The sequence below is a fragment of the Diadema antillarum genome, unplaced genomic scaffold (genome assembly GCF_040938485.1).
Source record: "Diadema antillarum isolate AM-2024a unplaced genomic scaffold, OU_Dant_1.0 seq00000364_RagTag, whole genome shotgun sequence".
Classification (NCBI taxonomy): domain Eukaryota; kingdom Metazoa; phylum Echinodermata; class Echinoidea; order Diadematoida; family Diadematidae; genus Diadema; species Diadema antillarum.
The window spans coordinates 1,213,103-1,501,460 of NW_027271365.1; the positions used below are offsets into that span (position 1 = coordinate 1,213,103).

General features: G+C 39.3%; 3 protein-coding genes across 5 annotated transcripts; 1 reads left to right on the plus strand and 2 right to left on the minus strand.

The window, feature by feature from the left end:
- Positions 1-29,633: 29,633 nt before the first annotated feature.
- On the minus strand, positions 29,634-36,726 carry LOC139731173 (monocyte to macrophage differentiation factor-like). Its single transcript, XM_071642054.1, has 7 exons — positions 36,710-36,726; positions 35,069-35,150; positions 34,163-34,320; positions 33,296-33,370; positions 31,956-32,057; positions 31,228-31,297; positions 29,634-29,870 (listed from the first exon to the last, which is right to left on the minus strand). The coding sequence occupies exons 1-7, from the start codon at positions 36,724-36,726 to the stop codon at positions 29,634-29,636; spliced, it is 741 nt and encodes a 246-aa protein (XP_071498155.1).
- Positions 36,727-46,023: 9,297 nt separating this feature from the next.
- On the plus strand, positions 46,024-216,329 carry LOC139731184 (uncharacterized). Of its 3 annotated transcripts, none has more exons than XM_071642066.1 (19): positions 46,024-46,575; positions 122,088-122,168; positions 149,658-149,723; positions 151,709-151,860; positions 157,872-157,968; positions 175,890-176,885; positions 177,636-177,725; positions 181,225-181,278; positions 188,609-188,680; positions 189,801-189,890; positions 192,474-193,082; positions 199,875-200,012; positions 200,598-205,376; positions 210,326-210,476; positions 210,970-211,075; positions 211,832-212,144; positions 214,324-214,492; positions 214,798-214,865; positions 215,634-216,329. In XM_071642066.1, the coding sequence occupies exons 1-19, from the start codon at positions 46,396-46,398 to the stop codon at positions 215,649-215,651; spliced, it is 8,229 nt and encodes a 2,742-aa protein (XP_071498167.1). In that variant the 5' UTR covers positions 46,024-46,395; the 3' UTR covers positions 215,652-216,329. The 3 variants fall into 3 exon arrangements, with proteins under 3 accessions (XP_071498167.1, XP_071498168.1, XP_071498169.1); XM_071642067.1 differs by having other exon boundaries at positions 200,598-203,078; XM_071642068.1 differs by having other exon boundaries at positions 200,598-202,430.
- Positions 216,330-225,008: 8,679 nt separating this feature from the next.
- LOC139731186 (dexamethasone-induced Ras-related protein 1-like) lies at positions 225,009-262,402 on the minus strand. The gene is made up of 3 exons (XM_071642069.1): positions 261,871-262,402; positions 258,912-259,241; positions 225,009-228,237 (listed from the first exon to the last, which is right to left on the minus strand). The coding sequence occupies exons 2-3, from the start codon at positions 259,180-259,182 to the stop codon at positions 227,666-227,668; spliced, it is 843 nt and encodes a 280-aa protein (XP_071498170.1). The 5' UTR covers positions 259,183-259,241; positions 261,871-262,402; the 3' UTR covers positions 225,009-227,665.
- Positions 262,403-288,358: the final 25,956 nt, after the last annotated feature.

The window sequence follows — 288,358 nt, forward strand, 5'->3', positions numbered from 1 at the left end:
CTACTGTCTATACAGGAAATTAATTTGAAGAAGGTTTTGGTGACAAAATAATTGACCAAAGCATATCTGGTTCATTGGATAAAGAAAAAAATAGCAATAACTGTCTTAGTATGTTTTGGCTTATGTTTTCCTCCACTTTGTCTCACATCAATACAATCATTACAAGGTACTCAGCAGTTCTGTTTTTAGCCCAGTTTTATGTGCATATTGCACAATATTAATGACAATATTATGAAAAAAGAGAGAGCATTTGCTGGAGTTGGTTCACAAAATGAAATTAGTAACCTCTGTAAACTAGCAAGTCTCTATTCCACATTGAATGTTGACAATGAAATACGAAAAAAGTTTTGATAAGGTCTGACCACTATTGTTTCTGTGCTTTGCCCTACTACAGAAAAATCCATATATCAATTACCTGTAGATCATTCATATTTTCCTCGTGCGCAGCAGTATGTGGGTATTAATCAAGTTGAATGCAATCGAAACAAAATTAATTCTTGACAGGTTTCAATTGCTGAATTGATTGCATGTAAATACTGCTGATGAAATTCAAAACTGTACCAGGTACATTACACATTTGGCATTTTCATTTAAATTTTTATTTCAAATTAAAAAAAAATACAGCACTACAGGGGTGTGTTCTTTGGGAAATATTGTTGATTTTTACTTTGGTATTTATCTCATCCATTTTTTAGATATTTATCATATTTAGACAGCTCTCTCCTATTTGACATAGCTGACAAAGGAAATATGCAGAACTATAACATGAATACTTACTGCAACCCTAAAGTTGTGACCATTATAAAACTTATCACAGGCTCCTTTGGTGTTAAACTGCACAAGCCGATTCTCAGAAAGTAATTTTGACAGACATTGTCGTCTGCCATAAAACCATCATTTAATAGAGAAGTGGTGGATTCAGTGTGATCAGTTTATGGAGCTTGTCAAAGCTTGGTTTCTATTAGTGTGGCAATATATTATCTCCCCTGGTCACACAGAAACTTTTATCAAATGCACGCCATCCTATTTGCCAAAAGCGTTTAACCACACTAATGGTATTGTAGACCCAATGTTAGCTCCTCTGTACATATTATATTAAAGATGACTTTGTATATGTATGGAGTGCATTGTTTTCATGTTGACTATTAAGATATCATTTATCTGTAAAGTATTACAAAAAATTAAGTGAATGTGCTGCTGTGTATTATTTGTATATATCTACTCACATAGAGATATATGATATATTTGTAATAAGTGAAAATGCTAGCTTGCCAGAAAAACTATTATAGTTTTACATAGAAAAATTCCAATGAGAGAATGGCTACAAGGTGTTTTAACTTTTGAAAGTAAGTCATACTGTACAGAAAGATGTAAATTTGTATTTTGACTGTTGACTGATCTAGGTACAGTTATATTCAATTTTAGTATTTGATTACACACATGCATGCCTATGGTGTATGTTGTTTTGACTCGATATGACAATCGTGTATTGGATGTTATTTATCTTCCTAGGAATTATCTCTCGTTTTGATGAGCATATCATTTTATGCAGGTAATTCTGCAAGTTTATGTCAAAGATAATGTGAAGTAGAGCTGTCTTTCATACAGAGGATATATGGTTTAACATTCTATACTTGGTCTTTCATGATAAGGAAAACTGTAGAATCATTGAAGACTGGTGTGTGAATTGGATTGGATTCATTCAGTCAGAACTGATGCCTTCAAGCTTGCTCCAGTAGTACAAACATGACAGCCCAGCTCAAAACCCACCAAAAGTTGCAGATTAGGGTTCTCTGTAAAGGACCAAAATATCATTTGTGTCGACAGACTCAAAAGTTTGTCTTACCTTGGAGGGCAATCTTTTCTCTACCTACTATCAAAATATGGCAGATTAAAACAAAATGAAAATCAAGATAGTAGCAGTTTTTCTGGACCATACTTTTTTTTTTTTCAGACAGGCACTGCTTTCAGTAGGAAATAGAGTACCGTATACTTTCATTGATACTTGTGCACAGCATGCATGAGTGACCCTTCTTGAACCCTCTGTGTGCCCATTGATTTCTTACCTATAGACTGATTCTGTGAGGCGGTTTGTGTATTATCGGCATGGGCAGCGCCATTACCGCGGTGTCCCGGCCGACCCCCTCCCCCACCCCCCTCCCTACATTAGCATGCGCTCGGAATGAAAAACTGACGCATGGTTGTTTTAGCCAATAGGCGTCTCGTACTGAGTGCACGAACGCTTGCTTAATGCGCGAACCTTTCGTTACAAGTGCGCGTACTCCTACTACAAGTGTTTGATAAACATGTTGCCTGTGGGGTGGGGAAGAGGAGGGGGGGTAGGCTGGGACACCGCAGTTTGAGCTAATGGCTGCGCCCAGTGCCACAAATTGTCTGCTGCCCTCAACGAACCCGAATTGGTCTAGAGGTATGTGTGTAAAATTTGTACACATTTGACTCATTGGCATACAAAGAGTTAAATCCTCTTTTCTCCCTTTCCTACGAATTAAACCTCCTACCTCTCTCTCTCATTTCAATCGTGTTTTGAATGGTTTAGGATGGTCCAGTTTTAACAAATTATTATACAATTTGAAGGCTTAGAGCTTACTCTTTGATACTATGTAGAAAAGTGGAAATTCATTTTAGCCTACTTGTAGTGGGCTTTGAGCTGGGCATGCAGTCACAAATTAAATTTTGATCACACCATTTTGTTGAGAACCTGCTCATTTGTTGAGGTTTATGAGGAGTTGAAGTGGACAGAAACTTCTGATTAAAGCTAGTTTGGTTGGGATTCTATTGATAGCTCTCTGTGATGTGGTCTTGCTTTTCATTTAAACAAGAGCAGTGTTCTTGGAAGTATATATGTCTAGATTGTTCTTACTAATATCTGTGTATGTAGCATTGACTTGGTTGAGTATACTTCTATTATTGATATCATTTTCGATTGCTGGAGCTTAATTTATGCACGTAGCTTGACATTTGGAGGATTGTGCTGCTATTTTCTGAAAGTGGGATATACATCTATATGTCTGTCACCTACATTTGAAATGGACAGACTAAATGAACATGCAGTTGATTTAATACACTTTGTAGCTACTGAAATAGTTGTCTGTCTGTATCCATGACAACTGGTTTTCCGGTCTTTTCAAGAAGTGTCACCTCCTCAGTTTAACCTTCTTATTATCACTAATAACTACACAGTGTGATGATGTCAATGCTCTTTGAGATCAGTGGTCTCCATAGGGTTAATGAGGTTTAGATGTAGCATTATGCTGAGCCGGGTGGAAACTTTCATCTTTTTCTTTTTATGACTACCAAGGAAGCAATTCAGTTTGCACCTTGATATCGTGTGAAATATGACACTCCGGACAATTCCGGAGACTTTGGTTTTACTGTTTCCAGAAATTGTGGCCTATCGAAATTCATCAAAGATTTACAACTCATACTGTCAGAGTATATATCTTTTTTGTTGACACTAGAAACTGAATTTAAGACTACGTCAAAAGGATGAAAGTAGGCCTATATCACAGTGATACCATACAATTTTTGTTGCCATGCACTGATTGGGAAGCAAACCTCTTCCCAGTCTCCAATCAAATGTTCCCAACCAAATGTTGTTAACATTTGTAAGTCCAATATAGATTGTTTGAAATCAGGCATTTGATCAGAAATACTTTGTAAGAACTTAACAGGAATAGTATTATAAAGTAACATTGCAGACAGTATATTGTGTAGAATAAATGAACACAAGAAACTACCACAGATTCTAGTTTTGAATATCTAGGATTAAAAGCACATTGGTGTCGGTAATTTTTTGCATGAAAGTTTTGCAAAGTTTCATACCACAAATGTTTCTGGTTTTAGAGTATATGAACGTTTGTTACTTCCCTAGCTGCCATGAAAAACAAATTATAATTCATAATTCAATTACAACAACAATCTAGGATGTTTGACAAAGTCTCTTTGAAGCATGGCAACCTGCGATCTGCATCGTACGTGTGAAAATAAAAATTATCGTATGTGACAGCTTCATTGGTATCTTGTTGCCATGGTGAACATACAACAGCCATGAAATCTACTATGCAGTGTGAGAAAATGCCCCCTGGAGTATCGAGTTAAAAACATCTGGGTGTACATCAATCATGGAATAATGATCTTAGACAAAGTTTGTGTGGGGAAGATAATGTTACACAGTGACATGTCTGTGCACGCATTCAAAACACTAAAGCACTTGAAGTGTAAGAGTTTTTATTCTGTGATATGTTCTGTTGTTGAAGATGGTGCTGTTACACATTATGGTAATATCTTTTTGCCGAAATTAAAAAGAAAAGAAAAAGAAAGAGATGTAATATATCTTGTATAATTCACAAAATTTATCACTGCAGACTCCTGTGAAATGAATGGTCAAACATTTTAAGACAGGTTGAGTGATATGATATGTTACATAAGAATAATCATAAATAAATGAGTATCCATGTTGGTGAAATACAAAACTTGGCTCCTGTCCAATATTTTATGTATTTGTTATAGAGCTGTCTATCTGTGGGAGTGGCACTTGGGATTCATAAGTGCATGTCCATTACACATATACCTAATCATTGTATTTGAGAGACAGAAAGTAGTTGACACACGTAAGTATATATCTCTATCATGAATAGTACAGAATACAAACACATACACATGCAAATATAATCCATATAAAACCACTTGACATTAATTTCATTGATTTCATCATAGTACATGATCATGAACTATGCTTTTTTTTATTCTTGCAGGAAATCCCATATATACCGCTAGCTTTGACAAATCAGTGTTCTAAATACAATAAATTTACTATTACAAATAACAGTACATGCTCTTTCATGCATATTTCTAGCCAAATACACACAAAGTGTATAATTAACTCTCTTGCAATTCCATTTCACCAGGCTTTTGACCTCGGTGAAAATAAAACTGCAGTTGTGCTTATTATGCATTTATCATGCATATTATCTAGTGCATTCAAGGTCATGTACAGCTAGTGTATAATATAAAATAGGAGAGAGAGAGAGAGAGAGATGTATGCATACATACACCAGAGCTGCCAAGTCTCCTTTAGTCTACATGCTGGATGCTGTCTGAAAACTTCAAAATCTATATATGTCTGCACGGGAGAAAATAAAGTCTCCCTTAATATTATGGAGTAATTTTCATTTTTGTTCATTGAGTGGCAAGTAAGAAACAGGTATTATTACCTCCGCCAAGGGGGGAGGTTATGTTTTCGTTACCGTTGGTTTGTTTGTTAGTTGGTTCGTTCGTTTGTCCCTGTGCAAAATAACTCAAAAAGTAGTGAACGGATTGAGATGAAACTTGCAGGAAAGGTTTAGAATGACACAAGTAACAAACGATTGACTTTTGGTAGTGATCCGAGAATTTTTGGGGAAGTTATGAAGGATTTTTTATACTTTGGCAGGTAGGGTCAATGAACTAGGGAGTTCAGGCTGCGCGTATTTGAGGTATGCATGCGCGCACTAAAGCGCGTGCTCTAGTTTCTGCCAGGGCGAGGCGCGCTGTGCAGCTGAGGGTTTATGACGTAACAAAGGCTTCTACATGTACATTGGGAAATCAGGCGGCTTTCAGCACACAATGCAGTACGTATGGGTGGAAATCACTGATCTCAAACAAGATCAGTGCGGGTGGAAATGGGCTGCATGCTTGGCGGAGGTCTGCGCTCTCAGAGTGCTTTTCTAGTTACTGTTTTAAATCTTCCTGACTTTGATGGGTGAATGTTGTAGACAGCCTTGCATACTGTATATACCAAATATTTAACGAGGTTTATATTTTCATGAATTTTAAAAGTCGGGTTTGCGAATAGAAAGACAAATGAAAATATAGAGTCTGATCCCGACATGAATTTTACATGTACACGCATACATTTCTCCATTCAGTACTATACTCCATGATCTGATCACAAATTTAATTGCTTGCAAAATTGTCAGGAAGTCCCGAATTGCAAAAAAAAAAAAAAAAAAAGACTCGTTAAATATATGGCATATACAGTGTACATAGTTGTATATTAAAGGTCCTGTTTACTTTTGGGAGCAGTGATTTTAAAAATGTCCAAGATATCACTTTTGATGCATATGTGTAGATCAGTTGTATCACAAAACATCCTACCATATAAAAATTTCAACAATAAAACGTCAAATATAAGGAGATATCACTATTTTTCTCATTAAACCATAACTGTTGACGGTTTAGTCTGGAAACATTTTTATTATAACTATTGTTCACATTTTATATATTCAACATTGATTATACTGGTTCAAATGTTTACATTGGTTGTTTCTATCCGTAACTCACATTTTACAACTATTTCAAAGCACTAATGCTGGGTTTTTGTTTCATCTGCAAATGGTAAATTAGTATGCACGGGGTATAATGCTTACAGTCATGCAGAAGATTCAATATTCTAATACAATTCACCTAGCAGAGTAGACAGTGTTGCAAATAACACCAATGAAAGAAGAAAAAAAGAATACCCCTGTCCTTCACACGCTTTATAGAGTGAACAGCAGATAGAAATGTACCAATTTTATGTGAATGAAAATGTCAATGTTATTTAACCATGTATCTATGCAAGAAAGGGATATGTTAAGATTCATAACCCTATTTTGTTTCTGAGGAAAGTTCGTTCATATCTATTCTGCTTCTCAAATCAAATCAAAATAGATTACATGGGTGTGAAAGTATCTGGTCATCTAAAGACAAATTTGAAAGCTGGTCGTTTTGAAATGACTTGAGAATGCAGTACAGTACTGTATGCATACTCTGCTTTAATAGACTATTGTACTCTTGTAGCAGATTGATCTCATTATACACTCCCTAAATCTTTTATCTGCCCCTTCAAGACTCACTACAAGTGGCTAATTCTTACTTTCATAATGACTGTGATGTGAAACTAGTGTCTGGCATGGCAAGAGCGATACAGTCTTGTGGGACTCTGTCTTTCTATCTATCTGCATATCTATCTATCTATCTATCTATCTATCTACCTATCTATCTACCTATTTATTTATTTATTTATTTATTTATTTATTTATTTATTTATTCATTTATTTATTTATTTATTTATTTATTTATTTATTTATTTATTTATTTATTTATTTATTTATCTATCTATCTATCTATCTATCTATCTATATATATATCTATATATCTATCTACTCATCCATATATCTATCTATCTATCCATCTATCTGATATCTATCTACCATCTATTTAATATCTATCTATCTTTCTATCTATCTATCTATCCCTCTCTCTCTCTCTCTATCTATCTATCTATCTATCTATCTATCTATCTATCTATCTATCTATCTATCTCATTTTGTCTCTGTCTCTTCCTCTCCCTCTCTTTGTTTCTGTTTTTTCCCTCTCTCTCTCTTTCTCTTTGTGAGGCACTCATCTTTCCAAGTACAAACGTCCACTCCCATTATACCATGTGCCAAGATCTGCGACTTACTTTCCCCAAGAAGTACCCCAACATGACGATAAGGGGGTTTTTGTGATCATAGAAAGCCAAGAGCAATTTGTGGTACATCGATGAAGCTTATCAAACACATTGATTGATTCTTCTGCTCATAATATTGAAGCATGTCATTACGACAATGTGGACAAGAAATGAAAACTTCAGCATACTGTAATACCAAAAGTTTCTTTCACCTTTGTTCAGATGGGAATTTTGAGGATGCAACAAAGTCATCAGCCAAGTGCTGCTTATGTGATTACACGAAGAGAAGTGGTGTTGATTTCAGTGGCATCCATTTTAATCATGATATTAATAGACATTGTTGAATTGTCTTCACTTGCAATTTATTCAGCAAAAATATGATATATAAACAGAATTCCCAGAGTTGTATTATTCATTCTTTCTAAAAATGACTGCTATTCAGTAGCACACTGATATGGCTTAATAGTGTATTACATACTGTAAAACATGATATATTCGCGGCATGAATTTTTCGCGAATTGGAGCCGATGGCCTTATTTGCGGCATGAAATTTTTGCGAACTGCCACTGGCATTCAATGCATGTAATGTAAAAAGAGCTTTCTGCGAACTGCCACTGGCATTCAATGCATGTAATGTAAAAAGAACTTTCGCGTGCATTTTAATTTTGCGAATCTTGGCGCTCGCGAAATTCGCGAAATTAAAATGCACGCGAAAATTCCTCATTTTACAGTACATCATGCCATTTCAAAAAATGGCCTCATGACTTTCCTTGGCAATTTCAGACGTCTCAACATCTGGATTTATTTAGCATACTGTAAAAGCGGCAATTTTCGCAGTGTTGAAATTTTCGCACATTTTGGGCAACCAGAAGCTAGCACGAAAATAAAAGCACACGAATATTTTTGCTTGCCATATATTCCAGTTTTTGATGTCTTGATTTCGCAGAATTAAAAACACGCAGAACTCTTCTTACCCGGTTGAGCGCGAAAAATTAGTGGCACGAAAATATCCACTTTTACAGTAGTTTAATCTACCTGTGTGCCAAATGATAATGATAATGATAATGAAATAGACATTCATAATGCACAGCATATCCACTAAGGGTGCTCAAGTGGCTAACAATTTGACAGTTTATTACATGCAGCTGCAACACCTTGATCTTCAAGGAAAGGTATATATCCAAATGTGTATTTTGGTGCTTTTAAACAAAACTGAAGGTATTTCACTATGCTGCTGGACTTTGAGAGATGGAAAGAGAATTATGTTATCAAATCAGCTTACACTGATGGGTATAATTGCATGTTTTTGGCAGTTACCAATACTCTCTTTCTTGCTTATCAAGAAAAAGAGTATCTATACTTGCAAATTTGGAAACATGAAAATGAAGAAGTTTCTTTGAACATACTTCTTAGACCAACTCTCTTTTTTCTGTCTCACTTTGGTTTTCTTATCTTGAAAACGTTTATTTGGCACTCTTTCTATGGATTTGGGGATGCAGAGTCACATAGGCCTTGGCCATACAGGCAATTCAAATACAAAACAGATGAAATGTCAGTTTCATAGCTTGAAACCAGGAAATGGTATGACAACGAGAATAAGGCCCACAACGAAGCTATTGTCATTTACAAGAGTACTGATTAGGAAACTATGAGTGTCAGAGATGATAAGCTTTCAGTACGTGACACAATTGGATACAAGGGCTATGGAAGGGAGCCACGGGGGGGGGGGGGGGGGGGGGGGGGGCTGCTGCCCCCACCAACATTTTTGGTTCTTCAAAAAGAATTAGAAAAAAAATCAGGAAAAAAAATCAGAAAAACAAAGAAATATGAAAAACAAATAAAACATTTCTGAGGACACAGGCTACAGATTTTCCTGTTACAGGGAAGGGGGGGGGGGGAAGTGGGGGGGGGGGAACATTGTCCCCACTAAATTACATTATGCAGCCCTTGGACCTCAGATGTATGTATTCTCAACAGTCAGAGTCATATAACGGTCTCCAGATCACAATACACTCAAGGAGGATATATAAACATATGTATCAATACCTGTATGGCTCTTTACAATCATAAGAAAATTGATGCAGTGGATTTATGATTGTTTTGAGTTTACATGTGGTCTAAGGGGATACATTATTATTGGTGGGGGGGGGGGTAACACGCTTGTCAAAATGGTGTCAATGTGTGTTATCAGTCATGCTGACTTTAGTACTCTGCTCTGCAGCATATGGAAGAAAAAATAGACAAGTTGTACCTATTGTTTGTTTTTTTTTAAATGAAGTAACATTTAATCTGATTGTATCCAATTAGATTAGATCAAATTACAGCAATATATTGCAATTAAATCATAATATTCATCCTGCACGGTTGACTCGTGCTTAAGACAGACAGTATAGCCTATCTTTAAAATAACCTCTTAGTTGCAAAAGTTAACAGTTTTCCGATAGGGACCAAGTGAGTTGGATTATGACCTTCTGGATAGTGACATCATCTCGAAAAGCAACAGGTTACTGGTGATTGGCATGGACGTCTGGAAGCTAACTGAGAGTGTGTACCTCATGCCCTTAATCCTTATTGTGTCACCATGGCCTTCCTGTTGGACTGAGGCACATTGTTGTACTTCGGTGGGCTTGCTAACCTTGACAACGAGGTAATATTTGGATGCATTTTTGAATGCTGACAAAAAACATTGGCACATACAGGGTTAACAAGCTTTATTTTGTGTCACATGGCCCTTTAATTGCACAAAGAGAATGCATTAGTCTTGTATACTTGATGGAATGTAGTATAACACAAATCTGTCCCTTTTGCTGAACTTTTAAAAGATATCTCTTGCCTGATGACTATGATAATTATGATGGCTATCATACTCATATTTGTAACACAGATGATAGTAATATTAAATGGCAATAATAGAATGATAGAAAATGATAGAACAATCATATATAACAATGATAAAATGATAAAGAGGCAACAGAATAATTGTTATACTAAAAACAAAGATGATAATGATATGAACAATCAATGTATTGTGCAATTACTATATCAAAGATACTTACCTGTGCATTATACGATAAATGTAAAAAACATCACATACGTGTACTAGAGTGCTGAAAGAAAAAAAATTTATCCGTAGCGGTTTACACGTTCCACAGAGACAATTTACACTTTTCATTCAACACAGGCATTAAAATAGGCCAATGCTCACACTCACATTGTGTAAGACTGACGTATAGATAATTTGAAAATGATTTAAAAACACTTAGTTTCGACATTGGTGTTGTTGACAGCCAGATAAGTGGTTATATATGGCCTTTGTTCTATGCCTTTACACTAACATAATTTCTTAACTCATCAAGTTCAAAAAGCTACATTTCTCTGGTTTGATGGTGTATCCATTTATTAGAGTGTTCCATTGTTTATTGCTAGTATATCTTAAGGTACAACATATACTTATCTTGAATCCTAATTAGCCATATACCATTATTTGTTTGGGATGTGAAATTATCAATAATCTCTAGATAGCTAAATTCATAACAGACTCTCAAATTAGCAACACATTTGAGAAGATTAATCTCATGTCTCTTTCTTAAATTGTTAACTTTTTTTTACACTTTCTATCAGATTTTATGCAGATCTCGTGGCTTTAATTGATTCCATAAATTTTTTCCCTAATAAAAGACAAGCAGTAAGATCTGGGGTTGCCAATTGAATAATTACATGATGCAGTAAAACTTACCCAGAACTTGATGGATTATGCCAGTTTAGTGGATTATTCCAGGTCTGTGCTTCACACTATTGATATAGTAACATGTACACTCCAGTGCTATCTAATACTTGGGACAAGTTGAAATCACATTGACTTACAATATTTGCCAGAACACTTTACACAATTTGATTGTTGCAATTCCAAATTCAACTTAGTTTTAATAGAGCTGATGTTTTATGAATATCAGACATAAACTGAGAAAACAGTGGATAAGATATGGAAGTTGCACATGTTTTCATGAAATAGTGCCCTTCTTTGCATCCACATTATACATACTGTATGCAAGCCAGGGAGGTGATGAGACCATTGCCTCACAATGAATATTGATTTTACAAAATGAAATCACAGATTGTTTTCCTCCTTGCATCAAATTGTTGAGAACAAAAAAATTACAAAACCTACAGCATGATTCAAGAAGAACAGGGGCTTTTTAGAGCATTTTGTGTATAGACCAATGGGATAGTTCTGAGGTGATTACATCAACCCTTCTGATTTGCACATATGATCCCTGAGAATATCATAATTTCACAAACTCAAGTATCTCATAGCCTTTCAATGTAAGCCTACGTCCCATCTTGCTGAAATTCCTTTTCTTCGGTTTGTTTAACCCATTGAGGATGGGCTGATTTTGCTATAATATGCATTTCCCATAGACACCTGTCCAAGTATACTTGGGAGCAGTCTTCAACAGGTTAATTTTACTCAATTCCATGAAGGTCAACAAGAACGCAGTGTATATAATTACACTTGATATGAAAGTGGGAATCCCATCTAATCAAAGAAAAGACACCACACAACGCAGCACGTGGGCCCCCTCTTCGACACTAAAAACCTGGCCACTTCCTGTCCTTGCATTCTCCACCTACCCACAATGGCTCACATTACATGCTTTAATGGCAATGCTATCATATCAACTGGAAGCAGAAAACTTCCATCAGAAGTCTTAACTGACACGAGATAAAAGCATTAAGCTGGCCAGGATGCGAGTCGAGTCGTAGAATGATATCGTCAAAGAAACCATATACAAGTGAAAGTGCTGGAATGACATCGAAAGTATCATCTCACATTTATTCATTTGAATGTGTCTAAATTACTTAGAGGAAGTGGCCATTAACTGCAAATTCCTCAAGTGACCCTGATATTTTTGCAGTATGGCCTTAAATCGACAATCACATTGATGGAATGAGAAAGAATTATTTTTTTTTTTTTTAAAGAAAAGTTAGCTTTTTCCCCACATTGGGTACATTACACACACAGGAGGCAACAAAAATATATATAAATATTTTTTTAATATGGTACCACAAATTTTGCAAGTATTGGTCGTCTCACAAATTTGCACAAATTAAAACACATTGAAATACACTACGTGTACGGCTATCTTAGATCCAGAGGTGATTTTCGTAAATATGTCAGAGAACCAAAATGGTAGCAGTTTCAATAAAATGCAATCTACAGCTAGAGAATTATTGAATCTTGAAGTTTCACATATTATTTCTGTTAGTTGCAACAAAATTATGTTAATTAACTATGATAATATCACAAAATTTTCCCACTGATTTATGCACATGCACACACACACACACACACACACACACACACACACACACAAATAGTATAAACCACATTTTTACATCATAGATTTATTAACTACAACTAAAGTCATCAGTGCTATGTTATTGGAACAAAACAAAAACTTGATGCAGAGGATTCAACTTCTCCTTTTCTGATTTCAAATCGAGAAATGAATTGAGTGAACATTTGTGTCCATTGCAGTGGGAGACTTGCCAACTCAAAATTAATATTGCCTCATTTAATTTGCATGCATGGTTGCCACTTATGTCACTACATTATGAAAACATGAGAAACTTTCAAAATTCCACAAATGTCTCAATTCTAGAATTTATTTTCATGAAACCCATAGGGACAACCATTCTGCTTGTCTAGGATCAGTTTGACATTAGCATCTATTGGCCGCTTTCATATGGGTGGATTTGTTTGTTTGTTTGTTTGTTTGTTTGTTGGTTTTTGTGAAGCGTCCTACTTCCTGATGATGTGATAATGATTGCCATCTTGAGGAGGAAAACATACATAGCTCCCTGAATTAGTGAAGTCACATTAAGTATGTTTGCATGATATTTTACCAAAAAATATCATTGTGATAGACACAGGGCTCATAAAAGACAAGCAATGAAAGAAAAGCAACATTACAATGTGGCAAAATTCCATGTACACAAGTGAAGTACCTCCAATAACTGCACTATTATGAGCAAGATATCATATGCATTTTACTATTGCTTCGTAACTGTTCACTTTAAAACAAAGGTGCAGATTTTTGATCTCTTTGAGGGTCAGTCAGTTTGGCTATGACAGCCAAATTAAATAAACACTTACATCAAAATGAATGAAAACAGGCTCAAGATTACTGTCAATCTCTACACTTTCATTGAGGAACAACTTTATTCTAAAGATATACAAATAAAACAAAGTGAACTGGAACACTAGTAGCCACTAAACATGGTTTGTAAGGGAAAGGAGACTGTCAGAGTTTTCCTTCAACACATCACCCTCAAAGTCAGTGTTACTGAAACTATAATTCTTTTGGAAGTCCATGATGAATAGCTGCATAGGAAAGACTTTCCACAAAATTGTCACAATCTTTGTGCGCTTAGAAACGTCAGTATGAAGCGCCATATAAATGCAATTATTATTATTATTATTATTATTTGTTAGAATTATAACTCTCAAATTATAAAGACAGAAACATCTCTACTTCTAGAAAAGCTCTCTAGCTCTGAAAGCTTTGATTGTCTTCCTAGCAAGTAACTTCCCTTGTATGATATCTGCCATCCTTACACACAAGATAATACTTGACTTTACAAGGCTAAATATGGTTATGTTTCTTCTAGTAACCATTTTACATAATTAGTTGTGTTTTAAAATTAAGCTCATATATTGATAAAACGCACACAGGATTCACACATTTCACAGTCAGCAAATATACACATATCTTGCATGGCAGAAGTACTTGTACAGTATTTGACAAACCATCTAATAAGTGAAGAAATATGATGAGAGTACTAACAGTATGTAAATGTTTCACTTTCTCTATGATATCATATTCATCTTTAAACTATATCTGTACAGAAGAAACACATTAAAGTGTCCAGTACATGGAACAACAATTAAACCAAGAAAGTGAAGAAACAAAAAAAAATTGACTTGCATGATATGGCAAGACAAATGTCCCATAAATGAAAAAATAAAAAAATTGATTAATCAACAAATAAAGTTAGATTTGTTGTGATTAACAAAGTTTTTCTGACTAAAAAAAAAACTTACGTTTATCACTTTGTTGGTTTTATGGGACATTTGACTTTCCTGTGTCAAGCCAAATGTCCTTTAAATAAAAAAAAAAAACTTCATTAATCAACCGATAGAATTTGTTGATTTTTTTTTGTTGCAATAAACAAAGTTTACCAATCAAAAACATATTAAGATAATCACTCTATCGTTTTTATGGAACATTTGGCTTTCCTATGTCAAGTTAAATGTCCCATTAGTCTAAAAACTTGTTTCATCAACCAATAAATTTTGTTTAAAGGTTGATAAACCAAGGTGGTTTTTTTTTAATTTATTGGACATATGACTTGCCATCTGAGTGGCCTACCAGTATGATGAAACAACAAGAAAAAGAAACAATTCACTAGGAGAAAAAAAAATGTTCCTGATTAGATCAAAGTCAGGTATTTCATTTGTGCTGATTTTCTAATGTACGGCTCGACGTTAGCGAATGGCTTGCGGCCACTAAAAACTGAATTCAAGCCACCCAATTTTTCTTTTGGTGGCTAGTTTGGGCAACTAAGATTCAAAATGGATTTTAACTTTTAGTTTTATTTCAGGCCACTAGGCCTACATATCTCTTGTGGGCCACTAAAGTTTCAGATTTAAAGATCTTAGTGGCCCAAACGGACCACCAAACAACAACAACAAAAAAGAGCAAGTGTTGAGCCCTGTATAAATATATTTATTGCAAGAAAAATGAAAATGGAACTTCAAATTTCTGAGCTACTGCTACAAATTATAACAACTAGCACTTCTGACATATATCCACACAATGATCTTCAGATTCCATGAGCAGAAGATGGTTATTACTCCAGAAAAAAAAAAAGCGACATGGCTAATGATTACCAGCAGTCCAGTCACATTCTGTGTGCTATACTATGGCTGAAGACATCTGGTGGCGCATTTCGTTGGGGATGGAATAAGACGAAACCTCCGGTGGAAAATATGTCCTACAACCTCAGCCAAGTTTGGATGCCTGAAAGCCAGTACGATGGGGCTGGCGAGGCTGGCAACGGCATGGGCAGTCAGGGCAAACTTGTGGAACTCGAGGGGACATTTCGTTACCTCAGAGCAGAACACGACAGGGGCGATGCCGGCCAGGCAGATGACGGAGACAATGGAGAGGGATTGGGTGATGCCAATTTGCAAGTCTTCAGGAGCAGCATTCACAGGGGATGCCTGTTTTGAAGACTTCGATGACCTTGTTCGAGTTCCTGCCTTGAAGGATCCACTAAAGATAGTCTTCACCAGAGAGTTCTTGTTGCGATCTCGGTAACTCCAGTGGCGCCCTCCATTCTTGTGGCTCTGGTTTGCATTGTACTGCGTGCTATCATCATCGTTCTCTGTGTCATCATCACTGTCAACATGGAGATATCCTCTACTGGAATGACCACCAAGCTCCGAGTCCCTGTTGCCTCCACCAATGGAATTGTTGCTCCTGAAATGATTACTGGGGCCACCATCTGATGTCCGAAACTGTGGTGCTTCCGGTAATTTCCTTTGGAAGACATCCATTTCAAAGGATCTGGAGGCAAGCTCTGAAGAGGCTGTCATATCTTCTCCAGTGGTTACCCCATGATTTCTTCTACCCTGTGATCCTTTCTTGAAGGATGGGGGCAAGTGAATTTCCAGTTGTGGCTTTGGAGCTACAACTGGAGGACTCTTTTTAATTTGATTGCTTGCACTCACTACACTACTTGTATTTGCTGACAGTAACTTCTTACTTCTGGCAAGATTCTGTGAACGCACCTGATCATGTGATCGCAAAATCTGTTTTGTATGCTCCTTTTTATCTAGTCCACACACATTACACCTGAAAGGATTCTTCTGATCTTGCATGACCATAAATAGTGTTGCCTGCTGTACCTCTTCAAATGGCGACTCCGGAGTCAGGAAGGCTTGTGGGTCCTTCCGTGGGTTCGGTCTCCTCTTCTTTCTCCGAAACATTTTAGCTCTCTTGCGCTTCCTCTCCAGGACAAAGGATTTAATGTAGTTCCACACAGTGATGAGTGAGACCATGGTCCACAGGAACAAGGCGATGGCATGTAAGACCAGCACATCACCACTGGGACCACTGAGGATGCACAGTTGTGCCTCGTGTTCATATCTGAGTTGCAACTTTCGGACCGCGACTGCTGGAACCACGACTGCTGTGACTGGGAAGATCCATGTGAGGATTGAAAAGCTGATCAGGTTTGCTGGTGTGTACATCCTGTTCCAACAGGAGCTCATCTCCTGATGGCGCAGGAGCCGCTGGTGAGACAAGACACCAATGGTGAACAACCTGCTCCACGTGCATGCCACCAAGATGACTGCAACCGCTGCACACATGGGCTGCACCAATGGGCCAAGGTTGTCGAAGGAGCTGCTCAAGAGAGCAACAGCTTGGAGAGGAAGGGCACAACATAGAACAAAGTCTGTTACCATGGTATTGATGATCAGCACACCACTCGCTGTTTGCAACATCCGGGATGCAGCAAAGGCGGAAAGAAGAAGGATGTTGCTGAATAAACCTCCCAGAGTGACAATGGACCAGATAACTACCAGGAGGATGTCCCATGGTGCTTCTTCTATCGAATCTTGTGATGTGGTTGTTTCATAAGATATATTGGCACCACTCAGTGTTGAAGCTGGAAGGTACGTGAAACTTGATCCAGATTCTGCTTCGCTACCCATCCCGAGTGCAGTAGATCCAAAGGACTCACGAGCACAGGATAATCTGCTGCAATCAAGATCTTTTTTCCCCCCTCAGCATCTCCTCTTCCTTCCCATCTCCAGCCATTACCTCCTGTTACAGAAATGTAGAAGAAATGTTTCAGTCATTTGTAACCAAAGTCAATATACCTTGCAAGCATGGGAGGCGATGTCATATTTATCTCAGAGATTGATTGCTTGTGGTATGGAAAGGTTTAGACTGGCTGGAATACCGCAATAATGAAAGCCAAGTGACTCATGAAGTCTTACTTAGTGTGGACCCTTAATCCCTGAGATTTCTCAACTTTTGGCAATTTCATAAGGTTTGAGATATGAAGTCATGAGAAACTGAAACTTTGCAGTAATGAGACACTAACAAAATGCAGCCATTCTGTGGTTATCAAACATGTCATGTGGGCGGCCAAGGTCATGTGACCTGCCTGTTAATTGTACTCTCTACAGACATTGGATTCAGGCTTGGAGACTAGATATCTACCCACTGAGCTTTTACCCCGGGTGACGCTGGAGAGAGAAATGCATTCACACCTTTTTACACTCACTTTTTGATGGTTGAGATCTTCTATATGACTACAGGAGTCAACCATCTTGTCATGCCTAAACCTAAACTCTGACTTGAACCCTATGAACCTCTTCCTTCCACAGCCCCCTCCCCCCCCCCCCCCCCCCATCCCCATCCCCCTCCTGCTCCCCCTCTCCCATCACACGGTCACACACAATCCCTAGGTGAGTGAATCAAACAGATGTTGAACTCTTGCCAGACTATGGGCCATACTGCACATCGCAAGAACAGGTAGAGTCACGAGTCTGTACTGGATTTTCACCATATGGCCTATACCTCACCCTTGCGACAATTTAACCACTCTATACACCATCACGACGTCCATGCAGCCCAGACTCCACACAGTAAAATCAGCTGACAGGAACTCTCTATACAATAAGTAATATGTCAAGAAGCGGAAAAGAAAATGAAATGTATAGAATGATGATGAACATAGGAAAAAGAAAAGAAATCAAACAATGAAATCTGTCAACTTACCAGTAGAGCTCCCTCATGCACACGCACACAGGCAAGTCAGAGAGACAGGAAGTGGATGTCCGTGATTACAAATTTGTCCGCCGAATATCAGCCCACAGGTGGTGGGGCACGTAGCGACTCACTTGCCAGCAGAAGCCAGATTTAGGTGGCGAATGATCCCGAACGAAATCAGTGCAAAAAAAAAAAAAAAGTTACGAAAACAAGGGAAAGAGGGGGCAAGCAGAATTTTCCATGCGAGCAGACGAGGTAATGTTGACTGAAAGACCGAACAGGTTCCAACAGATCAGTATATCTTCCTCAGTGAAAGCGAACAAGCTTTAGATATAAGAGAGGGGAATGGGTGGGTGGAGGTTGGTGGGGGGGGGGGGGAGGATTCCTTAATCTCTCTCTATCTACAACGCAAATTGAAAACAGCATTCACAAAAAATTCACTGTCAAAGCTTCCTTATCCAGTCAGACTAAGATGGGGCCGAGGCTTTTTACTCTGGCAGCACTACGTGTATGCACAAACTTCCCCCACGCACACTTTCAATGTTGACTATGACTGCCTGATTTGTGGCTAGTTTCAGTTGCAGTTCTTGGGGGTGGGGGTGGGGGGATCATTGCAAGTCATTCTACTTCTTACCATGAATTACATCCTTAGAGAGTTTCAGGATATAATATTTTGGACGAGAACTTGCTTGTCAGCATTGCACGGAAGTATGAATACAAAGATATCCTTTATCAAGCCTATCATACAGTAGTCTGTATGCAGGATTGTTACACTGCTGAAAATGTCATTCATAAAAACAAAATACAAGCAAAATGAAGTTGGTAGGCACAAAAGAGTGATGGAACTGACTGATCGTAACATTTTTTCCTTTCTCCACTGCGTAAAATAGCTCACACAGTATGATTTAAATTTTCAGATAAATGATCTGATTTATGTGTTACTCAAGACTACAAACAGGGGCAGGTCCAAGAATTCCAGAAAAGGGGTCACAAAAAAAAAAAATGTATATATATATAAATAAAGGGATGTGCATGCGCCCCCTTTTGTTTTTTGTTTTTATTTCTTTTATTTTTTTAAAAATGAATAAAGGGGGGCATGCGCCTAGTGCGCCCCCTCCTGAATCTGCCACTTTCAAAAACAACTGGAAGGAGTGATTTAAAAAGTCTCAAATGAAAGTCCATTTGCACGCAATCATAGCATCAAAGCGTTACACAAATAATGGGTAGGAAGTTTCTGCTCTTGACGTAGAGACCTCAGGAAGAATTTCCACATACTTCCAGTTGCTCAAATGAATTAAACAAAGAGGAATGCAAATAAAATACACAGCATGTCAAGTTCATACCTTAAAAAGACACAGGTGGAGATATGTTGAAATTGGCTCAGAAACTCAGAAACATAGAGCAATCATGTGGCAAGTTTGTGTACACCTACAACAGTGACAGCAGTGACCTCTATTGCAAAGTTTCTGAGCTTTAAAGGAAGCAGGACTAATTAGATCATGGCTTTCATTAACAGGCAAACAAAGCAATTCACAAAAAAGTGGTGCCTGGTTGGCACTGTTATGTTACTCTTTAAAAAGAACAGCAAAGAACAACAAAGACATACTACACAATGTATATCGTCGGTCTTATGCCAAAAGGGCCTTAAACCACTTCCACTGTTATGCCAAAGGGTCCTTAATGCCATAGACTTTGTACACTATTAGTGCCCTTTTGACATAACAGTGGAAGTTCTTTACGGCCCTTTTGGCATAAGGCCAACGATATGTTCGATAATATTCTATCGCATGCAGAAATGTGTGGTCAAGAGAACTGCATGTAAGCAGTACTGTACGAGCTGAAATTTTTGTGTACAGATATTTTCGCGAATTGCTACTTGGAGGACATTTGCGTGTGTTGTTAATTTCGCAGTTGCGACGGTCTATCTGAACGTAACTATTTGCGCGTTGTTATTTTCGCGTGTTGTTATTTTCGCGGTTCAAAGGCAATTCGTGAAATTCGCGAAGATAAAACCACCGCGAAAATTTCAGATCGTACAGTAACTGATGGGTGTCTCCTTAGATCTATTTCACACAGTGTACTTAGAGAAGGAACAGGACAAACATATCTATATTGTGATGGTACAGAAAAAAAACCACAAATATACAATATATACAGTATATATATATATATATATATATATATATATATATATATATATATAGATAGATATAGATATCAGAGACTCCAACTCTCCCGTTTTCGACGGGAGATCTCCCGCCGAAAGCCCATTTTTGCAAAATCTCCCGTTCTCCCGCTTGGGATTCAATTTCTCCCGCCCTGGCTCTGTGTCTCCTGCTTGAAATGATTTCTTACTTAGTATCATCGTATATGTTGAAAAATAAGCCTTGGATAGCACGAGAGAGCATCTAGAACCCTAGAGCTTCCAGGGCCCTAAGCGGGCCCTAAGGACCCCGGCAGCAAGGAACTCTGGGCTTCACAATCGTAATGTGCGTTTCGCGCACATCAAGTTGGAGTGTCCCGTTTGCTAGGGGTTTCAGGCGGGAGAATCTCCAGATCAGAAGGTGCTTGGGGTTGGAGTCTCTGAGATATAGATATAGATATATACACACACACACACACACACACATACCATACATATACTAACTCTGGATCCAGCTTTTGGAAGACATTGGTAGATACGTATTGTTAGCAATTAAGCATTCGATTGAATGGGATATGATATAGATGAATCAAGGAGATACAAATTGTCTCCCTAAGGTCATATGTGTATATAGTAAATAGGTAGAGTAAACTATGTGCTGTGATTGGTTGAATTGCATCGCGTGATTGTGGACCTGCCACTATACTGAACGCTTTCAATGCACCTACGCTTTATGTACGCAGAGCGAGGGACGTAGTAAGACAAGGCCAAGCATTTCAACGTATGCGCGTGTGGAGCACTGGACACAGAATGTAGCAGTTTATTATATGCGAGTCTGCTCTGTGCAATCTGCATACAGTACGCAGCCGGCTGTACCAGCGTCGCGCTGTACGTACATATAAAACAAGGTTGCGGTTAACTCTGCGTACGCGTGCAAGAAATCAGTACCGGTACAGTGAGTCTAATGTTAGATCTAGGGCCTAGACCTACGGAAAATACCTGTACATGTAGATCGAGAGACCTATTTACTATAACAATTAGGGCATGTTCTATTGATGCACCAGTACTGGACTGTAGAACTCCTAATACTAAATTATCCCTCTTGCAGTTGTATTCACCTCAGCCTGCGGCCTTGGTGAAACAAAACAGCACTTGGGATAATTTAGTATTTGTCATTCTACAATCCAGTATAGTGCACCATAAAGCATGCCCTATTTGTATAATAATGTCTCCCTCAATCTGAATCCATAGTTATACACAATCATCATTTCATAACTGTAGAATATGAATCAAGGTCCAGTCAACAATACTGATACACCATCTCAGCTTTCTTTCTTTTTTTGGTCAAAAACAATAATATTACAAAACACAGCACATATATCATCCTTTGCATTTCAATTATTTAATTTATCATTTTGAGGGTACATAACCATTACAGCAAAAGTGATATAATTTATCTGAACATAAAATTCCCTACATATACCAACATTCACTACACACATTGACATTGTCTACTCTTGACAGATACATGTACCTTGGTGACACTACAAGTGTTGAAAATATCACATTAGGTAAGGAAGATTTTTTTTTTTTTCATATTTCCACTTAACTATGTACCATGTGCTGGTGTTTTCAATCTGTCATCAAACTTACAGCATATTATTTTCACATTACTTGAAAGCAGGTTTTAGGGGGCTGAAACATCTCTTGTCCATTTACAGACATTTTCCAAGAGCCTTATTACCTTTCCAAAACAACAAAAAATGGCATAAATATGCATTCACATTGTACAAGTAGACCAGTAAGATATATTTCTGATGCCAATACTACTGTAAATCAAAGCAAGCACATCATCTCGGTTCCCTTGTTTTCTCTGATATCACACAGCAAAAACACTTTTTCTATACCCAAGTCGACAGCGAATACGTACAGAGCAATACGATTGATTTCTATAGTTGTCCTGAGGTAGATCATTTAGCGGAGTTTTGGTTTATTTGCCAAATGTTTGCCACAGAGAGCTGACTACATTTCAGAAAGTTATGATTGTTTTGCATCATATTAATTTAGATCACTGTAAATCACTAGCAGGGTACAGTCACTGAACAACATTAGATCACGTGGAACTTGACTGCAGAAGGTACACAATCATATTTCCCCACAACATACGTTTAGCGGTGACATAAAAAGGAAAGTCTGACAAATCACCTGTATTAAAGACACTTTTCTGCAAATACAGATGCATTTTGGATATGCCTCATTATCATAATTTATTCTAGTTAGTTAAAACATGTAAAGTAGCAAAATTATTATCATACACTGTATACACATGATCAAGTATGGATAGGTGGAGAGTCAAGATGCAAAAAAAGAACTATATGATTAGAAAACAAACTATCCTCATCCATATTACAATAGTTCCCTTGTTATACGGGCTGTATACTTTATAGGCCATATATCGTGCAGGGGTATTATGTTCTCAAATTTTGTGAGTCTGGTTCTTTTAATTCACAAGAATATTAACTCTGATCTTGACATGAATGTAACATGCAAGCATACATGTACTGCTGCATGTTATACAGAGTAGATGCATTCATGATGATTGTATACTTCACGCATGCTAATTTAACCACCCACAAAATTGCCAGGAAGTCCTGATTCAGCTTTAAGCTTGCCTGATGGCATTACATACAGTATTTCACTGCTCCAAGGAACCTGAGTAGGCCACATACAAGTCTATGAGAACAGAAAAACCTGTTTGCATTTAAATAAGCACATAATTTTAATGAAAGCTGCAATGATACACATGTGTTTTATGACCCCAGTTTTCATATGACAACTCTTTCATCAAAAGTAACTTTTTTAAAGATATCATCTGCCATACCAAAGACAACAACAACAAAAGAACATGATCTCATTCACAGTGCTCTTTCTGACTGGAGATATTTTCCTAGTTTTGCTTGCTATTGCTTGGTCTACTCTACAACATCCCACACTTCACGGGAAATCACATTGTTACATGATCATATGAATGACATTGCAGTTTTCTCTCAAAACATCTTTCTATTGCAGATTTATGATATGATACACAATACTCTGAGAGGTTTAAATGCCATGTTGTCTGTTTCTCCTCTTCTTTTTTCTTTTATTTCTAAACAAATAGTTTGTATCACATTATTTGAGAAAATCTGGAAATAACCCAAATTTCCATTCTTGGACAATAAAATTTGGAGTTTATATCCAAAACAATTATTATGAATTATTATTATTAAAACACTTCTTAAACTTTACCCTAACAAAGGGAATTCACAAGCTGACACATAATTGTGGCAATTCATAAATAGGATGACTGTAAGGAAAAGAGGTGAAGTATGTTTATAGTTCCAATTTAATTGTGACTCATTTTGATTGTGCAGAGAACACTGTCTATGTGCTTGTTTTTGAGTAGGAAATTGATTGACATTCACACCAATGAATGAGCAATCAATTTTGAAGTATGGTAAGTGGTACAAGGTCTACTGATTAGAATTGCTGGAAAGAGTCAATCATGTTTCAGCAATTCACATCCTATCAATAGAAGGTGATAAAGTAGGACAAAAATAGTTACTTATTCAGGGAAGGAATACATGTTTTAGAGAAACATCAGACATTGATTAAAACTGCTGAAACAAGCCAACTCATGTCTCGTCAAGTCACATGTAAAAAGAAGGTGATAAAGTACAAATGTAGACAAAAATATAAACATATTCGGGGAAGTAATAAGAGGAATATCAGATATTAAGGATTCTGAATGGCAAGTTGAGAAGTGATGTGCATCTATTTGATGCTTAAACTAAATCTAACAACTCCATCATGACTTCTGTACAACCCATTCAAGACAGAATGACACATACAATTGTCTTCTCATTTCACATGCATTCATTTTCTCCCTCTGTAATTATTGTATGAGGGTCCCTTTCTAAAGTTATTATCTATACCTCTGCTATGGTTTTACGTTATGATCACTCCAAATATTTCATTGAACTGGCAACTCTCTTTGATTAACATATTGGTCACATGTTTTCTGAACAACCCTTTCAGTACATATCGATACATACATGGATATCAATGTATTTTAAGGCAATTTAATTGGACAGAACTATCTTCCCACAAATCTGTTATCATCACCCGATTTTCCTAATGCAACATTACAGCTTAAAGAACGATTTCATAAATCAATCATAATGTGAACAATCATAATGATGAGCGTGCCATTTCAATACTGTGGCAGTTTAAAATCTCTCACATAGAAACCTACCATCATAACTGCATTTGTAAGCATTGATACTGCTTGTTATTGAGCACACACACCAACACAACAATAAAAAAACTGCTGCACCCCTGCTCTGCAGCTTCTTCCACACACTGGTTTGGTTTATGTTGTGGGGTGCAGCAACAGAGTAGGCTTGAAAAACTGCCTACAATGCCAGAAGTGCTAAAACTTAAAAATGCTATAATGCATGTACACATAACTAACTGTCCACCGGCGTACGAAGGTTAATTGCACACTGTTTCATACACTGTGATTGCTGTAAATTGTTCGACATGTGAGGTAACAGAAAAGGTGCGATATACAACAAGGCATTAAAACATTGACGGGTAAACACTGATTTATGATGTAGCTGCCATTTTTTTTTTAAAGGACAAGTTCACATTCATAGACCATGTGGGTTGAATGAATGCAGCAGTATTAATAGAACACTTCAGCAAGAGTTTGAGGAAAGTCGGACAATCCGTTTAAAAGTTATAAATTTTTGAAATTTCTGCTCAGTCACTGCTGGATGAGGAGACTACTATAGCTTGTGATGTCATATGTGTTCAACGATATAAAGAAAATATAAAGAAAATTCAACATATTTTCACTTTTCTTGCATAATAAAAGAACACTGGACTTCCCTCTTTCAGAAGGCAAGGGGGAATAATATTAGCCTTCACATTGAATATACATCAGTGACGAGTAGAGGAAATGTACACTTTTTTTCAGAAAGTAGAATTTTTTGAAATTCTCTTTATGTTTTCCTTATAGTGTTCTAAGCATGTGACATCATACACTGTAGTAGTCTTCTCATCCAGCAATGACTGTGCAGATACTTTAAAAATTCATAACTTTTGAACGGATTGTCCGATTTCCCCCTAACTTTCACTGAAGTGTTCTACTAATATTGAGCACTGCATTCACTCAATCCACATGTATATATGAAGACTTGTCCTTTAAGGAAGAAGTGATCATTCAGATGAATGAACATCAAGATTACCAATAAATCTACATTTCAGAATACTTAATAATGATTCATACATCAGTGTGGACCTTGAGGAGTAAGGTTTTTACCTGATGGTTTCATTGACACCAGGAAAAATTGGATAGAAAATGTACAACCAAGTGTGCTGATCAAAATATATGCAGATAGTCACTATATATCTTAAGAACAGAATGATGGTGTTACTACAACACAAACATACAGACTCCCTACACCTGTCTTTTATTAACGATGGTGTATCTAGATACTTTCAATCAATGTCTTGATTCATTAATCAAAACAAAACAAAAATGAGATGATATAATTTATAAAGCAAGCAAAAAGTTGGAACAACTTCATAAAACTGAGTTTTCAGCACAATTAAGTGATGGACTGATATCAAAGAGTTCACAATTCTGAAAAAAGGAGAAACATATATATCCTAGCAATTGTACCAATTTGGCGACTGCATGATCTCATGTAAGCATAGCAGACACACACATACTTGTATATGCAAACAAACTCTACATTTCACAAAATGTGTGTATATATTATACATATTCTTTAAATGTTCGTTTTGGTATTTTGGTCACACACATAATTATCCAACACTGTAGATATGACTTGCCTGATAAATCAAAATCTATAGGTAAATTCATTGATCTATACAAACAAATCTCTATAGTTTACCCTGTAAAACATCAATGTACATTCTTTCCCCACTCATAACTGTACAGATGTAGCAGCCATGCCTTGACAATTAATTTATCTGGCATAACACACTGATGATACAGACCCTAAATTGCAGCATACTTCATAGATTTTGGACAAACACACACTCATTGCAGTCTACCTAATAGATGACAGCTGATTTGGTATGAGATGGCATTTCAGTACCCGGTCTTCACACATAATGTGTGCAAAAGTAGCTCATGCTTCTAAGTTTGGTAAGACTCCCTCATCCTTCAGAATTTGGAAGATGTTTTCCCAACTCAAAGGAAATGTATGAAATTCTTCAATTCATCACCAAACAATGATATTGATGATTTTGCAGAAAAATTGTCACAACTATCCAGACACCAAAAGCCATCATTTATGAAAATTGGACTGCAGTATTTAAAAATAAAAAGGCTAAAAAGGTACCAACCTGTCAAGGTCTATAAAAACAAACAAAAAACAACTATTTTTTTTTTCTTGCAATGTTTACATGTAAATGATAAAGTTAGTCTCTAAAGCAAAATATATAGATATTTCAATTGACATGATCACTCTGTCAGTTCTATTTACAAGCTAAAATGTAGTCAACTACACACACTTTCATATCAAAGTGTCTCCAAAGGTTTTTGAGGTACTGGTAATAAATAATATATTCTAGAAAGTAATACATCATACTTTCTACACATATCAAACTTCATTTCAATAGGTGCTGAAGCAGATAACAGCCACAGACATAACAATTACTTAAATTCAGACCTGTATCATGAAATTTGATTCAAGCAAACAAACGATGGGGGGAAAAAAACCCTGATATGATAAATGTATTCACATACTGCCACGGCTGAATTGGTGGTTTGTTATCCGCTGCATGGAACCAAATAATTCTAAAAATCTGGACAGCACATTTGCCATCACTTCATGTCACAATTCAGCAGATATGAGGTATATCAGATTTTAAGGGATATCAGAAGATACAATGTATCTCAGGTAGATTCAGGGCCCTGGTCTCAGATACACTGCAGGAAATATATCAGTGAGCCTTGGACAGAGCCTAGAGGAGGTATCTTGGCACAGCCAACTACACAGACTTTAATCAACATTGTCTTTAGTGTCATATGATAAAATAGAATTGTATCTAGTCTGAACTTGCATAGTGGGTTAAGTATACTTTGTTTAGAAAAAAAAATGAATACCAAATATCTTTAGCAATGGAATTTTTACATAATGTGAACATTCATGAACTCAGCATATGCTTTGTGTTCTAATATTGATTACTTTGAATGGGAAGAATATGTATCAAGCAATGATTCTTTGCTATCATTATCACTGCCATTGCCATCATAACAATACAACAAGCAAATACTGATGATTCAATAAGAGCTGCCCTGGGAATAGTAGTTTTTGTTCAAGACAGTGATACCCTCGTCCTGACTTCAAGCACCAGTCATGTAAGCAGGGCTTCCTAAAAACCTACACAATTCCTACTGCTTCTCTTTCCTACCATGCACATGTAACATGTCCCTTTAATTCACTTTGATGTGGCAAGATGAGAACATACATGGGTTCCTCTGATATGAACATTCAAAGGAGGCTTGTGGAATGCTACATAATGCTATTTGCTAGAAAAATATACATATCATTATACACATATCTTAATACTTTGGATCGAATAATAGCACATCCTTGGGCAATGAAGATCCAAGTTACATAGCACATTAGAATTTTGCACATTCATTCTATAGTCAGAATGCTATGTTAAAGCAATATATCTTGCTATTTTCATGTAAACTGCACATTTATTCCAAGGCAGACTTCTATTCTTATTTCAAGCATGGACTTCATCCATACCTGCAATATGATATGGACAAGGGCATTCTCCTCCTTACATATTACATTCATTGCATTCCTTTTTCCTTCCAACAATTCTTACAAGGCCAAGGATAATTACATTGTGTTGCAAATTCAGCACACTCATACTTTCACTTTAAAATAGACAAACTAGCAGGTTTCATATAACTTGTATCTATCAAATTACTGCAAGTTGGTCTTACATAAGTGTACCAAGACAGATTTCATCACATACCTTTTGGATGAATGTGTCTCTGCCATTTTTGCCAATTGGTCCTTAATAGATTTTGCGACACGACATAATATACCCAGTATATAACAGTGAGAATACACTTCATGGGCTCTTTTTACAGACAGTTGCACTAAGTTCTTTTTATCAATGCAACAAGGTCTTTAGTGGTTATTTCAGATGGTTGAAAAAAATATGGGGGAAAAAATGACTGCTAATGTGAGTAGAAGACAAGCATTTTCCAGCTGCTAATTCAAGCTTACATGAATTGTAGTATAGTTGTGATATTTCAATGAGCTGTGAAATAGGTGACAGAAACACTGAACATAAACAAAAACAAAAATAGATAAACAAATACCCTGAAAGGTGTTGTTTGAGTTTTTTGACATTTCTGCATATGTACTGGCATACATATGTGCCCACCTGTGGGTGACATGAACTTGTCAACAGACACAAATAATCTATTCTATGGATGAAAGAAGGGGCTTGTTTACAGGACAAATAAATAAAGAAAGAGAGAGAGAAAAAAAAGAAAGAAATGTCTTTCAGTCAACAAAACACAATTTTCTCACAATTTCACTGTGCGAAAAATTCCACCTTCTCACATTGACAAATGGACTAATTTTTGAAAAGGACGACAACTGTTTAAGACCTGTTCAAAGTTTCTGTGTAAAACAAGTTGAGGAAAATCCTGGATGGAGACAGAACTGCAAACATCCCAATATATTTCAAAAATTGCCAAGAACAATGGATGACTGTAGAGAATATTGCCCATGAAGCAAAACAAAACAAAACAAAACAAACTGCATAAACAGACAAAAATCGAATCAATCCCAGTTTTCATCGTAACCATGCAACATTCTATTGACTTGAGTAGGAAACACAGACTGCAGCATCACACATCTAGTCTTTTCTCATCAAAGTCCAATTACTACTCTCATGATCACATTTGCTTCATCAAAAACAAGAGCAACGGATTTCAAATAGATAGAGAAGGTGGGGATATATAATTTCTTTAAAAAAAAAATAAGAAGGAATAAAAAAAAAAGAAGGATATCACCTCCCTCGCCTCTGCTCATGATCATGACAGCTCTGTGATGCAGTCTGGTAGGTGACTGGGCTCAGCGTCCATCCCCGGTATGCGGCATCCAATGAGGTACTTCTGGATGGCAGCGAGGTGCGTCCACGCACCCAGAACAACGAAGAGGTGCCAGATGGCATGGGCGCATGGAATGACACCGTCACACTTGAAGAAGAGGACACCAAATATGTAGAGGGCCCCGCCCAGGGCAAGTTCATATGTTCCATTTTTCAGGGGCTGTAGAATAAGGAATGGAGGACTGCATGAATATACAACTTTTATGACAATAGTTGCCCACTAACTCCCTTGCACTGCCTGATATGTAAACAAACCTTGAATAAGAACGAGGAGTGCTAACCCTACGCAACCTTGATTTTGAAAGTTAGCAGGACACTAGTACTGAACAGGAAAATGATGAAACTCATAAACTCTTCTCACTGCAATTATGGTCAAATCAATGTCGACATGCATTTTCTCCAGTAAATTTCCAGTATGTGACTTTATCAAGCATATGAATAACGCATATTTAAAATTTTCACTCCATATGTATCCAAAGAGAAGACAGAAAAAAAAAACCAATACATTGCTGAAATATGTAGCATCTTGATATAGCCAGCATCTCTTTTAAAAATGATATTCATAATAATTCATACATGTATGCACGTACAAATATCTGAACATTGCATTTCTGCTTTTGTGAAACAATGCACTGTATCTCCTGAGCCATACTTCAAAGTGTCTTAATAAACCAAAGCAACAATTTCAATGTTAATGCTAAATCAACTTGCTCATGTGTCTCTTCACACCACTTCAACTCAGGCTCTCAAACCATAGGGCCACATGCATTATCCTCTCATCATAAAACTAGGAACTAAATACTTAGCATATCAGTACGTTTACTTTAAACTACTTGCTAGGTTTAACCACCCATCATTGGCATAAGCTACATTCAGACGGTGATCCTTAACTTCAAGTTAAGCTGCCTTCAAGGATAAGCTCTTGTCCCTTAAACTTCATCACGCATTCACTCGACGAAGCTTACAATCGAAGGTAGCTATCATCAATGATAAGCTCCTGCCCCTTTACCTACAAGCGAGTCCCTCTTGATGATAAAACCACAGAACTGGAAGTTCGCGATTACCCCAGTAAGAGGGGACACTGTATTCATATTTGGGAAATTGACCTGGAAGTGAAAGGGAATGTGGGTTCACAAAGAGGTCAAGCTTACCTTCAAGTTGGTTGATTTTCGAGCCCACACAATGCTTAACATCGAGTGGGGGTCCTCGCGGCTTGTGGATAGAGCATTAAACCTGAGAAATCTTGTAGTACCTATCTTCGAGTTAACTTTTAGTTAGCTTAACTTCAAGTGTGTCTGCACAATACTTAAGAACGAGCTTATCCTCAAAGTTAGCTTTTAACTTAAAGTTAAGGGTCACTATCTAAATGTTATTAATGACACAGAGGTGGATGCTGAGAACAAAAGAGTGCCTCTGGCATCATTCATCCAGAAGAATCCACAAAATGTGTGACTGGAGGCAGATTTGGTGCACAAAGGAATATTGCACATCAACGCTACATGGGATAGTGATCTTACCGATTCCATGACTACCAAGGCAGGAGCTGTGCCGAGGATAACATAAAATATGGTTTCCAGTCTCTTGTACCTAGATGGGAGATGAGAGCAGGGGAGGGTGGGGAGCAACACAAAGAGAATCAATTATTACTACAGTGACTTTGACAGGAATGGCAATATTGTGAAGATTATGAAGTCCGTTGAATGCAGATTTGTCACTTATACAAAGAGCAACAAACACTGCTTCTGAAATTTAATCATCTTTTACATTATATCAGCAATGGAGAGACTTTTAGGGGATTATGGTTCTATCAGCGCTAATATAAATGTGATACAAGATGAATCAAGAGTACAATTTAATGATACTTAACTTAGTTGGACATCAGAGTACAATGTGAACACACCATATACTCTGCATTTTCACTTTCACAACATGTAGCAAGTCAACTGATATTTGCAAAATTAAAAACTCACAAAAATTTTTAACCCCTGTGAAAGAAATGCAAAGCACAATGCCTCTAAGGATGATACTTGCTAGCTCTTCTCTTGAATAAGGATCTCTTGATTGGCTCTCGCTTGCAAATTCAACCACTCACTTAATTTTCTTTCAAGTCCAGGTTTGCAAAATGCATGGCATGTACAGTACATGATGAGTTCATTTACAATGGTCAGAAATGAATAATATAAATTTATGCACTACCACATGAATAAACCAGATAACAAACAAATGAGAATCTATGCATACTTACTTTTCATAAAAACAGTAGGAGTAGATGATGCCAAGCGTTGCAAGGAACCACATGCACCAACGTAAATGTGAGCCAAAGAATCCCACATCACACAAAGTCAGCCTTTTTCACCAAAAATGATGCAAAGAAAATGAGAAAGTGTGAAAAACTGCTGCAAGAGGAGAAGCACCCTTGGGTATGGATGGACAGAAAAATTAAGTAGTACTAAGCATTAGCAGCTTCAGAGGGGAATCCAAAAGTTGCAAGCTTAATCAAGTAGTGCATAAATCAATATATGGGCAGGAAAACACACAGTCAAATGAACTGACTGGGTGGTATCACAAGTGACGTCCGATGTTTAGTGCACTCCCGTTGTAACGAACATGGTTATAAAAAAATTCCAGTTACAAAAGAGTAAAAATTCAGGCCCCAACATTATCCACGCTGTATTTTTATCATTCGTTCGGTTGTGGCAAAATTGTGATATAACGAAAGAAAACTGTCAGTCCCAAGGACTTCGTTATAACGGGATTCTACTGTACCAAGAGAGAAAGACAGGTTATGGAGTAGGTCGAGAATTGATTGTCATTAATTTTGTCTCTCAGTTCATTCTACCATCTACCATGTACCTTCTACTATGGTGAAAGCTTCAATGTATGTTCTTTAAAACACCTTGAAGTAAGCACTATCAAGTGGTCAAGTAAACATTAGCCATGTGTACATGCAGTACATATCCTCAACGCTAAGATAACCTTGATGCTATGATAGCCTTAACTTGTCGAGGACGGGCTGATTTTGCTATAACACGCATTTCCAATAGACTTGCGCGAGTATACTCAGTATACTCGGGACTCATCCTCAACTGGTTAAGATTATCTCAGATCAGGTTCACATGCCAATTTTAACGTCACTGCTCTTACTTGTGGTTATTCTTGCTTACTCGCTGCTATGGACTGCGTGTAAAAAGGGCTATATAATGAGAAAGACTTATGGCGATAATAGTCACAAGTCTGTTCACACGGCAGCTGGCCACAAGCATGGTGGGTGGTCAACCACACTGTGTGCGAAATCTTGCTGCCATGGAGCAAGACCATAAGTTTTGTCATTGCCAAACTTATGTTTTCTCACTTGTGGCTATCTTGGTTCTATCTTGTAACCACCTCCGTTCAAACAGCATTAAGTTTGGCTATTGTGGCCAAGATAGCTTCAAGTCTATCATGGCCTAAAGATTATAGTCCTACGTCTGAACCCAAATAATATTTTGAAAAAATACTCACACACACATACACACAAACTGAGCATATTGTGATGGCAAACATCAAAAGTAGGGGTAGAAAGGGGTGATGATGATGAGATCTTACCAAGGAGTGTAGGAAGCAGCAATGAAGAGATAGATAATGGCTCTGTCACTGATGTGGAGGTAAAACCTCAAGGTTCTGTAGGAGTGAAATGGAAAGTGAACATTATCTGATGTTGACATAATGGAGATTTGTGAGATATTCCATATCCATATGATCACAGAATGTACAGGGCAGTGATCATTAGAGTACTGCTTCACTTTCTTTCACATCAAACATCCCTCATTTACCTTTACGAAAGAGATTTCTTTTCGCCATCAATGACTCTACTAAAAGTACATTAAGGGAGTTTCACTCGAATAAACTTCCAAATTAGGAAACTGAAAGTTATTTTGATTTGTCCTCGGTGTGCTGGGCAAACAGAGAAAAATAAGAGAATACCATTTAAGTCTGATGACAACACTGCAGTTTATAAGATTCAAACAGACTGCAAAATTCAGTTATCATCCGCAAATCAGGCATTTTGCAGTAATGCTTTATAACAGGAGTCAAGTTTTATTCAAATTGTGACAAAACAAACGACTGAAAAACTGTTGTGATGTACTCTATATTGTATCAAATTGTATACAATTTCTTCAAGTGTAAAGTACTGATGGCCACTTCTTGTTAACTTATCATCAGCAGTTTATATACATGTATGTATTTTGTTATTTATATATTTATCTATCTATTCATTTATTTAATCATTCATTTATTCATTCAATCAATCAGTCAGTCATTTATTATCTTATGTATTTATCTAGATTCATTTATTCACTGAATTATTCACTCATTCATTTACTGATCAATTTGTCTCTTCATTTATCTATGTATTTTTGGTGAGGGAATTGAACGTGGAAAAACACAGGTAGGTGGAGGCTCTGAACTCACCTCGCATGACCTGACCAGGAGACAAGATGAAAAACAGTGGAGACGCTGAAGAGCAGGAAGAGGGCCAGTCCAAAGGTCTTGGCGCTGATTTCCTGGGGCATGTTGATGGCCTCCTGGACCAGGTCTCGTGTGGCATAGACGCAAGGAACAATGCATATCTATCCAATTTGTCAGGGAAAGAAAGCACAGGAAAACAAAATGCTGTAAATCATGGTTAACCCGTTGAGGACAAATCCCGAGTATACTCAGGCAAGTGTCTATGGGAAATGCGTGTTGCAGCAAAATCAGTCCATCCTCAACGGGTTAAGGAAGAACAAAAGTTTGTAACTGGTATTCTTCAACAATGCAGATAACAAAGCCAGTGATGAAAAATTCCACAGAGTAAAACTGAGTAAAAATAGGGTTCTGTGAAACCAATACTTCTTAAAATCTACAACATAGTTTAATCACTGTTCTTTCTTTCTTTGAGGTAATGGCTTTCAATTTTTGAATTCTTTCCTTGAACATCTTGGGTATATCAATAGGCCATGCATGGTTAAAACAGATGTTACAAATTTCTTTACATTTTATTACTGATTAGTCTCTACTACTGTTTAGATAAAGATTTGTCTTGCTTACTATCTCTCTCACATTCACATCCACACACTCTCACTTTGCACAAGGATATTACAGTTCTCTTGTCTTCAGTGATATATGTTTATACAATTTATACAATTTATTCATATTTATACACTCTATTCTATTTCTTGAGCAAAATTGTGAAGTGAATGTTTCTATCAAGAAACTGTATGATGATATCAGAGTAGAGCAAAAGGCATAGAAGAAAGATCAATCCACAAAATGCTGTGCAAATGAAGTTTGCAACTGCATAGAGGTAGTGCACTTTTTAGTTTTATAGAAACTCACTCCATGCGTTAGGCAATTTGCCATGTGTTCTATGTTTGTTGGGACATAAGCTTCATTGGGCTTGGCTGGGTTGTTCTTCCACCTATTTCAAGAAAGGCAGACAGAAAGAGAACACAAAATAAAAGAACATATGGCAAGAAAAAGTATGTGAATTCAGTGGATACACAGATATATAAGTAGATCACTAGTAATTACCTGGTACGATACACACCACTGAAGACCACAATCATGCCCAACGGCAAATAACGCCATCCAAAATTCAACCGCCTGCATGCTACATGTAGAAACCTATAATAAAGAGACCGTCTATGCTTTTGTGCACGGTAGAACCTTGGCACAGGAGGTCGAACCTTGGTGCGGGTGCCATAAACTTAGCTCTAAAATTTACAATTTACTGCTAATTGCTAAAATTTACATTAACCAGACCTTGCTTGCCTTGCACTCTGCCAAGCAAGTTAAATTTAACTTTCATAATAAAAATTTCAATTCACACGCAGAGCCTAAAGCATTCAATTGCATCTGACCAGGGATGCATGTCATCACTTGCAAAAGATACCTAGACTGTCGAGTGGTACGCTACAAAGAATAACTTTGGAGGACGACGGGGGAAATTACAGAATACCGGTTTTGCGTCATATAAATTAGCATATTGGTGCGTATAAGAGCCGCCGGAGGCGGGGCCGAAGGCCCCGCCTCCGGCGGCTCTCCCTTAGAGATGAATTTCAGCCCGAAGGGCTGAAATTCGTCTTTCCCGTCGTCTGGGGCCCCCAAAAAGCCCGGGAACGGAACGAACGTCAAAAAGTAGGTTGACCACACAATTTTTATGAAAATTGAGTGGTTTCAGAGGAAAACTGCTCTAAATCAAGATAACTCGAGTAAATCGTCGATAAAGAAAATCGAGCCGATTTTGACGGAACTATTTTAAAGGTGATGACGTCATCACAGCTAGCAGCTCTTCTTCCTTTCACTCTTTTCGACACAAGTCATTCACGATCAATCACACTACACACTACTGTAGTTTGGCAAGGCAGCGCGTATACGCGTATTGTCAAGAGACAAGTGCGCACTCAACTGCTATACGTATTGTACACTGTACTAGTAAACATGCGCGCGTTCTGCAGACTCAATACGCGCCACCACTGCACACGTACGCATCATAAGCTGTTGTGTGTAGGTACTGTTGTTGTACAACTGCATAGAGTCAACATGGTGGGCTGTCAAGAGCACCCACACAGTGCGTAAGCTAGCACCAGCAATTAGATAAGTGATTGTTTTCTAGTCTCACCTAAATTGCTATCGATTTCTAGGATATGGACTATCCTCAACTCCTGAAAACGTGAGTATACATCGTAAATTCGGGTAAATTTTAACGGCTAGTCTAGACTAGCATCGTCAGGATCTAGAACTACATTATTCGGGGGACACCCCCGAAACCCCCGAGAACAACGTAAGATACCACACTTCTCACCGCACAGATCAAAGAAAACACACGTAAACAAATGCAATCGTCGACAGCCGAATCACGGACCGTATCGCAGATCGGATTAATATTTCAGACGGTTGCTATCGGCAAGCGTAATTACGCTCTTTTCAGAGCGATTTGCGCTCTCCGTGATTGGTTGCCGGTATTCTGTAATTTACCCGGACGACGACAGCATTGTTTCGTTAGGTCTGAACTCTCTGGGCGCGTTCGAGCGCTCTCCTAAAGTGAACTGTACCGTACCGTACCGCGCCAGAGGAGCGTTCGAACGCTCCTAAAGTGTACCGTACCGTACTGTACCGAGCCAAAAGTGGATCACTTCCCGATGTGCTCCAAAAGCGTACCAAAGCGTACCATAAGTTCGTTGTGAAGCATGCGCGTATCATGTGCATACGTCACAATGCAAAAAAATCATTCTCTTTGTTCTGGACAGCTGTAAGTAGTTCAAGCGCCAGGGGTGAATGACATTCTTGCTACAAACAAGCGTGACCTTTCTAAAAATAACTCGAGAGGTACGCTTTCTCCACAGAGCTTTCGAACGCTCCCAAACTGGCACAGTACGGTACGGTACGCTTTAGTTCAGTTCGCTTTGGTTCGCTCTAGAGCGCTCGAACGCACCCTCTGACTCTGAATCTAGCACGTTTAAAAGTGGAACCCCGATCTCCATGAGCTCCAGCACGGCTCGCTCGGTTCAACGTATTAATTAGCTTTAGTTTACATAACACAAGTAGCTGCGGGTGGGACTAACACCACTTCCTAGAGCTCTGCGCTATTTAACAAGCTCCAACCAGTAACAGTACACATGATCACAGTTTTTGTTGATCAGTTTGATTACCTTATATGACTCCAACACATGGCATTCACTTTAGGTCACAATTTGGCCCCAAATATATGTGGTTTCAGCTCAAATCCGCTGCAGACAGCGTCTCCACATCCGGTTCACCCCCCGCGTATGTGTAAACGATAACAGTTGAAATCGATCGATTGTAATCGCACTTGTTTCATATGAATATCGATTGAAACTTTTACAAAAGCTTGCTAGCGGTACATTGTAGTCCTAAGCAAAAGGTAAACAAACAATGGTCTATGCTCAACAAAGAAAGTTTGAATGCAGGAAAATGTGAGGTTAGGTGGCTTGGGTAAATAAAAACAAAAATAAAAGACATAATTATAAGCTCACGTGTCTTGGTGAACAGGAGGAGGAGGAGGAGCTAGGAGGAGGAGGAGGAGGAGCTAGGAGGAGGAGGAGGAGCTAGAGGAGGAGGAGGAGGAGGAGGAGGAGGAGGAGGAGGAGGAGGAGGAGGAGGAGGAGGAGGAGGAAGAGGAGGAGGAGGAGATATCTGAAAATATGCGGAAGGCTCGTGAATCAAGAAGTTTGAGAATAAAAAAAAATCTTTGTATCCTTGTATGTAACTCACCTGTGTAGAAAATTTTTCATTGGAAACCAAGATTATTGTTTTTGACCTGGATTCTTGCTGGAAAACATTCGTTTGTACATGTATACAGAATGGTTTAGTTTTCCCCGGGGGATATGTTAGTTTATTGAATGAATTTTGGAGACGCACCTAAAAGTACTCTGGCTGGTGAGGGATTAATATGGCAGGATTTCTCATAAGATGTATCCCATCTGGACATCTGACTGTTGAACAGTTCTTCAGAGGATTCAAACAGGTGTCTATCTGAGCAAAGTGGCGTCTTAATAGAACTCTCTGATGTAGATTCCTTGATGGCCCCTGAACCATATGTGCCTGATCTCATGAGCGTTTATTATTTGCTCAGTGTAATGGCAATATTAAAAAAAAAAAAAAATGATGGTGGTAAAAGGATTGTAGCAATATATGTGGCAATATATAAATTATGACCAAAAAAAAAAAAGCAATCATAGTGATAGCCATATTTATAATTAATCGGATAAGGGTAAATTTAATAAAATTGCTATTGAGTGTGAGCCTATGAGCCTGTTACGTGTCTGGTTATAAACATGTAGGTAATAGGATTTGGGATCGCTAAGAATTCCTGCATTCTATTTCTTATTCGAATACACTATCTCTATAAGTCCCACACTATTGAAAAGGTATTGTTATTGTACTCTACAGTGATCATTGTTATCAATGGTCATGAGATAGAGGAAACAGAAGTCTGTAAGACGTCATTAATTACCATGACCAAGGAGCTACTACAGACCATAACAAGTCCTGAAGAGGATTTGGTACTTTACTCCGGAATACAGTGCCTGAATAAACGTCAGCATGGGACCCTTTCACCTCTAAAAACATCAAAGAGCTTGAACGAGTCCAAAATGCTGCAGCCAGGTTCACCACATCAACTTATGGCAAGGATACAAGTGTCTCATCGCTTAAAGACTCACTTGGTTGGTCGCCACTACAAGAGAGACGACGGGCAAATAGACTAACCTGCTTCTACAAAATGCTGAATGGGACCCTGGATATTGACCATCGTAAATACATAAACCCAAAGAACCACACAATAACAAGAGGACACGACAGGCAATTTCAGTTGAATCATACAAGAACTGATGTTTACGCAAATTCATTTTTTCCAAGAACTGTAAAAGAATGGAACGATCTCCCCTCTACTGTAGTCTCTGCAAACACAATTGATGCTTTTAAGTGCAAACTATTCAACCAACTAACCACAAACCCAGTTAACCGAAAGTAATGACCACTCAAAGCCACACCTCCAGTTAAAATTCCCTAGTGGAATGTTCCGGAGGCTACCAAAACAAATAGCGCCCTCTTCAAACTCTTGCAGTACAATAATGATGCCGCAGGCTCGAGATCACTCGATGCTTGATATTTTTTTGTTCATTCCTAACAACAACGACGACCGCACGGCCATTTCGTTTTTATTTATTCTTTTTTAAAATAAAGCAAAGTTCTTTTTGTTCCAATCGTTCCTATCTAGTCTTATTTGCTAGAAATTAACGGCGAAATGTTAGCATATAATGATAATATGATGACTGTACCCACAGACCGATTATTTAACCAATGAAAAAAAAAATCGTAATAGATTATTGTTGTGATGACGAAAATGCTGGTAATAATCATGATCTTCATAATGATTGCAATGATGATGTTGATGATGATAATAATAGTATTATGATTCTTGCATTCGCGGGATAATAATGATAGATATAATGAAAAATCAGTGATAGATATAGATAAGAAATAAATATGATAACAAAATAATAGAAATAAAACAAATGATAATAATGACGATGATGATGATGATGGCAATAATAATGATAATAATAATAATAATGATAATAATAAAACACTTACATTCCTGCTTTACTGCTGCTGCTACTATGACTGGTAATAATAACAATTAATGATAATGATAATGACAATAATAAAGATGATAATATATTCACGTCATAATGATATGATAACAATATCAATAATAATCATAATGAGAATCTAATGTCATCATCACCATCATATCCAGGGCTCGACACTAACGGCGGCCCGGTGGCCCGGGGCCACCAAAAATGAAAGTCGGGCCACCAAATTTCCCAAAAGGGCAAATTTGGTGGCCCGCCTCGGGCCACCAAAATTTTTTGAAAAGTATGTCAATAAATTCGTAACTTTTTGCGACGGAAATTAGCAGTTAAATTTGTTTAAAGGATGGATAAAAAGGACTGAATGAGTGCCTGAGAGTGAGTGTTGCAAGTTTGTTGAAGTTTATTTATGAGTAGATAATTATGTCCAACTTCTAATTCTTACTATCATAAAACTTAAATATTTGACTCATTAAAAACAAAAGGACTGTTAATGTTTTTTATTGTTTTTTCGGGACACCAAATTTTTCTCTCGGGCCACCAAAAATTTGAAATTTAGGATTTTGGTGGCCTCATCGGGCCACCAAACAAAAAAGTTAGTGTCGAGCCATGATATCACACTACTGTTATCATCGTCATTATCACCATTATCATGCACTATCATGACTTTTCTTCTTGTTATTGAACATATTGTGTAACCGTTTATACGAGGCGTCAGCTGGAAAGCAGCTGTCAGTTGTCAGAATATCCGTCAGTGATAACATATAGCACTTTACCTCTTTTTTTAAGACAATGATTAAGTTTCGAGGGACCCTTGTCAAAATGATATTCTCTCTACCACCTGGTTTCCAAAAGTTCACTCTCTTCGTTACATCCGTGAACCTCTAACTGACCTGCTTCGTCATAAATTACTGTCTTACATTAGTACTGTAATCGATTTTATTTCCTTCTATTCCATATAAATATTTTAATTTAGAATGAGAATAGAGGCCCCCATCAACTTCACTGCCATAAAACATTAGTAATCAGACGTAAAATGTCACAATTTAATTGTCTGTGTATTAATCAAAAGATGAAATTCAGATAAGTTCATTATGGTCAGTTCCTCTTGACCTAGCTCTCTCCCCCCACTTTCTCTCTCCCTCTCCCCCTCTCTCTTTATCTCTCTTCTCTCTCTCTCTCTCTCTCTCTCTCTGTCTCTCTCTCTCTGTTTCTTATTTTTTTCTTGTCTCTAGCCCTTCTTCTCATTCTTTATCTCTTTTTATCTCTCAAGAAATGAATAATTGTCAACGATTACCGAATGTAAAGACGACATAAACATTTGAGGCCAGTGTCTTTTCATCAGTCTGCATTAAGTTTTCTATCGAATGGCCAATGATACAAAGCTTAAAAAGGGAAGAATGAAAAGGGTAAAAACTAAGATGTCAATACAATAAACATCTAGAGTGTTTTTTTTTTTTTTCGTGTCAACATTGGATTTTTTTTTTCTCCACTCGACCGGTTGAATGCCCTATACATTACACCAGTTGGAGTGTTGTTGTTGGGTTTTTTTTTTTGCTTGTTTTTGTTATTGTTGTTGTTGTTGTGACTGTCGTCTTTGTTGTTGTTGTTTTTTATTCCCTCATGACATCACGTACTCTGTGGGATACTCTGTAAAACGAGGAATGTTCTCGTACATTTTTATTTCGCGAATTTCACCAGAACCAAGATTCGCGAAATCAAAATGCAGGTGAAAGTTCTTGTCTATTTTATACGCACTGAATGTTAAAGGAAACTCGCGAAAATTTCATGCCGCGAAAAAGGCCGTCGTCTCCAATTTGCGAAAATTATATTGTCATGCCGCGAAAATATCGTGTTTTACAGCATAGGTGCGAGAAGGTATATGACGGTTGTGATCCGTGCACGTTAATACTGACAATCTGCGAAGAGGTTGTCAATAACATGTCAGTATTAATTTTATGACAATATTGTCTGAAATCAGTAGATTTACTAACCGTGCGGGGCTCCTCACAGTTACACAACACAAATTAATGTGGGACAGTCACTGCTAGGTGTAAGAAACATAAATTTAACTTGTACTTAAAAAGTAAAAGGACACAGAAAAAATGAGATATTGTACACGGTATAGAAATGGATCCTAAAGTTTAGTGAGTAAAACTGAATATCAAAATGATGAAATGATTTCCACTATAGCATCGTTAAAGATACATTGCGAATCATAGCTCCCTCAAACGTAAGGAAAGAGAAATGAAACAACCATGTTCCTTTACAATTCATGCAATTATACAAAATCATCATTGTGTTCTTTCTTCCATGAACATAATAATATATGTTTATCTTGTTAATATGTGGCAACAATTCGAACAAAGTGGCATTACAAAAGTTTCTTATCGCACCTCCAGAGAGATGGCGCAACAAAAGTAAGCTTTTGTCCTCAACTGGCGGCAAGGAGAACAGCAGACATAAGGCTCTGTACGGGAAGTGATGGAGCGCCCTCTATTGATAACAGGGCAAACATGAGGTCAACGTTGATTTTTTTTTTTTTTTTTTTTTTGATTCAAGACGCATCTCTGTACCCAGAGCTAATAGCTGTTATGTTTACGGTTGACGACGGTATTCTCTTTTCAACCCTCAAACAAGAGCCATTTCTATTTCAATATAAATTGAAAAGGACATGTAACGATACTCCCTCTCCTTTTTTTTTTCGCTTTCTCTCCTCCTTATACTTCTTTTATTTCTTAATAGAGCACATGAAAGGGGTAAAAATAATACTTTCGTTTCAATTTGCAAAACATTTTGATGAATGTATACTATTGTGTTACGTCCATCCCTTTTCTGGCGCGTTTTTGACGCTTTACTGTGGATTTGCAGAAAGAACTTTGGTCGAGCTGTTAAAAAGCGCACATTTCTAATTTGCATGAAGAATATGCCGGGAATTTAATCCCGGCACACAGTGTATGTTTTAAATATTAATCATTTATTTCACACTTGAAATCTTTAAACTGTTGCTTTTACAGAATAGATGTCTTCATGCATGCTGCCATGAATCAAACAACACTTAGAGACGAAAACTTTTCACAGTGACTTGGGATTATCAACAAGATAGCCCTTTCATATCCGACGTTACAAACTGATTTTTTTTTTTTTTTTTTTTTGCATCTTGTATAATAAGTCGATCATTATGCAGGGAGGTGTAGCTACTGGATCTAATGTCTCTGCGAGATAAATCGATGTGGTGATTATAATTATAAGACAAATATCATCGTGTTATTCATTTCGTATTCTGCATCCTTCCTTTGATATATTTTATACAACATTATGTCTTTTCTGTAGATCTGCGACAAAATTAATTTTGTCCGACAAGTTGTCGGACAAAATGCTTCATGAAATGCCCCCCTGGTTATGTCGAGTGTAAGTGTGCTTGTGTGTGTTGCTCTGCGACGCGAAAGCTAAGACAACGCACCCTCCCGGGTTGGACAGCGGAGAAAGCTGTCTCGCGCATGTGCAGAACACCATTTTTGGTTCTTAGCGTCGTCTTAACGTTCGCGTCGCAATCTGAAGCTCAAATTTTGTGCGACGACAGACGTTGTGCTAGAAAATGTGAGAAGACTTTGGGAGGGCAGGTATGGGATGAATTGGGCCTAATGACAATCGTTCGTGACAAGATCATCTGTGGCTCTCGAGAGCCCTCGAACCGGAAGATGAATAATCTCATCCCTTAGCCTAATTGAATTATGGGACGGGTTCGTGACAAGGTGTGAACGAGCCTGTCGATAGTGACAATTGATGGTGTCGACCGAAAAGGAAGAAGCAAACAGCAGCAGCAGCAGCAGCAGCAGCAGCAGCAGAAGAAGAAGAAGAAGAAGAAGAAGAAGAAGAAGAAAACAGAACTGATCACAACAGACGTCTGATAGCGGAACAGGGACTCGTGTGTGCTCCCGCCAATTAAAAGAGTAAAATAGGCCTATCTATGGATTGTTAGTTGAAATCAAAGAAAATTGTGACATCGGACAACAAATCCCTTCCTGCTAAAAGTTGATCGAGAACGGTCGAGATAAAGGAAACGATATCGATCGGTCAATATATTATGATTGGCCCCCTTATTCCAAACAATCATAAGGAGAGGTCCTGCCTGAAATCCCATGACTTTAAAACTTCGTCTTTAAACTGTCGTTAAACATATGCAACAAAGCAGCTGTAATTCTCAGTAGAAACCTTTTTTTTTTTGTTGAGCGAGCTTTTCCTTCAAATTTTCTGTTGTTGCTGCAGCCAAACAACAAAATAAAGCTCAGTTTCATTAAGTTTATGTATAATAATGAACGAATTAGATATAACCTGTTAAGCTATAAGAATAAAGCTGTAGAATGGCAGAAATATGTAGATAGATAAACAGATTGATATTATGTATAGAAAGGTAGATGGATGGATTGATAGGGAGATATAGAAAAAGCGGAAGACAACCCCGCCCCCGGCCGATAGGCAGTTGCACAAGCGCAAGTCAATACGAGGTTGACAAAAGAAATAGTATAGCTTAACATTCTCTCGTGAATAGATTATTCATGTCAAATACAATACACATTATAATACCGATGATACTCAGATAAAATTAATGAAAATTGTAACTTCATTCATGATGGTTTGAACTACCTTTGTTTGACTCACATAATCAGAACACTTTGATGCAAGATGTGATCATTGTCTCACGGACAGCGAAGGCTTGGGGTGGTCATCAAGGGTGATGAGGGAAAGGGAGGGATTTGAAAGGGGGGGGGGCAGGGGTGCTAAAGTGATGACACTCTTGAACATGTCACAGCTGTTAGGCTGTCATCCGAAGAGTGTCTATTTCACGTCTGGCGCAGCTAAAAGTGTGTTAGCCCACCGTGCCATATCATGCAAAAGAATATTCGAGGGGCTATAGCGGCGTGGCGTCCAGCGGACAGGCCCGTGATGTCCCCGGCAGGCAACAGGCGCCTTCCTGACGGTAACTTCTGATGATTCTCCCGAGTTGAAAATTAGAAGACTCTTATCTCTGATAAAGATTAACATTACGATACAACTAATTAACAGCAAGCTAAATATACCATATTATGTATAGGGGAAATATGCAACGGTTGCCAATATGAAATAGAGACCTACAGTAAAAATGTTCTCTTTGTATGGAATGTGCCTCCTGTTGAAAGTCATTAATGAAAACGTTGGACTCAAACCAAAAGATCTACCAAAATGATAAATGAGCAAAAGTAAATGACACTATTGTTACTTTCTCTACAAGGGTCACAGTGGGGACCTCAAGGGATAGCCATAGAAAGGTCATGTGACAGTGAGCGTTGCGTGCGCGTGCGACTGCGGAAAAAAAAAAGTATTTTCACCTGAATATAATACAAATTCATTATGTGCTGATGATGTGTGGTATGACACGATGATCATCACGACCAGCACGTTTGACAAACGAAAAGAAAGGGTACAATCAATACAACTGCTACATTCGAATATTAGCGAGATTAGGCCTACCCAAGTTTCCAGAATACGAATATAAAAAAGGACATGTGACGAAAAGCGAGAGACGTAGAAAAAAAAAATCCGTATACAAATGATATTTACGATTTTTGATGATAGCAATAACTACATACTACTGAAAACAATGCATTATGATTATCTAGATATACTATTAAGTAAATTATTTGAATTGTAAAAATTAAGTCGCCTTCAAGATTACCCGAAAGGTGATGCTGAAGTTCTCAACTACAGTATCCATAAAAACAAACAAACAAACAGATAAACAAACAAAACATACGGTTTACTTTATAGTGAGGAGATAGAGGTGCTGTAGTGCTTTGCAAGGCTTACACGGCCATTGACGTATACATTGTATAATGCGTACGCGCCTGTTGCAGTTTTACGAGCCTTCACTGAATTTCTGCATTCTCTACAGTTTGTAGGTTGATGCCCACTGTCAGTGCGTGAAGAAAATAGAAAAAGCATCCATCTCGTAGCTGGCGCTCGCAATGGGTGCGATGTTGTACCCTTCAAGCACCCACAATGCGATCGCGTTTTGTGCGTAAGCGAGTTTATCAAGTGGTGGACGTATTGGTGGTGCTGTGCGCCATAGCTATACTAGCTAGCTGGCTGCATGTGCAATCGCGTCAATTTTACGTACGAAATGTGTTTAGTCCATACGCCTCATTCGCTGCGTCAAGTTCGATGCCCATAAAATCACGCATATGACGAGGAGCAATGTCGTGGAATAACTTTACATGGATACTCGCAAGGAGCATGAAAGTCCTAATGGGTGGAAACTTATTCATTTAGCCGGGACTGGATCGCCAGAGATCGAAAAGAATGTGTTGATTTCAGCTGTTGATTCCTCGCGTTGAAACCTCCTCCTCCACAAGTGAACACCCGCAAGACTGTACTACTACCAGTGGTGAAGCCAGTGGTAGCGTGCATTTCAGTCGCCGGGGCGTCGGCCGTTGTCACTTTTGGTGTGTGTAGGTACCTGTACACAAACTGTGTACTGGCTCACCGGTCATCCTGGCCCTCCTGTCTATGAGTAACCGACGGTCCCAGATAGTCACCATGGGTTTCCCAGATCGAGGAGAGGAAAACCTGATGCGGCAGACGTCGCGATGCAAGAACTTCCAGCCAAACATGTTCACCAAGACCAAGTGCCAAAACTGTTTCCGAACTCGGGAGGCACACGACCTCGGTGATGATGATGGCAGTAACGTAAGTCAATGCTATACGAGGGTTCTTTCAGTTCTTCGTTTAAACGTAGGCGTATAGGCTCCAACTCCTATAAACTGTAGAAATGAAATAGTCAACATGTTGTACAAATACTTGCAACAATTGCCCTGCTGGCTACAGAGCATCTAATCACTAATGTCCTTATTTTGTGTTGTACCCTGGTACTACAACTAACTTTACGGTTTGCAAATCATCAAGAAAAGAAAAAAGAAAATGGATAAAAAGCTGGTTGATATTTGAGAATTCATAATTATGCTAAGCTGATGTGTGATTATTGAATTCATAATTATGCTAAGCTAATGTGTGATTATTGAGCATGAGGTGATGTGATAATGTTTTGACTATTGAGACGTACCGGTACACTGCTGTATGTAGCTAGACACTTTCATAACCTGTTACTAGGGGCAACATATCACTTTGCGTTCAGCTCGCTAACGGAGAATAGAAAGGAAATATGACACCGCTGATCATGGAAACTGATATCAAGTTTGACAGGTAGATAAGTGTCTTGGCAATTGGGTACTCTAGTATCCAGATTAATGCTCTAGATTTTAGCACTTGAGTATGTCCTGGTTCAAGCTCCTTTAAAGCCATCATCTGGTTTAATGGTATCTGTCTGCCCGTACAGGCTGTGAGTTTAATTAAACGCTGTAGAAATTATGTTGATGCTATCATGATTATTACATCTTTGCATATTTATTTGGCTTGCAGTTGTAGACTACCTTTAAAACTTGAGTTGATACAAGGTGCAAATGTACATCTACAAAGAGATATATTTTAACATGATATATGCTAAATTGTGTGCAGATCTATTAAAGTGTCATTTACATTTTGTACATTAAAAAGTGCATAGCTAGAAAGTACCACTAGAAAGAAAAAAAAAATGTATTGGTCACATGCTAATGCTGTATATTGTGCATTGATTCCGTGAACTTTTTACATGAGCTCGCAGAGAGAGAAAAAAAAAAGTGATTCTGTTTGTTAGTGAAGCCTTTTTATTGCAGGTACCTTGTAGGAAAATAAACAAACCGCCTAAAGGGGGATTTGTGAATTCCAGGTATGGATTCAAGAATTTATAACAGAGGATCAAGTTTTGTTTTATAGTGCACTGACACTTCACTATGAAAATCTCTGTTTTGCTCAGTTGAGGATACAGTAGCACATGTACAGTGTAATAGTAATATCGTGAAAATATAGTCGTGCAACATGTACACTGTAAGCTCATGGCAGGTCAGATTTCTTGATAGATATAACGAATGAGTTAAAAATTAATTCAGTATGAAATCGAGGAAGCACTTCCTATACATGTCCCCCCCCCCCCCACACTCATTTTACAGTACCACTCCACTACCCTAGCCTTATTACATTTTGTAGCTTCCCATGCAGATCAATGTACAAATTTGTACATGTACATGTACAGTAGGATCTTGATTATCCGGCCATCGATTATCTGGATTCTTGTTATCCAGTCGTCGACTGGCTGACATTTTTTTTTGATGTTTTCATGTATTGTCAGTTCCAAATCTCCCTCAAAACAAACACATGTTTAACCCTTATCGTGTGAATGACGGGACATATTTCAATCATCGCAGCAAACTGTAATTGGTTGGACTACGATTTTAAAGGTTACATTTGCAATACCAATCTCTCAAGTATTCATTTGCCCCCAATGAGAAACAAACAAACAAAAATAAACAAACAGAAACCCCCAACCTTCAAGTGGAATTCTTCTATAAATGTATTCATTAATATACATGTAGCTTTTCAATTGCTTGTACGTGTAGTAATATATCTTTCTTGGAGTTTCTTAAATTACTAAAAGTCTGTGGTATTGGCTCAACAAGCAATGACCAATAATCCCTAATTGAGTGAAGAAGAAAGACAGGTGTACAAGCTAAAGTGGCAAGCCTCGCGCAGGATGACGGAGGTTAGAAGTGTTGCCACATTACATGCTGTTAACTTTATGAGCTATGACATATTGCATGTTTCACGCCTGATCAAAAGCCAAAAATGGGCTCTTATACAAAAGTACTTGTGTGACTCCACTCTAACTGCATTATGCTTGGCAAAAGAGTCTGTTTTGGTTTTGGAATACTGTTTGTATCATAGAGCAACAGTGCTCGACCTCTTGGCACAGGAATGACTGTTTGTCAAAAGCTGTGGTTGGATCTTCCCCTTTGCCTGGTTAGCTTGATGTATGCATGGGGAGCCAAGTGCCAATAGACGTAGCCCCCAACCTGAATTTGTGCATGTGTTTTTCTTCTCATCATTTTAGTGGCCAACTATTCACAAATTCAGGCCACACAGATGTCTAGATTGGGTGCTAAATAATACTGAGCAGTGTTATTGTCAAATTTAGAAGGAAATATATATATATTTTTTCAGAATACTTTGTATGTTTTTAACTAGTTTGGCATCATTTATAGTTTAAAACCATTCTCCGTCTATATCCCTCAACAGTTTTATGTAATGAGCCTATCAAAATGTGAAATGTCCTGGTGTTGCAGGGGTGTGATTATGGTCATGCATTTGGCAAAAAGTGAATTCTGTCATTCTCCTTTTTGATCTCATTTGTTAGTGCTTCATTTCACATGAGGTTTTACTTTTTGGAAGATAGTTCACGTATAGTATCTGAATTGAGTTTGATTCTGATCTACATTGAAAGCTGGGATAAGTTTTTGCATCAGATGAGCGATGTGCGGTGTCTAATCTATACCTTTTTATTGCCGCGGGGCCCCGCGAGACCCTGGAATCATCTTAAAAGTCTTCTCCCTGTCTCTTTTCCCTTTTCCGACCCTGCTACCTCTCCTTTCCCTCCAGATCTCTCGCTTGATGTCATAGGTTTTGTTTATTGTCACCGGGTATTGATCCTTTCTGTGGGACGTTCAGAGCACTGTCGCTTGACCTTGCTCCGGATAAAACACGAATGAGGTCATTAGAAGACAACACTCTCCTCGCACTACCCACATTTATGTGTACAAGCAATGTATGTAGCACTCCCCGCATGCTTACACATTACGTAAAGACCAGTCACTGTGTACACAACAATCCACAATGTGTGCGTGGGCCAACTGAATAAATCTTGACTGTTTTGATTTCATTGCAGTTATTGTACTCTTTCACGGAAACTTAATTGAAAGTAGCATGCACTTAATTTTTTTTCCTTCTTGTTCAAAGGACCTACTACAAGGTCATTCTTGATGCAAAAGCTTTGTACACACACTCATATAATCAACAAGAAATGCTTTTTTGGTACCTCCTATGCGTGGGGTGTGTGGATTACCAACCCTTTCTGTGTGTCAACAAACAAAACATTGCCCAGTATGTACTGTTAAAGAGATAGGCCTACACTGCATTAACTATTATGATGACATGAGTATATGTACGTGAGTATAAAGATGACACTACGCATTAAAGAGATTGCCCAACAAGGTATACAACACAATGTTATATGTACAGTTTGTAAGTTCTACACTACAACCTGTATGTGAGGCCATTTTAGCATTAGTACTATACAATGTATACAAGTAAACATTGTAGGCCTACATTGTATTTACTAAGTGTACCCCTGCTGTATGCACAAATGATTAGCCATGTTCTAAGAGCCTGCATACCACACCAATGAAACACACTGTGACCTGAGAACATTAAAAAAAAAAATTAACGTAATGTTTCATTTGACCTCTTGACTTGAGTGGATACAGACACACAAATGTTACATACAAAGTGTACCGATATATCACTATGAACGTTGTACATTGTACGTGTACATGCTAATGAAATGGTCTGCAGTTACCATACATGTATGTAGTGTATGTTGTACATCCTGGATATTAAACAGCATTTATGGTCACTTTGTGATGTTTGTAATTAGCATTTTTGTTTGTATACTGTTACTGACTGTAATACAAATGCCCTTTTTACAGTAACTTTCTTTCAGATTTCTTTCTAATCTGAAGTTCTAGAGTGCAAAACCCATACCTGCACACACAGGTAGAGAATAACCTGAAAAATACATACTACAAGTACAATTATGTGCGTTGCGACCTTGGAATATAAAATTGCTTTTCCAAGAATCGGCTCTTAGTGCATATTAAACCAGCTGCTGGGCAGTAAATCCAGTCAACTTTTCCCTCCTGAACAAAAGGCCCTATGCGATACATTATACAACTACCTGGTATTACATGAGTAAATGTGCACATTGTACTGTACATTTTGAATGTGTGTGCACAGTATTTTAGCAGCCTTGGCAGATGTTCTTTAGGTGATTGTCAACAGCTTCTTTCCATCATATGAAATTGGTATGACTGTGTGTGTGTGTGTGTGTGTGTGTGTGTGTGTGTGTGTGTGTGCAGTCATTGTTGGAGCTTGCGTGTATGGTTGTATTTAATCCCACCTTGATGACAATGTGATACATGCTGTATGTACCCTAACCGCAGCAGCGACCCCATACGGACAAATACGTACCGTAAAGGGGTCGCACAGCAAGGCCTATCCTGTCACGGAAGCACCTGATATGGCTTAGCATTTACGTGACCAGAGACCAAAATACAGGGTTTTATACTGAAATTAGTAGCCTTACTCTTAGATAAGATACTTACAATCACAGCAGGCGAAGTCGATTTACAATATGATCTGTTTTGAGAGCCCTGTGAAAGAGTTTATCCGAGGGTTTTAAAGTCCTACCGCATTTCGTATTGTGGTACGACTTACACAGCGCATGCGCGAATATGGATAAAACGTAGCACATACTATAATACGCAATGTATGCGTGTGGAAAATAACCCGGACGGCTCGCTGAGATCTGAAATGAATATTCATGAGATGTAACAAAAAAGAACGCATGCTGGGCGCTGATTTACTATCGGGCCTACCGGCACTTATTAATTTCGTTTTTAAAGCACATTTTGAATGTGTGGTTCATTATTTATTTGCAATAAAGGAAGTGCACACATAATGAACATCTGGAGATATGACGGATTAAGAAAATAACAGGTGATTTTCATGATAGAGGGTATGTTTGTTTCTTTGTTTGTTTCTTTATTTGTTTGTTTTTTAACAGTCTGCAGGGGCAATGTCCCAGATGTCTCATCTATAAATCAAGTTTCCTTTCACACTGTAAAATGTTGTACATTCACAATGGGCTCCACTCACAAGCTCTGCTTCTTGGGGACTCATATTCATTTTTGCTTCATGTTTATTATCTGCTGTGATTTGATTTGAATACACTTCTGTTACATACATGTCTTGTCTATTTTCAATGTTTCAGGATTGTTTGATTATTTATTAAAGAGACCTTTCTTTTTTCAAAGAATTCCACCGTATGGGAATCCTTTCCTGTCTTTTTCTTTCGGGCATGTCACTTGCTGTTTGATTGTGTGTGTGTGTCTGCACGCATGTGTGTTTAATGATTATTTGTGTGTAACAAGTTGGATGAACTGGAAGCTAAATTTCTATGTACTGTGATATACAGATCAATAAAGTTGACTCTGAGTAGTCCTTCATTTTCTTCATTCATTCATTCATTCATTCATAGCAATGGGACAAGAAGTGTCTTCCGAAATTTTTATATCAGAATGTCATTATTTCCTTTTTTTTTAAATCTGATTTTATCATTTTTGCAGTGTTCTCCTGGATTTTTTTTTTCATTCTCATGAAATATAGATAAAGTTTTAGACTGGCTTTCATCTTAAAGGTATGATGGATTGGTTAATGAAAAACTAGAAAGTAACCCTTTCAGATCCATCCATATGGTCATGGGGATTGTATTCCACTGCTCCCTATGTCATTTTCAAAACATTTAGTGTCTTTTTTTTTGCACTATTATCGACACTATATCTAATAACACTATACACTCAATTATAGCTTCATATTGATATTGTTATTTATACATACGAGTGTGTGATACACCTTTTATGTATTGGTGATGGTAATGTACAAGCATATTCATACACTTATTCTCTTCCTTCTCATTCGCATTAGGAATAAAATAAGCACTAAATTATTATGTCATGTCCCTAGTACTCATTCTCATGATCGTGATACTATATACCTGGGGAGGGAAGGTGACAATAATGCAAGCCTTTCTATTCGTGTTCAATCAATAATCATTTTTCCTTATCTCATAACCATGCTTGCTTTAATTGATCGATATTTTAATATTATTAATATGTCATCAGAACCTGCCTTGCTTGATAAATTATATAAGATTATGATAGTGATATAATGATTATCATTATCATGATTTGAAATATCTAATCATAACTAGTACCCTGTATGGCTTCAGTTTGCTACTTTCACTGTACTTATTGATGCCATTGCATACTCACTTTATCCAAGATTTGGTGATGGAAACCAAAACAAACGCTCTTGCCAAACCCAGTTGGCAATATCATTAAGGTGTCCTTCTGTTTCACTGTGCTTTCCATTATTTCTACCTGCTCCTCTTTAAACTTAATTCCAGCCTCCTCCTCTAATTCCTTGATAGCATCTTTGAACTCCATGATGATGATACTGATAGCTATGAATGGTCCGAGAACTACGAGCAACATTGTACATATGTACATATATGGCAGATGACGTAAACATGAATATTCATTTGCGCATGCCCAGATCAATTTACTTACGTGATATTTTCAAAATGGCGAGCGGCAGTGTCGATAGTGTCGAGTGGGGTTCCAGCAAAGATGATGGCGATTTCTCTTGTTTTCGGAGGTAATGGTGAGTAATACATAGTCGGCTAAAATATTCAACATTATGGTATTACAACATGTGGCTTTTTGTTGCGAATCCATGTGTCGTTTTGAACGGTGAGTTTGTGACAGAATTGTACGCGTCGCAGTACTTCCTAAAAATCGCATGGGATGCTTCGGGGCGCTGTTACTGTGTTACAGCGCCCCGCGACGGGGTTATATGTACCCTTGATGACTCTGGGTGGTGCCCTATTCATTATGTTGTTGGAATCAGCCTTCAGCCACGCTGTTGTGTCTACGTGTACCGTACCTCTATAATAATAAAGGCTCTTTTTCAGTGGAACAGAAATTATGTGTTCTACCTTGTATGGCTTGCTTTTCTGGATGTCACACCCTATAGACTCCTCTGTAGTCATATAGGGAGCTGTTAAAGGAATTACATACAGTCGTACACTGTATCATTATGGCATACAGTTTAAATTTATACCTCTTGTTGCAAAAGCTATGACAACAACTTGAAGAACAAGAGTGTTGCATATATTAGTTTCTGGTGAAATGTATTAAGATATCAGGTCCTACAACGTAGGCCTATTGTACATTGTACATATCTAGTACTCACTGATAAAGCCCTATTGAATTTTAATTCTGGCGATTCAAACGCTGTTCTTTCAAGTCTCTCTCTCTTTCCTTGCCTCACGTTAAATCAACATTAATGAGCAATATGACTTAAAAGAGACACAATCCTTGTGCTGTTGAAATGACTACAATGTACAGGCCCATCAATGTGTCAAGCAGGTTTTAAAGGACTATTTAAGTATAGGCCTATAGGCCTACAGTGTAATTAGTCAAGTTCTTATGACTTTTGCAATACTCTGTCTGAAAAAAAGTCATTGAGAAAGTGTGGTACAAATGTAGAAGTATACAATTACCTGTATGTAACATGATGTTGACAGATTCCTGGTTATACAACTGGTAGTATAGAGTGTGCTACAGCAATATTCATAGATGCCTATCTTTTTTTTTTCAGTTGTGATTGATCAATATCAGTATATCAGGGAGCTGAGCATAATGGAACCCCTTTCCCAGCCATATGGCAGAGTATTGATTCAGTTGTATGCCCTGATTACGGAACAGATTCACCACACGGCTCTACAAAATTTAAGTGACCCCCCTTCCTTTAGTGGTTGAACTCTTAACATCACACATGCATAGGATGGTGTATGCCGATGAAGTAGAGGTCAAAAGTGCAACCCTGCAAATGGTAGATAGCGTTCGCTTGCTCGCGCTATGAATGTTGTGCTGCATACATACATAGTATGTATGTGCACATGTACATGTAGTAAACCAATATTGCGTTGATCGGAGTAATATTTTGTTGCGAATATATTGTTTAGCACTTTTGTACTGTTTGGCATGGACCCCGTGAGCTTTGTACAACCGTGGCACTGCAAACGTTGCTGTATTAAAGTGATGTGCACTACAGATCAGTTTCATGTATCCTGTTAGTTTCTTTGCACATGGGTACTATATATGATAATGTGTCCAGTTGCAGGTTGTTTCTACAGAAGGGGTAGTGGTAAGGGGAGTTTTCATCTCAGGCAGGGGTCGCACTTAACTTTTTTTTAAACTAGCCAGGCGGACTACTTAGAATCAATTTTGACACTGAAGCAATATTTTGGCTAGCCAGACGGACTAGTAACTTCAGAATTTTATGATTTTTAGCTAGTCCGACGTGATTTTGGGTGGCCAATGGCCAGCGGACCATCGCCAATTTCGAACCCTGATCTGATGGTTAATGTCTGTAGTAAATCCTCTGCATCTTTGTGTAGCAAGGTACATTTTACATATGAATGTATGTACAGTACTTGTACATTGTGTACCATACAGTATCTTCTCAAATTGCCTTTTCTCATTTTCTAAAATGGTATCTTTCTTGTGGAATGGTAATTTTGACAGCCAATACAAGTTTATATAGGCCTGGTTCTTATACCACAACTTGGTATTTTATATCAAATTGATCTTTACACTCTGCTTGGTTTGGCGACTTACAGTGTATGTGTGTACAAATGTAGGTCTGTAATGAGCCCATTGCCCATATTGCAATCTTGCCTTAAAGTGTATTTACAATGTTCTGATTAGATACTTAACAACATGCTTTCTACCATTGCACATTGCAGACTACAGTTGTATAGTAATTCCACTTGTTGGTTTTGTGTTTTACAGGGTACTAGTACATGTAGGTAGACAAATGGGCCCCTGGGTACTTAACATAGTTTCTGTTGTGCCAAGACAATGAGCAGCATTGTTTTTAAAATGTTTGTGGTAGCCTTTCACCTTGTTTGATTTTAAAGGAGCCATTTCACTTTCCATGTGTGCTCATCATTCAGTAGTCGGCATTGCAAAGTAAATCAGGCCTGAGGAGGAGGATGCATGTTGTCAAAACTCTGGAAGTGTTATGATAGCCAGCATTAAAGCTTGGCAGGAATCGTCCAGGAAATGCCTGCCTTTCTACGACTTCCTGGACAGGCGTTATGGCTGCCTCTGAGTTCCCTCCAACTTTAAAGGCGCAGTATTGCCCTGGGCGAAATCCACCTTCCTCTCATTTCCATTCCCTTTCTTTTAAGTGTTTAGGGCCTACAGGTAGTATTATGCAGATAATGATACATACAGTGCTGTAACCTTGAGCCGCAAGGGTAGATTTCTTACTGTGTTGTAAGTTCTACACTACAAAAAATAATCTTATATTGTAGCAAGGAAATAATAAGGCAGAGGAACTATGTACATACAGTGTAGTAGAGAGGAGATTCAACTTTGAGTGATACCAGTGTGCCAGTGTACATTGTACAACTGGTGATAGTAAAATACAAGGCTTCTTTACAATGTACAGCTTTGTATGTGCCGTAGTGATGATCTGTCTTTAACGGTGTGTTGGAATACATTGTATATGTGACTCTATGATCAAAATCTTTTTCAGGAATGTACAGATCTGAATGTTGGGCCGTGTGATTGATGTGATATTTGTCTCATCCTCTTTACTTCACCGTAAACAGAATTACTAAATGTACACTTGTAGAGATTTCAATTTAAAATGAGAAAAATTACAATGTGCATTTTTATCGAACTGTAATTACTCAGCTTTACATAAATGTACCGTTGATTGAGTTTGCCTCTTTTGATGATAGAAATCTGTGATCAACTGTCATGAATTTTAAATCAAAGTGCAGATGACTTTTGTACCCTAGTACTTAGGAAGTGACCATATTCAGCAACAAAATGGTCTTTATTTATTTACTCAGGGTACGCTATACTTCAAACAACAATGTTTACCTGAACTTTTACAGGTCGAGTGATTCTTATTCTAATTTCGCTATTCAGCATTTTATCTAAAACCAGCTGTCATTTTCTTGAAACTATTAAAAGCTGAGTGTGTTTATAATGCATTGTCCTGCATTTTAATAGATTTTTTTTTTTTTGGGTAGGCCTGTAGGAGACCGTCGCTACATGTAAACAAGCATCACTATTGTCCATTGCATTGCAGTACAAATGTACAAGATGTACATGTACATGTACATCTCTAACTGTATAGCTCTGAAATGTAATATTTCTGTGTGTAAACATTACATCAGACACAACAATAAGCTTATATTAAAGTGCAGAGAAGTAATTGTTAAGTTTGCTTATTTGTGGCATGCTGCAGCTTTGATGTTATCTGGCATTTGTTCATGAAATCGTTTATTGGTTGTGAGGCAATAACATCATCTCTTTCGTATATCATATATCAATTTGTGTAAAGTGTGGTTATGAGCAATATTCTTATTTTGTGTTCAAATATTTTACAGTCTGAGATTCTGTCACTTTCTTATACTATGGTCATCCACATAATTTATACAAAGTAACTTATAGTACCTTTTTTTGAGCTTACTCATTTTAATAGTGCAGTCAATTGGAAATCGAGTCGACCGGATTTACCTCAATTGGAACTTACACACTTACTTTGTGTGTTGTAGTTCAGTCATAGAATGTTCTGCAGAGTTGTCATTATTGTGCATGAAATGAAATGTGGTGGCAAATGCTAAACATCCTATACGTACAAAATATGTTTTGTATGCATCAACCATGATTTCCTATTAACAGTTTGCCAGTACAAGGTAATGATGCAGGCCCTACAAAATTTGTACGACCTATTTAACATACATACAATGTAAAGTTTCTTTGTGCACATGCCGATACATGTGTCCCCGCGGGAGACGATATGATTTAATTGTAGGGTTGAATTTCTATCATGGAGTAACACTACCAGCAACTATGAGCTGAATGTGGTGCAAATCAAGTTGTCAAAGTGGAATGGTGTAATTCATCTGGGCATCATGGCTGTGAGAGACACAGCTTTGAGTATCACCTTACATGTTTGAGGAGGTTATGTTGACAAGATTGATATAGTACAGTGGTCTTTGTGCGGGTTGTGATTTCACATAGTAGTTCACGATTGTACTGGAATGTTTTACACAGACAGTGCAAAAGGGTTTGCATGTATTGAATATTGCTATTTTTTAAACGTAAAACTGCATACAACATGTATCTGCCTGGTGTTAATTAGTGGCATTTGTCCTCATATAAAGGGCATCTGTGCTAACATGGATATTTGAAGATGATCAGGTTTCTGCCAAATATTTTTGTCTTTTATTCATTGTGTTTTTAGTTTAGCAGATTAGCCCTCCTGCTAGGATTAGCTGCAATGTAGCTAGAAACTCCTCTGCTGCAGGGCTGTGCAACACATACAAAATACAGTTATGTAGGATCACATATTAAATGTTGTAAGGAATAATGGTTGCAGCAATGGCTTGGTTGTCTTGTTTTGACTGGACTGATATCTGTGATGGTTTGTATGCAGGCTTGTAAGATACATGTATGTGTATGGCTCTGATATTTAAACAAAATTTAAATATAAAATGAATATGAAGATTCTTTAGATAGTAAAATTCAGGGACTGCAGTAGCACAGTTTGTTTACACGAGACAGAAAAAAAAAAGCAACTCCCTGATGATTGTTAGAAGAGACTTTAAAATAAAGTGGATTGATATGAGTAGTGTCATCCATTGAATATACAGCACGCTTAAAGGGAACACAAACCCAAAGAGCAATGTGGATTGAGTAAAAGCAGTAACATTAGTAGAACACATCAGTGAAAGTTTGAGGAAAATCGGACAATCGATGCAAAAGTTATGAATTTTTAAAGTTTTGGTGTTGGAACCGCTGGATGAGGAGACTACTAGAGGTTATGACGTATGAGAGGACCACAATATAAAGAAAATATAAAAGGAATTCCACAAAAATTAACTTTTCTAGCAAAATGAAACAGTACTTGCCTAACCGCTTTCAGAAAACAGGGGGAATAAGTGCTACCCCTAACATATGTCAGTATCAAGTTGATGGAATTTGTAATTTTCATGAAAAATGAATTTTTATTGAATTCACTTTTTATTTTCTTTATATTGTAGTCCACTCATACGTCATAACCTCTAGTAGTCTCCTTACCCAGCAGTTGCAACACCAAAACTTTAAAAATTCATAACTTTTGCATCGATTGCCCGATTTTCCTCAAATTTTCACTGATGTGATCTACTAATATTACTGCTTTCTCTCAATCCACATTGCTCTTTGGGTTTACTTTCCCTTTAATCTAAAATGTGCGTTGAGTAAAAAGTTCCCTGTCGCTGTAGAGCACCAGTCAACATCTGTTTGTTGTGTGTGTGTTTGTGCTTGTGCTTGTATGTGATGCAGAAGACCTGATGTTTCTGATAGTGATACCTACTTTGAGATTCTTGTCCGTGTTCTGACGGTTTGTCACATGATTTCATGGGTCTTGCAGTGATCCCATGAGTTGGGGGTAGAGAAGACGCAAAATCCTTCATGCATGATTTCAGTGCTACTGCTAGAGTATAAAAGGTTGCACAATAGGGGTACCAGATGCTGGCCTAAGCCTCGAGGAGACATTACGTCTTAGAGTAGAATCTCGGTTTGTGCCAAGAGTTGGCCAGCGGTTTACCAGAGCCTCCAGTTGCCCTTACATACTACAGTCACAAAACATTCTCTTAATAGACTGAACACAACCTTTGTCTAATGGGGGGTTACCTGTGGAACCTTGCTTGTGCAGGTAGTGCACCTTGATAGGGTGTTAGGGGGATTATATTATAATGACAGCTTTGTCACAGGGCAACGGATTAGAGTTTAATCTCTTTCCCTGCTTTAATTGATCCGTCTGTCTGGGCTCTCTTGGTAGTGGTTATGAGATTCTGATCAACCAGAGGAAGAGATGTCCCACACTGGACATATCATTCTCCTACAGTGTATATCTCCCTTTAGCATTTGCTGGAGAGTGGAGTGGTACAGTTGTCAATTATTAGTTGACCACAGATTATGACCACAGAGTATTAAAAGGCATGCTTTGTTTTGTCACAAGCACATGTGCATGTGCAATAGTTGTCCAACCAGGCTGGACAGCCAGGAAGAATGGCTTGACCAAACCAGCAGTGGATTGGGTAGAAGAAAAATTGTTTCTCTGAAATTCTCCTTTCTCTTTAAAAATCATTGTTTGTTGAATATTTGATTTCATGTATTTCCAATATTTTTTGTAGGTATCCATTCCCAAATAGGAGACAAATATTTATAGAATTAAAGTGATTTTTTTTTGTCATTGTGAAGTCATGAACTATAAGTTTAGTCAGCAAAGAGATTCTACATGGTAAATCCCAGCTTGCATTGTAATTGATGAGAAATGAAGAGAAAGTTTACTGTCTAAAAGTTCTGTGATGACATTGTAAATACACAATGGTTTAGTACATTGCACCTGTGATTGTATGGATGCTATACATAGGTTTCATCTCAGAGAAAGGAACTGATGAAAAGGGAGAATGTGGGGGGGGGGGGGGAGGTGGGTGGGGAGAGAAGGAAAAGAAATAAGAGAAAAGAAATAAAGAATGCAAGAAAGAAAGGCTGATGAAAAAACACAACTGTGTGTATTTATGCAAATAAGGGGCAGGGCTAATCAGGGGCTAAGCTTCCTTGGAATGCTTGGCTGGTTGTTATGTACCCTCCCTGCCATTGTAACCTCCCTCAGGCTCAGAAGTGTCGTAAACAGAGCCAGGGTCTGTGCAAAGATCCTGGTCTATTGTTGCTGGCTGTTGTGTATATTTTTGGGGGGTTGGAGTGAAAGAAGGAGGAGAGTGGGTATTTAGAAGAGGGATAGATGAAAAAAAGGAGGGGGGGGGGGTGGGCACTGGGGGATGGTGTCAGACACCCAAAGCCAAGACAATTTCATCTGTGTGAAGACAGAGATTACACTGCCCTGACATGATGCTGCTATAGCATAAATAGGCCCACATAGCACATAGTTTGTAGTTGAATGAATTTTGTTATCGGGTGGGGGGGGGGGGGGGGGGGGTTGGTGTATACATGTATGCAAGGTGATAATATTTTGTCATGCAACCAAAGAGCTAATATGCATTAATCTTCCCTACTGACTTCTCAGTTCAGACAAAGCTCGGTTCAAGGAAATTTTACTACAGTGTAACATACCTTGTACACTGCATGGGATGTTTCATAATTTCTTCACAAGACCATGAGTGAGATAATGATAGTGTTTAGATGAAGTATAGCGCTTCTCTGTGTCTCCATGTATCAAAGCTTCTAGTGACAAAAAGTAGGCCTACAGTTTGTATTACACCTTGTGTATGTCGGCTATGTAGCAAATGATTAAAGTGTTTTTTTTTATTATGAAGTATAAAGAGAGAGTGAACGAAAATGAGAGAAAAAAGAGCGAGAGAGGGGTGGGAGATCGCAGTATGCATAGGGGTATGTACATTACACAAACTACATACCCACTGTGTCAATTTTGATGTGGAATACAGATTGATAGAAATTGACTTGTTAATGCCTCATTGCCCAATTGCTGGCTCAGAAGGATGACAAACCTAATCTTTGATGCTCAAAAGTAGATATCTCTCCATTACACAGTGGGTAACCTTTGCCACTCAAATCTGTTTCAATTATATCACAGCACCATCAAAAAAAAAAAAAAAAATCAAGGGATTCAATTGCTCATACAGCCAACAATTTCAAGGCAAATGAAGCTATAAAACAAAGCTGTGGGTATCCAGCCCAAAACAGGAACTCAGCCGTAAGATGACGCATAATTCTCATGTTATGTGCTGGAAATCAAATTTGATGTCTTTGTTTTCCAGAGGATTATTCACACCTCTCCTTATTTTGTATCTCATGAAAGTGGAAGGTAGTACCCCCAATATCATTGGACTAGTCTAAAGTGAAATGCCAAATATTAGAGACCATGTCACTCGTACTGGTCTGTGTACAGAGAAATTTGTTATACACCTCAAATACAGTGTAGGCCCTACCCCTTAGTGGGCTGTATGGGTTGTCATTTACAGGTACATGGAGTGTTTGAAAGTACATGTGTTGTGTAGGACACTCACAAAATTGCAGAGTTTTTGCCAATTCTGCAAATGTAGTAATGATATTCAGGGTGGGCCAGAGTGTTGTTGGCTTCTTTGATATTGATCCCATGACACTTTGATTCCGCCCCTTTTTTAATATTTGTAAATACTTTTAACCGTGCCAGCAAGTTTTTTGACGTGTTGTGTGACTGCCTTTCGAATGTTTTCGTTAGCATGGGACGTTTATTGATAGCACAGCATGTGATATTGGGCCCCAATGTGCTCTGCTACAGTGATGAGTCATACAGTAGCATGGCATCCATGTTTAACTTAGCGAAATCCCATTGTGGCTGGGAATGATCACACAAATTGACATTTTTGGCCCCATTTCAGTACAAGAACCCCATTTGCAGGTTCCATCGATCCGCAAAATTGAACGGCGACAAAATACATGCTAGCAGAAACATGTATGCAGGACATTTTGTAATCTCTGTGCATGGAAAATTTAATAGTCACTTTAGAATGTAGGGTGTCCTAGACTAAAAAAACCCAAATTCTTAATATGCACATGAACAGCAGTTACTCAAATGCCAAGTAGGACATGACATATTGTACCTGTATTCATTCATTTATTGTTTAAATGTTGTCATTTTTGGATATTACATTGGTTGCCAGCCAAACATATTGTAGTTAGAGATTACTTGTGATCAAAACAAGTGCCAAGTGTTGCTTGTATTTAATGACTATCATAGCATTGAACAAACATGTGCATTGTTCATACATGTACATGTGTTTTCTATTAATCACATGTCAAATTGTACATAGGCACCTACATTTGTTTCCTATTAATCACATGACAGCGATCTTTGATACACTATAAATCTTAACGGTACTTAAAATCTGAAGCTATGTTCTCCCTTTTATTCCTTTGTATCTTTGATTTGCAAATATTTTGTGAGGTTTTTATTTTTGTGAATTTCGCGAGTCAGATGTTATTCCCCAATTTAAAGATACACAAAAATATTGACTGTGATCCTGACATGAGTGTGATGTGCACGCATACATTTCTCCATTCAGTACTGTACTCCACGATCGTAAATTTAACCACTTGTGAAATTGTTGGGAAGTCCCGATTCGTGAAAAAATTAGACTCGCTAGTTCATATGGCGTTAACAGTATTGTAGAGATTTTCTTAGTACCCAAAGTCAATTACTAAAGAAGTGATGTTTCATCTTCTCATGAATTATGCGCTCATTTCATGTGAGCCCATTGATTTGTGTACAGATGCAAGTTCATGGCCGATGTGTGTGTAGCTGATAATGGTATCATGTACACATGTACATAGTGTAGGCCTACAAAGCATATCAAGCAAGGATTGCGGTGATCAAGTCCCTGTACTTGTGCAAGGGGAATATGCCCCCAAAATCATTGCATTGGAAAGTGATTCAGAAATCTTACACATTCCTGGTGTTGATCGCACAGATTGTAGCTGGAGTTGTTGTCACTGTTGAATGGAACACAATGCAGCCATCATGGTTTAATAAAGGCGTCTTTGCCAGGCCATTGTGGTTTCTTATCAGAGCGGATCCCCTCCCGGCGATCAACAGCAATTCTCTTGGTACGATTGCATCCGCTGGCTTCTTTGACACAGTCCGTGCGGTTCTTCGCCGAATAGCCCACGTAGAGTAGGAAATAGCTGGGCGGTACAAAGAACATTATTCCTTGAAACCACAAAAATGTTAAGGAGTAGTCTCCAATTATTTTCTCTTTCTGCATTTGTGTGTGTGTACCTGTAATCAATGGATTTTGATCTGCTCTCTGCTGTTACTGTAGACCATCAGAATCGGCATCTAAAAAAGATTGACATCACATATACTTGTATTTGGATTATTTAATGGTCTACAATGTAATGTATGTGTCTTGCTGTATTCGTCATCTGTATATATTTGCTTTATTTGATATCTAGATGGAGATACAACAGTCTTGTACATGCCTGCACGAAAAGTTTGAAACCTTTGAATATATATTCCAGTGTTTACAAGGAATATCATTTGAGATGTTACATATGGGGTATTAATCAAAGAATGGCAGTTACTAGTGTGTACATGCATGATTTAATTGGTCAAAATCTATTCCTGTACATTGTATTGGGGGGGGGGGGGGGGGAGGAGATTGGAAGATGTTAGAAATTGGAGTTAAAGGACAAGTCCACCTTCATATACATTAGGATTGAGAGAATGCAGCAGTATTAGTAGAACACATCAGTGAAAGTTTGAGGAAAATCGGACAATCCGTTCAAAAGTTATGAATGTCTTAAGTATCTGCGCAGTCACTGCTGGATGAGAAGACTACTACAGTGTATGATGTCACATGCGTACAACTATATAAGGAAAATAAAAGGAGAATTTCACAAAACTTTACTTTTTGAATAAAGTGCACATTTCTTCGACTTGCTACTGACGTATGTTAAGGGTAATATTATTCCCCCTGCCTTCTGAAAGAGAGAAGTCGAGTGTTCTTTTGTTATGCAAGAAAAATGGAAATATGTTGAATTTTCTTTATTCTTTCTTTATATCGTTGTACTCATGTGACATCACAAGCTTACTTAATCTTTTCATCCAGCCGTGACTGAGCAGAAACTTCAAAAATTCATAACTTTTGAACGGATTGTCCGATTTTGCTCAAACTCTCACTGATGTGTTCTACTAATATTGCTGCATTCACTCAACCCACATGTCTATGAAGGTGAACTTGTCCTTTAAATTGGAGTTTAAACAGAAACAGTAAGAATTACCTGTATGGAAATTGCTTCTTCTATATTTGTTGTAAAGTCATGAACTTGGCCTTATTTGTCAAAGCTCTTTCCTGGCATTATTGCAAAGTTTGGTGTTTATGCTCTGCCCGCGCAAAAACGAATAGAACTACTTGGCAGTGGTAAAGGATTGGAAGAACTTTCTTGATATCCCCGACTCAAAAGGCCTGTCAGTAATTATGACGGCTTTTGACAGCTGATGCTGATGTATCTCTCTTGCTACACAAAACATGAAAAGATCGCCGGGGGACGGCGACCGTGATATCAAGAGAAAACCCGGCAGAAGTGGCTTTCATTGAACAAGTCAGGAATATCTACAGATGAGCACGTTTTTGACAGAATATCACACATTCCATTACCAGTGATGGATTTCATGATGAGATGAATAGATATATAGGTCACCAGGATTGCCCCATTTTTTTTTCCTCCAGCGACAACTGGACAGCCCAGATTTTGAAAATGAGAGGTCAACTGTGAACAAGTTTTCTGTCAGTCAAAAGCTGTCAGGCAAGGTGTAATGTGGAAAGTTATGGTTGGTCTCTATCAAAAGATTCCCTCAGGTGGACAATTCAGAAAGCATCTTGTGCAATTGTTTCAATTCTGGAATTTAACGGGATAATGGAGTAAATATGAGTCTTCCTATAATTTTAACAGATGTCCATTGGGCATCGTAACCTTCCTGGGGGGCGTTTCATCAACGAGTTCGTCGGGGGTTTTCACCGACGAATTTGCTATCAGCCAATCAGACGCAAGGATTTACACTGACAACTGTTAAAAGCTAATGAAATTCTTGGTCTGATTGGCTGATAGCAAATTCGTCGGTGAAAACTCCGACGAACTCGTTGATGAAACGCCCCCCTGTCTTGTCAATTTGTTGCAGTCCAACATCTGAATAATAAATTCCTGAAGTTTTCTGAAAATTATGTCCACTGAACATGATAAGATTTTGTTGATTCTGGTACAGTACTGTACTGTATACGCGTACAGATATTTTCGCGAATGACGAGGTCATGGACATTTTCGCGAGATGTTGTTTTTGCAAATCGACGCCGACGCTTACGTTAATGCTCTAATAACAAAGCGCATGGAGACAATTTCGCGTGTTGTTAAATTCGTGATCCAAATATGATTCGCGAAATTCGCGAAAATCAAACCCTCGCGAAAATAACAGCTCATACAGTATGTTGGGCATGCTGTATGCTTGGATGAAGTTTTCGCTATCAATTTTTGGTTGACCAAAAGCATAGGCCCTACTTCCAGTATTTTTTTCACAGTTATTAATGTTGTAATTTCTCCATCACTTTTCTCTCTATCAGTCCAAGAGAGAATAAGACGGGGTCCGATGTTTGCGATTATCCCTTTCTCCAACACATTGTCTTTTGTCTCCCCAATCTGTGTGAGCTGCAGTGCAAGGGTGACTGTTTATAATATTGCTATGTGATGTGGTGGTAGTAGTGATAATACCATCACAGAAATCCCCATCAGATATTACCCACAGTGCACTGCTCGAGAATTCCTCATTCCCAGTTCACCAGGGATTTAATTGCGGCCAGCGAGCGAGTGAGTCACGGCTCAAAACGAGACGTGAAGGCAGTGACTGTAGTGAGGGAGCAAGCAAGCTTGCAAGCAAGTGCAGGACAAAATACACTAACACAAGAAGAAGAAGAGAAAAGATCAATAAGGGAGATGCATCTTATGAACTTTACCAGGAATTCATCGATGTCAGATATTGGTTTCAGAAGTTGGTAGCCTAAGGGGCATATGGGTACTAGACAGTAAGGGTGAAATGATGTGTGTGATGCTGTGTGACTTATGATCAGCATCCAAATCTATGGTGTTGATCTTGTATTTTGGTATTGGAAGAAGCTGTACTGTAGCATATTAAATTATATTCCAATGTTTTTTTTTCCTCCCCCCCCCTCAACTTATTAGAAGAGAATCATACTTTAGCATAGGGATGCCTTACAGTGTGTATGTTCATGCGTGCACTGTACACATATATGTGTATAATATAGTGTAGGCCTACTCAGTATACTGTGCATTCATACTGGTCAGGAATATTGTAAAGGTATTGTTTACCATTGGGAGCAGTGATGTTAAAAATGTTCGAGTTATCATATATTTGATGCATGTGTGTACATCAGTTGTATCACAAACCATCTTTCCATATTGAAGATTTTGCAATAAAGCCTAAAATATAAGGAGATATCACTATCTTTCTCAATATACCATAACTGTATAATGCTTTAGTCTACAAACAATTCTATTAAAACTATTGTTCACATGTTAACAATACCTAACATTGATCATACTGATTGAAATTATTACATTGGTTGTTTCTATAGGTCCTACCTAACTCACATTTTAGAATTATTTTGAAGCACTAAAGCTGGGTCTTTATTTCATGTGCAAATGGTAAATAATGACTTCAATGTTATGCACCCAAATTAGAATGCAATGGTTGGTTTGCAACATTTGATATCTAGGCCTACTCTTTATGATGCCACTTACTATGCAGGAATTGTGTGGGTTTGCCAATGCCATGAAGGGCCCACATCCTCCATAGGCCCTACATGTATATTCCTGGCATACAAACCAGAAAGGATGACCACCTTCCAATTTGGAAATGTCACCAGACACAGACCTGTGCGCGGGGGAAAGTGACTTCCAGGATATAGGATATTTCTGGACCCAGAACAGTAATAGTGCAGCACAGTCTATTGCAGTGCCTATTTATGGTGTGAAAATTCCCCCCAAATTAGCAACAAGCGGCTCGGAAAGGAGAAATTTATACTCTGCCCGTGTGGGAGATAAATATGGATTGCACCGCTCTCAGATGAGTGTATAAGAGGTGTTCAAATGTATTGAACAGGTACAGGGACAGGTGTGTGATAAATATAGCGGGTGGTTGGAATAGTAGTTCTCTATCTCTCACCAATTGGTAGATGAATATATAGATAGATCAAATAGAAATGGTGTGTAGATAGTTAGATAGTTTGGTGAATTTTACAGGTAGGATAGATGAATAGAGATAGGGCCTATAGATTCTTTATCTAGATTTAGATAGACTGAGACAAAAATGGAAACAGAGATAGAAAGAGATAGATGAATAAAAGTGTATCGGGGCAATTTAACACCCCGAGGGCAATTACCTCCCCCCCCCCCCCCTGCTAAATACTGGTTAATGATAATGTTAGAATAATAAAGATTAGGTTCTTGGGTCTGTCCATGTCCATGTCCAATAAAAACACACATGAAATGCATCTGAAAGGTCAGGTGTAGAGTCAGTTTTCTGTGCGCTATTTAGACAGGGCCAATGAATAGGTTGTGCTTTTCATCAGTAGTTCACTTGCTAGGGTCATGTCAATTTGCAACATTCCCCCCTCCCCATTTATCTTTTTTTTCCCCTGAGCTCCCCTGCTCCCCCCCCCCCAACACATGTACTCAAGTTTATTTCACATTATCACCCTGACCTGAAGTTGAACCATTGAAAGAAGGAAGACCCATATATGTGTAATTGAGGAAAATGCCTCAGGTATGGCAGGGCAAATACAAATTTTTTTTTTCTTATATAAAAAAAGATTTGAATGCTGTAGCACTCAGTATGACAACTACAACAGTGACAGAGGCAAACAACAATAACAACAAAAAAATGTCAAGGTGCTTGTTTGTGTGGAGAGGTGAACAGGCGTTTTTTTCGCACTGATGAATAGGGCTGCAAAAATCTCAGCCACCTGGGTAAAAATCATTAATCATCCGTGAAACAAGTGCAGTGGGCATAGCCTGTGCATTACGTTGTATAAGTATTTGTAGGTGTAGGAAACTGTACATTTGGAAAAAAAATATCCAGTGGGCTGTTATCAAATGTATCATTGAATTTATGACAATGTACACAAACTGTCAATTTCCTGTTTCTTATTAGTGCAGGAATCTTCGCTCTAAAAACGTGGGACGATATCTTTTGTTTTATATTTGGGCGGAGGTCTTCAGAGTAGGTTCTGCATAGTTCAAGTAATTCATTTGGTACCAATGTTAAATAAACAATATTCATTTCATTATCATGGTTGATGCATAATGCCATTCATCTTTTGGTTCACTTTGGTTGTGAGGTTTGAAAGGTTGCTTTCAGATAGAGTCTGCCTTCGACATCAGAAATTGATGCAGTTTTACGTTGGGTTGCTCCTGTGCATCATCGATGTTCTCACCAACTGTTGTCCTATGACAAGAGTCAAGAACCTAAGAACTTTTATGAATTCTCACCACTCTATAGAATGAATATTCACCATCTCTCTTCTTTAAAAATATGTTTGTCTCCCTTTAAAAGGAAGCAAGACAGCCAATAATTATTGTGCAGAATTAGTATATATTATGTGAAGCAATACCAGTCTATTTCAGGAGGCCCCATATGAATCATATTATGTGCTCCAAAAGTCTCCAGCTGTAACAAGAGGCGGTTGCCCCTGGCAACACATTGTTGACTCACAGAGTTGGAATTCCTCAGCCTCTCTTGTTTTTCTTTTTTTTCCCTTCATCCTTTTTTTTTCTCCCTACAGTCACAATTAGAGCAATCTACTCTCTCTTCCAGACGTGTATCTCTCTCCCCCGTTTTCCAGACTGTGTACACCAAGGTACCTCCAGACACACAGATGCTGAAGTGATGATGTAGTCTGTGTGGGTACTAAGCAGCATGTGGGACAGTGAAGACCTGAGGACACAAACTCTTGGCAGAAATCTCTGTCGCTGGAGACTGTATAAGAAACCATGGGGTCAGAGGTCAATGGCTAGATTCATGGTCAAAGAACTACAAAGTAGTCTATGGCATACTAGTCCTTTCTAATACCAGAATTTTGGTATTTGCTCAGGATTTCTGCAGCATAATACAGTTGCATTGAAAAAAAAAATCTCGTGCAGTTCTATTCTTTTTTGTGTGTGGATGGATTCCAACTTACACATACACACAAACACACATACCCTCACACACTCACACACACACACATAGGGACAAAACATACAGAGTGCATGCACCACCACAGTAGAAGTAAAAACTACAAGCATACCCCTCTACACACACATACACTCAAGTGCACACCTCATCATTTTTTTTTTTTTTTTTAAATTTAGGTCTACACATATCCTTATGCTACAGTGTTTGCAAAAGTTGAGGTACATGCATCTTTCTGTCTTTTGTCACTTTGATACCCTTATGGTGTGATTAGTATTGCAGTTAGTAATGTGATTTTAAGAGAACTTGGATGCAGTAGTATTCTGTACAGGAGCAGCTATTGGAGGCAGCTTCGTTCCCATGAAACGCTCTGCCAAATTTTAGCAAGGGAAAAATCAGTGAATTTGGCCACCCTCAAACTCCCAAGAGAATTTCAGAGGCGGAAGCAAACTTCGACCCCACAAACTGGATGAATTTTGAGGCATATAATACAGAGCAGTTCCAACATTGCACACTGTGCTGTTGCTGTCTTGTCGTGACAAATCATCCGATTTTCATATGTTGGTATGGAGAGGAAAAACCAGAAAATCAGCATGTATCATAAACGGAACAAATGTAGGCCTATTGCTAAGGGGTTAAAGCTGTTATGAAGTGGATATCTTGTGGTAGGCCTATATATTCTCTTGAATGTGTGATTTATGTCAGGGAACCTGAAACCTTGATAAAAAGGAAAAGAAAAGAAAAGAAGATTACTGTAAAACATGATATATTCGTGGCATGAATTTTTCGCTAATTGGTGCCGATGGCCTTTTTTGCGGTGTGACATTTTTGCGAACTGCCACCAGCATTCAATGCACGTAGTGTAGACAAGAACTTTCGCGTGCATTTTAATTTCGCGAATCTTGGCGCTCGCGAAATTCGCGAAATTAAAATGCATGTGAACATTCCTCGTTTTACAGTATATTGGGAGTGTCTGCGGAGTGTGACAGTCTGGTGAGGCCTGGCTAAAGACTGATCCAAGCTGATGTATAGCTGAGGGGTCTGCATTCGTAATGGCAGAATGCTAGGCTGCTAGCCAACTCTGAATGCTCTTCCAACATTAAATACATGAGCTAGAAAATGACCCAGCCCTAGAATCTCCCACTCAATCCGCCTCCGAAGCTCAACCCGCCACTCGCTCGCTCACTCGCTCGCTCACGTTATTTGGGACAGGAAGAAGGTGACAAGGGGGAGGAAAACGACTGGATTACTACTTAGAGAAAGTTTATCTGCATCAGTGTCATGGGAGGGGGCCCAAGATTGGGCCAGTGATCAAGAGGAGGGCTCACGAAAATCCCTGGGATCAATTATGGTCCAGGCTAGGCAAACCCTTTGCAGAATCGGTGACGTCAATCAAAGAAAAAAGTGGGAAGAAGAAGATGGTTTTAATTAGCTTACTTTGCTGGAATAGGGGGCTTATGGCTATAGAATCGTAGGGACTTGTACATTTTGTGTAAAACTGCAAGTTGCGGATCAGATTGTTGTGTTAGGGTCCATTCTATGCAGCTAAAAGAAGATTAGAGACAGTGTGTGGCTAGTCAACAGAAGCGAATGTTGGGACAGTGGTTATATTTAGACAGCTGAAGAAAAGTTGGTATGGTATGATGAATTCTTAACTGACTTAGATGTGGCCTGGTAATGAGAAAATTGAAAGCAAATTTGTAAGGGAAAATGCATTCCGATTTGCATATTTGCCATCAGATAGGGGGAGAAGGCAACTTATTTACCGATTATCAATCAATTCTGAGGGCTATTGTTGACTCCAGTAGGCAACATTTTGACCCAGCCTCATTCCTTGCTGGGCAGAGGGAGCATGCATCAACATCGTTGCTCATGTTTGAGAGACATGCTGAGCTGCGCTGCAATGGCACATACTGCATCAATTTGAAGAGGATGCCTTTAGTATCATGAATCCCTCTTCCTTATGACATTTTGCTTGGTTTGGTTTTGTTTTGCTGACAGCTTGGATGGGGGGAGGGGAATTCGGAAAATGGTGGAGTGTTCCAAGAAATCCGTTCAGAGCGGAAAGACAGCTGTAACCCATCATGGACATTGTATATTGCGGATGGGCTGATGGGGGGTGGGGAGAGGGGTAGCAGGGGAAAATGAAAGGAAGGATTTGCTTTATTTCCAGGCAGTAGGCTGTTATTGGTCATTTGTATCCTGTCTCCAGGTAATCGTATGCGTCTTGCATCGTATCATATCATCTCAGGGAAAGATGCTCTGCGTTTTGATTTGCTTGTACATGGCCTATAAGTATATGAACATTGTAGTCTTTGGGAGAGGGGGTGGGAGAGGTTTTGTGGTAGGCACCTGGTGAAAATATGCTTTTAATAGCTCAGGTCAACATTGTCCAGTCAGACAAGTACCCATGAGCATACTGGAAGCAAGGCTAGCTTGGAGGAGTCTTTGGGGGTGGGATGGGAGTCTGAGGTGAATTCCAAGGCTGTGACTGACTTCATGATGTCATCTGGGATGAGGGCAAAGGTCGCCCACTCTCCCTGACCCCGCCTCCCATCCAAGTGGGCGTAAATTGGGCTGGATGGTGGGAATCTGGACTTTGTTTTTCTGCAAAGTGGGGACTCTTCCCACTGTGTGTGATGCTGCTACCCACTGGGTATGATAATGATGATGCTGCCTTACTGTATGGATTGGGTGCAGTGGCGATGGGATATTGAGACAGCAGTTTTCATCTGTGATTGCAAGTACACACGATAGCCCTTCACCCCAGTGGCAGGTGTCTGTGTTTGTTTGTGTTTTTGGAATGGAAAATTAGATCAGAATTGTCATGCAAACAAACATGGAACACAAACTACCATAAACAAGAAAATCCAAAATTAGAACAAATGCAATCATACTAATGTGGAAATTTTTTTCATAATTTTTGGAAGGAAATAGACCCAATGCTAGATTAATCTTTGGGTATAATTTTTGTCGGCACATTTACTGAGATATAGTTTAATGTAAATTTCGTGGAAACATTTTACAAAATAATATCGCAAGGCTTTTTGTTGTTAGTGTTGTTGTTATAGAGGAAGATGAAAATAAATTGGGGGGTTTTGAAAATAATTCGCCCCAGGAAATACTGAGATCAAGTCAAGTAACTTATGCTAACGGCGTGTCTCCACAAGGCAGCTCATAATAATGAATGTATCGATAAGAGATTACAAGTAAAGCTGTTTATCCATATAAAATGTATGTCCTGTTAAAAATCATGAATCAGTTGAGGCAGAACTATTCACCAATAGGGCCTATCTGTTCTCAGACAATATTGTTGCTTTACATTGCTTGCATGCCACACATACAATGTAGGCCTATCATGTGATATTGCATCTTTCTTTTGTTTTCATTTCTTGTATTCAGAAAGAGGAACAAACTTGCATTGCAACATTCTGTATTTTTCTTTTTTCGTTTTCTGCCATGACTGTGATGAGATGGTCCTTTAAAGGGTGGGCGAGAACCGCAACCGCTAGGGCAGCTCTCACGATTCCACCGCTGTCATCAATTTCAGCGTCCGACTTCAGCTTGTGGGGCAATTTCGATAGACAATTCAAGGACTGCCGGAGAAACTTGATGGGGCGGATCTGGATCGAATGCAGACTGCGGCCAGGGCGGGGAAGTGCTGTTTCTGGGAAGTGAAGGAATAATGGGCAGTGAAAGGGATTCTGTTTTCTTTTCTTTTAAGTGAAGGCGGCGTGCAATTCAGCTGCCGCTGATACATCTAGCGTGGGTGATTTTGAAGGAGATGGGGTCTGAACATATCAAATGCTTGGTTGTTGAATTTGATACTGCTGCAAAGCTGCCATTTGCCTGCCCTTTAGAAGTGTGTGAGTCTTTTTTTATCCCTTTCCTGTCTCAATAGATGTTCATACTCTGAAGTCGTGGAACTGTAGAACTTTTTTGAATTTTGTAGTTTCACTTTACGAACTCCTTGTGAGGCACAAGGGAACATATTTCAGAAACAGTCATTGACGGTGTGGCATTCACTGGTACTATGTGGAAACATCTTATTTGTCGAAGGTCTGATAGTAGCCAAAGGTACTTTTGGCATATCTTGCCCTCAGTAATTACAAACTTTCACACTCAAAAACAGGCGTGCACAAACAAAAATAGACAATAGGGCACCACACATTCATGTCGTCATCGTAATTGCTATGATGATAAAGCAAGTCTTACAGTATATCAATCAATCAATATATCGTATTTCTCCATTGCTAGTAGGCTAACAAGCCTTGTCATCCCCACCTATCCCCATGCAATAAGATAGACAGTGTAACATGTATTTATGACATGTGTAGGTTTGCAATGTGCAATAAAATTGTCAGAGCATTGTAAGAGCAAGTTTTACAGCAGCAATTTACATTTAATACAATTGAAGATCATGGGTCAATATGAAATCTGCGTCGGGCGAGTGCATGCAGAGTCGGTTTGTAGGGGAGGCAAAGGTCCCCTCTGCCGTCGTCGCGATTTGCGATGGCAGTCAAGGTCAATATTTGCGCGGGAGACAGTCCGGTGTTAGTGGGTCTCCCTCTTAATCAACAAATCAATAGTGCTAAAAAGTTGTTTTGATTCATTCAACCCTTGTCGGCGCGATGCTGTCTAGCAAGAAGTGCATGTGTATTATAGATCCCTCTCCTCGGCTGCTGAGGTTGTCAAACAGCAGAACACAACGACAGCACGGCGACGCAGATGTTCGTCCTCCTCAGTTATGATGCCACTGTCCTCTTGGAGACGTTCCCGGTGGTCAGACACAATTTCCGCCATCCATGTGTTATATTTCCTATGATCAAATGAAAGTCCCCACAAATTGCTAGCCAGCATCTTTGTCTGACAAGAAATCACTTTTCACACAGTTTCTCCTTCCACATTTATATCAAGTCTGCGCTTTCCATTTTTACAGCACTCCTAAAACTAAGATGTCATTTTCATATTGTTGTTGAAAATACTACTGGTACTGCATTAAAATATATCGTTGTAGTTCTCCTTTATAAGTTTTGGTTTTCTAAGGGAGCAATGATTTGCTGATTTGGTTTCCAGCTTGATAGATTGGTTGATTTTGTTGAAAGGAAAACCAGGTATTTCTTCATCTTGTAGCAATGTTGTACACTTGTGCCTTTACTATCATAGTCTTGACTTTAGACAGTGTGTTGTGCTTTTGTAGAGATTCACAGAAATGTAACATCGACTTTTCATGCCTGTGTACATTTATATAATCTGTGCTACGGTGTGAGCTAGTAGAGTGCTTTACCGCTTCAGCAGCTGTGTTTTGATAATCTCCTACGTGAGACAGGAAATTGGTGACAATGTAATGAGATGGAAGTGGAATGTCATCTGTCATGTTAACAACAAGTAACATCCTTTTTTTTCTTATCGAATTTTGGTGTTGGGACTCTGGTGGGATTTTGGTTTACAACTCTTACCCGTCTCTGCAAGCGTACTCAAGAGAGCATTCCGAGCAAGTCAGTGACTCAAACTTGTGACGCTGTGTAACTGGATTTACTCATTTCTGAGCCGAGCCCTGAGATGTGGGCAAAATCCGCGTGTGCTGCCCTCAGAGCCGTGGTGATCCATGAATTTTGGGGAGGGTGATCCATGAATTTTGGGGAGAGAGATCGCTTCACTCCAAGGAAGTGACTTGTGTATACTGTGAAGGTGATGCACAGTGACTTGAGAATACTTTTATCTCCATGAGGCTATCTAAAGCCCTGTGTGTCCCAGGAGAATTTTGCTGTGGAAATTATGGTCTTTTCATCATGAATTGTCACCTCTGAATTTCGCTGCATGTATTCTATATTGGAGAAAGATTATGCGGAAAGGAGTTACTGTAAAACGAGGAATGTTCGCGTGCTTTTAAATTTCGCGAATTACACGAGCGCCAAAATTCGTGACATTAAAATGCACTCAAAAGTTCTTGTCTACAATATATTTATGCAATGAATGCCAGTGGCAATTCGCGAAATTTCATGCCGCGAAAAGGGCCGTCAGCTCCATAAAATTCGCGAAAATTTCCTGCCGCGAATAGGACCTATATAATGTTTTACTGTAGATTCATAGAGGCCCTAAATGTGTATATGAAATTGTTAAGAAAATTTTTAAAAATGCTACTTCAAGGGGGAAAAAACAGAATTTTGTATGAAATGTGTTGCCACTATAAGAATCAGTAGTTAATTTAGCAATTGCAAAGAAGTTTTTTGCAAATTATACAAATTAAACACTTTTACAGTATGAACAATAAAGGACTCAAATGAAAAATATATATTTGTTGTTGTTGTTTACTCAACAACATGCATGTACTTCATGAAAAAACCAACAAAGAATAGTACAAATCATAGTGAAAAAGATAACAGCACCAAACCTCAGCAATGTGGTTTGTAGGACTTGATGAGTTTGGCAGATGGGGTGACAGAGACAGTTTGGTTTTAATAAACACATTTTATAGTCACGTTTAATAAACTGACTGTCCAAACTGTATTTATTTCTCATCTTAAAGGACAAGTTCACCTTCATAGACATGTGGGTTGAGTGAATGCAGCAATATTAGTAGAACACATCAGTGAGAGTTTGAGCAAAATCGGGCAATCCGTTAAAAAGTTAAGAATTTTTGAAGTTTCTACTCAGTCACGGCTGGATGAAAAGACTACTATAGCTTGTGATGTCACATGAGTACAACGATATGAAGAAAGAATAAAGAAAATTCAACATATTTCCATTTTTCTTGCATAACAAAAGAACACTCGACTTCTCTCTTTCAGAAGGCAGGGGGAATAATATTACCCTCAACATACATCAGTAGCAAGTCGAAGAAATGTGCACTATATTCAAAAAGTAAAGTTTTGTGAAATTCTCTTTTTATTTTCCTTATATAGTTGTACGCATGTGACATCATACACTGTAGTAGTCTTCTCTTCCAGCAGTGACTGCGCAGATACTTAAAATATTTGTAACTTTTGAACGGATTGTCCGATTTTCCTCAAACTTTCACTGATGTGTTCTACTGATATTGCTGCATTCTCTCAATCCTTATGTATATGAAGGTGGACTTGTCCTTTAAGCCTCCCAAATAATTGCTTCCCCCACCCCCCCCGACATATTATACATGAAAGAAGGTTTGAGCTCCCATGTTGTTACTCTACATTAGATTTATCTTTTGCTTGACTGTTGAAGTAATTCTTGAACTGTATTTATCATTTCATCTTGCTGCTTGGGTGAATTATCTAAAATGTCACCATGAGGAATAGCAAATTTATAGAACCTCTGCATGAGATAAATTGCAAGCACCAGACCTAGTTTTCAAGACTACCCGCAGAGGTGCAAGAAATGACATGCGTACACCTGTGTGTCTGGGGGTAATTTGCCTTGATTTGGCATTATTACCATGACACCTCTCATGTGTGAACATTTTGAAAGAGAAAGGGGGGGGGGTATGGGGGTAACAAGTTGGGTGAGGGTCATGTCGGGCATACGTGACCGACTGCGGGATGGATTAGCTTTCGCAGATATGCGAGAATCAGAGAATCACACATTAGCGTAAGCTCTCAAAGTTATTACCATGTTTTATACAGCTACGTGCAGATGTTCATGCCAAGGATAAAGACAACAAACTAATAATGACAAAAGGTTTTTTCTTTTTCATTTTCTTCTTATGATAAAAAGTCGAACTCTGGTGTAACCAGGTCAAAAGGACTTCATGGAAAGTATTTTTCCTTGTATGTGTTAAAGAGAGTTTTGATATTTAAAACAAAACTGATTGACAAAAGTAATTGATGAAAATCATTGTTTTCTCCTTCAAAGTGTTCAAAAGTGCAATGACTATAATCATGTCTCATACAAAAACAATGGAACATTTTGTTTTCTTCTGTTTGGAAGAATGTGGAACATAATGCATTCTGTGCAGAAACTGCAAATAATTTATCGTAACTCTCTCTTTCAGAGAAACAATCTACCCATCCCAGAATATTTCAACTTATATTCTCCCCTGAGACTTGGCGATTTCTTCCTGAAATGAAATTGTACACATATAAAAAATTCAACATAAAATTATCCAAAGAGTAAAATGCTAATGATGAAACTGACTGAATTCTGGCCTTATAGGTTGCTCTGCATCACACTTCATTGTCCAAAACTTATCAAATCCTTCGTTGTCAATGAAGTGAATGCCCCCCCCCCCCCCTCCCCCCAAAAAAGGAGAGCTACATACAATTGTACGTGGGCTTCGGGAACATTAGCGATGATGGTTTGTGCAAAGACAAAGGAGCTACAATTGTATTTGTTTTGCAATTCAGACAAGGAAAGCCAGGGACCCAGGTCTCTTTCCTGTGCATGTGCCGACAAGGCCAAACAAATACTGGGATGACAGAGATAAATGCTTTACAGTAAAGAACAACAAAGGAGGGGGGGGGGGGCAGAAGAAAGAGAGGAGAAAGCAACATTAAGAGCTCATTACACAGTTTAATTGCCCAAAGAAGTATTAGACAGAAAGAAAATATTCTGTATGTCTTCTATTGATTAGAGATCGAATGTATACATGGCTTCATTCCAACTGCGGTATGACAGATAAAAGTCATGCCTGTATTTATATTCATCACATTTTCACAATGTGAGAGAATGCAGTAGAAACGTCACTTGTTATTTTGCCGGTGAAACATACACTTTATTGTCATTTAGGTAGGCCTATAGCTTGTCTGCTCATACTCCTGCTTTTCACAATGTGTAACATACTGCTTATATTAAAGCATCTCTTGTTATTTGGACAATCAAGTAGTACAATATCTGCTAATACTTCTGCTGTTCATGTTTAAGATGCTGCAATGCCAAAACATTATTTGACTAGACATTCATTAATTTTGGCAGAATAAAAACAAAACAGGTGACCATCGGAGTAGCCAGTGTGGTGTGGTCAAGGTGCATATGCTGTACACTGAACCATGAAATATGCTACTACCTGCCAAATACTCTATTAGCCTCAGCTGACCTTATGATTAAAAGCATAACACTTGGTGGCAATAATATAAGGCTGGGTTGTGTTCTTGGGTTGGGGCCATGTGTGGTACAGTTAGACAACAAAGAGAGTTTATTCAAGAAGAGCAGCCAAATAGTGATGGGTCCACACACTGGGGGCAGCAGGTTCAAAAGTTCATTTTTTTTAATGAATGATGACCCCTACCCCCACCCCCCCCCCATTCCTGTGATGACATATGGCAGTCCTACACCCTTCATAATGAAGTTTAGGGACGTAATGATAAACACAAAAAAGGTAATCTGCTGCAGTGGTGTGTAAGGTCATGTCATAAGTACTATTAATTGGTGCATGAGCTTCAAAGCATGAAGAAAGACGTCTGTCATTCGGGTCTACAGCATTCTGACTAAAAATGTTCAGTGGACAAAGCCGTAATCCTGTCAGATCCTTACCACAGGTATGTGTGCGTGTGTACATGTACAATCTAGGCCTATGTGTGTGATGTGTGTGTATATTATCTGATCGTTTCCTCTTTAACTGTCTTGTCTGTGTCTTGTATGTGTTTGTATATTGTGTAGTTGACCTACATCTGACCTTGGAGGCATTCCAGTCATACTCATAATGATAATGGACATTCGAAGGGGTGGCGTTAAAAAAACGCGAAGAAAAAAGGATTACTGTTCTTGGTAATGAGATTAGAAGGTCAGTGACTCTGTGTGGCCGCTGTGCAGCTATTTCCCCGTCTAGATATTATCACGCCATTGACTTTATTCACAGCCCTGAATTGGGTGGCTTCAGTGCCCTGACCGATGGTGAAGGGTCATCTCGAGACGAGATAAAGCGAGCCTCAAAGAGTGAATGGGGGATTCTCAATGAGCCGGTGCCTTTTGAGGGCAGCGATTTCCCTGCCCATATACAATGATCGGTACAAGAGATGTCAGCTGCAGACCTAGCCATGCATGGATCCTCATGTGTTTTTCATTTCTACCCTATTTTGCAAACATGGGAATAACGATAAGGCATTAATGTAGGCCCTTGATGTCTCTGATGAGGTGGGCTACAGCCAGGACGTCTGGTCTCTACCACACCTGCCGTGTGTACGTCGTCGCCGTGTAGAAATGATGTCAGTATCAAGGCCTATTTGCTCATGCTGAATGCAAATTAGCTTCCTGTCCTGTGTACTTTACCTTGTACCAGTCAAACACTGGGCTGTCATTGGTGTGAATGTCTGGTGGCAGTGTGAGGTAGCTCCTTGGGGATATCATCCCAAAGGGAAGGTTGTGTGATCAGTGCTCACAAGTCTGTCCCACCAGAGTGAACTGATGGAGTAGATTGCTGCAAGAGATGAAAAAGGAAATGAAGTTGCTCCTTGTTTGCAGTTTCAGGCGAGCCGTCTCATTCCCCTCAATCCCTTCGAGACTTTCAAACTGGGCTATGAATGTCATATCTTCTCATAATATAATGCCTCATATGGATGCAGTTGTGGGTGTGGTGTATGTATTCTAGTCTTGTGGTTTATCATAGTCATTTCTAAGCTCATGATGAAATGTAGCATGAACTGTTGCCTGTGTAAACTGCACTTTGTTGTATTTGTTATTGAGGTCCTTTTTATTTTCTTTTTCCTCCTTATTTTGAATTCAAAAGTAAATGCTTCTTGTAAGCATTTTCTGCTTGGTTTGATACTAATGTGTATCATACATCATAGTGTGGCACGGAGCAGCTGGTCTGCACAGACAGAATACAACCAGGCGCTTGTATGTTTAATGCACCATATGGAATATGAACAAAAGGTAATGCCTGGGAGTGTCTGGTTTTCTCAGTTTGCTGAAGTTCAGGAGAGGTTTCACACTGCTAGAAAAAGCTGTTTGTAATGACATTTCTGCACACACGGAAATGGCTCTCTTCCCTGCCTGCTAAGTGCAGATTAGATTCCATAAAACAGTTTGATCAAAAACTTATTTTATTTTCTCTCTTTCTCTAGAGGTCAAGCTGTTCATACTGCAAGAATTCAGAAATACTTCATCGAAACACCTCTGGACTAAATTGGTAAAATATGATAAAGCTCAGAAAAATGCTGTAGGGGAATAAACGTAACACAAGTACATGTACACTCTTGTATGTTTTCAGACCAGTGTGTTTAACTAACAAGTTCTTTACCGATGTGAAAGGGCTCCATGCTGATGAGCCTTCTGCACTAGATGCAGGTGCTGGTATTTTGAAAATATTTTAGAATGCAACATGGTGCAATCTGAATATTAAATGCATAGTGACAGCCGAGTGAACATCTCAATTTGCTCTCTGATGGGATTTATCCATACCTGTAGTGCTTTATACTGCCTTGTTCAAGCCTTTCTGATGATGTTCATTGGTGCAAATGTATTTTAAGAGATATCATTTAGAAGTAGACCCATGGCAAATGCAAAACCCAGTACAGTAGGGAATGAGTAGATGTAGCACCACCCCCCAAAAAAGAAGGGGAAAAAAAAGGAAGAGTTGAATCAAATCTGCATAAACTGCTTCTGACGATGCATGCTTTCAACTTCATATGTGGAATTCATGGTATGAAGTTCTCTTTTATATTTACGTAATAAACTTAACGATACATTTCACTTTTCATTACCGATATTTACGATGTTTAGTCCTGCAGTCATTTGTTGAGATGCCCAGCATGGTGCGTTATGTGAGACCAGTCTGCAGTTACAGTAAAAGGAAACTTGTAGCGTTGTTGGCATAGGGGAAAAAAAGAAGTATTCATATTTCATTTTCCATTTTGGTATACGTCAAGCTCCTCCGGATACCTCAACAGGGGGGAAGTGGCCTAATGAAGTGCGAGCGAATGAGGATAGGATCACTCACCAGATGGTAAACAGTTTGAAGATGAGAAGTCAGATAATGTCCCAGGAATGTTTCGTGAGGAACGAGTAAGGCGAGCAGGCGGTGGTTTACCCCGGCTCTTCCAAGCGTCGGTGCAATGCGGGGCGCACGGCTTGACTTTGTGCATCTGATTTCGGAAGCTCTTTTTGTCCTGATTATATTTGTGTATTTCACGGCTTTAATCTACTGTACGGGGTATATCACATTCAAATTAAAAACTGTGGTCTAAATAATGTGTATAATCACAGTAGTTTTCAAGCACACAGAGAACTTGACAGAGGTACAATATGATGAGGAACATTGTGATATCTGAGAACAGTCAGGTTACCATTGTTTTTACTTTGTAGCTCTAAATTGACATACTTCTCTAACTGACAGTTAGCAAGAGAAAGTTTGATTTGCTATAAGGGGAATCTACTGTCCCATTCACAGTATTCGATGTTGGTTGCCATTGTTTGATATTGGTTTGGATATGTTGTAGGATTTCTTACTCTCACGGGGGGGGGGGGGGGGGGGGGGGTGTCAGGGCCAACAAACCTTGTTTGGAAGGACAGTTACATTTACGTGGATTTTGAAAGCGACCTGTACAGAGTCCATGACCCGAAGAGGTTCTTCTTGATTTGGTATCCTCCTTCCATTGTCTTGTGTGTATGTGTGTGTATTCAAAAACAGTTGGTCAATAGACACAGACAGGGCAAGGGCTGGGCTGAGGGTGTGTGGGGGCAGTGTCTATCCTTTAAAAAACTAGTTCTTTTGGGTTTTGAAGAGAGTGGAAAAGAGGATGACTGATGATACAATATGGAAATGGACAGCCATGCACTTCAGAAGTTAAAGAGAAATGTAAAGACTGCACAATGCATGTTTGTACAAGTTGGCTTTCCCCATCATTATTTGCCAATCACTTATGCACCCCCTTCCCTAAAGAAAAAAAAACAGAAGAAGAAGAGTAGATTAGAGAAAAAAAGATTGAAGAGGAATGAAGGAGAAGAAGCAGTGGTTTTAACTTCTTTGATTTGTCTGTCAGCAAGTGATGCAGGACTATTTTTGGCTGTTGGTTCTGTCAAACTTGTGGGTTTGGCTTGATCTTTGCCTGTCCCCACCCTGTAGCCTATTTCTGTCAAACCACTAATTCCACTGGGAGTTGATGACACAATTATAGCTGGGGGGGGGGGGGGGGAGGGATGGGAGCTCACTGGCACAGGTCAGTCTGGGTCAGAAGTTCAAGGACAGATTCCCAAGCATCATCATGACAACTTTTGTAACAGTGTACTGCCGCTGGCCTGGATCTCTAGGATGCGTTGCGGATGGCAGTAACCAGTGTCTGCGTATAACATGCAAAGTTGTTGGTATTGACATGGTGCACTTGTGGCAGGGCATAGTCAATAGTACTGTGATATGAATGATTCTCATCATTGTGGTGTTTGTAGAGTTGTGTTGATAGTACTGTACAAACACAAAATCCCATTTATAACTTTGATATCAACGAACCACCCAGCAAGATGTACAGTAGGAGTTGTGGCTGATACTTTGTTTCTGCTTGAGATGGAAAGATCTAGGCCTATAGAGAGCAGGGCCTTACCTTGTGTAGCGACATGCATGTGTTTAGTTTTGATGTTCTTTGGCAGGAACATGCGAGCACATCTGCCCCTGCTCTGGAGCAATTTCCTCTCGGGCCTCTGAGGTCATTACATCATTGCACCGGGGTTTACCCTCTTGTTTTCTGTTCTCCTGGCATCGGCCCACACTGTCAAGTGATGGGGTCTGTCTTCCATGTTACTGTGTCACGGAAGTGGCCTTTTCTGGTGGTGACAGATACTTGCACTTGCATTGTTCGGGACGACACCCCCTTTCACACCAGAAAGATGAGACTGAGGGATATGTTCCTGTAGGTAGTGATTCCTTGGTGGTCCACAAAGCACTTGTTGCATGTATTACATACAACTCAGTGAGACAGAGGGAGCCTCTTGTGCCCGGCTGCAGCAGTTGACTGCTTCAAAGTTCAGGGTGGGAACGCTCCTGTCCGTCAAGTCTTGTGTGTGAAAGGCCTCCTCATCATGAACGCTGCTTTAGTCTCAATTTCAGATCCTTATTGAGAAAGACAAGTCACTCCTCTGTTGTGTATGGTGTTTCTTGTCCTCTTTAGTAGTAGTAGGCCTATTACCCTCCAGACTATAGTCACCTGTCACTCTTTTTAGTTTGGAAAGTTTACTGGTCTAAAGCTTCCAGCCAACTGTCTATTACAGTAGATGATCTGCTGTGTCCGGAGCTCATGATTTGTTATTATATCCAATCATTATTTCTCCCTTTCTTCTTATCATCCTCATTTTTTCTTCACTCCCATCACCACCAGCTGTCTTCTCATCATCTACTGCATCCTCTCTCTGATTCTTCTTCTTTATTATTTCTCTGTCTCTCAATCTATCCTTATCTGTCCACTTGCATATGATCCTGTTAGCACCCAGTAGATGCAGTTTGGGTTTTCTTTACCAAATAAGGGATGTGCAAGTGAAAAGAAAAGGAGATGAGGGATAGTAATGGATTTGAAATTTACAGTCAATTAGATTTCATGATAAAATAAACCAACTCCAAAATCCAAGAGAGGATGTCACGTAGATACTGACCAGGCAGATGCAGAGATCTCTGTAATGGACTTATGGTTTGTAGCCTATGTGTTCACAGGTAATGGCTGGTTATCTGTCCCAACTCCCCACCCTATATGTATTTGAATGTCATGCGGTGAGCTTTTTCATCCACTACACTGCAAAAACAGTGGTGTTAGATTTAACACCACTGGTGTTGAATCTAACACCGGCCGAACTTCAATAAAGGACCACACCATCTGGTGTTGAAGTAACACCGTCTCTGGTGTTAAAATATCCAACACCCATGGGTGTTAAAGGGTGTAAAAATATACCAACACCAGCCTCAGTGTTTTTTCAACACTTAAGAGAGTGTTAAGAAGTTGACACCATAATGGTGTTCATTTGACATCCCAACACCAGTTATGGTGTAAGTTCAACACCTGTGGTGTTAAAATATACCAACACCAGCTTTGGTGTTGCTTAGATTATTGATAAGTTGACACCACTTTGGTGTTCTTTTGACACCCTTTAACACCAATGACGGTGTAACTTCAACACTATTTGTTGTTAGAATCTATACCCCAACACCTGTCATGGTGTTATTCTAACACTTCAAGGTGTTATAAGTTTGCATTATTTGGTGTTTATTTGACACCACAGAAGTGTTGATTCAATGCTTCAGAGTGAGAAATAAATTCCAAGTGATGCCAACTTATTAACAATTTGAAGTGTCGATACCTCGACATCATTTCACACTCTCCACATTCAATCGCACAAAATAACACAGTAATGTAAGTAGGTGAAAGACAGTCACGTGCTACTAGGTTGATCAAAATATTTAATAAATTCTGTCTGTCACAACAAAACACAATAATTCTATTACATGTAATGAAAGCCTCATCTCTACAATATAAGTATCAAAATGGAATATTGTACCTTTGACCCTGTCAGTTGGTTCTTTGATTATCTATGCAAATGAGATACATTATGGCTATTGTAGGCTAAAATATCAAATTTAAATACTCACTCTGAATACCTTTGGCCTTCTTGGCACTATCAAGTTGAAATTTCAAATGAAATTGATACTAGTATTATATCTTCTTGGCTCTATCATTCAAATGTTCAAATTGAATTGCCTACTCAGCTGTATAATTCAAATATTCAACATAGATCATCCAGTCTGGTTGTAAAATGTTAACATAAAAAAAAATTATACTCTTTCTTTTGATCAATGCTATTGCAAGTGATGATACAAGCATGTGAAATTCGGATCATTCAAATATTCAAATGATACACATAAGGCCTTCTTGGGCCAATATTTTCAACTCGAACTGGATGTAATTGATACCCCACCTAAAACTTAGAGAGTTAGCTCAATTCATGATATTCTTGTATGCCTTTTGTAGAAAAAAAAAGTACAATGTAACAAAAGTTGTTACCATAGCAAGATTACTCAACAGTTAGATCAGTGTGCGACTCATTTTAAGATTACACTGGTTACATGAGCGAAACCTCAAGTCAAATGCTAGAAAACTGAGGGAGCTCACCCAATTCACAGTATTTTTTGTTTGATTGTCATTTTAAAAGATGGTTGCCATTACATTAGCACTCTGTTCAATATTTCAGGCCAGATGCTCAGAAACTGAGGGAGATTGCATAATCAACTGTTGTGTAAGTTTTTAATTTGAAAATGTCACTGCCATGATAACACTTTCTTTGACCGATACAAAAGATGACATTTGCACATTAGCGCACTACAGTGGTCACGTGCCAAATTTCAAGTCAAATGCCTAAAACATGAGGGAGTTATGAGTCAATCACAATATCTTCGATTGCTTTGTATTAAAAAAATAAATAAGTTAGCATGGCAACGCATTGTTTAACATTGACGAGAAAAGTGTTTTGCACATCTAGAATTTATCTTGTCACAATATATAGGTGTCATATCTCAAGGTTATCGCCAAAAATTGAGAGAGTAAGCTCAATCCACTTGTAGTTTATACGATTCTCATTACAAAATACCATTAACTTGACAACATACTATTTGACAATGACGAAAAATAAAATTTGCACAGGTACATAATACAGTGGTCACATGTGCCAAATTTAAAGTCAAATGCTCAAAATCTGAGGAAGTTAGCTGAATCCACATCGTACTTGTGGATGATTTGTATGAAGATGCTGTTGCCATGGAAACAGATTTATGACCCCCACAAAAAGTGTCTTGCATGATAACATATTATCATAGTGACCATATGTATCAAATTCAAATTTAAATGCTAAAAAAAAAAAAAAACTAAGAGAGCAGCGTGATCCACACAATTTTGTATGATTTGTTTAAAAACTGCAATTGCCATGGCAACAGATTTCTGGACAATCGAATTTCAACAGAATTGATTTAAAACTGAGTAGCTTGATCCACATTTTGTATTTGTAATCTTTATGAAAATTTGATGTTACCATGGTAATGCATTACTCCATACTGACACATGTAAACTAGGTCATGTAAAAATTACAAGGTCGTTGTTCAATGTCCTCTGGACTAAAGGTAATCACCTCCTCATCAAAAACTGTCATCGACTAATGGAGAGTACTGCTTCATCAACTGTATACAACTTGTATCATCAGTCTCTATCTCGGTTCCTCCATAGAACTGGACTTGGAGTATCTTCACAGTTTCATTGTCACAATGATGATTCTTCAAGTGTCTTCTAAAACCATTGAACGAATCAAATTATGTCCGTACACAGGCCCCCTGGGCGCAATTTATTGTTTGTCCATCACTCAGTCCATCTTCGTATGGCAAACAGTGAAAAAAAAGCAGTTTCAGTGGGAACTCCTAAAGAATGCATCACTTCATTATCTATTTGAAAGTTTAGATCTCGGTTCACGAACTCGGGGTAATTCCAAATGTCCAAAGGTTGATGAGAGGTTTTGCATACCGTAGACAAAACACATATTTATGTGCTTTGAACAATGTGTCGAAGGCACTCTGAATGATATCACCAGGGCAGGGTAGTACCAAGTGGTCAACAATGAAGTAATATTGGTACACATGTATGTTATCCTTCTGACGTCCTCTGTCAAGCAAGCTGCATCTTCTGATCTTCAAGCAAGCAAGCTGCATCAAGAGCTGCATCTTCTTCTGCTTTCCCTCTTCAAGTGGTGATCAAAACTAGCATCAGGCTGAAAATGTAAGGAAACAGTGAAAAACAAACAGACATTGTATGAATCTATTACAAATAAAAACTAGACAAATTTGACTGTGACCTTTATTTCAATTCCATAATGCAATTTGATAGACTCAGTCATACATAGGCTTAACACATTTTATTCACATTTATGATTATTTTAACAGATTTCAAGCTATCACACACACGGAGGGATGGACTACTCAAAACCATAACAATTCAGGCACCACTTCTTGGCAGAGGATAATAAATGGATCTTATTCCATTTTACTTAAAGATCACTATAATTTCACAATTAAAACTCACTTACACCTATTTTTTCTTAAAGAAGCTTTGAAATTTATCACTTTTCTCTTATTCGTGACTGATCAAAAAGCAACTTCAAAATTTCAGCCTACAAATGGGGAAGACAATCTTTAAAGTTCAAGGATCGACTTTGAAGCATTCACGAGTAAAGTTCTCGTCGACATCAGGACATAACCCTGACGAAGGCAAGTGCGCAAAAATATTCACAACATCCAAAAAAAAAGTTAACCTGTGAAACATTAAAAGCAAGTGATCTTAATAAATTACATAGTCCAACAACACAAAAAAAAAACAGAAAATTTCGCTTGACCTCTAATTTCTTTTCTAATACAAAAACAGATCATAGAAAGTAGAAAATGCAAAATCAATTAAACTCGTAAAAATCAATTTCATTTTCAGAATACCAAAGTACTGTGAGTTCTAATTGCCTGTCCAAAATGACTCATAAAGGCTTGTTCAGATATGATGAGTCAAACTCCGGCAACATTTTAGTGCACAAATCAATGCGATATGAGATGGTAAAAAACAAACAAATAAACAGATCAAAATGCAACAAAACAAAACAAAAACACTGAGGCAAGAGGAATATATTTTGCCACACAGTGGCAAGAAGTTATGGTGCAATCAAGCTCAAAAGTAAGTGAAGATACAATGTCATGAGTTTATCTTTATCTTATTTTTTTTTTTTTGAGTCATGTGCATTCATTAACATAATGAAAGTGGCGTGGTTCGGCGCACCATATCTGAACACTAAAAATGTCAGGGGGTTTGTCGCATCATATTTGAACAAACCTTATAGTCATGTAGACTTACCTTTTGAAATCGGATAAGGTAGTCTATAGCCAAAGCCACAGCAATCTTACACAATCCTTGCGCCCTGGTTCACAGGTGGAAGCAGATAGAGTACAAGAAGGATTTGCAGGTTACTTACATTCTATGCTGTGTTGTAAGAAATGCATGTTATATACAATATATTCTACGACTCATTAACAAAGTATCCAGGTATCATCAGAAATTATCAGTGAATTGCACTGCATAATCAGGGAGCATTAAGTAAAACATATGATCCTTCATGTAGGATGAACCCATGGGTTGTTGTGTGACTTCTTTAAAAAAAAAAAAAAAAAAAAAAACTCTTCTTTATTTCATCAGCATCTCCAAAATAAAAAAATTACATTACATATTGATTTGTGACTGTGAACTTTTATATTACAATTGAGTTTGGTGAAATCCATTCATCTGCCTTTGAAAAATCAAAGTCACAAGATATTTCCTGCATTTTTTTTTCATAATGAAGGGCTCCTGACCCTTGATTATTGACCTCATGACCCTTATCGACTCCAGGGAAACGTTTGATAAAATGTATTGTCAGATGCAAAGATTTCAGCCACTTACAACAGTTGTCACCAATGACAAGTTTTGTGGAACGCCCCCTGGATTTACATAGCCTTACCAAGTTTCATTCACAGATGATTGTTTTCAACTTGCGGCATGATACACAAGAAACGATATTGGATGGATAGACATCTAGAAAATAAAAAAGGGGCTTTCAAAACCTATAGTATTGTGCATACCCTGACTGCTACCAGGTCTGGTGGTACACTATTTGATGATTGCTCCAAGTCTCATGAATCCACATCAGTTTTCCGCATGTGTTCTCCCAGCAATCTCAACAGCTTGACTGTGGTTTCTGAAGGCTTTCCTCTTGCTAGCTTGACAAGACCTTCCACCAAAAACTGGCCACTGCTCAAAAAAGCTTGGCATCGTTGCCTGGGAGAAGGAGTGAGAAATACTGTTCAACCTGCAAGTGTAAGGACCATGAACATACGTAATTATCAAGTGGCTACAAGTCCACAAATTGTCAAACTGGTGCGCAAGGTGTGATGCACTGGCTTAGGATTCAAAGTACTGAACATCCACATAACTGCACTAGTGTACTTAGTATTTACTGTATACAAGTGCATGAAACAGATTTATCTTGTGTGCATGAAAGATTTGATCAGAACTGCAGAAAACAAAGGGTTTTGTTCAGGTGGCTTCAGATTAATTCAGTCGGTGATTCTATTATATATACCTACTTGAGATATGCTCATAATTTCAAGTTCGTTTTAATTAGCCACCAGGGGGGGGGGGGGGGGGAGGCAATAATATCCTGCTTCCAGGTATTCATCATCTTTATGCAGTGTACATTTATGCAAATATTATTTGAGGAGAAATGGAAAAATCAAATGCCATTTTGCAATTGATCTACTCTCATTTTCAAGGTTTTTTAGATAGATAATAAAAGGTCTTTTTGCAATTCTGTCATTTTCAAGATTCTCAAGTGAACTATTGCCAATATCATTAAGTGTGACAATAATATAAGTATGGGGAAGAGGCATATTCCAGAAGGGATTTTTTTTTTCAAGAGATTATTTCAACAAATACTACCATCAAAGTAGACGTATATTCCCTCACCTGAATCATGAAAAAAGCGATGATACATGTATTCCATTTTGACTCATTTGTAAAATTTAGGATCAGTTCTCAGACAGAGAACAACTGCCAGTTATTAATATGGGCTGTGATTCTGTTTCTCGCTACCCTTGAACTCGCACCTTACAATTAGATCTAGAGTCTAGAGTCTTAACATGGACTCGGTGGAAATACCGGTTTTACATGCATGTGACGTCATCAACTTTATAAGAGCATATTCTTATATAATGTAAATTTGTAAGCGGTTAGCAAACTCATAAATAGTAGTACTCATATTAGAAACTAGTTAGTAGATTCTAACGTAAGATCCACGCGCAAACACTAGCGTCCTATATAGGCCCCTACGTTCCTACGTGTACACTGTAGCTACTGAAAACATCACGTAACCTGTTGTGATAAACAAAAATCGGGTCGGGAGAACCCCCCACCCAGCCCCTTTAATCGGGTATTTATGCTCTTTTTAGAGCGATATTTGCTACTAGTACCTACATAGTACTAATTTAAACCTAACAGTTTGGACCTAGAACAGTTACAGTAGGCCCTACAAAAAATATAGTAGGCCTAGGGGCCTACCAGTATACCTACGAACATGTACAAACCTACGAACACGTACACACAAACATTGTTCGAACTTCGTCTTCGTGCACGTTAGTAGCGGGTAATGATTTGCGCGCTAACAAAGATCCGCACCAGAGCCTCAGAGGTAAGAAAACTACATCAATAACAATACAAAATGCCACGGAACCTTTTATATTTAAAATTTGATGATATTTTTAGAATGCAATTATTGGACAAAGGAACCCTCAGCGAAATTCGGACTCAATGCACCGCTGTACAGCGCGTTGGTGTTATGGCCTATTATGTATGGCAAACACTATAGGCTACATGTACTTAGTATGCTGCGTTACATAGTATACTATAGTATTACGTGCGTGCAAAAGTTGTCTATAATATGCGATGAAATCCGTGAAAATCATGCACATCGTTTATGATAGAAAATAACAGGTACAGGAAATAATTACCTTAAAAGATACTTATCCCCGCTGACAGACTTAGCAAAGTCACCATCATAGATTCAATGTCATTTTTAGCCCCAGACGACATCGAAAACATGACTATCGCGATGACAGACGTTGACGACTCCGCGCCACAGCAACAAATTTCAGGCATTGGCATGTGTAACCAATGAGATCATCGGACTGCGAACACGTGACTTTCTCTGGTGGACAACTAACACCGATACGGTGTTATTAGTGAAAACCCCCTTTTCATGACAAAACTATAACACCACTTGGGTGTCATTTTAACACCGAGAATCTAACACCCAATGAATGAGAGAATGTTGGTGTTAAATTAACACCGAAGGGTGTCAAATTGTGTCAATTTAACACCAAATTTAACACCCACAGTTTGACACCCGGTTGGTGTTACACTTTTAACACCGCATTTTTTGCAGTGTATGCTTTTCTATGTCTCAGTGTATGACTAGACACTTACTGAGGAATTCTGACCAGCATCATGGCTCAGAATGCAAAGATACGTGAGGTTCTTGGGAAGTGGAATTGGAATACTAACATCATAATGTGGTGGGTCCATTCATGTGTTTCAGTCACCAGATGTTACAATATGAAGTTGAGAGAGATTAAAAAAAAAATATAGAGTTGAAACAGACGAACAGGTGTCAAATTTAAGGACTACTGTATTAGAACCCATGCCTTCATTTGTCTCTGTATTATCACACACTACTCATGTAATGCACCTTTGGGTGAGGGGATAAGGGAACATTCTCTCATACTAAAAACAAATATTATTCAGGCCTATCACTTCATTTGTCTTGATGGCTTATTAATAGTAGAATTGCTTGAAGAAAAAAAAATGAAGATAGATAGCTTTGGTGGTAGCTTGGGAGTGGTACGGTATAAGGCTGACAGGGTAATCTTTCATTCAGGCAGATTTTGATGCATGCATCTTTTAGCCAGAGCAGAGGACAAACTGTTCCTCTGCCAATGTTTGCTGCTTACCAAATGAGGAGCATCAGAATTCCAGCCTACTTTTCTGCAGTATACAATATAGTTAACCAAACAGGATCAGAGTGACGCGTGGCGTGTCCCAAAGTATATGAGAATTTTCATGCATGAGAATGTGTTACTCTCAAAGTTTAGTCATGAACAGACTCACTGTGGGCCCATCACTGGAGAGTTACTTACACGATCAAATAGGTAAGAAGTTTTCATGCATGAATATACATTTGTATCATTTACAAAGTCTAGCTGCAAACACACAATCACAACCAACACACACACTATGGGCCCGTGGCTTTTGAAGTGGATATACTATCACCGACAATTCCTTTCGAATTCCCCGAGTCCACGTAGGAAATTGGTAAGTTATTGCCGAATGACCTAAGCTGAACCGGGAGCAAAGCGTTTTTTTAAGCAGGGTGATAACCCCAGGAACCTCTCTGGCATGCTGGAGATTGCTTTAGACAAACATGAATCTGTCAGGGAACTTTCTTTTTCTTTAACCCCCCCCCCCCAATTTTCGCTTTTCCTACGTAGTTTCTTTTTTTAACGAGTAGCAGGAATTGCAATCCACTGACTTTGGCTGGGGAAATGTGTACTTTTGATAATTGGAGGGAATCGACTGCAGGTTTGGACAAGATTCCATTGTGTATTGAGAGTGGGTTACTCTAAGTGAAAGTGGTAAGAGAGCAATGAGATAGAGAGAGGGAGAGAAAAAAGAGAGAAGTATAATGAACAGCACTGTGTGTCACCTGTTTGCCATTGCTAAAAATTTATACCAATCTCACCTCCCTGGATAGACCACCAAACTGTAAAACTTGTGAACTTCAAAAAAGTACACATTTTAAGATATATGTTTGCACTTTTGTTGTTGAGATGAACAGCTGATGCCGTAAGGTGAGTGTGAGGAATGTATGTTTGATATCACAAAAACATGGATTTGCAAAAAGTTCCAGTTAATTACATACAACATGATACTTGACAAATCTTTTGGCAAGATTTTTTTTTTAAGATGAAAAAACAAATGATATGATATCTGTAAATATTCACATTCAAATATACTTTAAATTTCCCCTAAAGGCATTGGCTGATAATTGTCCTTGAGTTGAGTAAAAGAGAGTGAATAAGGAAGAAAGAAAGCAGCAACATAGTTGTGTGTAATATAAGTAATTAAAATCTGTTTATAGAGGCTGCATTTATTGTCTTTTTAATGTTTGAAACATGTTTTGATACCAACTAACAAAAATGTGCTTGCAAAGGCCTCCCAAGTTGTTGTGTTTATCATCTCTATTGTGTGAGTCAATTAGGAGGCCTTGTCATTGCGTACTTTGATCCAGTGAGTGGAGATGTGTAGTTGGCAGCGGTTGGCGTGGGCAGGTCCGTGCTATAAACGCATTTTAAAACGACTTTGTGTTTATCATTTCTATAGAAACACGTTTCTGACTCAAGCGCGTTTGCGATCGTACTTAATGCAGCATTTCAGAAACACATTTCTAACCCCATAGTCTACACCTGAAGTGCATATCTTGTGAGTATAAAACATGTGATGAAGAGTCTGGATAATGCAAAGTTAAAATAATATCAGCATGCGAAATCATACATGGTGCTTTACAAATTTTATGAATTATTATGATTATGCTCAAATATGATGAATTTTATGAAGATTTTGCAAGTGATGTATGATTGAAAGCAAAGGGGATTTAGATGCAAGCACAGTTATATAAGCAGCAGTTTTATTGTGCAATGTAGCTCCTCTCAAAGCTCCATCACTGTCTGTGACAAAATGAAGGCAATTCTAATGTTTTGTTTTGTTAGTTTGTCTCCACACAGTGATTAAAAGTCAGCCCATGTCACCTCTGGTTCATATCATGATGGTCTCCCGTATATATCCCATACTTGGGCCTACTGTTTTTAATGTGTGTATAGTCTGAGTCCAAGGAGATAGAACCTTATATTTGTTCCAAGCTTTTACAATACCATGTACACTGCAGATAGTATGCATTTTTTTTTTCAAATAACTTTGGCATATTTATTAAAGTTCTGTCTTCTGAGTTTTTCTGTTTTTTGCTTTGACATTACCGACATTGTCAGATCTGATCTGTCAGTACATTGAAGGTTATTGCTTTTAGGAGAGTGCCTTGAAAGAGGCTAAGCCTATGTTGTTTTTGCAATATTGTTGTCATGCTGAGCCCATTTTGTTCGCATTAAGGCATCGTTCAGGGTAGGTGACCCTGGAATACGACTCTCTGAAGTTCACTGGGCAGGCGGAGTAGGGCTTCCGCCGCGTACATGGCGGCAGCATGCAAGATTGTACACGTCATTTTTGTGGAGAGCCCAAGCTCAACCCCAAAGATCACTGTCATATATAGCGATTACACTGCTCATCAGAGTCTTAGCGTGTGTCATTTATTGTTTCCTGTAACAGATCCTGGAGAAAACGATGAGTCTTCTCAGCATGATGATTCAGGCATTGGTCACAGAAATGTTAATCAGCACTGGCTGGTATGCACACTACCATCACTCCTGGAAACAGGCAGGGAGATGCCTCAATGTTCACCCACTCACTGTCTATTGTCACTGCGTGAACTGATCTTTCACCCCAACGATACAGGAAAGACAAACTTGCCATGCCACATCTTTTTCTCTTTCCCCCCTTTTTTTTAATGGCAAGTACAACGTTTATGACCCTCAGAGTCAGATATCACATCGACAGATCATATTATTTTTATGACAAGTAAAGTCTATGTTATGCCATCTAAATATGGAAGAATATGACTTATTCTATATAAAGGAGTGTATTTTGCCAGCAGTTTGCTAAAAGTGGCAGTGTTCTGCTGGTAACAATGACGATACAGCTGATTGCTCATTCCTACGGTTAGTAAACCCAGATTCTTGGTCATTTGCAGTAAAATATGGACGTTTGGTCACCTGTAGAAAAGAATATCATTTGGTGTAGCAATGATGCCATGATTGCCATAAAAAAAGTTAAATTTTTATGAAGAGATAGATAATCTGCCTGGTGTTGCACAATATTGCGACATTTGCATCATAACAGATTCTTGTTGGGCTGGATCAGGAATGATTCAGAGAGGAACAAATGTACGTTTTGTCATCATACATTTTGAATCGATCATACGTCAGAAGCAGGTAATAACAGAAAGTGCATTCATCATCGACATCAAAGCTGGCGGCATTCCGCGCGAATGAATAATGCACTGTGTTCAAACACATACATTGCACGCAGCGCCCTTTGTGAGGCCTGCATGTACGCTGTGAGAAATGAGAGGGTGCACATTGTGAATACAAAAAGTGCCGTCGCACTCACAGCAAGCATGCACATTATACAGCTTCCTGACTCACAGAGCAATGTGGTGTATTGTTTTACTGTTCAATACCATGGCAATACAGCCTGCTTCACTACCAAACTCTATTGCTTCCAAGCTCTATAGGCCAATGCATACCACCATTGGACAGACCCTGTCTTGTCCTTGGGCATTATCATATTATCAAGCATAATGGACTTGTTTTGTCATTTGCGTGTGAGTGACATTGTATAATGGTGGGATATATATAATGCAGTCAAGTCTGGCGGTTGATGTAAAACTTTAGGATTAAAAGATATGTAGGCCTATACTTCTTAAATGCCAATAAACTGGTAAAGTCATTCCAAAATTACAAATACTGGAAGGAAGGAATGATGTGATTGTGCTCTTGGGAGAAATTTTTTGAAGTTATGGATTCCCCCAATAATATTACAACTAACACTTCCACAAAAAGATTTTTAAAAAATGATGAAAAGGTCTTGTAGGAAGGCAAGTGAAAGTGAAAACTTACAATTTACCAGCCAGCTGGTTGCCCCAATGGCTGTTTTGGGTGTGACCCGAGTGTGATGCATTGTTCAGTAGGCCCCATGTGTAGAGAAAGTACATTTGTATCAAGGACAGAAAGAATTGGGGCAGGCAAACAAAAGGGAAAGTATTTGTTTCTTTCCCATGTTAGTATTGCAGATAAAAAGAAAGAACGAAGATATTCTTAAAAAAAAAAATAAAGAGGACAGAACAGGAAAGGTTACCCTTGTGTTGTTATTTATGGTGGGGCCAAGAATGCACTTTTGTATGTGTGCTATTTTGTAGGCATAAAGGTGTGTCATATGTTTTGGGAATCATGGCTTTACAAAAGTTAAATAGTAACCCTTTTCAATCAGAAGTTATTTCTCATCATAGGGACTTCTTGTTGTGTTTGTACTATGGGAGTGAATGTTTTTAATAGTGTGATGCTAAGTTAGCAAGCATCATTTGCCTTGTGAAATTAGCAGTAATAAGTAAAACCACTGTAGACATGTTTATTGTACAGAGAGCCCAGTAGACAGTTTAATCCCATACTATATACTATTTGACTACTGGTGTTGCACATGTGCTTCCAAAATAAATTGTCACTTTCAACACAGGTAAGATTTCTCTGAAAACCCCAGAGTGGTAATTGCTCGATGTCGCAACAGTTTAGTTTACATCCACCATGTTTAAAAGAAAAAAGAAATGATGTGATATCTCCAAGTAAATTTGAATTGTGGGATTCATAAAAGTCCCCTGCTGAAAGAGATTGAACCCCATTTTCATTTTGATACACATTCAGTTTGTGGATGAATGATATACCATGTGAACACACACATACAATAGGCCTACAATAAAGTTTTTTTTTTTTTTTTCACCCCTGTGGACAGTTAACAATGTATATTGAGAATGTCACCAAAAGTGCAACAACTTCCAGTCAGATGTTAAATTTTGGTCTGCAGTTGCCAGAAAAAAAGAAAATAAAAGGAAAAAGGAAATGTTTTTAATGCACGCAGGGTCACCTGCCTGAATCAACAAAGGTACATACATTGTACACCGCTAGCAAATGGATTCTTTGCATATGCAGGAGCATGTTTAATGCACTTGCGTGTTTAATGTAATCGCAAGGATCTCGCTCGATGTGATATCTGGGAAGGCGTGTGAAACGGCAAATCATTCTTGTTTTGAGTTGACAAAAGGGGTTTCTAATCCCCTCAACCCTGACCTTTGTCTGTAGGTCTTTTCATTACGGCCGACTGCCCATCGATTGTGTTCACTAGATCAGTTACTTCCGCAACGCACACACACTGAAAAATGTCAATACTGGGACACCTCTAAGAGCTGAATGACAGATTTTGAAACTGTAGACAAATATCGACAAATAATGGGCACAATCAAAGCCCCTCCCTTATTGTTCCATATCTCCTCTCACTCGCTCACTGTCGTGCCATTTCATCGTGCATGGTTTTTCGCACATGAACAAAACAAATGCCGAGTTGGGTAACAGAAACAGTACAAAGGACCGTGTGAGTGTGTTTTTGTGTGTATGTGTGTTTGTGTTTCTGTGTGTCCTACTAGGATATTTTGTAAGTGTGATTTATATAATTGTCAATTTGTAGGTGCTCAATGAGTAGTTACAGAATATGTTTTGCAATGTCCACCACAGCTGGTACCCATTTCAGTTCACTCATTGTGCATCAGAGCTAGTTTTCAATGGCACAATTCAATGTATTGACTCTATCATTAGCCCCACCCACTGTGTTATGATTATTCTTCAGTGTAGAGACTGTTGTTTCTACAAAGTTCTGTGAGCTCACAAACTTGGTTAAATGGATTTGATGCTGGATCAGGTGGTAATAACTGCTGCCTATAAAATGAATGGTAAATTACATCAAGACTATCAGTATTTTTGCATTCATTTGCACACATACAGTATGCATTATTGTATAGTTATGCCCTCGTACACTATGGGTATAAAGTCTTTTTCCAAATACCGGTATACTTGCCTCTTTATTCTCATTATGGTGATACAAATATTGTGTTGAGAATAGAGAGACCGAGGGAGAGAGAGATGATATGAGGATTGAGGAAAAGAGATGATTTTTGTTGTGATGCATACCAGGTAATTCACAATAATATCTCTTTTTTTTTTTTGGTCAGAGTGGTTGCAGTGGTTGCAAGTAGGATGAATGGCAGACATACTCAGAAAGATTTCAATATTTGCCCTCTCCCCTTCAGTCTCAAAATGGAAAAGCTATTTTTGGAGTGCTTGTATTGACCTGGCTGTGTTGGTCTGCATGGATCACCTGCAGAAGTAGAAATGGGAAGGTAGTGATCTATATCGTTGGGAACGTCCAGGAGATGAAATCAAAATACGGAGTAGATTGCGGAGAAACGAAAACAAGTCATCACCATATTGCTGGCTGTTGACAGGCGAGGGAGAGAGAGGGAGAAAGAGCATGGGCTGAATCACAACAGATTTGCGATTGTATATGTATGGGACTAAGGAGCGGGCTAGTCTTCTTCTTCATCGTCATCAAGTGGTTGGCCGCCATTTGTGTCCAGCCATCTCTCATAGTCATAAGTTGAACAAGCTTGCCACTCCTTCCATGGTAAACAAAGTAGGTATCATAAAATCATAAATCCCTACAACCATACTTTGGTTAGTTCATATTCCACATTGCAAAAGGTAACATGTAACATGGCAGGGCTTGACCTGGATAACCTCAAACAAATATGACCTTTTGCTGTGGATGCAGTGATGTAGGCCCTATACATGAACCTGTAGTACTAGGAAAGTATAGTGACCCATATTTGAAAGTCATTTGACACTCAAACAAAAATCTGACTTTGATATTCTAGATGTTTATAGTAGAAGCAGAAGAGTAGAAGTAGACTTTGCACCCAAGTGTATACCAGGGTCTAGTTTGTGAACTATAGTTTTCTACCCTCCTGCTTATTAAAAAATGGAGGGGGGGGGGGGGCTTGGTTGGTAGAGAAGGGCACTGTGCCTTTATTGTACAGTTCCCTGTCAGCAGACATAAAGTGTGGCATGGATCATAACATTGGGAAATATTCATAAACAGTTTTACGAGGGAGGGGAGGCAGGGGAGGGGGATGGGAATATGCAGTGTAATACAGTTGTATAAGGCTGTGCTGAAGCATTGATATGCCCTTGTCTTAGCCAATCTCTGAAGGGAGGGGTAGGGATGGGGTTCATGCAGACTGTAACATGTATGGGGTGGGGGGGGGGGGGGGATGGGAGGGTTGGAGGAGGGGCTGCATGTCACAGCTGTAACTCATTGTCAGCAGCTGGTAGGAATGTTGAGTACGCCATGCCTTCTCCATCATGTCACTGGATATGCCATGAATTGACGTTTGATGGTGCTGACAAAGAATTTCAATATGTAGTAACCCTGTCCATGAAGAGATGAAAAGAAATTACTTGTTTTATTTCTCAGTCTTATAGAGATTGTGTTCCTCATCTGGTATATCATCATCTTTTATCCTATACAGATGTAGTTCTCCTGGGAAATCTCCTTGCTCTTCACACCTGTCGGTGTGGATGATGAAACCAGAAACCTGAAACCAGATACTAAACCCTGATCCTGAACCCTTTACATGTCAATGTGCCATCATTCCTTACAAACATACACTGTACATTGTAGACAATCCTTTTCACCATGAAAAGGTCCCCTGTTTTTCTGAAAGATAACTATTGTATTAAAAGAGAAATGTACCTTCTTGGCAAACATGTACAGTAGAGCAACTTAAATAGCAACAACAAAACCAGCCAATATGTTACATACAAATTAAGTGCATCTTTGAGTAGCTTAAGTTGCTCCAGACTACTCCAAAATTTACAGCGTCTTAGACTTGTCTAACATAGCAACAACTTATGTATGCAATCGGTATTCAAGGTTTATATTTGTACTTCTCTCAAGAATAGGCAAAACTGCATGCTCTCCTAACTAAGGGAAAGATAGGACCTACCCATGATTACAACTATTCTACGGAAATAAAGTAGGCTACAATGTATTCAAACACTGTGATCGTGTGAATTACAGGTGTGTGAACATGTCATTTTGACTCTCATGTTGCACTCATCATTGAACTTTTGTGCTGTCATGGCCACTTGTGCCCATGTGGATGCACCCCTCACTCATCCTTGCCCCGCCCCATCTCCCCCCCCCCCCCCCCACCCCCTTGTCCTCACCGGCCCAAGGTTTTGTGTTGGTGAAGGCTAGCACTCTCCTGTACCCTAGAAACTTGCCGGGGCTCTCAGCCCACTGCTGACACCAGTCAACCAACACCTGGCTGTGACTCAGGGTGTCAAGTCTATGACCCCTCCCTCTTCCCTCGTCAACAATGGCCTGGGGGTGTAAGGGCTGCCCTCATCCCTTTCCTCCTCCTAATGAAATTGCAGACGCATCAGTCATCTTTTCAAAAGACCCTGAAAAATAAACCCCCAACAATAACAGTAACAATATCTCAGACATATGACCAGTGTAGCAATTCTCTTATAATTTCTTTACGCGTTTTTGTCAAATCATGGTGTCTGACGGTTGTTTTCTGACTGTCAAACGTTTTATTTAATCGATGATCATTCTGTTCAATTTGCCATTTTCCACGCCAGTCAGTTTGGAGTTGACGAGATGTAGGCCTATCGATCCATCGTCATTTGATATACTAAATACCTTAACATTTTCCAAAGAAGTAATTAGCTGTCTGCTGGTCATGTGATGGAGAAGGGGGGGGGGGGGGTATGGGTGAAGGGGAAAGACCAAATGGTCGTAAGGCTTAAATTCTCATTTTTTTTCTTCCAAACCTCACCTTCATGAGGTAGGGTGACATACGTGTACAGGGGACCATCACTGAATTTATAAACCATTCTATATTCTGTGCATTCATTGTAGCACTGTGTTCTTGGGATTATGTACATATCACTTGTGTATATTAGACTGGTCATGTGCTTGCCCTTTCAATAATGATGATGAAAAATGGTAAAAATAGCCGTACATTAGTTTCTCTTCTTTATGAATGACTTGCTTTAAATAACAGAAGCAATGAGTTTTTTTGCTACGCTCATCCTGTGGCCACATTATTGTGGCACGAAGATAAACAGCGTGATCACGTATCAATATTTTGAAAACTGTTCATGCTATTATTGGTAGCAAAAGGAAGTACTGTACCACTTTCACCATCTCCCTATTTGTGATGCAGCAATTTTCCTGAAAAAAAAAAACACCAAAAAAACTTTCATTCTGTAGGAACAATATGACCTGCTGGTTCTCAGTAGGAAGTAGCTATAAAACTGCTGGAGTCAATATCATCATGTGAAATGCAAGCCACTGTTTACCATCACGAGACATTTTGTCATCTTCCATTTCTATAATTTTGATTGTGCCTTGGTACTTTAAAAAACACAACTCTTGCGATGTGAAACTAATAGACCGTGGGTTTTCTTATTTCTGGAGTACAGTATTTTGTATGTGTTCTCACATTCTTATGGCATTAATACTATCTATATCATGAATCTTAAATTGCAGAAAATGTAGGCACCTAGATGGCATTTCTCTTCCTTTTGAATTTATGTATTCTTTAAAGTACATTTCTTTATTATTGCTTACAAGATTCTGTCTACGATAAATTGCAAGGAGCCCCAACCTCAAAACATTTACAAGTGGAATGATTTTTTTTTGTTCCAAAATGGAATGACATCATACATGTGTGAATGAGTAGATTTGCCTCCATGATTGATTTCTGTACATCTCACTGACACCATCCTTACTTTCATCTTGGTGAGCTTTGCTAAGTTGGGCAATTTCAGGGGCTGTGAATGAGATATTCGGTTAATGACAAACTTAAGTGGTCTTCTTGGCTACATTATCTTCAGGTGACTTTGAAGAATGTCTCTTTTATTAACAAGTGGAGATGTTTGAGATATCTTAAAAAAATCAAAGATTATCTATATCAGTCTTCACATCCTCTCAACTTTGGGAAATCTTATATGCGCTTTCCATATCTTGTTGATCTGCATCTCGTATGAAATTCCACAAACCAGGTCAAAATTTTCCCCGACAGTATTTGCTTTCTACATCCCCTTTTTTTTGTAAAGTTAGGGCAGTGATATTTCCCACACAATTGCTTATGGCTACACAGACTAAGGCCAAGTATGGATAAAACTTGGGTCTAAAGTGTTTCTTTTCACTTCAGTGGGGTCATTTCCGTTGCTAATAACACGCGAACAATAACAAAAACTGTTTGTCCTGGGTGACTTGACGTGGGCAAGCCAGACTTCATGAAGAGCTACTACCGTGTTTGTACGTGTGTTTGTACGTGTCACAGTCAAGTCAGAGGGAAAGAGGTGTGTGATGCCATTTGAGGTCAGTTGCTCCAGCATAGTGGTTTACAAGAACAAACCATCCGCATATATGATGATCTCTGAATAAATAGTTGCCAAGGTATCGGAGTGTGATACGCCTGACCTCAACGAGAGACTCTTCCGTGAAATAGACCGTGTTTGCTCAATGCTGTTTTGGTATAATCTGTTAATACACACATATTTGATAGAGTTCAGTTCAGGAAAGAGCTTTCTCAGCATGAGTTTGGCTGACTAACAATTTCAAGGCATACATGATATGTTTATTTCTTGTTTCAGGGAGTGGCATTTGGTTGAATGCTCAGAAAGAGAAAGTTCAAGATGATCGTTTCCTGTTTTGCAATGAATCATTCAGGTCAGGAATGAATCAATGTTTTGGGAAATTTACATTTGTGATTAATGGATGTCATCTAGAAAAAAACCCACACACAAAGCAAAATCTGTGAATGTATACCTAAAATGTAAATACAGGTATGCTCAAACCCCTAGACTGAAGAAGTTTAACATTGTTCATGATAATACCTGACAATGATGATGATCAAAATGATTACAACAGCAGAAATGATAACAGCATTCTCATATATTATTGTCAATATCAATATCATCTCAGTAGTATAATAATTTTGTGTATCATTATTGTACTGTGTGGTGTCAAAATGACAATAATAATGATTTGATAGTTCTAAGAAAAGAAAGAGCAACTCTTTGATTTGGAGGTACAGACAAGATAAACTGGAGCGAAAGTTCTGTTCTGCAAAACGCTGTTGCGTTCATGCTCACTTCGATAGAAATGCTGATTCAAAACGCCGATCCAAAACGCACAAAAAGGTGCGTTTACGATCGGCGTTTCTGACTAATCATGTTTGGCGGGGAAACATAAATGCAACAGCGTTTCTAAACGTGATTAGAGTGACGTCATCTAAATGCCTTTCCGGTTCACGTGAAAAAGCGCGCGCCCGGTCAGCCAGCTACCCTGGCCTGTGCAATTTTCCCATATACTGTGTATATACGCATGTCTTTCCCAGCTGCTCTCCCAGGCCAGGCCACCAATCGTAGCGCGCGCCCCAATTTGACCTGCCTCTGCTGAGGTCAGCGAAGCAATCGCAAACGCTCTTTCCAAGGCTCGAAGAAAGTGAGCATTTATAAACAGTGCTCCCATGAACGGCGTTTTGAATCAGCGTTTTGAATCAGCGTTTCAAAACGCTGATTCTGCCTTCGCAAATTGAGCATAAACACACCCTAAGATGACCTGGCAGAGCCAAGTGTGATGCATATGAGGTTCAGTATGAAGACCGGATAATTCTTGCCAAGGGACAAGACCATTAAAGGCCCATTCACACACAGGAGTTATCGGTTTCCGATCGCCATGCATTAAATCGATTTAACTGGCTGATGTTCACGCGCAAGCCAAGCAAATCAATTGGCTGCAAGACAAACATGTTCAATCTCTGAACTGCACATGTCTAAATAATGGTAGGAGCATCACCTGGACATCCTTACCCTACGCCTTGTGTCATGACATTATCATTTTTTCCCCCTATGTACACTTATTAACACACATTGCTCAAGACAAATAATCGTAAGGGTTTAAAAAAAAATCAAGATGGATTATTTTTTGCACTGCGATGGGGATCGCAAAGTTCATGATTTCATATCCACATTTATTGATTGGCAGCAAAAAATTGATTTTTAAAAAGCAATCTGTGTGTATGTGTGTGTGTGAACGAGCCTCAGGATAAAAAGTTACAATGTGGTCAAAGCATAAATGGACAGTCATGTGATGGATTGAATGCCATAAAAAGACAAAATTGAGTTCGTCCCAGATTCACGGCGCAATATTGTATAGTTTGTGATGATGATGAATTACATCCAGAAATGCCACAAGTCAGTGCCTTCATTCATATTTCGAAAGCAGTTAGAGACCTTTCCCACTCTGTATTGAGGCGGAATCGACAATCAACTTCATGCTATGCCAGTGACTCACTATCAAAGAGCGATTACCTTCGAAAGCAATGCTTGATTTGGAAGTTTAATTGAATTCACAGATCCCTCATTTGCTGCCTCTGTTGCCGAAATGCCATCAACATATGGTTTCCTGCCATGTCTATTAAATGAAACGGACATTAAAGATAATATGAAGTTTTGGTACCTTTACAAAGTTTCCCTGAGATTGCCTTGTCTTAGTTTGTGTTTCAGGTTAAAGTACCTTTCATATAACCAACACAGTGAGACTTACTCGCCCCAAAGTGCTCTCATATCTTAGTAATCATGCAATAATGGTTTCGGATATTATCGACGCTGTACAACGTCAATAAATACTAACGGCTCGTTCGAATCGTTCGAATCTTTATATAGCTCCCTCAACGATCATTCTGCGTGTAACTCGTGAGAACCGGATCGCCAGCACAGAACTTGTGTAGAGTTCTGTGACCGCCAGGTATCCGGGCAGTGCCGCAGCGCTAACACTCCTCTGAAGCTGTTTGTGCGATGCGGTAATGCGTGCATGCATGCGAGCGGTATGTACAGTGCCGACAATGCGTGATCACAGATTATGGTACATGAGGCGAGGATGTACGACTTGTGTGTACTAGGACTAGTAGTATGGTACACGAAGACGGGTTTGACATAGAGCAGCCATTGCAGGAGGGAAACAAAAACAAATACGAAGACCATAAACAGTGGTCAATCCTGCCGGAGGGGAAAAAAAGACGAGTATAGCTGCGGCAACTTTGAGGCGATCAGACATGCATCAGTATACTTTGTATACTACTAGGCGCTGCGTTTTACTCACCACCGGCCACCCTGGTTAGATCGAGGCTCGTTATGCAGCGAAGCACGGATTATACATACAGATTGTACGCGCACACAACTTGACAACACTGCGGTGGTGAGAAGTGACTTGCTGTGCTGCCAAATAAGACAGTAGTTCCTACATGATATTTTAATGTAGTTAGATATTTTTAATATTGTCTGAATTCATATGTTGGTAAACTCTCGTGATTTTAGAGGCTCCACCACAGTGCTAGACTATCACGCGGACTTGCTATGAGATAGATGACAATAACATCTACCTTGTAAGCAGCCTTAGCATGCCCTGTTCAGCAGTCGATCGTTTTACCAGGGAGGTGGTTTACCTGGGAGACGGGAACTCTCTATTCATTCAGTACTGTACATGAAGGAAGACATTTATACCTCAACCAGCTCCCAGCCCGACCAGATGCATGCATGAATGCAATACCCGCTCGCGCTGGTTTACGTTTGGAACAGCAACACACACACACACACACACACACACACACACACACACACACACTCACATACACACACTCACATACACACACAGTACACACACACACACACACACATACTCACAAGCACACTGACACCAGGGAGTGTTCCAGTCCACCTGTCTTGACACGGGTACAGAAATAGATCGAACGTTTATTGACCTTGAGTCGGGTCAGACTCACAAAAAAAGAGGAAGAAGAAACCACGCCAGAGATGGAGTGATCAGATTGCAGGGAGAGAGAGAGAGAGAGAGAGAGGAAGAGGGAAAGACACATTTTCACAAACCTGCCTCGTTATGACGCAATCGTGGAGAACAGTGCCAGTAGCTCCATGATACAGTCGAGGATGGAATCAGAGCTTGAAGCTCCTTGATGGAATAAAGCCCATCCCATACTCACGACTATAGGACTGACAGAGTTTGGATCCTGAACAAGTCACAGCAGCTTCAGCATAAACGAGTTGTTTTTTGTTTTGTTTTGTTTTTTCAAATCCAAAGTCGGTCAGTCATAGTCGTGAGTCGTATTCCAATAGTGTGCGGCGGGCTTAGGATATGTAGGTCACTCTTTGGCCTTTAGTTCGGCCTGCACTAATTTATTCATTTATTTATTTTATTTTATTTTTTTTTTGTATTTCAAAGTTACGTTGGTGTTTTCATTATGCAGATGGTGCATTATAGTAGGCCTATGATAAGTGGCCTATTGGCCCCAAAACATGATTTTAGACTGAAAATAATCCGAGTTACGTGTTTTTTTTTATTTTATTTTTTTACATACAGATTATATTCAGATTGACAGTGTAAATCATTAATCGATTGATTTTCAAGGAAAATGGACTTACCGGATTATTTTTTTCTTTCGAACACGCTCTTCTTCCTTCAGAGAAACACAAAACCTCCACATTCAACTCCAAAGGGAGGAAAATCAAGCTGCGCATACCGAGGTTGAGGTAACATAAGTAAATCCAAGTTCTGTGAGTTTCAGAGGAATATCGCAAGATCTTGTGGGTGGTATACTAGTACTTTAGTAAGCTTCAGTTTGATTGTAGTTATGAACTACCTATTTACGACGCCAGTGTAGCCACGGGTATGAGCATGTCGCTGTAATAATATTGTGCGACACAACAGAAGCCTGCAACATTGTGTGCGACATCCTCGAGAATTGGCGACATGCATGTTCTAACTATATAAGTGTTATCAAATTTGTGAAAAACACGTGTAAAACTTGTGGGACGACAAACTCATATGTTGGCTGAACTCTATTTTATTTTTTTTTAAAGAATATTTTATTCTCCATCAATGGTATTTCGTTTATGCATCGATACAAGGTACTCCATCATCTCTTTATTGTTTTAGGGGGTTTCGTGTTGACAAAGTCGAGTATATGGCTGCAAAAAATGCGGTGAGCTACCTGTGGTGTATGGCTGGTGCGTGTTCCACGTGTTTATAGGGCATAGTGAAAATTCAAGGAAAAAAAACCTACAACCCAAACGAATTGAAACAGAACGCGCAGTGGTACGGGGAAAAGACACTGCGTGCGAACATCTTCTTAAAAAAAAAAAAAAAAATGTCGCTACGGCGACAGGTGTATGCCTCCGCAATAATGCAGGTCTATAGTACAAGGTCTTGACCATGTGTGATGACAGTTTCACACAATTGGCAAGATATTAAAATGACAGGTTTGCCACAAATGTGCTGAATGTTCACTTTCCTAGAACTATCAATTGGATGAATGATTAAAACGTCAGAGTGCAGGTATTTGGGGGAACTGATGATTTTTACTGGACTTTTGACCCTTTTATAAGTTTATGCATTGAGTAATTTTCAAGGTATTGAGAAAAAATATAAATTCAGTATCAAATGGTAAAATAGTATTATCTAAACCTGGCCTTTGACCTTTGACCTCACAGTTCCAAAGAGAATCACTGTTAGGTAGAACATGCATAAATATGTAAGTTTCATGATAATACCTTGAGTTACTTTTGAGATATGGAGGAAGAAGTGCAATTTAGCACTTTCACTTGACCTTTGACCTTTTGGCACGAAACTTCCCGCAGAATATATATTGGGTTATACATGCATACATCAAGTTAAAAAAATCCTTCAGGCATTGCATAAATATAAGAAAAGTAGTGATATTTTGAGGAGTTGACCTTGAACTTTGACCCCTGACCTTTGACCCATGACCCCCAACTTCCCTAGATAATCACTGCCCATCGGTTCATATATATACTAAGTTCCATGAAGATACCTTGAACCATTTGCGAGATATGGAGAAAAACATGAAATTTCAACCTTTTTTCACAAAATAACCTGTGACCTTTGACCTTTGACCCCGTGACCCTAAAATCCAAACAAAGTATTATCCCCCAGGATATACCCTCATACCAAGTTTGATGCAAAACCACCTCACGGTTCTTGTGATATTGACAAAAACAAAACGGGACGGACGTACGGACGGACGTACGGACGGACGGACGCCCCGAAAACAATGCCTCCGGCCACTTCGTTGGCGGAGAAAAGAGAAAAGAGCAAAATCCCACGATAGCAAGGTGCCACAGACTTGGCAAAGAGGGGGGGGGGAGGGGGAGGGGGAGGGGGAGGGGGGAGGGCGGGGGGTAAACCACAAATCCGCGCGGTGGCGCATTCCTGCTGAGGTCATAAACAGTCTGGGGCCTGCGGGAATGAAAAGGATGTTTCGAAGCGAGCTCAAGTCGAAGACTCCGGGGAAGACCACTGGCAGGATTGCAATCGTTACCTGATTCTACATTTCTTTCAATCAATTGACGTAAAATAATGTCATTTTTTCTATTTTCTTTATATCTTTCCTGAAATATATCCCACTGCCCTCCAAAGGGGGATGATTCTCTATCATTATTCTTTCTTTTCTGACGGTGACTCAGAGGTGCTTGATTATAAAAAGGGAAAATCATGTTACTGTTCGTCACTCTGCAAGTTCGTTGTTCTGAGAGAGAAACACTTTCGTTATTTTTATGGTTCCTTGATTCGAACACGGGTGTTCGTTCATCCTGAAACGAAATAAATTTCGTACCACGTATAGGACCTAATTCGTTTTCAGAACAAAAATGTTCGGATTATAACTAACGCCTTCATATTCGGAGCAACAAATGGATCTGGAACAGGAATTTGGGGACCCGGATTGACGAACCTTATACATGACGTGTACTTATCCCCCAAAGTAATGGATACCGTGCAAAGAAATTAACGATGTCAAAAAGGGAGATTAGTTTCCCGCCAATTCCCCCTTCCGTCAATACTAAGGCTCCTACTTCGGAAGTATAGGTCTGTCTCTCGTTGCTCGATAAAGAAAAAGAAAAAGAAATGAACAACGTCAAAATAAACAAGAACAGAATAAACGCATGTTCGCCTATCGTGGGGCATCTATGCAATACTGTTACCTTGGATGATATCCTCACCCTCACCATCGTGTAATTCCTATATAAGAAAGCAATTAATAATTATGTTTTGCACTGGATGTTATGAAAATGTATGTGATCTGGTATCCCGACGTAATGTAAATGATTATGTTACATGAAGAGGGCTGTTCGTGGGTGGTATTCGAATACTGTTTTGTATAATTATGATTTCGTTATGTGTAGATTATGTGCGTATAATAAGAGTTTCATTTTAAATGGAGTTTCAATCAATTTTATTATTCATGTCAAATTGGATTCCTCGGAAGACCATCACGACCATGAATGCCGAGTTGCGAGCAGGGCAATCCATACGTTTACCTTTGGTTATAATACCATGTTATTATAGTTGAAATGTATCATTGTTACCTTGGGACTTTACGGTGAATCATTTATTAACAGACAATCAAATATCTCCCACTGCCCAAGGGGAAACATATCAAACTAAGAATGACATTCATTTTTGCTTTTAAGATTTCCCCTCCCGTCTGACAATAATTTTCTGAAACATCCACCAGTGCCGGATGTAGAATGTTTATTCCGAAGGTGATATCCGACAATGAAGTACAAAGGCTTGATACTCCGATGAATTAGAATCACAAGCTTACGCAATGCTATTTTACGAAGAACACTCTTCGGATATATGTTGAAGATTAGTGCCTAAACATTACCTATAAACCAAAACAATCGTAGCATATGTATACTAGCTAGGCCTTCTAAATAACCAATAAAACATTTAAACGAGTTAATAATTGCCTATAAATAATCGGCAGCACCCCTCAAGTATTTCAAGAAACAACTATATGTCTTGTGCAAAACAATTCCTGCATATTTTTTGAATGTGGCAAGATATAATGCGAACATGAGATTGTGAGTTATAAGAACAATTTCAATATTGAGCTGAGTTCAGCAGATGTCATAAAATATCTTCGGATCTCGTTCATGAGGACATGCCAGCAGAATTTGGGTAAATGAAATGCAGCCATTTCCACTGGAACTAATGGTAGATCAATGTTATTGCCGTATCCTTGGAGTAAAATGTCGCCGGGGCGCGGGACAATTCATTGTGGTGTCTTCGAAGGAAACATCACCGGAGCAAGTGTTGGTGGTTCAGTCGTCGGCGGAGCAATCATTGTCGACGGAGCAGATGTCGTTGGGGTGATGTTGTGGAGCACATTCTCGCGGAGCGAATTAATGTCAGTGGAGCATAAAGACTGACCTCTCTTTGATACATACGTATACTCATGGACACAAAAGAAACATTAGCCAATGGTATAAAGGGTATAGTGGTCGGACATTTCCATCGCCTTGATGTTACCATTTTGCAAAGAATCTACAAATTTTAGTAACATACATTCACCAAAATTAATGTCATACCGTACATTTCTGGATGCTGAAAATAATTAGAAGCTGACCTATTTCACTCAGCGTGACAAAGGTGAAAAGTTTACGTTTTCTCTGTTGTTCCGGATTAAAGAAAAACAAAATAACGTCACCATGATTAATTTCCTATTATGACAATGTGTGGGAAGGGATAATGTGTTATTCATATTTTTTGCGGTACATCAATGATCATTGATGCGACTTGACTTGACATCATCTTGAAGTTCATCAGGACGTGTTTCCAGTGACGTTCATTTACTGGTGCTATATAGGGACAGCATGTCATGTTTTTACGGAGCGTTGTTCAATCTCAATATAAAAAACATACATAACGATATGTGCACAGGAAATTACAATCCTCTGATAATTTATGACAATGATAATGAGATGTGATGTTTATGGCTTATTTGCAATACATTGCACTCCCGTTACAACGAACACGGTAATAACGAAGCAAAACTTCTGTTCCCAAAATGTTCGCCATTAAAGTCTGTGTTAAAAAAAATTCACTTATAACGAACACGTTTATAGCGAAATTTTCGTTACAACGAAGTCTTTTCCGAGCGCCACTGACAAAGAAAAACAAAAGAAATGTGCTCTGTTATAACGAAATGCGGATCGCTTCCGAAAATACGTAGCGGAACAAGCATTTATAGCGTCTCTGCGTGGGCGAATGCTTCACAATACTGCGTTTTCGATCCGTGTGTCACGCACAAGTTTTCGAGGAGAACTTGCATTATTGTTAAACAATCTGACAATAACCTGAAATTGAGTAAGGTTCCTTATTACAAAACACAAAGATTCTGATACACCTAAATGTCCGTTAGTTCGGAAATGAAACAGTGTTTGTTCACGAACATTTTGGCGTTATTCCAAAGATTCGTTATTCCGAAAAAAAAATAAAAATATGGTTCTTATTACGACGGTGCGTTTGTCCGAAAATGATAGGAATTCCAAACATTCATTGATTGGAACATTAAAAAAAACAACAACCTAAAACAACAACAAAACAAAAAAAAACACCAAAAACAAACAAACAAACAAAAAACGTTTCGTTAATCCAGAAAAGAAAAGGTAAGTCCACTAACAAATCTTAGGAATTGCAAACCTTATAATCGTCTTATAAGAAAACTGAACCTTCGAAATACGTAACCTGTGTCTTTTTTTTTTTTAATTAACAAACCTTCTACGGAATGACAAACTTTATTACATTTTCGGATTAAAAAACCTTCGCAACAACGAACCTTCGGAATAGTGATCCTTTCTCAGTTAGTAAATTACAAACCTTTGGAATGACGAACCTGATCATTTTAATTTTCCGATCGACGAACCTTCGGACATTACAAACAACTTTATGCTCTCTTTTAATTGTAATATTCAAACGAAATTTAAAAGGTCCCATTCCATTTTACATAGCTTTCCAGTGTATTCAGCAAACAGAACATCATAATTTATATGCGTGGTTTCCTTGTTTTCGTTTAATATTGTATTTGTTCGGTTATAACGAAACTTCGTTATAACGAAAGAAAACTGCCCCCATGCCCCCTATAGGGTATAGTTAGTTCTCTTTTTCTTTTAAAATGTATATCATCAAGGTTCTGCAGTGACCACGGGTATATTATTTTTTTGATATTTTGTTTTTTAGGAAGGAAACAACCCCGTAACGAGGGGGCATTGGTGGCACGAGAAACTGAAGGGGAAAAAAATGCATGGGGGAGCCTTTTTTTCCTATTCAGCCGATTAATCCCGAGTGGGGCACCAGAAAGAAATAAAAAAGAAAGGATGCAATATATATATCTTATATATATATATATATATATATATACGTGTGATACATACCTGATGGCATACGTGTAGAGCTGTCCTACCGTTGCTTGTTATACCGGTCGAACACGAAGCCACCTCGATCACTACTGATTATAGCTTACTATAACACGAAGCCCCCTCGATCTCCATTGGGATTGTGTTATGTGAAAAGAGATTGCATAAGATTATGCTCTTGTCATGACATTTGTCATCATGAAAAAAGGGAAAAGACGGTCGCACAATCACAGATGGAAGAGGTCTTTGATTTGCTTTGTTGTTGTTGTTGTTGACAAAATTGTCTCACAGAATCACCTGATAAGCAAACAAACCAGTCCTCTTCACATTAATTTTTTTTTCTGCCAATTCTCTCCACAAAATTGGCCGCTAAGCAAAAACAACAACAACAAAAAATAATAATAATACAAACAGAACCAGCACATGACTGTGGTAATCAATTCCATCAAATCACCTGCCCAAACAACAAGCAAACATGTTATACATAAAACGCATATTAGGCCCTACTAATTGTAGAAAACAAGACAGTCAGTAAAACAACTAGAAAACATAACATTTCGGAATACGTCTTCTTGGTCAATCAGGCCTGCGCACTACTACGCTATACGAAAAAAAAAAATAAGAGAAAAAAATGTCCGGCTATAAAATGCTACATGCCAAGCGTCAATATCCATGATAGGCCTATGCCTACTCTGATAGCAACGTTGACCATGTAGATAATCGTCATTAACAATCGGATTTTCTATATTATGTTAGTTAGCGATTTTTTTTTTCTTTTTGACTAGACAGCCCATTCATTGTCAGAATGACCAAAAGAAAAAAAAAGGCTGTGAAGACTTTTTTTTAAAATAATTTCTTTCATTTTTTTTGTTTAAATCTTGACCTGACAGCACACATTATGTCGAGAGAAGTGTTTTTCTTCGATAAGCATATAAACATGGCAATTGAACATTATTCTAGAAGAACGCTACATGTATACCATCTTGCAGCACAGTTCCATTACACACTCTTTGACTGCACACAGTACACAGGTACCACGTGAATGGAGCAATGAAGCAAAAACAAACAAAAACGAAAACAAAAACCCGAAAACAATAATAATCTAAACAGGATTAGCATTTCTGTACAATCTGTCGACAAATCATCTGCTCAAACAAAAAACATTGTCGCGTTCTGCACAAAACGCATATAGGCCCTACTAAATCTGTAAAACAACAACAACAAAATAAATAACCCGAACCTTTCGGAATCCATATAATTCTTTGACACTCAGACCTATGCTATTTACGCTAAGAAAAAATGGACAAATGGAAAAATGTCAAGCATAAATGCTACGTTGCAACTGATATACGTCGATGTAGGGTAATTTGTCAATCAGCTGCAATGAAAACATCTCGACGGAAGAATTTCATGAATTTGAATAAAATTAATGCTTCGTGCCAAGCGTCATGTACTGCACCAACTCTGGCAACGTATAGTGTATAGACGATCATCAGTAACAACCGAGCTGGGTTTGTTTTTGTTGTTGTTGGTTTGTAGTTGATGTTTTAGTTAGGTTTAGTCGGCGATTGTTTTCTTTTTTTACTTGACAGCTGATTTATCGACATAATCGGCCAAAAAAAGGAAAAAAAGTGCAGACAATTTTTGATTTCAAACAACAAAACCCAAAATAATATTAATAGTAATCAAAACAGGATTAGTGGTCATCAATATTATTCTGTCAACAGATCGCCTGACAAAACAAAACAAAACAAAACGAAAACACAATTAAACACGTCTTCCATAAAACGCATATAGGCCCAACTAATTTGAAAAACAATCAGTAAAAGTACGCTGAGAAAAAAAAGAAGAAGAAAAGGAATGAAATTAAGAAAGAAATGCTCAGCATATACAGGCTGAAGCGTCAACTATGGCAACGTTGACCGTGTGTAGATCATCAAGCTGTTTTTACTTCTGTAGGTTTAGTTGACGATATTTAGTGCATTTTTTTTTTATTGGACTGCTCATTTAGGCTATGGACAGAGTTGGCAAAAACGATGCAAAGATTGTTATTGATTTTTTGATTTGGCTTGTCAGCACTTACGGCGAGAGAATTGCTTTTCTTTCATCACAAATGATATAGTGTAAAAACCATGGCAAATTGAACAAGACCCTGTCGCCATTACACGCCGGCCGCAGTAACTACGCACAGAACACAGGTAGGCCCTACCATGCTGGACAAACAAATAAAAAAAAAAACAAAAAAAAACCCTAAAACGACAATAACACAAACAGGATTAGCAAATTTGGTTGTCAGTTCTCTCGACAAATCACCTGACCAACAACAAACATGTCCTACAATCGCAAAACGTATCTCAATAGGCCCCACTAATTTGAAAATTACAAACAATCAGTAAAAAACAAAAACAAACAGAAAAAAAGCAAAACAAAAATCCTTTCGATTTCGGATTATGTCTTTCTCTGACAATCAGGCCTATGCAACTAAAAAAATAAATAAAAAAATTAAAATTAGAAATGAACAGCATGTGGTACGTGCGGAAGCGTCAACATCTACCGACTGCATGGCAACTTTGGCTGTGTAGATGATCATCAGTAATAAATACATGAGAGCTGTTGTTCTTTCTTAGGTTTACTTGGCATTTTTTCTTTACTTGATTGTGTGATCATGTATCGTCACTAACAAAAGGATCGTTTCCCTCATTTCAGTCTTGTTTTGCAGATGTGCCTTTTTCAGACAGAAATGTCTTTGAATAGATACAGATGATGAGGAGCAGCAATACCTGAGATCATGAGAAATTTTGTGTCAATCATGCACGGCCACCTGTAGGCCTACATCTCAAAAGCGTCTCAAAGACAGTTTTAGCATGCTTTAGGGTACTGCTTTGATCCCATGATTGTCACCGCAAGCAAGCCGGGAGAAGAACAAGATGGAGATTCGATAAATCTAAAACTATATGCGCAGAAGAAAATAACGCGGAAAAATCAAATGAAGTGAATGTGCAGTCTTGAGGTGTATGTTAGGAAATCATACCTCAAAGCAAACACTTTCGCTTGGGAAAAGCAGGCAGTTTTTAAAAGAAATGATGGAAGAATGATTGTCACTTGTGATCTCAATATTTCACTTTTCCGTAGCATATTCCAGAGCACAAAAAAAAAAAAGAAGGAAAAAAAAAGGATCGGTATTCGTAGAGGACAGGTATATCCTGTAGGGAAGGTATTATGCGTGTGCAAAAATGTGTACGATGAATGTCCTTGTACTAGTAGGCCTATATTAGGTCCATGGCCTGTCAACAAATCACCCGACGAACAACAAACATGTCCTTCACAAAACGTACAGGCCCACTATTGTTTACTCTTTTTTTTTTTTTACTTGGAAGCTCATTTATCGACAGAATAACAAAAACAAGAAAAATGGGAGGGCTACCTTTGATTGTTTGTTTCAGTTATTTTATCTGTTCTTGTCAACACGTAATATGGCGAGAGAATCTTATTGTTTATTATAGCATGAAAACATGGCAATTGAACATGCATTTCGGACCGCCTCTATATAGATCTGCAGAACAGTCCACTAACACGCAGCTCGCAGCTGGTCGTATGAATACTAACAGTACCCAAGTACATAATACGTGTAATACGTTAGTAGCTTGCAACGGGGCGAACGAACGAAGCCAGCTCGCTTGCCATGGCCACGCATGTACCATCCACTAGTACAGTGATTGGCATTGTCATAGCGAACGGAAGCCAGTACGATATCGCCACGGACTACATTGTTCAGTGGACTGAATCCACTCTTTGGTGGAAGCATGACTAGCAAAGAGTATCGACTTTTTGGTGGAAGCAGGGAGGTCTCACCTCCCTGGTGGAAGGCAAAGAGTGGGGAAAGCGCGTGGGGCATGTGTACAATATGGGTACTAGATAGCATGCTCATGGCCACCGTACCCACACATGCACAGTATACGGTTGGCCCATCCATGCCCCCATGATACGTACACACAACATACACCGCACAGGGGTATCGTTCGATCGTACACTACTGGACGTCGGACATAAAACGCACACAGTGGCTATACACACAATGTACGCAGTTGTCGACAGCTTGCTCTGCTATAAACGGATCGCGGATCGTAGCCTCTGGGATGCGGTCGCGCTTGTGTACAGTACACTTCAGTAGTATATCACAGAGCTCTCTCAAGACTTCTATAAGTAGTATAGTATCAGTAGTATCCGAAAACCGACTTTCTTCTCGGGACCGCAAGGGGGCGTTGTGAATCATGCGCTCGAGACCAAATCCTTCCGTTTAAACGAGCCGTTATTTTGCGAGAGTCACTACTGCAGTTCTCATCTAAATTGACGTTCTAGTAATCAAACATGAGTTATAATGCTCCCTAAGCATCATACTGACTAGCAGTTATATCCTGATACTTTGAATCATGGTTTCACTCGGTGAAATGCACCTTAACAGGAACTCCATTTTATCTTTAAGGTCTATTTTGACTGTATAGGCATCACTCATTGCTAAATTTTCGTGGAAGTCGAGACAATTTTGGGTGTAGTCAAAAGTATTGAGTTGCTAAACATCAGTCAAAGGTTCATGTTTTTCCTCTGACAGTAGTCAACTTGATATGTGCAAATCACTTTTTTTTTAAAGACTAGGTTCAAACTAAGTGATTTAAAGGACAAGTTCACCTTCATAAACATAAGGATTGAGAAAATGCAACAATATTAGTAGAACACATCAGTGAAAGTTTGAGGAAAATTGGACAATCAATGCAAAAGTTATGAATTTTTTAAATTTTTGTGTTGGAACCGCTGGATGAGGAGACTACTACAGCTTGTGAGTCATATGCGTACAACAGTATAAAGAAAATATAAAAGAAAATTCAACATATTTTCACTTTTTTCGCATAATAAAAGAGCAATTGACTTGCCTCTTTCTAAAGGCAGGGGGAATAATATTACCCATAACATTTATCGGTAACGAGTCAGGGGAATGTGTACTTTTTTCAAAAGATGGAATTTTGTGAAATTCTCTTTATATTTTCCTTATATTGTTGTACGCATGTGACATCTAAGTTATTCATACACTGCAGTAGTCTTCTCATCCAGCGGGTACTGCACAAAAACTTCAAAAATTCATAACTTTTGAACGGATTGTCTGATTTTCCTCAAACTTTCAATGATGTGTTCTACTAATATTGCTACATTCTCTCAATACTTATGTTTATGAAGGTGAACTTGTCCTTTAATGAATGTATTGTCAAACGAAAGGACAAAGGAGAAACGAAAAGATTTGTCTTTGAAGATGTAACCCATCCCTTTCAATAGCATCTCGATCTCAGAAACACCCTCCCCCCCAAAAAACAAAACACCCCACCTTATATATGCATTTTATATATGAATTGAATTCAATATGTTCTTCTTGTTGATCTAATCTCTGCTCTGTCTTTCAATATTATTTTGGTTTGAATGAGTATCGTGTTTAAATAACTTTGTATGATCCCCTCGAATAAAAATATTTTCCCCATTTGACATGACCTGGTAGGGGATTTAATTAAGAATGGGCACGAGGAGATCAATTCAAGTTAGAAAGATTTGAAGCTGCGAAGTTGTGGCAACATATTGAAAGCATGAGAATGACAATATTCCACAGAACGGACATGCATCGTAAACAGCAACTTGACAGACTTCTTCAATGTCGTTCGTATCCTGAAGATGAAGCCAGGTTATGAAGGGAGCAAAGCTGTGACTTGGATAAAGGAAGAATGGATTAAAAAGTAGGGTGACTTACTGTCGCTTCTTCATTTTTAGCTCATCTGAGCCAAAGGCCCCAATCCCCCCAAATTAAGGAATCTTAAAAAATTTGGGCCCTTATTGTACATTTTCATCTTCTACTTGAGAATGCCTGGTCAAATTTTGGTAGAGCTGTGAATAATCTAGACTAGTGACTGCGTGATAAGGTGAACTTGCGATACTCAGGTGAGCGCTAGACCCGCGGGTCTCTTGTTAATATATATACTGTTATCGTGTTGATCTGTCTTGATTCTTCCCTGCAGAAAGATCAGGGAGGTGTACACTGTGAACCCTTCCTCCCCCCCCCCCCCAATCGTCCACGTCTTGCCCAGTAAGGGGTGATCTCGTAAAGGATGTAGAACGGATGGGTAATGGCACCAATCATGACGCATCTAAATCTCATTTAAAGGCAGACCTAGCCAGTGTCATGCACGACTTGACAAGTGGATCGTTTTTATTTTTTCTCTCTACTGTGTTGTTTTTCATTTTCTTTAAATGCTAGGCTGCAAATTGAATTGTTAAAAAAAAGGGGGGAGGGGGCTGTCATCTCGGGGATGGTGCGGGGGCGATGCAGCGAAGGACATGAATGCATGATTCCCCAAGATGCAGCCCATGATTGGACGGCTTAGCCGGTAGATTTTCCCAATCGTCATCCTGTTAGGAGTATCATCTCATTTTTCTCCCCTTTGCTTTGCTAGCTAATGGGGCGCTCTGGTCTGATCTGAGCAGCCTTAAAGGCGTGAAGATGTGAGGTTCTTTGGGTAGAAATTGTGGTTTTCTTGTGCAAAATTGAGTACAAATTAGCTCAAAGTGGTAGTTTATAGCAAGTCTCAAAGTTGATTTACTTTGATTACTGATAATCTTTGTCTCTTTATCTTGCAATGATTTGGAAGAAGCTGTGTGTACTTTAATTGAAATGAAAAGGGATATTGTTTAATTGCCTTGTTTTCTACTAAGATTTTGATGTTATGTCTATAGAAGGAAAAAAAATGCTTAAACTCTTATCTTAGGTCACTTTTCATGTGTGGTTCTCTTGTGTCTTTTTGAGGAATTTCATCAATATTAGTTAGAGAGGAAGATACATCCAAATACACTGTACTTGTACCTTGTAATGAGCATCAGAGGTGAAGGATTAGCTTCTGGTTGTGTCTGTAGACTAGTGAGGATATGTTTTTGTTTTTGTTTATCTTTTTTTCTTGGTACTGCCACAGCCAATCTCTGTACTCACCATAAGAGCCAAAAATCATCCCCAAGATTCATGAGATATGCTGGTTGTGTGTTGGAGTGCACCTAGGTGTCTCTATCCCAAGAGCATCAACCTTTAAATTCAGTGGCATCTGGTTCAATGTTCCCATGACAACAGCTGTACCAAGGTCATGCCACACTGTCCTTTATCATGAGGTAAAGATGATGTTTTTGAACTTGTTTAGTGATTTGACTGTGCAGAAACTTCAAAAATTCATAACTTTGGAACGGATTGTCTGATTTTCCTCCAACTTTCACTGATATGTTCTACTAATATTTGCCACATTCTCTCAATCCTTATGCAAGTGGACTTGTCCTTTAAAATATGATAGGCACTTCACTGGTATGGCCAGCAAGAATCATATTGATTATCATGGCTATGATGAGTCATCTTACTCACAGATATCCAACTAGCTGTAGTTCTCAAGTGGTACTTAATGAATTACTTCCTGTAACATATAAAGCACATGTATGCATATTGTACACCTGTGTAGTTGCAAGTAAAATCATATCTTTACAACACAATCAGCTGGCAAGCATTGAAGTTACATGTATGAAGTTAAGGTATGGGTACATCTGAACAGTTCCATGAAATAAAAAAATAACTGATACATTGGTTCAGATAAAACAGTCATTCTGAATGAAATTCAGCTGCCTAGTAAGTCAAATACTATAGAAGACCACAAACTACCACTGAATTTCCCTTAAACGTGAGAGAAATTTAATCAAGTTCACCAGTAGGTAGGTGTAGTTTCTTCATACATGCAGTCTTGCTGTAGATTCTTTCTCAGAAAGGCAACTTAATGGGTTTAGCAGGTTGTGTAGAGATGGAAAGGTTGCCCATTCACACCAGCAAATATCATGCGCTCCATGACTGCTTGCTGCATTAGTGCGCGACTGCATTTATTAATTTACCTCATGTTAAGCTGTCAGCTTACACAGGCATCTGACAGTAGTATTTTTTCTCCCCCCCTCCCCCCCCCCCCCCCCCATCAAATAAAAAAACAGATGAGGATGTCTGGATAGTGAAGAAATGGGTGAGTCTTGTCTGTGGAGATGGTGGTAAATGCTTGCGGGATAAATCATGCGTACTACTATTGAAGCTTCAGGCCGTTCAATCCTGTTAATATTTTTTTCTCAGAAGGAAGTGCTCAATTCTTCGTGGACATATTCTAATGACAGCTTGCAAAGAAGGTTAACTTTAACATCATTTTTATTCGGTAAAAGAGATGAAAACATCCTAAATGCTCAATATGATTTGACTTGCGAAAATGTATTACCAGTTTATAAATGAACCATACAGTGTCTGTCTTGTGTGCTGGAATTGTGTGTGGTAGCGAAGTTAGTAGCAGTAGAACATAATGTGATGCATGCATACTTCTTTTCATACCGCCCTCCAGCTCCATCCTCATCCCAAACCCAGTATGTTGGGCACTTGATGACGCGGGAAAGCCATTTTGGGGGGTAACACGATCCGCGCTCACACAAAACTGCCGAGCCTCGGCAAACCCGTCAAATCGCTGAGCGGTCTTGCCGCGATATTGTGTCGTTTGCGCCACTACACGGCCGCTCTCCCCCTCCGAGACCTTTTAGTGTTAGGCTATAGGAGCGTGAAGTCTGGGGCTGGAGTGAGAGAAAGGAAGGAAAAAACAACAACGACCGAAAGCGTAAAATGGCAACAGCCTTGCCTACATTACGCACACCTCTCTCCGGTAAACAGAAACTGAAGAATTGCACCTTTTTCTCTTTCCTCATTTCTATTTTGACCATGGGAGGGAGAAAGTACTCATAGGGCATACAGTATGTTTGGTCTTCCCAGAGTTCCTAGCTAGGTTAATGTACTATCTTACAGCTGTCGTGGAATGTGTATATTGTATCTACAGGCCTTTTAGTAGTAGTGATTTTTATTTTGTTTGGAGAGGGGGGGGGGGGGGGGGAGTAGAGGTACCTTTATTTTTTTTTCTTTTCTTGTCAGGAATTAAAAGAAGAACATGAAAAGGAGGAGATGAATTGTAACTAGATTATCTCAAGGACACACTGTGCCTTTTGTTTACTGAAAAAAGTCCTTATCTGACCAATGTGCAGACACACTCGCTCTTTTTTTAAAACTCTTTTTCATGTATTATGTATCACATCAAGTGATCTGAGTCCTCTGAAGGAAGATCTGTGCCATGTGTACAAATATTGCATGAGAGGGAACCTCCCTTTTAAACTCATAGACAGAAGTACATTTACCCCAGCAAAGTTGTGATTGGCAGTCTGCATTTTTTTTTTGTTGTTTGGACCATACCTGAGATCAGTCAATATTGATCCAATAATTCAGGTACAAGTTTGCGGGTGGTATTTCTTAGAAACTCATCTCTTCTTTCGTTTTCCGTCCTCTGCCAGTTTGTTGAAATGTTTAAGAGATCAGCTGAGCCAGTGTTTACTCCTTGTGACTTGGGGTATATTTTTCCACATGTTTTACGTGCTGAACTAAACATTTGCATGGAGAGGACCACAGGAACATTGTGGAAATCAGGCCGACATCAATATTTTGATTTGATCACGATCGGCACAGTGAACCACAATGGACCACTGTGGAGTCAGTGGTGGTTTGAACCCAATAACCTTGAAAGACCTTTCAGAATAATCATATGTGAGGCAGGAGTATGAATGGTCATGTAGTTACCCTTGGCATGACAGAATGTATTGCATTTATGGCCATTTTAATCAAAGAAGAAAATTGATGTGTAAATTTGTACTAGAAATATCTCTCTCTGTTCTGTTCATTTCTTGCTCAGCAATATCTTACGAAATTTGTCAATTGTAATCATTAGACTCAGGGTTGGCAATGTTTATGTGCTATTGACATGAAGGCCTCATTTTGATATTTCATAATTATTTCCTTATGTTAAACATCGTGTATCAGCTGCAGTTACTGCTTGTGGTGTTTGAGACCCTCAAATTAAGCTCTCATTTCCAATCTTATGTCTTGATCTCACAGAAACCCAAGAAGGCGATCCAGTATGGCTACCTGTTTGTGGCACCAGGCATCGACTTTGATAACCCCATGTCAAGAAATCGGGTGAGTTGCTTTGGCATAGAACAATATTTATTTACTCATTGTCATATTTGTTTTTCATTTATTTTTTATTTTTTGCATTGGTTTTACGTTCAAGATGAATCAAATAGGCACAATGTATCAAACACATTAAAGAGCAAACATATGTTGGGTGTCATTCTCCAGTAAGATTATGTAATCAGGGGTGCTTATTGTCGAAAGTGAAGAGCAGTGATGACATTAATGTCAGATTTGTTTCTTTGTGTGATTGTTTGTGTGCATGTGTGTTTTTAGTGATCTCAGTTCTGTTAGTTGCTACGGAAAAGAACCCCCCCACCCCCTCCCCCCAAAAGGATAAAGGACAACTGAATACTTGATTCTTTAAAAAAAAATTTTTAAACAGATTAATCAAGATTAATGGTTTCTGTGGTATAATGTTCGGTGTTAGTGATGTAATGGGGACTTTATAAAGGGCAGCATCTGATGCATTGAAAAGAACATCGTGACTTTAATCGTATCTGCTTATTATGGCGGCTGATCAGACTAATTCAGACCTCAAATGTTTGATGATGATTCAAAAGATCAGCTTATCATACCACTTTCAGGTTGTTGCCCGTGGTTAGTTAGCGAAGTCTGCAAACTATGTGGGGTTTAATCCCCAATATCCAGTGAAAATCATCCAATACAGAGTGTACATCTTGTATTTCATGACTATGACTTGTGATACTTGCTGTTCATGAACAGATAAGAGAATGGGGGTGGGTTGGGTAGGGGAACCCCCACGCGCCCAAACAAGGAGGGAGAAAGAGAGATGTTCCACCCTAGCCTGAACGTGTGTAGATATCACAGACATTATAATCACCATTGATTCATGGTGAGGAGTTAAGTGTTCATCCACATGTGCATAATCACCTGCGTACATTTCAATCCCAGCTGGATTAACGTCGCTACATTCTGCGATGACGCACTGAAATGATGTAGGCCGATTATCCCATCTGGTGCAATATGAAGTTTGTGAAAGTCGTGCTTTATCCCCGCCCCCTTCGCTTTTTAAAAAGTGAGCCGTGTGGCATTTGCTGCACGTATGCAAAACATCTTTTCAGGATCAGGGTGTAGGGAAGATTTATCAGTTGTGTGAGTAATGTTCTGAGTCAGGGAAAAATGAATTAGCTGAGGGATTGGAATTCTGATATACACTGCAGTACATTAAGTTGTATTTGAAGGTATGTTCAAGAAAAAAGAGGGTGCACGTATTTTCACATTCAAAAGAAATGTTAATTAGCAGTGAGTCTGTGGGAAAATGATCATGATTAGGAAACATTGCTACAATCTTTTTATGCATTTCACATCATTGCAGAGCTCACCTACCTCTCAGGTCTATCCCCCCCCCCCCCCAAAAAAAAAAAACAAAACAAAACAAAACAAAAAAAAAACATTTTTCATTTCATATTTAATACTGATTTGATTTTGTAAATTCTGTGCCAACTTTTGAACATATGGTCTACTCAGTTTTGTCTACAAGATTGTGTGAGGCATTAATTATTGAAGTCTCTTAGGTTGTTTTTTTGAGGTGTTAGTAATTTCTACAGAATTGTGTTCTCAGTCATATAGCACAAATGCTCCCTCAAGTGTATGTGGGGGGAAAAAAATCAGATTGATATCAAAACCCCCACCCATAGCATTATTGCACATTTAGGGTGGTACCTGAAATATTAGCTGCAGTGGTGTGTATATCACATCTTTACTTGCACAATGTCAAATTTCTGAGTGGATCATGAGACACAGGCTATAGATACATGGGAAATTTTGGTAAATCCCGGAAGTTGACCTGCCCTGAGACAAAATATGGATTAGGGCTGGCCAGCTCAAATTAGACTACTGAATGCTTACTTTGCCTTATCCCAGGTTTGGTTCGGGTAGTAAATTATAAGATGTCGAAACACTTTGCTTTTATGGAATAAAAACATACATCAATATATTATTTGTGACACAAACATTGTTATACCCTTGCCAAGTATGTTTTGCTTGGTTTGTTTGTTTTTTCTTCTATTAGCAATGTTGCTCAAATGGTTTGGTGGTAATTTGGATCCATAATATCTTTTGGACAATTATTAGCTAAGTCCAGGATTTTTGCATGGTACAACAGTGAAGTGGGATACAATTCTGGAGCATTTTTTTTTTTTTTTGTCCGAGTGCTTCCGGTTTAAAAATTTTGTTTTCAATCAACAGCCAGTGGAAGCTACTCAATTCAATGTCTGAATGCTCCTTTCTGTAACTCTATACAATTCCGAGAAATTCATGCAGTCTGGAACTATTGTATGATAAATAAGCTCTAGCATAAGAGTGTAGAACCCTCCATGTTTATAAATGGCATTGGTAACTGGTAACACCCATAGACCTGTTTACACGAGACCCTAATCTCTTGTCGCTGGCTAAAGGCCAATTTATGATCAAGCAATCACTCCACAAGGAGATTTAGTCACTGACATTTAAGGCTATATCATATCACAGATCCGCTGTCACATGCATCATGGATACCCCATCAGCCTTGTTCCAAAGATAGCTCATTTTGATAATCTATCCAAGACACAATGAAGTAAAGATGAAAATGATATTAAAGTATGATTATAGAATAGTAGATAAGTCCATCGATGAACATAGAGCCTCCTTCTTTGCATGAATATGGATTGATAACTGATTGATAAAATAATTTATATTTTGTTGAGATATGTATTACAAGGGGTGGGTGATAATGAACTGAATTCATCAAATCTCTGCATCTTGTTTCTTTATTGCAAAGGGTGGGCAATATTAAACTAATTCATAAAATCTCTACATGTAGGTGCCTACATACTTGTTTCTTTATATGTCATGAACTCTTTCCATTTCGTTGAGCTATCTGGCTAAAATTTGGTCCAGTTTTGACAGTGCAAGAGTTTTTCGCAAATTGTTGGTCTCAATCTAAGAATGACTTTACTGTGTATCGCTACTGATGGCATACTCTGCACTTGCTGTTTGTAGTGTTACATAGGATCAAAGGTCACTGACAAAGTCCTGCATGAAATGGTAGATGGGATAGGAACTCCAAGCCTGCCCTCCAATATTAATTCTGTCCCCATTTCCTCGTTGTCTCTGTTTACAAACATGTGATACTACTCTTAAAGGGATGGCACAGTATTGTGGAGATGAGAATTGGGCTTTTAACTTTTTGCAAGATGCCAAAAAAACACTTCAAGAGGTTTTCAAAGTTTATTTGATGAAAATTGCTTTAGAATGACTGAAACATCCAAAAACAAAGTAAAACAAAGCGGTTGTAATAGAATGTGGGTCCCACACTTTATTAGAATCACTCTTTTTTTGGTATCTCAGCCATTTCAAAACCAATTTTCATTAAATAAACATTGAATTCCTCATATAATTACATGCTCTTTCATATTTCATAAGAGGTTTCTCATTATCTCACCGAAAAAGACCTGAAATTAGGTCTCAACCGAACTGTAAGATCCCTTTAAAGGCCATTGTTCAGAGCTTAGGAAATTTACCCACTAATATGATAGAAGTTTCTTGTGTGGTTAACTTTGGATGGAAGATACGAATATGTGCAATCTCTGTGAGATGATAGTGTGGATATACACAAATAAAATCACATATTTATCATCATCAAAACAAATGCCATGATGATCAAATTATTGCATTCAAAAATTACTAGAACCATTTCCTGCAAAGCAACATCAGTGTTGGTGGTTGTAGTGTTCATAGCCTTGTGCAGAAGTAGGCGAAGTGTTGTTGATTTGATTCCCATCTCCAACTGGCTTGATGATGAATATGATTGTACCCGCACGGATAACAGAAATTTAGAACAGTTGTTGAAGTTGCTGAGAGGTTACGTCTGAAATATTGTGCTCTTTGAACACACAGACAAATGAGGAACAAATGAATTGCATGCTTTAATTGGATGGGGAGGTCATTAGGTCACTATGGAGGCAATTAGAAGATAGCCCCACTGACCAAATTGGTGATTATAATGGCCATTTTGGGAGATAACCCAGCCATAGCAAGATCTGTGTGTGTCCTGCTGTGGAGATTCTCACACTGGGGCCACAGGCTTGTTTTCGTGTTTTTTTCTTCTCCTCTCCTTGTTTGACAAGGACAAGGCAAGGCAGGATTATCTCACCATCGGCCAGGTACTAATTGACAATAGACGCAAGAACAAAATTGCAGTGTTTTTCAATAATGTTCATCAGGAAAGTACCATTTTCTTGTGTTTGTTTGTTTTTTCTTTCTGAAAGCTGAGAAATATAAAAGAAAGATTCTGTTGTGATACAAAGCTTTTACATCGTGTTGACATTGTTGTTTACAAAATTAGTATACATTATTATATTGTACATACATGTATGCAAGAAAATATGAGAAATGAAGATATAGTGTACCAAGCAATATGTCATGTTGAATATTCACTATAAATAAAGAAGGCAACATTTCAGAGTAAAGTTTATGGTCGATAATTGAATGCAGGGGACTATGTTCATAAGCATAGCTTGACTTGGAACATGGCCCTATATATTTTTGTAACATGAAATATTTGATAAAACTGTTGTAGAACATATACATGTGTAATAGAATGATGCAATGTACTGTTAGTGTTATCATTGTATTGATGTTTGATACATACCTTTAAAAAAATTCCACCATGTGGGAAATATAAAAGCCAATATATTGATAAGTCATATATCGAACTCTATCACATTATGACAAGGTGATTTAAAGAGCCAGCTCTGTTCTAAGGATTCTCCATGTCAACCTTTACAGAGTCCAAACCAATGATATTTACAATAACACATAATATATTGCAAGTTTTTATTGTTCTGGTGTTAGAGAAGTGAACCATGGAGATAAATACAAAATCCTGTAAAGATCTGACCACATAATTTTGTCAAATGAGAGAGAGATATATGTGAAAATATATCCTGCAAAATAATGGCATTGTACTGCTGGAAATTGCTCTTTTCCCGCAGAATAGTCACTGAAATATGGAAGAATTTGACAATGTGAATATGAAACCACAACAGTTATTATGCTGTAATTGGACATTTGTTGCAGAAAATTGTATAATTATGTGCCACAATTCATTGAGATTTCACGTCATAAAAAGTGGTCAATGCATAGAGGGCTGCAGCTTTGTTACAGATCTTTATCTGATTCATCGCAATTCCTACATTTTTATTTCACAGTGTCAGGCTAAATCCTGGGCTTGTCAGCTCTGTAATGACTTCTTCTTTCTCTCGAGAGTACATGTTGTTGCTCGCCTCTACCACAACATTTGCTCATTACAGTGAACAAGAATGACTGGGAAAAATCAGTTTGAGAGCAGAATTGATCATTAGGCAGATACTACAAAGGTCACCAGAATACTCTCTCAATTAAGTATCTCCCAGGGATACCTTGGCCCCCTTTTAATGTGACCCAAAATTTGTGAGATGTGCTGCGATAATGGGCGAGTCTGGCATTTGACAATCAGCGCATCGATCCATATATGAAGATCATGCCGTACCCGCGTAGCACGAAGCACTAGTAGTATTCCTCTCAAAATCAGTGCAGGGTTCGTAACTGTGCCACTGATGGAAATTTGGCTTGTTCTAGGATGAGACAAAATCGTCGCAGCCTAGTGCAATTTGTATGTTATCTGGGAATAGGTGGTACAACTTTGAGTTGAATGTTTCAGGGGGACCCAAATGCCATTGAAAGGGATCAACTGGTTGTGAATAATTGGTAATTGGCTCTATTGGGGGTTGTGTTAGATACAGCCCTTCCAAGTCTTACTGATTGAGTAGGAGGTGCTTCGTGAAATGATTCATTTCTTCCAAATGCTGGCCACCAGAAATGTATACAAATTTATGTCATTAGTTTGCCAATCAATATTTCTTTATCAAGATGAATGTAGCATGCAGGTATCTCCCCTGATTCCTCATTGGAACCTCCCTGATTTTGATGAGCGAATGTTAGCAGCCTTTGAAATGTGAGCCGAGATACATTTTGCACTCTTTGACACAGACAGACATAAATACCTGACAGACAGACAGACAGACAGACAGACAGACAGACAGACAGACATACACACATCTACACATACTCGAGAAAAGCTGATTCATTGGGTCTTCATATAGGATGCCCAGTTGCCCACCAACCCCCAATTGTGGCCGATTTGAGGCAGGTATTGTTTACTTCACCGTTTTACTGCACTTCAGGGCTGTCACTCGCGCCCTCACGGCCATTTAGAAGCAACCAGCCACTCAAAAAAAAAAACAAACAAAAAAACCGGCAGCAAAACAAAACAAAATTGAGCAAAATTAGGTCCGCACAGAATTGCTGGCAGAAGGCCGAGGTTTCCGAAATAGCAGGGCATGAGGCAAGACTGAGAGGTTTCACAGAATCTGGACGGCGCATCCGTAAAATCCTGCTGATCCGCTGACGATTCCTTTGTATTTGTGACGTGACTGTGAAGGAATCGGGAGAACGATGATGGAAAGAGAAAAAAGAAATCAATAGTTTGCTGGCTGAATGGGGAGAATTCTTCACTAATGGTTAAGCCTATTTCAGTCCATGGTAAAGGCATCCTAAGTGGCTCTCATTTGTAATTTCTCTGTTTTTGTTTTTTTTTCCTGAACTCTGGGTTTTCACTACTAAAAGGTCAACTACATTTTATACAAGCTGGTCATGAAGCACATTAGGATTACACACACTATATGCATAATATACATTGTATACCGTGTACGGAAATTTTCCTGTGCATGAAATTTCCGCCAATTTCGCGAGGAGCCAAGATTCACAAACTTGAAATCCTCGTAAAAGTTCTTGTCTACACTGTATGCATTGACTGCCAGTAGTAATTTGGGAAAATTTCATGCCGCAAACAAGGCTGTCGGCTCCAATTTGCGAAAATTTAATTGCTGCAAATATTTCTGGTTTTACAGTACGTGTATAGGGCCTATATCATATCAGTTACCAGCAGAGCCGAGATCAGAGTGACAGTGAAATGTGTTGATCACCAAGTGTACGGTGTATGAGGCACTGTGGTTATACAGAGGAGTATAGGCCATATTTATTGGATTTATGATGGAAGGCAAGATTTTTTATCATTTCTTTTTACTGGTCAGGAAGAACATTATTTTCTTAACTTTTTCGCATCATATTTCTGTCTCTCTCTCCCATCTTTTTTTTTTTCTTAAAGAGAGTTTGTGTATGTGTAGATTACAGTAAAGGAAAAAAAAGATGAAGAAAGTGAAACCAAGCATAGTCCTTGATAAGTCCTTTAATTTCATTTGTTTTCTAAATTTGAAGCCCTGCACTGAAGAAAGAAGGAATATGGTGCATGCATGGTCGGAAGTGCTTTGAGCATCAATGAATGTGGGCAAAGTCAACATCCTTTTGAATTGTGAGGGAAACAAATGCATGTACATTGTATTTCAAGTTTGTTACATTCGGGAAGTATTTGCTCGATGTTTAATAGCTCTGCAAAAGCAAACACTGTTTCAAACCCAAGTATGCCAAGGTTCTGTCAAAACCACCAATTCATGTTCTCGCGTGTCACTGTGGTAAACTTGACTTGTCAGAAAAAAAAGTTTACCATAAATGCCTTTTGTTCCTCTACTTCCTTTTTCGCGCTAACGAGCTAATTCTCGCCTATTCTTCAGCTGTCAGGCATGTTGTGGTGTCACTTGCAAGATTTCAGAAACATAATATTTACTCACCCTGCGTGACGAATGCCTGGTTGATTTTGTCCCACCTTTTGTTTATTTATTTTCAGTCAGGTGTGGCCGTGGCTGTGCTCGATAGGCGGAGCTCGCAAAGATGGGCTTGACATACATTTGACACCAAAGATTTTCCAGTATACACCGTTGCATCCTTGTGTTGGCGTTAAACCCAGCAACCATCACGTTTGACAAGCTATGGAGGAAGCTAAATGAATGGCCTTGACAAATGTTTAGTTGACTGGATGAATGGAATTGATACTCTATAGACTTTGCTGGGGCTAAATTTTCATATCATATGCGATATAGATATTGCCTGCTATTTTTTTTTTTTTTGGGGGGGGGGAAGGGGTCATATTTGTTTTTTTGTTTTTTTTCCCCTTGTAATCTGAAAATGAGAGAAGGGATTCTGTGATATGTGTGTATGCACAAGACAACTAAAGAAAACTTGTATGAAATCTGTGGACTGCATAAATTCTGCTGCTCTTTAAGGTGTGAAACATAACATTATTCCTGGCTGACTACCTAGAAAATAATGGTCAATCATATGTATATATTTAGATTTGTGACTTCGGCATAAATGCATTCAAACAAAAAAAAAACTGGACATTTCAAGATTTTGTGTGCAAAGAATATTACAAATTGTTAGGGGATGACATCATCAACTCACTCATTTGCATATATTGTTCAAAAATTGTTTTGTGAAAATTAGTGCAATTTCAAAATTTTATACCTTCCGTAATTTCTATCTGATTTCGATCATTTTTCATTTTTTTTATTTTTTTTTAACTGATGTGCTTCTAAAATTGTGCTCCTTCTCTTTAGATTAGCTTTCAACTGCCCCAGAATTTTCCTTTGAATACCCAGAAGCATGAGGACTCATGGTGGCCCAATTCATTCGCTACCCACCATGGTACATTCGAAAACCACAAGTAGCACCCATCAACAAAAATGTGCATGTTCGTATGCCTATCGGTAACAGTGGACTCTATTCAAGCTTCTTCAGCTGTGTGTGTGCTCACACAGAGATCACAGGATAAAGCTGGATACAATTTGTTATGGAGATTCTCGAAAATATCCTGAGCCGGACCAGGCTTCCCATTCTATGGTATCCCCACACTAAGAGGTGTTTAGAGCACATTGTATATGTAGTGTGCAGGCAACAGACTGATCAAAATTTGGTCACACTATTATAGTATGGGAAGATAGATTCATAATTTGAGTTTGCCAATGCATGGTGTACCTGCGCTGCGGTGTATTGTTCGATAAAGAAATGTAGAATTTCCTGGTTTAAAATCTTTTGTTTGGTGATCCTGCATTCCTTTTTCCTCCCTTTAAAATACTGCGTTTTCTGAGTTGAATTTACAAAAAAAAAAAAAATGGTTTGTTACTCCGCCTGTTATGAGCAAGGACAGCTTATCGTGAAATGTTCTCCCAATTTCAATCTGTTTTCATTTCAGCCAATGACGCACTCCCCTCATTTGCCGCTTATTGTGTGGCTTCGCTGCAATTGAGATTTATGCAACTCGAAATAGGTTTGGGCAGGAGCAGTGCAGCCCTGTAATTCCTTCGTAGTGTATATCCTATGAACGCTGTCTCCTGGCTGCTCGGGGAAGACAGAAAAGGCTACGTTCTGTTTATAATGGAGGGAATATTTTTAGAAACGGTCACCCGTGTTTACGATGATGAGAAGCCAGAAATAAGCAGAGTTGATGTTGCTGTGTGGGAGGAGGACAAGCTACTTGGGGAAAATAAATTTTGTCCCCACCATTCCATAATGGCATGGACAAGCTATTGCTTCAGTCCTTTCATTATTGTATATGTGTTGACCCAATCCTGACACTGTCAATGGCGTGAGTAACATCTGTCAATGAAATTCTGAGTCTTGACCAAATATTCAGTTTGTATTTTGAAAGATGAAATTTTCGCACATCGTTTCTTTCTCCCCTATGTCATCGTGATCTCTTTCTGTCCCCCTTTTATGGAAATGCTCTTTAAAAAAAAAAAAACTCTTTCTGATTGCTTCAAATCCAAGTATGTGAGAAAATCAGTGTCCCACCAAAATTATTTCCATTTATCATCTCCCTCTTTTAAAGAACTTCTCGTATATCAGGTTTGAATTTCTACATCCTGTCATTACATGGCATATTCTCCCATACCTCTTTTGGAGGCTGTGATGGGGGGGGGGGGGGGGGGGGGGGGGGATGATTGCTTGTCCTTCCGTTATTGGCTGTATAGTGTTCTGGGCGTTTTCAGAGTCTCCTTGCTTCCAATAACCCCTCAGGCGCCGTTCCATTGCCGATGAAAGACGTCATTCTGAAAGTGCAAAGGAGGAAATATTGTAATCCTCCGAATTTTGTTTCCCCCCACTTTGAGTCGTCAGGTTGGCGGATAGATTTCTGAAATCATTCTGCGATTAATGTTGACCTCTACGCGCACCTCAAGACTGTACCGCATACTGTAATGGAGCAAACATATCAGCGTACTGTCCAAAAAGGGGAAATGTATAAAAAGCAAGCAATGTGTACATGAACCCAGCAGTAATACTAGATGCAAGTGGTCAGCGGAGTCATTTGAGGCTGGTTTTTCCCTCCGCTGATTTAGGTCATTGATAGTCGAAGATCAGATATCACATGTGACCCCATGCCTCAATAGTAGCTGTTCACAGCTGCCCTCCCATGCACTGATGTTGTGAGTTATGGACTGTAGAGTGCACAAGTGTGGAAATAGTGAAAAAAAAAAAACTGAGTAAAGGGAGTCATATACATGTACACCTTTTATACTGTGCCATCCACACTAGCAAGGAGTTCATACACTAGGTCTCTCTCATGCTTTGTAGGTCTAATGATCAAGAATATAGGCCTATATAATACGACTGTATTACAAGGAAAGAAATTATGATGATGTCGCTGTGATTATGCAAAATTAGCCCCGTACATGTCTTCAGATGGCATATGAAGGGTGAGATTCAACATTTATGTGTATATTTGTGTGGGTTTTTTTCTTCTTGATAAAATATGCAACAAATTTCTATGGTATTTGTACTGAATATTTTCCTAAAGTACAAGGCTTCTCTTCACAGAGTGTTGGTTTACAATGCAGTCTTTTACATGATTATGAAGCAATGGAATAACCAAAACAAATTTGAAGGTGTACCCTGAAAACGTCATTTCATTTTATAGTCTTTACAAGATACGTCAGGAGAGAATCTTCTAGTCTACCCTAGTCCTTATACGCCAGAGGTAAACTCTCCTGTCTAAACAAACATCCTCCATGGTAGGTCGAGGAACGAAATGAGCCGCATTATTTTTCTTATCAAGAGCATGGCCGGGGACTTCCTGATATTGGGTCTGTCGCTATGATTTATGTGACGAATCATAAATTGTGATAGGTTTTGTTCGGGCCGCTGTCAAGGAGACTGTGTCTGTAGGAGCTTCCTTGGGGAGGGGAGCTTCCTAGAAGCCTGGCTTGGCTTGTCACATTGAACTTCCACCGTCCACGATGGTTTTCATAGGAGTGTGGTGCGTAATGATGAAGAAGGGGAGAGGGAGGATCCAGGAGTGGGGAGGTAGCCCCATTCCTCAGCACTGGCCCCAGGTAAAAGGGGGAGGGGAGGGGGCAAGGGGATAGACAGATGGAACAGAAGTTGACTCAGTGCCTTTTCCAGATAGTAGCCCTCCTTTGCTCTTGACTTTCCGAATTGCTTGCTGTCAGCACATAACATTTAAAACAAACTAAAAATGTAAAAAAAAAATCTATCTATCATTGCTCAAAGTGTCTAATGTTGTAAAGTGCCTGCCTTCTTCTTTCTAATCCAAAGGTTTGTTTCTCCCCTGAGAAGAGCATATCATAATATTAACCATATTATGGCAAATTGTTATGAGACTTCAAATTGAAGGCCCGCTTACATTCCCTCCAAATTAATGGTTTTAAAAAATCAGTGTTTGCAGCTCAATGGAAAAACTGGTAATTCTTCTGCCATGCAAAAATCAATCCTTCTTGATATTCGTGTTTAATTTGCTCTGCGCAGAGTACAAGTCTGCATATATGTGTGAATGCCACAGAAAACAACAAAAACCTTGAATTCTTGAATCCCACAGGGGTACCTGAGGTCACACTCTGGTCATTGTTTAGGCTTGTACAGTTTGGAGACTTCAAATGCTTTGTTTGCAGCCAAATTATTATTATTTTTATTATCATTATTATTATCATTATTATTATTATTATTATTATTATTATTATTATTATTATTATTATTATTATTATTATTAATTTTTTTTTTCAATTTTTTTGCCATGTGTCAATGGCAGTGAAGAAAATTGTTTTGTCCTGTGCAACTTAAACACTGATAACTCTTTAGTGTCAATGAGCCGGGAGCGATGTGATTAGCAGTACCTTGAACAGAGGAAATTTCATGGAAATATGGAAGGTTCTCCAAGCAAGGGAACGGTAAAATCTCCACCTACCAATAAAACACCATATTCACTAGTATCTCGGAAGTATTGAAAACAGATAAGGACATATTAGCTGCAATGATTGTGTTATTGTCATAAAATGAACTTCCTTCGGCTTCCAAGCATTTCGATGTCAGTCTAAACATTGGCCAAGAATCTGTGATTTATTGGTAGTCCATCGTAATCTACTATATAGGGAGTAATCATTTCAGCCTTGGCTATCTCGATCTGCTTATGAATGTCTGTGTCTGCGAGAACCGACTTTATTCCAGCGTAACATATCCATATCTCAACGTATCATAACGGGAGAAAAGGAGGAGGAAGAGGAGGAGAAGGAAGTATGTAAGTAATTGTTGACATTTTGAATTTGTAAGAGATGATTTAAAGTCTCCAAATCTCCTGGAACATTGAACAGCTCAAGAATTTTTTGCTTGTTGTATGATGTATCATTTTACGTTTTGTATTCCCCAAAATTGAAAACGTGAAAATCATCCTTACTGGGTCAAGTGCGATCAATCACTCGAACAAAATTTTCTGCTTTTAGTGACAATATTCTCTCGCAGTGATGCAAAGCACGTCCAATATTTGTGTCATCATCCCTTATGAAACTGACATGGTAACCCCTTCATCTGCTTCCCAATGAAATTCAAAAGCTTTTTTTCTTATTATCTCTCTTTTTCATACCAATGAGAATTAGTCTAGAAACCAAATATGGTAAACTCCAACAAAAGTTCTCAGTGAAGAATCTGGCTGTGTTTTTCTCCAAAATTGTCATTTTGGATCAAATGTGTTTGATGTCACTATCTAAACCCGATAAAACGATGGGTGTACATTGTACCTTGTGAGATGTCTGTTTTTTTTTTAATGCAGACTTCCCCCTTCCCCAATAACAATCACAATGAAAGGGGGGGGGGGAGGGGGGAGAAAGGGAATGACCCAAGCAAATGCCAAACCAATAGCCTCCCCCCCCCCCATCACTAAACTTTTCAAAAACTACATCACACCTCAGACCCTATGTTTTGATGTTCAGTACTTTCGTCATCATATTTTTCCTGCATGGGGACTCCATCTGCACCCGGACTTCTTATACAGTTGATCCTCTCTTATCCGGCCTCCCTTTATCCGGATCTCTCTATTATACGGACGGAATCTCGCCGTGATTTTCTTTTTTTTTTTAATGATTACGGGAGGAAAGGGGGATTCCTAACTCCTTGAGAACTCCTACACAAACACACATGAATTGCATATACTTGATACATGTCTTAATAATTATTTAGGTAAATCATCCCAAGAATTTATAAAAGAAAATGATTGCATTCTTGCAAACGCGAACCTCTAATTTGAGGTCTGTTACTGAGTGCAACAATGAAAAGGTTGCAGTATACACATTACTACATGTGGTACTACAACGGGCTACATCAGTACATGTGTATGTCATTATGTACACATGTATAAAGCATAGAGTCTCCCGTATCCGGCCAAATCCCTTTTCCGGATGAGCCCCGGTCCCGACTTGTCCGGATACGAGAGGTTCAACTGTACCTCATTTCTGGTCAAGTCTCTAATGGTGGGTGGGGGGGGGGGGGGAGCAGGGGGATGGGGCTTTGAGCAGGAAGACAAGGTCTAGGCTAGCTGCCTGAAGCCGGTAGCTCAAACTTTATGCGAAGAGACATTGCAACCTTTTTCCACCAGGAATGTAGTAAGTTCACATCTGTCAACAAAAGAGACAAGTACCAAAGAATAACTTACAGATACCCACTGAAACTTGTAGGGATGTGTGTGTGTGTGTGTGTGTGTGTGTGTGTATGTGTGTGTGTGTTAGTGAGTCAGAGAGATAGAGAGAGGGAGAGAGAGATGGAGGGGGGGGGGGTGGGGAGAGGAAAAGAGACACAGATAAACAAAGAGAAAAAGAGATCAATGTACACTGTGCCTCCAGTACAAGTTCAAGGAAACACAATCATCAAAGCATTTGTAACATTCCTTGTGCATTGTTTCGTTTGGGTTGTTTTTGTATCAGCAAGGTATGAATAATCTGGGAAAATATGCCGAGAATTATGTACCCTTTCTGAAATCATTGTATCGAATGTGAGTCAAGCCAAAAAGTATGTTCTCTGTGTAACAGGTAAACACACCTGAAACAACTATCCCACATGATGACTTAACTCTGTTGAAGAAAAGAAGCAAAACATAATGTGATTGTCGGTCACATCAGTGATTTAGGGACTGAAACCATTACAGAGATCTCTATACAAGATATACCATGTATGTGGTGTCGATGCGCCTTGATCATCGTCTGTAATCTGTATGTGGCTGTCTCTGGATGGGGTTTTGCCTCTTCCACGTTTTTTGACTTGTGGCTTCAGTACGGTCACCAATTGAGGGTGGTTCTGACGTCAACTGGGAGGTAAGCAACGGGGCAGATTATGCCCAGGAATGCTCTACTTTGGGCCTTTTTTCCAACACTCCCAGAGTTTACAAGCACTTCAATGTATTCTCTCCAAAGGGGGAAAGAAAATCATAGTGGAAAAGAAAGAAGGGGAGAGAGAGTGAGTGAGTGAGTAAGGTGGTCGAGGCCTCAGGGAGGCCAGACAATAGGAAGAAGGGGGATAAAGCCTTGTTCATTCTCTTCCAAACTATTGTGCCTCGCCTCGATGACAATAAAAGAACTTCAAAACATTGCATAAATCCCTTTCCGTATTCTCGGCTGGGTCTTTTAGGGGTATGGAAGGCCTGCAGTGTCCACAAAAAGGAATGTGTGAGTGAAATTTCCTCTACCTAGCACGGAGGGGCGCATAGAGGACGGGGAAGAACTGCTTTTCACTGGCATCAAATCGGTGGCACTTGACAAGGCCTTTCAAGCTTTGAATGTTTTCCTTTTCTGATTTTGATCCCAGAATAAAACATTCCGGCCTATTTATCCCCACACGCCCCCCACCCCCATCCCGACCAGACTTTCTTTTCTGCATGAATTGAAATACTCGACTGTGTTCAGTGTGTCCGTATAGACTCGTCTCAAGTAGGATGTTTGTGTCTCGCCCGAGCTGCGATGAAATCTCTATGGACACAGAGAAAGGGTACGCAACATGCTTCCCTTCTGGCAAAGTGCAAGGAGACATTTGCTGCAAAAAAAAAAAATCACTCTTGTCCTTGAAATTGAAAGTTGTGCCACTGTCAGGATTGGGGCACATTCTTTCTTTCTTTCTTTCTTCCCCCCCCCCCCCCCCCCCCATTTTTCAGTTCCAGAATGTGGCTCTTCTGGTTGTATGAGATGCGGAATCCACTTTTCACAGTTTGGGATATCTGTTGGATTTGCAATGCAACAAGGAAAGATGCTGTAGGATGAATGGGAAGCTGCCGAGAGTCCCTCATTCTGCTTGAGGCTCCCTAGCAAAAAGCAAAGCAAACAAAACAAAACAAAACAAAAAAGACAAAAAGACAACAACAACAACAACAACAAAAGACTGTCTGTTCATCTTCCAGATAGAAGAATGTAATATTTTCCTTGATTTGGGAATTATTTTATTGGGGTTGATTTTACCTTCCAGCATGAGATGCATGTAATGCACAGAAAACCATCCTGATTGCCGAGTGGAGCCTTTTGTTGTGTTGATATTGAGTACCTGTGAGCACTTCCTATCCCCCCCCCCCTCCATTTTTCCTCTAATATAGGACCTACAAGGTTTCATGATGAAATCACATGTATGTGTGATTCAACAGGTCTGTTGATATTACCTGTAGCCAACAGCCATTTTCTCAACTGTTACTTGCTGTTGAGAGTTGTCATGTTTAAAATCTGCCGGGTAAATTCACACTTGCTTACATTGTTTGTTGCTATGTTAGGCAAACTCTGGGAGGGTTTACTTCTAAAAGGGGGTTAGACTGTTGGAAGGGTTATCATGGGGTTAATTACAAATGTCATGGCATTATATACAGTGTATGAGATTTTGATTCATCAAGTAAGTCGTTCTGTCGTCGAGCAGCTCGTGGGGGCTTGCACCCCTGTGCACGTTCCCAAGCCCTGGGGCCCCTACTCCTCTAGTCCTCACAGGCGTGACCAGTGTGGTAGATGCTGTTCCGTTTGGCGTGTCATTACATAACAGACTCCAAAACCCTGTCCTTGATCAGATTTTGTTGTTTTTGTTGTTGTTGTTGTCATCAGTTGCAGACCATAACAAAAGAATTAGGAGGTTCCGTGTTTTTTGTTTTTATTTTTGTTCTTCTTTTCTCAGGCAGTGTTTTTTTTTTTCCCGTTTTGTTTTGTTTTGGGGTTCACCAGTGGTCTTTGTTGTTGCTCACATGGCTTGATACAGGCAGCAGTGGGGCCAGCTAGGTTTGCATGATCAGTGTAGAATGACGTTCTTCCTTTAGCAAACATTGTGCAAACGTCTCCTGACGTGTTGTTAAACTGTAAATACATGTATACTGCGTCATTTTCTTTGTATGTTTTAATATGGACTTGTGATTTGGTGAAGATTCCAACAGTGTTGAAATTGATAAGAAGGATTTATAATTAATTTTAAAACAAGTGGAGGTCATATTTAAAATGAAATGTTGGTAGTGGTTATTATGGAACTGATGGTATGAGCAATCAAGAGCATATGATGCTAGTTATATTTATAAGAGAAAGTTTTATATCAGGTGATATCAAATATAAAAGATGTTGGGTCTTGTTGATGTTCAGCGTGAAGAGCAAGATAAGAAATGAAATGTAATATATATGCAAAATAGCTTTACACTCTAACTTTATCAAGTTTTCCAGTGTTACAAATGTAGTTTATGAATAAGTGTATTTTCAAAACCCTGCCTGACTCATCCCACATCAGTTGTGAGCTTGTTGTGTTGATATTACACCTTTAGTATTCAAAGGTCATCCGCAACTGTCGTGCATGTAGTTCCCATTATCATGGTGTCTGTGAATGATGCTCTCATATTGGATATATGACTTGAACATGTGCAGCATCGGCTCATTGAAGAATTCTTCCATGCGATGAGATCATACCAATGTTTATCTTGAAAAATAATCCAAAACATACTTCATGTTGATATGTGGGTCTGTTGCCTGAGACAACATAAGAGTAATAACGATTGTGATAATGGGGATAGTGTGATTGTCCTGCTACTACTACTACTACTAAGTACTACTATTGTATATTGTACAAATTGCAGTGATAATGATATGAATCCAAATTGTAATAATATTGTTGATGAGCATAAGCTGGTAGTGTAGCAGTACTTGAGGCAATGCAGTGACACACTTAGAATACACAAAATGTTGTTTTATATGGAAAGGATTTATTTTGATTGCTCAGAGGTTGAGTAAACAAAGTTGAGAGTGACAGAAGCAAATGCCTTATAGGATTTGCTGGGTGCAACCATGAATGAAATCCATTTTTATGCCTCCGCCAACGAAGTTGCCGGAGGCATTATGTTTTCGGGTCGTCCGTCCGTCTGTACGTACGTCCGTCCCGTTTTGTTTTTGTCGATATTTCAAGAACCGTGTGGTGGTTTTACATCAAACTTGGTATGAGGGTATATCCTGGGGGGATAATACTTTGTTTGGATTTTAGGGTCACGAGGTCAAAGGTCAAAGGTCACAGGTTATTTTGTGAAAAAAAAGGTTGAAAATTCATGTTTTTCTCCATATCTCGCAAATGGTTCAAGGTATCTTCATGGAACTTAGTATATATGCTTGTTCCAATGGGCAGTGATTATCTAGGGAAGTTGGGGGTCATGGTTCAAAGGTCAGGGGGGTCAAAGGTCAAGGTCAACTCCTCAAAATATCACTACTTTCCTTATGTTTATGCAATGCCTGAAGGGTTTTTTTTTTAAACTTGATGTATACATGTATTACCCAATATATATTCTGTGGGAAGTTTCTTGCCAAAAGGTCCAAGGTCAAAAGGTCAAAGGTCAAGTGAAAGTGCTGAATTGCACTTTTTCCTCCATATCTCAAAAGTACCTCAAGGTATCATCATGAAACTTACATATTTATGCATGTTCAACCTAACAGTGATTCTCTTTGGAACTGTGAGGTCAAAGGTCAAAGGCCAGGTTTAGATAATGCTATTTTCCCATTTGATACTGAAATTATACTTTTTCTCAATACCTTGAAAATCACTCAATGCATAAACTTATAAAAGGGTCAAAAGTCAAGTAAAAATCATCAGTTCCCCAAATACCTGCACTCTGACATTTTAATCATTCATCCAATTGAACCTAGTTCTAGGAAAGTGAACATTCAGCACAATTGTGTCTAACCTGTCATTTTGATATTTTGCCAATTGTGTGAAACTGTCATCACACATTGTCAAGACATTGTACTATAGACCTATTAGGAGAACCATGCATTATGGCGGAGGCATATCAGTCGCTGTAGCGATATATCTAGTTTCTTTAACAAATTGATCTTCCTCTTCCTGTGGTTTGTGTCATTGAGTTTTGTGCTACCTGCATTTTAAGTTATTTCAGCTGCAGAGAGGATATGCAAAGTTGAGTTTATCATAGAAATGCTACCTTTCTCCTGCCCGCCATCTCTTAAAAGCCCCCAAGCTCTCTCTGTCCCTGTTTGACTCTATGAAATGCTTTTTTTTTATTGGTGACCCTTAGCTCTCTTGAAGAATAGTAGAAGGGGGAATAGTACAGGTGAGCTTGTACACAACAGTGTCAACAAGCGAATGCAACGTAAATAAATTCAGTCCGACACATAGTTATTGATGTGGTTCAAAAGTTCAGCTGCATTGTGTAGCGAGCGTTCTCTGTGACGATATCGTGGGATGTCTCTGCCGGCTGACATTGTGCTTGTTCACTCAAGCAAGTTGTATCCAGGTAGAAATGCAGTTTGAAAAAAAAAGGCATCCCCCCCCCCCAAGGAAAGTAGGAAAAAATAATTGCAAATGGAGGTACACATTGAAGAGAATGATGGCCCCAAAGTAAGAATGACAAAAATAAATGAATAAGAATGGAGGAGAAAAGAAAAATGTGGAGAAGAGACTGTAAGAAACATGTGAAGAGGTCAAAGAAAGAAATTGAACGAGCAAATTTAATTGCCGGCATGAGAGCTGTGTACACCGTCTTTCAAAGAGGGGCGAGTGTGACACCCCTACGCCTAGAGAGTAATGGCTCCTCCCCCCCCCCCCCCCCCTTCCCCTTCTCGTAAAAAAAAAAAAAAAGAGTTCACAGGGTGAACATGGTTGGTTTGCCTTTGAGAATGTCAGACTGGGTTTCATAAGCACTTCAATCTTTATGACTGTAGGCTCTGCACTCTGGTATCTGTACCTGTGTTTATATGGCATTGTGTAACCATGGAGCTACTAAGAATAGTAACTTCATGTTGTTACCAAAGAACATGAAGATCCTCTTCCCGACTAGGGAGCTTGGTTGTAACATTGTCCTAAAGTTTCATTCTCATGCTGCTGCCATCTTCCTCTCTCTTTTTTTTTTGGGGGGGGGGGGGGTGAGGGGAGAGGGAGACATTTTGTTACAGGCATAGCGCATCTGTTCCAACACTACCACAGGCTTTGGGAAATTCATTTCTAGCATTAGTGAGGTGAATCTTCTGAGCTGCCATGGTTTCTACTAAATACTGTAAAAGTGGAAATTTTCATGCATTTCGAACAACAAGAATCTAGTGCGAAAACAAAAGCATGTGAATATTTTTGCTTGCAAAATGTTTCAGTAATTGATGTCTTGATTCCGCACAGTTAAAATCATGCGAAACTATTCTTAACTGGCAGAGCGTGAAAAATTAGTCACGCGAAAATATCCACTTTTACAGTAGGCCTATATTGAAAATATATGGACAGAGCTTGTGTTATTTAAACCTGCAAAACAGCCGGTTTTCATACTGAGCATGATTTAATAAGAAATGAGCTTGTGAGAAATTATGATTCACTCTTGTGTGCTTTCACAATCTCAAATATCTATAACTCAGTTAGCATGTTATGTAGGCCCTATAGGCCTATGTCTTGAATGTTTGCCAGCCAGGCCTTTTTGTAAGGCTGAGACCACCTATTGATTTCATTTAACAGATAATAGCTACTGTGAGAGCTTTGGAGTGCAGTTCCACAGTATGTTCAAGTTGGATTTAATGGATACATGAAAATCTAATAAATAGAATGGTTTCAAATGCCTTGCTTTGACCTGCAAGCTCCTTGTAGGGTACTTTGATCGCAGAGAGCTGAAAAACGTGTGCAGCTGTTTTCTGCTTTTTTCTGCAACTGTGGAGGAATATGTGAGCATTATTATTATTATCCAATCCTATCTCAACCAGAGAGTTTGGACATAAACTGCGTAACTTTGCTGACACACAGTGTAATAGCATCCTGTATCGGTTCCTTGAATAATATCATGATAGACCAGATATCTAAAATAAGTAGTCAGATATTAACGCACAATTCTGAGTCAGAAAACTAATTTTGTGACAATGGCACAGGTTACTAATAGTTCCCCCTCCCATTCACCCCCCCCCCTCAATGTTTTGCTTTGCTTGACATAGCAACAGTGGATCATTGCCAAGCTGCACACTTGTGTCCTATAAAATGCTATTGCACAAAGGCTGTGTTTATCATCTTTCCCCTGTTTGAAACGGCTTTCAAAAGCTGTTTCCAAAGCCCTTTAGAAACGGCTTCCAAAATAGTTGCGTTTATCAACTCGTCACGAACACGAAAACTGGCCTTGTCACTTCGCAGCTGCATTGCGCAATATTGACCCGAGGAGAAGGGGTCATATACTGTAACCGCAGTACAAGGCCGTTTGAAAACAGCTTTGCGTTTATCTTGCTTCAAAGGGCTTCTAGAAACAGGTTTCTGGAAACCTGTTTCGGAAACCTGTTTCGGAAAGCACAAATTTGCGGCTTTCAAAAAGGCTTTCCGAACCCCATAATCAAAACAGCTTTGCGTTTATCATCTCATAAGAAATTTCCTGAAAGCCGTTTGGAAAACCTGTTTCTGCCGAGAAAAAGAGTTGATAAACGCACTCAAAGCAAGTTTGTTTTTAAAGTGCTCGTCACAATACGAAATTCAGAGACGCATCTGAAAGTGTGTGTGATGCTGGTCATGTCTTTCCTCATCACACTATTTACAGCAATGTCCAAATTGATTTTGCCTCTTCATTTTAAAAAGAATGTGGTACCTTGGTGTTGTGTGGATCGACAGAACATATACATGTGAGATAGATAGATATAGGGCCTGCATACATTCATAGTCTTATATATATATGAATGAATACTGTAAAGCGAGGAATTTTCGCGTGCATTTTAATTTCGCGAATTTCGCGAGCGCCAAGATTCGCGAAATTAAAATGCTTGCGAAAGTTTTTTCTACACTATATGCATTGAATGCCAGTGGCAGTTCGCGAAAAATTCATGCCGCAAAAAAGGCCGTTGGCTCCAATTCGCGAAAAATTCATGCCACGAATATATCATGTTTTACAGTACATACAGAGATTATGAATAGATGATGTTTGGAGAAAACCTGGTGAGGCACCCACACAAAAGGTGAAAATAAAAAACTGTAAACCAGAGTATGTACACATATGAAAGGACCAAGTAAACAACATGTTTCTTTTTTTTTCTTCTATTTTTGTACGTGCAAGAAACATTATTGAGACATATGGCTGTCACAGATAACGAGTAGAAATCTGCCCTATGGAATCAAGTGGAGTTCAATGGCTAACCGTTGGGCAAAGTCCATTTGAACGGGTCATAAATCGACAGTTTGAAAACAACATTCAGCAGTTCCTGTGTGTTTACACCTTTCACATACCTATTCTGTGGAGATAGGCCAGAAGTGTTCCGCGTGTATCTGTTTTGTTAGCCCCTCCACTTCAAATCAGGGGAATTACTACATTGTATATGCATCCTCAAAGGCATTACTGCAAAGCAAAAAATATTCACGGCGTGAAATTTTTCAGGAATTGGAGCCGACAGGGGCATCAAATTTTTGTGAATTACCACTGGCATTCAGTACTATACTGAAATCAAGAACTTTCTTGTGCATTTTAATAATTTCACAAATCTTTGCTCACAAAATTTGTGAAATTAAAATGCATGCAAAAATTTCTGGTTTCGCGGATATTCTCCCAACATTTGATCCTCATTGCTATGAAACAAGTCTTTGCTGTTCTCTCTCACTTTTTCATATGTTTTACTCTCACCTTGTCTCTGTCATGTTCTCTTCTACCCCCCCCCCCCCCCCCCCCCCCACCCGGCTCTCTCCTTCTCCCAGTGTATTCCTTTTTCCTTTTCTCTCTTGTACAGTCTGTCACTTTCCTCTACTGTCCTCATCTTCTACTCTATTTTTCTGTCACTCTCGGTCACTAGACCCTTGTCTGATCTCTCGAAAGCACATTTTTTTAAAAATTTTTTATTTGATGTCATGAAGTTAGAGATATAGTCTAACCCTCAGACTGTTGTCAAATGTGAGTAGCAGAGCAAGTGCTCAACTCTGGGTCTACTGTCTGTGCTCAGTTAGCTCTGATTACGATACCTCCTAACACATCCTCCTTTGCCCTCAAATTGCGAATGTGGGAGGATTTTCATGCCAAGTCCTCATCGTGTAAGGAATTGGAGAAAACCCATCAGGAAATGTGGGTGAGCTTTAGCTATATGCCAGTGTAGAAGATGCTCAATTTTAAATGTTTGAGTCATCTTAACATTTGTCCCCCCAAAAAAAGAAAAACAAACTAAAGAAATAATAAGAATAGGGAGGAGTGATCAAAAGCCTGTGATATCTCATAGAACTTGCAATTGTGTAGCTATTAGTGAGGGTACATTATAGTTTTTTGTCACTAAGGCACAAATTCACGAAGGTGGTACAAATGAAACCATGGTTTAAACCATGGACAAAAACCATGGAGCGCCATATGATGTACGGAATATTTCGTTACGAAATTGGTCATTTTGTCGACAAAATGACCGTTTCGTTAACGAAATTATCATTTCATGGATGAAATGTTCATTTAGTTACAAAATTTTGTCATTTCCTTACAAAATAATCATTTCATCGACGAAATGACTGATTTCGTAACGAAATGTTCCATGCGGCACTTGGCGCTCCATGGTCTTTGTCCATGGTTTAAACCATGGTTTCATTTGTACCACCTTCGTGAATTCGGGCCCTTGTGTTTCGTTATTTTACTTCTTTACTTTTGTCTGGTATTCAGTGATTGTGTTGTATCCGGTTTAGTGATTTTTCCTTGTAGTGCCTTCCTTGTAATGTAGGCCTACTCCCAATATGTCTTTGTTCTACATCCTGATCTTTATGTTTTTCTACACAAATACCTTCTCATCTGTTCTGAGAATTTTTCACAAAGACTTAGTGAATTTACATGCTCTTTATAATATATAGGCGTAGTTTGTATTTACTGTCATGCTCTAATTTTCAAATCATTTATTTTTATCTGGTGTACAGTGTTTGTGTTATATCCTGTGTAATGATTTTGCCCTTTTGGCATTTTATATTATATGTTATCCCAATATTTTTTTTTCTTCATGTTAAACATCCTGATCTTTATGTTTTTCTACTGCACTGATATTTAATCATCAGTTCTGGGAATTTTTACCTTGAAAGACCCAATAGGCGTGTCTTCATTAGCCCGAAGTTCAAACTAGCAGGATATTTTGCGGTCTGGGAAAATAGCCCAATATTGCAAATGTGCATGTTCATCAGCTCGAAACAGCCCGCTTGGGGAAATTGGCCCGAAATTTGATGTATGCATACTTTGCACAACTCTTTAGTTCGAAAGTGGATTTCTCTGTGCAATCTCCCGTATCACTGTATGTACGATACACAACAGACTGGTATGGACACATGTTTAGGTACAGTAGGTATCAGATTAGTAACAAGCTCAATCGACTCGCGTTAATCACGATGATCTCGATCATGTACGCAATACATCTAATGAGCTTTCAGGTCTATTTTCTACCATTCTGTTGGCACATTAGCGTGCATTTCATATCAACATTGACAGTTTACGGAACACCGTATCCGTGATAAGTAGACAGGACCTTCGTCTGAAAGCAAAATGAATGGAACAGTTCGTAACATCTGTTGCTTACAAGTACGTGTACCAGCCAGTGCTTCCCCGGAATGTATGGTGGGATGGAGAATTTTTCTGGCTGATGGAGACACACACAAATTAGCACCCTATTTCACGAATTAGCAGCTAGTTCACGGAACTAGCCCAAGATTTTTTGGGAAATTTTCCCGATCAAGTAGCTCGCTATTTTCATCTTCACTACACAAAAAACGCGCTATTTTGACATTGGGTTAGTTTCGTAATGGCAAAATAGCGCGCTATTTGAAACTTCGGGCTGATGAAGACATGCCTAATTTATCAGAACGTTATTTATGTAAGGCTGCTTACAGCTTCACATGAGGGCTGGATCTCTTTCTAATGGCAGATTAGACCCCCAAAAATGCTCATTGACATTCACTATAGTACGGGGGTGGGTGGGAGGATGATTATTTGTTTTCTCCTAGATTTCACCTCTTGTCAAGAAATTTTATGTTTGTGACAACATTTATTAATCCTACCAAGACATTAATTTTTGTGATATTTATGGCTAGGATGTGGTATTGTTGCTAGCAGCAATGGCACAGTTAGGCTTGCTTCCAAACCCAACTTCATCCAGCTCTGGTGTGGATGAAGTTGATATTAGTATTGTCGCCTCACATATTTTGTTTGTAATGGGTGTATTTGACATCAAAAACAATATCATAACAGCTACAGTATCATTAACATCAACAATGGGCACAGCCCTTGTGCTATAATTTTCTTCTCATATATGCAAAGAGAGGTGAACATGCTGTATGTGTGTGTATGCCATGGTGCAGAGGACCCATCTCTGACATTGATGCACCATATTACTACTACTCCACAGCCCAGAGCTGGCCTAGTTTAATAGATAATCACACTAGTAGACCCACCCGTGGAGAGGTTAACGATCTGTTAATGGATGCCCCAGCCCCCAGACTCGCGGATCCACATTGATTAGCATCGCGACACCACCACATGCAATTCGTAAAACTAATTAGCATCCGACGCTTTTGGGCCCCTGCAAGGCTGGTACCGAGCAACTTGCAAGACAAAGGAAAATTAGCATAATTTTTTTGGCACATTACTTGTTAGCAAATTCCACCTACAGCGGGAGTCCTTCATGAATATTCATACCTTATATGGACCTCTTATGACTCATCTGCCCTGCCATTGCCAATTTGAACGTAGCACTTTTTTTTTTTCAAGCTGCCACCAATTTTGGTAGATCATTTTAATTATCTTGTCATGAAAATCTTAAATGCCATCAGGAGGCAAGGGTCAACTGGCACATCAAATTATTCTCCGATTTTGATGGTAGAATCCTAGATGCTATATATTCACTGAATCTGCCTGTACAGAAAGGTACTCCTTGGCCAAACCTGACAGTTTTCACGAAAGTTTCATCCCACAAACATTTCTGGTTTACAGTAAGTGAGAAACTGATATACATATTGTAAATGTTGAACTAAGGCTCAACCTGCACAAATCATCGTAATGGTTACAAGAAATTTCCTTGCCTTTATAAAAAAAAAAGTGTGAGAAGCGTGTGTGAGCACCAGAGGTTAAATATACTTCACCAATTTAGAACTAACTGCTTTAGAAAGAGAAAGAGAAAGAGGAAAATGGGAACAGGGAAAGACCGATGAAAGAAGTCTGAAGTGAAATTTAACAACTTTGTTTTCCAAAAATGGAATCAAAGAGAAAGTGAAATGTCAAACCATGAGATGGGAGAGTACTTGGCCTTGATTTGAAGAAACATTCTGCTGAATATTTCTGTAGGCGAGAGCGTTTCACGACAGTGCGTGCTTGTTGCAACATTTTTTTTTTTCATGGTCTATTTTTATTTCATATTGCTCTAGTAAAAGTCGGAAAAGAAAGTTTTATGGCCCCTTGGGAGGGTGAGCAAATCGAAATGTGCCAAATGTGGGCAGGTTAGCTGGTGAATCACTGCAGATGAATTTGATGATTCCTTTTTTTGTAACAAGATAGTTCCTCCAAAGAGAGAGCTGTTAGGTAGAAAAGCGGGAATGTTTTAAAGCAACAGATAAGGACAAGTACTGTAATATTTGCAGCAACACATCATGCAGAGATGAGGTGTTATGAGCCAGTATCTCATAGATACCTATGAATGACTTTTTGAGTTTTGGGGAATTATCACATTTCTTGAATGAAATTCTTGACTGGTTTTTGTGCTCGAAAGGACCAACAATACAATCCTCATACTGTATGCATTTTGTGTGAAAAAGCAAAACAAAACAAAAAGAAGCAAACCTATCAATCATGACTTGTCCAACTAGGAGGGTAAACTTATCTTTGGCATCACTGAACTGAATATGTTGCATATACAGATATGCATGACAGTGTTGGTAGAAGGGGGAACTGTACTTCTGTCATATAACTTTGAAATCATGGACAATATTCCATTCACAAGGCCTGTACATATGTATGCAACAATTTATGTGTCTTGTTGTTTGTGTACGTATCTGTTTATATACGTATGTTTGTATGTGTATCAATGTGTGCCTTGGTCATGACGATAGGCCCTGTACTTTTAAAGCCACCGTTCCAAGCCATGGTCCTGGATGTACCTGAGATTTGAGGGGTCATTAGCTTCAACCTCAGGAGTTGCCAGCCCATTAACCATCTTGCTATCAATCACTGGTTTTTGAAGTAGACAGATTCCTCATCATTGTTCCTTGCTGTCAATCACTTAATACCACAACTGATCCAGTTTCGCTGTCTGTCATCAGATTTTTAAAGAGACAACAACAACAACAACAAAGACTGTCCCTTGCTTGTCCTTTTGTTTTTTCAACAAGGGGGAGTGCAGGTATCTGCTTTGCAAGACCATGTATATGAGATGTGGAAATACTTGTGGTTTTATTCAGACCCCCAGCTCATATGAAACTGCCATCACTGCAGTAAGAATGCCCCCAATGAAAACATGACCCCAATCCAACTTTTGTGGGAATATTTATTCAAAACCCAGGAAAGCAATGAAAATTCTAGGATAAGGAAATAAGTTGTTGATTGATGTGCCTTTAAATCTGTGTTGTAGTTGGTGCATGAAATTGTGGAAAAACCCCATGTTCCCTCCCCCCCCCCCCCCTAAAAAAAAAATAGCAAAACATGAACAGACAGCAAATATCTACACTACACTTGCCACTGCTACCCATGTTCCCAAACTGATGTCTAGCTTTACTTCAGTGTTTTGTCTTTGTTTTTGTTTTTAGCTGTTAACACGTCTTCTTTCCTTTCATTGTTTTTTCTCTCAGAAATGGCAACGACGATGCTTCATTCTGTACGAAAACGGCGAACTGTGCTACGCTCTGGACTATGACGTAAGTTGAATGACGTTTCTCCTTTACTGCGTGTGCGCTTGTAGAGAACTATTCTGCTCCAATGTTTACGTCACAACGCAGTCGCATGCTTCTGTATAAGTTTGGCTACAGATGAAATTGAAGGCGGTGATTTTACTTCAGATGCACAATGAGTGGGAATTAAGAATATGGACTCATCTTAATGATTGACATCTCTGATAAGAGTTGGTGGAGTCTCATACTGAGTGGTGGTACATGTAGGTGAATGAAAATACACCTATTTTTGTGAATTAGAACAAGGGATCTGATGTGTAGACACCACCAGTCAATCTCATATTTCAATACTCATTGACCCTTTGCTCAATGAAATACTACCAGTACTTTAGGCTATCAAAGGTTAACATCTTCAATTTGGTTGTGCTGTGGATGTGCAGAGCATGGAGGAGGGAGAGGGTGGATGGGGTATAAAAGCCCAAAATTATTCAAAAGTTTGGCAAAAGAAAACAGAAGAAAACAGAATGGCTCGACAGAGACACTGTAGTATTGTCGTGTCTGAATATCGGATGAAGGGTGCATTTATAAGGCAGAATCACGATCCTAAGCGCGTTTGAAACATTTTTTGGCCGATAGATAAACGCAGCCATGTTTTCAAATGCGTTTAGAAATGCTGGCCCAAAAAAGGGCAGTTTGAAACGCATTTGAGAGCATGATTGCCTTTCTGCGAGTAGTTAAACGCAATGCTGTTTTGAAATGTGTTTATATCTCTGAGCTGCCTAGGTCAACTTCCAGCTGTTTCGGGTTGCAGAGAAAAGCATGCACCATTTGTGTTTTCTACCCATTGCTTGTGCGTGAATGATGAAAGCATGTTTGATGGTATGCAGCCGACCTTTACTTCCCAGGTCGAACGGCGCAAAGCAGCTGTGCAGTGACAGTGCTCAAATCGTGATTATATGATGGTTTAGATAAAAGTAGCACCCCAAGAATCGGGCTTCAAACCATGTTCATAGATGCCATTCGAAAATACGTTTTGAAACGGGATTCTGTCTCTCTTGAGTTAGATAAATGCAGCCTTAGATATTAACGCATCCTTGATCCGATATTCAGACAGGACAATACGTTTTGTTACCCCCTTTTCTCATGGCGGGGTTCACCAGAGGGTCAGACTGCTGGCTTGTATGATCTCTGTTGACATTGTGGGTGCTCCCAGTATCTCTTCCTTGATCCCCCGATCCCCTCCCCAACTCCGCCCCTGAGAAGAATAGGAGAGCAGTGCGTAACCCCGCTAATGTTCCTTCAGGCATGACCTGTCACCATCAGACCATTCACATAACTGTCCAGAATTTGTATTCTGTTGCTCTCATGGAGTGGGAAGTGGAAGTTGTAATGTGGTGTTAACTAATGCAATGTAAAGTACATAGTTAAAATGAAATAAACGGGCAAAACCAAATCTAGCCACAATTATAATGCTTAGAATATTAGCTCTTATCTCAGTATTGATATTGGCTATTTGGATATATGTTTGTTGAATGTCATTTGTCTTTCATCTGTAAACGTTATCTCATGATCTCATAACTTTTTTTCATAACTTGTAGATACTAGAATTTTAGGTTAATGACATGTCTTTGTCAATTGAATCATGATATCTGTGATTGCTGTTAAAGATTTATAGATGCGTGAGGAGATTTTGATGGCATATTGTGTTTGATTTAAAGATCGTTTGAATTGAGCTTAAATATTTCCTTGTTCAGTATACTGTCTTTTCCGTATAATAGGAAAATGATGTTCATATTCTTCCAATTCAGTAAAACTTATCAAAAGAATTGTTCAGTAACAATGATGATTTCTAGTGCAGTCTATTTAAATGTTATTCACAACTCCTAATAGTTAACTTTGTGTGTAAACTCTCATAGCGGGATATATGACTTTGTATTCATGTATCAGTCATGTGTTAACACAATAAACAGTTTATGTTTTAATCCCTGTTTTACTTAATATCTGCCCACCAGCCCAACACGATACCACAGGGTGTGGTCGACATGTACCAGTGCACCAAGGTCTTCGCTGCGGACAAGCTCACTGGCCACCCCTTCTCCATGGGGGTTGCCACGCCCGACGAGACCACCTACATCCGGGCGGAGACCAGGGAGGAGAAGGACAGGTGGGTTGAAATGGATCCCGACTTCCCTTTGACTTTTACATATCGAATGAGAAGTGTGGAGTGTTCTGTAAGAGCGCACCTCTGCCAGCCAGTGGTGGCAACCACTTTCTGATGCAGAATTTACCTCGGATCTGAAGATGGTAGCTTTTTGCCAAAGAAATGTGACCTTTACAGGTGATAGTGATGTAGTTCAGAAGGTGGGAACATCATGTTGTTGGTTAACTACCCCTCATTTAAAAGCTTGTCCCCCCCCCCCCCTTAAAATGAGTAATTCATGGATCAATGTTTGATCAACAAAAGGAAAAATATGACAAGATCATGAGCCAATAAGATTCGGCACATGACCTCAAGTCAGGTCAGGGATTAAAGGTTAATTCTAAACTAACACTGCACAATTAGAGCAGTGATCCAAGTAAAATTGACATACTCTGCATCTTTATGGCATAGTTGTAGAATGCTCTATTAAAACAAAAGGAAGGACTAACAAGGGTAGAGTAGACAATTTTTTTTTTTTTCCAGGAGACAAAGGTTATCATTTCTCGACATCAATATGCAGCGGTGTGCATATACAATGTACATGTTTCGTCTCCGGCATGCCTGGCCTATGAGGTCAGACATGTGTCATGCAATGAATACCATCATTGATCCGTGCTGCCTCCTAATGAGCCATCTGATATCTTGGCCAACCAATCCTCCCCCCCCCCCCCCACCCCATCTTCTAACTTTTTCCCTTCTCTGGCACTCTCCGATACATTAGCAGTTTATATTCTGTGCAGGAATGCCAAGAGTTTTTATCAAAATGAATTTCCCCCAACACCACGGCACATGTGATGGTCTATGGAGGGTTTGAACGGCGATTAGAGCTAGCTGTCCTGGGAAGTGGGGCTTGTGTCTGGTGGGGTAGTTCCGTTCTCTTTCTCTCTTTCTCTCTCTCTCTCTCTGCTTTGTTTACACAATGAGCTAGCAGAGTCTTCATCATCGTATACCTTACTGTCTAAAATGAGAAGTTGCTTGCTCCCCTCCCCCCTCCAGTGATTATGAATTATATATTGAGAGAGTGAGAAGTTATTTAAGAAATGTGACAAATCACTGTAAAGTTCAATTGGAGACAGTCGGTCAAATAGCCACAAATATCACGCTCTGCGGGCTAATTGCGGCTGGCCTTGATGGTTGTGTCGAACACGGCGTTCCAACGGACAGGATACCCAGGGGCTTGTCCTCGGAAGCAACCTCCCAAGTTTGGAGCAATAGGAAGTTATCCATTTCGGCATATCGCGGGGTTGCACAGTCGCCAATAACAACACCGACAAAGTGTGACTGCGGCAGGGTTATCTGAGCCGCTCATCTGTGCGGTTAACTTCGTACCATTCTCAGCAATTCTAGTCACCAACCTGTCGTTTGTGCTACCCCCAATAGACAGTTTATTAATAGTTTCACACACATCGTGAGCATCATGTGAGGAATCATAATTCTTTGAAAGAATCGTGCAGAACTTCTGAGCATATGCTACCAGAATATAGGGCACAGCAGTTGCTAATGTACAGAAAATACGGCTCGCAGAACAGATGACTAATGCTTTGCTCATAAATATAGCATCTATTTCACAAATATTATAAAGCCCCTATGTGAATTGAGAATGACAAGCTGTGTTTTTGTGGTTTTGTTGTTGTTGTTGTTGGAAATTGCTGATTCTCTCATACATGCTTGATTACATAGGCTATACATTAAAAGCAAAATTATGTGAGCTTGTTTAAAATGCAGTTTGTGTGTGCTTAAAGTTATCAACAGAGCTTTGGATATCTAGGGAAATTATACAAACTAGCACATCTTCAATGCAAGCATCAAAAGTATGGTATGAGAGTGATTTGAAGGCTTTAATAGCAATTTTGGTATCTTCATTGCTGTGTTTGCTTTTTTTTCAGATGATGGTGAATAAGACTGTAAAATTATGATTTATAAAGCTCATGTGAAACTTTGCAGAAAGCTCAGCTTTCCAGACACCGAAGGAAGAGGACGAGATCGGGTTTCTGTCTGGTTCTTACGTTTCCCCGTGGTTACACGTGAAATACGAACTTCGGGCAATGCTGACAATCTTATCTCCTTTGAAATCTCGGTGGCTCTGTCAGTTTGGTGGATCGCATCTCGGCTTTCATCCCCCTCCTATGTCTGCATCCTGTACCCCAAGGAAGGTCCTCCGTACCCCATAGATGTCTTGCTACACTGACATTTTTTTTTCCGCCTTCATTTTCCCTTTTTTCGCCTTCATTTTCCCTTTTTTTTTCCGAGGACGTAGACCTTGAGAGACGAACTGGGAACGATGCTGATTGAGCGTCTCAATCGGCTTCCCTTGTCAACTGTGGGAGAACCCTCGGGGAGCCGGTGGCAGGGCTCGGTTGCACCCCCTTGTCTGTTAGGGAGCGGTTCGGATGATGTTTTGCTCCCCCTCGTGATGATGGGAGTCTGAGACCCAAAGAAACAGTCATGGCTTTGATGTAAAATGATGACACCTTAAAGATGAAAAATAAAAAAAGGGGAAGAGATGATATACTGATGCATCATCATCTAATGACCCATTTTCTTTTCCTCCTTCTCCTCCTCACCTCAATTTCTCCCCTTTTTATTTCTTCTCTCTGATGTTCTGATTCCTTGTTGTCATGGCTACAAGAAAAGGATGCTCAAAAATGGTCAAACTACAATGTGTAGATGCTCTAGATTCATTATCATCTTTCTGTTACATCTCATCTTTTTTCATCTTTCTTTTTATCTCGATTGATTTAAGATGTTTCCAAAGTTGAATGCTTTGTAGAAAGTATGAGGATAGGATGTAAATGATATGGATCTACATTCTCAGTGTAACTAATGTTAGAATCTTTGAAGTTAATTATAGTCATTGTTTTCTGTTTCCTTCCATGTCAACATCTCTGTAACGTGTGTCATCACCAACCTGTCATGATCACCACCATCATTATCACCATCGCCATCATCATAATCATCATCATGATCATCATCATTACGATCATCATCATCATCATCATCATCATCTCCATCGCCATTATCACTACCATCATTATCTTCATCACCATTATCACCATCATCATCATCACCATATTGTAATCAGCAACACCATAACACCAAAATAGCAACATTCTTGTGATAAAAAGTATTACTCTCATTCCTACTGTCATTCCATGGTGACTGCAGACAAATATTCTCTTACCCACTAGTGTCACTAGGTATTGTAGATGTTTATCTCCTCATGTATTTAGGGCGGAACACGATGGTCTCTGCCCCCTATTGATGCGTCAATACACTGCGGCCTTTTCATTGCATCAACTCTTATGTCATACCCATTGTGTTCTTTGTAACATTTGCCAGAGGCTTGTTTTTTTATGTAACTCATCCTCGCTCCACAATTGTCCCCCCATGTACCAATTCTCTGTATTCTTGCTACTCTGCTGTATCCATGAATAGCCCTTTGGTTTTGTCTTTTTTTTGGGGGGGGGGGGTTTGAGAAGATGATAGTCTTTTTGTTATTGTTGTGTAGGCCTGCCTGGCTGAAAACTTAAGAGATTATTTGTCACGAATGTGGTTTTTATCTGATAACTCCATATTGCATCAATCCAGCACGGATGGATAATGCTGCTGTGTGAGCAAGAGTGTATGATTACAATATTAAGGCAAAGGGGCTCGTTTGCCCCTTGCCAGACCAGACCCTGTCAGCAGGGTAGAGTCTTACACACCTACTCACCACCCAGACCTCATCCTGGGCCCCAGCGTGAGCCCATGAGCTTGCACTTCCTGCGAGGCCCCTGTACGGCAGCAGATCAAGTGTCCCCAAACCTTTTAGGGGGAGGGAGATGCTCCCTATCCCCCCTCCCCACTCCCCAGAAGATTCTCAAGAGTTTCTGGGAGTTTGACCCCTCCTATCCCTCCCTTTTCCCCTTGCCCCCATTCTGACTGATACAGGAGTCATAAGTGAAATCTTTGACCTTCAAGTGGTGCCCACTTCTTTGAATATCTGTCCAATTCTTCGCCCCTTCTCTGATATTTTCATCCCACTCCTCTCTCCCTCTCTCTCTCCCTGTATCCCCTTCTTTACGTATCCTGTATCCAACTCTATAGGGCTTTTTACACTTGTAAATTTTTGCTTAGTCCCGTACCAACGGTGGGGCTAAGGGGGGGCCTTAGCCCCACCATTGGTACGGGACTATCCTTAGCCCACTTTCTGTTTACACTCGTTTTTGCCAAAGTAGGCTAGCCCCACCGATAATCCCGTACTATCTGGCCCTGCAAAATAGTAGGGTTAGCACCACAGCACCGCAATTGCGGTGCCAAGCAAGTGAGTGTAAACAGAACGAAAAAATAATCCAGGGCTAAGCGACGGAGACGAAGTCCGACCCCCACTGACCAATCAGAAACGAGGTAATGAAGTGCTGCCGGTGCGTGCGTGTACGTGTATAATGCACAGTGTAATCATGAATATTCATGTGGTTTGGAAAGTACCGGACTAAGAAATACGAATATAAAAAGGTCAATTTTCTCCTTAGTCCCGGACAAGAGCTTAGTACGGGACTAATTGGCGAGTGTAAAAAGCTGAAAAAATTGGTACGGGACTAACGATAGTCCTGGGTCAGAGAAAGTATGGGGTTAAGAAACACAAATGTAAAAAGGGCTTATGTGTGTCATTTTCTCAACTTAAGTGATGATACCAGGGGGTACATTAGCTCACACTTCCTTGCCTAAGCAGGCTGCCGTCACAGAAGATAGCCAATGTCGAAGTGTAGGCCTAGTCTTATGGCCACTGAGCAATTCTTTAAATAGCTGTCAAACTTTGTGTTTTTAGCTGCACAGTGATATCCAAATGGATAGTGGAGATTCCTCAGGAGTACAAATGTTTGAGAATGAATTACGCTGTCACTGTCACAATATGTCATTGTGAACAAATATCTCGTAGTAGTGTACAGTTTTTATGGAATCAAACTGAAATAATGCAGGATCTGATAATCATTTAAAGGACAAGTTCACCTTCATAAACATAAGGATTGAGAAAATGCAACAATGTTAGTAGAACACATCAGTGAAAGTTTGAGGAAAATTGGACAATCGATGCAAAAGTTATGAATTTTTAAAATTTTTGTGTTGGAACCGCTGGATGAGGAGACTACTACAGCTTGTGAGTCATATGCGTACAACAGTATAAAGAAAATATAAAGAAAATTCAACATATTTTCACTTTTTTCACATAATAGAAGAGCACTTGACTTGGCTCTTTCTAAAGGCAGGGGGAATAATATTACCCATAACATTTGTCGGTAACGAGTCGGGGGAATGTGAACTTTTTTCCTAAGATGAGATTTTGTGAAATTCTCTTTATATTTTCCTATATTGTTGTACGCATGTGACATCTAAGTTATTCACACACTGCAGTAGTCTTCTCATCCAGCGGTTACTGCACAAAAACTTCAAAAATTCATAACTTTCGAACGGATTGTCCGATTTTCCTCAAACTTTCAATGATGTGTTCTACTAATATTGCTACATTCTCTCAATCCTTATGTCTATGAAGGTGAACTTGTCCTTTAAGGTGAAATTCTCCACACCAGCTCCTATTGTAAGCCATTATCACTCAAGGACATTTAATGCAAATTTACCGTTTCAATGATTTTTGTTTTTTTCTGTTATGTTCCGCTAATATGCTTGTGTCGTTTGGTAAACAAATAGCCTATGATTTACAGAGTCACTGTATGATACTTGTGTATTCATTCGTGTAATTCAGACTGTCCTTGAATTACAAATGCTTGTGACCGTGGACCTGACATATTAAAAAAAAAAGTAATTAGAGGCAAAATGGATAGAAGAGTGTGCAACACTTCAAATATTTCACTACGAGGAGATCTAGAGTATTGATGATGGGGCAAACAATCTTAAAGACCCCATGCCCTTTCACCTTTGACCCTATCCCTTTAAACCTCACTGACCTATCTTGATCTGGCTAATTTTGCTCTTCACAGTTGGTACATGACACTCATCGAGTATCCTGAGATCAACAAGGAGAATGAGAGGCAGAAGAAGAGGAAGCGAGGTGTCTTTCCCATGGTGGGACCCAAGGTGAGAACAAACAAAGCAAAACAAACAAAACAAAACAGAAAACAAACAAACAAATGGACAAACAAATGGACAAGCAATTTTTTTCCCCCGCTGGGATATTTATTATTCTACATCAGACATATGATATATTCATCTGTATACGTAATACGTCATAATATTTCAAATAACATCATAATATTTCAAATACAATACTTTGAAAAGCAAAACAACCAATAAAATATCGTGACTCCTGCCATCATGTAATACATATCAAGTAAACAGGTGTCTAAACAGACACCATTTTTTTCTGAAACACTTGCAGCTTAAGCAAATTTTCATAGACCAAAGCAAATTTTCATAGACCTAAAATGTTTTTGTATATCTGTGAGCAGTGCATCAGCAGTGATGTGTGCTCCATCTAGTTGTGGCTATCCTAGATGATAATCCTTCCCCCCCCCCCCCAACTTCAATCCCCATCAATGCCTTGCCTCTTCATCCCTTGTGGTTGCTAGGGGACAGGGGGGAGATCAGAAAATCAAGCAAACTGTGATCCTGGTTAACACAAGCTAGTTAAAAACCTGCCAAGTTTGCACAGAAATGTTTTCAGTGTTGGGAGCATATGTTGTTTTTGTGAGGGTTTAATTTTCGTTAATTTTGGGAATCACAGTAGGACCGCGAATTCAACAACACGCGAGGGTAGTAGCACATTTACAATAAGCCTCTCTGTCAATTCGTGAAAACAACATCTCACGAAAATGTGTGTGACGTCCCCATTCGCAAAAATATCTATATACGAAAATAACAGCTTATACAGTACATGAATCGTATCCAAATGGATTGGGGGGGGGGGGGGTAACTTACTGCTTTCATATTTTTGGTAACGATAGTTGGACCATTGCTGACTTCAGTCAAATGTGGTTGATTTGAAAGTTTATGTTTTTATCCGCCATTATGGAAGATTTATAACGATATATTATGCTAATTTTAAGGTAAAGAAAGAATAGCGATAGGACCAGAATATTAGATGTTGCTCTGTCCAGATTACATTTTTATTCTGTTTGATAAATGAGGAATGTGTACATTGTGTAAATAGTCCCGCATATTTATACTTTTAGTGCTTGCAATTTCTGCTACACATGCTCATCTGTATGTGTGTTTTTCATAAAATCTTGTGTATCCACTTTTGTTAAACTTGTTTGGGATCGGAATCTCTGTAATCCACAATATAGGAGACTCGTAAGGCAGCGTTTTCATGAAATCCTTTTTCATTACCAACGCTGTTGATGTTGGCTTTAAATCTGCAGCAGCCATGGCAGAATGTATTGTGTATGCCACCCTAGACATGATTGCATGATCCCTGGATTGAGAGGAATAATAATCAATTAGGGAAGAATCACAGAGAGTTTAGGGGGATAAAGGCATTGGATGAGATCCAGTGAGGAACCTGCTGGTCTTCCTCTACCCCCGCATGCTACCCCCACCCTCCTTACCCATCGCACCATTTGTGCGTGAGCTAGCGTGCCCTCAGCAAAGTGTCAAGTAGATCAAATGACAGACTTTGGCAAATCAGATCAGGATTTGTTAACCGTAAAATTGGCTCGATCTTGTCAGTATCTGCGATGCAATGGAATTATCGTGAATATGTGACTATTTTTCAGAGAGGCATCAATTACGATTCACATGCAGGACCATGGCTGTAGAAAACTTTTTGGGGGCAAAGTTAGTATTTTTAGGAACCAGGAGTCGAAGAGTCTCTTATTTTGTCATTGTACAGAAAGCCCTTCTTTAGTCGGTCATGAGCATCAAACATATCAATATGATTGCTCCTGAAGTTTAGCAATGATACTTATTAGCTGAACTGGAAAGGTATTACTTAGTTTCATACTGGACACCTACTCTCTAGCCACTGTTCCCTTTTACTGATGACATGTTTTTGCGAAAATGTACATCACCCACAAATCAAGGGTGTCACGTAGAAGGGTAAAAGTCAGCTTTGTAGCTTTAAAGGCACCAGTCATTCCAGAGGAGGGGTTCGCAAGTATCAAGAAAAATGTAACAATTCTTCCTTGCATGCATCTACAGAGCTCGTTTGGTGCATGACTTTTGCCATGTTAGAGACCCGGTAGTGTGGGGATACCATGGGTGGTCCAATTTAATCATTCCTCATTTGCTGCCCACCAGGGTTCATTCGAAAACACACACAAAAAAAGCGATTGTCAAGTTGAGATTTTTTGACTATGTGTTAAACTTAATGTAGATCAGTGGTAAAGCTGAACATAATTTGTCAGGGTGATTCTTGAATATATCCAAGCCGAGCCACTCATCCTACTCCACGGTAGCCCTCCTAATTTACTGGGTCTTTAAGGCAGCCCCCCTTCTTGTCGAGCTATTGTTTTGGAATACCCCACACCCGTGAACAGCTCGTGACACGACTGTTTCGACGCAGGTGAGTCTGATGTTCGCCCTGCTCTCCATGGGGAATCTGTCAAATAAGATTATCTCGTCATCTCCCCCCATTGGGTGCAGGTGGGAGCTTTCAGCGAGCGGGAGGGAAAAAAAAGATAGAAAGAAAGACAGAAAGAGATGAAGAAATGATCTGAGAATCGTATCTTCACGTATGCACAACAGACAGGCAAACACACACATACAGACAGACATACTCAGGTTTGAGATGTTAGAAACATGTACCCATCTCTCTCTCTCACTTTCCTATCTATCTATCTATCTATCTATCTATCTATTTAGCTGTTTATCTATCTACCTTTCTATCTATCTGTCTATCTATCTTTCTACCTTTCTATCTATCTATCTGTCTATCTATCTATCTATCTATCTACTAGTAGATGTCTATCTATCAATCTGTTTATCTATCTACCTATCTATCTATCTATTTATCTATCTATTCATCTATCTATCTATCTATCTATCTATCTATCTATCTATCTATCTATCTATCTGTCTATCTATCCATGTATCCATCTATCTATCTATCTATCTATCATATCTATCCTTTTTTTTCCTCTTTCTCTGTCTCCCCATCCTTTTCCGTGCAGAACCTGAATACTTTAAGATGATAGTGAAGAAATGTAAAAGTAATCCAGTACCTGTCAAAAGGGTTTATTGCCAGTTGGTCTAAGCCTGTTTTTTCCCCTAACTCACACTTGTCTTAGTCATCAACTGGATATGCCAAGATTTTTCTAGGCTCTTGCTGAGCCTAAGTAATCCATATCATGACATGATTTTAAGCTTTAGTCCTAATCCCAAACTCTAATAATCCCCGGGTCTTTTTTTTTCAAACTCTGCCAAAAGTGACCATAGGAGAAAAGATCAAGTTGCATTATCTTGTGTGAGAAAGCAGGTGGATAGGACACATTTTTCAACATCACAAACACCAGCAAGGCAGGAAACTGAACCTTGGTAATAACTTGTATGAAAGTTTAATTTTTATGCACAAAATTTGGGGCCTGTGATGAGCAGGTACATATCGCTGTTTAGGCATCAAACCTCATATCTAAAAAAATGTCAGATGTTCAGGAGAGTGAAAAAAATATGGCAGCTAAAGCACTGTAACAAAATGGGATTGCCTTTCCTGTGACATGCCATGGTGGCTTCATTTTTGGAGTAAGACGGCTAGGATTTGAACAGGACATCACTTGGCTGGTCATCTGACAATCAATCCAAAAAAGCGATTTTCACCAAAAGTTAAGATACAAAATTTTGTCACCCCAGCGACCATGTATATGTAAAGTTCAGGTATGCAGAAATGTAATATATGTATTACAAACTAGGCTTCAATTATTGACACAAGAGACTTAGTAGTATATGGTCTTCAGTAGTGGTCCAAAGTAAGACAACCACAAGTTTAGAACTTTGTAAGGAAAATGACAAAAACTGCTGTAACAACCACTTGAATTGATACTCCTTTTAAGCAGAGCTAGATGTAGATAGTGTTGCATCAGGCTCCGTCAGGCACTACTGCATGTTACCCTGTGAGGCTTGGGTGGTGAACGAGAGTGTGAAAAAGGGCAGTTTCCTGCCCATTTTGAGCGCAGTAGACTCCTGACTGACGTTCTTGCCGCGCTGATGTCCTTCGACATCCTGTAGTTGGGCCTCAGCTGTTGTTGTGGCATTGACAAGCTATCTCTACCACCACAGCATTCATGTCACGTCCCTGAGATCTTCTAAAGACATTCTTCCAGGTTTCTACCATGGCATATTAGGAAAGAGACCTTGTGCTTGAAGCAACGTTGCCTCTATGCTACTTGAACAATTATATGAGCACTGAGCCATCTGTGATGAACCCACAAATTAAAAAGTCAAAATATTCATTTAGAAAGCTCTCCCTTACTGATGGATGCAGAGTCAAACTGTTCCTAGAAAGGTCTTCTCCTATAGGGCCATTCCACATAGGGCAAGATGTCTGAAAGACCACTGAAAGACTGTAGAAATTGTCAGATCTCTCAGTGAACTTTCGATGATCTCCAAGGTCTTTCATGATCCCGAAGTGATCTTTCAGTGAATATCATGGTCTCCAAGAACGTTTGAAACAGTTTAGAATAGTCTTTTGGCAGTCTTTCCTGAAAATGGTCTTTCAGTGAGTTGTCTTTCTCCAGACTTTCAGTGATCTTTCAATGGAGTGTTCAAGGGTCTTCTAGGCTGTCAATTACCTTTCATCAGTCTCTCAAGAATTGCCATATACTTTCACATAGATCACTTTCTTGTCTCTCCTTGTTTTTGGCTCATAGGCATTACCCTTCCTTTGCTTAACTCCCCTTCCCCCACCCATCCATTTCTGCAAAGTTTGATGCGTAGCTCACGGCTGGCATCATAACAAACATCTACCTGTAGGTCACATGGCAGATCAAGCAGATCATTGGCCTCGCATGGAGATTTTAATACAAATATGCAATACATGTTTGTACTGTGAATGTTTTTTTTTTTTTTTTGTCTAGGTGCTTTTTTTCTCTTGATAAGTAAAGTTCGTCTGTGCTGATGTAGGTGCCTACCTTTTTACAACCATGAAGGTTGCCATTAAAGCAGAAAGTAAACATCGTTTTGAGTTCGTTTTCGTTGGGAAATCCCCCTTGATTTCATTCTCTTCTTGGCTCCTTCAAAACAACAAGGAAACACTTTACCAGTTGCTGTCAGAGGGAAAAGTGAAAGCTCTGTTGCATTGTTGTTGGTTTGTGCTATCTGATTTTTCCATTCCATCTTGGCACATAGTCACATATGAGCTAAACATGCAGACATGTCTGTGTGATAGGTTGACTCTGCGAAAATTTAGTCCTGTTCAAAAAAACCCCCTAAAATAAATAAACTCAAAAACAACACAGAAGTGATATCAGTACCTAGAAGTTTTGGCTTTGATGTCTGGAGTTCAGGAAAGAATTGAAAATATAACAACAAAGATGAAATTTAGGCATTCTCCCGTTGAACTCTCATTGTCTATTAGAAAATGAAATTTATATGGCAAAAACAAAACAAAACAAAACAAAACAAAAACATAACAAAACAATATTTTTCCAGAAAGCATGAGCAAGACAATAGATAGTCATTGTCCTCTTTGTTTTTTTTTCGCTGAAAAGATAATTTAATGAGGTAGTTTAATGTTGTTTTTCTTTTTAGGCAGGAAATGATTGTGAATGTTTTAAGCAAGTTAAAAACAACAGGAAGTTTTCATGGTCATGCACAGAATGTTGTTTTTCTTACTGTGATTAAAGTAAGCAGTTTATCTCATGCTGAATAATCTAGATATGAAGTACTCAGAAAGTTGACGGCATAGGCAGAGCAATATTTTGAGGAACCCATGCAGGTTCTAGTGAGATAGATACTCTTTGGTGCGAGAGCATTCATCAGTGTTGAGGTATGATAGAGGCAGGGCACAATGTGGCGTGAGAGTCTTACGAAATCGTTCAGTGAGCCCGCCTTACGACATTAATTCGGGATTACTGGCGCAGACTTGGGGAAGTGCGAAAGATAGGATGAACAAGAGTTAAACGCGACTCCGCGCAGGCAGTTGTTGATTCCTCAGTGTGATTCATTGTATATCAAGACATGGCTTGCGTCAGGGTGATAGAGAGAGAGATGGAAAATGTGTGTTTGTGTGTGTGTGCGTGTGTGTGTGTGTCTGTGTGTGTGAAAAAGGAAGAGAGAAAGAGAGTGAAAGAGGAGGGAGGAAAGTCTTTATCCTAACATAGATTTAATTGGGAATCAATCAGACAGGATTATTGATGGGTCTGTGCATACCAAAGACACAAACTTATCTCACACATGAAGGGTAATAATTTCAGATGTTCCTGGTCTGATAACAATGAAATGTTCCAGGTCCAGGTCCAGGTCCAGGTGATGTTCATTGAAGAGGAAGGAAGTTGAAGATAGGACTTGTGTGGCACTTACCTTGTGTGCACCATCTTTGCATGGACTGTAATAAACTGAGCTGCATACCTCTTTTTCAACATGAACCTAAGTTTGGAGTGATTAGGGTGAATGACGGTCAGGATGTTTAAAGGGATCGTATAGTTTCAGTTGAGACCTAATTTCAGGTTTCTAACATTTTTTGGTGAGATGATGAGAAACCTCTTATGAAATATGAAAGAGCATGTAATTCTATGAGGAATTCAACGTTTATTTATGAAAATTGGTTGTGAAATGGCTGAGATATCCAAAAAAGAGCAATTCTAATAAAGTGTGGGACCCACACTTTATTACGATCGCTTTGTTTTACTTTGTTTTTAGATGTTTCAGTCATTCCAAACCCGATTTTCATCAAATAAACTTTGAATTCCTCTTAAAATGGTATGTTCTGTACTATATCATAAGTGTTTTCTTGGTGTCTCGCAAAAAGTTAAAAGCCCAATTCTCATCTCCACCAATACTGTACTATCCCTTTAAGTTTTCTGCTCATGATTCATCAGATGAAAGGCCATCTCCTATAGAGTGGAGGCACGTTTCAAGTCGATCTCCCAGATTTGGGGGAGCAAGGTGCCCCTTCCTGCCCCCAAATTCCCCGCTAATTCCATCCTTTTTGAGTCTCAATTACTCACGATTCATCTGCGTATGTGCTTGCTTTTTACCTCAGATTAGTTTGGGGAAAGAGTTTTAAGTTGAGTGTGTGTGTGTGTGTGTGTGTGTGTGTGTGTGTGTACGAGTGATGTTTCTATTTCTCTTCCTTCAGGATCAGAGTTGATTCAGTCCTGTGGAGAGATGTGCCCAACAGGGTCAGTACCTGGGACCAACAGCTGTGAATGGCAGATCAGACATGACTTTTTTGTCTTTTCTATTCTCTGTTGTGGGAGAAGGCAGTATAAGCCCAAATCGTATCACAGTGTGGAGTGACATTATTGCTGGGTTTAATGTGGTGTCACTGATCAGTTGAAAATTGTCATTTGTGTTGTATGGGTTAACAGATTTATTCTAAAGCATAAGTGGTTTGCTCAAAACTGTCATTCCCTACCCTCTAACATTTTAAACCCCCTTCCCCCCCCCAAAAAAAAATAAATAGTGATTACGAGACTTTTTAAAGACTTTTACGTCATCCTTTCAAGGCCTTTAGAAGTTTGGAATTGTCATTAGGCTGTCCTCTGTCATATAGCCACACAAACACACTCTCTCACACACACACACACACGCACATATAAATACAACAAATGCTTAAGCCGTTGAGGACATTTCCCGAGTATACTCGGGCAGGGGTCTATAGTAAATGCATGTTGTGGCACAATCAGCCTGCCCTCAACGGGTTAAAGTTTAAAAAGACACTATGAGCTTGGGATAGCATGTGTGCCTTTGCAATCAGCCTTCTATTGCTGATGTTGTGTATGGTTAAAAAGCAATATGAGTCATCATTCTACGACTGCTACCAGGACAGAATGGTCCAAAGAGAGCGATTACCTAATCTGATTAACCAAACTGATTCTGCGTCTATAGTGTAGAACACAACCGTCTTTCAGAGAGCCAACAAAGAGAACTATTGGGACTATTGGCCCGAGAAGGAGGACTATATAGTAAACAGAAGATGGTTCCCATAACTCCACTACGGTAATTCGTGCAGTAATGCCAATAGGATGACCTCTCTATTCCATGCCCTTTAACGCTCTGACTGTCACTACGTCCAAGGTGGTATGGTGGCCTGGCCAAATTGTTTGACAATGGCTGCTCACTGCAGCACAGAGTCAGTAGTAAATTGGCTCTCTCTCCGAATTTGCCACAAATGGCATAACTCCAAGGCCCATCCAATTTACATCAGTTAATAATAATAGAAAAAATATATATGGAGGAAGGTTATGAAGGGAAAGGATGCTATCATCAGCTCTAATATGAGCATAGTTGTTGCTATGGAGACCATCTGCCTTCTAATTGCAATATCGATTGCAGATTATTAGAGGCTAATTCCTGCATTGTCTATGTTACAGCAGTGAGATCATGCGCACTTATTGTCCATGGTGAAGGGCATGCTCATAAATATGCTCTATGCTGAAAAAGGAACGCATAGTCGCTGCTTAAGTCAGTGAAGAGAGTTTTTTGTTTTTTAAAGAGAAGTCTTCCTGAAATGGAACAGGTCAGAAGAGGAGAATTTGGGGCGTGTTTACCCCGCCCTGTTTTTGTCTGTCAAGATTGAGGAAGAATGGGATAAAGAAGAGTTAGTAACCATGGCAACTAGTGCAGGCCTGATGAAAAGTTTTGCTATCTTTTTATTGCCATGGTTACAGACTTCCCCGTCAGACAATTTCATTTTTGGCTTACACATACCAACCAGGCATTTTATAACATTCACTTCAGATGATTTTTCGTCTATGCTTGCATTCTGCATTATGACTTTTTCTGCTTTTCCAAATATCAGTGTATGGTGTGCTGATGGGCATTTATCATCAGCACAAAATCTTTGTGTGTGTGTGTGGGGGGGGGGGGGGGATTTTGACAGTGCTGGGCTCAATTCTCCAGCTTCAGCCTGATCATTGAGGATGGGGTAGAGATGTGGATTGAGATTAGGATTGGGGGGGGGGGAAGGAAAAGAGAGATGAGGTGACAGGTGGCTTTATGAAAACCTTGGCACCATTGATGGCAGTTGATATGATTAGCCACCCACACAGTCTCTTGTAATTGACCATGAGAGAATATGTGTGGATTGGTACTTGGCTGCATCATGTGTTTTTGTGTTTGTATTACATGTGTGTGTTTTGTTTGTTTGTTTGTTTGTTTGTTGCTGTTGTTGTTTTTGGGTGGGTGTGTGTTTGCTGTGATATGAGATGCATTTGATCACACTGTAACAATTTAACAATGTGCCTAAAAGTGCATAGGGCGAATCAATGTGTTTATGTTCATGTGGGCCTGCCCAGCCTGGTTACAAAATGCCTTTGAACTGCGAGAATAATTAATGAAGATCTAGTGTTGGTACATAGGTGTGCATTCTGTGTGTTTGTGTGGGTGTCATAGCATGCCTGGTGTAGAAAATATCAGTAGAAATCTCACATTAGTCATAATAAGGTATTAAAATCATGTAGTCTTAAAAGAGGCTATTCTATTACTCAATGAAGCTCATTCATGTCTTAAGATGGTTTGTCGTTTTTATATGGCTCTGTGATGTTGACCTTTTCCATGCTTAGTGACATGGTCTTGACATATATGGCAGGGACAAGGGAAATCCTTTGTAAACATGTTTTTAACAAGTAGATGCAAAATTTTGACTTCATTGGAATGTCTGCAACACTTTAGGTGGTTTGCAATGTTTTGTGTAAAAAGGTGTTTATCCTACTAGCTTAAAAAGTCATAATTATAAAAGCATGTTCAAAACCATGTTCAAAACAAGTTTGAACATTGCTTCACAACCCTGGAAATTGTGAAGTCAGTTTTTAGTCCAGACATTCTAAAGAGGCAATTGCAGTTGCAAGTTTTTAAAATCATCCTGACTTTGTTTTGTCAGAATGTATTTTTGTTTCCAGACAGACAGCATATTTGCCAAAAAATGTTCATTCAGAAAAATATGAAAACACCTTTACAAGCAGCACAAAGGCACCCCTGCGTACCATTTAATATGGGAAACAATCAGTTCCCACATATCACTTAGCAAGTGATACACAGACCCAGACACATTCCAGCTCCATTCATTCCAAGTGTATCAACATGTGAAATTGACAAACATGTTTGGGGATCCTGGCTGACTTGAAATAAACACCACATTTAAAGAAACTTGGAATTTCTTTGTTGGCATTGCGTGACAACGTTAGTTCGTCCCCCTCTCCCCAGCAGCCCTGCGAAGTTTGTGCAGTTGAACTTTTCCCTTTCAACCTCTTGACCTTTTCGCATGGCATTAGACAGGTTGTAATGGTGGGTCTAAGTTCTAGGCCAGGTCTTTCTATCCCCTATAATCTTTGGTTGGCTTGTTTTGATTCTATAGTGATATAAGGTGAAAAAGTAACATCTGATAGATTAAATCATCATTACATCTTCATGCAAACACTGTAGCAGAATGGATTTATACATGATCAAGAGAACTTTGTCTTGAAATAGTGATTTATTTAAAGAAGAGAAATGATGGTATACCAAATTCACAATGTGGCTGCTTCTGTAAATAGCCAGTTGGCACAAACATCCTGAAACTTATTGTCATGGCCAGTACACAGGATCCTTATACATCCCATAATTCCATTAATCTGCATTGAATCACGTATACCTTGGGCCATCTTCATCGTCCAGCTCTGCTGCATTTCCACCCCCCCCCCCCCTTCATCTTTATCCAAAGCATTTCCTGTGCTGCTGCACCTTCAATCTGACATGCTTTGCTTTTTGTCATTCCTAGAATTATACTACGTGAGATGTATAGTAATTAGTGATGCATATATCTCTTATGATTATGCCGACTCTTTGGTAGATATTATTATACTGTTTTGAAAATGGATTGCAGAAATAAAACTGAACTGAACTGAATTGAATTGAACTGAATGATGTTGAATGTAACAGACTGTAGTGTTAGGTTGGTCCATTTGCCTGAATTTAGCTGACATTTTTGTCAGATATGTCGGTTTGATGGATGTCTTTTGGGGGATTTCTCAAATGCAAATTAATAGCAAAGCAATTACATGTCATTGTGAATAGGTACATTCAAATAAGAGGCATGTATAATACTGCAATCTATCCTGTAGATTTCAATTTTAGTCATTCAATTTGTGCATCTCAAATGCATTAAAAAATTATTTATAACATGGAGCAATGTATTGGTTTTAACTATTTGAGGGGGCAATAGATATCCCTCAGGAAAGAGAAACAAATCAGAACTTGGCAGAAGGAGAGATTATATATGTATGTATATAAATATATATATATTTTTAACTTTAAGTGCGCACATTATACACTCAGTTTAGGACACACATGGTGAAGTGTTATCTCGGATCTGCAAATAGAGAGTTTCAAAGTGATAACTTGATTTTCAGTGTGAGTAAATAAGTGGTATGCCCATGTGTGTGTGTGTGTGTGTACCGGAGTGATGTTGGCCAGAACCTCCCACTGCCTGTGGTTTGTGCATCATGAGCAGAACTCGCCCCTATATGGTAGGCAAATGAAATGAATTATCTCATTAGGCTTTAATGCGGGAGTTTTGGAATTGATGTTTCGGGCCAATTTGCCCACATGGTGCGCTGTGTGTGCGCGATGAGTTGTGTGGTTCTTCGTGCAGCGCTGCGACCAGGAACTATGGGGGTAGGGGTGGGGGGACTTGATCAGCTGCATCATGCGCTGGAACAGCCTGTATGAACCGATAATTAGAAGATTATAGAATTCATTGACATACATTTTGGGCTGGATCTCTTCTCCGTCCCCCTTCGCTTACTCAGTATATCATTCTTTGTGGAAGTCTGTCTAGATTTCATTATTGAGGTTTGCTCTCTATCTGTGCATTCCCATCGAATATCAGATTGTTCAGATGGCTGCCTGCTTGCCAAATGAATCTTTTCCTGAATGTATGATTTATACACACTTGTATAGATAGTGAGCAGCGCGCACTACGTAGCCACCGATAAATCAACATCTTGCTGATGTGATGGTGAGCTTTAAAGGGTGTGTACAGTTCTGGTCGAAGTGAAGATTTAGCTTTTAACGATTTGTGAGATATTCAGAAACCACTCTATGAGATGTCAAAGAGCATGCAGTTCTAAGGGGTATCAAAAGTTTATTCGATGAAAATAGGTTTTGAAATGGCTGAGATATCCAAAAACAAGATGAAACAAAGAGATACTAATAAAGTTGGGGCATGTCGCCTTTTATTATTAGCACTTTTTTTGGATATCTCAGCCATTTGAAAACCAATTTTCATCAAATAAACGTTGAATCCTGTTTAAAATTACATGCTCTTTTATATTTCATTAGAGGCTTTTCATTATCTCACTTAGGAATGTTCAAAACATGAATCCCTACCTCAACCAGTACTGTACAGTCCCTTTAAAGTGCCAGGTAAGATGGCTGTGGGCTTGAAAAATTACATGGAAATTTTCTAAACAAACTGAGCTCCTGCAGTGCTATGGAACATCTACAATGTGGATCTATAGACATTCTGCTCCACTGTTGAATATTGAAGATAGAAATAGGACTGACATGTGAAAGGATATTTTGATCCCAAGGGTAATTTTAGAATGAACGAGAAGGAGAAAAGGGGGGGGGGGGGGGGAGAGGGAGCTGGTAGGAGAGTCCAGAGGGAACAGAAACAGAGTGGTGTGAAAGTTTGCTTTCCTTTCTCTGCTCTTTGGACAGAGTCAAAAAGTGAAGTGGTAATGATATTGACATAGTCTGAACCGGTGCAATGGGAACCCACTTCTGTGCCATTGTCCGGTTCCCTGAATCGTGCATGAATGGCGCACTTGACCTTGTGTCTATGTGTGTGTGTGTGTGTGTGTGTGTGTGTGTGTGTGTGTGTGTGTGTGTGTGTGTGTGTGTGTTTGAAATAAAACTCTATAACTGGGTCCAAGAGTGTTCCCTGGTTTGACTTTTGCAGAGTACAGGAGTCATTATGGGGAGTGATTGGGCACTTTAATATGTACATCGATGATGGTGGTGTTGGCGGCAGGTAGTGGTAATTGTGGTTGATTGGGGTTGTGAGGGTGGATGGTAGTAACAAGGTGGGACCTCTTCAACAACTTGTGATGACAAAGCAGAAGAACAGTATTAAAAGAAATGTTGATGAAATTCCACAGTATTACTTTTCATGAAGAAAAGTGACACAGAAATAGAACCATCTGAAATGTAGGCAAAAGAAAAGAACAAAATGGGACTAGATATACCAAACAGTGTACATTTTATACATGTAGGGCCAAAAGTTGTTAACATACTCCACTCCCCCCCCCCCCCCCCCCCCATACACACATACAGAAAAATGATGAATTAACAAAGCAAGCTCACTTAAACCTGTCTTGTGCATACTAATAAACAGGGAGACTCTGAGGGGAGGACATAGTATGGGATGGATGTTCACTCTGGGTTATGTGAAGCTCAGTCTCCACTTTGGGCCATTAGGACGTTAATGATGTGTTCAGACGAAAAATTGCCCGTCATTTGTTGCGATGTGATTAATGACTGGCTCGAAGTGCCGCAACTGGGATGGTTTGATAGAAGGGGGTAGAATGGAGGGACTAAATAAATAAAGAAGATGGGTCGTAAGTTTTCTTACATGGGATCAGTTTGCTGTGTTAAGTTACGTAGGGGGGAAAAGGGGAAGGGGGGGGGGGCTGCTAGAGTTAATGTTAGTGCAGCACAGGGCATCTGCCCAGGGGCCTCCTAGCCTTCTTGTAAGGTATACCTCAACGAGTGAATCTTAAGGTATTAAAGGAGTAAATTGCAGGGGGCCTCCTCCTTACAAAGCCAATCTTCCTCTCCTTCTCCCTTTCCTGCTTACTTCCCAGTCCCCCTCCCCTCCCCACTCTTTCATTGATTCCCCTACCCCTGGTGTATATTTCCCCTCCCCCCCCCCCCCCCCCACCCTTGGATGTCAAGGCTGGGGATTAAGAGGGATCAGAAGTATGTGACAGTCAAGCCAGAAAGTGTCAAAAGGGAGGGAAGGTGATTTTTTGTTTCGTCTCCCAGAATATCTCCTTGGTTATTCAGGCCTGAGACAAGGTCAGGTGTGTGACCACATCAGAAATAGGTTTTCATAGTCTATCTCAGACCAGGTTATAAATTGAAGGTTGTTATTAATTATCTATTATGCAAAATATTTTATATTTTCTTTTAGAATCAAAAATATAATTCCAACTCTAAGTCCCTTTCTGTTTTCTATGAAGCATTTGGAAAATACAGAACGCATCATAGCTATGAAAAAGAATCGTCTAGATTTTCATGTGAGCAAATGGCAAGCTCTTATACCATAGTTTTCTATGTTATATGTTTTTTCCATAATGTACTATTCTTCATTTTGCATGTATTTGGTATATGAAGCAGCATGTGAATTGGGAAAATAAAGCTGGAAAAAAAAAAAAAAGGTTATAAAGTAGAGTTCACAAAAGACTGTGTAATCTACTGTCACCTCCTCCACTTAAAATACTTTATTTGTAGTCTCTTTGGTAATGTAAGGTTTTATTTTTGGTAAAGTGGTTCTGTTTGCATCCGGGTGAGCTATTTTGACAGTCTTCACCTGATAAAGTGATGGTGGAGGAGAGGGGGCAGAATTTGACCTAAACATCAAAACCTCAGCTGGAAGTACAGTACACTTACGAAAGGACTAATGTGGATGTGAGACCAAGAAGAAAATTGCTGAAAGAAAAACATTTGTGTGTAGTAGTGGTAATAGTAATATGACAGTCTGCACAGCGAGGAGAATGGAGTCATTAGCAAGGGCTGTGGTGTGATTGTCATTCAATAGGACAGAAGTGCATGGGTTTGATAGCTATTATTACTACAGAAGGAAGTAATTTCAGATGAATACCAGCTTCAAGTGGTTTTGATTGGCGAAGAGTGCCTGGGAATATCATGATAACCCCACTGATACAAACAAATCATGACATCTGTGGTTAGTTGTGGCATTAATCCAAACAAATGCAGCTATATAACATGCATTAAGCAGTTTTAACATACTGGATGGACTTCCGAGGTTTGTGGCCTATTCCAAGTTTGATATTGTCCAGGTATGGAGGTGTAGATCAGAGGCCAGTTCCCTCCCGGTCTACAGGGCATATACCCTGCTTGGTAGGCAAGTGAGGGCATCAGGAAATATCTGCCATGTGTGTCATATGCTAGCTTGGTTGCGACACTCGTCTAAAAGCTCATCAAGTAGATCCCCAATACGATTTCACAGACGAGCATCTGTCAAGTTCCATTCCTGGATTAAGTTATCTTCAAGTTTCACATGTTCAGAAGAAAAGTATGTGACTCAGTTTTTTTTCTTTATCTCTGTTTTTGAAATTTTTGAAGTGTCTTCCATGCAAGAGAAAGAGTCCAGTGGTGTGCAGGTGGCAGCGAAACGTGTATTTCATGCACGATATACCTCTTCAATTCAGGTGGCTGGGGTGAAAAAACCCAAACAAACCACTCCCTCAAAACTTTGCTGAAGGAAATTTGTAGATGTTTGTGCTTACTATAAATATTATCCATCTATATTCAATGTAATAGCAACAAACTCTCTCTGAGATTTGTGTCGATGTAAGAGCAATCGAGAAAGTGTTTCATTGGCTAAGGAAAGGAGAGGAGCAGAATTTGTAACTTAACTGTGTGACCATTGTGACTGTTCATTCAAAGCCAAAGCTATCATTTCTTGCGACGTAACATGCCATTACTCATGGAATGGCATCACCTTTTCCTCGGACTTGCACACGGTTGATGGCAGAGTGCCGTCATGCAGAAAGGTGCCTTGAGGAGAAGCCAGTGGAGCAAGAAAATCATCTCTAGTCATGTTTAACTGCAGCATCCTCACCAGATAGACATCCTATGATGGCTGGCGCCTTCGGTCGTTGCCACGCAGCCGTAGCGCATCCTACCTTGTCTTCCTCTTTAGATATTGGCAAAATATTGTGGCCTGCGGCTACTGTGGAGTTCAAGCATGCTTGCCCATTTACAGTAACAAGCAAATCAGATGCAACTCACCCCTTTCCTTGGCTATTAAAGGGAATGTTTTCCCCAAGACTTGTATGTGGATTTAGTATTAATGCATAAAGAGACACTCTGGTAAAAATTCTGAGGACAGTCTTTTCAAAAGTGGTAAATCATTAAAATTCAGGCTAATTCTGTGTGCTGCCCTCACGAGGTGTGAACTGTTCAAGAACTTGTGATGACAAAACAGTAGAACAGTATAAAAAGAAATGTTGATGGAATTCCACAATATTACTATTTTTTTCCATGACATCTAAACTGCATTTGACACAACAGTTCATCAAATATATTCAGACATAAAAAATCTGGCATACATAACCAGAACCTTACATCAGTGAAAAATATAGATTTATGATATCTCAAATACTTTTTTTGTTGTTCAATTATACATTTTTTTTTTCATTATGAGCCTTGTCATCAGTATTATACACCATCTTCATTTTGTGTTTAATAGCTTTCCTTCATAGATGACAAGGATCAAAGTTATAATCAATTGGGAACCAGAATAATATGAGTCTTTAGACCGTATACATTGTAGGCCTACTGAGTTAACCCCTTCTGGATTATAAGTGAGCATATCCGAATACGACTGTTATTAAATATGATAGATTGATAGGGATACTACTAATCCAGGAAATTTTGATGAAAGTTGGATTGTAGCTTAAGCTAGTGATCTTGACATTTATGAGCAGCTAAAACCATTCTAGATATTTAACTGCTTTTCTCAATATGCAAGATGATGCTGTGAAAATGATCCTTGGTGTATTTTACCTCCATGCAACTGTTTTAAACCCTTTGTGGGTGAGAACATGACATTTAATGCATATACCCCATCGATCCCCTTAATCTGAATGCAGGCTAACGCTTAAAAGTGAAGGACTGTCGTTGAAGACACATTGGACATTAAATCATTGTGCAAAGAGCAATCAGTGACAAGGATGTGAATATCAAGAATTCTTTTCATCCAGATGGACTCTTTCAAGCAGGCCAATTACCAGATGAGAACAGACATGTTAACAGCTTTGTGGGATAAAATGATTTGTATCAGTACATCTATGCTATAATGCTGGAAGAAAAAGAGGGAGGGGAGAGGGTATCCCATCATCACTGGTGCCCAAAGTATACCCAGGGCTCCCTCGAGAGAGGGAATTTATACCGGGATCTCTTTTGGTGGCATAAATCCAAGATGACATGCTTTCCACGCCCTGCCGCCAGCCCAACCCCAGCCCATCAAACCTCAGCGTTGACTCTGCTCCCCTGCTCCTTGTCCAATGATGGATTGCCGAACATCCGACCCTTGAACCAGGAGGAATGCGTGTTGTGGGATGATACCCCTGCACACACCTCCCTCTCCCTCCGCCCCCCCCCCCTACCAACCTCCTGCCCTCAACCCTCAACCTCTATGGGGCAAGGGGGTCCCCCATGTTTTATCCGGGGTTAATCTGGAGTGACATGAATGTTACCAAACATGATTTGCCCCCCAGTGGTTACATTCACAGTAAGCTTTTGACAAGTTGAGCTACTGCAGACACTCTTTTGTTCTTTTAGTTGCATGTTGGGGGGCGGGGGGGGGGGGGGGGGGGGGGGGGGAGGTGGGATGTTGTGTAGACCAAGCCCTTGCTGTTAGTGTTATGGTAGCCTGAACTCTGTGATAGGCATTACATGAATATTTCTTGAGATTAAAATGTATTGATGGAGCATGTGATGAAATTCTACAACAAGATTATTACATCAGAAATGTTAAGAAGTTAACATGAATGCTTCACTTGTTCAGATGGACAGTTTTGTGTGTTTGTTTTTAAAAGGATTTTTAACATAGAAATTGAGGATTATGATTGGATGCTAAAGACTGCCTTCTCAATCTTTGACTTTTGATGCAGGACTCTGACTCACCTCAGAAGATTGAGGAAGCCGAGGCGAAGCCTGACGTGCCTCCATCAAACGATGACCCTGCGTCAAAGCTGTCTGAGATGGACCACGACTTGGCAGTGGAGAGCCGAGATGAGCCCAGCGACATCCTGACGACCACAGCTCGGGACACCACCGACATCCTGACAGCGACCAGCAAGGCGGCCCGCAAGGAGAAGTCCAACCTGCGGCGCTCGCATAGCGCCCTCGAGCAGCGGCCAGAGAAGTACGATAAGCGGCAGGTGTCAAGGAAGCCGCCCACAGGAATGGACCCCACGTCCTCATCGACCGAGAGACACCGAGAGGACAGACTCGTTCGGCGACACACGGCATCGGGCAGGACGGAATCAAAGGCATACAGCAAGAGTGAGGGACTGGAAGGGAAGGGCGATTCAACGAAGAGACCGTTATCAGACGGCTCTAGCTATGTGTATTCTGGTAGTTCTTCCTTACGTAGTCGACCCTCAGAGTCAGGACTAGCAGACCTGGAGCGTGAGCTTGGGACAACCGATCCCAGCACGAAATCGCAGCGGGAGTCACTCCCAGCCCACTCCAGCACAGTGGAGACCTCATTGCACAGAAACAATAACAATGTCTACAAGGACCTCTCGCCTCGATCCTCGCCGACGCACCAGGCCTCGTCATCACGCAAGTCCAGCACCAGCGAGCGGAGCATGTCTCCAACCGATTCCCAGTCCACCACCGAGTCCCTCACGAAAAAATCACAGCCGTCCAAAGCTGACACGAACTCACAGAACCTGCTGTCACAGGAGGAGCTGCAGCGCATGGATGTGCCAAAGAGAGGGCGTTTCAGGCTAAACAAAGATCTGATCCAGGGAGAGACACAGTCGCCCAGCAAGAGGACGATAGAGAGGAGACGCCACGCTCAGGAGAGGCGGAATAGGCACACCCTTGATGGCAGCACAGTTCCCTTCCCTATTTCTGAGAGGAAAAGCAAAAGTTCAGAGGTAAAGATTGCCAAGTCATGTATAACTTTAAAACTCATACCCCATTTGTGAGAGGAAAAACAAAAGTTCAGAAGTAAAATTATTTGGCAAGTCATGCACACCTTTAAACCTGAAACCAGTCAACTATCACTACAGACACAGACTGTCACACTTTGAAAAATCAGAGACTCGCACATATAACAGTGAAAATGATGATTCTTCAGTTAAAGTTTATTACTGAAGTGCAATGAATTACTTACATGTACATTGTCTTATTACATGCAGTTTGGAACTGATGTGAGAATTTATTCACAACCTTTGTTGGTTGATTTATTGTGCGGAACGAGGGCATGATATATGTTTTCTAGAAGCAAATTGAAAAGTCCTCTATTCCTTATGTAAGGGCAGAGCTCACAGCCCCCACGCACACACACACACACACACTCACTCACATACATCTGTGCTATCAGTTGACAGTTGGGTCCTAGATTAAAGTTTTTGGACCAAGTAAGATTTCTACCCTGGAATGGAATGTCAGACGTGACGATTCAATTATGTAATAGTAGTTTCTACATGTCCAATATTCTCTTTAACGAGCTTTCTTTCCCCCTGTTCCCCTTACCATATGTTTCAATTTGTCACGTTACATGTGATCTCTGTGAGTGTGTGATTGTCTTTTTAAATGTTTCATTCCCTTCCAATCTGTCCCCTCTTGCATCTGTGTTCTGGTCTAATTGGTCCCTCTTCCTGTCTCTTGTTTTGTCATCGCAGAGCCCGCCGAGATTAAAACGCAGCAACTCAGACCCGAATCTTGCAGACAACGAGGACGTGAAGCGGAAAGAGATCGCAGAAACATTTCCGGTGAGCAACACAAACATTCTCTCTCTCTCTTCCCCCTTTTCTTTCCTACAAACCACCAGGAGCAGCAGTAAAAAATTTGCCTCGGTTTGGAAATTCAAAGGAGCTAGGCCAGGCTTGTTCCAGGATGCTATCATTTGATACATTTTTTTTTCCAAAAGATGAAGTGCTTATTGTCTTTGCATATTATGGCTATTTTACCGCCTGTAAAAACTTGAAATGAAAACCTGCATTGCTGTGGGGTATACACAGAATATTGCCCCGCACACACACACACGTTTTGGCATGTGCCGAGGATGTCGTATGAGGATATGCAGCCCATGGAAGAGAAAAAAATGATGATGGTGATGTGTGATGGGTATCTCGTGAACAATCGCCATGACGACGACTGCCGTGGTTGCTTGCAGCATCCGGTGATATCCAGCGGAGTGGAAGCTGAGGAGAGGGTAAGATGGAAAGGAGGGCGGAGACTTTGTACTTGCTGTCATTTAACCCATTGTCTGCTTTGAGTGCTCATTGACACAAAAAACCTGTATCATTGTACACACTGTTCAAAGTCCGTGGCACAGAAAGGGTTAACCCATTTCTTACAAGATCCTGAAGTCCCCATAGCCTTTGTACAAAGCTCACTCTGTACCCATGGGCAATGGGTTCAATTTCATTTTCTAAATGAATCTCCAAGAGCTCTAACTGTATAGTGGAATTTTAGACAAACTTGCTGTCAAATTTGCTGATGTATGTGGGATGTCACTGTGTGCATATCATGTGCAGTCTTTTCTAGTGCATTCACATTGTAAACATCAGTGTATACATGCTGAATTCCATGTCATAATGCTCTGCCTTTTAACGCCGGCAAGGTTTAGAGATCGCACCTTGCAGCGATATGCACTTTGAACTCTGGGCAGCTCTTTTCCAGCCTCGTGGTGGCGATCTTATTAAATGTGTTGTTGTTTGCCCCATTGTACTCTACTCCGCGATCAATGACAGGGATTACGATCAAAACGTCAAGTTTTGCATGATAAATTTGTCATTCGTGCCACATTGTTGTGATTATATCAATGGTTCGTGTAAGGAGTTGGTGAAGTGGGGATATATATATATATATATATATATATATATATATATATATATATACACATATACCTACTTCATGAACTCATGTAAGAATGTCAATATTTTTGTCATTAAACTTCACAGAAGATTGTTGATGAGTCATAGTTGAGGTGTGGGAAAGAAAATTATGGAAGTTTTCTTCAGGGTAGTGTTTCAGAGACAGTCAAAATTCAGATACATGTATTTGCTCAACATTTGTACCCCAGACTGGTATGTTTCATTCAAAATGACTCTGAACAGCACCTTTGGCTGGGGCTGGTTGCATTTTTGTGAATAGCATCCACCCAGCTGGTGAAAGGAATTTCGCTCAAGATTGTGGAATTCGCGGAGAAAATGGAGTCGCGAGCTTGAAATGCCATCTCTATCTTCCCCCAAATTAGTGCGACACGACAAAAATCTGCCTATCAAGCCGCGATTATTAGTGGAAATCGATTTGCCCGATGTGCGCCAGATTGGTTCCCTCTCCCCTCCCCCCCCCCCCTTCTTTTCTCATTCTCTCTCCACTTTCAGTCTCGCCGGCTCATCTCAAAAGTCATCTCCTTCGCTCACCGTCATGACTACAGAGTCTGGCATAAGGGCTTGGATTGCGTACATATTTCAAAATGCCACTCATTTTTTTTTTCTGCACAGTCTGCTATTCTGTGCTGTGCTTCAGAACTTGGTAAAACATGGTGGCGGGCATAGGTGAAAAAGACCAGAGAATATGAGCAGATACTCGCCGCAATGTGGAAACTCTACATACACGCAGAAAAGAGTTTGGTGTATGGTTCATATCTCCTAGATAAAGAAGACACAAAAATGAATTCATTGCTTTCTTATATATGGAGTTTTTGTCCCTGTTTATCATGAGAAGAGCACTTTTCTTTTCAAGAGTGGAAGTGGACGTACTACAAGACTGTCGGAAATTTCCTCTCTATAATGATGACAGTCAACATTATGATGATATTTGATTTGAGCATAGGATTGTTACTGTCTCAAACATTTATGATGCACACATACAATATTTATATGTTCCACTTTTCTAAACATTCTTGTCACTGTGGAGACATGCACTATGCCCCAGTGCCTGCCTTCTGGTACCATTCACTATTCCGAGCGATACCCCAAACACACTGAAAATGCATTTCGAATCTGACATGCCTGCCGTCTGGCATATGGAATTGCTATCGCCCAGAGTTGCAGTAATTGAGATGAATATTGACTGTGATTGGTGTTGACTGTTTGTCTGTCTTTCCCTTCTGTCCTTCGTCTGTCCGTATGTCTGTTCCGCAATATTACTCTCATCACTTTGCTTTGGTGTTGTATGTCTGTGTTTCATTCTTTATTCATCACTGTATCTCTTCTTTTCTATCCTTTCCTTTGTTTGATTGTATTTGAACTACATTTTTTGTTTCTCGTTCAATCTATCCATCTACATAATATGATACATCTAAATGTGTATATTTGTTATATTAATTATATGTTTATATGCATAAGGCCATCTGTTAAACCCTGGTTATCTGTCTTATCTGTAATTCTACTTATCTATCTTTCTAACCTATCTGTCTATCTTACTATCTACTATCTATTCATCTGCTTGTCTATGTGTGACTCCATCTGTTTATACATCTATTTTGTATATGTTAGCTGTGTATATGCATATATAAATATATTTATTTGTCTATTTATGTATCCACCTACATGTTTATCTACTTATATGTCTACTGTATACGCTATAATTTTCGCGTACATAAATTTTCGCGAATTGCCGCTGTCACACATTTTCGCGAGTGGTTAAATTCGCGATTGGGGGACCAGAGAAAATATGAAGTGGCAAAGAAAGTGTGAATTTTCAACTTACTAGCAAATAAGAATGATACAAGTTATACACTGCATGAAAAAGACTTGCCAAACTCTGCGAACTAGTAAGTTAGAATTCAACATTTTTGAAGTGGTTAAGTCCGTCGCGCTAGATTTCTGACGAGGGGTCCCCTTGGCTTGCGATAATGGATTGGCTCTCTACAGTATTCGTAAGTAGACGTGGACGTGCGTAAACAAGCTTAGCCAGTATGGTCTGTTCGGTAAGCCGTGACATGGTATAGTTGTACTGAAATGTTCGTATTATCAAGGCAAGGGATTCATTTTGGAAGGTAATATTTTCGCGTGTTGTTAATTTCGCGAATAGCTCCCGACTCGCGAAATTCGCGAAAATAAAACCCCCGCGAAATATATAGCGTATACAGTATCTAACTACTATCTGTCCATCTACTCGTTTATCTGTGAATCCATCTGCTTATACATCTATTTGTATATGTAATATTATGTGTATATGCATATATCTATTTATCTGTCTGCCTGGATCGTTCTAATCCATAAATCCTTATTTTCTCCCTCTCCATGCTACACACAGGGTCTTCTGCATCTCAAGAATGGTTGGCTGATGATGATGGTCTCAGATCAAGAGGTAAATATTTATCAGAGTAATAAATAGATCATCAAAATATTGGATATAAAGCTTAAGCAGTATCCTGTGGATTGTTTACCTACACATGTTATATGGGATCTCTTTTGTCAAAGGAAGCATGAAAGGAGGTGATATTGTGCAATAGCTAATTTTGTTTTTGAGCGATGTTGTCCCTTAACTCTCTTCATCTTAAAAGATAATTTATCACAAAGAGCAACCCCGTAAGATCCTGTGCTGTCAGCGGGGTTTTTATCATACCAGTTGTTCAGCACAAATATTATGAGTAGACTGATGAAGCAGAATTGACCTTTACATCTAGAGCATAGCCCTGTGTTTCATTTGATTAGACTTTTCATCTGCATGCCTTGATGAAATTGTGCGATTGTGCGCTGGGAGGCATTTAAAGACTTCCTCCTTTTAAACCCCCCGATGGAATCCAAAGGGGAAGTGGGGAAATTTTCGACGATTGCCCGTTTGCGATAATGTTTTCGCTCGACTGAGTGAGATGTCACACCTCATCATTGTGGCACATGTGGTCCTTGTTACGCCCAAAGATTATCATTGAGTAAAGACACTATGAGTTTGTGCCCTAATTATGATAACTGAGCGACGAGTTTAGTCCAAGTCCATTCTAGTTGTAAGAGAAGTATTTTGTTACATACTTCAGCCAACGAGGTGATCTTAAAACATAGTTGGAAGTTTGGTTTAAAAAAATGCCTTCATTTTGTCCCAATCAGTCTCTTTCACATAGCAGGTTATGATAAACAATAAGAAGATAGTTGATGTAAGCTATGATAGAAAAAAATATATATAACCAAGAAAGGGTAGAAGCCATAGCAGTCACATAAACATCAACAAATCACCAAGTTAATGGACGACTGCAGTATCTAACTTTTGTAGAAAAGGCACTCTTCTTGGTTATGTTTTGTGTACATTTGTTCCTTATTGTTAAATCCATTTGGGATACTTTAATTGGGCACTTCAAGGGTTGAAACCCTTGTCTTTCAAGTCCATATGTCACAAATGGCAGCCAAAAGTACCCCTAGGCCATAACAAGTTTACCAAATAATGTAAACAGTATAAATCATGTATTGAGCATGCACAGATGTGAGCTGTGTATTTACAGTGAATCCTCATGTGAGTGATGTTGCATTGATGCATTTACAGAACACACCAATGGAAACGATGTACTGCTAGAATATACTCTCATAATATATTGTACAAGTAGTGAAAGGACTCAAGATTTCGCACGAGGTGAAAGATAGAGGCACCCTATTCATTAAGGCAAAGCCAAGTTAAATAGTGCTCCTTATCTTTCACTGAGCACAAAATTTTGTTCCATTGCACGAGTAAAGACCATACCCTATTTGTATTACACAACACCTCAGACATCAACAGATGTGGTTCACTCAGATTCTTGAATTTTGTACAGAAATTTTCATGAAAGGCGAATGAGTAGCACAGTTACAGTACAGTCAGTTGTATGCGAAACTGATCGGATGCAAGTTGTGTACGATAAAATGAGTGACAGAGTGTGTACTTGAAACTGTTGATCATGAGTGCCCACAGCAAAGTTTGTATATTGTGACATCAGAGCTGTGCAGTGGAACAAGAACTATGACTTGCTCATGAGCTTAAAACGGGAGTCAATGAAAATTGGTAACATCACCCATGCAATATCCATTTTCGCTCAAACCAAATTATACTGTTAACAACAACAGTGTGCAATGGAACTTTTAATTACGTGTCACATGATGAGCAATCGACCAATCAGATAGCTATATTCTTTTGGGATGTTGTATCCTAAAGAGGTGATATATCCTTGGGGACTCTAAAGGCTTGACTTACCAGCTGGAAGTGTTTGTTTTGTTCTGTGGAAATAAACATTAAACTCTACAAAATTAAAACAGTGACATTCTCAAAAAAATAGCACAATTGCAAAATAACCAATGTTACTTCAACATATAAGTATCCTTTACTACCAAGTAATCACAGCAATAGGACTACCATCGACAAATTATGCACTATAACCTTGATACCTAGTAGCATGTTCAGGGCTGTGTGATTACAGCATCCTGTAAAGGTCGTTCACATCTGTGTTTGCATGGAAAGGTCTTGCTTTGGAAACACTGTAGCTATGATGTGAAATGATTTTTTATGTGGGAAAACTGTCTATTTCTGTTTCTCCTTTTTGTGTATTGTGTGTCCTGCTAAGATTAGCTCAAAGTGAAGGTTCCACTTTGATTTTGAGATCACGGGAAAGTTATGTTTGGAAATGTAGGAGCTAATGTGTTTGTACTTGATAAGGGATTAATGCAGTTCCTTTATGAATGAGATCCTGTCAAGAGTCCAAGCTTATCTTTGTAGAGCTTTAGATTGTTATAACAGTGCCAATGATGCTGCTGCTCCTGATATCAATAACAATGATGATGATGATGATGATGATGATAATAATGATAACAATATTATAATAATAATATAAATGATAACAATGTTGATAATGCTTATTTTTCAAACATGGTATCCACCATACATGGGTGTTCAGAGCACAGTGCAGTATGAAGCATAGTCATCTTTCAAAACAAAAATAGAAGGTCAATGTGGAACAATACACTATCTACTGATATACTGATATGAACAAATGTGATGTAAGATTAGTTCAGAGTTTGCGAAGTTGGACTTTTATGTAATATTTTCAGGTAGTTTGTTCCGAATATATGGTCCAACGTAGAAGGGACTATCCCTTTCCAATGTTTATTAGAGTACTTTTTGTGCTTCACCAATTCATCCCAAAATATGACACTTTGTTTTAAAATTGGTGTTCATCTCCCTTTCAAATGCTGGTGCTAGTGTTGAGATTTTTTAACAGGTGATTCTACTTTTCCACCTCTAGTTGTGAGGGATTAAAATCTACAGTCTCTAGGGTTTGAGTCTTTTCATACTCCTTGTCATGTGATTATCCACCATCACTTGGCATAGGCTTTTCAGGTTAGATTCCCCCCAACATGGGACAGGGTAAAAGGGTAAAAAAAAAGAGAAGAAGCAAACATTTGACAAAACATTGGAAGTAGAAAATGTGTGAGCACAGATGAAGGCTTTAATTACGGTGTGTTTGGAGTTGGCAGGGGATGGGGAATATGTTTTCAGCATCTTCTCTCCATAGCTAAATATAAAGTGTGTAGGTGAAGATGAATTCAGAATACTGTGCTGTGTTCAGGGTCATAACAAACTCTGTAATGAGGAAGCCCACTCATTTTGGTATTTTTACACAAGATGCATTGAAAGAAGGGATCATACTGTGTTCAGGGTATATTTAGGTGTTCTTTCATTATGTGATCGACTGATCTTGTACAGAAGTAGTTTATGTGGAAATATTGGCTCCTGTAATGCTAATGTGCTGTGTACATCATTATCCACTGTTGGAAATCACAGACTTTTCTTCTGAAAAAGAAGGGTACTGGTTCCAGTCGTGCATTCATTATCATTTGACATATACTAGAAGTGCTGCTACATAATATACAAACGTACGGAAACGTAAATGCGAATCATGGCCAGGAAAGTCTCATGGCGATGGTAGAAGTGAAGGGGATGGAAGTAATGATATTTTGTCCTCCCTGCACCAATGGTTTCTCTTTGCCTGGTTATGGAGATCAGAAAGTCGGGGGAGGAAATTCCAAGTGACAAGGCGGTGATAGCCACTTGAAAGGGGACATGCAGTGGAGTGGAAGTTTGCTCAGCAGCCGACAAGTACGCCACCCAGCAGGTGCTGGTGGGGGAAGAAAGGAATAGGAGAGGGGAGGGGGGAAGGATGGGGTGGAGGGGAGGATAAGGGGGCGGAAGAGCGAAAGTGACAAGCTCTGAGATGTTAATTTAGCATCGTGCCGTTCGTTCGGCAGGTGTTGACAGTTTGAAATCAACATTCCTGGAGCGTAGCGGCAGGTGGAAAAGCCACTGACGTGTTTCGGGATGATGGTGGTACAGAAGGAGGAGTTAGAGGTTCTGAGGGGGTTCTTTTTTTTTTTGTCAGATAGTAGTTCTTTATCAAGAAAAATACATGGCTCCTGTTGTAACCCTTGTTTTAAGGAAACAAAAAGAACTACAACCCTCCATGTTCAGAATGAAAACTCCACTGGAAATATATCCACTTCCTTTCATTTCGTACTCCTAAATAATATTTTCCCTGAGAATTTAATGAAAGTCTGAAATTGATTCGGGCTAAGAGCAGAGATGTGACAGTGTGATGGTCAGAGCATCTAAGGTTTTTGCACAGTGGACAATGCCCAAGAGCAGCTTCGGTCGTGTGGTGATGATGTCGGATGTTTTTGTAAGATGCTCTCACTTGCTTCATCCTCAACACAGCCAATAACATGATTTGCACCACCTTGAAGATAGTGACTTCCCCTGCCTCTGAAAGACACATGAAGGAGAAAGTGTCCATGATATATTTGTAAGTGGGAGTGGGTCTTGTAGAAAGTGATTCTTCGTTAGAAATAACTGTGAAAGTGGCGATGATGTTCCACGCACGACACAAATGAGGGGTATGACATACGTGATGTCATGCAAGTATTTCGCAGACGAGAAGAGAGGCAGGCAGATATTGACACAGCAAGATTTGACCCCTGTTATGCACTGGCAGTCTTCATAAATCAGTCTGTGAGTCAATCAGACCAGTGGGGGTGATTTGTAAACAGCGCCATCTAGTGTTCTGGGCTGTATAAGTATTCTGGCTTCATCAGGCTGAAGGAATCTGAATCATGTGTTGTTGGTATTTTTTAAAGAAGTGTATATAGTGAAAATGGTAATGAAGAAAACAAATATCCTGATTTCTTGCACCCATTTAAGAAAACATGGAAAGTTGAATTATCGACAATTGCAGAATTTTTAATCCATGACATTAATTTCAAAAGGTGTGTTGTGTTGTTTTTTTCTTACTGATGTGATTCAGCAGTCTTCCAGGGGAAGTTTAAACTTTGATTTCCATGTTTATTGCTGATGCGTTAAGACTTTACCCATATAACATTATTGTAGGAATCATTTCTTGCCCTATATGTTTCAGAGTTTAATGAAATATACATATGTTTTGATAGACACACACACACACACACACATGTTCATGATACAAACCTTGATACATTAGGTTAAAGAATCTGACCCCAAGCTTTCTGAAGTTTCGGTATTTATAGCTAAATCACTGAGGTTTGTTTGGTTGTCTGTCTGTCTGTCTGTCTGTCTGTCTGTCTATTTATTTCAACCATCAGGAATATAGGGTAGTATTTCATGTGAAGTCTGTGGTGGCTTTGTCCCCTTGGCCTCTGTCAAGTGTGTAGCATAAATCTTGTAAGCCCTTTGTATACTAATGCATGCAGTCTGAGACATGTGTATCTAACTCTAGATTATATATATATAAAAAGTAGTAATAATCTTGAAAAAAATCAGATAGTTATCATCTGCCCTCATGGCAGACGGAAATGCCATGCCGATTCTGGTCTCTACATGCACTTGATCTTTGTTTACTCTTGTTGATTTTTGAGCGATGGTGAAAGGGAGGGGGGTGGGATTTGAAGGAGGATATTTTGTATGAGTATACTGTGGCTGACACAGCGACCTTTGCAAACTGTAGCAGGACCTTTTGTTAATTAAGCTGAAGCAGATTAGCATACTCCTGGCCCTGAAGAAAGCAACAACAACAACTCAGCAAAGTTTGGCAATCAGTGTTGTTCTGAAGGATAAAATAAGTGACAGTTGCTTTTTCTGTTTGCACTTGGCAAGAACGGAGAACCAATATCAATTATCAGACACTGGTAACCTTTGTAAAGGCTTCTTCCTCATTGCTCTCAGTTCCCCTTGGAAAAACAGACCATGTAATCATGAACTTTTCCTGTCCTTTCCATCTGACGGACACCCCTATTATCCATATTTTCTCTAATCACTGTCCTTTTTTTCTCTCCCCCAAATTAGTGCACAAAACTAAAAATACTGATGCAGAATTCAGTTTACTGCAATTCACATGATCCCATTTTTTTGGTTCCAAATAATGATGAAGTTTCATGAAGATACTGATTGTATCACAGTTTATTTTTTGTTCACTTCTTATTTGCTTTCAAAGACACAAAAGTGCTTCTATGGCTTTTCATATTTTTTCTGCATTAAAGGGAACGTATAGTTTTGGTTGAGAAGGGGGATTCAGATTTTGTGAGATAATTAGAAACAACTTAAGACATGCAAAAGAGCATACAATTGCAGGAGGAATTCCAAGTTTATTTGATGAAAATCAGATTTGAAGTGGCTGAGATATACAAAAACAAAGTGAAACAAAGTGGTCCGAATGAAAGGTACAAGTGTAGGTCCCACCCTTTATTAGATCCTCTTTAGTTTTGGATTTCTTTACCCACTGATTCAGAATCGACTGAGTACTGTACTTTTTTTCAACATTCTCAGAATGGTAGTGTTATGTTGTATCTTTATTGTTCACATTGAGTGCACTGTGTTTTGTTGTTATGGTGGCAATAGCAAAGAACCTGTCATTGAAGCATTGTGCACAATTCCTTTGAATATTTGCAAAAGGTGCTCAGACATTCCTAAACCTGCTCCATACTCTACAAATCTTCTGCAGTGAAAATAAAGTTTGGCCTAAAACTGCCACTTTGATGGCATAAACATTGTTCAGGTTTGGACATCTTCACCCTCCAACAATGCATAAACAAGACCAGGCCATAAAATCTACTATAAATATCATATTTTGTGAGCAGAGGATTTAGGGGATTTGGTTGGAAATAGCTTATTTTACGCACTGGATGAGACATCGCTGTTTATACCGCAAGCACTGAGTGTACAGATATATTGAGAGACGATGTATGGGTGTTGAGAAGTCAGTAGTCACCCTATAAATGCCAGTGTATATGTCTACCTTTTTTGTGTGTTTTTTTGTTTGTTTGTTTGTTTTAGCGAAGCTTCATTGCATAAACTTGATTCCATTAACCCATTGAGGATGGACTGATTTTGCTTCAATACGCATTTTCCATAGACACCTGCCTGAGTATACTCAGGACTCGTCCTCAATGGGTTAAAGAGTTCAATGTTTTTGCAACCCAGAATTTTGTTCATTATCTGTGCATAGGATGCATATGATATAATTTTACATCTCTGGTAAATAGTTCATGCCCTATTTTACTATTTTTGTCTTTATGTCCTACTGGTTACAGTAGGGCCTACATGTACCTGGTATGTAGTGAAAGATGTTGTAGGATTTTAGATCGTGCCTTCATTTATCCAGTAATAAAGGGTCAGCTCTCATTTCTTCTTGTATTTGTTTTTGCTTTGTCTGGCACAGGAATGGAGCAAGTTCTGGTTCGTACTCCGAGACAACAAACTAAGCTTCTTCAAGGACTCCAGCGATGAAAGTGTGAGTGAGAATTCTCATGAATGTTTCATGAACATAGAATGGGCCAGTGCAAAGAGCAGATGGTTATTTCCTCGTCAATCCTGAGGCTTAAATACCATTACAATCTTTGCCTTCCATGGTACATATGTGTGAGCCTGAGTTTCCTTATAGTCATAACACAAACTCAGTGCTTTATATTATTTGTTTGAAGGGGGTGTTCCAAACACTTTGTGTCTGTGAGAAAAACTAATTACAGTTGATAACAAAAAACATAGGTCAATGAAGCTATGTACCAGTCTTGTAAAACTGACATTTGTTACAAGTTGCAGTTTTTAATTGATAAAACACTCGTATGAATATTAATTTGTTGTCAGTGTGATTTGCATTTTGAAATTGTTCGTAAGTTTGGGAATATTTTGGAATGCTTATTTCAAGTTGTTGTATTATACCACTTTTGTTAATCATGGTAATTTTAAAAAGCAAAGCAGTTCTTCATTAAATGCTCAAATCCAACATCATTATGTCCAAATGTTAACATGAGGCTTTTGAAACTCTTGCATCCACTCATTGATCATGAACTGCACATTCAGAGACCACAGATCTATATTGGGAAAGTGTAGGAAATCAGAGATAAGACAGATTATCCCATTTTCCACTTTGACGCGGCCGGCTCTCGCATTTGTGCCGTTTGTTGACAAATGTGTCCCAATTAAGCCGTGTTTCCCAAGCGCATCCCAATCTGCATTTCCCTGTCGTGTATGACTTGGCACGGCGAAATAACCCATTAGACGCTACAGTTGCTCTAATAGTGGGAAGCACTTGTTTGGGGGAAAAGAAAAAGAGTAGAGATAGGTTGAGTGAGGGGTGGCGAGAGGGAGAGAAACTCGATCGTAGTAACAGCCAGGTGGGTGGGCACCATTTCCTGTAGAACTGGGAAAGTTTTGGCACTCTCATCCGCCCCCAGCACTGCTATGTCATTGAGAAAGTCCATGCAACCTCTATGGCTTGAATCATAATTTCTCACCGTTCATTCTTCACAGTACATGTGCGTACGTACATGTATGTGTGTATATAGTATTTACATATATAGTTAAATACATAATTTTATGTGCATTATTTTTTCTTGAATTTCATACGACAGCCAAGCAACCTAGCGGGAGCCGTGGATCTAGCAGAGTGTAAGGAGGCAACGGAAACAACTGCCAGTAGAAATTATGGCTTCCAGGTCAAGGTAGGTCGCACCATGTAGTACACAGGTGCATGTCACGCCTCCCCCTCATCACCCGCCCATCCCTACACCCCCTCTTACCTATCTGTGCTTGACTTGAGTTCAGGCTGTGAGGCGACCTTGTCCGTGTGGAGCTGCGGCAAATATATTGTGCCTCTTTAGCATGGGTAATATTTCATCTTTGCTGGAGTTACCGCCAAGATTTATTGGGTTTGTATGTACATGTATTGTGTGTGTGTTGTTGTTGTTTTAACAGTGTGGGTATTTGTTTCCCTGTAGTTTGAATATGTAAGGGACCAAGTTTTGGTGTGTGTGCGGCACCTGAAAGAAGGGGTTACATAGGGAAGAGATGGCAAAGGAGCATGCAGTGTAGTAAACTTTGAGTCCCAGTACGCTATACAAACAATTTTTGGTGTTCTAAGATATGTAGGCAACAGGGGGCTATTTGTTTGTTTGTGTGTGTGTGTCGCTGGAAGGGCATCCGTGCTCTACCTCAATTTCCCAACAGTGAACTGTAGCCCAGCACATATTGTGTGATTTGGTACGATCACAACACTCCATCAGATATGTTGTGAAAAGCTATTTTAAATTCTTGCATTTATTGGAACATCAATAATCATATTGAGGATCATGAGTTATGTTGTAGGCCTATAGGGTAATCATTTTTTTTTTAAATAATTAAACTACACCCTCCACCTTTTCCCATCTGCCTATAAAATGAAAAGTTGCAATAATTTTCTGGTTGCCTAACATCTGTTTAAAAAAAAAAAAAAATCCTGTTTATAATTTTTCTGCTCAGATTTGCTAAATAATGTAGAGCAAGATATTAATATTTTAACTACAGGCAAGCGATATGGCTGCCCATCATTGCATTGCTATTATCGTCAGGAGGATGAATTTGTGATTTTTTGTACAGTCCCACTAATTGTAGGGAAGGTCGATGCTTCCCTTACAACCATGATTAATTTGCAGTGTAGTAGTAAGGGAGTGAACTCACATGTAGTTTCCCAAGTTGCTTCCTTTAGTCAGTAGCCTTTTTAAGATATATCTATTATTATCTTTTTATTATTATTATTGTTATTGTGTGTTTGTTTTTATGCCTCCGTTTTTTCTGTTTTTCTATTTTTTGCTGCGAGCCTGTTTAGTATCAGTTTCACAAGTGACAACCATAGTTCATTCCGTGACCACACTCTCAGTACCAGACATCCTGTGATTTCACTGAGGAAATATCAAAGTCACTTTAATATGACTCTATATTCTCTTCAGCAGATCTTTTAGATTTTGTTTGCTCTTGAAACGCTCCTTTTGCCAATTTCCAAATTGTTGTCGGGGCGATATTTATGGATATTAAGACCCACTAGGGGCAAATAGAGGAAAACATAGTAATATTTTGTTATGTTGACCTGGAGTAATAATAAAGTGCTATTGCATGGCATTAATAATAAAGTGCTATTGCATGGCATTAGACAGAAGCAGTATATATATTGATAGGTGGTGGAGCGGCCATGTATTGACTTAGATGTTGGGAGTTTTGACATACTTTCAGTTTGCAGTTTTCATGCTGGAAATTGAGGCATATCCCAAATTAAACGTTTCCTGTGGAGCAGCCATGATTAACATTGTGTGACGGAAACATTGTGTCAGTTGCTGTCCCCCCAAGGGAGGGGGGATGGGGCGTCATGTTCAGTAAGTGAAACGATATCGTAAATCAGAGCGAATCTGGAATGCAGCGGCAAGTAGAAATGAGTATTGCTGTGCAGAGCTGAAGTGAAAGTCGATCTGTGTCATGGGACCAACATTGACTGGGAGTGAGTGTTGTTGTGCTACTTGACGATAAGTTATGACAAGCATGTATAGATTGATGGAGTAGATGCTGTGTAGTTAGTAGTCGTGTAGAAATGTTGCTGCTTAATTTTTTGTTGTTGTAATTACACCTAGTTCTTATTGTACCATTACTCCAGGATGAAACAAGTCTAATCTTGTGTCGTGTGGTTTACACTTGTAGTTTTTACATATATACATGTATGTTATTGCAGAAGAGATAGTCCAGCAAGGCATCTTGGATTTGCATGTGAATAATAATTGCAATATGTATGCTACTGTACTCGTCCATTCTTGATGATGTAAGTGATACTATCCTTTTGCGTGATACTAATGTAGTGTTTTGTGGTTGTAAGGATTGGGGCCAGTATTGATTGGGTGAATGGGTGACGTGTGCGACGCTGTGCGAACCAACTAAACCTACGCGACACATGATAGCTTTGTATTTCATCATTAAGCTTATCGGAGAGGAACTGAATAATGTCAGTTGACAGCTATCTATAGTGTAATTAGACGAAGAGGAAATCTGCTGTATTAAGGGAGCTAGTGATAGTAAAATCCCCTTGCGGTAAACCAAGTTTTTTTTTCTCCCTCATATTGTGCGTAATAGCTGATAGCCATCAGTTCTTTTTTCGATATCGGAGCAGATGCAACTCGATAGTAATCTTCTCCGAGGAATGTATATATGCACGTAAAAACAGCTATGGCTCTTTCTAATGCTTGTCTCCGCATTCTCTTTGTGTCTTCTTTGCTGTGGTATGACAGATGGAAGATGGCAGAGTCCACAGACTGGGGGCTATGACCAGCGGTATTAGAACCAACTGGGTCCATGCAATAAACAAGGCCATTGCCACAGCGCAGCAACAAGCCTCTCCGGATGCTCCTATCGGGGACCTCAAGAAGGCAGACCAGCCTGTGAAGCAGTCGGCAACACCGGACGTCATCCCCACCCCTGCGCCCAAGCAGGACCAACCCGACAGTTCTAGTTCCACCGTCGACCTCACAGCGAGACACCGCAAGAACAGCACGGACAGTCGCGCAAGTGGGACCACGAGCCCCACGGAGAGGGACCCAGTCTTCCAGGAACGGCAGGGATCAATCCGGTCGAAGGAGAGGCGGTCCAGGAGGGGTTCCCGTGGCGACGACCTCAAGTCGCAAAAGCGGAGCTCGTCCAGATCCTCGGTCAATGGCAGATCATCATCGACATCGAGCGAGATCTTTGAGACGCCACCAAACACCCCCGTGCCAGTAGAGCTACAAATAGAAGAGCCCGTTAGGACCTCCCTGGGGTCGCAGACAAGGAGTGAGCGAACATCAGGCTCTGAGGGACTTGGCTTGGTGGAGGAACCAACGGTCGAGGTTCAAAAAATTGAGGTGAGAGTTTTAAAGGTCATGATTATATTCCTTTTGCAAACAGCAGAAAATTTTGCGTGGTTTTTTAAAAGAATAATGTCTCCCAACATTACAGTTAACAACAGACTTATTTATACCCCTGAGAAATTGTTAGTTTTGAGCAGATTTCTTACAAGTGAAGGATGGAGTGATGGTGATTGTGTGTTAACTTTTTATACTTATTTGTCCTCTGTAAATTGACATTAATTCCACTTTCACCTCATTTGCATAACAATAGAAATGTTGAGATATAACACCCAATCACCATCGCTCCATCCTTTACTTGTAAGAAATCTGCTCTAAACTAAAAATTTCCCAGGGGTATGAATAAATTTGTTGTTAACTGTATGTATGAAAGCTTACGGTATTACACCTCTGTTTGTTTGTTGTTTTTTAAGAAATGATAAACTTGCCCCTTGTCACTCTAGAGTACTGAGAATAACAGTTTGCATTTTTTAGGGTCCAAATAAATTCACTGGAATTCCATAGTATTGTTTCTCTCTCCATCATAAAGAAGTTTCCAATTGTGTTATTCTGAGAGATAATCTGAACCATCTACCTCTACAATATACCAGATTATGAAAGGAATCGGATTTTCGCGGTTGCAAAACGGACTCATGAAATCAAACCTTTCCTCAGATTAATGTATTTGGTTTGGATTCCCCCCCCCCCCCAATTTCTCTGAAGTGAGAGAGAGATCAACATTCAATAGAAGAAGGAAAATACAACACGACAGTTGTACTGTGAAAAAATATTCCACCTTGGGAATGGAGAATGTTAATGATGGATGAATTTGAGTGATTGTATTGGGATGAAAAATGGATATGGTCATGTATCAGGTGCGTCTGCTGAATTTCGTGTCTAGACAAACTCCTGAAAGCACCAGTAACCATAGTAAGATTTTTATTGCTAAGGAGGACAAAAAACAACGATGGGATATAAGCATTGACGAACAATCCATTTGTTATTGTAATTCACATTTGTGTTTGTGGTGATGAGAAGAATTGAAGGAAGCTACTGCAAGTTGTGTATGTGTTTGATGCTTGATTTAGACTATAATTGTGATCTTGTCCTGTTTGACCTTCATCAATGACATACATACACAGTTTAAGCCGTCACAATCTAAACATGTGCACTGGCTTGGAAAAAAATCATATATCGAGTTGTACCACTATTAGTGTCAGCCTGTCGGTATGAAACAAGGCCCTAATTTACTGTATATTCTTGAAAAGTCATGAAAATGTGCAAGGATGATAAAAGACTATTGAATGCGTGCACCATCTAAGATGGCAGACGACATATGTTCAAACTGTAACCAAAGTCGAGGTGTGTGTCATATTGAGGTCATGAATGCAAGCTATGAGTGTTTCAAACATCGCGCTCACCTGTGTTTATCCATCAAAAGATGAGAGATTGTGGTATATACAGTATCTGCATAGGTCCTGCATCAGACAGGAAAGTCTAGGAATGGGACTATGAAAAATATGAACACCATATTGTCTACCAAAGAAAATGTGCTTGCAGCTGCATGGGTGATGGTAGAGGTTTCAACAAAAAAATAGATAAATAAATAAATAAATGAATAAATAAACAAATAAATATATAGTAATAATAAATCATTAGAATTTAATATTGATGCTAATTTTCTTTTCCAATCTAAGTCTCCGAATCAAATGGAAAAGGAGCTTGTGTTCAGAAATCCTAGTAGGTTTGACATATTTTCTTTTTAAATGCAGCTAACCCAATCTTTGATATTTAAAGCAGTTTTACACAAAGTAAATGTGAGCAAGTGTTGAATTAATTAGACTTAGTATTCTTCCTATATTGGAAAATAAATCTCTAGATGCATTGCAGCTGTATTACACAATTATTCTTTTGAGTGGGTGATTGAAGCAGTTATATTTTCCCATAATTTTTTGAATATTTTAACCTCTTAACCTTTTTATCATCTTCTGTAGGTACTATGTACTGGCTAAATAGACATAGTTTATAGAATATAAGGAGTAGACATAGATTCCTAGACTAAAGCAGATGCTCACAGTTGTTCCGATTTCAACAAATGGGGTCAGATGCATGAGTTGGGGAGTATTAGCCTACAGGTATAACATGTAGACACCTTACATTGAACATTGTGAAACACATTGTTTCAGGCCCTCGCATCTGTGATTATGTCATTAGTTTGAGTTTGAATATGTATGGTTATGCTTGATTTGTTTACAAACATGTGCAGCATTTTTTTTTGTTTGTGTGTTTGTTTGCTTTTTGCCTGTAGAGTGTGACTTGGAAGTGAAAGTAACATGCTGATAGTCAGTCCATTCTCAGGCGATGACTGTTTCACTCTGGCCTCTTAGCAAATATTAGCTTTAGTGCCAGACTTTTTGGAATATTCCATCGTCGTCTGTGTGACTAATGTGAATCCAGACGAGCGGCAGGAGCTGCAGTGTTTCGGACGTGAGCTGCGACTATGATGATGAGGATATAGTTTATCGTGAAACTAAGCATGTGACTTTGGCAAAAGTCGATGTTCAGTGTTTTGTACGAGACTTTCCCACGTAACTTCTGACATGCATCCTTGGGGAGCAACCTTCTCAGGAGGGACTTAGCCTTACTGCCAGGCTGTCAGCTGCTTATTTTGCATTTGTTGATGCTATTTACCGCATGCATCAATCTTTGACAGAATTAATCATTAAAGATCTCTATTCATCAGCCTTCCTGGATTGGTGTGTTGTTTATAGAGGGACTAGTATCCAGATGAGACAAAAAGACAGTATTTCAAATGTTGGTATCAGTCCAGACTTCGAGAGAAAGGAAAGATTTTTATGTTGTTGCTCTAGACATTTATGAGGGGTATCTGGTTTATGATGCACCGTGCCGAACTGCCACAATAAACACCCTGCATAGCAGTGAGAGGCCCTGGATATGCTTAAGATCTGGCAATGGAAAAAGGTCTGCGTCGTGGGAGAGAATGTGATGTGGGGGGGGGGGGGGGGGGGGAGAGAAGAAAGTCAGTACATGACTTGTGAGATCTGCTGTTTGTATTCATGACAGGAGCAGGGTAACAATGCAGAAAGATGGGGGCAGAGAGAGAGAGAAAGAGAGAGAGAGAGACAACAGTTAAATCCCTCCTCAGTGTTTTGTAAATCATTGTGCTCCTATTGCCATGATTCAGAGTTTATCACACTGCCAGTGAACCTCGATGTCATGTGTGGTGCATTTCCCCAGTCTATCCCTCCCCTCCTGCCCTCCTCTCCCCTTCATCTGTGGATTTTGCAAGGTGTACTCCCATATCTCTACATGCTAGATCTGTCTTTCCCATGACATGTGTCCCAGTGTATCAAGACAGTATACACTAATTTCTTCATCTGTCTTTATTGCTGTCTCTCTTTTTTTTTTCTTTTTTCTTTTTTTTTTGGGGGGGGGGGGGCAATTTTTTTAGGCACTTGAAGTTCTAGCATTTTTATTGCTTGTCAGTCTGTGTGTCTCTGTCTTGCTCTTCATGTCTATGTACCTGTCACATGAATCATTTGTTTTTCTTATTCTCCATTTGTGGCTATTGATGTTTTTTTTTTTTAATATCTTAGTGTCTTCAAATGTGTACCTAGGTATTGTTAAAGTGGAGATGTTATGCAAGTGATTTTTTTTTTTTTGCATTCAGCCAGGAAAGGTGAATTTTGCATGCTTTTTATTTTGTGGACTGTCATGACATTTGACTGAGCACTTCATTCAGCTCAGCATTGCCACCGCAGTTCAGATCTTTGGCAGCAAATGCTGTGGTAAGCAATAACTGTTTTGCAGTATGACAGCAAAGTCACTAATGCCACAGGACAGCGAACGTGAAGAAAATTCCAAATAGATTAGCAGTTATACCATATGAAAAAAAAAAAAAAATTTCATATGCCTATAGTGTGTCAGCAAAAAATTGCTCAGATTTATTTTCACTCTTATAGTTTCATTTTTAGCAAAGTGTTCAAAAATTTCCTCTTTTACCGTATCTGTCTTAAATGGTTTTTTTTTTCCCTGTGATGTTTTCTTCTGTGTATTCCATTGGTTCATGTTGTCTCTTTTGTCTGTTTCTCTAAAAGCGTCATGGGTACTGAACATGATGGCTGTCTATCAATATGTCTCTCTCAGTCATGACACCCCACCTCCTCCTCTTCATCTCCCCCTTTTTTTTTCCTCTCACTTTTTCTGCTTCCTCTTAGAGCCAGAACTGCCAAGTTTTCCCTCTTCCAACTCTTAGTCAGAGAACAATAAACTTGTTCATACGTTGTGTCACGTAATTGACCCATTTAGTCCATGGCTGGGTGTGTTTGTCAACCATCCTTTTTTTTGGGGGGGGGGGAGGGGGGCAGAATTTAAGTGGGAAGGGAAGGGGAGGCTAAAGCCACTATTTACTATTGGGAGCAGTGACTAAAAAATGTTTGAATTATCACATTTGATGCATATGTATAGTTTAATTGTATTACAAAACACCCCACCGTACAAAAATTTCACAATAAAGCTGCACATATTAGGAGATATCACTGATTTTCTCATTAAACCTTGATGGTGATGATTTCTTCCAGGGACAGTTTTTGATAAAACTGTTGTTTGTTTGTTTTTTCTTCATCTGCAAATGTAACCTAGTTTGTAGGAAGAAACATGAGTCTATTTGCATGAATTTCTGGTTTATAGATCTATACTTTATAAAGGGCTTATGAGATGTTGATAGTTACCTCAGTGGAGAAACTGCCAAACTTGTCCCAAGGGAGGACCAAATTATTCTCTAGATATGGATAAAATTAGGGGAAAGTGGTAATCAAATTGCATTTGATGGCAAAATCACTTTAATTTGACATGGGTTACCCAAATTTTGCAAATTGCGTGGCCAACTGTTCATGGTAGTGCCCTTTAGGTGAGACTTTCATGCTCAGAGGAATGTTAGATGCACTTTGACTCTCATGTCCAAAATAAATGCAAGTGGGGGTAGGGCTTGTCTGCCATATTATAGACATTGTCTTGTGCACCTCAAGAGCGCAAACAGGTACTGATTACAAACTGGCTGTATGCAAACAAATATTTGCAGTATCTTGAAACCTCAGAGGAAGGCCTTCCTGCCTTATCCGTCCATCCGGCTATGATATACCAATGCCATTACATGTGCTGGTATGGACCAGTGTTGAGTTTCAGGAAAGGGAGCAAACTCCCATGGAACTTCCCCGTCTGTATTGGGGGCCTATTCCTCGTAGTCTACAGGGGGACCTAAGTCTTGAGAGCAATGGATTCCTACGAGGCTCTTTCCAGGTTTCTGACCATATCTGGTAGATTCTTCTACCTGGTCGCCGTTACACTCTCACAGCTGTTGGGAATCATATTGAAGATGTCTTATCAGAGTGTGTCGTTTACACTTCACTATGCATGGGCATCATACAATGAGGTAAATGTGTTTACGTGAACTTGTTGATAACTTCATTGGAGGCAGATATCCAAATAGCCATTCAGACTCTACAGCTTCTGAGCTAGCCTGTTGATAGCAAAAAGCATCACTGCATAATTTTGCTTGGGTTTGCTTCAGCTGATAACCCTTGTCAATAGGCTAGATGATTTAAGCCAGATTTGCATTTATGTGTGTGGTTGTGTGTTTTTCTCTCTTGTGATTTTATGTTTGCATACAGTGTATGATTTTTGCATTCATATGCTACATTGTGTGTGTGTGTGTGTGTGTGTGTGTGTGTGCGTTTGTGTGTGTGTATGCATGTACTTTAAAGTTGTTTATGTGGGTGTGTAAATGATATAGTAATCGACAATAATTCTTTGCTACCTTGATGTTTTATTCAAAGGTTCTTTTATGATATAATATACTTGGTAATAATGCTGTAATAGCCCTCATGGAAGTCCTTGTATTTGGAATTACCTTTCAAAGTGTCAGAGGGTGTGATGATACTTCATTTTTTTCTTTTGTACTTCCATGATCTAAATGAAACTTATTTAGTGGTTACCAATGGGTATTAAGTTATTAGTAGCTGTCAGAAAGGAAGTACTTTGTTCCATAATTTGCTTGAAGATATTTTCTTTCATCATTTCATACTTTGGCGAGGTGATATTTTACAAATGTTATCAATGACAGGGACCACTTGCTACAATGTAAAGAGTTGAAACATAATGAAAAGTTTGGAGGGTATGCAAGTAAGTATCATGACATGACATGACATGACAGCCATAGACCAGTTTGGATATATGTTAAAAAATTGTCTGCAAATTCTTGAGATAAAGGCTAGCAAAACATTGCACCCACTGATAGAGAGCAAACTGGATTACCAGTGTGGAAATGTATTCAAGAGGAGCAAGTAGATCCAGAAAGGCTCATCTCTGGATCAGGGTGGTCCATGAGGGGTTTGAGTATGTTGCTGCAACATACTCAAATTCTTGTGCAGCATCCTCAAAAGCCAGCAACATGTTATGCAACACCCTCAAGAATTGACAACATACTGAGATGAAATTGTAAGCAAACATGTGCAAAACATGTGCAAAACTTGAGAAATATCAAACTACTTTGAAAATTTGCAAGAAAGACATAAGACAGAACATCAAACGTAAGCAGCACAACAAGGAATTAGTCATGAAATATTGCGTGCACATATAATTTTTGCAGTATTTCTCACATCCACTGCTTGCAACATGCTCAAAGTTCAAGTTGTGGACTGCCCCGTACATGTATATACAAATTGAAAGCATTAATGCCATGGCCTAATGATCTTGTCTCTGATGTCTGGAAAACTTGTTTCTGGTCTGCAGGCGGACAGTCTCAAGCCTGACCAGCCAGTGGTGGACAACATCCAGACAGAGAACATCCAATCGAGGACAAATCTCGGCGGAGTCAGGAAGACACCCTCGCCTGACAACGAGAACGAACAGAAGGCTCTGGTATCCCAGGTATGTTACAAGCAAGCAGTGTCTCATCTGCAGGTGATGAGAGTGGCCTTTTTATGCCTCCCACAGTGGCAAAAAGAAGCATAAGCCACCCACAGTGACAAAGAGAAGCATGGGTCTAAGGATGCAAGATCAACAAACACTCCAGAATATTAGTACACTGTTGCCTTTCCAATATCTTGTTTCTTCCTTGGAATTTGTCCCCCTTGGATGTCTGATTTCTATTTTTAGAATGTGTAATCTTGCTTATGACATCAACTTGCACTTCTGGAAATTTATGGAGTTCTTTGAATTATTTTGAGCTATGGATGGTTGTTGATATATAAATGGAAAACAGGCCTTGCTCATATGGTTCAGCACAATGATTAGATGTTATGAAATTATTCCATTAATTTGTTTTATTGCAACTACATTCGTTATTCAGAAAGCTTCTGATGTTTTTTTGTTTGTTGTGTGTTTGTATGTTTTAAACAAATGTTTGTATTCAGCACTATTTATGTTTTAGGGAAATTAGGAGATTTCCTGCTCAGGCAAATGGATGTCTTTGTTCACATCATTTCTGTCTTATACATATTTATATTTTTGCAGCTTGAAACAGTGGCAAAGAAACTGAGCCAGGTGGAACTTCACAACCAGACACTCCAAATGGAAGTGAAGCAAGCTAGGAATGCCAGTGAGCTGCTCAAACATGAGAAGGAAGATCTTCAAGAGAAGCTGCAGAATTCTACCTCTTCCCTGGAGAAACGCAGCAAAGAATGCGAGACTCTCCAGTCGCGCTTTGAGAAGCTCGTCGGGGATCTTCAGGAGAGCGAGACGGAAGTGAGCAAGGCGCGCTCGTCTCTGAAGACCGAGAGGGACAAAGCTCTGACAATGATTGAGAGATTGAGCCAGCAGATTGAAGTACTCGAGACAGAGAAGAAGGAGTCGAAGGAGAGAATGAAGAAGTGGGAAGCAGACTCAGGTAGCCAACAGAAGCACATGAGGCAACTCGAGAAGAACCAGGAAGAATCTCAGGAAATCATCAAGAAGCTCATCGCTAAGATGGAAGGGTACAAGCAAAGGCTTGAAGCCAAGGGCGACGAAGGCTCCTCATCCCAGACTCAGAGACTCCAGGAACTGCAGGAGGTCAACAAGCAGCTCCAGGTCAGATTGGAGGAGACAGAGCAGCAGCTTGAGGCCAAGAAGGAGACGACTCAGAGTGCCCCAAACGTGGAGACGGAAAGTGAGCTGGAGTCGGAGCTGGCTGACCTCAGGATGGAGCTATCGGAGAAGGATGAGCAGATTGAACAACTCAGTGAACAACTGGAGGAGGAGTACTCAGAGAGGTCTGAGTTGCAGAAGAAGTATGATAACCTGTGCACGGAGTCAGCGCAGTTTATCCTGGAAGGCCAGGGTGATAAGGCTGCAACCAGTCCTGTTGGTGAACTTGAAGAGAAACTCCACAAGGCCGTGGCCCAGGTTGAGACATTGAATACGCAGCTGAACAATGAGTCTTCCCAGAGGAAGCAAGCAGAAGACAAGCTCAGTGGAGAACTGTCGGAGAAGCAGAAATTGGAAAGGACTATACATGAGCTTGAAGAGCAGTTCCGCAGCGTAGCAGAAAAGAGTGAAGAGCCGCATGCTCAGGAAGATGTCAAGAACTTGATGGAGCTTCTGCAGGGGAAGAATAAAGAGGTAGAAAAGCTGCAGAGCGAGGTGAAGAGGGTTGACAAGGACCGGCTGTCATTGTTGGAGCAGTCCAGCAAACTCCAGGTAGACATTGACACAATGAAGAAGCAGCTGAAGCAGTCTGAAGATTCGAAAAGCACTCTGGAAGGAGACCTAGAATGTGTGCTACAAAGTAAATTGGACTTGGAAGAGTCTGCCAAGCAAACAGCAACAGAGCTAGAAACAGTAAAATCAGAACTTGAGATACTGAGGCAGGCCTCTCAGAATGCTGCAAGTGCAGCCACCGAGGCATCCAAATTGGAAGCTGTGCAGAAGGAGAATCTCCTTGTAAAAGCTCAGGTGGAGAAGGTGCAAAAGATATACACAGATGACATGTTCAAGAAGGAGCAGCTGCTGGCAGAAGAGCAAGAGAAAAGGATGGAGCTTGAGCGGAAGCTGATTACACAGCAGTCAAGGGCTACTCAGAGGGAGGAAGAGATTGCCAAGCAGGAGCGGGAGGGTGGGGAGAAGCTCCTGGCCATGACTCAGCAAGTGGAGCAGCTGGGACAGAAAGCTGAGCGGGGTGAGAAGGAGCTCAAGAGACTGAGAGCAGAACTCAAGACCTCTCAGGATAACTATGATGCTCTGGAGCTGAAGCACATGCAGAGCATTGAGGAGAGCAAGCAGCAGCAGAAGAGCCAACAGGAGCAGCTGGAGCTGATGGGACGACGGATCCAAGACCTTACCAGCAAATTGGGTTCCGCCGAACGCAAGGTGAGAGACCTGGCCTCCGCGGAGGCTGGGTGGAGTTCGTTTGGTGGTGGTGGTAACAGTAGTGTTCATAGGGTTCATTTAGGGGCAGAGAGTGGCACAACATGCATTTCACCAAGCAGTGGCATCCACAGCCAGCTCAAGGAAGTGGAGGAGGTGTTAGGGAGCGCTGAGTGCCGCATTCAACGCCAGCAGCAAAAAGCCAGTGCATTAAAGGGAAAGATTGAGTCTGTTGAAAAGCACATGGAGGCTATAGAGCAAGCCAGTCCATCTAGTAATCTCTCCAGTGTTGATCATGATGTGTCTGTCAATTCCTCTTCTTCACCCTCATCTCATTCCTCCATTAATCAGCTTGCAGGAGTAACCACTCCTGCCCCCAAGCAGGCTGATATCTCAGACACGTCCGACAGCTCCGACTGCCCATCCAGTGATGGTGCAGATGGGAGCTCTAAGATCAAGATTCTGGAGTCCCGCCTGGCTGAGATGGAGCAGAAACTGAAGCAGGTGACCCACCGTCTGGTTGATGTGACTACCAGAGAGCTTGAAAAGCGTAAGGCCTACCAAGCCAAGTGCATAGCTGAGAATAAGCTCAAGGACCAGGTTCGTGGCCTTCAGCGAGAGGTGTTAGCTCTCAGACAACAGATGGAGAAGGTACAGTCCCATTCTGAATCCTCAGCCCGCCAAACACACAGTGTACTCAATCAATGTCGCCAACACCTTGTTCGCATACTACCAGCCAAATTCCAGCAAACCATTGGGCTTGGAGGTACTGACTCCCCTGGGGTACATAAGGGACCAACTAACACTGCCGCTAATCCCACTGACAAAAGCACCACTGCTGCCCCATCATCTGTCGCTGCTGTCCATATCCTGGATGCATGCCACACACTTGATAAGGCTCTTGATATTTTGATCTCACAGCTGAAGTCTCTTGACAAGCGTAAGAGAAAATCCCTCACAGAGTTTTCTGAGTCTATCATCCATGGTTTGTCGGGAGATGTTGCACACTTTTCTGATGGGGAATGTCCCAAGTCTCCCATTAGTTGTCCTACCAGTCCATTGTTCTTTCCAACAAGCCCAACAATCTCACCAGACATCTCGCCGAGGTCTGGCAAGGTGTCTGATCTTCGTTTCGGTTCCTTCATGAAATTTCCTACTAAATCATATGATTCCAGTTTTGTTGGGGATGAGAAACTGCAGAGAATTCGGTATGGTCATTGTCTCCTGGAAGTTGAGTACTTGAATTCATTTCTTGAGGACATGTCTGGGCAAGGTTGTGCTGAGGAGGATGTTGCTAAATTGTTGTCCTGTCATAGACTGTTGGAAGCTGAAGAGCGGCAATCAGAAGTTGTAAGGTCTGTAGGGGACGGTGGAGATGTGTCAGGTTTTGCTGGTGGTCTTTCTGGTTCCATCACCAAGGAGGCAGAGAGTGAATTCCTCTCTATGAAAGAGCCAGCGGAGCATGGCAATGTCATAGGTTCTCACGAAATCAGTGCCGTGTACTCTGCGTGCACGACATTCTTCACCAACAACTGGGAGTACTCCCATGCACTGGAGAAGCAGTTGGAAGAAGCTTGCGATGATCTTGCCAAAGACCTTGCTGAAGAAACAGCTGCCAAGAAGGAGGAGTCTCAGTCAGAAAGTAAGAAGTCTGCGGCAAAGACAAAGCAGCCAGGTAGAACACAGTCTCAGAGGTCTGGTGGCAAGAATGACTCTGGTCTTGGCCTTGAGGCGGACCTGGCACCATTTGCTGAGGGTATTGCTTACGAAGAAGCCCTGCGAGTTGCCATGGAGTGTGTGAGTAGTGAGCTGGTCCTTGCAGAGGCACTGCAGTGTGTAAATGAGACCATTGAAGACTTTGTCAAAAAGATTGATGTGGAAGAGCAGAAGTGTAAGCGGATTCTTGTTTATCTCAAGGATGTTGGCACGCACAGGTTTAATTTGATCAGGGATGCCATCGCTAGACAGCTGGAAGCCACTAGTGGCCTCATCAGACAGAAGTACTGGGACTACCTCCAGGAGAGTGAGGATGAAGGTGATGACAAGATAGAAGAGTGTAAGAAGAGGAAGAAGACAGCACACACCAAAGAAAACCAGAAGAATGGCACAACCAAGGGCTTAGAAGAAGACCACGAAGGAGTCCTGGAGAAGGAGGTAGCCATTCTTGTCCTGATGAAGGCTGTTCTGTCTGGTTTGGTTGTTCATTTTCGGAGTGAGCTTAGTCTGCTGGCTGAAGGGAACAGCAACCAGAACAATAATAGCATCAGTGGATTGCTGCCTCGCGACTTTTTTGATCTTGAGGATCCCATTGGTGTTTCGGATCCTTCAGAGTCCACGACAAATGTTTGTCAAGAAAGCAGGGAAGGTGGTGAAGGGGTTGGGGGGAATTGGGCGGGTGCTGTTCGTCAAAGGGCTTCCACTCTAGAGAGAATCTCAGCAGAGCACTCCCGCAACATAGCCATGGTGCGAGAGCGTTATGAGGCAATTCTGAAGGGGGAGCGGAAGGTCCATGAGCAGGAACTGATCCAGCTGAGGCAGCGACTGTTGACAGCCAATGCTGCAGTGAAGGGCCTTGAAGAAGACATAGAGAGGATGGGTAGGTCTGATGAAACTCTTGGTCATAAGGGTCTGGAGACCCACCTCAGGAGGGGGCACAGAGAGATCCGGGAGGCTCAGCAAGAGTTGAACAGCATGAAATCAGACATCTTGGAGTTGGTTCGCTACCATGAGATGAAACTGGGTCACATTGCCGAGGGCATCCACACGATCACCACGTGCTACCAGCAGGAGCTCGAGCAGCTGCATGCCCACTACGAGCGGCTGTTGGGGGAGGCGGAGGACAGGGGGCAGCGGGAGCTGGTCAAAGCCCACCAGAAATACAAGACCAGCATCGCCGAGATGGAGCGACACCACGAGGCACAGACCAAGCGATTGGTGAAGGAGGCCAAGGTAAGAGCCCGAGCCTTGCCCACTCAAGATTGAAGACACGCCTTCTTTGCCTGCATCGCTTCCTGCATGCCTCTAATCATCCAATCCTCTCTAGATCTAAAGAAAGGCACGCAAGACAAAAGGTGTCATGTGGCACGGGTCAGTGCAGCCACTGGAGTCCCAAGTAACGTGTGACTCACGCCAACTTGTGCTACTTATACAAGCTCATCAATACCATAATACATGCACCAGATGTCAGCTTTTAATCGGTAATATGCACCGTGTCAGAGAACCTTGCTTGTTTCGCTTGGCATTTGCATGCGGATTGTTCAGGCTGGGGAAGCCACCACTCATAGAACAGAATGTGTCTGTCTTTGTTGTGTACAGTCCAACCTACGTCGCCTTGTCGAACCCCACCACGTTCTTTGCCCATTTTGAAGGTCGGAGAGTGGTTGTGTTGTTTCCATCCCACCCCAATTTTGTTTCTCTTCCTCCCCGTTTTGTTTGAAGTTTTGGTTTGTCCCAATGTGTGGCATGCATCGTCCCATCCGTTCCAGATATTTGTGTTCTCTAAAAATTTAAATCATGGTATCAATGCTTTCTAACACAGCTTGCTTTCACTCACTTCAGTTCTGTCCTTGTCACATTTTTCATGAAATGTCATTTGAATCTGTGCCCGATTGCTCCATAGGTAAGTACTATTTATTGTCATTTTTTTTCGTATTCACATGGAACATTCTCATGAGCACAGAAAATACATGTATATTCTTTTTTTTTTGCGCCATCACATCTCAAAATATAATGTGCTTTTTCCTCCAATATATTCATAATTTTTTACTTTTTACCAGGCACATATCGAAGTTTGCTACGCATACAGATTTGAACAAGTAATGTAGCATAGTGGAAATAAAACTGATTTGCTCCCTTTCGAGTCGGAAATTAATTGATAACATGAGGAAACTTAGATGCCACTTGATCAGGTATTTTTGTTTTTATGTTATGTTTCATTTTGTTTTTTGGTTAACATTTAGTTGTGTTTTGAGTTTTATTTATGATTTTCAGTTGCCAGTCTTCTTCTTTCAGAAAATAAAAGGAACGATGAGAATGTATAAAGACGTATAAAGCCTCATCATGATAGCTAATGATTACACTTCCTGCATTTTGATATTGTTCTTTTCTGAATGTGATCTATTAACAGCTTCATTTCAAAAGCATGACTTTGCTTGCAAGTTCCAGATTAATATCTAACCAGTGCATTGTGTGGACTTATCAAAACATGAAAGAATATGGAACATTTTGGACCTTGAGACGATTTCATCTACAAAGACATGCAAGAGAAATGTGATTTTTACAAGTGTTTTAGGAGGGAAAAATATAATTTGACATTGATTATTCTGTAGCTTACAAATTAAGTCTTGCTCTCTGAGTGACAGAGAACAATTCTATTTAGTCGATACAATCAAGAAACTCCACTTTTTAGCACTTTCATTTTTTGGTTAGAAAAAAGAAACAATGGTACGGGATGTCAAATAATATAATTTGGTGGGAAAATAAGTTAATGATATACCACAACTAGCAAGATAAACTTAACTTTTCCAATATTCGTCTGAAATGTGCCTTTATTCTGTAGGGTAATCATGTGCATATGGAAAAACCTAGAGATTGACCAGTGAAATTCTTTACAAATATAGTAAACTACTAAAGAGCGTCATCATTATGAATATTGCACAAAAATGCATAATAAGCTTACCGTTAATTGCTTTTCATTTCATGCAGAATTGATATATTTAGCACATCAGATGAATGTAAAATTCACAATCTTTCCTGAGCCATTGGAGAACAGTGTTGTCATTCACCGTCAGGGAACAGGGCATGTCAGAGATTTTATCTGGCTGCCGCTATGTCACCATTTTGAAACTGGAAGTTCGCCAGCCATTACATTAAAGGAAAGAGAAGTTTTATGTCCATGGCGGAGTGCATCCATGAGTGTTGAAGCACATATTAGAATAGCGTGCTAGTATAGACTTAAGTGTAGACTGATATCATATCAGATGATATAGAAATATTACCAACACAGATGGTGCCCATACATCTATAATTCTCAAATTAAACATCTTGTGGCTTTGTCAGAGACTCGTCTTTGATACGTATTCTACTTAGTTCGTACTAGTTTGCTAGTTTAGAATCCAGGTAGCTATTATGTATCGAAAGAAACACACACAACAAGAAATAAAGAATAGATTCTTGGGCATATTCTGGTGTAGTGATGAATGTAGTACTTGCAGTGGTGTAAGTGTAGCTGAGATAATGCAATATTGAAAAAAAAAAAATGTCTGATATATCATTGCAATGGCAGTCATGGGACTTCTGTTTTTTTTTCTAGATTGACAAGTGCACACATGTTACATTCACCAACCAAAATTAGCATGTAATTTTTACTAACAATGTTTTTTTCTGTTGGTGAGAAGGATAGGATATTTAATTAACTAAAATTCAGAATGTCTTCCGAATTCCCAACCCGCGTGATTTTTTTTTTTTAAACCATAAAGGCACATCTAGGCAACTTGATTAATATTAAATAGTAATATAGGGGCATGGCTTTGGAGAAAAACATTTAGAAAGAGTACAAACATATAATGTTTGATTTCAATATCTTTCCAGTCAAATTTCATAGTCACAATCAATGAGTGTTTGAAATTGACTGCTTTTCCTGGCTATATATTGCATGCAGTATGGATAATAGATTTGTTGTTTATTACATATTTTTGTGGCCTTTAAAAAAAAAGTGAATGTAGACCATCAAAAATATTTTATTGATAGGGACTCTGATACTCAAAAAGAATATGTATTTTTTTAATTATCTTTAAACAAAATGTATGTAGATGAACATTAAAAAAAAGAGATACTTTTTCTTAAAATGTCTTTGAAAATATTGTAAGGATTTGGTAAACCTGCCGAAAGGGAGCAACAACAAAACAAAAACAAAAAGAAGAGAAAGGCAGAGGTATGCTTTTGAATGACACTTATGTCATAGAAAAAGATATGACATTATTCATTTTATAATTTATGGAAATATATATTTAGACATTAGGAAAAATAAATCTTCTTTTAACCCTATTTTAACTGGGGGGGCTCAATTTGACCCCCCTCGACATTTCGCACCGCGATTCCGCAACAGGCAAAGATTTTGCCTCGTCGTTTCATTACTTTTTTCTTTGAAGTCTCCCGCATATTTTGAGACCAAATTTGCGATGTCCGGTTACGATGTCCGAGTACACCATTCTGAAGTTACATAATGTTTTGCGTATGCATGTCAACCCGAAAACAGCTCAAATTCATGATATCGTGTGCAAATCCAATGCAAATTGTGTTTTTTGGTTAAATTTATAGAAATTAGATTTTTTCAACTTTTATCCATTGAAATTAATCAATTTTATGTAGATAAGTTTGAAAAAGTGCCTGCAACAAATTTTGGCCAAAAAACAATAGAAAACAAAAGGTCAAAAAAACAATGAAATACATTAGAAATTAACAAAACAATAAAAAACAAAAGAAACTAATTTTGATTGTGCTATTTTTTTACAAGAAAATTGTTCAATTTGTCTAGAGGAACTCTTACACAAAAATTTAGCAATCATTCAGTCTTTTTAATGGAGTTATAGGTGAAAATATGATTTCATGCGTAAATTTGCATAATTAATTTACTAAAAATAGAAAATCAAAATTTTTCTTTTGTATGACTATGTAATCTTGTAGTTGACATTTGGCTCTATGTTCAGGCAAAATTTTGCAGCGATCGCGCGATCGGCGGCCGAGATCTGAAGGGGGTCAAATTGACCCCCCCCCCCCCCCCCCCAATAGAAACTTGGTCTCAAATAGCCCAGTTAAAATAGGGTTAAGCGTAGTCTAGCATGATATTGTAGCCATGGTATACTGTCAGTGCTTCAGCTACTTGCTGTTGTAGGTTAGGATTTTGTCTTTCCCTAGAAATGCACATTTTCTTCTCATAGTGCCATAGCCATTGTATGATGTATGTAGGTAGATTTACAGAAGATACTCAAATTATCTCTCAAGCTTTGCAAAATTTATAGGAACATCTCATATCATGAAGCTTAGAAATACTGTTTACCAAAATAAACTTGCTTAACACTGCGATATATTTTATCTGGCGTACAAAAAAAAATTGTTGTGGCTTTCATGTCATTGCATCTACATGTATTCTACAATAAAAAAACAATAGTTTTCATCATAAGTATGATTAATTGGTAAAATCAAGGATGTACATATTGTATAGTACCTCCTTGATTACGTAGATATGTGATTATTTGCATCACTTGTGCACAGAACAAATGGCATGTGCATGAAATGCATTCTTGAAATCTTCCAATTTTAGAAGTAATAGGGCATAACCAGTGGACAGCCATTGCTACTCTGGCTCCAAATTTAAGGCATAGGTTTTTCTCATAAGAGATCATGACAAAAGTATTTGTCACTGTACATATTTGATGACTGCCATTGCCCACATGTGAATGCAATGGTATAGGTTTACTGGAGTTCATGCAGTAGAACTTAATTGGACTGAATTCAAAGCTCTTATGTGGCAAGAAATGTTTCAGCATTATATAGTCTTTGTGTGGAATCAGGCCACTCACACTATAAATACTTCATCTCCTCAGGAACACACACACAGAAACACACACACACATACACACCAATTACATTTGTTGTTGTTATTGTTGAACTAAACTTGTATGTAGGATGGAAGAGTTGATCTCAACCAGTCATTCAGTGGATATTCAATCATGTCAGGGTTGATATATGCACCCACACAGGCACAAAAGAGGTTGTAGTTGTAGTGGTAGATGAAACTTTTCGACGTCGAGCATTCCATTAGGGTGGATAAGAGGGTGGTATAGTATGTGAGGTGAGGTGCCTAACTCTTCTTATCCCTTCTCGTCCCACCCCCGCAGCAGCAGCAGGGCGATGAGATGCTCCAGGCCCAGCAGCGGAGCCACAGGAAGGCCCTGGATGACATGCAGCGCAGCCACCAGCATGAGCTGGAGAAGAGAGAGGAGGTGCATAAAAAGGAGAAGGAGGATGAGGACAAGGCTGTCACCACCGGTAAGTTCTCCCTACTCTCCCTCCATCCCTTCCCCATAGGCCCGGTATCCAGTGTATGCTGGTGTTCTTATCCCCTCTTCAGATACAACCAATGAAGCAGTGCAGTAACCTCTGCCCCTGTTGAGCAGTCCTTCTTGGTGTGCTCAGAGTGGATGTGGTGTGCTGACAAAGGATTTACTCACTAAAGGAAACAGAAAATTTCACACTATTTTAACACAACTTTCAACAAGTCAATTGTATCTCTATTACAATCAGCTTGAAGATTTTGCTTTGGGGTGTAAACTGAGCAAAGGAACTCACATATTCCATACCAACAATCTTCATTAAATAAACTTTGAATTCTTCCTAGAATTGTATGCTCTTTCATATTTCAAAAGTGATTTATCGTTATTTTACACAAAAGTAAAAAAAAAAAATATGAAGCCCCATCTCAACCAAAACTATACCATCCCTTTAAAGACCTACATGTAGTCTGTGTTGTTTTCTCCTGTAGCAATATCGGCCGTGAAGAGAGCGTACGAGGCTGAGCTGGAGAAGGAGAGACGGTTGTCAGGGGAATCGTCTCCCAAGGAGGTCGAGTCCATCATGAAGAGGCACAGGTAAGGGGGATACAGAGAGGTGTGGAGTACCTCACAGGGGAATGTTTAAAAAAACATTTTAAGCTATGATGCCCATTGGTAATGTTTTCGTTTGTTTGTTTGTTTGTTTGTTTGTTTGTTTGTGTGTTTGTGTGTTTGTGTGTTTTTTTTTAGCCAAAGGCTAGTTGATTAGCCATAGCCGCACTTCACATAAAATCATTTGAACCAAATTGTGAGCTAGTACTGATTTCATGGGATCTTTGTGGGAAACCAGAGGGCAAAGTGCAGATAACATCTACTTTTTATAGTGTAAGATAGAAATTACCCTCCTCCCAATAAAAAACAAAACAAAAACAAAACTGAAAATGAAGCAGCATAAAATACCAATTTTTGGAGGGTTTTAGTGTAAGTTACAACCGTAGATGCATTCTCTCTATATTCATGGCAGTGAGCTGTTAGTTGTATTAAACATGAATAATATTTCAACTACCAATTATTCAAATCATATTAACTGAAAGGATATGCACTTATATGGTAAAAAAGAGGGTGGTATATATCAAGCTTTGTAAGCTTTGTTTTGTGTTTTGTGTTTTGTTTTTGTTTCGATGGGGATGGGAGGAGCCTTTAGGACTGCCTTGACAAATCCGAATCAAAAATTGATCTTTCAGTCATACATGAGGGTACCGTCATCCCCGTTGACTCTGACATCTCTCTCAAGTTCATATTTTTGTTAACTTTGCTGTTTGTCTTTCTCCTCCAATTTTGTTACCTTGGCAGGGAGGTGGTAGACCAGATGAACAAGGACTGGCTGATCCTCTCCCACAAGTTCTCGGAGCAGTGCAAGGAGAACTCGACGCTGAACAAGGCCCTGCGGGCCATGCAGCGCTCCCAGCGGGAGGCCTACGAGCGGCTCCAGCGGGCACAAGTGGAGAACCGGCAGCGAGTGGACTCCCTGGGGCAGGAGCTGGCCCGGCTGGAGGGCATGGTGCAGGGAGGAGACACGGAGGCAGGTGGTGGTGGTAGCGGTGGTGAGGGAGACGAGTCAGACGAGGAGGAGGAGGAGTCGAGTGAGGAGGTGAAATTGATGCAGGTAGGTCAGGATGAAGCAAGTCTCTCATCAGGCTGGTATCAAAGGACCCACCTTGTTTTAGGACCGCTTTGTTTTTAGATATCTTGGCCATTTCAAAAACAGTTTTCATCAAATAAACTTTGAATTCTTCTTAGAATTGTATCAGGCTTTCAAGTGGCCCTACTTTTCCTACTTTTTCCTACTTTTTTACTGCTGTCCCTACTTTTCCTACTTTTTTGCTCAAAATCCTACTTTTTCCTACTTTTTCCTACTTTTTCCTACTTTTTTGGTGAAAAACCCCGCAACAAAAAAAAAAAATATGTGCAAGGCTACTTGAATAGTTGATATTCAGAAATGATGAGTAAACTCTAGTTGCAGATTATTACTGGTGGGGAGAGCCTCTTCAGCATGAAAGAGGGATAACACAAACCAATCAACCACAAGACTGCTGCCAGCCTCAGCTTTTGCTCCTGTGCAGATGTGATTGATCCCACTGATATTGCAGCCTAGGACTTGGAGCAGTGCTCATCCAGCTCTCATCATTGCTCAAAATTACCAGGCTCTCCAAAGAGATTTACTTGTAGCAGTGGCGTATCTTGGGGGGGGGGGGGGGGGGGGGGGCAAGGGGGGGCACGTGCCCCGGGCGCCACTCCTTAGGGGCGCAAAAAACTAAAAAAACGAAAAGAAGAAGAAGAAGAAGAAGAAAACGAAAGAAAAAAAGAAGAGGAAGAAGAAGGAAAAAAAAAACCTCGCCCGGACGGGGTGGGGGGGGGGGGAGGGGGGGGGGCAGAAAACCAAATCAAACAAGATAAAAACAAAACATGATGACGCGGACAAATAACAATGTTTATTGTGTTCACACAAGAATTCCGAATTCCATGTTTTGTAAGCTGAAATACAAACATTTTCGGCTTGCTCGCTGCGCTCGCTCGCCAAAATTTATCAAAAAAAGATAAGAACAAAACGTGATGATGACGCAGAAATATACAAATTTCCGCTCGCTCACGCATACTAATTGAGAGTATTTTTTTTCAAGTCCTTAGTTTGTTGGTATAAATCGTTATCTATAAGGCCGTCACTATATCTTGATTGGAATTGTAAGATTTGATAAGCAAAAAATGACAAGAATCCCATGTTTTGTCAGCTGAAATACGAAAATTTTCGGCTCGCTCGCTGCGCTCGCTCGCCAAAATTCATCAAAATTTATTTCATTGAAATCACCCTCAAAAAGACCCCTTTTAGGTGCTTGAAAAAGCATATCATGTGGACATTTTTTAAAGTCCCTACCGGGATGGGGTTGGGGTTGAACACTTTTTCAGAATTTAGGGGCGCAATTTTCACGCTTGCCCCGGGCGCCGTTTTCCCTAGATACGCCACTGATCAAGAGTTCTGGTGAGTATCAACAAAAACTACTCCAAAAAGCCTGCACGTGTCCTGATTTATTCCTACTTTTTTTTCTTTAATGCCCTACTTTTTCCCTCTCATGTCCTACTTTTTCCTACTTTTTTAGAGATTTTGTTCCTACTTTATTCCTACTTATTTACATTATCCCGCTTGAAAGCCTGTTGTATGCTCTTTCATATTTCAAAAGTGGTTTATCGTTATTTAACACAAAAGTAAAAAAAATATGAAGCCTCATCTCAACCAAAACTATACCATCGCTTTTTTATGACCTACATGTAGTCCTGTGACTTATACTCTGAATCTGAGTTGAATTTATGTGAAGTAGTGTATAGTTCAGTTGAAGTATGGCATGCTGTGTGTTTGTGGTAGAGCTCGTCATATGTGACCACCCAGCTCAAACCTCACAAACATTAGGCCAAAATGAATTTCCACTTTTCTACATAGTGTAAAAGGGTAACCTCTAAGGTTTAACATGATATCATACATGTTAAACTTGTTAAAATTGGACCATTGTAACCTATTCAAAAGGTGATTGAAATAAGAGGGAGTTAGGAGGTGCAGTTTCATAGAAAAGGGAAAAAAAGAGGAAACAACATTTGGGTAACTGGGGCCCTTCTTTTGCATTTAACTTTCTGTATCATCAAATACCATCAAAAACTGACTGAAGTTCTACCTACTGTAGAAAGGGACTTTGATTTAAAAGTGATGTTTTTGTTATGCTACGATGTAATATCAAAATTTATCACTTTTAACCTTGATCGCTTGCATTGATTTTGCTTTTAAAACACTTTTCCAGGTGAACTTGAAGTTGCGAGAACTGGAGCTTGAGTTTGCTCAGGAGGAGATAGAGAACCTCAGACGGGCCAAGGAGGAGGCGAGTGCTAGCCTGAAATCTGGGGCGGAGCAGCCGGGAGCTGGTGACATTGCTCACCGTGGCTCCTTGGCTAGTATTCAGACAGAGTCTGGTATGTACAGTTATGTTAGATCCCTTCCTCTGGCTATTCGTCTGTGTCTGTCTGTCTGTCTGTCCGTCCATCTGTCAATTCATTCAGCTATCTATTCATTCATTCAGTTTATTTCATTCTGGTATATGCGTGCAGACAATAAATACATATGTGTGATATTTTGATGCAACTATGGTGCTAGACTATTACCAGAATATCAATCAATCACTATAAAGTGATACATGAAGTTTGAAATGGGGTGGGGGGCACTGACAGATACTTTTTTGTTCTAATCCATTTCCTCTCCTCTATTCCGTCAATCTCAGATGGTTCAACGAGACCAAAGAGCAGAAGAAGTCTTTCAGATCTCACGACGAGATTCTACAAATCAAAGGTGAGTCTCACACGAAAGTTTCAATCTACCATTCTTGCCTCTACACATGCCCTTCGTACAATATAAGGATTTTTGTTCACATACAGGTACTTTATTCCCAAATGCTGCCATGGCTTATGTTTCTGTAATTAAGGATGACTCTTTAAGGCAGTTTATTCTATATTGGAGTTTTACAATGTAATTTGAATGATTCTGTTTATTACTCCAAATAAGATAAGCTTTAATATTAGTTATATCAAAGATAGGATGGAGGTCAAAGATCAGAATTTCTTGCTTTATTCGAGAGAACAAATAGTTAGCTATATTCAAGATCTTGACCATGATATTGACCTTGATATTGACCTCAGCCTTCAGATTATTGCAAATGGTAATTAGAACATTTGCATGTTTAATTGTTTGTAAGTGATATGGAGTAGAGTTCAACATATCAATTGCAGACAAGGGTGACATTGTAATTTATAGCAATCCAGCTACCATGTCAAAAACTTGGATAAAATCCAAACAACTGTGAAAATCTTAGGTGTTTCCTCAATGGTGACAGAATAAATTATGCACATACTTGTACAAATCCCCAAAATCTGGTGGTTAAATGATGTGAAAATCTCCTGCAAAACCTTCTAGCTTTGAACAAGATGCCCACTTTTTATTTTACATCTCTTAAGAAGTGTTCTTTGTACATTCAAGTATAGATGGGTCCAAAATTATGACCAAGCATTACTGTTCCCCTGTTTCTCCTCCTAATTTACTTATGTTTATTTTCATTTGCAGAAATCTGACAAGAAGTGACCCGAGTAAGGACCCTGTGTGGGCTGGAGTCGGATTGTACTACGATTCCGGACAGTTACACTTCATGTGGTCATTCATGGGATGAATGGCCACCCCCATCCCATCCCCCTTCTGTGTGGTGGACTAAGGATGGACATTGTCTGTGTCTCCTTCCCTTCTGAAGTATTTATTATCGCCAATCTTTCCTCTGGTGCTGAAGACTGCCCTCTATAGTCAATGAAGGAGACACTGCCCAATGTCAACATGCCACTGGGGGAGAAAAAAAAAGAAGAAAATTAGAGATTGCCAATCATTCATTCATTCATTCATAGAGTGGTGTGGAAAGAAACTGTGAACATATTTGGGGAACCTGTGCCTCTTTGAAACACGAGCTAAATTTAAGCGGTAAAAAAAATTCATGACGTGATTCTAATAGCCTTCTCTGCGTACGTCGTGGCGCCGTGTGCGCAGACTGGCCAGTGGGTACCAAAAACTGTGCAGTGGTAGGATTATTTTACTGCCGTGACCACAAGAAATGTATGTGGATGAGTGACGAGGATGGAAAAGGATATCTCGAGCATAGCGTGCGGTGACGATTGGACGGGGAGATCATGGATTATTGATCGATGGACACCATAGATGGAATTGTCGCTGTATCGGGCGTCGCGGGATATCGTTCTTGTGGCATGTCATTTCAACCTCCGGAAGCATTTCGTTTCCACCTCGGGAAGCATTTCGTTCTGCCCTTCCTCCATGCTTACCCCATTCATGTGTCGACACTGCTATTATTCATCATATTTGTGTATATGTTCTGACGAAGATTTGATCAATTTTACTTCAGATGATTATTTTTCCCCCTTCATAATCCTTCATCAACCAGTATTCAGTCCTTCTGTCAGGGCCGCAGTTTATGTCTGTATGTATGACCTTATCAACATTCATTGAGGTTGTAGTTATATATTTATTGCTCATCCATTCTCAATGATATTGTAATTATGGACTCCGTGCTTGTGTAGTCCATCTGTGTTTTTTTTTTTGTAACGATCTCTTTGTATGAGTGGAACTGCCACACGTTCAGGAGGTTTCTCTCCGTTTTTTTTGTAGGTGCGTGACATCATGACGCTTTCAAAAGGTGACCTCGTCCAATGAGAAAAAGAGTTGATTTCAGATGTCTGAATTTTTCGTTCTGTTGTTTTCATTGAGGGGGAGGTTACTAGTAGAATACCACTGGAAGGAGGTGAGATTCAATATTGATACATTTTTGGTATCAGGCTGCTTGGTCGAAGCCAAAATGGAAGATTTTGAAGATTCCTTGAGATGTAGTTCGCATATTTTTTCAAAACTAAAAAATTGTCTGTATCAGGTTGCTTGGTCGAAGCCAAATTGGAAGATTATGAAGATTCCCTGAGATGTAGTGTGCATATTTTTTTTTTTTCAAAATTGAAACTCCAACATCCCTCTCCTTAGTTGTGAAATAAATATGTGTACATACCTGCAAGTTTACTCTCTCAATCTATTTTGTTGATATGTTAACCCTAGTTAGCCCTTTACTATAAAACCACCAACTCATGTCTAGGGATTTGTGACCTCAGAAATTCGTCCATAGCTCTCATTTGTCTCATAGGGTTTACACGCCTTACTTCCTCGGCGTACGGACAGTAGGAGATAGAGTATAGCGTGTGCTTTGCTTTCTCAAGTTGTATCTAGGTGCAGCAACCTCCTGACAAGCCAGTGTAAATGTTGAAGCATTTGAATACCTCATCCTAATGTCTTTACCCTTTTTTTTTGTCTTGCCGCAGTTTTTTTTTCACCCTAGCGCCCTTATTTCTTTTTTTCGTTTCATGATGACGGAGTGGGTATATCCTTAGAGGCAGTGACTGTGTTTAGATGTAATATTTTGTTAAGCTAGCTAGCTGCATTCGCCTGAGTTTATTTTTGTCAACCTCAGATTTCAATGGTGAGTGATAAATGAATGTTTTATTAGTTTGTGGTGATTAATCTCAAGTCAGTATGTTGACATGTAATTTGTCTTTTCCCACGACCTGTCCACCGCTTTGATCGAGCAAGTATGAAATTGCTGCATATTGTATTTACGAGTAAATGCAATGAATAATTGTTGATATAAATCAGAAATATTTGTGATATACATAGTCCTTCAGTTTACCCACCAACTTCTCGATATGTTATGTCATACACTGGGTCTTCTTATAACTGTTTAACCTTCTGTATGCAAATGAATTATTGGTATATTTATTTTGAGTGATATGATTTCATTTCTGGTGATATTTGAAGAAAAAAATCCTTTTTGAGTCGAGCCAGTCATTGGAATAAAAAAGAAGAAGAATGTCTTTTCTTAATTGTGATATGGCATGCCGAATCACTGTCTTTTAGTAGGAGTGCATGTGATCACTTTGTTCTGTTTTTCCTCCTCATGATATTTCCTTGTGTAAAGTGAGATGACTAAAATATGATTCCTTTATGACTGGTACGGGTTTATTTAGATACGACCGTCATCAACATTCAGCCAGCTATATTATGACCAAACCGAGGTGAAATGACCAAACAAGAGTTTATTCCCATAATCCATTTTTCTTTTCTCCTGTACAAAAGTCGAAACTCTTGTGGTACTGGTAGAAAGTCTGGAATATGTCTTCTTCTAATGGTATGTGTCACATGGAAAGTATCCGGCCTTCCTGACTTAAATTCCAGCTGTGTATATTTGTCTTTCCATTTTGTTAAACATTGGTAATTTCATTTATTGCTTTTTAAGTTTTCAGTTCACAGCATTCTGCTCTTAAATTCATCTTAGCCTTCAAATTTACGTTGTAATTTTTTTCCTTCCTGTTAGAAGGTATTGTGGAATGCGTGATTTAATCAAGAGATTAGTGAATGATCATATATATATGATATATATGCAGACAGACCTACCCAGGGTCAAAACATATACGTACCTCGCCCTCCTCCTCTTTAAAGACCTGGTAGTACATTGGATTCCCGTTATAACGAAGTCCTCGGGCCGGTAGTTTTCTTTCATTATATCAAAATTTCATTATAAGCGAGCAAATAAACAATAAAAAACATAGAGGCGATAATGCTGCGGCCTGAAGTTTTATTTCGTTGTAACCGGAATTTTGTTATAACCGTGTTCATTATAACGGGAGTGCACTGTATGGGGATTCGTGGTGGCCCATTTCGATTCACGGCCCACAAGGGTACAGTAAAAAAAAAAAAAAACATGAAAAGCACCAGTCAGCAAATTAGCGCATTGAAGGGTACACTTTCATGGTCCACTCCATTTGGGATTCTTCAGCTCTGTCCGTTCCTACACAGAGATCAGTAATAAAACTGTCTACATTTCGTTACGGGGATTCTTGAATATATATTCAAGCCGGGCTGAGCCTTTCCACTCCATTGTAATCTCACACTACCAGGTCTTTAAGTGTGATAACCACTCTATTTTGAGTAGATCAAAGACCGGACACATGCATAATCTTGACAGTTGCTTACCCCTGTAGTTGGAATGACACTGATTACACAGGCTTACCTAGATTATTTAGTTAGTCCTTGATGACGATTACTCCCCCTCTCCCCCCCCCCCCCCCATACCCCTTAGCATTACCTAGGTGTGAGGACTTGCTTGCTCATTTTTGTATAGTAGTTCTTGAAACTGGTTTGAAAGCAATAAATGGCTTTGACATCTTCCATGTTACAATCGTATATTTTTAGTAGAAGACAAGACGCTAGGTGCATTTGTTAGGGCAGATGGCGTACAAGATGTACGCCAAGCTCTTCTGCGACAAAAAAAAAGAAAAAAAAAGAAATTTTTCTTTCTCTTTCTCTCTTCCTTAGAATAGGCTATGTGTTATGACAGAAAAGAACTTTACTTTTACAGGGCGGGAAATGAGTATCATCGTAGCAAACAAGTAGCATTACTTCCCAGTTCATTGTTTTATCATTCTCTATTTGGCAAATGTGGGCACAACATAAAGATATGTATTGCTCTAGTCACATATTATGCAAAAAAAAAACAAGATTTTTGAAAAAGCTAGATTTGTACTGTAATGTGTCTTTTTCATACAAATTTCTCACAAATGTTTCTTCTTGTCATGGTAGTCTGTCTGTTTGTGTGCTTGGTATAATTATAATGTGTATCACACTTGGAAATTCAGATGAAAAGTCCTTAGATACTGTCGAGTGTAACAAATTGAAGACTTCGTGTTTGCTTTGTTACCCATATTTTTTGACTAGCAGCCTGCTTCCAGAACTATAACACTGATCATCGTATCACGCATAAACTTTTAAAGACATGTTATTGTATTATTCGCAATTGTTTTCTACTCTGTGCTTTCAAGTGTGAACAATTCATTGTAAACTAATATGACTTGTAAATATAATTTTCTATAAAACGAGAAAGGAGGAAAAAATTTCATTGTCATTCAACTTGGTTTTAGATATGAAGGATTTTTTTTTTCTGTTATTTTATAGACGTGGATTGAGAAAGAGGGAACTAAATGGTGGTGTGTATGTGTGTGTGTGAGAGAGAGTGCATTCATGTTAGTACCAGAGGGGTGTTTTTTTAAAGAAAATGACTAACTGCCTACGAGAAATTGAAAACAAGGAAAGAAACTGTTCTGCACTACCAAGAATTCAAACCTAGAGGTTATTCTGTGTTCTAAGTTTGGAAAATTTCAGTTTCAGGAGTACGTGAAGCTTATTTCAACTTTTTGTTGTTGGTTTATTACAGATCGGATGTGTCCATCCCAGGGGAAACAATATGATAGGAGATATTCATTGGTGCATGTAAATAATCTCGATTCCCTCCCTGAATATTCCTCACATTTCCTCTCCACACGACCATATAACACAACTTATTTATTTTTGTAGTGGGAAATTTAGTCTCTGTAGCCAACCTTATTTTTGATTATGATATTGTTATCTTATCAGGCAAGATCAGTATTTACATCTGAGTTAGCATTCTTACATCACTGATTTTGTGTGTCTATTTGTTTTGCGAATCAAATGGATGACTATAAGGGATGTTGCTTCTTTTTTTTTTCTGTCTTTTTTTTTTCTTGTGGTATTGAATGGAACCAGAGATATGAGCTACATCTGGATGACATGTACTTTTTGTTTTGTTTTGTTTCTTTCTCATTGGAATTCACAATACAATGGATTTCCATGTCTTGTAATTTTGCCTCCTTATCAAGATCAACAAGTGTCAGATGTTATATGTCATAACATGTATTCTTTATGATAGTATTAATAAATTTACATCGATATTATTAAACCAGGCATCCATCCATTTGTTGTTGTGATTTTTGATCTGTGTCCAAAGCAAAAATGAATAAATGAATAAATAAAGAAAATAATAATAATGAAGATGATGATCATGATCATCATCATTATCATCACCATCATCATCATCATCATCATCATCATCATCATGAAAATATATAAATAGGAAAAATATTGATAAGAATAATGTAGGTACATAAAAGTTAGGGTTAAGGATCTTGATCATTTCAGGTTCTTTGGCAAGATCCTGCTAAGATTTATTTGTGGGTGTGTATTTGCTAATTTTCCACCCACCAATGGAGATATTATTTAAAACTTGAAGATTGTCTGCTATGTGCAGAGTATGCAGAAGTATTAGTCCATGGGAACACTCCACATCATGTTCAAGTTGACTTGTATGGTAAAGTAAAAGGAACAGAGCAGTAACATTTCCATCAAAACCAGACCAAAAAAAAAAAGAAAAAGAAAAAAGGAAAAAAAAGAAGTACTGTTTTGAAAGTGTAGCATTTCATTAAAACATTCTCATCACATACAGTGCATAGAAGATAAAGGTGAGGATATTGTCATACAACACTCAGATTGTTGTTGTTGTTTGTTAATTTTTAATGGAAATACATAGAATTGAAAATTGCATTGAATATTTAATGAGAATATATGTGTTAGCGAATAGGAGACTTTGAGACCATGATGTCACATCATCTGCTTTACTTAGTTATTTGGAGTGATTTGATATTCAGAAAAAGTACAGTGTATATTGAAACTTTTATTGTTCATCATGTTTTGGTCGGCTTGGCACGCCTCTGGAAAGCTTTGAAGTGCCCGCTGCAAACCTTTGTTGAGACAGGAGAAAATTTTAGATGAAGATGGTATATGAGCCATATATGCCTTTCTGTGAGGATTTAACGTATAGTTAAAAAGATGTACACAAAATGTGTGAAATACACGTAGTACAATACAAAAATTGAATAGAGAATACCTATAAAGTCTTTTGACGCAAAAAAAGAATATAGATGGTGGCACGTGAAGTGTTTGGAATAGAGAACGCTTTAATGAACTTGGACGGACAACAGACGGCACAAAAATCGGGAATGAACAATATCAGACACGACATATTGCAAATATACAAAAAACTGTGTCATATCCATTCAAGTCATTCTTTACGTCATCGGTGATTTAAAACTTATATAGTAAAAAAGGTCAAAATAAAAAGAAAGATATCATACAAGGCGATTAAATGCAGTAGAAAGCAGATTTCTCATGCCAATGTTGCCGAATGGATCAGTTCATCAATGTCGAATCCACAACTCATTTACATTGATATCAAAGTTCTTCCATACATTAAGGTTTTCCATGACAACATTATTTTTTTATGATTGAAAACTTGAAGTGCTGAGAAGTTGTATGCACTAGGGGGCGCTATGTACGCACTTGGCATACATACACTTTGTGTGAAGGAGCCAACAATTTAACTGTAGGCATTTGTATTGAAAAAGAATTGCAAGTACACACATACACACACACAGGTGAGGGTAAACTGAATCAATGGTTAAAACATCAAACCTTTCTACTAGTGATATCTGAGACTTTGAATTCGTGAATATACTCGTGTTTTTTTATGAAATGGCGTCGCTGATCTGAGATCTGAAGCTTTAATAGAGCAGGTAATGCAATGATTCAAGGACAAATTGCATTTATAAGAACCCATACTTTGCCTCATACAAGTGTACCTCCCTGGTCCTTTAAATCACCCAGCAATCTGTCTGTTCACAATACCAACTGATACACGTATGCACATTCGTATCAACACCGTATGTTACTGATCATGCAAGGCTGATCAGGCCCTATTTAGATACCTCTTATCAATGTACATTATTATCTTCGTGACACCGACACCGCAAACTTTTACGATCGTCACGATTAACTTGTGAGCGCAAGTGATCAGGTACTAGCGCCCCCAATGGTCGCATGTAAGAGAATTGTGCATGACCATAATATTCCTTTCATTTTGAAAAGGAACTACGAGTATTTACTTATGAAGAGGTGCAAGTCGCGGAACACCCTTAGCTGCACACAGTGTGCATACCGGAGGATATTTAAATAGGATGACTAAGAAATGGCCCTAAATTGACTTCAGTCGCAAAAAGTTTTTGGAAAGAAGCTTATTGTCATCCATAAGGATTCCTTTTCATGTTGTTTTTTCGCGGGTACCAGACGAAAGAGGTATGTTAACAAGAGAACAACATAATTTTCCCGCTCGGAAAATCAGGGATGTTGGTTGGTGATAGTCTTAACACCACTTCGACAGGGGTTCAAAAGCGCATCACAGCTAGAATTGTCACCAAACAAGGTAATTAAGTGGTAAAAGCACGAAGTACTAGTACTCAGACTACATTTCGTTACAGCATGAGTCATTTTAATCATGATTGAACAGCAACACCTGTGACACCAATAACCACGAGGATAAGGGGAAAAGGGACTGAGTCAGCGTGAGGGAATTTCAAGTCATAAATCTTGTGATGAGTAGGCATACACTGCAATCCTAGACATCATCATCACTGTTGTTCTTATAATTTATGCATTGCGAATTTTGTGATAATTTTAGACACCTGTGAGACAGGCGTCGAATAAAACGTGATAGACTGATTACAAGGGGTATACCGAAGAGAGATAATGCAGTAACATTGTTTAATTCTTATATTTTCATCTCTTTACGAGATGGGGGGGGGGGGGGGGGGGGAGTACGAGGTGTAAATCGAGTAGAGATGACTCAGTAACATTGTGAATGGTATCGTTTACCTTACATGAATAGCTTTACTGATTTGATGAATGCCTACACAATAAAACACTCCTTTTGGAAACGTAACCCATATCCACTGGTTTAATACATTGTACATCAATGTTTCTGAGAATATTTCATGTACTTCCTTCAGTGTATGGAAATAACCGATACGGTTATATAAACTATATGGAGATGGTCTTAAATGGCACACAAGTTTATGAATTGTTTTGTCGTCACCCTGCAAAAAGGCTGGAGATCCCTTCGCTCTATTCGATTATGCTAAGATATGCGAAACTGCTAAATAAAATGTATCGTTATGGCAACAAGAGCAGCATACCTGTAAAGTCTCCGGTTAAAGACCATGATCTGAAAGATTGTACCTCGTTTCACTCATGATGATAATAATGGACGTAGACTTTCAAATAAGAATGTGTATTATACTCTCTAAAAAAAAAAAATCGAGTGAAAATATTCACTCTTGAAGGAGTGAATACAAAACAGAGTGAATTTAGTGTGAAATTGGAGTGAATTTTGACTGGAAATGAACATTTTCACTCAAAATTCACTCCAATTTCACACTAAATTCTTTTTTACACTCTCACACTAAATTCACTCATTTTGGAGTGACCTCAGGGATTACTCGAAGATTTTGGAGTGATCCCTGAGGTCACTCCAAAACGAGTGAAAATGAACATTTACACTAAAAATTCACTCTTTTTTGTATTCACTCCTTCAAGAGTGAATATTTTCACTTCTTTTAGAGAGTATATTTTACGAAAAAGACAGCAGTTGTTTCATCCTGTGTATCGTTGATGTCCTTCAAATTCTCATTAATTATATCGTGATACCCACAATATTGAGATCAGCGTGCAAGTTACGCCTTTATTCCAGGATATCGAAGTTCTATTTGAAAATTACGGTGGGTTCAAAAAGTTTAGTACAGTGTATACAATTCGTGTATCGTATTGATGTCAAAATCTGCGAAATGCATTTCATAGGTTTTCCGGTTTCTTTGTTTGTTTATTTCAACCAAATCTTTGCCGGGCTCTAACATTTATTATTAGATTAGCGCTGATGACGTTTCCAATATATTATTTCGGAAAAAGATAGAACAGTTGTGTGTTTCGGAGAGATTTAAAATGATTAACCCTATTTCAAAAACATTCAGATTTAGGACAATTATGAATAATGTTTTATTCTTTGTTTTCGCAAGAAATATAAACTGTGTACAATCATGGATAGATCGAATTTTATAAAACGATGTGTGGAAGACTTCTTATCACTAGCCAAAAGAAGAAATTTACGTTTGAATTTAACAGAGGGTTTACGGAGCAAAAAGCAATCATTTCAAAGCAAATGGCATTTTTTCTGTGTTCCTAAAGCTCCAATATCAGCTGTCTCGATCCTTGTTCATTTTTGTGTTTGTTTGTTATTGTTTGTTTTGTTTGTTTTGTTTGTTTTTGTTTGTTTTTTGCTTTTTTTGTTGTTGCTGTAAGTGTTGTTGCGATATACAACGAAAAATCCTAAAGGGGACGCCGTACACAATGATCAGCAATTTAAGCAACAACTTGGCACGTGCTGTTGGGATATAACATCATGTATAATATTCGTTGGTCGTAGTATGAGAACGTGTGATATAGGGTTGTTCTCATGACGAGTAGAAGGATGAAGGCATGCAACCAAGGGTAGTCCTAAATGGATTAGAAGCGAATACCTCAAAAAAGCAACAACAGTGCTTGGAGCTTGAAGTGGACTTCATCATTGCCGTTGATTACAGAAGGTCGGTATATAGCGAGAAGATCATTACTAGATGCAACTTCAATTTCTGGAACATCAAACATTTTGCTGATTTGTGCTGACATATAAAACAAACAAAACCAAAGAAATCAGTACAGCTTGTTTCATTGCAAACCGAAGCAGTATAACTTGAACATCACGCATACTGCTTTATCAAAACCAAGTCACCAAAAACTTACGATTTCGATAAGAAAGTGCACTTCAGCACAATACACACGTAGTAAAACAAAATGCACACAATGCTACTAATGCGCAAATATTCGGCGCATGTATCGTGTTCACGTTGCCGAATACGTCTCTCGTCCGTCCGTGCCATTTGTATGTAAGTTCCACTAATGAGTTACAAAAGTATAAATTCTTGCTCTCTCTCCTAGTACAAAAGAAGATGAATGACGGTAAAATCGTCATTACTTAACCTTTGCGATCCACATATGCGTTACGTCACTTCACCTCGCCCATTTCGCACATTGTCCGTTCCGTTGGTGAAAAATGCGTAAATCGGCATATTACTGAGCGGGTCGCACCTGGTCAACTGCAGACATGCTTGCGTTGTCTCGTGGCGTCATTAGTTGTGATGTAATAATGATATCGTCCTACTCGCCCAGGGTAGCCTCTTCAGCATAATCAGCACTGATACTCCAGATGGCCGTGCAATTACAGTTACGCCAGTGCTGCCAGGTACCATTTCTACACCTGGGTCAAGAGGGACGTCGTTTAGTGAAAACATCTCGTCCAAGGACGTAAGCACTTGGTAGGACTCGAATTCGGGCCCTCCGTTTCAAAGGCAAGAGTTCTATCCAACATACCACAGTGCCTATAGTTGCATCACGTGACTGAAAGTCCTGACGTCAATCCACACACGCTTCCGTCTTCTGTCTTGAAGATGGTCGTTAGTCATGAGCGTCACTAACAGCCTCGTCAGTCCGCGCTTCCTTACTCGTCCACGTCTCGTGCAGTCCAATTAGTTGAGCTACTTCGGGTAAAACGCTCATCGTCATACGAAACCGTTATATCTCCACACCGCCGTTAATCTTACAGTCGGGAGATGGCTTCTTGGCGATGTGGTATTATGATAACGATTTACACCAAGTTCCTGTCCATTGGATACAGCTATCTTCATTACAAAACGAATGCCACAGCAATTGTCCAAAGCATTCGACTCGCAGTTGTATAGGATGGCAGTATGTCAAATCGTAGAGAGCGTTGAACCTGAATGTATCGGCTGTGCTAACCACGTCGTGGCATTTTGCTGATAAAGTTTTCATTATTGTCAATCGCTATGGTGAGAGCTGTTGCAATTTATTTGTCCATTTCACATAGAATACATATACCAGTGTGTGTGTGTTTTTTTTTTGTGTGTGTGTGGGTACATACTCGAGTGACAGTTACTAAGGTAAGTTCTGCCTGTCGCACACTGTTGAAGGCTAACGGGAAAGCTAATTAGATCAGCGGTACCGACCGGGTCGGGTGACTCGTGACTTGTACGTGTGGACGCATTGGCAGGATGTGATATGGACGAAGATAGATAAAGATGTATCCGACCTGTCAGTATAGCCTTGTATTCGTTCGCTATCATGAATAGTGTCTTGATGAAATAAGGGAGCTGCAGCTAGATGACAAAAAAATGCACGCGTGCAAGGCTTTGAAAGCGCGTAAATCAACAGGCTAGGGACTCTGCTTGAAAAAAACCACGAAACCCCGCGAACTGCCGCGTGGCTAACAACGCCTGTAAGTAACATCTCGCATTCCGCCGTTGCACAGTATTGCCTCGTATTGCCTCGTAAAAATGGTTCTTTGCTGTCTGAAACCGGGCTGAATACTGTACTGCGACGTGGCAACTGAATCTAGATCCAGTGCACAATATGAGATGGCGCCGATAGGAAATTCCATCAAACTGGAGGCGGATGAGCACTGGCCGATCCCCATCAGTGCGACGGCGTTGCCGTGACCACTACTGGGCTCTGCCAGGCGGTCGTTGGCGTTTCATCCGCACGAATGTCTATGATCTACGAACTACTCGTCACAAAAGTGATTTGGTCCACTCCAACCTTGACTGGGCTAACCCACCTGCTGTAGACTACCAACGACTCGTATCTGAATACAAAATCACACTCGTGTTGTTTGTTGGGTTTATATTTTTTTCACATTCCCATATACTCGTCATTCACTGGATGCAGCACATAGCTTTCCTCAGCTTTCGATGGATGCTTCCCCGCTCGCTTTCATCATCGTCCTCTTCATCCATGCTGCTACCTCTCAGAGTCTTGATGCGAAGTTGCAAAAGGTCGCTTCGGACGCTCGGTCTTCGCGCGTTCGGCGCCACCATGCCGCACGCCTCGCTGAGCCGCCTTCTCAGGGCCAGCTTGCCGTTGCTGCTCGGCCTGAGCGAAGTCGGTCCGTGGCTGGCGCTCACTTTCCTGTGTAACGACGGACTCATTTCGCTCGGCAGTCGGGCGTTCTCGAACAACGATCTGAAGAGGACGTCGACGTTGTAGAACTTCTTGGCAGACGTCTCGAGGAAAGTGCAGCGCCGAGTCTGATCGAAGGTGCCTTTGGCCTCCTCGAGTGGAACTTGTCTGCCGCCATCTTTGTCGCACTTATTTCCCGCGATGACCATCGGCGGGCACTTCATGCCGTTGGCGGTGTTCTTCGTCAGCTGGATCTGGTCGCGCAGGCGCACTGCCTCCTGAAAGCTGGTCCTGTCGTCGATGCTGTAGACGATGATGAATACATCACCTGAAATGAGACAAAAAATCACGATAAATTAGTAAATGACTTAACGAAGTTAAAAAATAATGACGCATATTAGATACGTAACACAACGCCAATGGGTCATTGCCACAGTGCTTACATTGCAGTGCATACCTCTACTTGGTTGGTTTTGTTTTCTGTGATGTGTAACCCAACTAGAAAGACATTCTAATGAGCTGGAAAAACTCAGTCTTGATGCTATGATGAAAGTCGAGATATCATTTGTGTTGTCACTTCTCATGGCAACGGTCACTTGTATATGTCCGAATCTGTCCGAATCCGTGTGTCCCCAAGAAATAATCATTTTCTCTTGCAAATACGAACAATGATTGTCATCGACACTGATCAGAACTCCTAGGAATACAGTCATCCGTTCAAAAATAAAAACTTATATTTGAATGGAGTAGTTAAACCCCAAATGGGATCGTGCAGTGGAGGTTTACTTTACGCGATTGTTGAATGTGTCTGTGAGGATATAAAAAAAAAAGCAGAAATATAACTAGTCTTCATGAAGTGTGTTAATATTCTTGTGTTACACTTAATGTAATATGACTGAATGAGCGCAATGTGCTTCAAGGCAAATATAAGGCCCCTCGGGAGTGGGATAAAATCGGAATACAAATGTATTCACTTGTTTATTGTAATAAAAGCAAAGTCTCTCATTCCCGGTCCAGGTAGAACGATCCAACATGATTTAATATAATATCTTCACATTTTCTCGTTGATTACATCGTTCGCTTGATTTACACCCGTCGTAGGAGCATTACCATCGCAAGCTGGAACCGTATTGGTTAAAGATATAATCCTGTATAGTCTTTCCCTACCTTTCATCCGCGGTCATTGTGTGTGTGTGTGTGTGTGTGTGTGTAAGCAGAAATCATACATTTTTCATGGCGAGGAAAGAATTTGATGAAAGACTATGTTTATTGAACGGGCTCTGTTCATATTTGCCGGGCGTGACTTAAGCTGAAGTGGTCTGTGACTGGCCGAGTACGAGTTCCCCTGTCCGTGCCGGTCGGAAAGTCACGATCCCTCGCTAGCGAGCGGCGGTATACACACAGATGACTCCTGAGTTTTTTGCCAATATCCCCCATGCATTCGCCGCCAACAATTCAAACGGTAAATATGCTGATGGGGAAGAAAAAATAAACTTCAAAGAACAAAACTCTCGCTCCTATGGTGTGTCCAAGAGTACATACTCCGCTATTCCCTAAGCAATTGTACAGTTTGCACAGACAACGCAACCGAATGGAAAAAAGTAATTTTGCGCATACGGATGGACGTTTTATAAATCTTTTTCATTATTATTCTTTTCGTTTGGTACATACATGATATTTCGTTGCGACTGCATCACGACCGCGTACAATTTGTTTCCAAGGACACCAAAGGCTCTTGTATTCGTAAGTTATTGGTGATTGAAAAAAGTACGTTGACTTCACTTTCCCTATCGCAGTTCGGTGTCAAATTATTTCCTAGGTCCCCCTATAAAGTCAGATTATCAAATCGACATGTGACACGACGCTTCAGCTAGATAGAAACTCCCAATATTAGCAAAGCCTTGCTGAAAACTTGGTTGACAACATAAGACCTGTCTAACACACTTGAACAGTTGAAGATTCACAAACATACACTGAATCAAAGAGAATGCCATAAGCCTCTAGATTGAGTGCATGATTTATCATTCACAACAAACACATATTATGAATCACCAAAAAAATCAATTTTATTTGAATTAAGCACACCAATGGCCTCTCGTAACCCCCCCCCCCTCCGAAAAAAAGTGCCTACATACAACCTTGATGATAATAGAAGCTCACCAAAGACAATGAGAGAAAAATACGAACAGTGGACACCTCAGACTACCAGGTAAACTTGCTTTCACACACACATTACTACTACTTCATCGAAGAGGTTATTTTCTTGACTCCTACACACACAAATACATACACACACGCATTCTGTTATCCTTCCCTGAAAGATTTGTTTTGGTTGCCCCCCCCCCCCCCCCACACACACACATAATGATATATATACACAAAGACACGCGCACGACACTCCTGATAACACTTGACGATTTTCCACAAGTTCACAACCAGAACCCCGTACGTCTATAAACCCGTATATATCTGAGACGACTGTTGTATGAATTAAGTATGCCAAGGACCACCCCTGATCGAGGCCTCCCCGGAAAGATTTTCGTGCTGCGTCCAACCTTTCCCTTAACTCAAAAAGCTGGTAAAGGACATCTAACGGAAGCACTTTCCCAAACGCTTCACGCAGCGTGTGACGGAAATACAAATCACAACAAACGAACACTTTACGCGAACCACGCATCGTTGTTGTTTTTATAATTCCTTATTCTTTCTCATTTGACAGAACATCGTTCCTACCCTCAATCGGGATAATGTGCCTTGACAGGCAAACCGTTAGTGACAACCACGCATTCTTGTACATACAGGGGCACGGTCTGTCAGCCTATACTACCCACAACACGTCGGTACTCCAGCAGGCTTTTGCCGCCGTCGATGCGACGAGTGGCTGCACACGACAGCCAGCGACTCTCCGGAACTTGTTGAGTGGAGCTCCATAAATAGAAACACTCCAGTCCGCAAACCCTGGCGAATAGAGATCTAGACGTCGCTATCCGCGTCGTTGGCGATTTTCACCCAGTTATTCCCACCCACCCCCTCCTTCCCACCACATCAATTTAATCCTGCTATTATGCGCGGAGAACTACAGAAAAGTGCACCGTTTTACCTTCTTTTTTTTTTTTCTTTCGCATGAACAAATCATATCGTGACTATTGTCACCGCTCCTCCCGTTAATGCGGTCATGAGCTGATGTAGTGATATCGGTGAAAGTGTGGATTTTTTCTCTCTCTTCGAGGAAAAGGAGAGTATAGATTGACTACAGTGACGTTTTGATGTAATGAAAGGGGTTCGGGCTCTTTCGTGAGAGAGTAGTATTATGTGGTCTTTAATAGCATTATCATGACCTAATGGTTGCTTACGGGTGAGTACTTCCCTCTTGAGAAGTTCATGAAAGACTGCACTAGACATAATACACACAACGAACTCTTCCTCCCAGGCAAATCACTGACATGATGTCTCACCCTGGATTTCTAGAAGGCACTGCACTTTAAACCACAATACACAAGTATCATGTTATTAGCAAACTTTAGATCTGTGACGCGAACGCTGAGACGACGCAGCCTCCAGGGTTGTGGACAATGGAAGCAGCTGTCTCGCGCGTGTGCCGAAGACCACTTCTGGCCTATTAGCGTCGTCTTTGCGTCCGCGTAGCAGATCTAAAGCTAGCTATGCTTTCATAGAAGAAGCGACTTTCTCAGCTCCTTTACACATACACACAGACACCACACACACACACACAGACACACACACACACACACACAAAGAGACTGACGCACACATTCTTTCATCCTTTCATGATGAAAATGTATAGTTTTTTCGATGAGTTCCCCCCCCCCCCCTACACACACTATCTACCCAACATTTCTGATGGAAACGATAAGGTAATTCTTGCATGTCTATCTTTCATGGCGTGTATGAGTGATTATGTGTGTGTGTGTGTGTGTGTGAGTGTGTGTGTGTGTTGTATATGCAAAAGAGACGAAAAAGTAAATAATGCCTCCGGCACCACTTTGTGGCGGAGGCATAACAAAAAATGAGAGAGAGAGAGAGAGAGAGAGAGAGAGAGAAATCATTTGATAACAACCATCTCTCTCTTATAGCTTCTCGTAAAATGATGGCGTTAAGTTATCATGTTTTCCTTCTTTCCCTCCCTCCTATTAGACAAAATGCATCAACATGATGATGAACTGATGTATTTGTATAGGGCCTGGTATGAGTTTGTTCATGTATTGAGTATCATGCTTGCATGTGATATTTGTACGAGTTCGCAGGAAGTATAGAAACAACCGACATCCATTAGCAGACGAGGATTCTGTATTCGATTCCAATCGACAATCTTATTGGGATAGGGAGTAACTTTACCCTAGTCAATACACACACAGCCTATGTCACCCCCCCCCCCCTTCTCCTTCATAACCCCCTCTCATTCTCGTTTTCTATCTCAATCTTTACAGCGTGCAGCTTAATGTTGATGAAATAAGGAACGTGATATCAACGAAACCCGCGTTCTTGATCTCGCATGCTTCTGCCCGTGCGCCGTTCTCCCCGAATCCCTCCCATGAACTGATTACGCATACATAGCTAAGATGGCGCCACCGAGGCGTGGCGGCCAATATTTGAAAATCAAAGAGATCGGCGCGAAATGCGCGGCAAAATCGGTACGGCAGACGACTGTCCAAACCTGGGTAAGGCTCGATTGTTGAGAGGGAGTTGTCTCTCTCCCTTCTACCTCCCCTCCCTCCCCCTCCCTCTCTCCCCCTCCGTCTCTGAGTAGACCTGATCTTGACTTAGCAAGTCGTGTTGACTCAGCAGGTAGGAGATAGGGTCTCATACATAATGGATCTCACCACTTGCACGGTCGAGGAAGTCAGCAGAAGTTTTGTTCTCGAGTCACGAGACTTGCATGGAATGTAGAAACACACACTGATCGATACTGTGCTTCTCTTGTCTTTCAGCCCCAGATATTCATAGCTTTGGCATCTTCTTATCATTTGTAAACACTTACTCACCGAGGCAGAGTAAATATGTGGCTATAAGTTTTCAGTGACTGCGGTGCTTTCATCGTCTCGCCTTTCGTTCGCAATTGTTAAAGTACAGTTAAACTCGCCTAAGTCGACATCGCATATGTCGAATAATCGCGCAAGTCGATGATTTTAAAAAGTCCTGATTTTTCCCCATTGACTTACGTGTATTAATTCACTCACAAGTCGAATTTTGTAAGTCGAATACTCGCCTAAGTCGATGAAATTCCAAGAACTTTTTCACGGAAAAACCATTAAATTCACTGTGCCTAAGTCGAATAAGATTTTATTGTGCAATAAATCACTGTCAAAATCACGAGACGCCAGTTTTTGTTTACATAAGACCTAGCCCGACCGGACAGGTGACAAAAAATGATCTAAAGTATCAAAATTCAAAGCGATCGCATGCGATTGTTGAACTCTCTTCGTGTTTGGAGGTCCGCTGGTACAGCCCTGTCGCGCTACGTACGTACAGCGACTGGGCTGTGTATAGTTTGTGCGTACAGCGACTGGGCTGTGTATAGTCTGTGTATGTTTGCAGTCTGCGCTGTGCAGTGGATGGATGAAGCGTGAGTTTTCAAAGCGGAAAGTAAGGGGAAAGTTACGGGCACGGGTAAATCAGAATTACACCTCTACACGTATTTCAAGCCACGGTATGGTAAACTGGAATCAATCACTGCTCAAATATCGTTCATATTCACTTCCCCAAGATTTAACAAGGGTGTAAAGTAATCGGACCTGTGCCAACACATGCAAAGTTAGCCGCGGCCCTGCCGGGACCCGTGCTGCGGCACACCTCTCCAGCTCTCGGCTCCAGAGTAGACTGCATACATGTACATTTATACATAATGTATGTGTGTGGTGTAACTGTTGTTAAGTCGATTTTTTTTCGACTTACGCACAAGTCGAAAATCGCCTAAGTCGATGTGTTTTGCTCAGTCCCGAGAAGATCGACTTATGCGAGTTTAACTGTATAGGAAGCAGGAACAGATATGCATTAAAGGTAATAGACTTTTAAAAGTGAAATTGGCACTTGAGATGCATCTATTACTCTAAGACTTTGAGATAAAATTATGTTAAAAACATTGGTAATGATTTTGTTGTGGTCTTAACAATATGGATAATGATGTTAACAGTGATGGCAACAACCTCCAGCACATTAATTTTGACAGCTTGGCCTAATACCTGTAGTATTAATGCTACTACGACTACTATCATTTCTACTACACTGTACTACTACTACTACCTCTTACTACTGCTAATACTACTACTATTGCTACTCCTGCTTTTACTGCCATTACTACTACTACTACTACAACTACTTCTACTACTACTGTAATTCTACTACTACTACTACAACTGCTACTTCTACTACTACCACTACTACTACTACTATCAGTTGATGTTATCAATATAGGGGTATAGCAATGCGCTGACAGGGAACATGTTTTTTTATAAATAAAACATAAGTTACCACTTACGAATACTAGAAACCCCAAAGCCTGTGTGTCTCTTCAAACTGCGATCACGAATTTTGCCAGAGCGTGATCGAAAATATACCAATATCAATCTCTGACCAATCTGATCCGGGCGCCAGTTCGAGCGTCACGTTCGCGGCTGTCCATCAACCCTTCTGCAGGCGTTGGTCCGATTATGTATATCTATCTATCTATCTATCTATATGATATAATATAATATAACATAACATAATATAATATAATATAATATAATATAATATAATATAATATAGTATAGTATAATACAATATAATATAAGATATTATTATATAATAAGTATGCATATATACAGTACATGAGTGTGCAAATATATTTTACTATCCCATATATTGATATATATATATATATATATATATATATATATATATATACATTGTATATATATAATCCCTATAATATATTCATATGAACTCAGTTATACTGATGAATCAATGTAAGGATGATAGCGGTACATGATAGAAATGATAGTGAAAACAACTACAACACAATTTTGAAACACTGTACAAGTATGTTTGTTGGCGTGTGTCTGTGTCTGTGTCTACCTATGTTTGTTTGTGTAGAAGCACACGATAAGGAACTAGAGAGAGGGAGAGATAAAGAAAGAGAGAGATAACGCGACAAACAGACAGGGATCGAGAGGAAAATGGGAAAGTCCTGACTATCAAACAAACCACGACCGACATTGGGGAACTTCTTCGCGAAGTATATTCCACCATCCCTCCCCCTCCTTTCTCCAAACCATCCCACTCGAAATTTCTCGGTCTTTCTGGTCAAAGTCAAGGTTTTAATCAACCAAGGTAAATGAGCACTCGACTCAAGGTCGCCTCCGGGGACGACCTTCCCCTCAGCACGACGGGGACAAAATAACGTCTTCGGAGAGGAAAGATTGGACGGCGAGATAAAGAGTCGTTGAAGGACACAATTTAGTCGCTAAGCGTGATAACAAAAAACAAAACATACTGCACAAAACGAAGCTAGAGAGGCTTGAGCAGAATAATCGAGATAAAAGAGATAGAATGAATTAGGAAATAGGTTATAGATTGAAGCGCAACAAGCGGAGCTCAGATAAAAGAGGGAATTGCAGAAGCAGAAAAAGTACCAGTAGTACTGATGTGGCTGCATCCCCTATTCAGCAGGGTCATAGAGCGGAGGGGTGCGGAGTAATCTGATTCCCAGCCGCTGTTTTCACATCTTAACTGGATAAGCAGATAGTGAGGGCGCTATAAGGAGGGAGATCCGCCAGAGAGCATTGAAAGTGAATAACGGCTGTAACGGCACTATGCCACTTTAAGGAGTCATTTCTCCGTCTTCGCACCTTTGTTAGATCAGGTGAGCAGATGGCGATATGGGAAACTCGGATTGCGAAACGGGATAACTACCGTCATTGTTGGTGGAAACGCTCTTCGCTCAGCTTATTGTCTCATATTCTCTCGGAGCAGCAGCTTCCTTACATATCTAACGAAAGAATACAATGAGCAAAGCACGGGGTGATTTACCCGTACATCATTCAAACCATATTTGCAGTGAATCCAAAGGAGAAGTCAATAAGGGTGCTCCAGAAAGTGTGGATAGGAAAAAAACGGTGACGCACTTTTCAAAAGCAATAACGGCTTTGCGGTATTGATAAATCGGGGTTCAGAACAGCGAAATAAAAATCACCGATTCTTGAGTGAAACCACTAAGAAATCTGATTGTCTTTGTCCATACCGCTTACACTGCTCAAGTGCAGATTGCGTATATAGCGCTGTTCTACTAGGTGTTTCAAAAAACATTTCCCACTTTTGATCATAAATATTTCAAATACTATTCATTCGATAAAACTGTCATTGATATGAGTAATAGCTGGATAGTGTACAATTTGGTTGAAGGTGATTTGCATGTGAAAGCATAAATCAATTACGTTAAATCTAAGATTGATTTTGAAGTAAGGTTTCAGATTTTGGTCAAATTTTAACCCCCTGTACAAAAATTGAACTTCGCACAGGAACCAATGATGTGTATGTGAGTGTGTGCTGACAATGGCCCTGAACAATGGACATGCCTGAACCACCTGTTGACTAGGCGTCAGTCTGGCGCTCCCTGGCACATGAATGCTTAATCAATAATTCATGTGGATTGCCCTGGGCACTGCTAGTCTGAATTCATGCACGGTAAAGTGCTTGCAAACACGACATTTCATTCCAGCTGGCAATCATTTTCAAATTTTGCTTTACATATCACTAAATTTGGGATATAGATAAGCATAAATGATCTAAAGTTCCTCATTTTAATACAACTGTCTACTAATTAAATAGTCTGACAAATTTTTCGCTTTTTCGATAAAAAGAGATCATTTTTGGTAAAGAGTTCAGTAGCATTTATCATTGGGGCGATTTGTTTCAGAGTAGATTTATTTAAGGCTCCATATACACAAGTGTATATATACTCTAATTGATTTTTCTTTACTTCCTGTCACCATGTTTACGATAGAACAATAGGTATTCATTGTAATTTTGTTTTTCAGAAGTAGGGAGAGCACTGACGCGACTCAACGACAGTATCGACAGGCGTTTGACTTTACCCAGATACTGCCAGAGGCTGAATAAAGACTAGTTGTGATAGTGGAATTTCTCATGAATAAATAATGAACCATTCAAACCCTGGCCATTGTTCAGGACCATTGTCAAGGTGTTAACCACACACTCCCATACACACCCATTGACCCGTGTGCAAAGTGAAATTTTCTACACAGGGTTGAAAATAGAGCAAAGTCTGGAACCTAACTGTGAAATTAATCATGGATTTCATGAAACTTGTTTATGCTTTCATATTTAAACCACCTTCAACCAAATTGTACATTATTCAGCTATCACTCATATCAATGACAGTGTTATCTGATATATATTTTTTGAATTATTAAGAATCAAAAGTGGGAAATGATTTTTGAAACACCTAGTATCTACACGCATTCACAAAAGCACACGTGCCACATTCTAGTACTCATACACATCAAAATACGGAGTGGTTGAGTTTGATATACAGTATACCTTTGTGCCATTGTTGACACGACAGAAAAGTTTGCGTGTGGCATGCACTGGATAGTGATTGTGCACTCAGGCACAGATCAACACACATTTCAATGCTCGTCCGACACGCGCATTTAGACGCACACACACAATCACGCACAATCACACACCCAAACACACAAAATTAATAATAATGCAGGCACCTATCTATTACGCAGAATGCAGCAAAGTGCGACGTAAGTCGTGGCGGCGTCAGGAAGATAAGTGCCACTTTAACAACATTATAAGCTAAAGGGGGAGCGTCGTCCTTGTTTGTTGTCTGGCAGGAAATCGCTTGAAGCCTCCCAATGTCATGCCTAGCTTCCCTCGAGGCCCCCTTACCCGTAGCTCCCTGTCCCCTCCCCTTCTCTACCTCTATCCAAAATGTTTCCCCCGGCAAATCAACGATGACGCCAGCTAACACACATAACCATACTGCTGTAAGTGGCGCCACCTATTTCTTTGCGTTAAAGTATACACATCCGATGCAGCTTTTGTTCCTAAAAACTTAACTTAACATTGTCGGCCAATTCGTACAACTGGAGTCTGCTAAAGTTTGGCAACAACACTTTTCATTTTCCAAACAGAAACTGTATTTTAACTGTATTTTGCTATATCACTTTCTATATCATTATAGGGAGTAAAGGCAATGACGTTTGTAGTGGACATCGTGTATCTGCTGCATGTACACTTAACAACGCCGCCACAGGAAATATCTCATCGCCCATTTCAAGGTGGCTGTAATGACTTGATACTCGTTGACATAGTTAACTTTCCGATTCCACATGTATTGTAATTGTTATACTTCTGACTTTCCTATCTCTATACATGTATTTTATTTTGAGCTGTCAACTTCCCAACACACTAGATTACGCTGAAGCTTAAAAACTCCGGCATATAAAAAAAAACAAGAACAAGCACTTACGATGCTGTCAAACTCACTGACGTAAATGACTTGTTGTTGTACAGCGATGGTTTCCGCAGCACAGGCGAAGGTTACAGTTACAGACCTACGACATGATATTGCTTGATTCAACTCGCGCTATACTCACACCGTCATGGACTAACTCATTAATTTATCTGCGAGCACATACGGATATATCCGTCATCGGAGAGTGATCATACATCTGCTGTGTTTAGTCTACGGGTCTCTTATTGGTCTCCTATTACTGGGGAAAACACCGTCTACCAAGAAGTTCCGGCTGAAGCGGGGACGTCAAAAGTGCAAGGCGATACCAGCTAATTAAGTCGCAGGAATAGTATACGAGTGATGGAGATGACAAACATAGCGCCCCCGCTCGATTTCCGGAGATAACGTTTATTACTGAGTATAGCGCGGTACGATGATACGATATCATTTTTCCACCCCACTCATATTGCGAAGCTGTCGGAAAAGTCAAGGTACCTTCGTGTATAGCGTTCATCTCGACCTTCGGAACATAAGATTACTTTTTCCAACCGTTTCGAAATCCCTTTTGAGTTAGACAGTCCTACAGGTGCACCTGGGGGCGATGGTAGAACACGGCACTCACGACAATCGTATAGTCCTGACCCTATTTATAATACAGGCCTACACACATAACCATGTGTATTTTATTATCACCGGTCAGTCAATACAGTGAAAAGCCAAGGACAGTTGCATTCCCGTCGCAATAATCATATTCAGAGAGCGAACATAAACGATATTATTTGCATTGAACAAAATACAAAATCAGAGGAATAAATGATAAGTGTATGTTCCTTTGTTTGTTTGGGTTTTCGGGTCCGTGTTTACTGTTTGAAATAAAAGCTGCCATTTCAGATCTCTCTCTCAGTGAATTGCTATGAAAATCTGATCACTGCCTCCGAAATTGCGATCGCCGAAATTCATGGTGATAACAGATGGAACACTTTAAAAACGCAGTCGGCAACTATTTTTTGAAACATAGAAAAAAATGCAGGTAATAAGATTGTTAACATGGAGAAAAGAGTGATTGAGAATGGTGGAACGTGATTTGAAAAATCGTTGATGTTGTTGTTGTTGTTCTTTTTGTAGAAACTTCATTCCGTGTGCTCGCAGACTTCCCCCATTTTCTAGTGCTCGATTAGCACAAAACGTGTTCCCCCTGAAGCCCGTTTACAAAGCGAATTCTGTCTCCTGTCTGAAGGTGAAAGGGTTCTTTGAATTTTTTTTTTCTATCGGACGAGGAGGGAATCAAAGATGAGGAAGTAAGATGGCGGGAAGGGCTGGGAAGAGACCGACATCGATACACTTGATAATCTCATTACCAAACTCGCGTTATTCATGCCTGATCGTCGCTGCCTGCTCGGAAAACTAATATGTAGAGATTTCCCGCTCAAATTAGTGCGGGAAATCACGGATGCGTTATGCCTACGCCCCCCAAGACGGGAAGATTCGAAAAGGGTGGGCAAGCCAAGCTGAAGGGCGGCGAAACGCTTATACAGAAAGATTCAGAAGCACCGGGAAAAGACATGCAGATGAGAAAAGAATGCAAGAATTCAAAGCGAAAAGGGGACAGGAAAGGAAAGGGACGATGAAATTGCAAATCTGAAGAAGCAGAAGAAGCATATGAGCACAAACCCATAGGCAGAGAACGAAGAGGGAAAAGGCGAAGGACCAAAAACGGAAATATCATTTCAGTACAAAAGAAATACGGAGAGAAATATGGGGAAAACCTGGTGAAAAATTGTGTGGAATATTATAAAACAGATAATGATCGCGACTCCACAAACCATAGTCTTTTTGGAAACGTCAATAGACTCAATAATCATTGCCAATAATGTGATAGTTTCATCTCAAATAGTGTTTAGAAGTACGATAAGAATAGATAAGCATGATTCAATTCAAGAGAGAGAGAGGGAGAGACATGGAGAGAGAGAGAGAGAGAGATAGAGAGATAGAGAGAGAGGGGTGGGGGTAGGGAGAAAGAAAAAGGGGTGGGGGGAGGGGCTTGATATCTGTCCAACGTGACGGAGAATGAGATATATCCATTATAGAAAAGGGATAAGAATATTTAACGCAGTCTGCCATCGTAATCGTCATTCTATTACAAAATATGTGGCGCGTTACTGAGCGGATGCATGCTGCCATACACACTATTAGTTGTGTACTCTGGCGAAGCACCGTATTTTCTTTCCCTTTCTCATATATCAAATCTGTCTTACCTATATTCTCTTTCCCTGTCTTCAGCTGTTTTGTTTTTTTCTCTCTCACACCACCAGCTGTTTCTCTCTCACTCTCTCTCTCTTCCTTTCTTTTTTCCCTCTCCCTCTGTCCTGGAGACTTGATATTGATTGGATAAATAAGCGGTAAAAATCGGACGAAAGTTTTACTTCGTATAAAATGGCCCGCGGTGAGCTGGACGGCTCTTGGCGGAGACCTGTTTTGGTCGCTGCGCCGGCAACCAACATAATTGATTTGCGCGAGCTGATTCCGTAGCTGCTGGGTAAAAATCTTGGGAGATCCAGAGAGAGCTTGAACAGCATATTATCATCAAGAAGGAGCCGTTCCCAAACAGAACCGGTGAGCTAACGACCGTCGCTGGATTACCAAACACTAATTTATTCATGGCAGGAAAGGTGTTGCGCTCGGGGCGCACTAATCGAATGGGCCTTTATTGCGCGCACACATCTATACAAACGTATAACAAATACACAAACAATATACAAACAAAATTACACAGTTCGACTGTAAGCCTATCATAATTATACTTCTACTTTTTTTTTTCTTCTTCTTCTTCTTTTTACGACTTGAGCTACCGGCATTCTGCTTATAGCCCGAATAGTTGATATCGCCTTACAATGATTACCTGATTACAGCGATAGATGAAAATAACAAGTGGCTAGAAATAAAGACAAATACGAAGAAAGCGAGAGAAAAAAAAAGAGGGAGTGAGAGAAAGTGAAAGAGAAGGGGGGGGGGAAAGAGAAGGGATGAGAAAAGAAAGACGTCTCTTAAAAGTTTCCTGATCAACTTTTTGATAAGCATCTTTATGACTGTGATATGACTCATTATAGCCGGTCCAAACTTGGTGATATGGAGAATCATTATGCGAATATTAACTGCAATCATGCAGACACAACTGAGTCACCCAAGACATCACGGGCGATGGCGAGATTTCGTGTATAGGAAAACCTTGTTCGTGCCAGCATAGGGCTCCTTGAATATTCTCACACCAGATGAACACTAGTTCGATCTGGTTGATGAAGAGTATTTCCTCAACATTTCTCCATTTTGGGGGGAAGTTCGACATTCATTCCTTTAACCCTTTCTGTGCCAGGAACTTTGGACAGTGTGCTCAATGCTATGGGGGTTTCTGGGCCAATCGGCAACACAGAAGGTTTAAATTTAGATGGATGTAAATGTCTAAGCAAATTCACAAGAGCCTTGTACTCTTGAAATAGTTTCACGGGTCATGTTACATGTTTTTTTTTTCCTTATTAAAGGACAAGTTCACCTTCATAAACATAAGGATTGAGAGAATGCAACAATATTAGTAGAACACATCAGTGAATGTTTGAGGAAAATTGAACAATCGATGCAAAAGTTATGAATTTTTAAAATTTTTGTGTTGGAACCGCTGGATGAGGAGACTATTACAGCTTGTGAGTCATTTGCGTACAACAGTATAAAGAAAATGTATAAGAAAATTCAACATATTTTCACTTTTTTCGCATAATAAAAGAGCACTTGACTTGCCTCTTTCTAAAGGCAGGGGGAATAATATTACCCATAACATTTGTTGGTAACGAGTCAGGGGAATGTGTACTTTTTTCAAAAGATGGAATTTTGTGAAATTCTCTTTATATTTTCCTTATATTGTTGTACGCATGTGACATCGTACACTGCAGTAGTCTTCTCATCCAGCGGTTACTGCACAAAAACTTCAAAAATTCATAACTTTTGAACGGATTGTCTGATTTTCCTCAAACTTTCAATGATGTGTTCTACTAATATTGCTACTTTCTCTCAAACCTTATGTTTATTAAGGTGAACTTGTCCTTTAAGGATTTCAGATCTGAACAAGAACAGAGCGAAACCAAAGCACAAACCCTTGCAGATTTCATAATTGATAATGAAACATGGTTGGTTGGGTATACGCGGATGCCTAATTGGAAACACGTTGAGTCGTGGCTTTCTTTTTTAAATTTAACTTTGATATTACATTTAAAAAAAAACACTACAAAAACCAACAAACGAAAAAATAGTCTTGAAACACAAGTCTCTTTCATAGAAATATTTACAGGTGAGAAGTAATTTGCAAATACGCGAGAATTCGAGTGTCTGAATTACAGCGGGAGGCAATCAATCTCCGCGTTGTGATTGGCTGAGCGGATGTCGGGGACACCGAGAGCCAGTGATCATAGCTACGGCAATCCTCCATCGGGCGCGAAAGCGAAATCAGATGCACCAAACAATGTATATGCCCCGGAGGGTGTGAGAGCGCTCTATTCAACGCCGAGTTAGTGCTCCATGTACTCAAATTCTTCGAACCCATTTTAATCATTTTCTCTTTTTTTTTTGTTCCCTTGGAGTAACGAGCTTCCAGCCAATAGAAGGGGGAAATAGAAGGAAACATTTTGAAAGCACTCGAAGAAACAATCTACTCGATTATCTCTAATTGCGTGTGCTTCCGCCACGATGTAAAGTCATGCATAGACGCTGAGTGATACTCTTGCCATCTTATCTCTGGGCCGGTCACGTTATTTCTTCCAAAATATGATACAGATTTTCCCGTCTCAAGAGATCTATACTGAGATCTCATAATTTCCTATGCCCCGTGACCTTGCCCGAGCTTCGCTATAAAGGCTTGTAGCCGAGATATGGAATAATTCCTCTCCTTTCGTTTAGCTCGCGCTTTACCAATCTATGTTCATTAAACTCGGACTTAGCGTGCCACTTCTGCTGAAACTCCGGCACAAGTCATCAATTTACGACGAAGAGAACCGACCTTCATTTCCTCTCCACACAAGTTTCGATTGCCGTCGAGACAGGGCAGCTTTTAAGATTAAATAAAACGAAACAAAACGAAGCGAAGAACAACTCAAAACCCAAAACACAGAGGCTATAGTAACTAGAAATGTCGCTATGGCGACTGGTATGCCTCCGCCATAATGCATGGTTTTCCGAATAGGTCTATAGCACAATGTCTTGACAAAGTGTGATAACAGCTTCACATAACTGGCAAAATATTAAAATGACAGGTTTGTCACAAATGCATTGAGTGTTCACTATCCTTGAACAAGGTTTATTTGGATGAATGGCTATACTGCCTAAGAGTGCAGGTATTTGGGGATTTGAGGATTTTTGTACCCAACTTTTGACCCTCTTATGAGTTTAAAGAAGAAGTGAGATTTAGCACTTTCACTTGACATTTGACATTCTGACATTTGACCTTTAGGCGAGAAACTTCCAAGAGAATCTGTATTGGGTAATATGCATGCACTAAGTTTCAAGAAAAATCCTGCAGGCATTGCATAGATAAGAGAGTAATAATGACATTTTGATGAGTTGACCTTGACCTTTCACCCCCTGACCTTTGACCCCTTAATTCCCTACATGATCACTGCCAGTCAGTACATGCATAAATACTAAATTCCATGAAGATACCTTGAAATATTTGTGAGATATGGAGAAAAATGTGAAATTTTAACATTTTCACTTGACCTTTGACCCTTGACCTTTGACCTCATGACCCAAAGCTCTCTCTGGGGAATCTTTATTCGGTAGGTCATGAATACACCAAGTTTCAAGAAAATACCTCCAGGCATTGCATTGATATAGGGGAAATAGTGAAATTTTGAGCATTTGACCTTGACCTTTTGACCTTTGACCTTGATCATGTGCGCCCAAAAGTTGATAGGCACAACTTCGCCCACTCATACATATACATGCCAAGTTTCATTAGGATACCTCTAACAGTTTTTTAGATACGCTGTCCACAAAATAACATTACGGACGGAAGGACGGACGGAAGGACGGACGGACGGACGGAAGGACGGACGGACGGACGGACGGACGGACAACCCGAAAACATAATGCCTCCGGCGACACTTCGTGGCGGAGGCATAAAAAACAAAAACGTTAAAAAACGAAGAAAAAGAAAGTCGTCAAGGTTTTCGCAACGATCGCAATGGTATATAATAAAAGTTCTCCAACATCACGTCCGATGTATTCTACATAAGACTGCACTCCTAGTGAAAACATAATCGAACAGATCTCTGCAATTAAGGGAAAAGTAGACGTGCCTGAAGATACTACCGGAAATTCTTCATACTGAATAAGTTGAGATACGGTAAAATATGTTATGCAGATTTTGCCTGTTTACAGGTGTAATACAGCACGTGACATTACCGCGAAAGATAAGTTTATCCACGAGATCATGATTTAGGCAAAGAAAAAATAAGAGAAATATTCTCTCGCGATGAAAATAGCTATCCCCGTCGGCAGCCAGTCAAAATTAATTTTGAAACTATATTACCTGATTAACGACACTGAAGGCAATAAAGCCATTTCGATCCTGCATTCCGACCAATCGCCCAACAGCAGTTACGTAGACCATCTAACATGATATTATATACAAATGATAACATATATCAGCCATCGCTAATGTCGAACCCTGTATATGTATAGAAGTAATTTATTCTTGACTTTGAAATCCTATTTCATCTTTTTCATTTTTTTTAAACATCGATTACGGTCAAAAATTGTATGTAGCCACTAAAGACAAGGTTACATTTTGAGACTTTATAAATCCAATAAAATTGCTTATGCTTTGACACGACGTCACGCAACCGGTAGAAAGGCATCAGGAAATTTGATTGTACACTTTACATGGAGGTTAAACGCTGCTGGATGGACTCACAAAAGAGGAATGATTGATGAATGCGAAAGAGAGAATTATTATGATGAAAAACTGGCAGATTGCAAAGCTATAGGTTCAAGGACGGGCGATATTAGCTCCAGAGATGTCAGTTACCCTTCGCGTCCAAAGTTTTCTGGAAACGACGGGCACAAAGCGACTTCGACTAGTCTGCGTCACTCCATTGTTCGTATCTGTTTCGTCGAGTAGTAATCGAACCTTGTTGGATATACAATATACTACGTGACCGTCATGATATCAGTCACTGCCCGCTCAGATATATCTTTTTTCCCTTCCCCTTCTTCTTTTTCTTTGCTGAACTACCTGCAGAGAGTGTCATTAAACCAGGGAGAGTCACGTGTAGATTCACGAGCGGAAGCCATGGATAAATGCTTTGTAGATAGTTCCCAGAAGAGTGTCATTATTTAAACCCGGCAATTTACCGTAAAGTGAAATGATTACCAGAATCGATGTCGGCTGACCTTGGGGAGGAACACGAGCGAGTGATTATAATGATGGCCTAAACTGAACATAATATTCACAGAATCTAAGCAGGGTGCGTTATCCTGTAGTGTACCTTACATCCTTTAGTACCTTGCATCAGGGAGGTGGCTCCCTCTTTACATTATCTGAGGTAAGATTTCACTCAAAGGAAGACTTCTCCATAGGATTCTTTGATATCAGACTGTCGAGTCTAACGCACAACACACAAAAAATCCCAACAACCCCCCCCCCAAAAAAAAAAAAACAAACAGTGAAACGTGTGATGACATAATTATGATATTTTGATATGAATGGTATATGCACGAGAACCACCAGTTACTTACATACCATAGTGGGGCAGATATGTAGCAAAAATTGGTCGAGATGCTCACATCCGGCGGTAAATGTGAATTTTGAATGTAGAGGTATTTTGGGGCGCTGATTTCAAAAATTGCCGGATCCAAGAGATCTGACCACAGGGTCAGCCGCCATTTTGAATTCCAATATGGCCGCCATCACAAAACATATAAAAGATCCCTATCTTCAGTTCTAAATGACCTGTGGCACCAAAATTTGGTACACAAGAGCGTTATGACATGTTGAATTTGATGACAGATTGATTTGAAGTGCCTGACAAACATAGAATGGCCGCCATTTTGAATTTCAAGATGGCCGCCTCGACGAAAAGGTCAAAATCCCTTTCTCAAGTTCTAAGTGATGGGTGACGCGAAAATTAGCTGCAAACAGGTATTTTTACATGCTGAGTAAAAAAAAAAAAATGGAATAATGTGATGTGTCTGACAAACGCAATGCCCGCTATTTTGAATTCCAATATGGCTGCCAAGACAAACATCATGACTAACATTCACGGGCATGCCAAAAAATGCAGCAAAAATAAAGCATAATGCACCTTTCACTGACGTCACAATGTAAATACAACAGCGCGTACTCAATCAGTTACAAACGCGCGCTCAATCAGGTAGCCTAATTTACAAACCCGAGATAGAAATTTTCCACACTCCAACATGGCAACTATGTAGGAAAATTCAAATTGGCTGCCGTGCAGCATATCAGACATATCAAATAAGTCTGTTCTTGAAGTCGTCATATCACCATGCTTTTATGTATCAAATTTTAATGGCCTATGTTATTCAGAACTGAAGATAGGGATCTTTAAATGTTTTGTGATGGCGGCCATATTGGAATTCAAAATGGCGGCCGACCCACTGGTCAGATCTCGTGGATCCGGCAATTTTTCAAATCAGCGCCCCAAAATACCGCTATATGCAAAATTTCATACTTTCAGCCGGATGTGAGCATCTTTTTCACATATCTGCCCCACTACCATATTTCGTAAAGTGTTTTCGTTCTTTTAATATAACAGATCGTTTCTTTTTTACTTTACTAAGACTTGCCACATTTGTGTGTGTGTGTGTGTGTGTGTGTGTTTGTGTGTGTGTGTGTGTGTGTGGTTTGAAACGTTACCTTGAATCATTAAAATCTGAATCAACTGTGAAGTATCTGTAGTAAGAGAGTATAGTGCTGTAAGAGATAGAAGATGGAGAGAAAGGAAAAAAAGAGAGGGAGAGAGAAATATCATATGGAGAGAATACGTGTGTCTGTGCGTGTGTCTGTGTGTGTCGGTGTGTGTGTGCGTGTGTGTGTGTGTTTGTGTGTCTGTGTGTCTGTGTGTGTGTTGTGTGTGTGTGTGTGGGGGGGGGGGTCTGTGTGTGTGTCTGTGTGGGTCTGTGTGTGTTTGTGCCTGTGTGTGTGTGCGCGAGTTTTAAGGGTGGTGGATGAGTTGGAGAAGAAAGCGATTCCGTGCATCGATCACTTTGGCAGCCACACTGCTCTATCGCAGGGAACTCTGCGCAGCGATCGAGGAGTAATAAAAAAGCAAACTATCAGAAACTGGGCCTTATGGATGAGCGAGAAACCTGACTCTTAATGACTGCGCAGACGTTAGGCTCTCACGACCCTACACCCATAATAGCAACAGTGAAACGGAGACATGTTACGCCTTTCTCTTGCGACTTTGGCAAAAGTGGACTTTTCTATAATATAGAACGATTATCTGCTGTGAACATACGATATATAGGTACAAAGAAATTGCAAAGAACGAAAAAGTTGAGAATGATAAAACAACGAAGGAACGGAAACGGAGACACGTTTTTGCCTTTCCCTTGCAACTTTGGCAAAAGAGGACTTTTCTCTAGAGTACGATTATCTGCTGTGAATACATTACATAGGTACAAAGAAATTGCATACAACGAAAATTTGAGAATGATCGCAGTTCTGAAGGAGTATAACTGCCCATCATATTCCTTTATAATGACCGCACCAAGTTGTCTTAATGTGTATCTATGATTAAACCATATCACGCGTGTATTTTATCATGTATTGTTTTATGTATATCGGTTAAATTTATGATTCCTCACCCTCCCCTTCTGCTGGTCAACGTGGACCCATATTTAGTCTAGATTCAAGTCGTCATCAAAACTAAAATGAGTTCCTCTGATGGAAAGGCACAGCAGGCTTGACAACATCTGCTCGTGGGAGTAAGGGAACAAGGATTTCCCTGAATACATCAGGCATAACCTTGACACTATACACACCGGAACTAGGAAGTATCATAATGGGTACCATCCTTTCGTTAGGCATCACTCACTATCAATCAAAATCAAAAAAGGCTCGCGAGATCAAAACAACTCTTCCTCTATCTCTCCGAAGATAATGTAGCGACAGAAATAATTCTTATAAACTTTCACAGACACAGTGTCTGCCGCCCGGGGAGGGGATTGTTCGTCATGCCTTCCTTAAATTATGCTAACGAGTGGTTCATTTGTATTCTCCGGCCTTCTAAATGAAATTACGCTTTACACCGCGGGCATGGATAACTGCATTTCGTTCTGCACCCGACAAGCGCTAACCAGCTTTGAAATACACACACGAGTATGAAACCAGACAGAACGCAAAGCAATGCGTCCGCCCCCTCCCCCCCCCCCCCCTCATTTCGCCGGCGCACATTACAAAGAGAGGGTGGGCCGGAATGCATAACTTAAACTCGTATTAAAAAAGTTTGAGATGCAGCGAAAAATAGGGATGTCGCGGAATATGTCGCCGGTAGTTGAGGCAATATTCCTGTGGCGTATCAACCAGCGTTCAATTGGCATCATTCCCCGCAACAATTGGTCGTAAACAAATTCCGACACCGCATCGCAAAGGTCAGCTGATCATATCAGTGATGATACGCCACCCCGATACATACGCGGAGGAGCCGATAAAACCAGGAAGGGTAAAAGATAGGGCAACATATTCTCCCACAATGTGCTGAATATACAGACGTAGATACCAATGAGCGGAAGTATATTGTGTGATCCCGCAATACGCCCTCCCCCTCCCCCCCCCCCCCCCAAGATTCGGTAGATATCGAAAACGATGACATGGAACAAACAGGGAATACAACACCGACAGGAACGACGACGAAAACAGGTTTGTGGCGTCGTTCAAGCTTCGACGTTCAGAGGGAATATTGCAACAACAAAAACAGACTCCCGTGAATCAATTTCGTCGTTGACCTAAAATTATCGATAGATTTCACAATTTTGTCGGTTTCTGCAGGACGACATGGAACTATATTTCCCAGAGGTTCTCCTTCAACTTCGACAAAAAGCATCATCCCCCCCCCCCCGTTCTGGCTAACCTATAAGGGAAGGAGACGCTCATAAATTGCATTTGTGCAAAAATGAGGGGTCACAATACCCCTACCCCCCCCCCCCCCCCCGAATTTCTGCACACATAACTTTTGGTGTTTAGATTTCATCAGAATAAAAGGTAATTGAATTAAAGATGGATTGAATTCTCACGGAGAAATAGCAACGGACAGGGAGGGAGGGAGAGAGAAATAGCGAAAAGACATTGCACAATCTGTGTTCATTCAGGAATGCATATCATCCTCCTGTTAGGATTAGTTGGTTGCTGTGAACTTTTTTTATTTTGAGATTGTCACTGCACATTCCAGCATTTTGTCTTGTTTGGCGCCAAATAGACAATTCAGCGATTGGACAAGATAGACGATCATCATCATCATCATCATCACCATCAGTCACCATCACAAGCAACAACATCAACAAGGCGCAGATGGGGTGCAACCTTTTACATCGAATTATCACATTGTCTTCTCCATCACTGCACTTGTTTTTCGTCTCATCTTTATATTCAGGACTTTCCACTGTGGCAGAAACAGCGAACATAACGATCTTGGCAGGAGAAGAACACAAACTGTTTACAAGAACGATAACAGCACACTGTAACAAGAAATATCTCACGTCTTGGGTGCTGGGCTCAGCTGTTATTTTTCTCTTTGACTTTGTAAGTCGTTGAGGATGATTTTTTACCCGATATTTAAAAACACAGGCCAAAAATATAACCCTTTCTGTTTTTATTTGTTTTATTTCTTGAGAAACGTCGGTCGGTTTCTGGTGAAGGATCGTCAGAAGCTGGGCTTCCGGGTTCCTCGCCAAAACATTCAATGATCTCTTAACGAGCTATCAGACTTTTGCATGAGTCCCTCAATTTATGTTTTTCTTCTCTCTTTCTCTCTTTAGAGGAAAATATTCTTTTAAAGAATGCTCAAAGTTAATCAGGGATATATGCGTAAAAATAAATTTCAACTCAGCGGTTAAGGGGGGGGGGGTACCGTTAAACTACATATCGTATAACGCCCTATGATATAGGCGCATTTTGCTCGTAGCTTATTTATGTCAAGAAACAAATAAATAAACAAAGAGACGCTGCAATCTTTGTAGTGTTCCATTTATGAAGACGTTTGTAAAGAGACCGATTCGCTTGCATATAGGCGTTGAGAGTTTCACCGATATGAAATTATGTCGTGTTTACTGTGCAGGTTTGTACCAATGTACCGACGACATTTTTATTAAAGTACAAACGCAACTGACGAGAAAAAATTAAATCGACAGTAATATGATGACCAGCTATAGGATGATTATTCTATTCTGCATGCAACCACGTTCTTTGAATAGTTCATGCAGCCTATACTCAGGGTCTTGTGATTGGTAAAAGATTCACGAGGATGATTATTCCAGGGCGCCTCATTTCGGTTGGAATCCTAATACGGTAGCAGCAGGTGATTTCAGGCGTCAATGGAATATTATCAGCCGTATAAAGGGGGAAAATCGAACCGGTAGTTCGTTTCCGTTCTCCTGATATCGATTTGCTTTTCAAACTCTTTTTCATTAAAACAACATTTCTAATGTTTGCCGAAACAGATGGCATTACAAAAACACTCCGATCACTCTTTAAACGGACAATGTAACATTTCTTTTTTAAAGTTGCGATTACGGATTAATCAAAGCAAACATAATCACACATTGTTGATGCTGTTCATGAATTTTGCATTATGCAGATACTGCGTGTGCTCTTTGTAACATGTTCATATACATGTAAAGACTGCATGAATGAAACGAAATACTCTTACAAGGAGCATATTAGATAGTAAAACAAAATACTGAAAAAAGCTACAATAGATTGGAATGCTGGTAAAAGGGCGAGTAATACCACTCTTTTACACCTACATTATACATATCTGTCGTAAATCTGAACAAATAACAAGCAATGTATGGATGCACAGCGTAGTTTTAGATCGAAAGTACATGTATCATTCGAATGCAACTCACTTTCGATGAATTGGCCCCGCGTAACGAAGGAATGTGTGTCCATTTCGTGTGTATACACGTAGACTCTGTTTTCACAGGCCATTGCCGGTATCGAAATGAAACCGGAACCAGAACGAACAGATTCTTCATATATCAAATTAGTTCAGGAAAATTGGAGGGGACGCGTATAGAATGATTTCCATCAGCATTTAACTCGCTCTGAAACTCGCTCCGTTTACAGTAGCCAAGTGTAGTTGAAAGCTCTTTCGATCTAGCGTCCAGAAAAATGACCAGGCTGCGCCATATCAAGATGGCCGGCGAGTCTCTTTAACAAATGAACCCAGTACCAAATGAGATTTTGCTTTCTTCCGGTTGCATTTCAATATGAAAGGCATGACTCTGCCTATAATACACTTATATCGCTATATAGACTCACCGTAGAATATTGCTTTGGGAAAGAGTTTTCTTTGGAGTGTGTGCCTTTTTTTTTCTTTTTTGTTGTTTGTGTCAAAAGAAAAAAGAACATTATGGAATATTTCAAAAGAGGTAAAATGCACCGGTCTGCCAGTAGTAAATCAATGCGGGAAGGATGTGCAAAGAATGGCGCAGGGGCTATTCACAGCTGGGGCAATAAACCATGTGTCCGTCGCACTCTCTCGACACTGCATGATGCTCGATATAGCTGTTCAAGGATATCATGGCGTTTTCTCTCGCAACCAGCTTGTCACGTGATCTGAAAAAAGGGGACTCTATTCATTTTGTCGCTCTATTCCGCCGTTGACTCAGAGTATATGCGCTGAATATAGTGCGTGTATACAGAAAGCATGGGGTAGGGTGGGGAAGGGGTTGAACAATCAACACATTAGGTTCACGGTCTGTCTCGACCTTCTGGCTCATACACACCGAAAATGACTAAAGAAAAAAAAATGACTACAATGTGATATAATCTAAACATGATTTACTAATGATTCACTTGAGCGTGTTATCATATCTTCCTATCCACGTTAATCTTTTGCTAGTTTAATCATCTACATCATTTATTCTCTCCCGCAATCTTCATCTAGGGTTATAGTGAGTTATATCAATAATGATTCTACAGCTTACTTCATTCGACAAACAGTAATGCATACCGGTCTCTGGAAACTAAAATTTACTCCCCCCCCCCCTCCCTCGCTTTATCAGCCATGAAAGGTGCCGCTTCCCCTGCAAAATGCGATGAAGGATGGTTTAAGAAAAAGGAGAATCTCTCCCCCCTTCTCTACCTCAATTTGTCGCTATCTATTTGCATCTCGCTTTTAGTATAAGTTCATTTGGCAGGTGCATTGTATACTTTGAGAAAGAGAAGGGCCTTCGCTTCCAAAGACTTTATGTTTTCTTTTGTTTCTAAATCGAGTCGGTGGCTGCAACCAGGACAAACTTTTTATCGAGGAAAGCCAGAATAGAGAAAAAACTGTTGAGATGGGACCCTTTCCTGCGCATGATCCTATTCCCCACCAAAGTGGAGAACCAGGTTGGTGATAAGAAAAAAGGGAAGCGACTGGAACCATGTAAATTTAGTAAACAAGCGCAGCTGCGAGGAGTTTTTCGTTTATTCAGTGGAGCAGTCGAACGACTGACTATGCGAGGACATGCGCTCGAAAGCAATTTCTCTTCTTTAAGAACATTAACCTGTGTCTGGTCAGCTGACGAAAATTCGATTTGCTTTCTGAGTCATGGACATCTAGAAAAGAGAGAGAAAAATATCTATTTTTGACTATTTCCCTTCTGCAAGCCTTGGCCGTTTTTTTAATTTTCGAAAAAAAAACCAAGTCATTTTCTGACTTCGTTTGACAGTATTTTTGTTGTTGATGTAACCTTTTAAATCTCAACAAGGCAGGCGAACATGGGAATATCATAGATTGCAAGTGTCCCTCATAGGTTTCTGCGTCTTCTCTCTACTACGACAAACAACCACTTTTTTTTTGGGGGGGGGGGGTGAACATTATTCTTTCTATAAATCAGAATACATTATTTACATAATAGTAACTTTCGGAACAACTAAACGTTGGGACTATATGAGGTATACTCTCACCCGCGCTTGGTACAGGTTCAGGATATGATTGCTTGGATTTTGTAGAAAAATAAAGAATGGTTTCAAAAATTTAATGCTTCACATAAGAGAACAATAGAGTCATAATAATGATGAGGAAGAACGAGAAGAAGGAAAAGGAAATGAAATTAATCAATCGTTTATACATAAAGGTTTACTACATTCTATAACCTTGGACATTGATACATGACAGTAATCTAAAAGGGTGGTGGACTATGGACATTTTATTCTACTTACAGTCTTTAATTCATCCCAGTGCCATAAGTCTTTAACAAGACATCTTTCCCCCTTCTTCATGTTTGGAATAATGCGCCTCCTTCAATTCTGAAGACTATTGCAAATATCAGCCAGCATTTTATGTGTTTGACCACTTCAGTGGGATTTTCCCCTTTTCTTCACGCTCTGTACGACCTTAGAATACGAAATAATAATATCAGTGATTCTGGATACCAGACGGAGACAGGGTTTACTTTAAGTCCCAGTCTCCCTCTCCAATGAAGAAATGGTATTAGCCAGTCTACGGAGTGTACGGAGAGTATTGTCATTTTCTCATTACGCATGCGTGTCACACAATTTCTGGCGAACGCGTCTCCTTGTGCGACACACACATTACGATCATCTTGGTATTCAATACTCTTGGTGCGATCGAGGATGCTCAAAAACACCATTAACAATCGATTACCGCTATTATTCACCGCGCCTGCAATAATTAAGCAGCGCTGTGTTTTAATGTGCTTGTTGACGGATTGATTTTTAATGGGCTTTGGAAGGGGGATATCGTTTAAGGCATATCGATCGCAACGAGATCGTCACGCTACTTGCCTGGCCGCTGTGGTGTATACGTGTCGGAGGGGCTCGTACGACATCGCGAACGTCCTGTTGTATAGCTTCATGTCGCGTATGACGGCTGTTTTAGTACTTTTCGACGGCGCCACACTTCGCACACGAGATCGCCAGAAAAGTTCATGGTTTGATTACTGAGCACATGCCAACTTTCTCAAAACTGTCACAGACTGACAATGATCACGAAGGATAGTATACGACAGGCTAACTTCGATGACACACACGCACGAGCGTGCAATACAGACAAGGCAAATTTTGATCAGGTGTCAAAACGTCATGCGCGCTTCAGGGATTAATGACATACGTCATTCTGTACTTCCCTGGTTGCGGTTTGGCATTATGAGCATCAGCTAACGAGATGTTTTGGTCAAGGGAAATCGCGCTCATCAGATCTTGGAAGATGCCTTCCTGTCCACTAAATGCGGGTGAAATGCTATGCCTCATGGCGTTTTTGCATTAAAGACATATCTGAAGGCAAAGAAAAAAAAAATCAGACGTAAGTCCTGACCGGTGTGGTCATTATTACATGACAAAAATAAAAGACCGTCTTAGCATTTTCATCAAGAGAATTAAGGTTTAAAAGATGTTATCTCAGAAGCTAACGACAGATAACAGCACAACAAAACACTTCGGGTGTAACTGGCATACTATGAGCTCAGGACCTCATTGGGGAAAGGGGGAAGTGGTATGGAAGACACAAAAACAAATCAGATCATTATAGTACCATGTAGGTTATTCAAAGCTGATATAGGGCTTATCCAGCGGATATTGTGTTCCTCTGCACGTTGTATGCTTATAACAGAAGAGAAACAACACCTATCAGTAACATAATTAACTTGTTACATTAGAATTTATAAGTATTTGTTGCTATTCATTGATTTGTAGATGTATATTATGACTGTAATTTGTGTGGAAAACTTATTGAATGAAATGAAATGAAATGAAATGAAATGAAATGAAATGATAATGAAAGTTAATCGCAAGTTATTATCAGAAACTGTAACATGTTCCTGATGGCAATTCCATTACCCTATACTATATATTACTTCACGTATCTGTGTAATTCTTATTATCTTTTCTCTAGCAAAGAAAAATGTACGTATTTACCTAAATATCAAAATGACATTTGATATTCAAGGTTATAGGCTTGATGTGTATTCAACTGTCTGAGTGAAAGAAGAAATTGTAATAGATGGATGGATTAGTCTTCATAGAAAAAGAACAAACTGACTATAAAGTATATATGTATATACGTGAACACACTAGACATAAGATACACATGAAAACGCTCATGAAATAAATCAAAGACAAATAAAAATGAAAATAGATAAGTAAACAAGTGAATGAGAAGTTGATTTACCAGCAATGCGAGTGGTATCAAGCTTTTTTGTTTTTGTAAATATGTATGACTGAATACTGAAATGTATGCTTTTGAAATGACTGAGCGAAGCAAAATAAAGGATGACAGAATCTGACATGACAGAAAATTACGACCACCATAAAAGAATTGAGCTTTTGGTTTCTTATCGCAGGATCTCACGAATATGATTTGTTGTTGATCTTGCTGACTTTTGATTTAATGTAAATTACATGAGATAACAATAACAACAAATTTCCAATATAGACAAGGTGTTTCCCTTAAAATAACCACGCAAACAATGAGTGCGATTCAGTTATGTGACGGCATTGTCGTTATTTCCGGACGTAAGGAGACTTTGGCACGGTTAGAGTTTGTTATTCCGAAGGTTAGTTATTTCGAAGGTTTCTTAATCCGAATTTTATTCGGATTAAGAATAGGAGTATTATTGATATATTAATGTTAGTAAGAAAATGAAAAAAAAATCGTTACTCCGATGGTCCGTTAATCCGAAAATGAAATAAGGTTCGTAATCCATACAGGTTCATTACTGTAGGCACTGTCTTTACGTATTTGGAGTACAAACCTTATTTTACTTTCAGATTAACGAATCTTCGGAATAACGAATATTGTTTTATTTTCGGGCTAAAGAATTTTCAAAATAAAGAACTTCGTTTAATTTTCGGAATTACACACCTTACGAACTGGAATATAGCCACAAATATTCGGATTATTAAACGAAACCTTCTTCATTTTTCGATTAACGAACCTCTATAGGTGTATATATGAAAATTGTTTGTTTTGGAATAACGAACTTTTTCGGAATAACGAAATATATTTCATATTACGATTAACCAGTATTCGGAATAAGAAAAAAAATCACCCTTTGGAACATTGTATGCCATACCCTTTCGTTCCCCACCATCAAGTGTGCCGGAGGTAACCAGATCTTCTCGATCTCGCCTGTAAAACCCTTACGTCGATTGTACAATGTGGAAATTGGTGCGTTCAGAAACAGAAAACCCTATCAACAGCTAAATTGGCAACACACTGGACATGTAGACGAATTGCTCTTGATCAAGTTAAAGACGTTTCCCGCAAGGCAGAAGCAGAAAAGAAAGAACAACAACAATAACAAAAAAAGAAAAAAACACGCCATAAAACTACGAAAGAGGAGGGCATTTTAAGTTCTCTTTTTAAAATGTAGTTCAGCTGCCTATTTTACAACCGAGTCACTATACATTATCTGGAATGTCTTAACTTGTGGAGAGCTACCTGGTATTGACTAGAAAAAAAAAAATTAACGACAACTTTGAGAGGGTAAACAAAAGAAGGGAGAAGGGTGGCAAACTCGCTTACACGATTTCAGTGAATGATATGTCATGTGTTCCTGTGAAAAAACACTTCTCTCACAGAACGACGACATATTGGAAGAGGTGATCAAAATGCAGTATCCACAAAACAATCACTGTATTGTTGTAGATCGAGGAGGCGCTTTGCAAAAAGCTACTCCCCTACAAAAACAAACAAACAAACAAACAAACAAACGAACGAACAAACATACAAGCAAACACACACCAACACAAGATGTGGCAACGCTTACGGAGAAACGAAAAAAAAAAACCCATGGCAAGAGAGAGGGATGATATCTTATTAAACTCCTTCGAAATATGATCGACGGTATTTTCTGTCGACGAAACCTGATATCACTCTTTTTTTTCTGCTATAGTCTAATTTAATTCATTGCTTCACCTGTCATGTAATTCCTTCATCGCAATAGGGAAAGAGGAGATCGATGTCTAAAATCCCTCGAAACTCTTCCTTGCAGTCATTAAGCTGGCCCAAATCCTGGAAAGTCTTAATGGCTTCCGGCGACCGTGCAAAATGCAAAGGCTTTGCTCATTTCAACTGGGGTTCGACGAAAGGTTTTGATGAAAAAAAAAAGTTGTTGACGTCTTGCAAGATTACAGCTGTAAGTTACTTAGACCGCCCATCGGTCTTAGGAACCTTGATACACAGAACTCTGTATTCAATCTATATTCCGCCGTAGACCTGAAGTAGAGATAATCTTTTCAGGAAATTCCTTCCTTTCTGTGCGAACCTATACTAGGTCAAAGAGTCTGCATGCATTAGATCCGAACTAAAATGAAAGCAAGAAAAACATTCGAAGTAGAATGAAATGAATACTAAAACGTTCCCATCAATGCCAAGCCAAGATTTTTTTTTACTGTATAATCTACCACATTACGGAGCTGCGTCTACAGTATCTATATTTTGAGAAGAAAAAAGATTATACATATTTCAAAATGACTAGGTCTTCTTTGTAGCCAATTAATGTATACAATGTTTATAAGAATTATCATGACCTGTTGAACTGAAATAACAGCGTCGAGGGTATTGGAAATAACATCCTCAGCAAAGCGCGCGTGTGTGTATCTGTAATCTTTGTTTTTGACATATCATGATCGTTGATTTTAATTCAGTTCAATTCAACCTTTCATTATTCCTCAGACAGGGTCAGAACATATAGCCTTAAAAATAACAATTAATATTGGATACACATTTGAATGATACACAAGAAGCATAAATAAAATTATCGCTGAATTGGCAGAACAGCGCACGTTGGATTACTGTGAGATCTTTTCTTAAAAAAACAACAGTTCAATGCCTTTTCAATTTTTCCTAAGCCATTTAGTAGGAATTAAAAAATACGAATATTCAACATATTCAATGGGGTGACCTCAAAAGAAAAAAAATGAGAACAAAAGGAGAAATGCTCTAGGATGAATGAAAAACCCAGCAAAAAACAACAAACAGCAACGTCTGACAATTTTATCAACACTCATGATTATTCATAGATATCAGGTCATCTTTAAACAAAGCGTTAAACCCGTGGACTCCTAATGCTGCCTTGTTTCAGTGACTTCACTTCAACTTTGAAAACATCTTTTGGCGTATTTTTAAAGACGTAACACCATTAGCTTTGTTGGAAAAATGTGAGCTGAACTTTGCCCATTTAAGAAGCACCAATTGAACACCATGTCAAATGACTTGACAACAGTTTAACAGTTCTCAAACTTATGGCATAAAAATATTGGTCTGTGTCGAGGGACCCACCTGTAAGTATCGACAGCTTGTGGATGGCTGGAAATGGGTTGTTGCCGGACGTGTCGAGAATGTCCAGCTGGTACACCTGCCCTTTGATCTTGTAGATCTTCCGGTGGAAGTCTTCGATGGTGGGCGTGTAGCTGTCGTCGAACTTGCCGGTGAGGAAGCGGCTGACGATGGCCGTCTTTCCGACCTTCGGCGAGCCCAGGACGACCAGGCGGTAGCAGTTCTCTTCCGGCGCGCTTATCTCCGAGTCGGGCGTCGAGGCTTTCGACGTCATGGCGGCTGTATCGTGATCGCGATGCAGACCTGGGATGACTACGGTGGAATAGAGCCTGGCTGTTTTTAGGAAGAGGGATGGTGGGGAGTGGGAGGGACCATTTAAACACGGAAGGGAAGGGAGACGGAGAAATCATGAAACGAAATCACTGGATATTAATATATTCAAACTCCCAGTTTAACTAAAAAAAGAACAAAATTCGTGAAATTCTCAGGGGGTCAACAGTCAAGCATGCCGTGGTGCTCCGACGCCTATACATCAAGATACGAATGGAAGGACTGAATACGGCGGTATTCATGCACATAATGACATTGTCCTCCTCAAATATTCCCCTGACAATCATACTTCCAGTCATGCGCAGGTGTAAATGTGTTTGTCCGTCATTAAAAACAGGTCGAGAATAGAAACATAGTCTGAAAAAGGGGTTAATTAGTCCCATTTTCAAGGAAGGCGGAAATAAGAGAGAGGTGGTCAAAGAATCGCTCGATCTTTCTCAATAATGGCGAAATGAAGAAGGAAAAATCTTTGAATCCAAGAGGTCAGTCGTATTCATCGTGATGTAAGAGACCTTCATTAACTATTGAGAGGGAGGGTATTATGATGTCGAAAAGAAAGTAGAGCAAATCATAAGGTCAAAGCGCAGAGTTGATCGGAGTATACAGCAGAATCAGGTGAGAGGTGGAAGCCATGGGTGGAAATCTTAATGAATTAAGAATTATTGTCAGAATACAATAATGGAGGAATGCTCAGGGGACATCTGCAATAGCGCAGAGATGGCAGAGAATTTGTTATAGCTCAGAGTAAAGAAGGGAAGCGGAAGAAAGCCAGAGGGAGGAAGAAAAAAAAAGACAGGCAGAAAGAATGAGATAAAGAAAGAGAGATCGAGGAGGGGAAAGGTGTACGAATGTCTTACACCAATAAAGGTTATCATAAGATGAGTTCCTAAAGAAAATCTAAACTTTTGAGTGTGTGTGTCATTTCTCCGCACTTTGCTGTTCTCAGTTCAAGCCAACTTTTATTTCTTTTTCCGTCAAAAAAAAACCACAACAACAAACACATCGAGTCATAGATTTAGGCGCAGAGAGGTATCTTAATAAGATTGTCTAGTTAGAAAAGAAGAATAGACCCGCATAAATGTTGAATTCATATGAATTTGTTGCATCTTGTTAGAATAAACTGTTATAGTTCGCTTACGCGACACCAAATACTTTAAAGTGGTAAAACCACCTATCCGCCCATATAAGCCACACGCATCGCATTATGAATAAAGAGAGATTTTTACGGTTATAGTCAGGACCCCACCATACTTGTATTTTCAGTTCTCCCATGGTAATACCTTGGGGCAGGCTGCTGAAAAGACAAGCCGTGTCACCAAGATTTCAATTCCTGAGTTACTATGGATGCAGGTGGTACGGGGTAGATATTTCAGCCCTCTCCCGTGGCTTATGGCGCTCTGAGCAATCATCCAGGAGAAAAAAAAAAATATGCGGCGAAGCGCAGGGTCAATTTCAAGCTAAATTACACTCACTTTGTTACAACCGCACAACAGAAGATTAAATCAAATATTCATTCCCGAATCTGGCTGCCCCTGACAGCAAATGAATTGAAAGCCGCTCGCACGCGTGTGTGTGTGTGTGTGTGTGCATTTGTGTGCATTATGTGTGTATATGTGTATGGTGTGTGTGTGTGTGTGTGGTCGTGTGTGTATACATAATCATGAATGCTTTTCGTCTGTGTGTGTATGTGTTTCCTTTTTACGCATACTTTATAGGGAGATGTATGCGAGGTTGTTATAAAATCTTTTTTTTTAAATAAATTCGTGGTATAGGCAAGAAAATACACTTTCTGAGAGTTTATCTTGTTTATTGCACATTATGTCTTATTTTGATAATGTGCATAAGTACATCCTTACATACAGGTACAGTGTCGATCTTATGCAGTTATACGTACAAGAAAAACGACTAAATTTCATACATTTTTAGAAGATTTGGATGGGGTATTGTACATTGATTAGATACAATAAAGACAGAGGGGTATTTTTTTTTACAATGTGTTCCACGGGTGTTTGTGCGTTTATGACTGTGTGTGTTTGTGTGTGTCGACTGAATTATGTTACCGGTTAGTGAGTTACCATCAGCAGGAAAAAAAGCTATCAGTCAAGAAAACCAAAACAAAGTTGAATTCAAACTTTCGCGATATTGGAATACAAATACCCCGATAGAAAGCAAATCAATCAATGACAAAAGTTAGCTTTTCAGTGATAAAAATCATATCAACCTAGTCTTCATATACTTTGGAAAGTACATATTCAAAGCAATTTTCTGTAACGCAATTATCCTTTTTAAAGCATTCAAAGGATACATGATTACGTTCAGTTGTGTGTTTCATTAAGAAAAGTGTTGACAATCATTGGAATAAACTGCTTAAAGGAACAAGTGGGTTGAACTTACACGGGAACTGAGGTTTGGAAAAAATAAGTCGTTTGGAGAAGGGATTATTTTGCTTGCGATAAATTTTCATTTAATCTGTTTTCAGACTTATCAGAAATTATCTCGAAACGACATTAACAAATCACAGGCATAAACATTTTGATAAATGACAATTAGCTTTTTTTCATGCCCAACTCCTAACACATAATTGTATGTAGCGATTAATTTACAAAGAAGAAAATGACAAAATTACTCTTACCTTTGGATTTAAACGTGTTGGCTCGTGAACGGCTTACATCCAGAGTGTGTATCCGAGTTCGAAATTAATAGTTCTTCTTTCCATTTCTTTAAGATAATATTCACGCTTTATCAGAATGTACTTCCTCTTCTTATAATATGGTTAATTATTCGGTGCTCTGGACAGTATAGTTGACAGCATCACGGCTACTTTTCTGCAATTATGCACAGCGAAATATGCAGTCGAATGTGTTGCATATTTGAGGTCACCAGAAGTTGGAAAATCGACGCTTACTCATAAAACACGAGCTGCTAGGTAGGTGCCTGCACTTCAACAAGTTGGTAGGAAGCGTGGCGTCTCGGGTTATTTATACGTGTTCGTTGGCCGTGAGAAAGTGAGCACCGCTTCGGAAGCGCACGCGCTCTGTGCGAGAGCGACCGGGGGGAGGTGTGCCCTTGTACGGAGAGGAGTACCGCACGCCACGCTCAATATGGTATATCGTACATAAGTAAGGAGTTGAGCAGAATGGCAGTAGACCTAAATGTACACACAAACACACACACACGCTCACACACACAACACACTATGATAACACACGAACACATCGTCTAAATCATTATGCAGTGCACTCATTGCACTGCACTTCATGGTGCTGCGCATGCTGCCTGGTATAGGAGCACCCGATTGGCTCGGTTATCACTATCAGGTGATGTCATAACCAGGCGTGCTTAATGCTACAGACACAGTGGGAAATGATGTATGGCTGTATGCATATCTTATTGATTCCAAACATTAATGTCGATAATGAAAGCTAAAATGTAGTCTGACACGCCCTCTGTTATAAAATCAATGAAAGTCGCTGATAACACTGTTCGACTCATCTTGCTCAATCAGCTTTGATTCAGCTCCTGTTCAATCAAAAATAATTGATTTGCCACGGAAAGACCAACCTGGTCCAAAACACCCAGGACCCCAGCATAATGGCTTTTAATGGGTACTTACACATCTACGGTAGACGTAGGTGAACAGCCCGCCTTTGCTTGCGCGGGAGCTAGAGAAAGCAGGCGTGGTGACTGGCGACAAAAATGCCATCTTAATGTTCCATCCAAACACCCGCCGGACACACCGAAGCCAATTATTTGTTGGGCAAACACCGCGAAGCCAAACTGTTCGAGTCGAGAGGTATAGCAGGAAGAAGAAAAACAATCCATATTCTACCACCGTATGTGACCTTTTGGTGGTATTTGTGTAAAGATCAGTTGGGATTACCGTTTATATCGTGTTTCGCGCGTGGCTGCAAGGAAGGTTATCGAAGACTGTTTGATTGGCGTTCGATACGAAGAAAACTAAATCCATCAGTCGTACAATGAGGTATAGCATTACCATGCCCCTAAAGGTGGTATCCGACACTTTTCCTCGTTTAAAAAAAGAAGGATCAGAGTACATGGTCAAATAAAATAGGCCTTCATTCACCTCATAAACACTTAACACATTAGGTTTATGATCACACTCTACAATTTGTGCAACATCTAACTAAGCTTATTTAAAAAAAATGCCATAATAAACGGCATGTAGGCCTACTTAAAAACTTAACAGAAGTATAGGGTAAAATATTTCCCCATAGAGACGTGTGTTAAAATTCAAAATTCAAAAAAATCTGTAAAATAGCTGGGAGAAATGCCCCTAAAGGTAATATGTATATATTCTTTTAATTTCTGAACTTTCGGGGGAGTTTATCTCTGGCAGGTAAATTGCAAAGAGATGACATTTTTTAGATTTTTGGAGACGTAAAATTCGGTATTTTTTTTCTTTTTGGTATTATTTCTGAACTTTGGGAGGTGTTTATCTCTGGCAGGTAAGTTGAAAAGAGATAATTTTTTTTAAAAGATTTGGGAGACGTTTGCTGGAAAGGAATAGCATTCATAGGTCTTAATTTCTAAAAAGTATTCTCTCTCTCCCTCTCTCTCTCTCTTTATATATATATTGTGTGTGTGTGTGTGTGTGTGTGTGCGGGCGCGCTTATGATATCGGGAGAACACAACTAAACACCAGTTTCTCAGTCTCTGAAAAACTGTCAATGTGGTTCATCTGTCAATTTACAGTGGTGAGGAACCTGTTGGGAAGTCATCACGGCACTGTTTTACACTAGAAATGTATTCCCCCCCCCCCCACTTCATCAGTTCACTTTGTGAACGCTGATAACACAGTTGAAATCTTGGACATCACACTTGCCTACACAACAAAACCTTTCAGGTTTTATGAAGATCTAAGTATACATTGGCACTCAAAATAAGAACTATACGTTAGCGAAACCACTAGCACTCTATATACTCTGCATCAGTAGGTAGAACATATATCCTCACAACGGAGAAAGTAGATGAATATTTGGTGGCTACACAATAACAGATTTCACCCTCTGGATATGAGAAGGCCAAATCGAATTCGGGATTCTGTTTGTTTGTTTTTTCCGCATTTATTTGGTTTGGTTCTGTTTCTGTGGTGGTTTTTTTTCCGCTCGCTGTTATATCCAGCACATGCAGGGTAAGTGTAACCGAATTCCTCGAGAGAAGGTAGTATGGATTTTGTATTTTTCTTCAAGCAGAGCACCCAATGATTCTGAGGGTTGGGGGGGGGGGGGGGTGTCCTCACGATGTTGACAATACATTTTAACCTCTGTAGGGATACCAGTTCTGGATCAAGCAAGAGAGAATGAGATGGAGATAAAAACAAAGATAGAAGAAGGAAAGAAAAATCTTATTTCTCATCGATTATGATGAGGTCCGATTTCCGCCATCCTGGTCAGTTTTCATTAATTTTTATATTCAAAGCAATTTTCATTTCGATTCAATTCAAATTCATTGATATATATCATATATAGGCCTACATATATATGATAACTATATATATACATATATATATATATATATATACATATATATATATATATATATATTTATTTATTTATATTATTCAGCAGAACGTAATAAAATACACATCACTTTGTTTTATAAAAAAGGAATAATTTGGATGATACATTGTGAGTTGAGCAGAGTATAGGCTACCCTATATAACAACACTAAAACATTGTAATATCGGAAAGGAATAAATTACCAAAGCGAACAATATGTATTTTCCCCCATACGAAAAATGGAGGGATCAACTTGAAAGACAATGCTCGTAATGTGTGGGCGCCTCTGAAAAAGAAAATCAATACTAAATAGGTTTCACTTTAGAGACAAGACTGACATTACAACAAGACAATAGACGAGACAAATAGATACACGGCATATCTTGCAAGTGTGACGAAAGAGATGTCGTGGCAAAATAATATGTGAGGAATATTTACGTCTTCATACAAAAGTAGTGTTAATCAATAGTTAAGATTTCATTTAATTGTCTATGCATTTAATATTTGTGATTAACATTTCAAGAACAATGATGAACAATTATTTTGTTAAAGCTTGACAGAACCTCCTTTATTCTTCCGCTTCACTCTTGATGTTTGTTTCATTTAATTCATTTTAGCTCAGCACGACACAAGCTTCAGCCAAAGTTGTTCTTCAGCAAGTTCATGCACATAAACAAAGCAAAATGCACAATAACATAAAGTTTGATTTTCTCTACCCGATTATTTCGCGGACATTGGGCAGTGTGTAATTTCCTTCTTTTTAACCTCGTTTCATAAATCAACTGCATTCCTTGTTCTCTCTTCATTTCTCCCGTCTTGTGCAGTCTACCAACTCGTTCTCTTTCCTGTTTGTTTTTTATTGGTACCATACCCACCTTCGCTCTTTGATACTGCTGAACTCTACTGCGGAAATGACGCCACGCATCAAGGCGCACACCCGGATCTCGATGATTGAGCACATTTTCTCGGCACACATATTCATCAGCATGCAAACACGCACACACACGACGTCAATCATGTCCAGCGAATGATGCCGTGTCGTAATATCGATTATGGAAATCGATGTCTTCCAGTACGATAGATCGTTTTCCATGAATTCAGCCTCGATGACGCGTCGCACACCGATCGGACATGACCGAGTTTCTTGTTATTGTTTACGTTGCTGCTCCTTTTTTTTTACATGAAATTCTACATGAAGGGATCCGTGAACTCCGCACGAGCACTTATTCATCCCGTTCAGTTACAAATCTTTCGATCTCTTTTGAATATACAAGAAGCTCCACTATTAAAAAAAGATTGGGAATAACTCTCTGATTGTTTATGCTATCTTCATGTTTTGTATGATAGGATGAACGCCTTTTACTGTAGATCCAAATGCATCTTAAGCTAATGTTTGCCATTTTACAAGTTACTCAGAAGTTATGTTGATGACGGAATCAGTCATTTATTATGATTAAACATTGTCATGTGGCTAAAAGGATAAAGAGCATGTGATTTTTTTTTCTTTCATAAGACAAATGGCGTATTGTGGCTAAGGGGTACGATGGGCTTTACTTTTATTATTCTATGTTAAATTTCGCTTGATGAGATGAAAACGTAGTATGAGCATTGTCTGTAAGTTAAAAGGATCACTGTAAAACATACACATACAGCATGTACAAGATGCAGGTATACTGAGGCAGACAGAAGTTGCACCTGATCAAAATTGGTATACTTACCTTCAGCCAATTATGGCCGAAAGTCATGACATGAAGGGGAACGTGTATTTCAGGATCGAATCAAGCACAAGCAAATCTCACATCCGACGAGAGTGCTGGTGACTCTATGCACAGGCGGGACATAATGGATTATTCGAAAAAAATAGGTCATTATTACCTATATTACCTTTTGCACATGATTATCGACGGTGAATAAATATTTGATTGAGCTGCCGCTGGCTCGTGCTACTTATCAATCATTCTACTGCGGTATTTCCGTCTGGCGTTATTCTATTTTATCATTATCATCATTATTTTCTCTTTTTTTTGGGGGGGGGGGAGGGGGATGGACGACATTGTTTTCTTGCCCGGAAATTAGGACATTCAATCGAGAGACGGTTTTCATCAGAAGAGCGGTTTGATTTGATTTGATTTGATTTGATTTGATTTGATTTGATTTGAGGTGATTTGAGTTGATTTGAGTTGATTCATCAGGTTCTGAATCATCATCTTGCATAAGTGAAATAAGATATCATGTTGTCTCAGGGAATACATTATTCTAATGATGAATAAGCTAGTATATATGAAGCAATAGATTAAACAAACTGAAGGCCTACATGCTTAGCTAAGCTTGGTGTGATTTCAGCCCTTTCACTCGACTTCATCTGATAACATTGTTCGGCAGAAATTTGGTATCTTTATCATCATTCTATCATTTTCTTTAAACGATGAGGGAGATAGTGAAGATAGTTATTCCTAATACTGTTTTTCATCCGACAAATTCAGCAATAACCATAATGACAAAATTGAACATGATGTTGGCAGAATAATTTCGTTTTCAGTTTCGGACGGATGGGAATGAAGGAAGCGTGTGTTGCATAAATGGAAGTGTTGCTCGCAGTATACACCGATTTTCATTATTCGGAAGTAATAATTTATGTAATCACAGCACAATTTATTACTGCGCTGCAAATAATTTATAACTTAGTCCATTATTTTTCTGTTTATACAAAGCACTCCTATTAACTTTTAACAGGAACTGTTAAGAAATAAATTATCTATCGATTTCCAAGAAAATGGTTATTTTTAAAAATCTTTGTCCTTGTTCTCTCAGTGACTTTGTTTATTGCATGCATGCTCATTAGTGTTATTTTGGGCGCATGGTTTTTGTAAATGGTCATTTAGTTTTCGGAGAGAGCGAGTCCCGTACAACTAGCTCACTCAGAGTTGCAAACAGTAGCATGACTCATTTTCGAAGGCAGGCCTATCAAACGCTAATGAATTAAAAAAAAAGAAATGGAAGAATAAACTTTTTTTCATGATCTGCTTTCATGTATTAATGTATCGCTTTTCACCGGATATTAGAATAAGCACCTACGTTAAAAAATGACAGCACAAAATCAAGAAACTATTAAGATTAAAACCTAAACCAAATACTAGTGTACACGAAACACAATTAAGTTCAGGTTTCTTTAATGTTAAGGATGGGTTTTGGTTGGATACCATGAAAATACCAATAACAGCGATTGATGAGGATGTTATGACGTAGTTTATTTTCACCGTGTGACGTATCAATTTTTGTAATTTTATGACACAGCGTAGAAAATAAAGGTATCACCTGTTGTGTACAGTTGTTAGACAAGGACGGCGAAATTTCAGGCTAAAAAAATGTGATACTCAAATGCTGAGAAAGGAAATAATCATATCACCTGTTAACGAGCTCGCTCAAACCGAATCCAATATGGCTATTAGAGTTCATGGCTTAGTCATAGTTCATTGCTCCGTCATTATTGTGGGGTCCGTCAGTGTTTCCATGGGAACGCGTGGAAGAATGATGGATTAGATTTGGGCGACGATAGGTGTAAATGGGAATCATCACAAAAACAACTGCTGCATGAAAGATTGGCAACATGCAGACCATTTCAGTTATGCCGTGGCAATTTCACCTGTTAGGACTTTGATACAGCTCCCGAATTCACCGAACCCTAATTCTGTGCGCACTATACCATCGTTAATCGTCCAGTTATCAGTATAATTACTTTACGTTGGAAATTGAGGGAGAGAGCTCCCAAACAGCATTATAGTCCAGTCAATCTAGCGCTTTTTAGGGGGTAACCCACCACTAATTGCAACAGTAGGAATTTCACTGCAGTGCAAGTCGTTGAGGCCTCCTGAACACCATACTAAAAGTCCCAAAAAATCCAGTGGGGCAAAATAGTAAAATTTGCATAATATGCAAATTAGCACCTGTAATGAGAGAAAATTGACAGATCTTAGCTTCCCGTTATCCAATTTTAAAGATTTAAATGTGTAAACTTATATTTTGTAGGTCAATGAACACGATGGATGCCTTTTCGAATTGGTCATACAAAAATAATTTACATAAAATGCAAATTAGCGGTAGCTGTAAGAGTACATTCATAACAACAGTACTCACGTTGGCATAACGCGCGTTTTGCATATGGGGACGCGGGGTTGAGGGGGTAACTTAGGGCGCCTCACAAGGGGCCGCTTTTAATGTGCACCCCTTTTTACTATGTAAGTATTGTAAAGCAATGTATCCTGCATTGATTACATTGCATTTCTTGGAAACAAAAGTACCCTTGCTATAAGGCACGATCGAATTTTGATAGCATGTACGTTTGGAACATATATATTTGCGCTATATGATATTATATGTTTTCTATATTGCCAAGTGAATAAAGGGCACTTTGGGGGCACACGCCACAGGATTGCCCTTCAATAAGCACCCTCTTTATTGCGTACATCTTATAAAGCAAATCTTCTTCTATCATTTTCGTGACTTTTCATTTATATAAGAGTGTATTTTCTGCATTGCCGGACCTACTTTTAAAACCGCTCACGCTAGAACAAATGTATTTGGGTTGCTAATATCTGTATTTCGTAATAAAGGGGTGTGCGTAGGCGTGCATTTAGACACCTCCCCAGGGATTACCTTTGATTGTTCACCTCTTTGACAATGTAGTTATTGTAGAGCAATTTTTCCTCTATTTATTAGTTGCATTTTTTGGAAACAAAAGTGCCTTTGCTATAAGGCATTTCGAATTTCGAAAACATGTACGTTTGGAACATATTATTCGCATTATTATGATATTATATGTTTTCTATATTGCTGTGAGGGTGGGTTGTTTTTTGGCACATCCCACAGGGTTGCCGTTTAATGCGCACCCTCTTCACTGTATAGATCTTGTAAAGTTAAGTCTCTTCTATCATTTCCATTACTTGTCATCGATGAAAATTGTATTTGCTGTATTGCCGGGACTACTTTTACAACCATTCACGCTAGAACAACAGTATACGCGTTGCTAATATCTGTGTTTTGCACTAAGGGGACGTGAGCGTAGGTGTAAATTTGGACACTTCCCAATGGATTACTTTTGAATGTTCATCCTCTTGACAATAAAGTTATTGTAGAGTAATGTCTTCTCTATTAATTAGTTGCATTTCTTGGAAACAAAAGTGCCTTCGATATACGGCACGATGGAATTTTAGAAACATGTACGTTTGGAACATATATATATTCCCGTTGTTATGACAATAAGTTTTCTATATTGCCGTGATGGTGGAATATTATTTGACACATCCACAGGGTTGTCGTCTAATGTGCATCCTCTTCTCTCTATGGATCTTGTAAAGTTAAGCCTCTTCTATCATTTCCATGAATTTTCATTGATAAAAAGTGCATTTGCTGTATTGCCGGGACTACTTTTAAAACCATACATGCTTTATAGAACAATGGTGTTTGCGTTGCTAATATCTGTGTTTTGTCTTAAGGGGGCATGAGCGTAGATGTAACTTTGGACCATTCCCAAGGGATTGTCTTTTGATGTTCACCCTTTTAACAATATGGATATTGTAGAGCGATGTCTCCTCTATTAACTAAAACATATTTTTGAAAACAAAAGTGCCCTTAATGTACGGCGCGATCGAAATTTGAAAACATGTACGTTTGGTACACATAGTATTCGCGTTAATGATATTCAATGTTTTCTATATTGCCACGAGGGTGGTGTACTTTGGGGCACATCCCACAGGATTGACATTTAATGTGCATCCTCTCACTGCATAGATATTGTGAAGCAATGCTTTTTCTATCATTTCCACGACAGTCACTGACATAAAAGTGTGTAACTGTAACAGTATTGCCGGAACTACTTCATGCACGAAAGAACGTCAGTATTTGCGTTCATAGTATCCTTGCGTTGTAATTACGAGGCTTGAGCGGAGGTGCAATGTTGGAACACTTCTTAAGGGATTGCTTTGGATAATTGTTCACCCTTTTGACAATAATAGTTAATGTAGAGCAATTTTTCTTCTTGTAATTAAATTGCATTTCTTGAAAACAAAAGGGCAATTGCTGTACAACCGTAACGACTATATGAAGGCATGGTATATTGGAACATATTCGTGCTATGTGGTAGTGCATGTTTCCTATATTGCCCTGGGGGTTAAATGACTTTAAACACATCCCACTCTGTTGCCTTTGAATGTGCATCCCTTTGACTATATGATTATTGTAAAGCAGTGTCTCTACCATTCAAAAATCATGAAAAGTAAAGTGTCTTATTTACCACCCGGCAAAACGACTTTCTATATGCATGTTCAACTGAGTTTGATTTGGCATATAATGCATGTTTTGTTAACCTGTTTTGGGACCACGACGGTCAGGGTAGGAGTATCTGGGCACTTCCCAAGGGCTTGCGTTTGAATGTCCACCTTTTTGACAAAATAGATATTGTACAGCAACGTCCCCTATTACCTTAATTGCATTTTAACGAAAATAAAAGCGTATGTGCTATACAGGCGGAAGAACTTTTCAGAGGCATGTACCCATGGAACATTTTTCGCGGTTGAATATTGTACCACGTTTTTCACTGCCTTTAGGATGCACGGGGTTACTTTGAGCACCTCCCACAAGGTGGTCTCTGCAAGTGAACCCTTTGTACTGTATAGATATTGTAGATCAATGTTGTTATTTCATCTTTACCCCGGCAATTTTTATAGAAATAAAAGTGTCTTGATATGGCAGGAATTAAATTCAATACAATAAATTATTCAATTCAATTTTTATTTCATTTTTCGACAATAGACATCACTTTTTTTTGGAACAGAAAATGAGGTGCGTAAAACTATGTAGGATGAAAAGAATGTACAATGATTGTATAGCACCTTATAAATATTTATACATAGTCATAAAACTCAAGTGATAGTCATAAAACTTTTTGAGACATGCACTTTTTGAACGACTGTAATTGCGTTGGTATTTGCGTTATAAGGTCATGTATAGAGGCAATTAATGTGGGCACTTCCCATATAGGAGGCTCCCTTCGAATGATCACCACTTTAACTATGCCAGTGTAAGTCAAAATTGCAGAGCAATATATCTTCTGTTAACCTCATTGAATTTCATTAAATAAAAGTTTCTTTGCTAGAGGACCAGAAGGACTGTTGAAAGGCATGTACTTTTAGAACATAATTATGTATTTGCGTCGGTACATGATCATTGCATGTCTTAGACTGCCTTCGGAAGGGGTAACTTTGGGTACCCTCCACGTGGTTGCCCTCGTATGTGAACTATTTTTACCTTATAGATATTGTGAAACAATAATTCTTCTATAACTTTCACTGAATTTTAATGGATAAATGAAACAAAAAGGACGTTATAGAGTTTTTTTCGCTTCAAACAGCTGTATTCACGTGCGTATGATTATGTTTTGTACCGGGCCGTGAGGGTATAGGGATAAATTTGGGTACCTCCCTGCGAGTCGCTTTGACTGTGCACCACCTTTTATTCAAAAAGATATACACATTGTAGAAAAATATCTCCGCTGTCAGTGCCAATTCTATTTCATGGAAATAAAAGAGTCTTTGCTAGACGGCCGAACGACTTTAAAAAAAAATGTACGCTTAGAACAACCGAAATCGCGTTGGTTGATGCATGTTCTGTAATTGGTCGTGTCGATAATTATCGATAGGGGTAACTTTGGGCACTACCCACAGGGTTTCCCAAAGTTGACTGGCCATCTTCAATATCTCAAAACCCTCAAGGATGCAAGAGCTGAATCATCAAGATTCGAATAAATCACCCTCCAAATAGAGTTCATTCATTACAAAATTGGAGTTATAGATGTTGACACTTGTTTAATTTCGTACTTTGATTCTACGTTATTGATGGATTAGCTATCATTATCTGTCTGATGACAAAATTGTAATTTGCGTAATATTATTCATGCTAGGTTACTAATGCTGTAGAGTTTATTTTTGGTGAAGAGAAACTGAAATATCACATTTGAACACTCTTAATATGCTCATATCGGGCGCTTTGAAGCATTTGAATAGTCCGTTGGCTCGGTACCCTTTCCATATCATGCAAACGAGGCCCAGATTATGTACATGGAAATATTTGCAGCGCACTAACTGACATTGTAAACATAGGTTTCAACACTTTCGGTGTTCCAATCTGAAACCTAGAAGCGTAGTTTTCATGAAAACACTGTATTTTTATCATTATGGGAGCTAATTTGCATATTATGCAAATGAGGTCCAGATTATGTACATGGAAATGTTTGCATCGCACTAACTGAGGTTTCGACACTTTTGGTGTTCCAATCTGAAACCTAGTAGCATAGTTTTCTTGGAAACACTATTTTAATCGTTATGGGAGCTAATTTGCATATTATGCAAATGAGGGTCTGATTGTGTACATGGAAATGTTTGCATCGCACTAACTGACATTGTAAACATAGGTTCCAACACTTTCGGTGTTCCAATCTGAAATCTAGAAGCATAGTTTTCATGGAAACACTGTATTTTTATCATTTTGGGAGCTAATTTGCATATTATGCAAATGAAACCCAGACTATGTACATAGAAATGTTTGCATCGCACTAACTGACATTGTTAACATAGGTTTCAACACTTTCCGTGTTCCAATCTGAAACCTAGAAGCCTAATTTCCATGGAAACATTGTATTTTTTATCGTTATGGGAGCTAATTTGCATATTATGCAAATGAGGTCCAGACAATGTGCATGGAAATGTTTGCATCACACTAACTGACATTACAAACATAGGTTTCAACACTTTCGGTGTTCCAATCTGAATCCTAAAAGCCTAGTTTTCATGGAAACACTGCATCTTTATAACTATGTGAGCTAATTTGCATATTATGCAAATTTAGCCGATTTGCCCCACTGGATTTCTTGGGACTTTTAGTATGGTGTTTCGGAGCCCATAACAAGATGCACTGCAGTGGAATTCCTACTGTTGCAATTAGTGGTGGGTGAAACCCTATTTTGACTGGACTATTAGCTTTGTTCACTTTTCAAACTCTGTAGTGACGTCACATCCTGGTGTTCCTACGCACTTGTTGTCAGCGATTCCCACAGTGTAGGGTCACCTGTGTTACTGTGCCTGTGTTACTGTGCCTGTGTTACTGTGCCTCCAAACCTTGGGTTCGAATCCCGGCTTCATGCGGTGCTTACGATTAAATATCTCTCCCTGGTTAGGAACGGGTAACGATGGGAGGAACCTCTACAGAGCGCGCCTAAACGGAAGAGATACTATGCATTTGCTAAAAATGACTGTAACACTTCGATACTCTTGTTTGTTCCCAACTATAATCAAATGATCATAATAGATATAATTATAGAGATAAACACACATCCAGCACATGTTACACGCGCACACACGCACTCACACAATAATAATTACATTAAAACTGCAATAATATATGACTATAAGTATAACAATATACCATATTTACCTACATGTGCATGTATGTTCGTTCATGTATACATAGCAACATAGCAGTCAGCTTGAAAACAAGAGTGAACACCTCCCTGCCCGCGCCCATACAAATTGATATATTCCTTTATAAAAGCACATACAAGACATTAGGTCGACGGCTTCCTGTACAAGGCGTCGTGCCGTATCTCAATGCGCAATCTTGCGATGTTGATGATAGGCACGTGTGCTATATTCCACTTTTTAACCGGGAAGCGGAAAACGCGGAGTCAACAGAGTAGAAACCAGTTTCATATAACGCCGCTGTTTGCCAAAGATACCAGAGTGGCGCCTCTTGTTCAGTTGATCAAACTCTATACCAACAAAGCTTCGCTGGTGTCTTTCCCTGCAAGGGAATATAGAGCGCGTGTACGAGTGTAGGTCGTTGTCCTCTCTTCTATTGAAACTTGCTCCAAACCAGTAGGCTTATCTATGTTCTGTGCTGATGTACGTAGAACGCTGTGTGTGGGCGTGTATCTATCTGTATGTCTTTGTACTGTGGTGTTTTATAACACTGGGGGGGGGGGGGGGGGGTAGTGTTGTCACGCATTATGTTCAGGTGTTTTATAGTGTCATGTTTAGGCCTATTATATGCATAGTCTTTGAGTAGTGCGGTGCCTCGGTTATCTAATGCCAGCTATATGAATCACAAAATCTTACATGATTTCCGTGTTTATTTAAGTGAACGTGGAGTTATAAGGTGTTTCATGTTTTCATACCCGTATACATGTATTACCAGACGTGTGCGGTGCACGTGTACTGGCTGTACGATGAAAACAGTATCAGGGTCAGCAAGGAGGAGTCTTAATTATCTTATGAATCTATCCTGGTTTTTTTTTTGTCTCTCCAATTACTTAACTCCTTAAGAAACATATAGGCCTAGTGTGAATATAATGACTACACTTACAGCACCAAGCTATTTCTCTTCATCACGATCTTTTCCCCATCAAGTTGCATTCGAATCACTCAAAGAAAATTAATAGTCTTCTGTGTTATTACAAATCCAATACAAACATTAATCCCAAATTTCAACCCACGTACAATTCAGACTTATGTAAGACCGACAAGGAAACCAATGTCTACGGATAAGTTTGACGTCACCTGTTAACGTCTGATCAATGAAGAGTGCTTTGTGAGTGTTTAAAGAGAGTTAACTAGATAAGCATGACAACAACATGACAGAAACGCGCACATGCAGAAACATGCACGTGTAGACTTTAACACGCATCCAACACCCGAGGCGTCGATGATGATTGTCACAAGCATAAGCTATCTGTTTCCCTCAGTCATCTTAAACTCAAGAAAAAGACTCATATTTTTCACTCCACTGACACGAGGATTTCGTTTCTGCTGTCATCTCGTCAGATGTCCATCGCCTTATACACCGAATCTCAAAGAGGCTGGATTGAAGACGTGCAGATCAAGGTTACGACACACTTGCAATAGTATATAATTACATATTCTATGAAGCTATCGCTTCGTTCAAGGTGACTTGAAGAAAGTGTAGTAGAGGTTTAAATCTTTAGCAATGATTATATTTGTAATGAGAATCTACAGTTGCTTGATCATCGACTAAATGATCGTGATACCTTTCCATAAGCAAACCAAATGTATGTGAGGGAATTACATAATTTCAAACAATTTGCTTATTTTGATTATGATAAAAAAAGTGAATTAGCAAATTATCTATGGCAATTTTGTTTAAGTCTAATCAGCATAAAGTTTGCACTCTCCATTTCTTTTGACTTTTTTTTCTTCAAAATTGACTTTTCAAATACAATTTGGACGTGGAGTACCCGTGTTAGAAATAATTCATATTATAGCATGACTTAAATTATGTATTCAATGCACGCATAATTCTGAACAGTATATACTACCCAATTGCAGAACTTTTCTCACCTGTCATAATATATTATACAATGGAAATGTTTATGTGTTAATGCAGTGGGATGCCTTTTTGACTAGCTGCAAGGTCGGGCAAACCTTTGACAATCTTCCGGGTTGTCATGGGAAAATTTTGTTACATATCAATAGGGATGAACTTAGACTAAGTACTACAGGTAGTCTTGTCATTTTATCTTTAATAAGAGATAGGGTATAAGGTTAGATTCAGTCACGGGCTTCAAGGAAGCATCACGTGAACGAAGCGTCAAATACAATTCAGTAATTACGTACATTTCAAATTAAACATTTCAGACACACACAAACATCCACACGTAAACGTGGTATATATATATATATATATATATATATATATATATATATATATATATATGTGTGTGTGTGTGTGTGTGTGTGTGCGTGTGTGTGTGTGTATTAAATGTGTTCGTGCAATGGCATTCTATAAAATATATCACTTTACAAATAAACTGATATAATGTGTGTTTCCTCTGCGATCCTCGAAACAATCTATTACACTTTGTAGGCATGGCAGGGCCTAGTACGCAACTTTCTGAGTATAGGTCTTATACTTGGAGTCCAGTTTTCATGTAGTAGTTGATGATGTCTCAGGTTACAGCAAACCCCGGGCAAGCTTTCTGGTTGCTATAAGGAGCAAAATTTCTTATAAACGTGTGGAAAAGTTCGAAAATGGTACAAGTAGTAAACGGATTTGTCGGATACAGTATGTTATAGGGCGTGCACGAACAGAATATGTGCGGTTGGTGCACGCCCTGTGTATGATATCGACGCACACTTAATCTTGATATATGAGCTGAATAGGCACAATGACAGAAACCTGTTAAGATGATAGTCGTGTATCTAGATGAAATGGATGGCATTCAATTTTGCAAATGACATGACGAGAACTCTCTATAAATTCTATAAGAATTATTCTCCCCTTGTACTCTGTCAAAGGGTTTGAAGAGGAAACCAAATTCGACACGGTGCTACCCCTTTTTGTATACGAATCGCGCGGAAATAGACAGGATTTCGCTGCAAGTGGGTTAACCCATAAAAAGTGATTCTAGATCTTTGGAATTTGGAATGGAATTTTGCTGAGTATTCTAAAATGAAAGCCGACACATCTGACAAATTAGAATAGATGTCCCACTTTATAGCGAGATGCCAAATTTTCAAGACTTTCCATGCAGGAAGAGAGAGGGAGAGAGAGAGAGAGAGAGAGAGAGAGAGAGAGAGGGAGAGAGAGAGAGAGAGAGGGAGAGAGAGAGAGAGAGAGAGAGAGAAGACATATATCATTTTGTCTTTTTAATGTGAAAGAGTGCCGCAGCTCCATTTTCATAGATTTTAACATTTTGTTCAAAGTTATTTATTCAATGTTCTTTGATTTTTGCATGAACAATTTTACCCCCCCCCCCAAAAAAAAAAAAAAAAATATATTGAACACCGTAAATATCATGATGGGGCTCTTCATTCTCACGGTATGTCCCAAGGTAGCAGATACGCGCGTATATGTTATTATGGCAATGCTTCATGGTTAGTTACATATCAGCAGGACTTGTCGTACTTCTGAATGTTGCAGATTGAGAAACATTATACACATGCCGGGATGCACACCCATAACTTATAACTCACATTGGAAGCGGAGTTATCTTATGGAATAAAATTTGACAGTCATTATTTTGCGGTGTTCTGAATCCTGTTGTCACATCGGATAAATTTTCGAGCATTAGCCTAATATATACCTACTTCTCACTACAACTTAATTGACAGTATAAATCATGAAGATTTTAACAATACTTTGTTCAGTCTTTGATATCTGATGCGTTTCCACATGAATTCTGCTCTTCATCTCTCCCTCTGATACTTCTCTCTGCACACACGCACAGACACACATATTATATATATCTATATATCTATATATATATCTATATATATATATATACATATAATATAACATATGATTAAAAAAGTGGCAATAGAATTTTTAAAGGTTTTTTTTATCATATATATACATATATATATATATATATATAATGTGTGTCTGCTCTTCATCTCTCCCTCTGATACTTCTCTCTGCACACACGCACAGACACACACACACATATATATATATATATATATATATATATATATATATATATATATAAAATGTAGAAAATGATTACCTATGCATATTCGTGAACATTACATTATTGCGCTGAACATTATTGGGTCGAACCTTTTAATTAAACGCAAAAATAAGCATACATGTGGATTGACAAAATAATGTTAGCAGAGCACCTAAGTGAAAGTTTGACGAAAATTGGACAATCTGTTCAAAAGTTATGGATTCTTAAAAATATTTGTGCTGAATGAAGAATTATGTTAGAAAATATGAAAAAAAAAATAAATATTTTCACTTTTTTAGAATAATGAAAGAGCTCTTGACTTAATTACCTCTTTCAAAAAGCAGGGGGAAAGATATTTCCCTTGACATAAACACTTTGTCAGTATAAGAATTTCCTTTTTATCGTTCTTCATGTGACGTCACAAACTGTTGTACTCCTCTCATCCAGAGATAGCTGCACCAAACGTTTAGAAATCCTTAATTTTTTTAACAAATTGTCAAATTTTCATTAAACATACGCCGATGTGTTCTACAAATTGCTGCAGTCACTCACACATGCATATTTAGGTTTCATTCCCCTTTAAATGGCGTACGATACCACACTTGTAAGAAGATGAAAATGGAGCGGGATAGGCCCTTCTTAACATAAAATACACAGGTAGGAGTATCAGTGTTTGTGTTTGACTTTCAATTATTTTCTAACACGATGGTCGTGGTGACGTAAGTAGGAATGTGTATTCCTCTAATCAGGTCTGAGTTCATTGTTAAAACAGTAAGAGGGGGATCAGTAACCCAATATTGTGCATGCGTACACCGTTGCTACCTCGGCCAGTGCATGGCTGCCCCGCAATTGATGGATTATCGAACTGAAGGGAATATCATTCACAGAACTTGCGTATCACTTTCGCGACGCCACGCTTCACTCCAAATGAATGGCTCAATCTATGGTAGATGTGGAACGAGGATAACAGTACGACACGTGTATATTCACGATGAAAAGGAAAAGAAACCTTGATTATGATAGACGCAGCGGATTGAAAACGAATGTAGATCTCCCCAGGTGGTTCTTCGGCCTGTTGTGAGGAGAGAATACATGGAGACGATGACGGATAAGGACGCAAACGAAACGAGGCAATTTAGCTGAATCATGGGTAAGATTGCTCCCAGTATAAGGACCAAAGCTAGTGGGGATACATCAATCATCTGGACGAGGACAGTGTTCAAATTCACAACTGAACTCATGTTTGCTTCTTGTTGTTTTACTTGTTCAAGTCTGCAGCTATCTATTTGACCATGTAGGCGTTGAATATTCTACCATGATGATGGAGGTCTTCGATTAGAGTTTTTTTTTTTTAAATTCATTGCATCTTTTTCACTCTGATTCTACAACTAATAGTGTAATAGGTTTGATAAATTATAAAAGTAAGTCATCGCTGCTTATTCTGCATGGACAGTACCATTTATGCAGCAAATTGCAAATAGAAAGGCATAATCATTATGCTTGCAAAGTTCGTTAATGTTGTCTAATAACAAAATATGCCGAGTTAAGGAAACAATGTGCTGTTGAGGGGGTGGGGGTACGTGGCGACAGTTAACTGGTACATCACGTCTCTTGGGTCAGATAGAGAGCCTGGCGTTTGGACCAGCTGTCGCTCTGAATCTGCTCAAACCCCCCTAGTGAAAACGTCCATTAAAGCACCCTTCTCTTGAACTCCGTCTAGATAGCCTCTCCTTTGAAACTCCCTTTCTCTGAACTCCCACAGGAGCTTTCTATCAAAGCCACGTCTCTCCAACAGTTAATCCAAACTGTCTACACGTAACAAATCTATTGATCTTCTGCTCCGCGACATTATTTTAGCACCCCCCCCCCCTTCAGCCCTCAGATTGTCTTCATACCCAGGAACTTTGAATCGCTTCCACCTGATACGCAGGTACTGCATTATGCAAGAATATCGACTGTCGGGAATGCTGGCTTGCAGACAGTTCCCGCGAGAGCCGAACACCGCCGACGTAAGAAATTCGGCGAAAACCAATAGCTCTGCCGGTTGGATCAATGACAACCTACTACTATTACATTGGGATTACTGTCTCTCCCCACCCCCCTTCAGAGCGAATCTGGCACCACAATCTGTCTAAGGTGTACCTAGAATGAAGTACAACCGGTACCTAGAACAACTCTGCATGATCATCATCATAGCAGAAGACGCCGCGCCGGTTGTCTGATCAGGTCCTCAGATATTGTTTTCTAGGAAAACAAACAAACAAACATACAAACAAACAAACACGGGGCACTCGGTAAAGGTGCTTCACTTGAAAAGACTATCTGATCTCTTCTGCATTATTGCTTAATAATCATAACAGCAACAAGAACAATTACAGGCACACACACACACACACACACACACACACTCACACGCAGGCTTAAAACCACATAGAAACACTTATGAATTGGCAAAGCATATCCACGACAGGCCGATGATTTGAGATTGTGATTCTTTTAACATGCCTTCATTAGTTGTTACAAAGAATGTAACTCGACATCCAAGGGTGAATTCCTCGATACCTACGCCACCTGTGACGGCAAGGTAATGAACGTGCAGTGGATTTCCAGCTGTTGAAATGTATTCAACACGAACAGGTGCGTTAAATACCTCAGTACCAAGTCATCACGGGAAGGTATTCCATTCGTTCTTAACCCTATTGTCACGAAGATTATCAACTACCAACATAATAGAATACCGAAGTGATGACATCACAATCTTTTGTGATAGCTTGAATGGAACCAGGTGCGAGCATGGTTGACAACAATAGTGGTCAGGAGCTCTGGCAGATATTCGGAACAGGTGAGATTGTTTAGAATCATTTGCCATGGCGATGGATGGCTATATACTTTGGCAATCCATCTGACTATCACATCAACGGTTGTCTATGCTTCGGCAGTATTCCAGAAATCGGCAGTGTCTTTGCATTAGGAGAGTAAACTATTGTACTCCTAATTAATAATAGTAACAATAGTCTATAAAGCGCATTGAGATACTTAACAAGTGTGAAATGCGCTATTATATACAAAACCAGCTATTATTATCATTATTACTACTACTGCTACTACCACTCAAGTTTGCATACATTTTTTTCCCTCCGAGGATATTTTACCATTCTGTCCCATCCACAGATATGATATTATACATGTACTTAATGCATTCCGTATTTGGAATACACTTTACATGCTGTAATGGATGTTGCTATGTCGGGCAAGGATCAGAAGCTTTCTAGCTGTCGGGAAAAATTTGTCATCCAGGTATTATACATGACAGAATAAAGGAAATTTACTGCTTATTCAATCGTTTTTATGCCTCCACCACGAAGTGTCACCAGAGCATTATTTAAACTTTGTTTTGTTACTGTAGTTATTTCATATCATCAGTAGATTTTGCTCCTCACGACATTTAAATAAATATACCTGTGACTGGTTGATATTTATTTCGTTTTCTAACTTCATGCAAAATGAGAGCACAAACAATATACCGTATGTTTGTTTCGACATGAAGCAGCATCAATTATAAAGACCCCGTTTATCACCGTCTGCTTCAAAACGTGTCAAACTATGCTCTCTTGACTGTACAATGATATTCATTTGGATGGCGTATCTCTCAAGGATACAATAGTTTCGAAAGTCATCGTGTCACCGTAAACTCACCTGTGAACACATGCTGCTATGCTATGGCAAACATTTTCCAGAATGTTTCATTCTAGCGCTCTAGTTTAATATTGGAAGTACGGAATATGGTCGAATCTATGTAGGCCTATGATCGATCATTTCCACTCTTTTCAAGCATTCAATTTCACGGCTTCATGTTTGAATAATTATCAGAGACAGCAGTAGAATTTTGTTAGCGTGAGAACAATATGGAACGATGCAGTTTTTGTTCCTTTGATTATCAGTACTGAATGTTACTTTTGTCTCCGCGTCGTAAGTTTAGCGAAATTTGTATCTGCGACGAATGTTTATGACGTGTCTCCTCCAAGCTTGAACAATGGATGTGCAGAACAACACTTTTTCTTTTAAACCTTCGCCACGAATTGACGCCGGAGGCATTATGTTTTCGGGTTGTCCATCCGTCCGTATATTTAATTTTGTAGACAGTGTATAACTTCAAAACCGCTAGAGGTATCGTTATGAAACTTTGCATATGTACGGGTGGACTTTTGGGTGCAGTATGCTAAAGGATTAAGGTCAAAGGTCGAGGTCAAATTCTTAAAATTTCACCATTTCCTAGATATCCATGCAATGCCTGAAGGTATTTTCTTGAAGCTTGGCACATACATGTTTACCGATAAGAATCTCTAGGGAAAGTTTTGGGCATGGGGTCAAAGGTAAAAAACAAAGGTCAAGTGAAAATGCTAAACTTTCATTTTTTTCTCTCTATCTCGGAAATGGCTCAAGGTATCTTCATGAAACTTACTCATGTACTGCCTGACAATGAATCTCGTGGAAATTTCACGTTCATGAGGTCAAGGGTCAAGGATCAAAAGTCAGGTTAAAATGTTTAAATTCACTATTTAATGCTGAAATAACATTTGAATTAAAATCGAATTTCTCCTTACCTTGGAGATTAGTCAATGTATCAATCAAACTAGGTATCTAATACATCCATTACTGCACACTGATTCTGTAGGGAAAGATTTGGGCAATGTGGTCAAAGGTCGAGCAATTTTTTTTTTTCAAATTTTGAAAATAGCTCAAAATATTGTCATCAAAATGGATGTTACCAGTTGGTGATTATTTGAAGAATTGTGGGCCATGAGTTTAAAGGGCAAAGTTCAAAAGTCCATTGAATTGTACTCATATACCTGAATACTTGCTCTCTTAAATATTTAGCCATTCATCCCAATGAAACCCAGTTCAAGAAGAGTAGACCCCCAACAATTTTGTGTCAAAACATGTCATTTCAGTTTTTGTTTGCCTATTATGTGAAATTGTCATGTGACATTGTTAAGACGTACTGTAGACTTATTGGGAGAACCATGTGATATGGTGGAGGCATACCAGTCGCCATAGCGACAATTCTAGTTTTGCCTAATACTGTACCCGCGTCCCAGGATTTGCGCATTACGTCGCAGATCTGAAGCTAACAGCAGTTTAGCGCCGCCCTTATCATCCTTACGGTTCATTATTGGCCTTGTTTATACTTCATGAAACTCATGGAACGAAACACAATTTGCACAGATGCCTTAAATGCGTTACTTCAACCCCTCCCATCCCCTTCCCCGCACACACACACACACACACACACACACACACATCATAATGACAGGCAATCAAGTTTATGTTGGGAATTTAAAAGTAATGATAATAATAACTCATTAAGACTCATTACACAGCTTGCAGCTTGAAAATCTATATTCGTATCACGCCTAATTACCTCATTTAGTAGGATGCGCAAATAGCGAGGATCACACATCCTATTAACATGTGCATATGTACATAACAAGCCTACACACACACCCACACACGCACACATACACACACACACACATATATATATATATTGTGTGTGTGTGTGTGTGTGTAGGCATGTGCATGATATTCACTTGCACAGAGAGTTAAGAAATGGCCAGTGATACACTACACAGTGATATATATATATATATATATATATATATATATATATATATATATTATATATATATATACATTATGTATTTATTTCTTTTCATGTTTATCAGGCCTTGACTGCCATACACATAGCTTGGGCACAGAGAGACCACAAGGTAATGCCTCCATTCCAAATTAATTGCGAAGTGCTGGACACAACACCCTCCCGGTACACACACACGCACACACACACTCGTAAAGCCCCTGGAATGCAGAGCCCTTTGATCTGCGCGGGAAAAACAGATATAAAAGGAAAGCCGACAGGTAAAACGTGGCGAGCCACTCAAAGCACTGCATCCAATGCATCTAACAGAATGCAATTAAACCAGCATCATGATCTAGTCCAATAAAGCCATATACTGCTCTTTGCAGATGACACTAATGGCCTCTCAAAATTACGGCACAATTTTTTTCTAAACATTGACAAGTTCTCTTCTTCTCATTTCACCTTCATTACTGTAAAAACAGCGCCTCTTCAGACGTGATGAAGGAGCACATTGATATACGTTTCTCATTCATTGATAGATAATACGCACGAGGTGTAATCTAATATGGATTCTTAATGCTACAATCCCGATTCGACCTTGGGTGATTTTAGGTGTACTAATTTGCTCATGGGTGAAACATTAATACAGACATGCTTCCTCCATCTACTACGCAATGGAGAATGATTTCAACAGCGTGTTACGGTGTGTCCCGTTATTTCATTAACCCATTCACTTCGGGAACCTGGTGGTTTGTGTATTAAGTCTATGGGGATTTCAGAATTCAGTATGGAACGGGTTAAGGTCGCGTGTTGAACTATGGTACTTTGAAAATGTGATTTGGAAGTTGAAAATCTCAATTCTGGTGCAAGTGACCCTTTATACAATTCATGTTTAAACTTTTATTATCAGAGTCAGTTAAAGATGATTTCAATCTCGTGAAAGCGAGCACTCCAATAGTTTATTTCACTTGAAGCAGCTGTCATCTTGTTTCACATATTGTAACTAAAAATCTGAGTCCATTTTGTCAAAAATTTATGCCAGTTATTCAACTTTATCAGGGACTCTCCTCTCCAAATGGCATGATTTGCTCTGAGTTTCATTAATAGATTGAAGAGGCCATCAGAATAGTATGTCCAAACTTTTTGGTCATAAAAAATCCTTCCAAGCACTGACATGTTCTTTTCACTTTTTTGACATTTACACTGCAGTCATGAATCAATAACAGGGGCGGATCCAGGAATTCCATAAAGGGGAGGCGCCTTTGCAAAATTCAAAAAAAAGGGGGGGGGGGGGGCACACGGCCCCATTCTTTTTTTTATTTCTTTTGTTTTAACAAAAAAATAAAGAGGGGGTGCACGCCAGGTGGCCCCCCATCTGCCACTGAATAAATCTAGTAGTTATTATAAACAGCTGTACACATAGATTGTATATATAAAACAACTAAATGTTCAATGTCAAAATGACAATGTAATGACCTGCCAGTTCCTGCTACATCAACCACTGAGTATTAATGATAATCAAATAATTCATTGTGAATGGAGACTGTAGTGATCTTTTTTTTATTCATTAAATCATTTAGTGTGCATTTTTCTTTTGGTGAATGTAAGGGTTGTAGGGATACAGGTGAAAGGTCAACGGTCAATGGTGAAAGGTATACTGAACTCTGGCTACATAATTATGTCCATTTCCAGTCAGTAATCTCAGGTGGGAAATGGCAGGACAAAAAGACATTAGGAGGTATTGAATGGGTCAGAGGTCAAATCTCATGGACAAAGGTGAGCATATGTAAATGAAGGGCCCACATTTTTGTTGGGCTCCATACATATAGGTATCATGCTGCGGTGAAATTGCTGCAGATTCTTATACACTGACCTATATGGTATCACAATGTAAACGGTGACATGACATTTGCTCCTGCGACAATAATATTGCTCCGGTCTTATTTTCTCTAAGGACTTAGGGTTAGGGTTAGGGTTGTGATAGGGTTTTAGGTTTAGTTTGATGTGAGAATTAGGATTAGGGTTAGGGTTATGTTTATGGGTTGAATTTACGTTTGACTTAGCATGCAGATATATCATGGGAGTAATTGTCGCAGGAGCAAATGTCATGGAACCATGTAAACTGCCCGATAAAAGTATGAAACCACACAAAAGCAGAGAGAATCTTGAAACTAATATTACGTAAATTAACGGATGCAGAGAGTATGGTTTCATCAAGTCGCCTACCTCGGAAACCCTACAGTTCTTGACTAGACAAGACAAAAACAGGATGAAGCCAATTACTGATTGCTATATCATATCACACACGATGAAAATCAATCTTCATGTCAGTCCACGAGGAAGCAATCTTCATTGTTTCGTTTTCTATTTTCTCATTAAGGGGAAATCCAGTCCAAATATAAGATAGTCTGATAAAAAAGAGTTAAATCTTACAAGTTCAATGGTGAAAATTTGGCTGAAATCAGATATGAAAAATAAGGAAGTTATGACATTTTCAAGTATTGCTAACTTCTGCAAAACAGTTCTTGTACAGTGGATATAAATATGCAAACGGGTGAGCTAACCATGTCATAACCTCACAATTTTCCATTGATTGTGTAAAAAAAAAATGAGAAAAATTCAATGTATCTGTCACTGAAGTCTGAAACATGTTATTCCTGGTTGAATAACTTCAGAATAGTGATCAGTTAAAGTATGCAAGGATTTGAGCCTTGGGCTTGTTGCGTTTGAATGAAAAACGGAAATATAAATATTTCATGTACAAACTATATGACAAGTTGTGAGGGGATGACATGCTCACTTTTCCATTTGCATATTCATATTGACCATTCAAGAACTGTTTCCCCCCAAAATAGCGAAACTTCAAAATGTCATAACTTCCTTATTTTTTATCCACTTTCTATCAAAATTATACAGTTGAACTCATAATATTTTACTCTTTCTTATCAGATTAACTTCTATTTGGATTGGATTTCCCCTTAAATACGGCATGTTTGAATTTTAGATAGAGAAAATGATGTTATATTGTTCCTTTTGAAGCAGACACAAGCACAAACCGTCACTTCAAACATTTCATGGACACGGATTAACTAAGTCTTGAAAAGAACAATACAGGCATCGACATCGGACAAAAAGGGAAAAGAAATATGAATTGTAAGCACACGAGTACGATGGAGGTTTATAAGGGTTGCCGATTATACAGTGATAAAATATAGAAATTTGATGTCAGCATAAAACTGTGGGCAAATCACATTTTCCTTTGTAAAGGAATACATTTAGACAACAAATCTACAATTCAAACATCGGGTTGTAATGAAGTATTCCATCACCATGATATTATGTAGACATCTCATAACTCTTCAAAACACCATAAGATGGGGTTTTCCCTTAACAGCACCTGTCACACTCAACTTTGAAAAAAAAAAATCAAGTTGCCTTCATTCTGAACCTTAATCATATTGTAGCTTGCCAGACAGCTCTTGAACAACATGCCTGGAATAAAAAAACAACCTTGGAGAGAACAAACAGGCTCACAGTAATTATTCTCAGGTCTCAATCAGAACACCTCTCAATTTCTATTGTGGATGAATATACACAGCTTTCAGTGTCCATTTCTCCATACATTTTTTCACCAAGAACTTCCATTATTGAACAGCAAAACCATCATGAATACTCCTTTTACACATACATGTATATTCTGCAATCAAATCATAAGTATGTATGTATACACATACATACAAGCAGTTAAGGCTGTCTGTAGTGCCTACTTGTGGGAGGTTAGATAGACAGGTCGCCACTGCAGAGAGAATGGCAGCCATATTGGTTTTGCTACATGTTGTAGACACATATTTATGTACAGATGAATGTTATCATTCAACATTCACCAGTTAATAATCACAGTTATCAAATATTAATCTAAACATGAACGGAAGATTATGAAATATTAATGATGAAATTTCCGCTGTTTCTGTTGCTGATGGGTTGCTGCTCTTTTTGATTTTTCCTGCCAGCCCTGAAAAGGCATCCATGGCTGCTTTACGCAGTTATAATCATGGGATACCACGTTTGTGGCCACTGGCCACATTTGACAGATGGCTGCATAAAGAAAGGTTTAACTGCACATCCATGCATATATGATACACATATTTGGTTTGTTTGTTTATTTGTTTATTTGTTTGTTTGTTTATTCATATTCCTACATACAATGTATTCCCCACATTATAGTAGTGGAATATATATTTAAAAGGAATATTCAAGTGTTTGTGCATGTAGAAAAGTTGTGTGTAATAAAATGAAAAATGCGCAGTACACTAAAAAATTACATTTATATATTTGTGTGTTGTGCATGTTGTCAAAAAGGTCAAATTCTGTAACACATTATTATCAAATCACCTTTGTTTATGGGATGTGTGGGTATGTCATGCTGAGCTTCACTGAACACACCCAA

Coding starts and splice junctions, on each gene's coding strand:
- LOC139731186 (XM_071642069.1), bottom strand. CDS start 259,182: ATGACGTCGAAAGCCTCGACGCCCGACTCGGAGATAAGCGCGCCGGAA. Junction 228,238..258,911: donor CAAGCTGTCGATACTTACAG/GTGGGTCCCTCG, acceptor GTCTCATTTCAG/GTGATGTATTCATCATCGTC.
- LOC139731184 (XM_071642066.1), top strand. CDS start 46,396: ATGAGTAACCGACGGTCCCAGATAGTCACCATGGGTTTCCCAGATCGA. Junction 176,886..177,635: donor GGAAAAGCAAAAGTTCAGAG/GTAAAGATTGCC, acceptor TTGTCATCGCAG/AGCCCGCCGAGATTAAAACG. Junction 214,493..214,797: donor TAGTATTCAGACAGAGTCTG/GTATGTACAGTT, acceptor CGTCAATCTCAG/ATGGTTCAACGAGACCAAAG.
- LOC139731173 (XM_071642054.1), bottom strand. Junction 33,371..34,162: donor TCCTGGTCAGGTCATGCGAG/GTGAGTTCAGAG, acceptor TCACTCCTACAG/AACCTTGAGGTTTTACCTCC. Junction 31,298..31,955: donor TCCTACTGTTTTTATGAAAA/GTAAGTATGCAT, acceptor TCTCCCATCTAG/GTACAAGAGACTGGAAACCA.